The following is a 288,358-nucleotide window of genomic DNA, read 5'->3' as shown; positions in this document are numbered from 1 at the left end:
GTCCTGGGGACTTGGTTTCCTGTAACTTGGCTAAGTGCTCTCTTACCAGACCTTCGCTTATAGTCAGCTTGGAGTCCTCCTTCCCCTCATCTCCATCACCATTAATGTCAATATTTCCATTAGTTTCTTGGGAGAAGACGGATACAAAATATGAATTTAGTAGCTCCACCTGCTGTTCCACCATGTTAACTGTTTCTCCTTTGTCATTTTTCAGGACTCCAATGGTCTCCTTCACTTTTCTTTTGCTTTTAACATATCCCCAAAATCCTTTTACCTTACTCTTTGCCTCTTTTGCAAGCTTCAATTCGTGTTCAGCCTTAGCTCCTTTGATGCTTGTCTTGCAGAGTCTACAGACTGCTGTGTACTCTTCCTTAGGTATAGTTCCCATCTTCCACTTTTTGTATGTTTCCTTTTTCCTTTTTAGCAGGTTATGTAATTTTTTGGTCATCCATCCTGATATTTTTAGGTGCTTCCCATTTTTCTTCCTTCTAGGTATTGTTAGTTCCTGTGCTTTAATGATTTCCCTACGGAAGATTTCCCACCCTTCATGTGCATTTTTGTGCTTAAGAATTTTGCACCATGGAATTCTGCTAACCCTTGCCTTCAGGCTCTTGAAGTCTGCCCTGCTAAAGTCGAGCCTTGAAGTCTGTGCCTTCTCAGGTCTTCTTCTTCTTGCAACCCCAAACTCAAGTATAGCATGATTGCTGAATCCCAGTGTCCCTGCTACCCGTAGTCCCTCAACCATGTGCTCTTTGTTGGTTAGGACTAGGTCCAAAATGGATGTTCCTCTCGTGTTTTCTTCTACTAGCTGGGCAATGAAGTTGTCTGCTAGAGAGGATAAAAATTTGATGGAGCCTTTACTCTTGGCTGTGTGGGTTTCCCAATGAATGTCAGGGTAATTGAAGTCTCCCATGATCACTATTTCATGTTTCTTTGAGAGCGTGGTCATTTGCTGTGAAAAAATCTCATCCATGTCTTCTGTCTGTCCTGGTGGTCTGTATTAAACGCCTAGTATGATGTCCTTATCATTGTTTTTCCCTTGAATTACTACCCAAATAATTTCCAGTAGATTATCATTCTGTAAAACTGTAATTTCTGTGGAGATGTGTTCTTTTTTAACGTACAATGCAACTCCACCCCCTCTTTTATTAGTTCTATTCTTTTTGAATAAGTTGTATCCTTCCATCTGTATGTTCCAATCATGCATGTCGTTCCACCAGGTTTCTGTGATGCCAATGACGTCATAGTTTTCCTTGTGTATCATCAGCTCTAGTTCTCCTTGTTTGTTTCCCATGCTTTGTGCGTTTGTGTAAAAACATTTCAGATTGTGCTCTGTTGTATCCTTTTTCGTAATTTCCTTCTGAGTATCCTGTCTTGGGTCTTCTTTACCACATCTAGTAACCTTGTTTAGTATGTCTTTTAGCTGCATGTTCTTGTCTTTCTTTTTTCTTCCCATCCCCTCTTCTTCTAGTTTAAAGCCCTTCTGATGAGTGTGGCAAGTCTTCTGGCAAATATGTTTTTCCCAGGTTTTGTGAGATGTATCCCGTCTCTAGCAAGGAGTCCATCGTAGAGGTAATTCACGCCATGGTCCAAAAATCCAAATCCTTGCTCTCGGCACCACCGTCGAAGCCAGGTGTTTACCTCTAGTATTCTATTCCATCTCCTGATGCCATGACCATCAACTGGGAGGATTGATGAGAATACTACCTGCGCATCCAGTTCCTTCACTGTCTTCCCCAAATTTTCAAAGTCTTTATAGATAGTTGGTAAATCATTTTTTGCCGTGTCGTTTGTACCCACATGTATCAGTAGGAATGGGTAGTCGTCCTTGGAGCTGAGGAGGCTTGGTATCCTATCGGCCACATCCTTGATTTTTGCTCCTGAGAGGCAGCATACTTCTCGTGCGGTTAAGTCTGGCCTGCAGACAGCTGCCTCTGCGCCTCTTAGCAGTGAGTCACCCATAACCACTATTCTTCTTTTCTTCCTTGCAACACCATTTCTTGTTGCTCCTGATTGTCTCTGGGTGACTTTTGTTTCTTCTTTTGCTGATAGGTTATTTTTGTCATTTTCATCCGCCTGCATGAGAGTTTCATATCGGTTACTTAGCTGTGTGAGTGGTGATGGCCTTGTGATCCATTTGCATCTCTTGGTCACATGTGTCCAGTTTTCTGCCTCTGTAGGTTCTCTCAAGTATTCTTCCCTTACTGTATTCAGGGGACTTGCATCAGTCTCTGCAACTGTAGGCTCTCTAGCACTTTCATCCCCTACTGTGTTCTGGAGGCTTGCTTCAGCTTCATCAATGAAGACCTCACTTTCTTTGATGCTTCTCAACGTCACTATTCTCTCTTCCAACCTCTGCACTTTTTCTTCTAAAAGGGCCACTAGTTTACATTTCATACAGGTGAAGTTGGCTTTATGGTCCGGCAGATCTGTAAACATATAGCAAGTGTTGCAGCTCACCATGTGGGTTTTCTCCTCTTCCATGTTGCTCATTAAATTTGGATGAATGATCTTGTATATGTTTTTTTTTTTTTTTTCCTCGTCTGACGCCGTCTACGAAGTGTAGAAACTCGCGCGCCTAACGGCGCACGGTTTTGCGATGTCCTCTAACCAGCGAGACCCAGCAATTCCCAGCAATCGATGAGATTAAGGCGACTCTTCTCCTCTTCCCAGCATGCACCAGAAATATTCAGATGAGCTTCCAATCCCAGGTTTTTTGGGATTTGCATAATGATGAAAACCGGAAATAACTACCGAACAGCGGCTCGTGGAAGACTTCTAAAGGTAGAAGAAAAATAGCCTTTCTTACGGCTATTCCTAAGTGTATTTAGTTAAAAAGGGTATTCTAATGATAGAATCCCTTTAACAATTGAACGCCAGTTCTTGATCCTCCTGGATTATTCCTGTAAGTATTGCTCAAGCCAATCTTGTTTTTTACATATAATCAGGCTTACAAAATAGAAGCTGTCAAGACAAGTAAGCGATACAGTTTTATTTATTTTTTTTCTTGTTCCTGCATCTGCATACCTATTGTACTGCTTTTCCAGAAGATAAAAAGGCGCTCTGCTGAGTGTCAATGAATTTTCAGGCACACAGTTGAACGTATAAGCATTTATAGCACTTTGGGATGTCAGTAAAACAAAAATGAGCTTTGTAACTGCTACTGCATAAATCTGTAAAAAGCCCAGCTGGAATTCTAGTGTTGTGATCTGTGGAAAACATTAAAAAGCAATAAGAACATGGAATGCTACCTATAATCAAATAATCATGCTTGAGAATGACTGGCGTTTCTCTCGTGAAGCCTTGGTACAGTCTAACCAATTAAAATTCAGTGTTTTCCAAATCAAGTAAAGTCTTTCTGACCTTCTGTTATAATGCAATCAAGGCAATGAGAGTTCTTCATGGCCTCAGACTGGGCGCTTTTGTTACGAAAGCTTAGAAGCCATAAAACTAGAGTGTATGCGACACATTAATAGTAGCGTAATTATGCATTAAGGTTCGTGTTGCAATTTCAGACTTGTCGATAGACAAATTACATTAGTATTATTCTATACTGTCTACCAATAAGTATTTGGACACCCAGTAAAGTTCTGCGGAGGTGGAGTTATGGTCTGGGGGTGTTTCTCCTGGTAAGGACCCTTGGTCCCTGTGCATGATAAACTCAACGCTAGGGTCAAGCGATCGTGTTCGTAAAAGATTAGATTCCGATCGGCGATCGAGAAAATTTCACGATCGCAATCGGAATTCCGAACACGATCTTTCTAGGTGAGATCGAGATCGGTACTATTTTCCACAATGCTTTGCTTAGCCTTCACACTGAGTATACGCTCCGCTCATTCTGAGTGGAGTGTATACTCAGTGTGAAGGCTCCGCTGCGGTTCCATAGGAATGAATGGAAGCAGCCGGCACACAGCCTTAACCCCCTGCGCGCCAGCTGCCTCCATTCATTCTAATTGGAGATTAAACTAACATCTCTAGTAGCTACTTAACTCCAGAGATGACTGCTCCGGTGCCCTCCTTCTTCTTCGCCTCGCTGCCACTCCACGCTGCTCTTCTCGCCTCACTGCCGCCACCTCCCAGGTTAGTGTTTAAAGAGCTAGGAAGGCAGGGCTTGTGGCTTAGGAGAGTGTGGGCGAGTACAGGGCGGGGAAACGTGATGTCTCCCCTCCCAGTAACCGCCCAGACTCTCTTAATCTGGGAGGCAGGGGGCAGCGAGGCAAGAAGAGCAGCGTGGAGCGGCGGTGAAGCGAAGAAGAACACCGGGCACCGGACCAGCCATCTCTGCAGGTAAGTGGACTCCAGGGGGGACTAAGTAGCCAGAGGATTAAAAAAAAATCCTCTGGCTACTTAGTGATTCAATACACAGCGTGGATTCTAACAATTAAAGCATTCAATTGTTAGATTCCATGCTGTATAGTGAATAGGATTGCTTTTAAAATCCAATCTCCGATTTATAAAAAAATCCTATTGACTTGCATTGGGATCAGAGTTGGGATCGAGATCAGGTTCGAATGAAAAATGATCGGAAATCGGATTTTAAAATTGATCCTGAAAATTCAAGATCGGCTCAACCCTACTCAATGCCAACACCTATTGCACTATTTTAGATAACACTTCCTACAGTATGACGGTTCTATGGGTCGAACCAATTTTACTTCCAGGATGACAACGCTAGCTGTCATGTACTGAGGTCTAAAATGGTTTGGCACAGTGACAATCAGGTTAACAAACTGGACTGGCCTGCCCAGACCCCAGACTTGAACCCTATCGAGCACCTCTGGGATGAGTTGGATCGCCTAACTATGGGGTGCAGCAGCCGACCAAAATCGGTGAAAGAAAGTACCTGTCTTCTCCAAGCCAAATGGAATAAAATACCACTAGCCATCATACAAGGATTTGTAGAAAGAATGTCCCGGAGAGTCGAAGCTGTAATTGCCACTCGGACAACAGGTGTCCAAATACTTTTTGGTAGACAGTGTATACTATGGTTTTGCCACAATTTTACTTACATTAATTTTCCACTTTTTTTCGTTTCATTTTTAACTCGTATTTTGCTTATATTAATTTGACACTTTTTTCATTGTATTTTTAACTCGTATAGGAAGGATACTGCATGGTTAAATCTAAATATATAACAAAGAAGCTGCCTGGAAATAATGAAAAATACTTATCAACAGGATTAACTGGGACAGCAGTGTTTAGGTTTAGGGAGAAGATGAAAATGTAGAATTTAATAGCTTATAGAAATCAAATGACAAAGGTAAAGGAATGGATCAATCTACTAAAACATGTGGAATAGAAAATAATGAGTAATTAGCATTTTCTACTTTTACTTTTACATACTTTTTTCTTTTGAACTTGTATTTTATTAAAAGCTTTTTATACAAAGTATACAAAACGTAATACAAAACTCAATATAGATCCTGGTATATCAAATTATAATGAGAATGAGGAGGGGAAGGAAAAGGAAAACGGGGAAGATGAGTTAGTTTGCGGTGGGCTGATAGAGAGGGGAAGGTGAAAAAAGGGGGAAGGGAGAAGGGATAGGTCAGGGGAGGGGGGTTCAGGGTAGGACATCGAAAACAGAATGTGATACATAATCGACAGTCAAAATCAACAAACTTTGATCCAGTAGACATCGGCAGAGCTGACTGTGCATGCCTGCGGACATTTTCTTCTGGCCGCTTACGCGGTACGCTCATACTGCGCCTAATAGCAGCAATAGCAGTTGAAGTAGGTTGAGGGGTAGAGAGTAGAGTTGAGCTGATCTTGAGATTTCAGGATTTTCAATCATTTTTCAGCCAATCCCGATCGTGAAATTTGCTCGATCGCCGATCAGAATCCGATCTTTTCCGATCCCAAACGTTCAACCCTAGTAGAGAAAAAAAATGAAATATACTTAACTAGGGAGGTTTTTTTTCTCATTTAGAATCTGCTTCAGAGGATCCTGATGGAGCCTCTAACTATGGCCTCGTCAACATCTGCATTGGTATTCCATCCAGGGAAGTCCACATGAGGACCCCCCTGAACAGAATACCAAACGCAACTGCAAGCGGTTTGCCAGTGAAAGCACACGGCCCCCATAGACTATAATGGGGTCCGTGTGCTTGCTGCCAGATCTCCGCAGGGATCATGTGGACAGGAAAGTAGTTCTCAATCTACTTTCGTGTCCACATGGTTCGTGTCAAGCACACAGACCCGATTATAGTCTATGGGGTCCGTGTGATTTTACTGCACAGTGTTTGCAGTTATGTTTGGTATTCCGTTCAGGGGGGTCCTCATGTGATTCTCCTGGATGGAATACCAATGCAGATGTGAATGAGGCCATAGTTGGAGGCTCCTTCAGGAGCCTCTGAAGCAGATTCTAGATGAGAAAAAAAACCTCCCTAGTTTAGTGTATTTCATTTTTTCTCTCTATCCTTTAACCTATTCCGACTGTTATACTGAACGCAAATGTGAACGAAGGTTAAGGCAAATGTGAACCTAGCCTTGTCTAAGTAATAAGAAATCCACTGCCATTTTCTATGAACAGAGACAACGCTGTACATGGTCGTATGTTAGACATTCTACATTGAGGGGCTATTTCTAGCAACTGGACAGCTCTTAGCACAACAAAATTAAGGGAAATTTTTAACTGCAACCGGCAAGATAATAGTAATATAGTGTCTTTACTATATACAGTTTATGGTAACATCAATCTAAAGGATTGCATGTGCAAACCCCTTGGTGTACAAAAGATATATTTAAAAAAAATACATTGGAAGTAATTTTTTTTTTCTTTACTGCTTTGCCTCCTCAAAAATTGAATATAAAATTATGAAAACATATTATATAAATGATATATCTTAATCTATATATGTAATCTTATATAATACAAATCTAAAATAATTTTGCATAAAGTAATAATTATTGATTTTATTCAAAACAATCAAACATTCTAGAATCCTTGAAAAGTAATGTTTAGTAAACAACAATTATATTTTAATATAATAACTTTCTTCCCAGGCATGCCTTCCTCTCTTACTGGGCATATGGTAATATTAAAGGTCTTATTATGATACAGATGATATTTTTAGGTGTTGTGTGGCCCACATTTATTAAGGAAATTTATTTCTGAAATCTATTCGCGCATTTCCTGTTTATGCAAATGAAAGATAAGCAATGCTAAACCGTATCTTTTGATAAACTGAAGCCGTATGTGCAGGGAAAATAGAACCCAATTAGAAGATTAAGGAGGAAATGCATCAAAGTACAGTATGCGATCCATGTATCTAATGGAAATGATGCATTCATTTTCATTAACATCAGCTGGAGATACTGTTTTGTGCTCATGTAATACAGTGATTACTCTGTGTCATGCCCATCCTTGTTATATTTATGGCATTGCACTTTAATATATTCCATTAGAAACATTTCATTACCGGATCTTGTCATGGAGCTCTTTTTAAAGCATTAGAAACTTAATATGAAGCCTTATCTGTATTTGTAATGGGCTTCTCCTGGAGACTTTGTATTAGGTACATTCATGCTCTTACCTTCTCATCTACAACTGGTACAATTATATTCAAGTTACCCTGAAACATAATGTACCCCAGTCCATCACACAAAAACAGCTGAATAGATTTGGAAGAAATTTGGCACATATTTAGTTTGTAACCTTGATTAACACATAGGCTACTTTTTATCCTGGTAAGTGACATGGGTTCACGACTGTTATGAATTTATATTCACATACTATATTAAACTACTCTTGGCAGCAGCTTATCTCAGGTTTTGATAAAGCCAGATCTGTTATCTCTGTATATAAACACACAGATAACACTGAGTCCATTGTGTACAAGCATCTACATATTATTTGATTTGCTCCAGACATGGGAAAACCCTTTTAATCCAAATTGGCAGTTTGCCAATTTTAAACATGGCAGGAAAAAGAAAATCTAATTAGTTGCAAAATTCTAAAACACGAGTGCTATGAAGGAAGCAAGAAGTCACAGAGTTGTCCTCAAGCAGAGTTGAGGAGGATTGAGCAAGCTAGTTATCAAGCGGCTCTTAGAGCAGGTGGATCATCAATGCCAACAACACACTCATTATATGGTGTCCCATCGAGCTGCTGAGATGCCAGAACAATCACAGGCACAGTGAGAGGAACAATCTCAGTGGCAGGCCAGTTTGAAAGCTGCCGAAACCCCACAGCAGGTGGATCATCAATGCCAACAACACGCTCATTATATGGCGTCCCAGCCAGCTGCTGAGATGCCTGAACAATCACAGGCACGGTACGGTGCGAGGAACAAGTTCAGTGGCAGGCCGGCTTGAGAGCTATCAAAACACCACAGCAGGTGGATCATTGACGTCAGCAATTTGCTGAATATAGGCGGATCATCAATGCCAACAACACACAGATGAAGTCGTGGGCAGAGGCTAGTAAATGAATATTAATAGTAATACAGAATCATTTGCTTACTTACTAAGTTATAGCAGAAGTGAAAACACAAGTTGCAGGCCTGATGATATCTAAATATGGATATATACCTATCATATATGGACCTGGATTAAATGGCCAATAGTGTATTTTTTCAACAACTTTAGCATAAATCAATGGCATACACTCATACACTTACATTCCCTCACATAGATATCATAATGTATGTGCCCATAGAAATCAGTGAAGAGGGGAGAGATAAGTAGGAGCTTTGTGAGAGAAGCCGAGGCACAGAGGCTGCTGGAGATAATAGTATATTTCTCATAAACTGCTTTATTAATATCATTACTGTTTAATACAGCAGTTCCAGAATGCCCTGAATGACACAAGTTACAGAGCAAAATCTTCTTTTTCTTCCATGTGCTATCTGTGGGAGATTTCATAACAGCTAGTCTCTGCTTCACAACTCATACAAAACTGAGAATTAGAAATAAAATCCTGCTCGTGTACACACATATGGCAGCTTATCCTGGAAAATCATCTGCAAATTCTGTAAGCATGTGACAGTACTCTATAAGCATGTGACCGGTGGCATAACTACAGGGGTAGACATGGTAGAGGCTGCTATGGGGGTCCAGCGGCCCCTGATGTCTTTTTATTTTTTATCTATTTATTTTTAATAGGCTACTACCTGCTGGAGTAACCTCAGCAGGTAATGGGCCTTATTTACTTACGATCCCTGCTCCTGCTCACAGGAAGTAGAGGTGGCTGTGATCAGGAGCGGGGAGCGGTAAGTGAGGCTGCGGATCCGCGAACCCTACAAACACTGCTAGCATTATACTCGGGGGTCTTTTCATGCTTCCGAGTATAATGATCAGAGGCCTGGGGGAGGTGAGGGAAAATTAAAAAACACTTTTACTCACCTCTCCTGTGCTCTAGAAGGCTTTGTGCCTGTTTGATGACATGGGACAGGCCTGCGTCATTATGCGTTGCGACGCAGGATCGGCAAACGTGATGTCTGGTCCATCTTTGAATATGGCCTAAATCAGCTGGAATTGATCTGGAGCCAGGGAGAGGTAAGTAGCAGAGTTTTTTTTTATATTTGTATCCTCCCCTGGGTCTCCAATCATACTCGGTCAGTTGGGGGTAGGGGGTTGGGCTAGTTGGGGTCTGGGGGGAGGGGTGGCATGTCAAATGTTCACCTCGGGCCTAGCCATTCCTACTTACACAACTGTATGTGACTTGCAAAATCACTATACGATAGTGAACCACTATACATCAGCATTCTACCTACTGCCAATTATGTGCCAATGTATGTATTTTACCTATACAGTGTAATCTTGTGTCTGTTAATGAACTGATGGATTCTGATATATACATATATATATGTATGTACATCAGTGCCGCACCTCCCATGAGGCGACCTGAAGCGACTGCTTCAGGCGGCGCTATGCCAGGGCCCCAGGGAGGGCGGTATTTTTGCTAACCTAAGCCAGTCCAGGACAAGCTGTCCTGGACTGGCTTAGCACTGAGCGGTGGATTGGGGAGGCCGCTGGAGCAGCGCTGCTCCAGCGGCCTCCCCTCACGCTCAGGCAGAGAGCAGGTCCTCTCCCTGCCTGCTCTCTGCCTGTGAATGCCACTAAGCCCCGCCCCTTGATTTTGCCCCGCCCCTTCACGCCACCACACCCCCTTAACTCCGCCCCCTCCTCCCGGGGGGGGGGGGGGGCTTTATGTCGTCCGCCTCGGGTGGCGAAAAGGGCAGGTTCACCCCTGATGTACATATATATGTATATATATACTCCTACTGACAGTTATTAAATTTGGACTATGGAACCACTGTCAGGAAAACTGTAACATACTGTGTATAACATAATAGTCTGCCATCTCTCGCTGGTAGTAATATATAGACAATAAGAAGCCTATCAACCAATACTCAGATCAATAAATCTCTTTAAGAATACAATGAAGGATATTCAATGAAACTTAATGTTCACTTTACTGAAGGAAACGCAAGGTGACTTATCTGTGCACTAAAAAATTCTAACAAACAATTGGTTTTACTAATGAAAAGAAGTCCGTCGCCATCAGCCAGGCGCAGATTATTGCTCTTTTTAATACACAAAGATTTCATTGGGAGCTGAATTAGAAACTTGTTCATCAGTCTAAAAAGAACATTTTGTCTGCTAAGATTACAATGGCGTTCTGTCATACTTAGCTATTGCAGTGGAGGTTTCAGTACAGCTGAAGAGGTAGAATATGATTGGAATCTATAAGTCTTTATTATAGGACAAAAATCTCATTTGGACTGATCTTTCATTCAAGAGTTTCATTGAGTTGTGACTACTATGTGAATATAGAATTTATAATTGAATCTGAAGGCTTTGAAATATTCGAAACAAATTTGATGTGATTTTGTTTTAATTTTTTTTTTTTTATGTACTGTAGATTGTGGACCATATAGGGCTCACAATGTACATTTTTTCCAATCAGTATGTCTTTCGAGTATGGGAGGAAATCCACACAAGCACAGGGAGAACATACAAACTCATTGCAGTTGTTGTCCTTGGCAGGATTCAAGGCCAGAACTCCAGTGCTGCAAGGCTACAGTGCTAACAACTGAGCCACCTTGTTGCCCCCGAATTCGATGTAATTTTCTATAGAAAGGATCTAGCTATGGTGGTAATAGAGGCCTGTAGTGACTCAATCTATATAGTTGGCTCAGTGACTTATGTTTATTATTATGCTTACTAGTATTATTATTATTATTATTATTATTATTATTATTATTATTATTATTATTATTATTATTATTATTTATAAAGATGAACAAGTACTATTCGAAACTCCCTAAGGAATGAATGGACTCAATTATTATCTTTTAAAAGGCAACTGAATAAGCTTTATATATATAGTATATACTACTACTACTAACAATAATAATAATAATAATAATAATAATAATAATAATAATAATAAGCAACATAATAATAAAAAATAATAACAATAAAATAAATAATAATAATAATAATAATAATAATAATAATAATAATAATATAAAATACATAATTAGTAGAGATTAGAGATGAACGAGTGGTACTTGATCGAGTAGGTATTTGATCAAATACTACAGTATTCGAAATACTCGTACTCGATCGAGTACCACTTGCTATTCGAATGGAAAAGTTCGATGCAGAACCAGCATTGATTGGCCGAATGCTATACAGTCGGCCAATCAACGCTGGTTCTTCTCTTAGAAGTCTTCTCCGTGCAGCTTCCCCGCGGCGTCTTCTGGCTCTGAATTCACTCTGCCAGGCATCGGGCCTGGGCAGATCCGACTGCGCATGTCCGCTTCTAGTGCGGGCATGCGCAGTCAGCTGGACGCTGCAAGGAGAAGACTGCTCGGAGGATCCAGCCCGACCCTCACTCGTGGACTTGGTAAGTATAATTTGATCGAACGTTGCCTACCCCTGAAACGAGCATTTTCCCCCCATAGACTATAATAGGGTTCGATATTCGATTCGAGTAGACATAGGTTGTAGATAATTCAGCTCACCCGTAAGATGTAAATCATTAAATACGGTGTGTTCCTGGGAGACTCGGAAACTGGCAGGACTTAACCAGTAGGCAATAGACGAGTAGTCGAATATTGAGGAGCTACTCGAAACGAATATCGAACCTCGGACATTTTTCGGAAAAGTTTGATGCAGAACCAGCACTGATTGGCCGAATGCTATACAGTCGGCCAATCAATGCTGGTTCTTCTCCTACCTTTAGAATTCTTCTCTGTGCAGCGTCCCCGCGGCGTCTTCCGGCTCTGAATTCACTCTGCCAGGCATCGGGTCTGGACAGAGCCGACTGCGCATGCCCGCGCTACAAGAAAATAGCCGCTTTGACTGTAAGCAGCCATTTTCTTGTAGTGCGGGCATGCGCAGTCGGCTCTGCCCAGACCCAATGCCTGGCAGAGTGAATTCAGAGCCGGAAGACGCCGCGGGGACGCTGCACAGAGAAGACTTCTCGAAGGATCCAGCCTGACCATCACTCATGGACTTGGTAAGTGTAATTTGATCGAATGTTGCCTACCCCTGAAATGAGCATTTTTACCCCATAGACTATAATAGGATTCGATATTCGATTCGAGTAGTCGAATATTGAGCGAACATCGAACATTTTACTGTTCCCTCATCTCTAATAATTAGAGATGAACGAGCACTATTTCGAATAGCACACATCCATAGGAATGAATGAATCTCTAATTATGTATTTTATATTTTATTATTATTATTATTATTATTATTAGTAGTAGTAGTAGTAGTAGTAGTAGTAGTAGTAGTAGTAATATTGTATACTATATATGAACCTTATTCAGTTGCCTTTTAAAAGATAATAACTGTTTGTATTTTACTAGTATAAATATGGTTTTAGTTTTCATGAAATGATTTATTACGTAGCAGAATATCTACTAATGCTCATATAAACACCCTGGCTTTTGCGAGTATTGCTGCTATTATTCATATCACAATGCATCTTTGTATAGTCACTTGCTGCGAACACGTGTTACACGTTGATTAAAATGTGGATTATGTAAGGGTAAGCTAGATTCTCCAAAGCATATGGGCCTTCAGTATACAGTAACAGATGTTCTACTAATCATTACTAATATGTGTACCGTGGATGAATTAGGTTCATATACTGTGTTACTGGCTATGGATGCCTCATTTGAAAACTGCTATGATAAAAGTAGAATTGTATTTGTCAACGCAAAAGGAATGAAAAAGTAAGTAAGTATTCTGGTTAGGTTTGGATTTATTTTGCTTTTATAGACCTAGTTTGGCTAGGGCTACATTATTAGGTTCTGTGCCCCTAATAAAGACATGAAGACATAGTGTATCTCTTTAAAGCCTTTGAAGTTCTTACCCTCCCACCAGTATGGGGTGCAGATGAGTGTGAATAGAGTTTAACAGACCATGAAATGTTTCAATTCCAATACCAATCTGTAACTATGCAGTTTTTGTAGGCCTGTGTTTGCAGTTACGCCCAGTTCACTTCTGCATTTGGTATTCTATTCTGGGGAGTCTGCTTGTGGACCCCTAAACGGAATACCGAATGCATTGACAAGCGGTGAGCAATGAAAGCACACGAACCCCATAGACTATAATGGGGTCCGTGTGTTTTTATGCGTGGTGTCCGCACTAGTCATGCGGAGAGGAAAGTACTTCATGAACTATTTTTCTCTCCGAATGACTTGTGGAAAAATATATAGGAAGTTCTTATACTTCTCCCTTCTGCTGACTCAAAAAACCACAGCAAAATCTACAACATAAAAAGCTGCACGTTGCAGGAACATTGCTTTTTTTGTTGGAGTTTTTGTTGCACTTTTTTGAGCCAAAGCTAAGATTGGATATAAAATGAATGGGAAATATATAGGAAGTTCTAATACTTCTTCCTTCTGTTCAGTCCACTCCTGGCCTTGGCTCAAAAAACCGCATCAAAATCTGCAACAGAAAAAGCTGCCTTTCTGCTACGTGGGGCCTCAGCATTAGGGTATCTTCACACGGTGTAGCGCGCCACACCTTTAGACACGTATACACGTGTCTGAGCACGGTGCTTCAAAACAGAGCCCATTGATTTCAATGGGTGCCGATATATGCACGCTACCTATTGAAATCAATAGGTAAAAAAGCCTCCGATTGATTTCAATGGGTAGCGCGCATATATCGGCACCCATTGAAATCAATGGGCTCTATTTTGAAGTGCCACGCTCAGACACGTGTATACGTGCCTAAAGGAGCGGCGCGCTATGCCGTATGAAGGCATCCTTATACTCTGTTCTATCAGGTTTTTGTAAATGTTGTCTGGCATTTTGTATATGTTGCCTTTTCATACATTGGCTATAATCATGATATTCCGGTCAATTTACCTACCTCCCCGGGTCTGGGTCCACGTTGTGAACCACTACCGCTATTATTATACTCAGGGGGTCTTTTCAGAGCCCCAGGGGAGGTAAGGGAACATAATAAAAACTGTTACTCACTTCTCTGGGATCTGATGTTACTCCTAGCAGGCTTTGAGCCTGTATGGTAACATCCCATTCATCTGGGACATTACCAAACTGTCATGACCTGGTTGTTTGTGTATGGGGATTTGATCCGGGCTCCTATGTTCTGCTGGTGGTTGCTTTACCACTGGACCATCTGGTGTGGCATTGGTGCCAGTCCTCTTAGCAGACTTGAGGTTCCAAGAATCGAACCTCAGGTGTTTAATATTGCCATCATCCTATGGGAGGATTCTGGGGCCTTTTTAAGGAAGAGGGCTGGCTCCACATGTTGACGGTTTTCGTGGTTTACACCCTAGGATTCTTGGCTTTAGGAGGAGGATTGTTTTGTGAAGGTTCCAGCAGATTAGGAAGTGGTTTGAAAGTTGCCTGTTGTGTGTATCTGGTTTGTTCCCTCACACTTCATCTCCACCATATCTTTCTGCTCTGTTTGCCTGGCACTTTCTTGTGGTTTGAGAGGTTTTGGGTTCCAGTGTTCTCCCAGTCTCGTGTTTACCCTTTCCTCACCTCTCCACTGTACCTCTCCTCATTCTCTTGTTTGTTTTTTGTTGTGCTGCGTGTCCGTTGTCCAGCACCTCCCAGCCCGTTTGTCTGTCTGCAGCTGCACCTGGATTTCCGTAGGGGTCACCACTTTAGAAACCCCAGTCCCTAGCTCTCCTATAGCTCTTGCCCTATCTGTCTACTAGGTCTTCGTGCTAGAGAGCCAGGAGTTGTCGGGGCCAAGACTAGCTTGGGGACAGCTGACCACCACCCGTAGGCAGGGCCTAGCTAGCCACCGTAGTGCCAGGGATAGTCTCCTTCCCCTGTCTCCTTAGCGGTGCAATCTGCAGCCCGGAATCTGGGTCTGGACTCAGACACGAACGTAACACAAACAGACCCGAAGCCTGTGCTAGCAGTAATAGGGGGGCGTCTTTTGATAGTCCGCCTCAGACAGCAGAGAGGCTAGGTTCACCACATAATCACATAACACAATGCACCAGGTTTTACAGGAGAATAAAAATAATGTTTGATTTTCACTTCGCTTGAATGATTTCCAGTGCTTGTAATGATTTACTCCATATTTTCAACTTTGCAGGATTTTAATAAAACATTCTCATACTGTCCTAATTACTTTGGCAATAATTGAAGTTAATTATTCTAACCATGCATTTATATTTTGGTACTCCATTCAATAATAAATCTGCAAACTTCTAATGTTTGATATATGCTCTGTGATTATGGAGCAAAATGCATCATTAGAATACAGGAAGCAGGAAGAAGAATACAATTATTCAAAATGAAAAGAAATCAGGCACAGAAATATGTGCACGGAATATTAAAATAACTTTTGACAAGCTTCAGAATTTAAGCCGCTTAACAGAAGAATAATTACAGTATTGTTTCTGTGAATCCTTACAGGTTTAACATTTCCTTAAAGTACTCTCTAGCTCGGATTTGTTCCTATCAGGGTGAGGGGTTATGTTTGCCATATACAAATACAGTTTGTAGCATATTTCATTGTATTCATTTGCATAACTCGTCTATAGGCTTCCATGTCATATGTACCGTGTGGGATATGTTTCTTTCTGGGATGCCTAAACAAAAAAAAGTTTAATTATTATTATTGAAATATACAATGTACATTTTTCCCTATCAGTATGTCTTTGGAGAATGGGAGAAAATCCGCGCAAACACAGTGAGAACATATAAACTCTTTGCAGATGTCCTTGGAGGGATTTGAACCCAGGACTCCAGTGTTGCAAGGCTGTAGTGCTAACCACTGAGCTACAAAGTTTCCCCTATTTACACTGTATTGAAAAATACAGTGTTAAAAAAAAAAAAAAAAAAAGAGAATTCTGGGACATATTCTCTAATGGTCATTGGGCTAATTGGGACTAATTGTTCTAGGGACCATGCTTGGTGCAAAACCCAACCATAGTCCTTTAATTTACAGGAACATTAAAGAGGTTTTCCAAACTATATTTCTATATTTTCTCATTAGGCTGGGGGCGGTAAAAAACAAAACAAAAAAATCCACTCGCTTGTTCTCGATGGTGTCCTCCCAGGACAGCCTGGTCTGGTCGGCTGCCTTCTTGCTGGTGAATTTCTTTCCAACTGTGATGACCCAGTTCCCTTCTAATGTGACCATGACTGCTGAGGCTAACCCAGGGGAGAACCTACCTGTTTCGCTGCCCGAGGCGGGCGACAGAAGGCCGCACCCCCCCCCCAGGAGGAGGGGGCGGAGCAGAGGGGGCGGGCGGACCAGAGGGGGTGGGTCAGAGCGAAGGGGGCGTGGTAGAACGGCGTTAGCAGGCAGAGAGCAGGCAGGGAGAGGACCTGCTTTATGCCTGAGTGTGAGGGGAGGCCGCTGGAGCAGCGCTGCTCCAGCGGCCTCCCCAATCCACTGCTCGGTGACGGTGACGCTAAGCCAGTCCAGGACAGCTTGTCCTGGACTGGCTTAGGTAAGCAAAAATGCCGCCATCCCCGGGGCCCTGGCATAGCGCCACCTAAAGCGGTTGCTTCAGGTCTCCTCATGGGAGGTCAGTCGCTGGGCCAACCAGTGGCCTTATTGGCCTTAGGAAGGGAACCATGGACATCACTTGATTCCTGAGACCACTGATGAGCCTCAGTGGTCACATGCAGCAAGTATTCCTGCCGGAGGCAACAGCAGAGCTGCAGGACCGGACCATGAGGGGAGGCGCTGGAGGATCAGGGACAGGTGAGTATAGTTTTCTTTTTTTCACCTCCCCGGCCTAATTGATAAAATTTTAGACTGGATAATCCTGAAACTTTTGCATACTTGTGCAAGCTTTTGTCTAGGGTCCCCTACCCCCTCCCTACATCAAATTGTTGACAGTGATGGTTATAGGTGCTGCAGGTATCTCAGATACTTGAAAGATATATAACTGTAGTACCCAAAACTGCAGTTATTAAGAATATGATTAGTAAGCAGCGCAGCACCTGGCATATAAAAACAATACTGGGATCTGCATGCTTTGGAAAACAGCTGATCTGCAGGGTCCTATCAGTTTAAAAGATATAAAGATCAGTGGTTGTCCAACACCTTGGGCCCCTGCTGATCAATTCTTTGAAGTTACTGTGGTGCTTTTGTGAGCCCTATTTACATTGCACAGCATCAGTTTTATAATGACCAAACAATGTTATTACAGCTTGTCTGGGATGTCACTAAGTAGGCCCAAAACCTTCTGGAGCCAGGAGAGGTAAGTAACAGTGTTTTTATGTTCCCTCACTTCCCCTGGCCTTCTGATCTGAAAAGACCCCCAAGTATAAAGAGAGCAGTGTTTGTGGGTTTCTCAGGCCCACGGCCTTGCTTACCAATCCTCCTCCTGCTCACGGCCGCCTCCTCCTCAGAAGAGGAAACAACAGCGGCCATGAGCAGGAGCAAGGATCGTTAAGTAAATAGGGACAGGACCCTGTGACAGGGAATGTACGTTAGGGACAGATACTGTACACTGCATGATGGACACCAATGGAGTCCAACGAAGGGGGGTTAGCATTTATGTTTAGAGGCTGCACGTCCATGATATGTTTTCTTCTTGTTTAATAAAGCAACATAATCTTTGTTCTGTTTCATCCTATTAAACAATAGGACAAATGTCATGAGAACCTTGGCCTGAAGCTTAGAAAACTGTGACTCACTAGTCAAGAGTAGAATATTGTATGTATTGTATGCTTGAAGGTCCTTTTTACATTAGTGACTATTCTAGTTACAATGCCAGCTGTATCTGAGCAGATTTTCCGTTAGATAGCTCACACTTCTGAAAATAACAGAAATGATACAGCATGAAATATCAGTCCTTCCTAATTTTTGCCATCTAGTATTCATGTTTTAGGAATCCTATAGATTAGGTGAAACACACTGTCTGAAAGACCAAGTTCAGTTGTGCCCATACTCCAAGAGATACCTCAACCCACAGATTTCTGGGTCAGCAGATTGGACCCATGGCCCAGTTTGCCATTGGTGCAGTGTCCTGTCCACCCTCCAGTGTCCTTTATAAAATTGTCCTATACAAGAGATGAAAACATTACACAGGTATGAATCTGGATTTTCATGCTCCTTTGCTTTATGCCAATAAATAGATATGCAATTGCTGACAGTGGGGACTTTGGAAGTAGCAGATATAGTGAGTGCTCAAGTTTCCCGGACTCATGAGTAGCTAGTTCCACCCAAACCACCCATTATCTTGACATGCTGAGGCACAGCAGCTGCCAAGCAGAGGCAGACATCAGAAGACCTTGGGTCAGGTTAAAGGTTTTCTATCATTAAAATGCTATTTTTTGGGGTACCACATCAGAATAGCCTTAAGAAAGGCTATTCTTCTCCTACCTTTAGATGTCTTTTCTGGGCCACTGTTCGGTATAAATCCTGGTTTCCGTCAGTATGCAAATGAGTTATCTCACAGCACTGGGGGCGTCCCCTATGCTGGAAGAGAACTCTCCAACGCCGCCCCCATCTTCTTCTGGAACGGCCTCTCTTCATGTCTTCTTCCGGCACTGGCTTCAAACTTCTAGGCCTTGGTCCTAGGGCGAAGCCGACTGCGCATGCCTGCCGGCAACAAGAAAATGGCCGCTTACAATACTGGCTGTATTTACCGGCCTGCATCTTATGCCGGAAGAGAGACTCCTAGTAGTATAGTTATCTATACTGCTAGTGTCCCTGCCTCCCAGTGGCATACTATCATGTATTGATTATCATTGATTATGTAGATCTGTTTTCCCTTAGTCCTAACAGCAGCACAATATGGGGTATTTCTGCCCCTTTGTGCTGGTAAGACAGGCGGAAATTTTAATCAACATAAATGCATATGCATGACTACAACCTTATAACAGGACACAGAGACACCTCCCGCCCCGGTGTTAATACTATAGTACTACAAAGACATAGCTTAGAGAGGGGAAGCTTGTGCTGCAGGGGAAACTTGTGCTACATAATCAACAATTTCCTTTCGTCCTAACAGCAGCACAATATGGGGATATAGTAAGTAATGCCCCTAGGGAGGGTCCTATAGGAGGACACAGAGCCTCCACCACCTGTCCCACCACACAGGACAAAAAAAAAACATGGGGGAATGTCTCTCTGCCCTCTTATAGGGTGTAGTCATGCATATGAATTTATGTTGATTAAAAATTCCTCCTGTCCTATCAGCACACAGAGGCAGAAATACCCCATATTGTGCTGCTGGTAGGACAAAAGGGAATGGGATTATAGTACATGACAGTGTGTCGCTGAGAGGCAAGGACCCTAGCAGCATAGATAACTATACTACTAGGAGTTTCTCTCCCGGCATAAGGTGCAGGCCAGTAAATCCAGCCAACACATGGACCGAGTTTCACGGCTGGAACTCGGTCCTATAAATGTGCCCCTACGTTTTAATTTTTTTACTGCTTACAAATTATATTATTTTTGTCTTTTCACTCATATAGATTTTGGACTTTTAGATTTTTCATTGTTACATTATTAATTCCTGATCTATGTCTTTAAAGTTTAGTTGGATATCATCTTTAATGTTAATGAAAAAAGTTCTATAAAAATAACAACCACCAACGTGCCAAACTTTAATATAAGCCAAAATTTTTTCACTTAATAAAATGTTCCTCTTGTTAAAAAGTAAAGGTTTGGTTTTTTTTATTACCTTTAGTCCCCATAGGAAACAAAATTAAAAGTAAAAAGCTGAATATATTAGAAGAAAAAACAAAGTTTATCGAGGGCATAATAATGAACTAAAGTAAAACACATACATCAACACTTACTCCCCTTAGGGTGTTCTTTGCCTACTCAATATACACTTAGTAAAACGTTGGAATCGATACTTACACCCAGTACAAATTACGTTGTAACAAAAGCAACTTGTTCACTTTGTCACTGTAAGTTTATTACCATGTGATTTGTTTAAAGTGAACTTGAATATAAATCTTAAGACTTTATGTTAGACACTTTTATTGTTTGGCACTTTGAGAATAGCTGTAGTTGATATTTTATAGTTTGAGACATTTTTTATTTAACTTGTTCTGTATCCAGATTTTTGCCATTAAGACTTCACCATTTTTCATCTTTCCTTCAGTCATTTCAGGATAGATAGAGAGATAGATAGATAGATAGATAGATAGATAGATAGATAGATAGATAGATAGATAGATAGATAGATAGGAAGTTGATGTTGGAGGAAAGGTCCTGGCTCACAATCTCCCTTCTTATTATCTCAAAAGTGTTCAATGGGAGTGAGGTCAAGGTCAATATGCTGTGGGGGTCAGTCGAAGTCTTCCACACCAAATTCACCCAGACAAGCCTTAATGGAGTCTCCGAAACTAATAGGGTCTAGGCTATTCCCTGAAAAACAACAAAATTGCATTATCTCTCCTCTACCAAACATTACAGTTATCACAATACAATGCAGATAATGTCCTACTTGCAAACCCAGGCTTGCACTATCCAGCATTCACTGTAGAACCAATATTTTCTTATTCCTACCAAAAATATTTCACAGAAGACTTATCCACCCATAGGAATAAATACTAAAACGTCACTTTTATTCTTATTTTTTTTAAAAGAAAAAAAAACACCAAATAGTGTAAAACAAACCCACCAAAGCTACACACTTATTTCAGGTGAAAAAGATTAAGAAAGGGGGCTGTACGCTACTGCATTGACCCTAGGTCGCATATACTGCCTCCCTTAACACAAACTGGTGTCCATCACGTCCACCTATGTAACAGCACACGACCTCTACATGTAAGCTTGACAGAAAACTCCCCCACCCCTCTGAGGTTACTGGCCTAACGCCACGCCAACAGAGAGGTGAGGTTCTGGCAGCTAGGTCACTATCCAGCATTGGTGTACATTGCTCCATCAGAAGCTTGTTGTTGTGTCCCATCTCAAAGATCCTATCTATACTGGTAGTTTCTGTAAATTGAAGATGTTTCCTAAATATACTGCTTTAGAAATGCTGCTTTGTTTGCCTGCTATGTGAACAGCGTTTCCATAGCCAAGGACCTGTGAGACAAGTGGTGTCATTCATTGCTCGGCAGGACAATCAGTTCAGCTAATTGCAGTTTGAAAAACTGCTCTATCTCTCTATGTAAACACACAGATATCACTGAGTCCATTTTCTAGAAGCATGTGCATATTATCTGATCTGCATAAGTATTGTGATAACTCAGTGTCCCATTCAGCAAGAGGGTGGGGGGTGAAATACAGGAAGTGAGAAGAAGAGACAACAGGCAAACTGCTGAAACACTGAGATGGGAAAATCCCTTTAATTTATGGGCAAATTATGATAAATTGGTGCCTAAATGGGCATTATTAATAATTAGAGATGAGAAAGTAGTTAAATACTCGATATTCGATATTCGTTTCGAGTAGCCTCTCAATATTTGACTACTTGAATCGAATATCGAATCCTATTATACTCTATGGGGAAAAAATGCTCATTTCAGGGGTAGGCAACATTCGATCAAATTGAACTTACCAAATCCACAAGTGAGGGTCAGGCTGGATTCTTTGAGAAGTCTTCTCCGCACAGCATCCCCGCGTCATCATCCGGCAATGAATTCACTCTGCTAGGCATCGGGCCTGGGCAGAGACGAGGCCATTTTCTTGTAGCATGGGCATGCGCAGTTGGCTCTGCCCAGGCCCGATGCCTGGCAGAGTGAATTCAGAGCCGGAAGACGCCGCGGGGATGCTGCACGGAGAAGACTTCTAAAGGTAGGAGAAGAACCAGCGTTGATTGGCCGACTGTATAGCATTTGGCCAATCAACCCTGGTTCTGCATCAAATTTTTCCATTCGAATAGCGAGTGGTACTCAATCGAGTACGAGTATTTTGAATACCGTAGTATTCGATCGAATACCTACTCGATCGAATACTACTCACTCATCTCTATTAATAATGATAGCAATCTGTGAGAGCATTATTACTACTGAGGGCACTATAAAGCACAATTATTAATGGGGATCTACTAGGAGCATTATTACTATTGACCATGGAGGAACTCTAGGGAATCATTATTATTTTTGAGGAAGCAGAGGTGTGGATTCCGTAGGCCAAACCACTCAGACTCTTCCATCAATAGCTGATAGCTATGGCCAGTCGGAAGCAGTAAGGGTAAGTTCATATGGATCTTTTTGGTCCGGAACCTGAGGTGGAGGCCACCTCAGGTTCCGGACCAAAGACCGGGTAGTCGCGAATGAAAGCCGGTGCACTGCACTCGACTCTGGATTAGGCCGAATGAATGGGCCTAGTCTGGAGGAGGAAGTGTCTTCAGGCCGAATCACGAGGGCACTCTAGGTGTGCAATACTATTGGGATACTGCCCATGGCACACTGAGCATTATCACTATTTGAGAGCCCTGTGTGTTACTAAGTACTGCATCAGACACTACAGTCCTATGAAAAAGTTTGGGCACCCCTATTAATCTTAATCATTTTTAGTTCTAAATATTTTGGTGTTTGCAACAGCCATTTCAGTTTGATATATCTAATAACTGATGGACACAGTAATATTTCAGGATTGAAATGAGGTTTATTGTACTAACAGAAAATGTGCAATATGCAATAAACCAAAATTTGACCAGTGCAAAAGTATGGGCACCTCAACAGAAAAGTGACATTAATATTTAGTAGATCTTCCTTTTGCAAAGATAACAGCCTCTAGTCGCTTCCTGTAGCTTTTAATCAGTTCCTGGATCCTGGATAAAGGTATTTTGGACAAACAATTCAAGTTCAGTTAAGTTTGATGGTCGCCGAGCATGGACAGCCCGCTTCAAATCATCCCACAGATGTTCAATGATATTCAGGTCTGGGGACTGGGATGGCCATTCCAGAACATTGTAATTGTTCCTCTGCATGAATGCCTGAGGATTTGGAGCGGTGTTTTGGATCATTGTCTTGCTGAAATATCCATCCCCGGCGTAACTTCAACTTCGTCACTGATTCTTGAACATTATTCTCAAGAATCTGCTGATACTGAGTGGAATCCATGCGACTCTCAACTTTAACAAGATTCCCGATGCCGGCATTGGCCACACAGCCCCAAAGCATGATGGAACCTCCACCAAATTTTACAGTGGGTAGCATGTGTTTTTCTTGGAATGCTGTTTCTTTTTGGACGCCATGCATAACGCCTTTTTTTTATAACCAAACAACTCAATTTTTGTTTCCAAAATGAAGCTGCCTTGTCCAAATGTGCTTTTTCATACCTCAGGCAACTCTATTTGTGGTGTACGTGCAGAAACGGCTTCTTTCTCATCACTCTCCCATACAGCTTCTATTTGTGCAAAGTGCGCTGTATAGTTGACCGATGCACAGTGACACCATCTGCAGCAAGATGATGCTGCAGCTCTTTGGAGGTGGTCTGTGGATTGTCCTTGACTGTTCTCACCATTCTTCTTCTCTGCCTTTCTGATATTTTTCTTGGCCTGCCACTTCTGGGCTTAAGAAGAACTGTCCCTGTGGTCTTCCATTTCCTTACTATGTTCCTCACAGTGGAAACTGACAGGTTAAATCTCTGAGACAACTTTTTGTATCCTTCCCCTGAACAACTATGTTGAACAATCTTTGTTTTCAGATCATTTGAGAGTTGTTTTGAGTAGCCCATGATGCCACTCTTCAGAGGAGATTCAAATAGGAGATCAACTTGCAATTGGCCACCTTAAATACCTTTTCTCATGATTGGATAGATCTGGCTATGAAGTTCAAAGCTCAGTGAGGTTACAAAAACAATTTTGTGCTTCAGTAAGTCAGTAAAAAGTAGTTAGGAGTATTCAAATCAATAAAATGATAAGGGTGCCCATACTTTTGCACCGGTCAAATTTTGGTTTAATGCATGTTGCACATTTTCTGTTAGTACAATAAACCTCATTTCACTCCTGAAATATTACTGTGTCCATCAGTTATTAGATATATCAAACTGAAATGGCTGCTGCAAACACCAAAATATTTAGAACTAAAAATGATTAAGATTAATAGGGGTGCCCAAACTTTTTCATAGGACTGTATTTGTTACTATTATTACATCAGTATAGTATTTATGGGCACTGGGGAGCATACAGTAGCAGACATTACCGTGAGCTGCACTGGAATGGCAGATCTGCAGGAATCCAAGCTGCCCTACCCCATCAATACTATAAAGGTTGATAACCCCTTTCACTGAATGTGATAAGTGATCTGGATTCTAAGATGTGATGCCATATATTTGCTGAACGTCTGTTTAAGATAGTCCTTGTTCCCATTGACATTGTAACAATCATTTAATGTTGGGTATTATTCCTAAATTATAATTAGTTTGTATTGTACATAAAAGCTAGTCGGAGATCAGCATGACTTGTCTATGTATGAACTTCATGATGGAAATTAATTAAAATCACAGTTTTCATGATTGTTCTCCCCTCTTTTGTTTTCTATCATTTCAATAATAATGTGTTCCACTCCATCGTAGCGTCTTATTATCTCTTTCACCCTTATATATGTGTGTTGTCTCACACAAAGGTACTGAAAAGACCTGGTAAAGCCCAGACAAGCTATGACAAGCAGTTTCCAATGCAGGGCAAAGATGATTTGCATTTCTAGAAGTCTTTTGAAGTAGAACGCACTTTGTAATTTCTTTTAGCATCTACTCAGGGGCAGTTTTCAGGGTCCCATATTTTAGCATTAGCTTGATAGGTGAAAAAAAAACCAAACCATACATGTCCCCTATGCTCTTGTGTGCTCCCAGTGCGGTCCTGCTACTCCAATATCTCTTAGGGTATGTTCCCAAGGAGTTTTTTTGCAGGCAGAACACATTGAAGTCAATGGGAGCCTTTTTTTTTATCAGCGCTGAGTTATCATGGCAGAATCAGCGCCACTTTACTCCACGTGAATGCCCCTAAGATGGCATATTGACCACAAATTTTAGTCAGGCTATCATTGATCCATCTAATGCCTCTATGTATAGGAGTGCCCTGCCATAAATTAGGAAACTAATGCCACATGAATTTTCCATTCATAGGGAAATGACAAGACCAGCTTCATTACAGTAATTGGCAGAGCATCTTGCTATTATTGAAAGCTTCTTATATACTGTAGTGTCTCTTATACCACTTTAATATTCTGCACTACAGACATCTGTATCGTCATTGGTCACTAAAGTCCTTATTATATTGTGATTAGAGATGAGCGAACAGTAAAATGTTCTAGGTTCGATATTCGTTTCGAGTAGCCCCTCAACATTCGACTACTCGAATTGAATATCGAACCTTATTATAGTCTATGGGGGGAAAATGCTCGTTTCAGGGGTAGGCAACATTCGATCAAATTATACTTACCAAGTCCACGAGTGAGGGTTGGGCTGGTTCCTCCAAGAAGTCTTCTCCTTGCAGCGTCCCCGCAGCATTTTCTGTCTCTGAATTCACTCTGCCAGGCATTGGGCCTGGGCAGAGTCGACTGCGCATGCCCGCACTACAAGCGGACATCCGCAGTCGGCTCTGCCCAGGCCCGATGCCTGGCAGAGTGAATTCAGAGCCGGAAGACGCCGCAGGGAAGCTGCAAGGAGAAGACTTCTAAAGGTAGGAGAAGAACCAGCGTTGATTGGCCAACTGTATAGCATTCGGCCAATCAATGCTGGTTCTGCATCAAAATTTTACATTCGAACAGCGAGTGATACTCGATCGAGTACGATTATTTCGAATACCGTAGTATTTGAACGAATACCTACTTGATCGAGTACTACTCGCTCATCTCTAATTGTGATCCCATAGATTTTATTATAATGGAAATTTGGTTACATTTCCAATAATTGTTTGTTTTTCATCACACAGGCTTAGAAGATATTTTTTAATTTTCCTGCCAGATTTTTTCCCATGCATTTTACAAATGAGCTGGCTTTAACAAATGTAAAACACAGTGTCAAAGAACGTACTTAGTTTAGAAGGTTTCAGTACAAACTAGATCAATTTCTAAGGCTCTTCCAAAGTTATTAATGAAAGACTGAGTCATAATAAGCAAATGGTTACATAATCTGTGAGATAATTGGTCTACTGAATTAGTATCATATATATATATATAAAGTTGCCAAGGAACTGGGGATTGTTCGGCTTGGAGACCATAAGCATACATTCACAAAATGGATAGGAGTGACCGAATAACTTTTTAAGGGGTACTATGTCTCATGAAGGAGATATTGATTCCACTTTGCAGCATACAAGGACTTATTAGACCATGCATGTCCTGCTAAGAATACTGGGAAAGGAATATGAAAATAAGTCATCCTTGGAGAAAAAGAGAAACTTGTTCTAGTAGGACCATTTGGAAGGATGCTTCCATCAATACCTGGTTTTATTGAAACCCAATCTGGGAATGAAGTCAAAATCAAGAAAATGAGGCATTGATTTATAGGGTGCAACCTTCTAAAAGGTGGCACTAGAGCAAGTTCTTCTTTTCTAAGGAGGACTTATTTAATAAAACTGACTTTTCCTCCCTCACTGTGTCTGGTGACATATACCCCAGGGGGGATGTAGGGGAGGTGATTATTAGTATGTTTTTTCAGAACCTTTCCTTGGGGCTTCTACCTATTATATTCTGGAATCTGAAGAGGCCCTGGAGTATAATAGTAATCTGTGGGCAGCGAAGCTCAAAAATTTCCTTATCTTTATACACAATGGAGCCTGTTAGACTAACAAATGCATCCACAGAATTAGAAACTATTCAGAAAAGTTTGGTGACTCAGAGAAAGGGAGGTTAATGGGTATGTTTATACCCTAAGAATAGAGGCAAAAGGTTATTCAGTGGTGGCAACCTGAAGGGGTTTATTGCTCATGCTGAAATTTCATAATTGAAAAGGAAAAAGAAACAGTCCTCGAGAAACCATGTAGGATTTTGAGAATAACTTCAGTTTTGATAAGTTTCACCCTTCTACATCGGTACCAATGATTCACTCATATGATTCACAGGCTGCTGATACAGAAGGTCATTCGCTGACGTAAGGACAGAAAGGAATGTACTTATAATTTCTAAAAATAAAGGATTTACTTACTACATATAGAATCAGGAATTTCATTTAGGAAATTTAAGTTCTTGCTTCTAACATATTGACTCAGTAGAGATGAACAATTTGCATAATTGTGATACTGACCGTGGTTCCCTGCAGAGAAGTCAATAAAGTCTAATAATATAGTCCTGTATTTGAGTCAACTTCTGTAGGGATAATTTGGATCAGTTTTGCTTTTATCTACCAATCATACATATAGATTCATATAGATTGTATTGGCCTCTATCAAAGTGGGAAAGTGGGAAAATACCTGGAAACCTTCTTTACTCCCCAAATGGATGGACACAAACCCAAATTTAAGGTCAACAAACATTAACAACCACCCCTTTAAATCACGTTGTCCATGACAACCACAGATGGAATAGACAATGGGAAATCCTTCAGTCCTCACCCTGAACTGTCATTGTCGATGTGTGTGTGTGTGTGTGTGTGTGTGTGTGTGTGTGTGTGTGTGTGTGTGTGTGTGTGTGTGTGTGTGTGTGTGTGTGATGTGGTGAGACCTTCCAAAATTCACTTTTCTAGCCCTTAACATGAGCCCTTCCAAACAAAGTTAGAGGCCCTTAAGCTGAGCTACCAGCAGAGATTGAGGCCCTTCAGGTGACTTCATTCTTCTACCTGCAGTGTTTTAGGCCCTTTAACTTAGTTCAGCCTTGCACCAGCAGAGATTTGTTGGTTCTTTGGGTGAGTGGAGCCTTTAAAATACAGTGCTTTTGGCCCTTGGAGTGAGTAGAGCCTTTAAAATACAGTGCTTTTGGCCCTTGGAGTGAGTAGAGCCTTTAAAATACAGTGTTTTTGGCCCTTGGAGTGAGTGGAGCCTTTAAAACAGGAGACTAACCACAAATGGTCTCAAAATATCATCTATGTATAGACTAGCATTCTGCATCAAAGACCCAATACCAGCCACAATGGGTCTTCCTTTAAAGGGATAAACCCTTTATGCAGTTTTGGCAGAGCATAGAAGGTGGCTAAGACAGGGAATTGGGCACCAGGAATTCTTGTTCTTTCTTATTTATAAGGTTCAACTCTCCTGCTCTCTTAACTATGTCCAATAATTCATTCTGATATCCAGCCATAATATTTTTATGTGTGATTTCATAGCAGTCCGGATTTAGTAAGATGTCGTTACACATTTGGACATAGCGTTCCCTGTCCAGGATAACCAAATTCCCGCCCTTATCAGATGCTTTCAGTGTGATTGTCCTGTCTAATTCTAGATCTTTAAGTGATGATGGCATAAGCAGCCACTCAGTTGTACCACTCGAAAGTAGCTATGTGTGACCTGGTGAACATATGATGGGTAGCTGCAGGTTTTAGCATCAGTCTAAGCCTGCATATGATGTGTTAAACACAATGTAGGCCAAAAAGGAAAAGGTTTCTGAGGCATACCCGAAGCCCTTGTGCCTGTTCCAGAGATTGCGGGTTAACTATATGCAGTGACCAAAGGTGGGAAGGTATGAGTACATGCTTGTGTGTACTGATCTCTTTTCAGGATGGCCTGAGGCATTTTTGTTGCTGAAAACCATCGTAAATGGGTGGCAGGTAGACTATTCAGAGAAGTAGTGTGCATGCATGGGATCCCCGAGACAATCAGAAGTTATAATGGAAAACACTATACAGGACAGGTACAATCCTGGCAGAAGAATTGGCCTCAGCCCCTAGATTTGGATTGTACTTTTCACAATTGTCCCAGATGTAATATGGTCTGCTGACTATGTGATGGATTTCCAAAAACATTTGACCAATGTACACTCTCGAGTTTTCTCCTTCCCTCCAGATTCTGAGTCAGTGGAAGGAAACCATAAGAGAAAAATTGGATGGTGATAGAGACACGTGAGAAGGGCTTTGATTTGACAGTTCCTTCCAGATCCTGCTGACAACAAGTACAGTTGTGAAACTATAAAGAAAGCCTTGTTGTCATGGTGGTATGTCCCCACTGAATGACATCATTCTTAAGGACAATAAACTGATTAAAAACCACCAGGTCCTGATAAAGGATACGGATCTTGAGAAGAAAACCTAAAAACTGTTGGATTTGCACCCATGACCTAGTATCTGCTACCAATATGCACACCCCTGACTAAAACTGAATTGCTTACTGCTGAGTGTGATGATGATGTATTTTATCCTAATGATCCTAAATCGGGATTGTATGATGTATGTTGCTGGACACAATCTTATGTTTTAGCTACATCTAGTTTTTATTAATATAAAGCTTGATGTTGCACGCCAAATAAAGAGGAAATAGCCTTAAAGGGGTATTCCCACATCGCATACTCACCAGTCTTCGTTGCTGTAAATTCTTCTTTCTTGAGGCTTTGTTGCGTCATTGGTGGGCGGGGTTACATATGCAAAGCCAGCGGAGAGATGCCGTTGGCCCTGCGTGCACGCTCATAGACCAGTCTAGCCTTCACAATGTGAATACAGACCCGGCATCCACCTCTCTCTATTACAGCGGATGCCGGGTCTGTATTCGCATTGTGAAGGCTAGACTGATCTATGAGCATGCACGCAGGGCCAGCGGCATCTCGCCGCTTGGCTTTGCATATGTGAATACAGACCCGGCATCTGCTGTAATAGAGAGGCGGATGCCGGGGAGTGTAGACGCCGGCACAGATGCACAGATGCCGGCACAGATGCACAGATGCCTGCAACATCGCTATGCTCCTGCCCTGCATGAAGCCAGCAGCGGAAGAAGCTGTTATTCCGCTCCGTATGAGGAGAGTGATGTCATCATTATCACTAAATAATCAGATGAGCTGGTGTTCTATATCTATCCTTAAATAAAATGTATACACTGAGCGGAAGGTATAACTAGTCCTTCACGGAGGGGGTCTGCTCTTCTGTATGTGTCAGAGGACAAGCCCTGCATGTAGTCTCCACCTCTCACAGTCCTCCAGATATATATAAAGCAAGATTATATATATATATATATATATATATATATATATATATATATATATATGTATATATATTTAAAAAGAAAATCATCAATAATCCTCCATGGGGGGTTCCTCCCAGTAATTAGCTCCTCTACCCTCTGCCACACCTTATTCTTGTAGCCACCTGATCACGTTGTAGAGGATCTTCTTGGGTCAGATTTTATAACTTCATATCCCTGGTCCCTTGCGAGCTTGTCTTGTATTGTAATAGCTTACTGGGTTAATGCTCTGCTTGTTTGTATTCTTGAGGGCTCCTCAGGTTGCAGGTTCATTCTCTGACCAGGGGCTGTATGGAAGATTCTGATTCTAAGACTCACTCTCTTTTCCTTTAAAGACTCTGAACCCTATGATCCTCAGGAGTCATGGATCTTCTTGCAGAGTGAGTCATCTAGTAGTCCTAGACCTCCTTTTACTAGCCAATCCTAGTGATCAGCTCCCACCTCTTTTATTGTAGGTTCCAGGTCGGGCATGCCCAGGTTACATTGTAGAGGCTCTTCTTTGGTCAGATGTTACACAGGGTTTATAGCATCCTATATGAGGAAACTTGTATGACAGTTGTGTTGAGGAGTTGGTACATTGGTAAGTGCTCTGGTTGTGTTGATTAGAGACCTCTTAAGGTTGCTGGTTCAGTTCTTGGGTGTTGGCTCCTGATGCCCTTGGACAAGTCCCTATGTGCAGTGGCCTCTGCACCTGGTCTGTTTACTACTCAAGTATGTGAATGCTGCTAGAGTCTTTTGGGGAAGAACTTTCCAGAAATTGGTTAAGTGTTGCAAAAAAAAAGGTTCCCTCTTTGGGTGGCCAGACCCTCTTGTATGGTCACTAGTCTTAGCCACATGGATTGTGGTCAGTCATCTGATCCGGCTCTTCCATGGTCTCTGATCTTTTGTTTGGTTTATCCTCAACCACCTGAGGATCGAACCAGCCTCTCACTGGGGATGTCATTGTAGCCTCTGGGTTTCTCTGCTGCCTTTGCCCCCTGCTCCACTGCAGTACATGATATGTTATGGCATTACCTGTATTATAAATCTAATAAGCGGGGGTCTCTGGTCTCATACCTTGGTCTCTGGTCTTATCAGCTTTATAATACAGGTAATGCAGTGGAGAAGGGGGAAAAGGCTGGGAGGCTGGAATCTAATAGAAAGGGGCCCAGAGATTGACAGTCCCCCCCCCCTTCCCCCAAACCCCATCCATTTTCAGCTGGCCGCAGGCCTCATACCCTACGTCACTGCCAAGTGGGCCCCCTCAGGAGCTTTGGGACCCAGCACTTGCCCAGGTATGCTGGGTGCTGACTCCAACCCACAATGAATTAAGCTGATAAATACATAAGAGTCATAGAGGGTACTAAAAATTAGAAGAAAATTTGAAATTTGAAAAAGCTTGTCAGCATATGCAAATATCATAAAGAGCAAAGTGCTATCAATTAATGTAAATCCAGGAGAATATAATCCACACAGAAGTAATATTTAAAATACATCTAGAAAAGATTACAACAATAACCAACCCTAGTATAAACCCACCTGGAAGACACAGAACCCCAATGCACAGTTTGCCAATAGGCTTTGTCTGGCGGTGTACATCAGGGTCTGACAAATAAGGGTATGAGATCAAGATTAACCAATCAACAAATGCACCACACATCACATGACCTAATGTCACATAACTAGAGATGAACAAATTAAAGCTCACAAAATGGAATCTGATTAGAATTTCACAAATTATTCAATTCGCATCGAATCTGGATTTCCTCACATTTCATGGTAACGAATCGCACAGCTCCAATTTGGGGCCGCGACATCCAAAGGGTTCCGTCATACTACATGCCCCCCTTGGTACCCTCTCGGGGGTGTCATCAAAAATAAAAATTAAAAAATATTGATACTCACCTGTCCTGGGCTCAGCATCCACTCCAGATATGGTTCAGTGTTTCTGCTGAAGTCTACAGAACAATGCAATGGGAAAGAATTACAATATCAGATACAATAATGTTTAATTACATAAATAATGAGAGGAAATGCTGATCGCAAACAGATGACTAATACAGAATGATATATTTTCAGATGGCATTGCTATTGTCTTTAAAGTAAATGCCAAGTTCATAAGCATTAAATGCAAAAGAAGAGATTAGATCAGCTGGGCTGAGTAATGTAGTAATTGTGTAACCGAGTCAGCGAGGATTAGTAACTAATAACACAGGCGGAGTAGAGGAAGATTACACTGGAGAATTATAGGAGATTCCACATTCTAATTTCCACACTAGTCCAGCTTTGAGTTACATCTCCTAGAGAAATTGTCTCGTGAAAGTTGTCTCTGTTGCTTATGTCCTCTTGAATATAAACTTATACAAGTTGAGGCCAGAGCTCATTGAACTGTAACCTGTTTTTTTTACTAATGTAAAAATTAAATAACAGAGCTGCCAGTTATATCATAAATGTTAAAGATGGACCTACTATATGGTTTAGAGCAGGGGTCCTCAAACTTTTTAAACAGGTGACCAGTTTACTGACCCTGAGAAGATTGGAGGGCCAAAATATAGTTTTAAAAAAAAATTATGAACAATATCCTCCCCACACAGTATTAAATGCTTTACAGTGGCTCCCCTCCCCACACAGTATTAAATGCTCCACAGTAGCCCCCTCCCCACACAGTATTAAATGCTCCACAGTAGCCCCCTTCCCGCACAATATTAAATGCTCCACAGTAGCCCCCTCCCCACACAATATTAAATGCTCCACAGTAGCCCCCTCCCCACACAATATTAAATGCTCCACAGTAGCTCCCCTCCCCATATAATATTAAATGCTCCACAGTAGCCCCCTCCCCACACAATATTAAATGCTCCACAGTAGCCCCCTCCCCACACAATATTAAATGCTCCACAGTAGCCTCCTCCCCACACAATATTAAATGCTCCACAGTAGCTCCCCTCCCCACACAGTATTGAATGCTCCACAGTAGCCCCCTCCCCACACAATATTAAATGCTCTACAGTAGCCCCTCCCCACACAGTAGTAAGGAAAACAGAATACCCAAAGGAAATGCATGTAAACACTAAAACATGTGGGGCTAAGGCCCCACAATGCGTAAACACAGCTTTTTTGTTGCAGATTTTGTGGCCCTTTTTGAGCCAAAGCCAGGAGTGGATTGAGCACATAGGAGAAGTATAAGAGCTTCCTATATATTTCCCATTCTTCTTGTAGACATTCTTGGCTTTGGCTCAAAAAATTACTACAAAAGAAGCTAGATTTTCACAACGTGAGGCCTCAGCCTAAGAGGATGTACAAAATCCATGCAGGTGTTTTCTTAAGTAAGACTTGAACCCAGGACTCCTGAATAACAGTGCTAACCACTGAGCCACCATACTGCCCATGGCACGGTCACAACATGTGAAATAGGTCCAAAAAAAACGTTTAGTCTGCAAATCCTGCAAAAACTGTTTTACATTATATTTCAGCAAATAAACAAATATTTTCAAAGTGAAATAATTGGAAATCAAACAATCCAATTCTATGTGGAAAAATGGCAAAAATAATAAAATAATTAATTTTTATTTATATGCGTTAAAAAAATTATTTCTTGGGTATAAATATATTAAATTTATTAAAATATTCTCTCCAGATATTGTATTGGTGTCTTTTTTGGTCGATGTTTGGAATGACATACTATTCTACTATTCCCATTCCAAAAAGACCTCCAAACCACAAAAGCAACATAGGTTTGGGATGTCAAATCTTTAGTATTCCCAAGTCCTAAAATTTGCCCTAGGAGAGATGACTAATATTGCACCAACAGCTGCCTTTATCTCAAATGGCAAAGAGATGACTTATAGTCTATTACATTGATGCAAAAAATACTGTAACACCGTAGCTGCTACCTATCCTGCAGCTGTAAACCAACTCAATCAATGTTTTGAGTTGTATTAGAAAGCCTGTTGCAACATAATAATAGATGGGCCCTCTATTGATGAACTAGAGTTGCCCTCTGCAAAAAACTATCACTTGACCAACTAGATACTGCTATGGTCATGCAGATAAATAGACCATATATACGGTAGGACATATATACAGGGGTGTCATAGACTTAACCTCTCCCTGTTGCCACTGCAGGGCCATAATAGTCAGGAGACTATTGCTGTATAGCTGATATTAATCAGATTAATCAGATATTAATACAACCGCCCATTTCCCTGATAGCAGTGAAAACCGCTTTTCCCCACACCTTGGTGGTAGGTGTGGGTACTGAGTGGTAGCCACCGCAGAGTGCTACAGCTGGATCTATTTATACCCTGAATGTTAGCCCCATGTTGACCAATCAGTGTGCTTCCAGCCAGAGGTGTGCCCTGGCTGAAAATAGACTCCGTCGCAATAATTTACGCTTCCTGGGTTTGCCGGAGCGGGATGAGGGAGCTAACCCATGTGAATTTATTGAAGAGTGGCTGAAAGAGATTTTAGCGGGGGCCACTTTTTCATCAGTCTTTGATGTAGAGAGAGCTCATCAGGTCCCTGCCAGACCTCCTCCTCCAGGCAGTCCCATGAGACCATTATTGGCCCGCCTTCTTAGCAGCAAGGAAGGAGATGCAGCGCTTAGGGCAGCACATCAAGTTTGGGAGATTAAATTCAACAGTGCCTCGATTTCCATCTTCCCTGACTTCTCCGCAGCCCTTCAGAAGATTCGTGCCACCTTTGCCCAAGTCAAGCGTCGTTTGCGGGACAACTCCATCCAGTACTCCATGGCATATCCAGCATGTCTTCATGTGATCCATGAGGAAAAGATTATCTTTTTTGCATCTCCGCAGGAGGTGGAAGATTGGCTGAACTTGCTACCTCGTTCTCGACCACCCCTTTTGGCTTAAGCTTATAACAGTGAATGACCATATACCGGAACAATTGCAGGTCTCTTTAAATATTAATTCCCCTACTGTAACACCTCTGGTTTTGTGGGAGACTATGAAGGCCTATCTGAGGGGGTGTCTTACGTCCTCTATTTCATATATTAAGAGAGAATCTTCATCCCTAGAGATGGAACTAGCTGAGAGATGTTCACGGTTGGAAGCCACATATGTGGCTAACCCTACTGATGACTCTAGGTCTGAGTGGCTACAGGTTGGTAGGCAATATCACCATGTTTTGTATGAAAAAGCCCGTAGATCACAATTTTTTGCTAAACAACGGTTCTATGAGTTGGGTAACCCGTCTAGTAGCCTCTTGGCACACCAGATCCATTACAACACAGCTTCTCCAGCTATTCTAAGAATTAATTCAGTTGATGGGATCACCCTCTCTGATAGCGTAGCGATTAGAGATCATTTCTATCAATATTACTTGGACCTTTACCACTCACAATTGAACGCTCCTGCTCAGGAACTTGTTCAGTATTTGACAGATGTCCCCTTTCCCACTCTGACAGCGGAGCAGCTGGAATCTTTATATGCCCCTCTTACACTGGTCTGGAGGGCTATGGCCAGGGGCAAATCGCCTGGTCCAGATGGTGTCCCGGTGGATGTATATATGTAATATCAGGACATATTGCTACCCTTTCTATTGAAGTGTTACCAGGCAGCCTTTGGGGCCCGCACTCTGCGGGGTTCATTTTATGACGCTAATGTCATTCTTCTTCTTAAACCAGATAAGGATCCGTTGGAGTGCGGGTCTTACAGGCCTATTTCTCTTCTTAATCTTGATTACAAATTGCTTACGTAGGTCTTGGTTAACCGTCTGAATACTGTGATACTGAACTTGATTCATCTGGACTAATAGGGCTTTATGCCTGGCAAGTCCACCTCTAATAATTTGCGTCGGGTTCAAATTGTATCTCAAATAGGGTCTGCTCTTTATCAGGATTGGGCGGTGGCTTCTCTAGATGCCACTAAGGCATTTGACTCAGTGGAATGGCCCTTCTTGCTCCAGGTTCTGAAATGTTTTGGGTTTGGGGACTCATTTATTGATTGGATTAGGCTTCTTTATTTGTCCCCTAGAGCTGCACTCTCTATTAATGGTGCGCTATCCCCATTTTTTGGACTCTACAGGGGAACTCGCCAGGGATGTCCGCTGTCTCCTTTATTATTTGCCTTGGTTATAGAGCCTATTCCTATTCTCCTTAATAAGGACCCGATATACAGCGGAGTACTGATTGGCGCTAAGGTAATACACTTCCTAGAGCTATGAAGATTATTGAAAGATTCGGAATATACTCTGGTCTGAGGATAAATTGGTCCAAATCGTCATATATGCCCCTTTCTGCACGGCCGCCAATAGGTGGGGATGGGTATATTTGCGGCCTTAAGGTTGTAGACACTTGTAAGTATTTAGGTATTCACATCTCTACTGATCATAAACAATTCCTGGGTCTCAATGTGCTCCCACTCCTTGGTCACTTTTGGGGCAAGTTTCAGGTGTGGCGAGCTTTGCCTTTGTCAGTGGCTGGGTGGATTAACCTCATCAAAATGGTAGTTCTTCCAAAATGTCTGTACATTTTAGAACACGTGGCTGTACCAGTGCTGTGGCGATTCTTTAACCCCTTCCCGACATGCACCGTAATAGTACGGCGCATGTCGGGTCTGTAAATATGGCGACCGACCCGGAGACGGGCAGCCGCCATAGCCGCCGGGTGTCTACCGCTTTAAGCAGTAGACAACCGGCTCTAATGCCTCCAATCGGTCCCTGGACCGATCAGAGGCATTAACCCATCCGGTGCCACGGTCAAAGGCGCCGGAGGCGCCATTTTCCCGGCGACGCATGGGCGCCGCCATTTTGCCAGTGATCGCCCCCCCTTTCCCTAGAACACATATAAAAGTAGTTAAAAACTGTGAAACACATACATGTTAGGTATCCCCATGTCCGAAATCACCCGCTCTACAAATCTATAAAAATATTTTTCCTGTTCGGTAAAAGGCGTAGCGGGAAAAATAGTCAAAAGTGCCAAACCAACGTTTTTTCACTGTTTTGATTCTAATAAATTTTTTAATAAAAAGTGATCAAAGCAATAACACTTCCCGAAAATGGTAGAACTAAAAAGTACTCCCGGCCCTGCAAAAAAAGACATCCTATGCATCCCCGTACACTGACGTATAAAAAAGTTACAACTGTCGGTATATGGCGACTTTTGTCTATGCAAATGAAACCATATAAATTTGGTATCCCTGGAACCGTACCGAAACACAGAATACAGGGGACATGTCATTTTGGCTGCACAGTGAACGCCGTAAAACCAAAGCCCGTAAAAAAGTCGCAGAAATGCATTTTTTCTTCAAATCCACCCCATTCTGACTTTTTTTCCTGCTTCCCAGTATATTATATAGAATAATTAATGGAGGCATCATGAAGAAAAATTTGTCCTGCAAAAATGAAGACCTTATATGGCTCTGGGAGCGGGGAAATAAAAAAGTTATGGGGTTTAGAAGGAGGGGACTCAAAAACGAAAAACTAAAATAAAAAAATTCCATCGGCGGGAAAGGGTTAAACAATTGGACTCCTTATTTATTCACTTTATATGGGGTAATTCAAGATCTAAGGTACAGCTCTCCACTCTACAAAGGCCTAAAGCTATGGGAGGGATGGCTCTTCCTAACATATTTTTATATTACCTGTAGCCACTCAGTAGGCCTGTTATCTGATATACTGGGCACTCCGATTCCACTCTTACCTGAAGTATGTCTGTTCGGAGATTTAGATGAAGAGGTATAGCCGCACCACTCATCTTTTTATGGGAATCGCTTTTCTTTGCCCTGCGATGGATGGCTCCCAGACCCCCCTCCCTCCGCATGTGGCAGAAGCTGGGGAACTCCATTGTCCAGTATAATAAAGTGGTATATAAAGGCAGGGGCTGCCCTCAAAAAATTTGTAAGGTTTGGGGCCCGTGGTGTGACTCTCCCTTGATCCTGTATACTGACCATTCTTTTCGCTCTGCCCTGAATAGACTTGTTCCTTAGATGTTCAAGGGGTGACTCTGGTCCATGCTTATACTGCATTTGGAGTAATGTGTATGTTCCTGTGCATGTTTTTTCTGTTGTCCCTCTTGTTTTCTACTCTTGTCCTCTGCAGGTTGGATGGAGATTGATACCTCTCTTGACTTTCTACTGGATAATTTTTTCAAGCCTTCAATTACTAATATGGACTTTGCAGCATGGGTTTTGGTTCTTGTTCTGTTTGACCAGATTTTTTGGTCCAAGGTTGCTTTGGATTGAGTACCCTTCGCCATCTCTTATCTCTTGTTTTTTCTTGTACTCTAATTTGTTATATACTTTCTCAATAAAACGAGTTTAATAAATTTAATATATTTATACCCAAGATATACATTTTTTAACACCTATCAATAAAAATTGAATTATTTTATTCTTTTTTTCCATTTTTTCACATAGAATTGGATTGCTTGCATATCATTAGTTCATTATGATTGAAAATCACAAATCATATTTAATTGATATAAAGTCTTAACTCCTATTTTTTTTTTTTTTTTTAATAAAAAAAAAAATATTTTTTGCAGACTAGTGGCACTCTCATAGTCAGACTTGCAATTATTCATGAGATATTTCGACACTTTTATTCTGTTCCTCTTCCCAGGGGTTTGACAGGCTTCTATGGTAATTTTCCCTGATGTTCCGTAGAAATCATTCCACCAAGACATCAGCAGGGTTGAGATCTGGTGATTGCTCCGGCCGGTACATCAAGGACACTTCTTCATTTTCTTTCTCAGTTAGATCTAGTTTATCCATTTTTCTAAAAACAACATTTGTATAAAATGTACTGTTTCTTGACGTTCCGGCATATGTATTAGCCTTCATCTCATATAACTGACGTTACAATGACAAGCAAGCAATTGTCAAAGCAATATTTGTTGTAATTTTTCTTGCTGTTGTAACTAACTAAACTAACTTTATAAACCTCCAGATCAGATGTTTGCAGCATTTTTGGTCATCAAAAATAATAAGTGATTAGGAGAATAAGAAGGTCTCCACATAATACCCTTTCCTTACTTGGAGTCTTTTTTTTTAGGGTTGACTTTAATAATTATATCTATATTGCGCCAATCTATTTCATAGCATTTTACAAATCAAAGGCTGTGCAAGTAAAGAATATCAGACATTATAATGGAGCAAAATGATTAACATAAATCTATGAAGCCATAGGGATGATCCAAGGTAAGAGGGCTAGCTTGGTACAATGGTCTGGCCTTCATTTAAAGGGATTCTATCATTAGAATCCCGTTATAAGCTGAACCCACATTGGAATAGCTTTAAGAAATCAGGCTACGACTAAGAGGTCCTTTTCTCTACCTCAAAACGCGTCAGCTCTTTCCCTTTTATTGTCATGGACCTACTGTGACATCAGTTATTGTTTGCATCCTTCATGGATTTTTTAAGTTGATGCAATAAAAGTTACATTTTATGGAATTGGAGTGGAGTTGGATTCCTTTTTCCATGCATTTCTAGCTTTAAGAAAGGCTATTCTTCACCTACCTTTAGATGTCTTCTCCGCGTCGCCGTTCCTTAGATATCCCGGTTTTCGTCCATATGCTAATTAGTTTTCTTGTAGCACTGGGGACAAAAATTATCCAGTGCCATCTTCTTTTTGTGCTGCACCTCCGCCTCTTCTTCCTTGTCCCGTCACGTCTTCTTCAAAAAGCGGCAACTGCACATGTCAGTTGCCATTTTCCTGTGGTCAAATGAGAGACGCCACAGGAAAATGGCCAATGGACAGGTGCAGTGGGCGCAGTCGGTCATTCCCCTGTGGCCTAACAGGAGAAAAGAGGCGGAGGCAGGAAACAAGAAGAAGGCGGTGCTGGATAGTTTTCCCACAGCACTAGTAACGCCCCCAGTGCTGCGACAAAACTAATTAGTATATGGACGAAAACTGGGATATCTTCGGAATGGCGTCGTGGAGAAGACATCTAAAGGTTTTTGTCCCATTTCTGTTGTATTTGAAAAATCTTTAAGGCTAAAGCCCCATGTTGCGGAAACGCAGCTTCTTTTGTTGCAGAATATGTTGCATTTTTTTGAGCCAAAGTCAAGAATGACTACAAAAGGAATGGGAAATATATAAAAAGTTCTTGGACTTCTCCCTTCTGCTCAATCCACTCCTGGCTTTGGTCCAAAAAGCCGCAAAAAAATCTGCAAAAAAAAAAAGCTGCATTTCCGCAATGTGTGGCCTCAGCCTAATAAACAATGAGTAAGCATTAATTGTCTAAAAATTTCAATCTGGTTCTGTTTGTGGAAGGCCCCACGGGATGACCTGCAGCTATAAAGCACTGCGGGAAAAAACGTGGCAGAAACGCATTGCGGTTCTTCCTGCAGCGCTTTAAACAGTTTGCAGAGTTTTCGTGGACTTTCTGTTACAATTATATCTATGTGGAAGCCGCCCGCATTTCTGTAGATATAATTGACATGCAGCGATTTCCAAAACCGTGCCGGTTTTGGAAATCGCAGCATATTCGGGCTGCGTTTTTTACCGCAAAGTGGGCATGCGTTTGACAAGACTCCCATCCACTTTGCAGTTACTGTAAAACGCCACGATTTTTCTGCGGCATTTCTGCTGCGGGCATATCACAGTGTTTCCTATAGAATAGGATTTCTTTGCACCCGTTGTACTTATCTATCCACATTCATGTTTTTTTTCCCTCTGCACCACTTTTTCTAATTCCTTTACTTTATTCTCCCGCATAAGTTGTTACATTTTACAGAATGTTTTATAAAAAATCAGCTTTACATTTATTATCTCTACTTTCTCCTGCAGTTGAACTCAGCTTCTGTGAATCTACATACTCTTTAAACCTGGCAGAGATAAACAGTGTTCATTATGTTATGTGGGTGGCAACTATCTGTTCTCAGATAAGCGTTTTGTATTTGCAGACATCTTCTAGAATCTGTTTAATAAGTGACTAACAAAATGTGCAATCTACAATATAAACTTTGCTCACTTTTTACTAGTTTTACATTCTAATAGTTTGCATATTCTGCACATGCAGTGTGCCCTGTGTAGGGATAGCGCTATCCCCTGGTCTGAGAACCCTGATGTCTATATATTAGCAGTATGAACATTGTGTATTCTGTGCTAATCGAAGAAGATTGACTCTACCATTCCAAGCTGTCACAAGGAGGTTGCCAGTAAGTTTCTGACAGATGGAAGACCAATAGCGTCACATAGCATATAAACTCAATTAGACAATATTGTGCTAACATGGGTAGTCTGGTGAGATCATCTGTCTTTACCTGACAATATTATTAGATCCATCCATCCAATTTAAGCAGCTTTGTTATAGTTCTAGTTTATGCCCTTTAGTCTGTCCATTTCAATAATTTTTTTTCGCTACTGTTCTTGCGAGTAGTCACTTTCCATGTCACAATAAGAGGTAAATGAGGAAGACAGGCAAAATTAGAAACCAGAGGCAAAAATGCTATGATGGTGTTTGCAGAAAAAAAAATAGGACACAGGCCAAGAATTACCTATGTCGCACAGGAAAAATTATTAGAGGGACCAGCAGTGCTAAATTTTCACGTCTAAGGTTGACTTTCAGGATGACACTGGTGCTCGAATACTCATTGTTGGCACATAAGGCTGGGTTCACAGGAGAGTTTTTCGGTCCGGATTTTGATGCGGATTCCGCTCAAAAAATTGCCTCCCATTCACTTCAATGGGAGCCAATCATTTCCTTTTTCCGCAAGGAAGCAAAATGCTCTTTTTTCCGGCAGATTCAGTCGCGGAAGTCCGCCTCACGACACTCCCTCCCGACTAGGCCCATTCATTTTGGCCTAATCCGAAGCTGCGACTGGATGCCGGTGCACTGTATGCACTGCTTAGTGCACGGCTACTTGTTTTTTGGACCGGATTCTGCCTCTAAATCCGGTCCAGAAAACTCCCATGTGAACTCGGCCTAACAGTTATCAGATACCATCATCTATGGCCAGTTCTGAATTAATAACTGTTCTTTTCATGTCACATTTTACTACTGTGTTTGGTGTATGGCTGTTCTTCTTCATATTGTTCCAAATTGAAGTACGAAGAATAATATATCCTGCTATACATAGTTTCTTATAATTGGGTCTTTGGAAGAAGATACTACTATGTATGTTAATACAGCAGTGTGCACTGCAGACTTCCATTAAACATGTATGTCATGTTATACTCAACATGGCTATCCTTTGTATATGACCTATGACCTGCCTTTTTTATTGCATTGTGTGTGCCATGTATGTATTCTCCTACGTTATCGATGTTCCACTGTGGATGAAGGTATACAGTTCCCATAGGTTTAGGGCTGTCTATCTATTGGCAAATGCAGAATGTCAAGGGTCTTGCTAGAACAATAGCGCAATGAACTGTTTTTATTCTTGTTCTTAACTAGAGATGAGCGAGTAGTACTCGATCGAGTAGGTATTCGATCGAATACTATGGTATTCGAAATACTCGTACTCGATTGAGTACCACTCGCTATTCGAATGGAAAAGTTTGATACAGAACCAGCATTGATTGGCCGAATGCTATACAGTCGGCCAATCAACGCTGGTTCTTCTCCTACCTTTAGAAGTCTTCTCCGTGCAGCTTCCCGTGGCGTCTTCCGGCTCTGAATTCACTCTGCCAGGCATCGCTTGTAGTGCGGGCATGTGCAGTCGGCTCTGCCCAGGCCCGATGCCTGGCAGAGTGAATTCAGAGCTGGAAGATGCCGCGGGGACGCTGCACGGAGAAGACTTCTCAGAGGATCCAGCCGGACCCTCACTCGTGGACTTGGTAAGTATAATTTGATCGAACGTTGCCTACCCCTGAAATGAGCATTTTCCCCCCATAGACTATAATAGGGTTTAATATTCGATTTGAGTAGTCAAATATTGAGGGGCTACTCGAAACAAATATCGAACCTCGGACATTTTACTTTTCGCTGATCTCTATTCTTAACCAAATCAGAACTAAATTAGGCGTGAATATACTTGTACATCATGGATTGCTTTGCTTAAAGGAAGGTGCCAAGATGTACACCTATCGGGAGGCTCATATCACGTTAGGCTATGCAATGCACAATGGAATTCTTGTGATGACTAAAAGCCGGACTTCACAGTTGGACAGCAGTGAGCTGGCGTAGATAACGAACTGAGTGAATCAGCCAGCCCCTTCAAGAACCTACACACGGAGGGGGGTTCAGTCTCCTATCTGTGTTTCCTGGACTGGAATTGAAAACATTAGTAAGTTTTTTTTTTTTTTTTTTTTTTCAATTAAGCATTTTTTTATTTAGGGGATTGTTTTACTGTCTAATATATATTATATTTTATATTATATTATATAATTGTGTTAACAGTTTCTAGAATCTCAATGCACCGGATTTATTTATTTTAGCACTTGTACTAAAAAAAAAATCTGGATTTATTATATAAATGTGTCAGGTGCCATCCAAATCCACATTCTTCTGTGGTTATTAGTGGAATAAAATGAATGTACCATTTCAGTGATGATGTTTCCATTCCGGTATGTTAGAATTTATGTCGCTATCCTGCCAGCAATATGACCAGAATGTTGACAACTTCTTCTTAAGCTGAAGAATTTAAAATGAAGACTTATCCATCATACTTGTCTTCTTCTGCTCAAAGTTAAATACAAAGAAAGTCAGATTAATGGTTTATGACTTTGCCATATAAATCATACACAGGTTCTTCCTCAAATTCAACGGTAATGTAATAAAAGAAGAAAAATAAATCTTGCATAACGTGTCAGCTTTTTTTTTTCTTAAAAACATTTTGATTTAAAAAATGTTTTATTTATTTATGCTTTTATATGTAGTGTAAGTCACCAACATATTTTTTAGCACTATATTGAAATTATCACTCAAGTTCTTGTCTTTAATGGAGCTCACAATCTAATGTCCCCTATCTGATACACAATAGAGCTGATTTAATAGAAAGCCATGTATGTGGAGATCATGGAATGAACGCCACCAAATATATACACGTGGACAAAATTGTTGCCACCCCTTGTTTAATGAAAGAAAAACTCATAATGGTCATAGATATAACTTGAAACTAACAAAATATGTTGACCAGCCAAAAAGCTTCTGGGAGAATGTCCTATGGACATATGAGACAAAAATCAAACTTTTTGGCAAGGCACATCAGCTCTATTTTCACAGACGGAAAAATAAAAAAATATCTCGAAAAGAACACTGTCCCTACTGTGATACATGGAGGAGGCTCTGTTAGTTTGTGGGGCTGCTTTGCTGCATCTGGCACAGGGTGTCTTGAATCTGTGCAGGGTACAATGAAATCTCAAGACTATCAAGGGATTCTAGAGAGAAATGTGCTGCCCAGTGTCAGAAAGCTTGGTCTCAGTAACAGGTCATGGGTCTTGTAACAGGATAATGACCCAAAACACACAGCTAAAAACACCCAAGAATGGCTAAGAGGAAAACATTGGACTATTCTGAAGTGGCCTTCTATGAGCCCTGACCTAAATCCTATAGAGCATCTTTGGAAGGAGCTGAAACATGGCGTCTGGAAAAGGCAGCCTTCACACCCGAGACAACCGGAGCAGTTTGCTCATAAGGAGGGGCCAAAATACCTGCTGAGAGGTGCAGAAGTCTCATTGACAGTTACAGGAATCGTGTGATTGCAGCGATTGCCTCAAAAAGTAGTGCAACAAAATATAAAGTTACTGAAACATCATTTCTGTCCAGGCCTGTGTCATGAGCTTTATTTAAAAAAAATGAATTCTGTTGAAGCGATCGAATACTACTTGCTCATCTCTATTAAACACATACACATTTGGTATCCCCAGTCTGCAAGCTTACAAAAATAATTTTCTCATACTGAAAACGCAGCAGAGGGGGAAAAAAAGTGTTCCCCCATTGGCTTATCTATTGAGGACAAAATCCATGGCATCTTTACATCCAAGGGGCAAGGCAATTCGGATGTAAAAAAACAGTTATGTGACAGTAAGTGGTTAAATCAGACCAGCTAACCTAATAGAGAATCAATGTATAACAGCATTTTTAATTATACATGACTTTCTATATTCTACTCCATGATGACAAGTAGGTGCCTGAGATTTTCCTTTAGTGTAATTTATTATGTAATTTTGTGCATTATAGTATAATGTAATATGACTGAGGTTCCTTCTTTTACATTAGTGATATTCTTAAAACCAATATCGATGTACAGTTAGGCCTCTTTCCTCTATATGTGGCAAATAGCTAATTGTGCTTTTCCAGTAAGTACTACGGACTTTGTTTCTTGTGGTGCCTAATAGAGATGAGCGAGTAGTACTCAATCGAGTAGGTATTCGATCGAATACTACAGTATTTGAAATACTCGTACTCGATCGAGTACCACTCGCTGTTCGAATGTAAAAGTTCGATGCAGAACCAGCATTGATTGGCCGAATGCTATACAGTCGGCCAATCAACGCTGGTTCTTCTCCTACCTTTAGAAGTCTTCTCCGTGCAGCTTCCTCGCGGCGTCTTCCGGCTCTTCATTCACTTTGCCAGGCATCGGGCCTGGGCAGAGCTGACTGCGCATGTCCGCTTCTATTTTTCTACAGGAAGTGTAGTAAAAAACTCTCCAATTAAATAAGGTTCTCTCTTCAAAAAACATGACATAACAGGAAGTTTGTTAAAAGAAAATAGAACATTCAATATCAACCCAGTCTCAGCACATTAGACCTTTTAGATGGACCAATAGATGCACAATTTCCTGTTTTAATAAATATGTGAATGAGACTCAAGTGCAAAGTGGACATGACATGACTGTATTTTAAAGCACCTAAGATACCTCATTGCCCTTGAGCTACATTTCCAGATTTCTAAAAATGGCTCTTTAATGTAAGGGTGCATCAATTGGACCATCAGCTCTGCATAACATTCCCAACAGTGCACTGTGGCTGGTTTTGATATAGAATTTTCTGGTGAAAGGCTCCCTTTAAGCAATGGTGATACACTTGATTTCCTGATCAATACCACAAGATTAAAATTGGCTCCCCACTGTAACGTCTCTGCATGTTCAAGTCTCTGCGACACCCTCTGCTCGCATGCTGCGGCGCAGGAGGCTTGTACAGTTTGAGTCTTTGCTTAGAGGCTTTCATTGCATTGTGTGAACACTGCTCTATTACCTCTCCTCTGTAAGTGAATTTCCACTACACCCATCTCCTGCACCTTGTTTCCCTATGTTCATCAAATAGTTAATTCTAGCCTTACTTGTGTGATTGACAGCCTGTCTTCCAATCAAGCCTAGGGTGGGTCTTTGGCTTCCTATATACAGGCCATCAGTCCACACAGGCTTGGTGGCTATTGTGACTCTGTCCCTGCTAAGCTCTTCTTTCTGCTACTGTTGTATTACTGACCTCTGACCCTTGGCTTCCCTTGTGACTATTCTTTTGGATTACGATTTTTTACTGCATTGCTTGACTGTTACCGGACCCATGGCTAGCTGACCTCCCTTTGTTATTGTTTGTCTTGTCTGCGTTCTGTGTTGTCACTTATATATAGGAAGGGCTTGTCGACCTGTTGTCCTCTGCCGCCTAGGGCAGCGAGGCAAGCAGGTAGGGACAGTGGTGGATTCAGCCTAGAGCTAAGTGTCTTGTGCCCCTTCCCCCAGGATTCACCTGCAGCTACTGGGGAATTGCTCCTATTGCAATTCCATTACATAATACCAGCTTTTTTCATAGGAAGGGCTTGTCGACCAGCTGTCGCCTGTTGCTTAGGACAGGACCGGCAAGCAGGAAGGGACAATGGGGGGGGGGGGGGTGTTCACCCCACGGGTGAGCTTACGGCTCACTCTTTTGGTGTGCCCCTCCCCCCACCAGCAGCTTCTAGCAATTCCCTTACACCCACATTGAGCAATATAAACATGTAAGCATTGCCTTAGCTATAAGTGGCCATCCATTTAAAAATCTAAAACCTATTTGGTAAGTGAAGCATTCAGTAGACAACATTTGATATATCAAATAAAAACACTTGCATATCTCCATAATTTAACTTTTTGTACTTTATTATTTTAAGAGAATTACAATCTGACATAAAATAAAGAGCTTTAGCTAAACTCTATAAAGCAAGACATGCACCTGCCATAAGCAACCTCTATTCGATTTGTTAGGACTTATTGCCACATCACTGCACTGAGGTGCAATAAACATTCAATGTCATCTTTAAAATTACCCAAGAGTAAACAGAAACTGTCCTCTATAAGAGTGGATCATTATTCCCAAGGAAGACTTACTATTGTTACATGATTTAGCAAAGCACTGTATAAAAGCTACATAGAATACCATTCCTTTTGATAAACTGTGCAATTCGGTTTATACAGTATTGTACTATCCACACATACTAACAAACTAAGATATGATGTAATGCTGTCATTGCATAGCAAAAGCAGACTAAGGAAATAATAGACACGGCTAGTGTGCAAAATGCAAGCCCAGAAAGGTAGCTATGAGTAGTAACTAGGAAAGAAAAAAAGGTCAAAAAGTGAACATTAGCTAAACGCTCAAAGTAACAATATAAATAGTCACTAAATTTATAGAACTGGAGTTTAATAGTTAATTATTCTATACAAATATCTACACAAGGTACTAAAAGGTGGAACATCCCCCTTAAGAGTCCAACTTAGTGTCACTTAGCTGGTTTACAGTACAGTTTGTGTCCTCTGTTATATATATATATATTTTCTTTAGATCACTATTGTAGCTTTGTCCCGTAAATTGTTTGTTTCCTTGTATGTCGTGAGCTTCATTTAACCCTTAAGTACTATCACGGTGTCTATCCGACACCACTACCATATCATGATGATAGACACCATGATCGTACTTAAGGGTTAAAAGAATATTCCAGTCCTTTTGTATCGACAAAGAAGGCATTCTAAGTATTATCTCGCATGCACGTTCTACTCAACCATTAATGGAGCTGGAGGGGCTTACTAGAAGAGCTTATGGTCTGCTCATGGTCTAGTCAGCAATATGGACTTCGTATTGTCCGAGGTAGTTTTGGCCATCCTTCACGGACAGCTTCCAGAATAAAGTAACACCATATATATAGTTATTTAGCTTATTAGAAATAGATGACGACTTACGAGTTATTGAAATGTGGTTCGGGCCCCTGGTCAAGTCACAATGAATGCATTGAGTGTTTTCTTCCAACAAAATACTAGGTTCTTAGGGTGTATTTACCATTTTTTAGTTAAGTATAAGCAATATTGTACTAATATTTAAATCATGTAAAATGTGATGAGACGTAAATCATCATCGATAATGGACAGGACAAGACATACATACAAATTAACATGACAATATGGACTGAGAATACCAAAACATATTACTGTTTAAGATATAGGCCTATGGTCTATCGGGGTAGTCTGAGTGACTTGGGAGTGCTACAGTTGGCCAAACATATGAGATAAAGTCAACCAATCCCAAAGACTTTGCCATGGTCATTCAGTGTTCTGATGTGATTGACCCCCACTGCCAGATCTTAGGACATAAACATGGGTTGTCCTTTATTCCTGTGCAAGTGGTAGTTTATTCTCCACTACCTAGTGAAATAGACATGAATGCTCAGCCGAGTGGTGCATACATGTTTCTGGAGGATTCAGGCTGATTGAATGTTCAGTTAAAATTGTGTATACCTATCCAATGTTTGACTTTTAAAGGGGCCGTCCAGTTCCAACAAACAAATCTTATTGTCTGTATAGTGAATATTTAGAAACTCACAATATACTTTTTGCATCAGTTCCTTGTGATTTTTTTAGATCTTTGCTTACCGTCATCCATTGTTTACTTCCAGTGAATAAAGATCAGCCCTCGGTCATCTGATGGACAGACAGTTGCACTGTTCATTACTATAGATTGGCGGCCAGTTGGTGACAAACCATCATTCCATAGTCTTATCAGACCCTTCTGGCCTCCTAAGTTACAGTATGTCAGTGACCTCAAGGGACCACTGAGGCCTGTGTTTAGGCCTTAGCAGGCATGTGGGTCTCATCGACATTATACTCTCATCAAACATGAACTCATGCGGGTAAAATCACAGAATGGCCGCGCTCCTGGGACCGATGTATCTCTTGGAGTATCCGTAGCAATCTCCGACTCCCTCAGGTACTGGAGATACACACTGTGACCACTTGGTCGAGTAGTGCTGGGGATGACGGGAATAAACCCAAATACAGGGTCACATTCAACCGGTGCACCAAAACCAAAGAGTTTCAGGAGATGATAGTAACTACTGAGAGTATAGATCTGATGAAGGGGTATGCTATTTGTAAGCAATTTACACCCCAAAATGCATTATCTACAATATAGCCTTTTATACTTACGGTGTACCCAGTGTGCTTGTGAGGAGCGCGAGTCCCGTTTTTTTATCTTGGAGCTCTCAGTAGTGCCTATCATCTCCTTCATCAAACATGACATAGACATGTCCTATATGATGGCTGAGGCCCAATCACAATCCACTTGATGTAAACAATGGATGACCGCATAGATCTTGAAAATTGTGAGGCATTTTCGAAAATTGTAGAACTCTTCATTATGCAAACAATAAGATATATTTGTAAAAATTGGACAACATAAATAAAGGAATTGTCCAGGGAGATTAAATTGACTTAATTGATGTGGCGGATGTTGATGATGGTCCTTCCACCATCCAAGGGATCGGGTTGCTTCCTGTGATCACGCGAGCAGGGGTTGTGATGAGGGTGGAATCTCAACGTGAATTATCATCCACCGGATCAGGAAAGTCAACTTAATTCCCTATAAGTTATAAAGCAACTTTATTTTGCTGATCTTAGAGAAGAGCTAGGTGTACTATTGTTGTTTAACCAGTAAATCAAAAAAATAAATAAAAAAAAAAGATGCTTTTTGACAATCCCTATTTTTCAGTGCTATATTGTTATACTACTTCCATTGTTATTAATGTAAAGATGGCAGTTTTGGAAATAACTGGGCATCTCAACAAGTCATAATAAAAAATATACATTCAGTTAGTTGATATATCTACAATATAATATTTAGAATTAATTTGGTTACAGACTCCTAATGAAACGCAATCAATACAGTATTGTGACTAGCAATACTCTGAGTAGGCTGCAGCTCGTAATGCAACTATCACATGGTCATACATAGGCAAACCTCTCATGAAATAGTATTGCGACATCATGTTGTTTTAAAAGGCTGGTCATCTTGGGACACACATAGCTATTTAAGTCCACCAAGGGAAAATGTAAGGATAGGTACATCTGTATTTACTAGTCAGATGGCGGGTCCTCTTCAAGTAGCTTCTACCTACATGACTAGAGATGAGTGAGTAGTATTCGATCGAATACTCGTATCGGTTGAATACCACGCGGGAAAATTCCATTGAATTTAATGCAAAAACCTCCTTGTGCTCCTCAACCAAGTTGTTGAACTTTGGTTTCAATGGAAACCTGAACAACATTCCCGTTTTTTCCCATAGACTATAATAGGATTCGATATTCGAACGAATACTACTCGCTCATCTCTATACATGACCATTAATACATGTTAGTAGGTATTCTTCTATGGGGGGTTTAATGATGATATAACTTCAGTTCTGTAGAACTTCATGAAGTCTGGTATGGTTCCAGCCATGTGACTAGACTAACTATTTAAATGGTATATTCCCTTTTTGCTTCCCTATTTCAGTGCTTGAATTCCAGTAGAGTTTGTCTCATCCTGATGACTTATAGACAGTACATTCATTCACATTATTTAAATTATTTTCAAGTTATGGTAAACTTTTATAGTATAACAACTAATTATTGTGACAATGTATTTCCAAACAGGAATCCATTAAGGCCTAAAAAAATTTTATGCTACGTTTAGACTAAACATATGATTTTTTTCGGAGGGGTGGGTCAGTCTATAATTTATGTGGAAATAAAATCATTAAGAAAGTTCTTAAGACAAGCATCAGCTATAAAAAAAACAATACATAGAACGTTATAAATAATACACAGACAATAATATACATAAGGGTAGGAAAAAGTGCCGTAACATTGCACATCATTGACATGTTGACCATTAAAGGGCTTTTTCAAGATAGAACATATTGATGTAAATAAGAGATCCGACAACCAATATTATAAATACTTGACTGAATTTTGGGTAAATTTTTTTTAAAAAAAGTGATAGTAACTAAAAAATGCTAAATGTAAGGTATGTGAACATTTACATATATATGACATATAAACATAGATGGCACGAAAGTTACTTGTTAAACAACAGTTAGGTGTAGTAACCTCGGGACCCCCCTTAAATCTCTTCTCAACATTTTTACAGTACAGAACATTCAATTGATATAAGTTTCTCTATATATATTCCTATGAGAGTCTCTGTGTGAGTCAGAGCGCAGGATAGTGTAAAATAGTAGATAAAGTTGGATAAAGTCACGAGTCCATAAAATCCAACCTATAAATCGGCAATAAAATAAATTAACCACACTACTATTCTCATGACGTCCATTACCCTCAAACCAAAAGATTTTTTAATCCTGTATAAATCCACATACAGTAAAATCCCTCTAGTGTTGCCTAAATGCAAAAAAAATTGTATGATTTATCATTTTAGAAACAATATTGTTCCGTTCTCTATACTTATATGTTGATGTTAATAAATTTATATTATATTTAATATATTATTATTATATTATTATTATTTTATATTATATATTATAATTCATTCAATTTTTTTAATATTCAATTCACTTTTAATAAATTCAATAAATATATAGTACATTTGGATGAGTCTTATTATCCAGCCCTACAATTTCTGAATTAAGATATAACCAACTTCATATAACTATATATATATAACTATATATATATATATATATATATATATATATGAAGTTATAACTATAACTTCAGATATAACTAACTTGCTGTTTATCAAGTAACAAACACATGATTGGCATGAAAAATAGATATAAAATACATTTATAGCAGACGAGATAAAGGATAATTAATAGAATTAATAGGTGTAAGTTCTATAGACACTTTATATGCAATATTTTGGAATTAATATTTTTTTGTATTCTTTAGCAAGTTCTGACATTGAATTACCACTTGTGCAGGTAGATCGAGAGGCAGCCAAACTGTCTTCAATATCTTAAAGGGAATGTCCAACCTACCCAAAAGACATCCAGTATTGAAAGCCCTTACATAGTGTTCCTACAAATATATTGCTACTGTAAAAACATTACTTAATAAAATCTATTGTATTCTGTACATTCTTCTGTGTATGAGTTCTGCATTTAATGCTACATTTTTACATTACTGAAATCGCAATGAAATTGTTTAAATAACGACGTCGATGTTTCTTCTGTCTTAAGATGAAATAGGTTTGCTAGGTGAATCAAATATGGGTAAAAAAAAAACACTGATGCGGAAATTGTTGTACAGTAAGTCATCTGTAACGTCCACAGACCATTTACAACGAAACAGAAAATTTTTCTAAATTTAAGGCAAGCTATACTAATGCAAAATTTGACAATGTTTGTTAACAGTTTCATGTGGACAAGCAAACAAATTAGGATTTATTGTACGTAATCTTGTCATTTAGTATTGTCAACCTATATAATAACATACTAGCATACGATACGTGCTTTCAATTCAAATTCACGAGCCATGTTTAAGAATCTTGCAGATATATTGTGCAAATGAAGTTATGACAAAATTGTTTCCCAAATTTTTTCCAAAATTTTTTTCCATTATCAGTTTCGATTTGTGACATTTTAGTACATCAGATTTAGTACATAGTCAATACAATTTAAAAAGAACATATTGTACATGTTGCAATGGCTTTACTATGAATCATAGACATGGCAATATCAATGATATACTTAGACGAAATATTGTATATAAATATACAGAACGTTTCCAGTATTACAAAATAAAGCAAAAACGAAAGAGAAATTTCGATGATACTGTATGTGTTCGAGAAAAAGGGCAAAGCAAATTACACATTTTATAAATTTGCATGCGAGTGAGCGAAACATTGAAAATAGTACAAATTATTCTGCTATGATCTCCTTAATGTAATAAAAATATTACCCTTTGACGGCGGTTTGAGCCAAAAAGACAATCTATTGGCGGTTAATTTTATGTTGAACTATAATATACATCTATTCTCCCCAAAAAATTGGAACACATCGGTTATTTCCCTCCCAATCATAAGCTTTAAAAAATATCTCGTTGCATGTGCGTTCCAGTTTCCACTGTTTTGAATGACTGTAGAATGGGTTATCATTGTAATATCCAATAATGAAACCCTTGACAGAATGGAAACAATGTAACGTGAGTCTTTATGCATCCTATTACCCAAGTTTACTAAATTGACTCAAATTGTAACGTGTACAAGCATACCATGGACAGACATAGCAATGTTTAACATTCCATTTTAAGAATAAAGGTTAGGGGTGTACAATGCATCCACAATGTTAGAGATACATTGTTTAAGTAATACAGTAGAAGGAAGGCTGATAATATCTATCTATTAAACCTAGTCAAAATATTTACCATTAATTAATTATCTTGATTTTAAAAATTTGTTTATTAATTTTTTTTTTTGGAGGCGGGGGGAGGGGGGGCAAGCCATCCAAAATACAGCAAATGAGCAACTGGTTATTAACATAATTGCTTCAGTTTTTTAAGTGTCTGTTTGCATATGAGCAGTTGGCTTCTGTTTTTGTTTGGCAGGTACATTTTGTCATCTGTTTTGGGCCTCTTGCATATAACTGGACTTAGAACCTATTACACAGACCCTGTATATGGTGTTCATGCACTGTAATTGGCCGTGCTTGTTGGCTCCTATGAACAGGTCTGCAGAAGCTTGGCTCGTGCCGTACATTCATGGCGCATTGTTGCAAGCAAGCATGCCGCCTATCAGCCTTATTTGTTCATACACTGATGTCAGTCTTTATGTGGGTGGGATCAGCAGTACCTGATATATATATATATATATATATATATATATATATATATATATATATATATATACACACACACACACACACAGATGGGCCATAAATATCGATACACCCAGATATGGAAACACCCAAGGTCTCCAGATCTCAAGAGTGGGACAAGAGAATCGCGTTGACAATTCACCACAATGGGCAGCACTTTGAGCACATCCTTTAGTGGGTTACTGTTGTTGCTCCATATCAGAAATGCGTCAATAACTCGATAATGAATAAAGCTACGTTAAAAATGAGCACACCGTTGTTTTTCTTGTGCAATTCTCCATGTGTTTGATGTGTCACATGACCCCCTTCCCATTGAAAAAAGTAAAGTTGAATCCAAAATGCCGGCTTTGCAGATGGCCGCCATGGGCGTCACCCAGCCTCAAATGTTTCCCCCTCCCATGTAATAATAGGCCACAAAAGGTAAGGTGATATCAGCAACCACTTTCAATTTTATCTGGGTGTATCCATACTTATGGCCCACCCTGTATATATAGGTTCTAGAGATGAGCGAACACTGTTTGGATCAGCCGTTCCGAACAGCACGCTACCATAGAAATAAATGGAAGCACTTGGCACGGCGACCGGCCACTGGCAAAGTGTACGTGCCAGGTGCTTCCATTCATTTCTATGGGAGCGTGCTGTTCGGAACGGCTGATCCAAACAGTGTTCGCTCATGTCTAATAGGTTCCAAAGATTTAGTGCTCTCAGTTTTAGAACCACACAAAACCATATACTAATTTCTTTCACAGTTGTATTTTTAAGTGTTTTTAATCTCAATAAATAAGATATCCTCCTTCATGTTTTTGCTAATGTGACAAAACACAATTGCTAGTAACACAAGTGTGAACCTTCAAGTCACCTTCAGACTAGACTTTGGATCCATTTGAGGATCCTTTTACCTTTTTCTTTAAGGAAAGTTCTTTTGACATATCCTGTCTATTGTTATGACATGCAAGATAACAAATACATTCATGTGTAACAGTTCAGTCAGATTCTTTGTTTTTTCCCTACAAAAATGGGACGTGTCCACAATGGAACTTACTTTTTTGTGTTTTCTAAATATTTTTTGAAAAAATAATGCGTTAAAAAGTATCCATTCACATTAACCCTGGGATCTATTACATTTTAAGGAGCCAGAAATATCTGTTGATTTTTAAGTGTGGGGGGGGAGCATCATCAAAAACAACTGTTAGTCTGAGGCCCCATGTTACGGAAATGCTGCTTTTTTTGTTGCAGATTTTGCTGCGGTTTTTTGAGCCAAAAGCCAGGAGTGGATTGAGCAGAAGAGAGAAGTATAAGAACTTCCTATATATCTGCCATTCCTGTTGTAGCCATTCTTTGGCTTAAAAACGGCAACAAAATCTGCAACAGAAAAAGCTGCATTTCCGCAACATGGGGCCTCAACCTTAAAGGAATTATATCAATAAAATCACATTTTCTCTCAATCATATGTAGGAATAGCCTTAAGAAAGGCTATTCTTCTCCTACCTTTAGATGGCTTCTCCACACCGCTGTTCAGTAGAAATCCCTGTTTTCCTTCAAACAGCACTGGGGATGTCCCCAATTTTGTGAGAGAACTCTCCAGTGCCACCTCCATCTTCTTCCGCGTCTTCTTCAGGAGCTGGATTCAAACTTCTACACATGCGTAGTCAGCTCTGTCAATGGGACTCAGGCAGAACCGACTGCGCATGCCCGCGGTCATTTTTTTGTGACTGCTTACCCCAGCTTACTGTGTAAGCGGCCACAAGAAAATGGCCGCTTACACCAGGCGGGTATGCGCAGTTGGCTCTGCCTGAGGCCCGACGGCAGAGCCAACTGCGCATGCGTAAAAGTTTGAACCCAGCTCCGGAAGAAGACGTGCAGAGAGGCCGTTCCAGAAGAAGATGGAGATTTCTCTTGCAGCATTGGGGACGCCCCCAGTGCTGCGAGAAAACTTATTTGCATACAGACGAAAACTGGGATTTCTACCAAACGGCGGCGCGGAGAAGACATCTAAAGGTAGGAGAAGAATAGCCTTTCTTAAGGGTATTCCTACGTGTGATCGAGAAAAAATTTGACTTTAGTGATAAAATCCCTTTAAGCACTTATACTATGTAAAATAATATTTTCGGTAGGTTTTCATCCCAAATACACAAACCAAGATTGATCAAAAAGGTGATATGTAGAGATGAGCGAACACTGTTCGGATCAGCCGTTCCAAACAGCACGCTCCCATAGAAATGAATGGAAGCACTTGGCACGTACACTTTGCTGGCGGCCGGTCACTTAACCCTCCGCGTGCGGGCTACGTCCATTCATTTCTATGGGAGCGTGCTGTTCGGAATGGCTGTTCCATGATGATATGATGAATGATATGGCATTCACTAGGAACCCGGAGAATCAAAATATTGGCGAATCAATGCAGAGTGGAATTTTTACATATTTGATCTTCTCTGTTTTTAATTAAAAAAAACTCTAATAACAGATTATAAAAAGACATGCACAATCATTGTGTGTGACATTATATCCTATATTTTTCTTGTACGGCTCGATATCTTTTTTCAATATTCCCTTTTCACATAAAAATACAACGTTTGATATAATATAAGACTTGCTCTGTGTTACTCAATCTGTCTATTGAGTAACAAATTGGCAACTTAACAAGATGTGAGGTATGGAGATTTTTCTCATGGGGTCTCCAAGAATAGAGAATTGAACCCACGGTCACATTAGTAAGGGCTTTTTTTTTTTTGCAGTATTTTTCACATATTAATGCTGATTATTATGTTTACTACTATTCACTTTTCAAGAAACATGCATCCAAGTAGTAATCATAAACCACCAATACTTTGGGATCAAGAAAGGCGCATGCAATATGAATTATGATGATCTATAATAACCCTCACACTGACATTCATGTAAACAAGCAAGCACAAGGCCGTACAATGGTCTAACAAAACATATGGACTTTCTACTTGAAAATCTTTTACCTTCAGGCCTTGTCCATGCAGAACAGATGATATTAAATTTTTGATATTTTTTTTTACATCATATGAAGCGTGATAGTATTTGGACTATTCTAAAGCGGACCATACACATTATACTTTCCGTGGTGGAAATGGCCGATTTTGTCCATTTTATGTATCTGTTTTAATTGTAAAGCATCAACATATTTTGCAGTATTTTACAAACCTTGTCAGTCACTGTCCCATATAGAGCTCACAATCTAAATCCCCTATTGGTTTTTGGAGTGTGGGAAGATATTGGAGTACCCAGTAGAAGACCATGTAAAAATAGAGAGAACATACAAACTCCTTGCAGAAGTTCTAAGGCCTGGTTCACATCTGCGTTCAGTATTCCTTTCAGGGAGTCTGCAAGGGAACAGAATACTGAACGCATTGACAAGCGGTGTAGTTATGAAAGCACACGAAGCCTATAGACTATAATGTGGTCCGTGTGTTTTCCGCACAGTGTCTGCACGGAACATGCAAAGAGAAAAGTACTTCATGAACTACTTTCCTCTCTAGCACACAGACCCCATTATAGTCTATGGGGTCCGTCTGCTTTCATTGCTCACCGTTTGTCCATGCGGACTCCCCGAATGGAATACCAAATGCAGATATGAACCAGAGCTTAGTCAGATGAGTTGAACCCAAAACACCAGCTACCGTGCTGCCCATTTCGGTCATCAATCGGCTCTGTTAATGCAGTCAAATGTAGTCGTCTTTAGTCCTGGTCATGTTGGATACTAGGATGTGGATGGTGGGATTGGTCACACAAACAAGCCCATCATTAATTGATCAACCACATGATGGAAGCATGAAATCTAATGCGTATGGCCATCCTTAGAAGAAGATTAGTAGGTTTCATGTGTGACCATTATCAGTTGTTACAATGGTCCTTGTAAAATACAGTAATATCCCAATTCATGTCCTGGTGCTTCCATTTGGCTTTTGCAGAGTCCACCTGGTCAACATTTGACCACAATTACTACTACCAAAATCTACTTCCCTGAGCCTCTATATTGGCTGTACTGAGTCAAGTAATTCTTTACTCTTCATTAAGACACCTGACGTATAACCCCATTCACTCAGGTCCGGTTCACATCTGCGTTCAGTAATCCATTCGGGGAGTCCACATGTGGACCCCCCCAAAAAAAACGGACTGCCAAACGCACTACTGAACGCATTGACAAGCAGTGAGCAGTGAGAGCACATGGACCCCATAGACTATAATGGGGTCCATGTGTTTTCTGCGTGGTGTCCGTACGAAACATGCGGACAGAAAGTACTGAACAATCTACTTTCCTGCATGGAAAGAACACGTTCCCCATTATAGTCTATGGTGTCCGTGTGTTTTCACTGCAGACTGCTTGCCAATGCATTCGGTAGTCTGTTCATGGGGGCCCATATGGACTACCTGAACGGGTTACCGAATGCAGATGTGAACCAGGCCTCACATTAGTAAAGAAATCATAGAAGACATGATATTTCATCACACAACAGGGGTTGCGACCAAAGTTACCATGTAGATAAAGTGTAAATTAAGAATGGAAGCAGCCTTGCAAAAAAAACTTTTGCTAACCTATAAGGAGGACAACAGAGGGCAGATTTATTTAAGGTAGGCCCATTTCACAATTGTTTATACAGAGTCTTCCTTTATAATCATTGAAGGAAAATGGCATACCATGTTTTGTTTTGTTTTTCCCAATGGGGTCTGCATAGCAGCTATATGCAAAAAAACACATTAAATATATCTTAATAAGACGCATTACAGCAACAAAAGTGGCTTGTAAAATTGCATATGGCCTTTAAGCTAAAGCTGTATTCATGAGCCTATGAAATACATGTAAGCTTTTCACTAACCCCTAGGTCCGAGTATTAAGCTATTGTAGCCGCTACATTACAATAAATACGCCTAAACTTAGACACATACATTAAAGCTCACCTAAAAATTGTAAATTCTGTGCAATGATTTCTGATCGAAGCTATAATTTTAAAAAATATGAATCATAATACATTAAAAAAACAAAGTCATGTGAAAAATGTTGTAGTTTTAACCTATGTTCACAAATAGATAATGAAATATCTTAGCAAGTACTAAACGTTATCTACGAGTGAATATTACGGTATCATAACTGAGCTGTCATTATACGATTTGTTCATCTGGTTTGCCATATATGAATATTAGAGATGAGTGAGTAGAACTCGATTGAGTAGGTATTCGATCGAATACTACGTTATTCGAAATACTCATACTCAATCGAGTACCACTTGCTGTTCGAATGTAAAAGTTCGATGCAGAACCAGCATTGATTGGCAGAATGCTATACAGTCGGCCAGTCAACGCTGGTTCTTCTCCTACCTTTAGAAGTCTTCTCCGTGCAGCTTCCCCGCGGTGTCTTCCGGCTCTTCATTCACTCTGCCAGGCATCGGGCCTGGGCAGAGCCGACTGCGCATGTCCGCTTGTAGTGCGGGCATGCGCAGTCGGCTCTTCCCAGGCCCGATGCCTGACAGAGTGAATTCAGAGCCGGAAGATGCCGCAGGGACGCTGCACGGAGAAGACTGCTCGGAGGATTCAGCCTGACCTTCACTCGTGGACTTGGTAAGTATAATTTGATCGAATGTTGCCTACCCCTGAAACGAGCATTTTCCCCCCATAGACTATAATAGGGTTCGATATTCGATTCGAGTAGTCCCGAGAACCTCGAACATTTTACTGTTCACTCATCTCTAAAGAATATACATAAATCTTGTACAAAAAAAAAATTCTAATACAAGAATTTGTGACAAATATAGTAATTTGTGTACCATACATACAGCCTAGGCATTTTCTATGGAGCGCTTGGTTTGGAGAGAGAGCCCAGCCAACGATGGCTGCCTCCATGACTTTGAACTTGTGCAAGGATTCCATTTCGAACAGAATATAACCGAAATAGGAAGAATTATCTTAAAGGTAATGGAAAATAAATGGGGTCACCTGCCCAAAATGGGTAGGGGTGCAATGGTGTCCACCAGCTAACGTTAGCGCCCATTTTTACATTTCCCATGGTCCTCCTATCGTGTCATTGGCTCCATATTCTCTGTTTACGGCCGAACAGGATTTGCGCATCGATTTGTTACATACATTTATTTTGAAGAAAAAAAAATTCCACTTACTCTCCTGCCCATATAAAATAGATACTTCGCTCATAGATGATATCACAGGGTTAGTTATGTTTTATGTCAATGTACAAAAGATTGTAGGATGTAAAGTAACTACGAGTCAACATATAAGCACATTCATATTGTAGATATCACAAACTGTAAAACCAAACATCTGCAAATCCTGAAAAAAAATTAAAATCCAAAAAATTTAAGAAGTTATGTCCATCTAATGCAGTTTAAGTGCTTTCAAACGTGGGTTACATTTAGGTAAAATGTGAAAATATCTATTTTTAGTCATCAAAGTAAAAATAACTACCATCATAGAGGCAAACCATGCAACGGTTATGGGGCCCATGGTGAAGCAATGAACTTGCACTAAACTACTTCCAGCTTATAACTACCAACAGAGGAACGCTAAAGTTAAATGGACATCCACCAAAGCTGGAAATTTTGGCTGGATCGGCCAACCATTGAACCTATATCGGGACCTGCCAACTTTCGACTTCTGCTGTAAGGATAGATTTCAAATTCCTCACCCGATTTTAAGGAGATAAAGGAATCTGGCAGCATCTTAGGCCTGGTTCACTTCTTTGTTCGGGGAGTCCGCTTGGGGACCCCCATGAATGGAATACCGAATGCATTCAAAAGCGGTTAGTTAAGAAATCACACGAACCCCATAGACTATAATGGGGTCCGTGTGATTTCCGCAGGAAACATGCAGAAAGAAAAGTGGTCCTTGCAGTGGTCCATGCATCTCTCCGCATGATTTGTGCGGAAAACACACGGACCCCATTATAGTCTATGCGGTCTGTGTGGTTTCTTCACTAACCGCTTTTTAAGGGATTCTCCAAGTGCACTCCCCGAACAGAATACCGAATGCAGATGTGAACCAGCCCTCTACCTATTGAGAATACATGAATTCTTGGATGAACTGAGCATGAAGATACAGTATGTAGGGGTTAAGGAGCAGATGTGTCGTCCACCTACATAATGCATAAAGCCAGCTTAGATTTCATATAGCTCTTGTGTTCAAAACTATTAGTATAAATTTATATGCGTTTAGCTCCACCTATTGGTGGTCGCAGACAGGCAGAATTTTATTACACGTTTTTAAATACAAAAAAAGTTACATGTAGCAGGTCTCTTACTAGGGGTTGGCTTATACTACGTTTTATTATAGGGTCTTACTTCTTGGTAAGCCCCCTTTGTATGCGTCTTGTGCCACATTTCACAGTAGCTGTGCAAATGTTATTTTCCCTGTATATTTCCATGTTACTTTCCAATACAAACCAATGTCACAAGCGTCTTAATGTTTAAGGTTTGTATTTAAGGTAATGGAGACAACTAAAAAAATCCAAAAAGATAGACCTCTGAAAAACTTCCGTGGCAATGCTTAGCAATAATGAATCATTCATGATGAAATAGTATCCTACTTACTATTCATATACAATAGCAGTCTAATATTTTAAGGGTGCAGATTTTAAGATTGTATACTATATCTATCAACCTAATATAATAAAAGTGTTCATATCACCAGTTCTAAGATAAATAGATAGTTGGGTGATTTGTTTTGCAAAGGGAATGCTTCGGTTTAACCATTGATATTATTATTATTATTATTATTTTTATATTTTTTTGAGTATGTAATAGTCTTCTGTACGCACGACTTAATGGGTATGGTCTGAGAAGCATTTCATAGCGTGAAACATTGCCTAGTACCTATAGCAAGGATTGAGTATGTTTCGGTATTGCAAATCCAGTTATCTGCGTTCTATAGTTCGTAGGGTGAACAGCACTTACGATACAATTCAGAAGCCATCCTAACCCCATAACTAGTCTATAGTAAAATTTTCTTTGAACCTAAATTCTATTTGTGGTCGTACGGTAATGGTTATCACATGACGTACCATTATTTACAGCATCTGTCATTGGCCAACTATATAGCATATTCCTCCAAGCTACGGGTGGTAGATATCGAGAACAGGACACATCTGTAACTGCTATCCGGTTTTACCACCACGCTATCTTACAAACATGAGGTCTAGTTTTGCATTTTCGGTATAAGAAACAAGATTTAGCAGATACCTCTTTTACTGTACACCCAACACATTGGAACCGTGGCATCAAGCATTGGCCTCCTCTAGTTTTTGTATTTAAACTATGTTTCATAAGCAAACCTTCAATTTCCTTAAGACAGAGGCAATATGGCAAATAGGAATTATTCCGTGTTGAATACTGGAAGCAATTCCCAGTGCAAAAGACAGAACATTGATATATGAGTTGATGGGTTATTGAGGTGGCGCTGATGGTTTGATCGCTGGCTCCCGATTGAGATACGTTGCCCAGTAGACCAAGTTAAAGATTCCAAAAAGTAGCGGAAATGCTATTCTTGAGAGTCGGTCAATTTTGCTCACACTGTTGAATGTCTTCTTGGGTTCTGCAGGCTTTGGTTTTGGTTCAATATCTTTTGGTTCTATAGTTGCACTTTTAGCAATAGTCGCCAGACCAGGGTCTCGAGCAATAGGTGGGTAGTTTGCTGTTGCCGAAGCGTAGGTGTTGTTCTTTTTTATAAGTGGATCCTTTACTTTTTTGGGCTGGATAAAGAAAAAAATGCATCAGCAACATTTGCCTGTAACCATATCATACCATACAGAGAACAATACGAAAAGATCGAAAACATTGTATTATCTGTCTGCAATGTGTTACTTTGCTATCTAGAGGCACAGCCATCATATTCAAATTAGTTAGTCGTTTATGCATAAACTTCCTAAATAAATCATAAAAACACTATGTGGATGAATAGATGAATATGATATTTTTTTCCCTATATTTAGTGTATTTGACTTAAAGGGGTATTCCCATGTACATAATCATATCTATATTTGTAGATAATTAAAAGTTAAACATTTTTGCAAATATAAGTAATTAAAAATTCTGCAAAGTTTTAAAAATTTTCTCTAACTTTCTTAGTGGTGACAGTCTGTTATCTTGATCGGTTGCAGAAACTTTCTATGGTCTGGGACTTGTCAGGAACCCAGCTATGATTTCCTTATTGTACCCGGGTTATCAGGCAGGGATACTACATGTATCAGAAGATATCCCGGCCACAATAAAGAAATCATGGCTGATTTTCTGACCTTAGAAAGGTCCTGCATTCATGGTCGTATCCACTGGCAAACGATCAAGACAACAGACTGTGACCACAAGATATTTAGAGAAAATCTTTAAAACTCTGCAAATTGTTTAATTACTTATATTTGCAAAATTTTTTAACTTTTAATTATCTACAAATTTAAAAATAATTATGTACATGGGAATACCCCTTTAAAGGGAGTTATTGAGCAGTGAAATCATTATAAACCCAATCCCAGTACCTTGTAGATGTGATTCTACAGTCTCCAATTGTGACTCTCTTAGAGTATGTTCACATGGCAGAAAATAGTTTCCTTGTGTGGCCATAATGTGTGGCTAGCCGTAACGGAATACTGATGCAGTGCACCGGCATCCTGTTGCGGCATTCCAAATGAATGGGCCTAATCAGGAGGGAGTCTCACGCCGCAGACGCTGTGGCTGTGGCAAGATAGGGCATCTCACTTCTTTTTTCTGCTACTGGCTAGCGGAAAAAAGAAGCGAGCAGCTCCCATTGAAGTCAATGGGAGCCATTTTTGGCATTGGATTTTGAGGCGGATTCCGTGTCAAAATCCACTTCTAAAAAAACTCAGTGCGAACATACCCTTATTCAGCTTTGGAGTCCAATTGCCATGTAAGACTAAGGCCCCACGGGACGTCCCCCAACAAAAAAGTGCTATGGGAAAAACCATGGAGGCAACACATCGTAGATCTTCCTGCAGCGCTTTAAATAGAAAGTTCGCAGAGTTTTCTTCTGCGGACTTTCTGTTAAAGTTATACCTATGGGGAAATCGGCGGAGTTTCCGTAGGTATAATTGACATGCTTCGATTTCCAAAACCGTGCCGGTGTTGTAAATTGCGGCATGTCCACACGGCATTTTTTACTGCAAAATAGGCATGGGATTAGATTGAATCCCATCTGCTTTGCCTGTACTGTAAAACGCCACGATTTTTCCTTCTTTTTTCACGGCAGGCAAATCACGACGTTTCCAGCCCATGGGGCTCCGGTCACAATCACCTTTTTATTCATATGCTAATTGGGACAGTGCTGTGTCTTAGCTTGCCTTGTCTTCGCTATAGATTCCCGGGAAAGCATTTTTCCTTCATTGACATATGAATAATAAATAATAAAAAGTATTCGCATCTACAGTATATTTACCGCATATGACTTATGGCAGATTTATTTCAGAAATTTTTTTGCAACTTTTTATCGGAAAGTGGTTGCAATAATATATTCTGCATAAATGAAGTATTGTACTATATGGAAGTTTATATTTAATGACAAATCTAGAATGATAGTTAAGCAGTTTATGTTTTGGTATAATTATAATATTAATCATCACAACAAAAGTATGATTTCTAGATTATCATGATAGGTAAATTCTATCATCTGCTTTGTCACTCTGTATAGCCAGATGACTTTTAGTATTCTATTACGAAATCTGCTATAAAGTCACTTTTATTAATAATAGATTAGATGGGTTTTACGCTACTCCTGACTATAATTATTATAATCCTCTATAGAGATGTCCTGCTTAATTCATAATTTACTTAAAGCAAATGTTTTATATAAACTAAAAGGCTCGGTGCGTGGTAATGTACATTTGCTTTCAGATGAAGCCACTGGGTGGCAATGTTCCATTAATGTTGATAGGCAAGGTTGTGTTTGACTTCTGAAGAGTGGGTAGTATAGATAACATTGCAGTATAGGTTTTCATAGTCTTCATCACATATGCTGTTTTAATACTTCTGTAATATTGTTAGAGTTCAAGCTGCAATTGCTGGTACATGAAACAGTGAACACACGGGACTGCATATGTTTCCTTAAAAGTTATACCATATGCAGCACATAAGATGGTTATAGAGTTCATATTGATCATATGGTCTATTGTATGTGACTCGTAGACAAACTATAGGCTAAGAAGATAGATAGATAGATAGATAGATAGATAGATAGATAGATAGATAGATAGATAGATAGACAGACATGATAATTCAAGTAAATGTCTGATTAGGATAACAAGATTCATCTTAAGGTTGTGTTCACATGGTGCTCCTTCACTAAAGAACTGCATGCAGTTTTTAATTGTAATGATGAGTAGCTCATGTAACTATGCATTTCAAATGGACATTAACTGAAGACCTCTGTTTTACTGGCATGGCGGAAATGTGTTACTCATAACTACAATTAAATCTGCATGCAATTCTTAAAGGGGTGGTCCCATCTCAAGGATCCTCTCTCTACTGGTAGGTTATGCAAATTGAAGACTTTTCCTAAATATATTGAGTTAGAAATTCTGCTTTGTGTGCCTGCTATATGACCTTATTCCTCCCATTATTTACACAGCATTGCTATAACCACCGACCTATAGAACAAGTGATGTCACTCACTGCTCTGCCAGCAGGACAAACTTTCAGCTAATTGTAGTTTGTTGATAAAGCCCAGTCTGTTATCTCTCTATATAAACACATAGACAACACTGAGTCTATTCTGTACAAGCATCTGCATATTATGTGACCTGCATAAGTGTTCTGTGTCCCATTTAGCAAGAGGGAGGAGGGGGAAGAGAAATACAGGAAATGAGAAGAACAGACTGCAGGCAAAGCTGCTGAAACACTGAGATGGGAAAATCCCTTTAAGTAAAAAGCATTGTCTAAAACCCGCCTCTAATCGGTACCCTCAAATCAGTAAAGTATACAAAGGAGTTTTCCCGGAATGAACGCAGACGGCCTATTCTTGGGATAAGCCAACATGCGTGGTTGGTCCAATTAGAAGAAGGATTTATGGTATTGCACTTCATTGCATTTCCAGATACAGTGGATCTGACTTACTGTTGTGGTTTAGACTAGACTCTGGCGGGAACATGGCGCAATGTGGTGCATCTATGTTGGGCTACAATTTTCCAACATTTTAGAAATTTGGGAGTGGAATCTCATAAAAAGGAGGTGTCGATTAAATATTCCACGTTACTCCAAAATGTGTCAAAATAGTGTTGAAAAGTTGTGGCACAAAGTAAGCCAACTAAAAGGTGGTATAAATGCAGCCTAATCAGTCTAATGCTGGATGATAAATCTGGTGTATCTTTAGTCACTGTGATAAATCTGGTGTATCTTTAGTCACTGTGATAAATCTGATGTTTCTTTAGTAACTGTGATAAATCTTTCCTATTTTCAGAATACCTATCTAAATTAGTGCTGTCTAATAGTAAGTCTGGGCCAGTGTTTCAGCTACCTGGAGCTACTGTTTGTTCAGTTCAGTTTTTGCTTAGCAGTGGTGGTCCCAATGGTTGGATCCCCATCAATCACATATGTTAAAGATGATCCATCAGTGTTTTTATTTTCATAAAAAACATATGTAGGATGGCAAGATTTGTGACTATATAACTGAGCTGCTACAATAAAAACCTCCATACATTATAAACCCACTGTGTACAGCAAAATATAATGATATAATCTGAAAATATAATTACCTTTTCTGGAACGACACTTTTTCCATCCCACGCATAACCTCGCTTTGTAAAATAGTTTACTGTTGCAAATTCAATCAATGCAGAAAATACAAATGCATAACACACGGCTATAAACCAGTCCATGGCTGTGGCATAGGCAACTTTTGGAAGAGAATTTCTGGCGCTGATACTCAATGTCGTCATGGTAAGTACTGTTGTCACACCTGCAAATAAAACAGTCAGAGTTGGCAAGTTGTTATCTTGATTTATTCCCGAGCACTTGATCCTTCAAACGTATCCAAAACCTATCGAAGCAACTCTCCATAAAGTAATATATAATATGAAAAGAATAATTAGCATCCTAAGGTGGCAAAATAAATCTCCTTCTAGTGTTTAAGAGCACAGAGGATTTACAATAGTGGCACTCTCAAGTGTTTGATCTATCCAACCTGAACGGCTTAAGATGTATACATAGAATATCTAAATAGCCAACTCTAACCTCTCAGTGTATTCTCTCACAATAGACTGGAATGCTGTTGACCTAATACTGTATGCCTGGTCCCTGAAGTCTACCCTCTGCTTAACTCCTTATAATCCAGATGATGGTAGTGTTGGTAGTTTTTGTTACCTGAATATCTGGTAGTACAGAGTCGACCACGTACCGGCACCTACAAGTACTAAAGAGTTTCCAGCTAGATATAGAAATACATAAATAATTTCTAATTCCTGGTTGATTATATGGATTTTACAGTAGACGTTATACGTATGTGGTGCCACTGTTTTGTTTATATCTAGAGATGAGCGAACACTGTTCGGATCAGCCGTTCCGAACAGCACGCTCCCATAGAAATGAATGGAAGCACCTGGCACGGCGACCGGCCGCCGGCAAAGTGTACGTGCCAGGTGCTTCCATTAATTTCTATGGGAGAGTGCTGTTCGGAACGGCTGATCCGAACAGTGTTTGCTCATCTCTATTTATATCCAGATACATTAAGGGCTAGCTGCTGTAAGGGAGTCTTACTTACTTAGTTAGCCCTATAAAACCCCTTTGAGTAGAACAATCCTTATTCTTACATAGCAGGTCAATAGTGCAGGAAGGTGATTTCTTTTCAACTTCTCTGACGATTTTGGCTGCAGTTTCCATTCTATTCTGGTGCTGTCGCCTAAGAGATGCACTTATGGACATCAAAACCATTTGTTCAGTATTGCAGTTTGTAGTAGTGAATTGTGAAATGTTACAATAACTCCATCACTTTTTTTGTGTCTGGAAAGTGTTGTTCAGCCTGTACCTATTCTTGCAAATTCGCTTTCTTTCCAAAAAAAGAAAAGCATTCCATGGACTCCTTTAAGGAGTTGTCCCATCTCAAGGATCCTATCTATACCGGTAGCTTATGTAAATTGAAGACTTTTCCTAAATATATTGCTTTAGAAATTATGTTTTGTTTGCCTGCTATGTGAACTTATTTCTCCTATTGTTTACATAGCATTTCAAAAGTTAGACATAACTTTTCTTCATGACAAATTCAAATTCTTACGTGGAATCCCCCTAAACGTATTTTGTAGTGGTCTTCTACATAAATTTTCCCAGTTTACCCTAAATGGTAAAAGGAATCTATGACTACATCTAAAATTGGGCACAAGAAATCTCTTTACCAAACTAGAACTATTGATTGCCACTGTTTCTTTCTGCCAGCAACGCCATAGATATTTTTCTCTAGGTTCTTCTCTGAGGCTCAAAGATTCCATGGGACATCCCTTATAAGCAGGATGAGCAACATCAAGGACTTTGGACTGCTCCAGTGCTTTCTCGTTCTTTCCTGTATCCTCTGTACTTGTTCAGTCTTGGTGTCTTGAGCATTCAATATTCATAGCCATAATGCTTTATGATATGAATAACATTGAAATATATCCTCACTTATGATAGGTCTTCAAGATCAATGGATGTATCAATAACTTGCTAGTAACTGCAGAGTAGTCCTCCTTGTAAGATGGGCTCCCCAAAATGGCATTGCATTAAACAAACCTGATTGTTAAGTGACTTGACCTTTTGTGAGTGGTTCTTTATTTTTTTGTTGAAGATCTTGACCTCCACAGAATTTCACACCAAGGCTATGCTAAAATGATTGTTGACATACAGATCCATCATGAAGTCTTAGTTTTCAAGGGGGTTACAATCTACAGCAAGGCATAGAGTAGCACCCAGTCACTTAGTAGGGAAGAAACTACTTTTTACAGATGGCACCTTTCTTTGGCCTCCAGTGTGGAATGTGACATCACACAATACTTGGCCCAACAGTGGCAGACACACTTCTAGTCCAAGGCCTATATAGGGCACTGTCTCCTTTTAAGGCCAAATTTACATTCACTTGCACACCCAAATACTAACCCTTGAATGACTAATTGTGATACACAGGAAGATGAATAACACTTCACACTACTACCTCTGGGATATTGCAAAATCATGGACTACTGCTCATTCCATCCCTTGATACTACCAACACTGTCCAGCCAGGACTCGGTGTCCTTCACGCTTACCATCAGCTCTTATCTCACAGGTTGTAACTTGTTCCTCTGACGTACACATAGTTACTACACAGTGCTCCTCATTAATTCCTTTCTCTTCCTAATATGCCCTTCTGTTGGTTGTACCATGGATGTAGAGCTCCATACCACTGAATTGGATTACTCCGACTACAAGGTCCCCTTTTTGTGAAATGACAGCCAGACATCAGCAGGACCAAAATGGATTTGGGGGGACATGATCGAAAAAAAAATAATCAAAAAACGAAATACACATCATGATCTAGAGGTGGGGCTAAACAATTGTAAGTGAAGGGAGTAACATAACAAATACTGTAAAAGAGCAATAAGTATTAACTTCTTTACATGTTTCAGTTCAGATTCTCCTGTTTTTTTTTTTTTTGTTTTTTTTTGCTTTTTAGTATATTTTTTGGCTGGTTACCTGTGAGAAGTCACAGGATATTATACAATTCCATAGTTATTCTACAGTCAGATTGTTTTTGTCATTTTTGGATCTGGAGGGTTTAAAGCGAAGCATAAAGCATTGTACTTGCTGGTCGATGTACTTTTCGGTAAGAACTGTTGAGTTTTTGATGTTGCAGAAACCTTCTGCATGATGTTACTAATCTAGTCCTAAAATTTGTGTTTGGGGAAAGGGTGGCGCAAACCATCTGCATCCTGTTACTAATGTAGACCTTAAATTCTAGTGTTGTGTTCAGGGGAAGGGTCGCCCAATCCAACTGTATCATGTTACTAATGTAGACCTTAAATTCTAGTGTTGTGTTCAGGGGAAGGGTCGCCCAATCCAACTGTATCATGTTACTAACGTAGAACTTAAATTCTAGTGTTGTGTTCAGGGGAAGGGTCGCCCAATCCAACTGCATCATGTTACTAATGTAGACCTTAAATAATAGTGTTGTGTTCAGGGGAAGGGTCGCCCAATCCAACTGTATCATGTTACTAATGAAGACCTTAAAATCTAGTGTTGTGTTAAGGGGAAGGGTTGCCCAATCCAACTGTATCATGTTACTAATGTAGACCTTAAATTCTAGTGTTGTGTTCAGGGGAAGGGTCGCCCAATCCAACTGTATCATGTTACTAATGTAGACCTTAAATTCTAGTGTTGTGTTCAGGGGAAGGGTCGCCCAATCCAACTGTATCATGTTACTAACGTAGAACTTAAATTCTAGTGTTGTGTTCAGGGGAAGGGTCGCCCAATCCAACTGCATCATGTTACTAATGTAGACCTTAAATAATAGTGTTGTGTTCAGGGGAAGGGTCGCCCAATCCAACTGTATCATGTTACTAATGTAGACCTTAAATTCTAGTGTTGTGTTCAGGGGAAGGGTCGCCCAATCCAACTGTATCATGTTACTAACGTAGAACTTAAATTCTAGTGTTGTGTTCAGGGGAAGGGTCGCCCAATCCAACTGCATCATGTTACTAATGTAGACCTTAAATAATAGTGTTGTGTTCAGGGGAAGGGTCGCCCAATCCAACTGTATCATGTTACTAATGAAGACCTTAAAATCTAGTGTTGTGTTAAGGGGAAGGGTCGCCCAATCCAACTGTATCATGTTACTAATGTAGATCTTAAATTTTAGTGTGTTCAGTGGAAGGGTCGCCCAATCCAACTGCATCATGTTACTAATGTAGACCTTACACTCTAGTGTTGTGTTCAGGGGCAGGGTCGCCCAATCCAACTGTATCATGTTACTAAAGTAGACCTTACACTCTAGTGTTGTGTTCAGGGGCAGGGTCGCCCAATCCAACTGTATCATGTTACTAATGTAGACCTTACACTCTAGTGTTGTGTTCAGGGGCAGGGTCGCCCAATCCAACTGTATCATGTTACTAATGAAGACCTTAAATTCTAGTGTTGTGTTCAGGGGAAGGGTCGCCCAATCCAACTGTATCATGTTACTAATGTAGACCTTAAATTCTAGTGTTGTGTTCAGGGGAAGGGTCGCCCAATCCAACTGTATCATGTTACTAATGTAGACCTTAAATTCTAGTGTTGTGTTCAGGGGAAGGGTCGCCCAATCCAACTGTATCATGTTACTAATGTAGACCTTAAATTCTAGTGTTGTGTTCAGGGGAAGGGTGTATCTAGAGTTCTAGAACTCCACGTAGCCATTCCTCCCTACATGTCATACTGTGAAGAGGTCTTCGTACCAAGCAGCAAGGATTCAGTATTTTTGTAAATTTCCTGTATTTCTTGTTTTTTTTAACCACTAGCTAACTAGCTAAATTGGGGAAAAACACATGCCTTTAAGACAGACATTCATCCCACCACCATCCCACTCTCTGAAAAACAATTAAAGAACTTTGTGTTTCTCCGCAGCGCAGGGGGAACTTATCCGCCCCCTCCCTATGCTGCAGCTCGTCTCTGCCCATCACAAGCAGTTACTCTGCTGACTTCTCGGCCCCTGCTATATAAACTGAATCAGTAATCAGACATTGCTGCTGCTTGTCCTGTGGCTCCAGGCAGAGAGCTTAGACATTGTTAGATATGGGGGATGTGCATAAATGTTTCCTCTCTACCGCATCAGCAACCTAGTAAAATACCCGGCATTGTCAACGCATCGCAACAGCTGGCAGGACTGGGGCTTTGAAGTGGATAAAACAGGGTAAAAGGGTCGCGGGGTCACCAGGACGCTGTGCTATTAAATAGGTTGAGCTTTTTGTTTGCAATGACAGTCACTTACGGGGAATAAATTATTTAAAAAAATAAATAAAAATAAAATATTAATAATAATAATCCATGTTATTTAGGATTTTAATGAACAGTAGCCGTGCAAATGCCGCATCAAATTTTTACCAGAAAGTCTACTTTTTTTTTTCGGCTGCTTCTGAAGATGTTCTGCACATCACATATCTCACTGTTACCTTGACAACTGTAGATATTAATATATTACATCTACTGCAGTGTTTTCACTACATCGTTCGTTATGAAAATTGCATGAATTTACTGATGACCACAAGTATCACTTAACAAGCAATGTGTTTTGGCATTTAATAGGATTTTTGGAAACCTGCTATTTTATTCCCTAAGGAAACTTCAAATGCACAAATAACTGAATTATAATGAATATCTTTTCTGCTGAACAGCAAAACTGCTTGTACGGCTTTTTTTGTTCTATCAATGCAAGGAAATACTAATGAATGGGGCCAACAATAGCGGCTGCATTAACTAATTAATAGGTATTGTCATCCGGTATACTATTCTACATAGCAAGTATTTGCCCGGATTGCCTTATTATTTACACACAATAAACAGGTCATAAATGTTTATATCAAGTTCATCTTCATAGGGAACGAGAATTTATCAAGTTTGTAAACATCCTAATAAAATATTCACCTTGTCGCACGAACAAACCTCGGATATATAAACCAGCTATAAAAGGCGCGGCGTTAACGGACATGCACGAGACCTCTATGCCACAATAGAAAACAACCAATATTATGGTAGATGGCCATATCTATGTCTATTACAGATATATATATATATATATATATATATATATATATATATATATATATATTAAAGATATAGATATGACACAACAGATTCAAGTTATGCCTTTGATAGAAGATTAAAATTGTATGTACACAGTCCAGTCACATTAATGTGACCACCTGTCGAAATCCAGAATAACCGCCTTTCGCATAGGGGACCACTGCGAGACGTGCAGGAAGAAAGGGGGTTGTTGTGATGATGTCACTGGCATGTTGAGCCATGCCAACTCCAGGTTACGTGATTGAGCATCCATGACGCGAACAACCCGATCAAGGTGGTCCCACAGATTCTCGATTGGGTTCAAGTCCGGGGAATTTGATGGCCAAGGGAGTGCATTAAACTTATCCTGGTGCTCCTCGAACCACGCACGTACACTGCGAGCTTTATGACACGCCGCATTGTCCTGCTGGTAGATGCCATCATCTTGAGGATAAACAATTCACATGTAGGGGTGGACATGGTCCACAAGGATAGATGCATACTTGTGCTGATCCATCGTGCCTTCCACAATGATGAGTGCACCCAGATGGCTGATGACACGTGCCGTCTGCCATTGGTTATTTAACGTTGACGTCAAAAGTAGGTGGTGGTCACATTAATATGACTGGACTGTGTATATCTAAGTATTGTTACATTTTATATGACAAGTATCTCAAAATCGTTGGGATTCTCCCAAATTTAGAGAAACGAACAAAAGGCAGTAAAGTTTATAACCCCACTCCAAAGTGGATGTTCCCATTCAGTTTGAGGATGGTCCTGAAGTCTTTTAATGTTGGTAACTGTGCTATAGGATAGATATACGGTACTGTCTAAAGCATACCATGTTTATATAGACTTGCATTGACCTATAGACTCATTTTACGGCATTTTTTTTTACATAGTCGTTGTTTGCCCTTGACAACAATACCTTTTTTTATTTCTCAAATATTTCATACTGTGCAGCCACCGCAGAGAAGCATAAACCACAATCATGAGCAATCCTATGGAGTCTTTCCTATTATAGATGTATAGGACATGATGATAGATTCTATTGTAAATTTTTCATTGGTGTGAACATGACAAACGGAACCCAGTTATAAAATGGCACCTCCGATATATATTCACTTGACATACTCAGCACCTTCTATAGACTATGGTTAGTGCTTGTGCATGTTCATCAACATTTTAACAATAGTATGGGGAAAGCAGGGCATGTGCAGACCCTATAATTTAGTACAATAGGTTGAAATTTGATAGCAGGTGCCAACCACATTTATAGGGGTTTTCAGGGACTAAAAATATTGATGACCTATTCTAACCACTAATCAGCTGTTCTTTTTAGCCGGTACACAGGGAATGGAGTAGGAAGATGATAGCGCTGCTCTCCGTGTAGTGGCCAGTCCCGGTACTGCAGATCATCTCCCATTCATTTGAATGTGACCTAAGCAGCAAGGACTTAGTTCTGCCTCTGCACAGAGAACACAGCTGTCTGCATCCTGTTCCATTCTTTGCTGAGAATAGCTAATTGATGGAAATGGCGACGAACCCCTGTACATCACATATGAGTTAATATCTATATTCACTTTAGGATAAGTCATCGATACTTCTATCCTGGAAAGCTTATTTAACAAACCATACTCAATTTTCCATAAAGCCATGCCTTTAATTCTTTAAAGATAATACTTACCAAATACAGTTCTTGCAGGAACAGACTCTCTGTTGAGCCAAAATGATACCTGGGACAGTATGACTGTCATAATGCAGGGTAGGTAGGTTTGAATGACGAAGTAGCCAATTTTTCTTTTTAGGTGGAAATGCGTTGTCATGACAACATATTCACCTGAAACAAAAAAATATATAATATAATCATATATAATACGATATTAGTTAAGTTTTGAACCAATGACGGTGAGGTTGTCCTACCCAATTACATGTTTGAAAAGTGTTTGAAGTCATATACCTCTCTACTATGACCCATACTACTACTAATATTTGTCTATAGGAATAGCTTGGTTACGTGCTTCATGTTTGAAATAAGTACAGTATGGTTGGAACATCTGAACCCTTGGAATCTTCCATGCCTTTAAGGAGTCCAGCCGGTCTCCACTGTTTTTTTAATAGGCTGTTACTGGCTGGATTACTCCAGTCGGTAATGGATGTGCTGCCAACAACAGCTTCCCTCACTTCTTCTTAAGTCTTCAGCCTCCAGGGGGCCTGTGCACTACACATGATGTCATTCCATTGAAATCTGAACTCTTGGAATTGTCCATGCCTTTAAGGAGTCCAGCCGGTCTCCACTGTTTTTTTAACAGGCTGTTACTGGCTGGATTACTCCAGCCGATAATGGATGCACTGCCAACAACAGCTTCCCTCACTTCTTCTTAAGTCTTCAGCCTCCAGAGGGCCTGTGCACTACACATGATGTCATTCCATTGAAATCTGAACTCTTGGAATCGTCCATGCCTTTAAGGAGTCCAGCCGCTCTCCACTGTTTTTTTTAACAGGCTGTTACTGGCTGGATTACTCCAGCCGATAATGGATGCACTGCCAACAACAGCTTCCCTCACTTCTTCTTAAGTCTTCAGCCTCCAGGGGGCCTGTGCACTACACATGATGTCATTCCATTGGAATGGGATCGGAATCGGGCCAGTAAAGTGTATGCAGTATGGTGGGCCCTAGGAATCCCAGTCTGACACTGCCTAAACTCAATAGTTAGAATGGTTGTCCATATGTCGTATAATGTAGAATACCACAAGTACAAGTTGGTTTGTGGAATTTGTTAGCTGTCAAAATCAATTGTAAGTGCTATTGTAAAATTAAAGAGTGCTGAAGTGTGTGGTGACTAAAAATGACCTATTCTCTATTGTGTTATTAGCACCACATTCCAAATGGATTTTAGAATTGACATCAGCAAAAAAAAAAAAAAAAAGAATCCACATAAAAAAAACCTTGTAATTTGATTCATGAAATTGCGTTTTACAAACTAAGCATCAGTTCCACCATGACTGTGCAGACGTCAAGGTCCACAAAGATGTAGTTTGGTGCGTAGGAATTGAGTGACCAAATTAATGGGATATTTCCACCAGAGGCAAAGATAGCCGACATGGAAATAAAGCGCACCATCAACAGGACAGGAGTTATAGACATCACCAAATGTGGCTGTTCTTTTCTGTTTCTATAAAACCCATAGAGGTATATAGGAGTTATGGAAGAAGTGTCATTTGACCTATGTCATTTCATGTTACTATGTTACTCGTGAAGTTATGGAAACAGCATAGCTCAAATTGCTATTGCTGTTTCTGCAGCTCGTTTTTACCACTCTCTCAGATACGGAAACAGCACAGAGGAGGTTAGTCTCTTACATCTACCCTAAGGGTTGAGACTTAGAAGCAGATCTTCCCACCTCAGTAGTGATTTGCTGAGATAGGAATAATACTTTAATATCTGATTTTTAATGAGACGTTTGACAAACTCTCATATAGATTTGATGGTCAGCTCTTGTTATATTTTCTCCATATAGTGTATCTCAGAAAGTATGTCTCCATCTTTTTATATTTTTTTTGCCCACCCAATAAATACTAATTCTAATATACTTTGATTTTGTTCTCATTTTGTCATTATTGCCATAAAACTGCTGTTGGTGCCCCCACACAATATAATGTCCATCTACAGCCCCCACAGAGTATAACATAGAGTACAATGCCACACAGCATAGAACGGGTTTACATTGGATTCTAGACTGGTTAGGTTTGCTGATGGCTTCCACAGTTGGTTGGAGTAAGACCCATACTTGTTTGCTATGACTGGTAAGTTGCTTTGTTATTCTCTTGAGTTGTTTTTTTTTTCTCATGGGCCCTTAGGGAACACATTGTTGGTTGTACAATAGAATAAAGGGCATTGATAATTAGGCCTAGTTCATGTCTGCGTTCGGTATTCCATTTGGGGTGTTCACTTGAGGACCACTGAATGGAATACCGAATGCATTGACAAGCTGTGAGCTATAAAAGCACACAACGTTTGGGGTCTGTGTGTTTTCTGCGTGGTGTCCACACTAATCATGTGGAGGTGAAAGTAGTTTTGTGTTTAACACTTAGGTGGAACATAATATAGGGGACCCATGAAACTGGGGGCAGATAAAGGGGGGGGGGAGAACGGCATGACACTGGGGCAGATTAAGGGGGTGGGAAAATGGCATGACATTGGGGCAGATGAAGTGGGGGGAGAACAGCATGACACTGGGGCAGATGAAGCGGGGAGAACGGCATGACACTGGGGCAGAGACGAGGGGACATGAAACTGGGCAGATGAAGGGGGAGAATGGCATGAAACTGAGGACAGAGATGGAGGGGGGATATGAAACTAGGGGCAGATGAAGGGTGTATATGAAACTGGGTAAGAGATGAAGGGGGGACATATAATTTATGGGTGACTGTAGGAGGATTATACTGTGTGGAATCACATGAAAAATTAATGAGAATGGGCGGAGTCAACATAAAAGTGGGCGGGCCAAATTTGCCACTGCCGCATATTTTACTCCCTCTTTCTAGTCTTCAAAAGTTGGGAGGTACTGGTTAGAAGCGCAAGACCCCCTGGTAAGTAGGGCCCCGCTAAAGTCAATTGCCCAGGGCCCCGCAAACCCTGGATCTGCCACTGTCTCTCCACATGTTCCATGTGGACATCGTGTGGAAAACACACAGACCCCATTATAGTCTATGAGGTCTGTGTGCTTTCATTGCTCACAGCTTGTCAATGCATTCGGTAATCCAGTGTACACAAAGAAAGTAGGATACACAAGCTTCCACTAGTCCAAGACAATAAAAAATATATATATATATATATATTAAAAGGAAAGAAAGACGATTGAAAAAGTGACAACTTTTCCTTCACACATCATGGGCTTTGAAAATGGCTCCAATAAGGATCTGAAATGTGGCATGCTGCTGCCTTTCATTTATATATGTTTGTGTATATGTATGTACACATATACAGTACATATATACTGTCCTCTTGAAATAATAAAGGATCATCATATGAATTCCCCAGTGCTATTCATAGAAGAAGAGAATGAAAACAGCAGATACATTTAATTCCAATATTTAAACATCAGGATTTGTTATCTAGAAATTTGTACATAAAAGAACTTTTTGTTCTAGAAAAATGAGATTCCGAAAATGTGTTTTTAAACTTAGATGACAGATAAAAGAGCACTCCTTTCTCTCTTAAGAGAATCTGAATTAGTCGAAAAAATCATGTCTAGACATTGCTAGTGGATTATGCACAGAGCATTTCAAATACATTATTTTACTTCCAGCCTAGAAGGATGATGGCATTTATGCTCGGATGGTAAGCTAAAGAGAGAAATGTGACAAAACTCCTAATGTCTCTGAAATGTATTAGGAATGGGTTCTCGCTTATTCCACATTCTAAGTACATGGAGTCGGGAACTGCATGGTGACCAGTATTTAGAAACACTGCCTTGCTGTGCCGGTTTTTGGGTTTGATCAAGCACCATGAATGTTAATAGAATATCGTGAACACATATTAGTAAATAAGAATAATAAGAACACAGGGATATATTTCATCGAGAATGTTTCACATGACATACCATAGAAACAGTTACAAAAAAAAAATCTAGAGGGGCCACACGGTGGCTCAGTGGTTAGCACTGCAGCCTTGCAGCGCTGGAGTCCTGGTGTTCAAATCCCGCCAAGGGCAAAAAAACATCTGCAAGGAGTTTGTATGTTCTCCCCGTGTTTGCATGGATTTCCATCCCATATTCCAAAGACATACTGATAGGGAAAAATGTACATTGTGATCTCTATGTAGGGCTCACAATCTACATTAAAAAAAAAAAAAAAAAAAAAATCTAGAATATATTTAACAGGTTTAGGAAAGCTCCCACCAGTCAGCTCAGTAAAGGAGTTACTAAAGGAAAGTCATTCAATCCACAAGTCAGCTGAATGAAGATGGTACCTGTAAGGCAATTGCAATAGGAGCAATTCCCCAGTAGCTGCTGGTGAACCCTGGGGAAGGGGCATGACAAGACAGTGAGCCCTAAGCTGAGCCCACCACTGCCCCTACCTGCTTGCCTCACTGCCCTAGGCAGCAGAGGACAATTGGTAAAGAAGCCCTTCCTATATATAAGTGACAACACAGAATGCAGACAAGACAAACAACAACAAAGGGAGGTCAGCTAGCCAAGGGTCCGGTAACAGTCAAGCAATACAGGACAAAATTGTAATCCAAGAGAATAGTCACAAGGGAAGACAAGGGTCAGAGATCAGTAATACAATAGTAGCAGAAAGAGGAGCTTAGCAGGGACAAAGTCTAAGGACAGAGTCACAATAGCCAGAAAACCTGTGTGAGCTGATGGCCTGTATATAGACCCGCCCTGGGCTTGATTGGAAGACAGGCTGTCAGTCACACAGTCAAGGATAGAATTAACCATTTGATGAACAGAAGGAAACAAGGTGCAGGAGAGGGGTGTGGTGGAAATTCAATTACAGAGATACAGAGATAGATAATAGAGCAGTGTACGCGCCTCCTGTGCCGAAGCATTCGAGCAGAGGGTGGTGCGGTGACCCGAACAGGCAGAGACATTATAGTACCGAAGTATCAATAACCCTTCAGTGATGACTAGAGATGGGGAAACCACATGAGATTCATTCCATCCAATACTCATAGGTTCGCTTGTCTGATTTTTTTTCTCAGGCCGATTTTCAGATTCCAGAGTATACGTAGTGTAGGTCCAGCGGATGTTAGTAAGACTGTTATCTGTACTCAATACATAACATACCGTCTTACTAACCTCTTCTGCTGTTGCAGAGTCTGGTGGTCTCTCAATGTCGTCTTTGGACCTCTTCTAACCTCATAAATATCAGCAGTGTCCGGAGATCACTGAAGCCTCAGTGGTCACATGAAGAGCGCCAATGTAACAACATATATAATGATGCAAAATAGTACAAACCGGTTTGCTCATCTCTAGCGATAACACTGCATATAGTGTAGCTGACTTTGTACTGTGTCCTGTCTACCGAACATCTGCAAGTTTTAGATTTTGAAGTATTGGTACACCTCCAAAGACTTCTCTTCTCAAACTTCTCTTCTCAAAAACCAGCGTGCAGACACCTCGCAATTTCCAAAACCGGTGCAGTTTTGGAAATTGCATCATATCATTTATACCTACAGAAACACTGGCGGTTTCCCCATACGTATAACTGTAACAGAAAGTCTGCGGAGATATGTGGCCATTGTGGTTTTTCACGCAGCGCTTTTTTTCTGTGGGACGTCTCATGGGGCCTTAGCCTTATAATACTTGTAACAGGGGTACATAATTCTTTGTAATACCCACTTTAGATGCCACTGAACCCCTTCTTGCCCACAATTTAAGTAATTGATATTAAACACTAGAGATGAGCGAACAGTGTTCTATCGAACTCATGTTCGATCGGATATTAGGCTGTTCGGCATGTTCGAATCGAATCGAACACCGCGTGGTAAAGTGCGCCATTACTCGATTCCCCTCCCACCTTCCCTGGCGCCTTTTTTGCTCCAATAACAGCGCAGGGTAGGTGGGACAGGAACTACGACACCGGTGACGTTGAAAAAAGTAGGCAAAACCCATTGGCTGCCGAAAACATGTGACCTCTAATTTAAAAGAACAGCGACGCCCAGCTTCGCGTCATTCTGAGCTTGCAATTCACCGAGGACGGAGGTTTCCGTCCAGCTAGCTAGGGCTTAGATTCTGGGTAGGCAGGGACAGGCTAGGATAGGAAGGAGAAGACAACCAACAGCTCTTGTAAGAGCTAAATTCCAGGGAGAAGCTTGTCAGTGTAACGTGGCACTGACGGGCTCAATCGCCGCAACCCAGCTTTCCCAGGATCCTGAATGGAATACACTGTCAGTGTATTCCCGTATACCCGATATATACCCCGATACCCGTTCCAACGGTGTGCCCCCCCACCTTCACCCCAGAAATACCCTGCAAGTCCCCTAGCAATAGAATTGGGGCTATATACACCCACAATTTTTACTACTGGTATACAGTGCCATTGTCTGACTGGGAATTCAAAGAATATATTGGGAATACAAATACCCTCATTTCTTGCTACTGCCATATAGTGCCAGTTTCTGACTGGTAATTCAAAGAATATATTGGGGTTACGTGCACCCACAATTTTTACTACTGGTATACAGTGCCATTGTCTGACTGGGAATTCAAAGAATATATTGGGAATACAAATACCCTCATTTCTTGCTACTGCCATATAGTGCCAGTGTCTGACTGGGAATTCAAAGAATATATTGGGGTTACGTGCACCCACAATTTTTACTACTGGTATACAGTGCCATTGTCTGACTGGGAATTCAAAGAGTATATTGGGAATACAAATACCCTCATTTCTTGCTACTGCCATATAGTGCCAGTTTCTGACTGGGAATTCAAAGAATATATTGGGGTTACGTGCACCCACAATTTTTACTACTGGTATACAGTGCCATTGTCTGACTGGGAATTCAAAGAGTATATTGGGAATACAAATACCCTCATTTCTTGCTACTGCCATATAGTGCCAGTTTCTGACTGGGAATTCAAAGAATATATTGGGGTTACGTGCACCCACAATTTTTACTACTGGTATACAGTGCCATTGTCTGACTGGGAATTCAAAGAGTATATTGGGAATACAAATACCCTCATTTCTTGCTACTGCCATATAGTGCCAGTTTCTGACTGGGAATTCAAAGAATATATTGGGGTTACGTGCACCCACAATTTTTACTACTGGTATACAGTGCCATTGTCTGACTGGGAATTCAAAGAATATATTGGGGTTACGTGCACCCACAATTTTTACTACTGGTATACAGTGCCAATTTCTAACTAGGAATTCAAAATGCGCAAGGCTCCCGGAAAGGGACGTGGACGAGGCCGTGGGCGAGGTCGGGGGAATGGTTCTGGGGAGCAAGGTAGCAGTGAAGCCACAGGGCGTCCCGTGCCTACTCCTGTGGGGCAGCAAGCATTGCGCCACTCCACAGTGCCAGGGTTGCTTGCCACATTAACTAAACTGCAGGGTACAAACCTTAGTAGGCCCGAGAACCAGGAACAGGTCTTGCAATGGCTGTCAGAGAACGCTTACAGCACATTGTCCAGCAGCCAGTCAGACTCTGCCTCCTCTCCTCCTATTACCCAACAGTCTTGTCTTCCTTCCTCCCAAAATTCTGAAGCTTTACAGAACAATAACCCAAACTGTCCCTGCTCCCCAGAGCTGTTCTCCGCTCCTTTCATTGTCCCTCAACCTGCCTCTCCACGTCACGATTCCACGAACCTAACAGAGGAGCATCTGTGTCCAGATGCTCAAACACTAGAGTCTCCTCCATCTCCGTTCGATTTGGTGGTGGATGACCAGCAACCCACCCTCATCGACGATGATGTGACGCAGTTGCCGTCAGGGCATCCAGTTGACCGGCGCATTGTGCGGGAGGAGGAGATGAGACAGGAGTTGGAAGAGGAAGTGGTGGATGATGAGGACACTGACCCGACCTGGACAGGGGGGATGTCAAGCGGGGAAAGTAGTGTGGATGTTGAGGCAGGTGCAGCACCAAAAAGGGTAGCTAGAGGCAGAGGCAGAGGTCAGCAGCTTAGGCGAAGCCAGGCCACACCCGGAATCTCCCAAGATGTTCCAGTTCGTACCCAGCCCCGAAAAACTCCCACCTCGAGGGCACGTTTCTCGAAGGTGTGGAGTTTTTTCAAGGAATGCGCCGAGGACAGATATAGTGTTGTCTGCACAATTTGCCTCTCGAAATTGATTAGGGGCTCTGAGAAGAGCAACCTGTCCACCACTTCAATGCGCCGTCATTTGGAATCCAAGCACTGGAATCAGTGGCAGGCAGCAACGGCAGGACAAAGGCCGCCTGCCGTTCACGCCACTGCCACTGCCTCTGCCTCTGCCTCTGCCACTGCCACTGCTGACTGTGCTGGCGATGCACTCCAGAGGACGAGCCAGGACACCACTTCATCTGCCTCCGCCACTTTGTTGACTTCTACCTCATCCTCCCCTGGTCCTGTCTTATCTCCTTCTCCTGCACCATCAAAGGCACCATCAGGCGTTTCTTTACAACAACCCACCATCTCTCAGACATTGGAGCGGCGGCAGAAATACACTGCTAACCACCCACACGCGCAAACCTTGAACGCCAACATCGCTAAACTGCTGGCCCAGGAGATGTTGGCGTTCCGGCTTGTTGAAACTCCCGTCTTCCTGGACCTGATGGCAACTGCGGCACCTCGCTATGCCGTCCCTAGCCGTCACTACTTCTCCCGGTGTGCCGTCCCCGCCTTGCACCAGCACGTGTCACTCAACATCAGGCGGGCCCTTAGTTCCGCGCTTTGCACAAAGGTCCACTTGACCACCGACGCGTGGACAAGTGCATGCGGACAGGGACGCTACATTTCACTGACGGCACACTGGGTGAATGTAGTTGAGGCTGGGACTGCTTCCCAAACTGGCCCGGTGTACCTCGTCTCCCCGCCTAACATTCCTGGCAGGGACACGAGAAGAACACCCCCCTCCTCCTCCTCCTCTACCGCCTCCTCCTCCGCCACCGCCTCCTCCTCCGCCACCGCCTCCTCCTCCGCTGTTAGATTGACCCCAGCTACGAGTTGGAAACGTTGCAGCACTGGCGTTGGTAGACGTCAGCAGGCTGTGCTGAAGCTGATCAGCTTGGGGGACAGACAGCACACTGCCTCCGAGGTGAGGGATGCCCTCCTCGATGAGACGGCAATATGGTTTGAGCCGCTGCACCTGGGCCCAGGCATGGTCGTTTGTGATAACGGCCGGAACCTGGTAGCAGCTCTGGAGCTTGCCGGACTCCAACATGTTCCATGCCTGGCCCACGTCTTCAACCTAGTGGTGCAACGTTTCCTAAAGAGCTACCCCAATGTTCCAGAGCTACTGGTGAAAGTGCGGCGCATGTGCGCCCACTTTCGCAAGTCGACAGTAGCCGCTGCTAGCTTAAAATCTCTCCAGCAACGCCTGCATGTGCCACAACACCGGCTTTTGTGCGACGTCCCCACACGCTGGAACTCAACGTTTCAGATGTTGAATAGAGTGGTTGAGCAGCAGAGACCTTTGATGGAATACCAGCTACAAAACCCTAGGGTGCCACAAAGTCAGCTGCCTCAGTTTCACATCCATGAGTGGCCATGGATGAGAGACCTTTGTGACATCCTACGGGTCTTTGAGGAGTCCACAAGGAGGGTGAGCTCTGAGGATGCGATGGTGAGCCTTACAATCCCGCTCTTGTGTGTTCTGAGAGAATCCCTGATTGACATCAGGGATAACTCAGATCACACAGAGGAGTTAGGGATAGCATCCGATCCGTCACAGCTGGAGAGTAGGTCCACACATCTGTCCGCTTCACTGCGTTTAATGGAGGAGGAGGAGGAGGAGGAGGAGGAGGAAGAAGAGTTGTCCGATGATGTGATGGTGATACAGGAGGCTTCCGGGCAACTTCGAATCGTCCCATTGTTGCAGCGCGGATGGGTAGACATGGAGGATGAGGAGGAAATGGAGATTGAACTTTCCGGTGGGGCCAGAGGAGTCATGCCAACTAACACTGTGGCAGACATGGCTGAGTTCATGTTGGGGTGCTTTACAACCGACAAGCGTATTGTCAAAATCATGGAGGACAACCAGTACTGGATCTTTGCTATCCTTGACCCCCGGTATAAAAACAACATCTCGTCTTTTATTCCGGTAGAGGGGAGGGCCAATCGCATCAATGCTTGCCACAGGCAATTGGTGCAGAATATGATGGAGATGTTTCCAGCATGTGACGTTGGCGGCAGGGAGGGCAGTTCCTCCAGTAGGCAACCAAGTTCTCACCGGTCCACACAAACGAGGGGCACACTGTCTAAGGTCTGGGACACCTTGATGGCACCCCCTCGCCAAAGTGCCGCCACGGAGGGTCCTAGTGTCACCAGGCGTGAGAAGTATAGGCGCATGTTGCGGGAATACCTTTCCGACCACAGCCCTGTCCTCTCCGACCCCTCTGCGCCCTACACGTATTGGGTGTCGAAGTTGGACCTGTGGCTTGAACTTGCCCTATATGCCTTGGAGGTGCTGTCCTGTCCTGCCGCCAGCGTCCTATCTGAGAGGGTGTTCAGTGCAGCCGGTGGCATCATCACTGACAAGCGCACCCGTCTGTCAGCTGAGAGTGCCGACCGGCTCACTTTGATAAAAATGAACCACCACTGGATAGAGCCTTCATTTTTGTGCCCACCTGTGTAAAGCACCCCAACATGAAACTCCATGTCTGTACTCAACCTCTCCAATTCCTCCGCATCCTCATACTCATCCACCATAAGCGTTGCACAATTCTGCTAATACTAGGCTCCCTCCAACATGATTTCCCCCAACTCTGCTGGTTAGAGGCTCCCTCCACCCTGATTTCCACCAACTCTGCTGGTTAGAGGCTCCCTCCACCCTGCTTTCCCACAACTCTGCTGGTTAGAGGCTCCTTCCACCATGAATTTGCCCAAACTGGGCTGTTTAGAGGCTCCCTCCACCATGAATTGGTCCAAACTGGGTTTTTTAGAGGCTCCCTCCACCATGAATTGGTCCAAACTGGGCTGGTTAGAGGCTCCCTCCACCATGAATTGGTCCAAACTGGGCTGGTTAGAGGCTCCCTCCACCATGAATTGGTCCAAACTGGGGTGGTTAGAGGCTCCCTCCACCATTAATTGGTCCAAACTGGGCAGGTTAGAGGCTCCCTCCACCATTAATTGGTCCAAACTGGGCTGGTTAGAGGCTCCCTCCACCATTAATTGGTCCAAACTGGGCTGGTTAGAGGCTCCCTCCACCATGAATTTGCCCAAACTGGGCTGTTTAGAGGCTCCCTCCACCATGAATTTGCCCAAACTGGGCTGGTTAGAGGCTCCCTCCACCATGAATTGGTCCAAACTGGGGTTTTTAGAGGCTCCCTCCACCATGAATTGGTCCAAACTTGGCTGTTTAGAGGCTCCCTCCACCATGAATTGGTCCAAACTGGGGTGGTTAGAGGCTCCCTCCACCATTAATTGGTCCAAACTGGGCTGGTTAGAGGCTCCCTCCACCATGAATTTCCCAAAACTTGGCTGTTTAGAGGCTCCCTCCACCATTAATTGGTCCAAACTGGGCTGGTTAGAGGCTCCCTCCACCATGAATTTGCCCAAACTGGGGTGGTTAGAGGCTCCCTCCACCATTAATTGGTCCAAACTGGGCTGGTTAGAGGCTCCCTCCACAATTAATTGGTCCAAACTGGGCTAATTAGAGGCTCCCTCCACCATGAATTGGTCCAAACTGGGTTTTTTAGAGGCTCCCTCCACCATGAATTTGCCCAAACTGGGCTGTTTAGAGGCTCCCTCCACCATGAATTGGTCCAAACTGGGCTGGTTAGAGGCTCCCTCCACCATGAATTGGTCCAAACTGGGCTGGTTAGAGGCTCCCTCCACCATGAATTTCCCAAAACTTGGCTGTTTAGAGGCTCCCTCCACCATTAATTGGTCCAAACTGGGCTGGTTAGAGGCTCCCTCCACCATGAATTTGCCCAAACTGGGCTGTTTAGAGGCTCCCTCCACCATGAATTTGCCCAAACTGGGCTGGTTAGAGGCTCCCTCCACCATGAATTGGTCCAAACTGGGCTGGTTAGAGGCTCCCTCCACCATGAATTTGCCCAAACTGGGCTGTTTAGAGGCTCCCTCCACCATGAATTTGCCCAAACTGGGCTGGTTAGAGGCTCCCTCCACCATGAATTGGTCCAAACGGGTTTTTAGAGGCTCCCTTCACCATGAATTGGTCCAAACTTGGCTGTTTAGAGGCTCCCTCCACCATGAATTTGCCCAAACTGGGCTGTTTAGAGGCTCCCTCCACCATGAATTGGTCCAAACTGGGCTGGTTAGAGGCTCCCTCCACCATGAATTTCCCAAAACTTGGCTGTTTAGAGGCTCCCTCCACCATTAATTGGTCCAAACTGGGCTGGTTAGAGGCTCCCTCCACCATGAATTTGCCCAAACTGGGGTGGTTAGAGGCTCCCTCCACCATTAATTGGTCCAAACTGGGCTGGTTAGAGGCTCCCTCCACAATTAATTGGTCCAAACTGGGCTAATTAGAGGCTCCCTCCACCATGAATTGGTCCAAACTGGGTTTTTTAGAGGCTCCCTCCACCATGAATTTGCCCAAACTGGGCTGTTTAGAGGCTCCCTCCACCATGAATTGGTCCAAACTGGGCTGGTTAGAGGCTCCCTCCACCATGAATTGGTCCAAACTGGGCTGGTTAGAGGCTCCCTCCACCATGAATTTCCCAAAACTTGGCTGTTTAGAGGCTCCCTCCACCATTAATTTGCCCAAACTGGGGTGGTTAGAGGCTCCCTCCACCATTAATTGGTCCAAACTGGGCTGGTTAGAGGCTCCCTCCACAATTAATTGGTCCAAACTGGGCTAATTAGAGGCTCCCTCCACCATGAATTGGTCCAAACTGGGTTTTTTAGAGGCTCCCTCCACCATGAATTTGCCCAAACTGGGCTGTTTAGAGGCTCCCTCCACCATGAATTGGTCCAAACTGGGCTGGTTAGAGGCTCCCTCCACCATGAATTGGTCCAAACTGGGCTGGTTAGAGGCTCCCTCCACCATGAATTTCCCAAAACTTGGCTGTTTAGAGGCTCCCTCCACCATTAATTGGTCCAAACTGGGCTGGTTAGAGGCTCCCTCCACCATGAATTTGCCCAAACTGGGCTGTTTAGAGGCTCCCTCCACCATGAATTTGCCCAAACTGGGCTGGTTAGAGGCTCCCTCCACCATGAATTGGTCCAAACTGGGCTGGTTAGAGGCTCCCTCCACCATGAATTTGCCCAAACTGGGCTGTTTAGAGGCTCCCTCCACCATGAATTTGCCCAAACTGGGCTGGTTAGAGGCTCCCTCCACCATGAATTGGTCCAAACGGGTTTTTAGAGGCTCCCTTCACCATGAATTGGTCCAAACTTGGCTGTTTAGAGGCTCCCTCCACCATGAATTTGCCCAAACTGGGCTGTTTAGAGGCTCCCTCCACCATGAATTGGTCCAAACTGGGCTGGTTAGAGGCTCCCTCCACCATGAATTTCCCAAAACTTGGCTGTTTAGAGGCTCCCTCCACCATTAATTGGTCCAAACTGGGCTGGTTAGAGGCTCCCTCCACCATGAATTTGCCCAAACTGGGGTGGTTAGAGGCTCCCTCCACCATTAATTGGTCCAAACTGGGCTGGTTAGAGGCTCCCTCCACAATTAATTGGTCCAAACTGGGCTAATTAGAGGCTCCCTCCACCATGAATTGGTCCAAACTGGGTTTTTTAGAGGCTCCCTCCACCATGAATTTGCCCAAACTGGGCTGTTTAGAGGCTCCCTCCACCATGAATTGGTCCAAACTGGGCTGGTTAGAGGCTCCCTCCACCATGAATTGGTCCAAACTGGGCTGGTTAGAGGCTCCCTCCACCATGAATTTCCCAAAACTTGGCTGTTTAGAGGCTCCCTCCACCATTAATTGGTCCAAACTGGGCTGGTTAGAGGCTCCCTCCACCATGAATTTGCCCAAACTGGGCTGTTTAGAGGCTCCCTCCACCATGAATTTGCCCAAACTGGGCTGGTTAGAGGCTCCCTCCACCATGAATTGGTCCAAACTGGGCTGGTTAGAGGCTCCCTCCACCATGAATTTGCCCAAACTGGGCTGTTTAGAGGCTCCCTCCACCATGAATTTGCCCAAACTGGGCTGGTTAGAGGCTCCCTCCACCATGAATTGGTCCAAACGGGTTTTTAGAGGCTCCCTTCACCATGAATTGGTCCAAACTTGGCTGTTTAGAGGCTCCCTCCACCATGAATTTGCCCAAACTGGGCTGTTTAGAGGCTCCCTCCACCATGAATTGGTCCAAACTGGGCTGGTTAGAGGCTCCCTCCACCATGAATTTCCCAAAACTTGGCTGTTTAGAGGCTCCCTCCACAATTAATTGGTCCAAACTGGGCTAATTAGAGGCTCCCTTCACCATGAATTGGTCCAAACTTGGCTGTTTAGAGGCTCCCTCCACCATGAATTTGCCCAAACTGGGCTGTTTAGAGGCTCCCTCCACCATGAATTGGTCCAAACTGGGCTGGTTAGAGGCTCCCTCCACCATGAATTTCCCAAAACTTGGCTGTTTAGAGGCTCCCTCCACCATTAATTGGTCCAAACTGGGCTGGTTAGAGGCTCCCTCCACCATGAATTTGCCCAAACTGGGGTGGTTAGAGGCTCCCTCCACCATTAATTGGTCCAAACTGGGCTGGTTAGAGGCTCCCTCCACAATTAATTGGTCCAAACTGGGCTAATTAGAGGCTCCCTCCACCATGAATTGGTCCAAACTGGGTTTTTTAGAGGCTCCCTCCACCATGAATTTGCCCAAACTGGGCTGTTTAGAGGCTCCCTCCACCATGAATTGGTCCAAACTGGGCTGGTTAGAGGCTCCCTCCACCATGAATTGGTCCAAACTGGGCTGGTTAGAGGCTCCCTCCACCATGAATTTCCCAAAACTTGGCTGTTTAGAGGCTCCCTCCACCATTAATTGGTCCAAACTGGGCTGGTTAGAGGCTCCCTCCACCATGAATTTGCCCAAACTGGGCTGGTTAGAGGCTCCCTCCACCATGAATTTGCCCAAACTGGGCTGGTTAGAGGCTCCCTCCACCATGAATTGGTCCAAACTGGGCTGGTTAGAGGCTCCCTCCACCATGAATTTGCCCAAACTGGGCTGTTTAGAGGCTCCCTCCACCATGAATTTGCCCAAACTGGGCTGGTTAGAGGCTCCCTCCACCATGAATTGGTCCAAACGGGTTTTTAGAGGCTCCCTTCACCATGAATTGGTCCAAACTTGGCTGTTTAGAGGCTCCCTCCACCATGAATTTGCCCAAACTGGGCTGTTTAGAGGCTCCCTCCACCATGAATTTGCCCAAACTGGGCTGGTTAGAGGCTCCCTCCACCATGAATTGGTCCAAACTGGGCTGGTTAGAGGCTCCCTCCACCATGAATTTGCCCAAACTGGGCTGTTTAGAGGCTCCCTCCACCATGAATTTGCCCAAACTGGGCTGGTTAGAGGCTCCCTCCACCATGAATTGGTCCAAACGGGTTTTTAGAGGCTCCCTTCACCATGAATTGGTCCAAACTTGGCTGTTTAGAGGCTCCCTCCACCATGAATTGGTCCAAACTGGGGTGGTTAGAGGCTCCCTCCACCATGAATTTGCCCAAACTGGGCTGTTTAGAGGCTCCCTCCACCATGAATTGGTCCAAACTGGGTTTTTTAGAGGCTCCCTCCACCATGAATTGGTCCAAACTGGGCTGGTTAGAGGCTCCCTCCACCATGAATTGGTCCAAACTGGGCTGGTTAGAGGCTCCCTCCACCATGAATTGGTCCAAACTGGGGTGGTTAGAGGCTCCCTCCACCATTAATTGGTCCAAACTGGGCTGGTTAGAGGCTCCCTCCACCATTAATTGGTCCAAACTGGGCTGGTTAGAGGCTCCCTCCACCATGAATTTGCCCAAACTGGGCTGGTTAGAGGCTCCCTCCACCATGAATTGGTCCAAACTGGGGTTTTTAGAGGCTCCCTCCACCATGAATTGGTCCAAACTGGGGTTTTTAGAGTCTCCCTCCACCATGAATTGGTCCAAACTGGGGTTTTTAGAGGCTCCCTCCACCATGAATTTGCCCAAACTCTGCTGGTTAGAGGCTCAATCCACCCTGATTTTCAAAACAAATGTTGGTGCCAACCTCAACTTACTACAAGGGCCAAATTCACTGCTGGTGACAAGCTCTCCTCACTGCAAGTGCCAAATACACATGTTTCAAGGTGTTTTCCTACTGTCAGAGAGGTGGTATTGAGTGTGTAAAGTGTGTAGTTGTTAGGCTGTGATGTTGGGGTAATAGAGGGTCTTTGGTGTGTTAGATGCCCCCAGACATGCTTCCCCTGCTGTCCCAGTGTCATTCCAGAGGTGTTGGCATCATTTCCTGGGGTGTCATAGTGGACTTGGTGACCCTCCAGACACGGATTTGGGTTTCCCCCTTAACGAGTATCTGTTCCCCATAGACTATAATGGGGTTCGAAACCCGTTCGAACACACGAACATTGAGCGGCTGTTCGAATCGAATTTCGAACCTCGAACATTTTAGTGTTCGCTCATCTCTATTAAACACCCTCCTCTTTGTAAAAACAGCAAAAGGGACGGTATAGAGTGTATTACATTATTTTATAATATAAGGGACAGATATATATATATATATATATATATATATATATATATATATATATATACCTTACACTGCGACTGATGAAGAACCTTTGTTTTAAATCAATACATGGTTGATGCAAGATACTGAGATCCTTACAAGAGTCATCCATAAAAGTCGGCTCCTGTAGGAAGAGATAAGTAGAGCCAAGGTGGAGCAGAGATACTTGTCTCAATATACTTGTACCGCTCTGACGCCAAAGTATAATGGTTAGATAACTATTATTTAAGGATTTTTTTCAATTTTCGTGTTATGGGAAAATACACATGTATCACATAATGTTACAGACTTGAAAAGCAAACCTATCATGGAAAACCGCGTCCCATAGCTTACAACGCAGTACCCATAGTGTCATCTTTAGCTCCCTAGAATTAAATGAATGCCTCATGAGAGAAGATCTTCAAAGGGAAACGCGCTGTAACCTCTTTTCATCTTAAGTCATTTTGGTGTAAATATTGTCCATTAGTACATTAGTGAACTTATTTTTACAAAAAGATTTGCTGGAAGAAATGCTGAGCCCATTAGTGGTTCAATATTAGGCTTTTACAATAATTATATTACTTACTTCTTACTTTTTCCTTTACCCTTACAATAACTAACTCTAGACAAGATTTTCTTTCTCCTTCCAGATAAATGTCTTAAATTTTCAATAATTCCAAAGATTGACTATTTAAATTATTTTATCGAGTTTTCCCGCTTGAAATTTCTTTTTGTTATTTTTGTAATATTTTTTGTAGGGTACCTGTTATCTTTCTATACTGGTCTATCAAACAGGGCCCTACTTCTACATACGGTACTAGATTAATTTTATGGGATTTTTTTCCATTTGTTATCTAAGATGAATGGTATCAGGTGCGTATATAAAGAAATTTGCATTACCTATAGAAGTCTCCTACGGATTACTAATATACATGAGTTTGCATAGATTACAAGTCATACACTGTCTATTGAGGACTTTTTGCTGTTTTTAGTAGCCTGCTTTTTAGTAGTTTTGCAAATAGGTTCATAAGATCTATAGCATTTAGGAAAGACATTATTTTGTAAAAGGGACATGATGAAAGTAAAAGGCAACAAGGTTAAAAGGTTAATCTATGATAGACGAGAACAGGGCGTTGTTCCTGATAGTAGCCCATAAGCTCTTCTGCTATATTATCACAGCCCTCTTAATAAATAGTAACTGAACCCATTTAAGTTCACTTTTCTACAGTACTTTAAGGCTAAGGCCACATGATGCAAAGTTTCTGCCCAACCCAAAATTGTTGCAATATTTGTAACAAACACCATTGTGGCCAAGATGGGATATACAGTGTTGGCCAAAAGTATTGGCACCCCCGCAATTCTGTCAGACAATACTCATTTTCATCCAGGAAATGATTGCAATCACAAATTCTTTGGTATTATTATCTTCATTTAATGTATCTTCAATGGAAAACCACAAAAAGAATTGTCAAAAAGCCAAATTGGATATAATTCCACAGCAAATATAAAAAAAGGGGGTGGACAAAAGTATTGGCACTGTTTGAAAAATCATGAGATGCTTCTGTAATTTGTGTAATTAACAGCACCTGTTACTTACCTGAGGCACCTAACAGGTGGTGGCAATAACTAAATCACACTTGCAGCCAATTGAAATGGATTAAAGTTGACTCAACCTCTGTCCTGTTGCGCTTTGCAACATTATAGTGTCTGTAAATGGGGTTTTATACTGCGTGGAGTCCAGGAATGGGGGTGTTATGCTGTTGGTCCTCCCCTAAGTCAAAAGTTTTCTTTGGGGCCCAGTCTTTTCTAGTTTTACTCCTGGTTCTGGGGGATTACCTCTAACCTGATGTCAAAGTGTTGGCATTTTTTTAAGAATATGCCATCATTTTGACATACAAAAACCTCTTATAGGATGAGGCCTAAAGTTACAGAAAAGCTACTTTTTTGTTGCAGAATTTGCTGCAGTTCTATGAGACAAAGCCTAGAGTGACTGCGACTGGAATGTGAAATATATATGAGGCATTTTTACTTTCCCCTTCTGATGCCTTCTCTCCTGGCTTTGGCTTGAAAAAACAAAACAAAAAAACCCCAACAAAAACCGTTTTCTGCAACGCGTAGCGCCGCGTTAACGCCGCGTATACGCCGCGTTAACGCCGCGCTATTTAGCGGTGGTGTTGCCTGGCGTTAACGCGGCGTATACGCGGCGTTAACGCGGCGCTACGCGGCGTAAACGCGGCGCTATGTGCAAAAAACACACAAAAAACGCCTGGCGTTACTCTGTGTGAATACAGCCTTAGTCTTAATATGGCTTTAAAACATGCAAAAAAAATCAGAGATTAGTGACTGTGGCACAAAATTGCCTTCTTTTTTAATAACAGAGAAATGGCTAATTCGTTGACAAGGTGTACTTGTAGCTACAATAAACTGTCTCGGTTCATACATGTTTTCCTACTGTGTTCACAATATACATCTGAGAGATTATTAGTCAGAAGGTATTTCTAAATGTTCCATATCCCAGCAGTTAATCTCAGCAATAATTACTGTATGCAGTTAGCCAATGTAACGTACAGAACAAAGCAATGTCAAATGGAGGTGACAAACTGGAATAAGTCATTTTCCTGTTATATTTAGTATTGCAGTTATTGCTATGTTGTACCTGTATAACTAAGGAAATCTCTGGATTTGGCCTTTTAATGGGATTCTATCATTAGAATTCCCTTTTTTAACTAAATACATGTAGGAATAGCCTTAAGAAATGTTATTCTTCTCTTACCTTTATTATTCTGATCTGCGCTGCCGTTCCTGAGAATTATCTTTTTTCTTCCATATGTAAATGAGTTTTCAGACAGCGCTGGGGGCTTCCTCTGTTCTGTCTGAAAACTCTCCAGCGATGCCTCTATCTTCTTCTCCGGACTGCCTCTTCCCTTGCACTCCCATCATGTCCTCATTAGAGATGAGCGAGTAGTGAAATATTCGAGATTCGATATTCGTTTCGAGTAGCCCCTCAATATTCGACTACTCAAATCGAATATCGAATCCTATTATACTCTGTAGGGGAAAAATGATCGTTTCAGGGGTAGGCAACATTCAATCAAATTGAACTTACCAAGTCCACGAGTGAGGGTCGGGCTGGATTCTCCGAGAAGTCTTCTCCATGCAGCGTTCCCACGGCGTCTTCCGGCTCTGAATTCACCAGGCATTACAGTCAAAGCGGCCATTTTCTTGTAGCGCGGGCATGTGCAGTCGGCTCTGCCCAGGCCCGATACCTGGCAGAGTGAATTCAGAACCGGAAGACGCCCCAGGGACGCTCCGCGGAGAAGACTTCTAAAGGTAGGAGAAGAACCAGCGTTGATTGGCCGACTGTATAGCATTCGGCCAATCAACGCTGGTTCTGCATTGAATTTTTCCATTCGAATAGCGAGTAGTATTCGATCAAGTATGAGTATTTCGAATACCGTAGTATTCGATCGAATACCTACTCGATTGAATACTACTCGCTCATCTCTAGTCCTCATCCAAAAGCTCCTACTGCACATGTACATCGGCCTTTTTCTTGTGGCCTCTCCAATCAGCCACAGGAAAATGTGTTGACTACACATGTCTGTTAGCCATTTTCCTGTAGCCTCTCCCGTTCGGCCACAGGAAAATGGCCGATGGACAAGTGCAGTCTGTGCTTATGGATGAAGATGTGATGGGAGCGCAAGAGAAAAGGCGGAGAAGAGGACAGAGGCGTCGCTGGAGAATTTTCAAATTGAAAAGACCCCCCCTAGTAAGATAATAGTGTTTGTAGGGCCCGCGGCGTCACTTACCGATCCCGGCCCTTGCTAGGATCGGTAAGTAAATAGGACCTGTTACTGGCTAGAGTAACTCCAGCCAGTAATGGCCTATTAAGAAAAAAGAAGCTGCAGCGGTAGCAGCTGTCGCCGGGCCCCTAATGTCTCAGGCCCCGTGGCAGCTGCTACCGCTGCTACCCCGGTAGTTATGCCACTGGTACAGGGGCTGTCTAAAAACTCATTTACATATGGAAGAAAGTAGACATTTCTCCGGAACGGCAGCACGGATCAGAATAATAAAGTGTATTTAGTTAAAAAAAGGGATAGAATCCCTTTAAATGATCACATAGTTAAAACTGGGCCAAACTGGACTTGGGGACTTCAATACCAGAACACGTTCTAGTGAATCTTTGCTTATACTGTACTTTAGAGAATTGCATTTACATCAGTCCTCAAACTATACATACATTAACCCCTTCTCCTTCCCTATTTATAGCCTTTCTCAATTAGCTTAACAGAGAAAAGCAGACACAGAGAAACAAATTTCTGGTTTCTGTTCTCTCATTTGTTCTGTCAATGGAGGAGATGGTCCATAATGATGGTTGTTAGCACATCATGACAGATGTTCTCCATTAAAAGAATGCAGGATACATTTGGGACTTGTGTATTCTGGTGATGATACAGGCGCCGTCGATTTTCTTCATTATCTCCTCATAGTATTACCCAACCTGTGTTCCAGACTCCAGGTTTAGTAGCTATAGTAAAGGGCAATAATGGCTATACATTGTGTACGTTGCAAGCTAACAGCTAAGTACAAAAGCAACCTCTACTATTGACAAAACACGTTCACATTCTCATCCAGTGTGCCAATGTCAGGTCTGAAATCTGTCAGGTGTAAATGTGGCTGCCATTGACTTAGTCACATTCTTGTGCGTGCCGCTCACATTGGAAAATGCTGCATGGTCTGTTGAGCAGGTAAGATATGCACTGTGAGCGGAATTGTAAATGGCATCCAACCGGTGGCTTATGGCCAGCCTGCATAAAAGCTATGGAATATCAGTGTCAAAGGTGAAAGTGATGCCAAATATAACAGATCATTGTATTCTAATCTAATTGTTTTGTGCTGACACATACTTCTTTCTAACGTTCACGTCTAAGCATTATATGAGGGTGGTGTACAACCAATACACATATAAGTATATACAGTGTTGGCCAAAAGTATTGGCCCCCCTGCAATTCTGTAAAATAATACTCATGTTCTTCCAGAAAATGATTGCAAGCACAAACTCTTTGGTAATATCTTCATTTATTTTGCTTGCAATGATAAAACACAAAAGAGAATGAAAAAAAAGTCAAATCATTGATCATTTTACACAAAAACTCCAAAAATGGGCCGGACAAAAGTATTGGCACCCTCAGCCTAATACTTGGTAGCACAACCTTTAGACACAATAACTGCGCACAACCGCTTCTGGTAACCATCAATGAGTTTCTTACAATGCTCTGCTGGAATTTTAGACCATTCTTCTTTGGCAAACTGCTCCAGGTCCCTGAGATGTGAAGGGGGCCTTCTCCAAACTGCCACCAAGAGATCTCTCCCCCACAGGTGTTCTATGGGATTCAGGTCTGGACTCATTGCTGGTTACTTTACAAGTCTCCAGTGCTTTCTCTCAAACCATTTTCTAGTGCTTTTTGAAGTGTGTTTTGGTTCATTGTCCTGCTGGAAGACCCCTGACCTCTGAGGGAGACCCAGCTTTCTCACACTGGGCCCTACATTATGCTGCAAAATTTGTTGGTAGTCTTCAGACTTCATAATGCCATTCACACGGTCAAGCAGTCCAGTGCCAGAGGCAGCAAAGCAACCCCAAAACATCAGGGAACCTCCGCCATGTTTGACTGTAGGGACTGTGTTCTTTTCTTTGAAGGCCTTTTTTTCTTGTAAACTTTCTTGGCAAACTCCAGTCTGGCTTTTTTCTGTCTCTGGGTAAGAAGTGGGGTCTTCCTGGGTCTCCTACCATACAGTCCCTTCTCATTCAGATGCTGACGGATAGTACGGGCTGACACTGTTGTACCCTCGGACTGCAGGGCAGCTTGAACTTGTTTGGATGTTAGTCGAGGTTCTTTCTCCACCATCCGCACAATCTTGCATTGAAATCTCTCATCAATTTTTCTTTTCCATCCACATCTAGGGAGGTTAGCCACAGTGCCATGGGCTTTAAACTTCTTGATGACACTGCGCGCAGTAGACACAGGAACATTCAGATCTTTGGAGATGGACTTGTAGCCTTGAGATTGCTCATGCTTCCTCAGAATTTTGCTTCTCAAGTCCTCAGACGGTTCTTTGGTCTTCTTTCTTTTCTCCATGCTCAATGTGGTACACACAAGGACACAGGACAGACATTGAGTCAACTTTAATCCATTTCAACTGGCTGCAAGTGTGATTTAGTTATTGCCATCACCTGTTAGGTGCCTCAGGTAAGTAACAGGTGCTGTTAATTACACAAATTACAGAAGCATCACATCATTTTTCAAACAGTGCCAATACTTTTGTCCACCCCATTTTTTATGTTTTCTGTGGAATTATATCCAATTTGGCTTTTTGACAATTCTTTTTGTGGTTTTCCATTGAAGACAAATTAAATGAAGATAATAATACCAAAGAATTTGTGATTGCTATCATTTTCTGGAAGAAAATGAGTATTATCTGATATAATTGCAGGGGTGCCAATACGTTTGGCCAACACTGTACAGTATATAGCAGATACATATATAAGTATATAGTATATAGCAGATACACTATATCTTAACAAGTCATTATAGTAACCTATATACACTTGTGCATTTTTCTAATGTACATTCTTTTCAAGAATTAGAGGGGTTGTGCCATTGCAGACACTTATCCCCCATCCACAATATAGGAAACTGAGGGACACATCACAGGGGGTCCGGCAGTGGGTCCTCCTGTTAACAGGAGTACAGGGAAAGATAGCCCTTCTGCATTCTCCCTGTGAGTGAAGGGGATATGCAGTGATGTAAATACCGGGGTAGCAGCAGGAGCGGCTTCCACAGGACCAGGGACATTAGGGGGCCCAGCGCTACTAAATCCATACTTCTATCTCAGTCCTATTGTGAGCAGAGAAGGCTCATATCTCAATCATTAGTTGACAAGATGGTGACCGAACAGACTCCTACCACAAATGAGCCCTCTGAGCACTGAGCAGGGATGAGCTAGTACATCGTACAGGTCACAGCTGTGCACGGATTCGCTCATTAACTTATGTAGATGCAGCTGAAAGTGACCCATCTGGCGAACGGTTCAAGTCAATGAAAAGTTCATTGTTAGCGGTTTTACTAAATGTACTCATATAAAGTACTGCAACATGTCTATGTAAAATGTTGGCATATTTGCAGGAGTTTGCTATCTACTATACTGATTCTAATACTCCTTTACCATTAATATCATAAATATATACAAGGGTGCATCATGGGTATGTAAAAGCTATACTGGAAATTATCCATATATAGTGACAAGAACATCTAAGGGCTCGTTCACATCTGCAGCCGGGGTCTCTGTTATGCAGGTTTCCATTTCTTGCATGAAACTGGGAAGGAGACGGAAACCTGCAGTCATGTTTGAAACCCATTCATTTGAATGGGCTTGAAAAGTGTCCGGTCATGAGCGCCAGTGAGCGTTTTATGTGCTCCATGGTGAAACTGTTTTTTGTTTTTTTTTTAACCGGACACAAAGTCGGACATGCAGGACTTTGTGTCCGGTTTTAAAAAAAATGGTTTCACCACGAAGAGCATAAATCGCTCACCGGCGTTCACACCCAGACTCGGTCTGATAGGTTTCTGTCTTCTGTTGGCAGAAGACGGAAACCTGATAATGAAGACCCAAACGCTGGTGTGAACCCAGCGTAAGATACTTCTAACCTATTGGTAACAAGGACTGGCAAATATGCATCTGTTCTGAATTTCCTGTATCTATTTATCTATATATTTATATGTATTTATTTATTTATTTATTTATTTTAATCATGGCTCATCCTGATATAACCCATATTTTCCATGTGGGTAAAAATTCTGAACAGCAGCTGTAGTGATAAAAAATTACCCTTAAAGAGGACCTTTCACCACCTCCACCAATTCCAGTTCTTAGTATAATAGGCATCGCTCCACTGATTCCATCGCAATTGGAATGTTTTCTCTAGCTCCTATCATTCCTGAACATTTGATGGTGTTAATTTTGGTGCCTGATATACTATTTAGGCTCTGTAATGTCAGGAAGGTAGTATCAGGCAGGAGTTCCCCTGCCTGACACTGCCCTGCTGACATTACAAAGTCTACATAGCATATCAAGCACCAAAACTAACTGCACTGATTGCTTGGTAATGGTGGGGGCTACAGAGAGATCAGTGCAGTTTGTTTTGGTGCTCAATATGCCATGGAGACTCTGTATTGTCAGGAGGGCAGTGTCAGGCAGGGGGGCATGATTCAGGGCTCCAATCAGAGGCATCCAGAATGAGAACTCAGAGTCACACCCCTTGTTTGCTCCTGCCTGACACCGCCCTCCTGATAGACTTAACCCTAAATAGCAAATCAGGCACCAAAATTAACCCCAATGAAAGCTCAGGAATGGTAGGAGCTAGAGGGAAAATTCCAACAGTGCCAGAATCAGTGTAGCAGCATCTATGAATTGTGTCCACATTTGCCTTTGCTTAAATATGGTTGAGAACTCTATTTCTAATTAAATTAATTCAATATAATATAACAACATGCATATAAATCCTTTGCTTACCATCATAAATCTTTGTAACTATCTTGTGACAAATATCTGGACATGTCCAGCCAAGAGAAAAGGTCATGGAGGAGTCATCTGTATAATCAGTGATGTAGCTATAGCGTTCACAGGGTGGGACTGGTCCTATAAACCAGAGTGGTCCACAGGCCTATCTCACAACATTGTGATCTCCTTTAATGTCCAGCAATCTGAATACTGGAAATCCTCCCTCCCTGTTCTCTGCACTGATGATATACAGTCATATCAATGTAGTAGTGGGTCAGCAAACAATCAAGTAATAAGAGCTGTGAAGAAAAATGTAGGTGCAGTATTCTCATAATATGCGTCTTTATAGAAGAAACTCCATTGCCCTCACTTAGTGTCTGTCATTGGTTGAAAATGTCTTAGTGGTGACAGTCTTTTGTCTTGTTTGTTTGCCAATGGATACGACCATGGATGTAGTGACTTTCTATACTCTAAAACCCTGCCAAGATTTCCTTTTTGTGGTCAGGTTATCTTCTGCAGACGAGAAGAGGAAACTCTACATCCTACTGGGAGAAGAAGAGGCCACTATGGAGATCGCTGCCCAATACGTGTCTAGCTGTCACCAAACAAGAGAAGATGAGACTCCACGGACTGTTATACCCCAAACCACCCACCCCACCTCCCCATATAGCGGTCACCAACTAAGAGGAAGATGAAACTCCACAGACTGTTATACCTCAAATCAACTACCCCACCCCACCCCCATACCCACCACTTCCCACTTGACTCCAACTCCCCCTCCCCCACTTTACTAGCTTTGGCAATGCCAAATATCTATTCAGACGTGCCAATAAAGCTTGTTTGATTCGATTTGATTCTTCTCCTATATGAAGTGTCCCTGTCTCATAACTCTGTCACCATAAAGAAATCATGGCTTAGCTTGTGACAAATCACAGACCATAGAAAGTTTCTGCCTCCATGTTCCTATCCATCAACAACCCATCAAGACAAAACACTGTCACTATTAATATTTGGATTTGCAGAAAATTGACCGTTACAAATTTTGGTGAATTCAAATTTTTTGCAGAATTTTAAACTTTCAATTGTCTACAAATCCAAATAGGGTTATGTTCATGGGAAAACCCTTTAAGCAAAATCTCCAGAGGAAATCTTAAGAAATTAATGAGCAACGTAAATTGATCTACACATTTACATTCAAGACACGGTTCAAGGATGAACATTGACTTCGATCTACAGATTTTTAAGTTGCGGTGTGCATCTCGTAAGTACATGATGTATAGCAGAGACAACCATCCGTTATGATGCAGAGAGCGGCTCTGAATGGACCCATACTATGCTAAAGTATTATTTCTTACAAGAAATGATGGATACTCTCATTTAATATTGGACAGACAGATGACTGATGCTGCAGCTTTATTCATGGGGAATTTACGAAACAATGTATATGCTTATTTTTGCACAAAATGATCACGTATAATATATTGAGATGATTTTCGCCCATATTTTTAGAATTTTTTAAAAATTTCTTTGTAGAAAATCATTCTATATTTTTCCTGCTCCGTAGAACCTACAAGCAATTCTCCATGCTTGAGACACGGGGAGGTAAGGTGACATATTCAAGGTCGTAAAACAACTAGGCTTCCTGTTTGTTTTGGTTTACACGCTACATTAAATTGCGTCTCCTTGAAATACACTTTTCTTATTATAATGATGAGTAGCAGTCACATGCTAATTTGACTTCCCAATGAAAATTACAATGCCAAAAAGAGAACGGCGCGTACATTTCTCAAAACAATGGCAATTTACAATAAATGACAATTATTTCTAGCAATCCAAACATCCCCAAAATCTACTTCTCCACTGACTATTTATAATCTGCCCTTTTCATTTGGTTTCAGATGTTGAAAAGGGCATCATTAGCAGGATTAACTAAGCCTGAAAATGATAGTATTGGACAATAATTGATCATTAGATTTTCTCTTGTTGCTGTAGCAACTCATCCTCTGCCGGAGTGAGATTCTATTGCTTTAGACAAGAGGAGTCAATAGGATGTAAAGCGTACAATATGTGAAGGCAAAGCACAAATATTCACCAACCTGTACTAGATTGAACAATTCCAGACGCCACCGTTTGACCTAGCAGATCGTATTGATTTAACCTGGAGCCATCTTCGGCAACGACGACAGACTGCGATGGTTCTCGTGTCCAGATGTAGACGACTTCAGCTCTTGTGTATGCATCTGTATGGAAAAAAAATACAGTTCTCAAACCATATATGTAAAAGGAGCTTAATATGTCTTCTGTTAGGACACCCAGTTAGGTAGAGTTAGACATAGATTTTGACTAATGCAAAAATTTCCAAGGCGTCATTTATCAAAACTGTATAACATGATTTGGTTGCTATAGACAAGAGAGTCCTTTTTTTTCGGTATGGAAGTTTTATTAAAAAAAAAAAAATGTTTTTTCTTTTCTTTATATTTGCGGTCAGTTCCAAAAGTGAGCACCACTTTACCAGTTTAATAGAATGCCAGCTCTGTGAACTTTACTATGATCATACATTATAATTTTTTATTGATCTGTATTGTATATTAGAGTATATCGATGATGATGATAATGATAATTATTAGAGATGAGCGAACACTATTCGAAACAGCCGTTTCGAATAGCAAGCTCCCATAGAAATGAATGGACGTAGTCAGCACGCGGGGGGGGGGGTAAGCGACCGGCCACTGGCAAAGTCGGCGTGCCGGCCGCTTCCATTCATTTCTATGGGAGCGTGCTATTCAGGACGGCTTTTCCAAATAGTGTTTGCTCATCTCTAATAATAATAATTATAGTTATTATTATTATTATTATTATTATTATTATTATCATCATCATTTTTGCTGTTGTTCCTCCATGTCTTGACTTTTTTTTTTTTTTTACCCGTGGCTTATAGGTGGGTAGTTTCCCATCCTGGAACATAGGACTTATTTCTTTATTTTTTACTGTACATATAAGGTTTTTCCAGGTCCCTGGAATAATTGATGCCTTTATAAATTATTAGTATAACTATTATTATTATTATTATTATTATTATTATTATTGAGCGAGTAGTACTCAATCGAGTAGGTATTCAATCGAATACTATGGTATTCGAAATACTCGTACTCGATTGAGTACCACTCGCTGTTCGAATGTAAAAGTTCGATGCAGAACCAGCATTGATTGGCCGAATGCTATACAGTCGGCCAATCAACGCTGGTTCTTCTCCTACCTTTAGAAGTCTTCTCCGTGCAGCTTCCCCGCGGCGTCTTCCGGCTCTTTATTCACTCTGTCAGGCATCGGGGCTGGGCAGAGCCGACTGCGCATGCCCGCTTGTAGTGCGGGCATATACAGTCGGCTCTGCCCAGGAGAAGACTGCATGGAGGATCCAGCCCGACCCTCACTCGTGGACTTGGTAAGTGTAATTTGATCGAATGTTGCCTACCCCTGAAACGAGCATTTTCCCCCCATAGACTATAATAGGGTTCGATATTCGATTCGAGTAGTCGAATATTGAGGGGCTACTCAAAACGAATATCAAACCTCGAACATTTTACTGTTCGCTCATCTATAATAATAATAATAATAAATCATCTCACATTTATGGCAACCACAAATATTCTTGGAAAGGCATTGAGCTCTTAATATACAGGATACTCTTTTAGAACATAAAATAATTGCAACAGAGCTCATGTTATGTGTTTGTCATATTGCAAAATGGCCTTGAAAAATGAACTTTTTTCATAGCCGTTTACACATGTGGGGTACCCGTTTCATGGATCCATCATTCATTTGAGTGTACTTAAAGATCGTTTAACATTTTATATTTTTTGCGCTAAAAAAATGTGTCATGTGAATAACCTCCATTTACATACGGTGAATTGAATGCAACCATGTGACAGCTGTTTTAAAAAAATAAAAAATTGTCACATGAACAATTTTAACGTTTTTGTGAATGTAGGCTAAGAAACATTACGTAGGTAATACATCGGGCCTCTTTACAGTGAGAATTTGGACTCCTTTATCTGATTCTGACAATTTCAAGGTGGTTATTGTATCCGTATTATTACTCTATTTTTGGAAACTCATGGTGGTAGTAAAACATGTTTTTGTAAAGTGAATAGAGAGAGTATCTTAACCCTGTAGAGGCAGCGATTTATTGACACAATTTAGTTAGCCATGGGATATTTTGTATACAAGGGTCACAAGCTGCGTCAGGACCTCCTTACTTGCTATGAGTTAGTATTTTAAGTAGATACAGTGCAGTGAGACAATAAATCCAATCTTATAGGCAATACTTTTATACATAATACTGATGGCCTGGTGCCATATCTGTACAGTTCAAGTCAATAAAGAGACTTTTATAATTACTTTTGGAAATAGTAATATAAAATTTGCTTCTCTATCTAATTTTAAATTTAAATTTTTAATTTAAAACCAAACATTTATATTCCTAATATGAAATTTCTACATACAGTACAATGTAAAAAAATAAAATAAAAAATACTGAATTTAAGGTTAGGAAAACAAGGCAGCCAAAGATTTCTTTAAGAATTTAAGAGTCAATTATATAATGGGCAACATATTTTCACATACAGTATAAGTAGTAGGCAGACTCAACTGGAAATTTCAGACATTATGTTGACAGGCAGATGTGACGGGTTCAGGAGCTACAGTAACACAAAGATGTCCTCTAGTATGATGATGACCTTCAAATGTATGAAATAAAACAAGCCTTCTGTGCGCCTATTGCTTCTAACAGCAATAACATTTTCACTATGGCTGCTGAGTTTTCAGGTGATAATGATGTCTAGGTGAACTGAAGCTTTGTAACAAATAAAAGGGTTACTGTAAAGACATAAAGACCATGGCCCAGCATTATGTTCTGCACACAGAATACTCCATCGGGGACATTTATTGTTGAGGATGAAATGGTCTTGTACTAAACAAAAATTGACTTGGAAATTAATTTGCAGTTCTGTAGTTGTTGCCAATTTCTATTCCACCGTATAAAGGTTTATAGAAGATCATGATTGTATTATATAATCTTTTACCAGCTTTCATGAAAAAATAAAAAATATACTAATAAGTAACCTTTGTCAAATGGAATCTACAACTTTTTGAGAATAATGATAAAATTAATTGTGAAGGTCTATCTCCCTAACACAGGGTGAATCTCAGCGACAACAATTACAGGGGGGTATATTTCTTGGTGAAAAAAAAAAAGAAGAAAGTTATGCATTTTTTTCAAGCATTTTTTAGTTGTTCTTTTTTGGCCACACATCAATTTTATGTATTTTCCTTCCATATAAAAAATCGAAAAAGAACCTAAAAAAAAAAATCAAACCCAGAACTTAAAACCTTTTCAAATAAAAGTCCCTTATCAACCGAATGCCAAGAAAGTAATAGAAAAATGGCAATACAAGAAAGCAACGTATGTCCAGTGTTTGTTATTTTGCTATTGGCTAACAAGCAACAATTGTAATTGTTTTTTGTTCCTTTTTGAAAATTTTAAGACACTGGGACAGATTTACTGGTATTGTCCAAAAGTATTATAGTACAAACTTAGGCTGGATGTTTGGCTAAATCTGGTGCAGTTTAAGGTGGGGGTCCCACGAAGCATATTAGAGTCTGGGCAAAATGGATTGGATTCTTGCGAATCCCACGCACACTTTGTGGTAAAAACTTTGGAGCGGACACTCCACGATTTTCAAAACCGGCGCAGTTTTGGAAAATTCAGCATGATCAATTATACGGAAGCGCCATTGGTTTCCCCATAGGTATAATTGAAAGAAGGAAAAAGAGGAAACCTTTGAGAATTTTCTGTCTAAAGCACTGCAGGAAAAACCAAGATGTGTTGCCGCCACGTTTTTCCCAGCACCGCTTTTTTTCTCTGAGACACCACATGGGTCCTTAGCTTAAAACTGTCTAGTCTAACTGTACAGGTTGCATGTCTTCTTAGGGTATGTTGTTCACATGACGAAAGCCAAATTCCACCATGTGAACACTCCGCGCGGCTAGCTGAAACGGGATGCCAATGCAGTGCATTCCGCTCCTGACTAGGCCTGAATGAATGGGCCTAATCAGCAGGGAGTCTCACGCTGCAGAATCCTTGGGAAGAAGGGGTATCTCGCTTCTTTTTCCCGCTAGCGGGGAAAAAAAGCGAGCGGCTCCCATTCAAATAGATGAGAACCCTTTTTTGCAGGCAGATTTTGAGGCGGATTACGCCTGCAACAAAACTTTGTGTGAACAAACCCTTATTTTTCTATTGTCTAACATGCAATATCTACATTTTTTCATCAATAAGGCATATTTTTAGCGGTAATTTCCCCCCATATGGATACATCCTAAGTGTTCCATATACAATGGGTTTGCGGAAGTAGCATGCCATTTTCTATATATAGAAAAGCGTAAATTCTACCCTACTTAACCTTCTCCCTGATATTTTATGCGTGATGAGCCAATCTATCATACCTACGAGTATGGTTCATTAGGTTTATCCATTCCATTACTGTAGGTGGAAGGTCAGATAATCGCCTCCTCCTGATAAACTTGAAAGCTAAAGGTAATGATGCCAGTCTCAGGAATTCATATCCTTCAATATTATCTAAGCAACCCAAAACTCTGAGTATTAGGAATTTCAGAAATTGTGTCTACTATTTCTCCTTCATTTTAGTCAGTGGGAATCATATTCGAACAAAATTTTGGAAATTAAGTAAATAAATCACCATTTACGTTTTTTCTGTATTTTATCCATTTGTGTATATGAAGATATATCATACAATTGTATTATTCTCATTATTCTACATGAATTTGGAAAAATGTTTTGAGCATTTCTCAAAATTGGAAAAATTGCTACAATGTCAGTGATTAATAGAATACTTACAACTTCCAAACTTCAAGGGGCAGGCATGGGCATCCATAGGAAAATCCTCTAAATGCATAGGACATTCAGCTCGAACAGTCAACCTTGAAAAAAAAAAAAAATATAATAAATAATATCTTCTAAATATCAGAGTGTCCATTTCTACAGAAATATTTAAATTTTCTTACAAAATCTACAGTATAAATTAATCAAATGCAACAAACCCATAATCTCTCAAATATCATATTTCACAACTTCCAATGTGCTGTATATCATTCATTGTTAGGGAATTATGAAATCTAATAACACAAAGTAGGGGAGAATGATCCTGCATCTTAAAGGGGCTCTCCCATCTCAGTGTATCAGTATGCAGTGTCTGCTTCTCACTTTCTATCATTCTCTCCCTCCCCCTCCTTCCTGCTAAACAGGACAAACAACACTTATACAGGTCAGATAATATGCAGATTCTTGTACAGAATGGCCTCCTTGTTATCCGTGTGTTAACATAGAGAGATAATAGACTTGGCTTTATTAGCAAACTGCAATTAGTTGAATGGATTGCCCTGCTGAGCAGTAAGTAAGTGATGTCACCTGTCCTATAGGTCCTATAGCAACGCTGTATAAACAATTGGAGGAATAAGGTCACATAACAGGCAAACAAAGCAGCATTTCTACAGCAATATTTTTAGGAAAAGTCTTCAATTTACATAAGCTACCAGTATAGATAGGAGCCTTGAGATGGAACAACCCCTATTGCTCACACTTTTTTATTTTTATTTTTTCCTTTACTTTTGAATTGTCATGTCCATATTTTTGTGTATTCAGAATTCCAAGGCAATACTGGTTGTGAGATTGTATCATAAGGCCTCTATATGTTTCCATGTCTTTATGTATATAGTATGTATCTCTGTCTCACCGCTTATTGTTTTGTCAGTTGCAGCTTTTCTAAGCCTTTGTTATTATGGTGCGATATTGTATTGAAATGGTTTCATATGGTGAATTTAAAGATTTCACACTGTTGAAAAGTGGAAAAAAAGACTTAAAATTACACATAGCTCTGTTTGTGTCGCTCACAAAGAACTCTACTAAAAACTTCTGATCCAACTATATTTTGCCAGAAGGAATCTCACTATTCCTGATTCTCCAGCTTGCTACCACTGCTTTACAGTTGCCATTACCACCAGTGAAACATTGCCTGGGTCAGAACTTTAAGATATAGAGTTGTGCTTCACTGTCTAATCCTGGCTTGAGGCGGGGTATTTAAACTTGGCTTTGGCATAGTAATTTACCTAAGATTTCTGTGGTTGAGATCCTTGTTTCTGTGTTACTCCTTGAACATCTGCTGGCACTTGGCTTGTTCTTCTAGATTCCCCCTTTGTTTCAGATTTTGCTATTGTGACCTCCTGGATTTAACTACAATTCATACTCTGACATATCTAAGGTTATATTATGGCTCTCCTGGTTTGACCTTGCTAGTTTATAATTCCTTCAGCCAGACATAAGATTACTGTTTTGATTTGTTATCTCTGTAGGTGCACTTTTTTTATTGATACAATGTTGTAGCTTGTCAACCTGGGTTCCAAATCAAGTTGCATTATAGGTAGCTGCTTATCTATTTTCTGCAGAATATCGAGGAATTGCTCAAGTAGCAATATATATATATATATATATATATATATATATATATATATATTAATTAGAGCATTTATATATACATTCTATCACATCAGCTTTTCTATGCTAGAATGAAAAACAATAATCACAGATCTAGAAGACTGTAATGAATTGATACAGAAACAATAATGGTAATAGTAATAATGGTCTGAAACTGGACAAACCATTTAAGGGCCCCTTCAGACGGAGGATACGCTGTCTGATTTTGAATGTGTCGAAGTTCCGAATCAGCAGCGTTTAAAGCAGGTCCCATTGTTTTCTATGGGAGCTGGCATACGCGCGCTCCCCGTAGAAATGAATGGAAAAAACAGCCCATTCATTTATATGGGGAGCGCACGTATGCCGACTCCCATAGAAAGCAATGGGACCTGCTTTAAACGCTGCTGATTCGGAATGTCTACACGTTCAAAATCAGACAGCGTATCCTCTGCCTGAAGGGGCCCTTAGGTGGAAACTTCCATGGCTGCTCTTAAGTATAAGACCCATTGGTTTGCACTGTGCACCAGGCAGTAATGTGTAACACAGCCATACATTCTTAAAGTCTCCAACTGTGAGACCCTTTATTCAACAAGCTGAGGCTGGGGTAACCAAACTTGGTCATCATAAGGACATGTGACCACTACTATAATTATAGAGGTAGCAGTGGTCGCAACTGTATCTGGTCTATATTAAGTAGTAGTTTTCTAATATTAAAACTCTAGCCTGAACACTTCAGACTGAAGGATCACTAGTTAGATTCAGCAAAGATAAAAAATAAACATTGTAATTGGTGCCAAAAAAAACATAGTTGAAAAGAAATTGTTGGATTGTTATGACTTTGACTTAAATATATGTTCACTATTCTGTAAAATTTGTCTAATCAAACAATAAAATGTTGTGGGTCAAACATTGGAGATCTTTGGGAGATTCCAGAAGTAGAGCTCTATCCAAACCCTTTTTAGTGGCCATTTTGTATCCATTCCATAGTTTTTCCATATTTGATGGTTGTGTCATCTCTTACACATTCATTTTTAAAGAGCCCCCCAAAAATTGATGAATTTCATTGGTCTGAGTTTTTTCTGACCCAACCCACTGTTTCCGCTTTAATGGACATAACTCAACATCAGTCTGTTGTCATCCCTTAAATGGACAAATGGATGGAAGAGCCGAAAGAAACTGCAGGGATGCTGCAAGGAGAAGACTGCACGGAGGATCCAGCCCGACCCTCACTTGTGGACTTGGTAAATATAATTTGATCGAACGTTGCCTACCCCTGAAATGAGCATTTCCCCCCCATAGTCTATAATAGGGTTCGATATTTGATTCACAGTGTTTTCTTGAATCTACATTGCAAATAGTTGTACATTGTATTTATTCCTCTATATATTTTGTTGTCCGGTGATGATATATTCACGGTAGCTTGTTGAACTTTCTCCTGTGAAATTTAGAGCTATAATGGCTAAGATACTGCAGTTGACATAGTCCTACCCTTGGGCAATGAGGGAAATATCGGGACCCTAATTAATTGATGTTACCTAATAGGTTAATCGCTGGCAACAAATAATTCACCTGATCACCAACCGCTGTCTCTGTTAAATACCCATTAAAATGCTGCTTAGAAAAATAGAAGCCCCATCTATCAGGTTTGGGTCCAAGGAAAATATTTCAAGATGATGTATGTACAGTATGGCAATACAGCTGGCAATACAACGGTTAGAATTTTCTATAAGTTTCCTGGTCTCAAGTGGCCTTAATATTTCATCTTGATAGTTCTTCTGTGCAGAGCTTTTCTCCTTGTACAAGAATTATTTCAGTGAACGGCAATATACCATATGTTTAAAATGGATTGACTTGCTGTTTTAGGCTATGGTTCTAAGCCAAAGTTCTGGAACCCAGAGGTTCCTAAGAATCTGGTCCAGCAGCTGTTCACGCTTTGTGTGGGATTTGGCAGAGGCACGGCCTTGGCACATTGTGACATAGCCTGGCAAGGTCTTAGCTAATGCTTATTAAAGTTGTATTGCATGTTATGTTCTATTTGTATATTTCCCAGGATACACTGTGTTGTATTGATGAGTAACTGCAGATCAGCTCCTATTCCCATGAATGACTAATAAGCTGCTGTAACCTGTTCTGGCCACTATGTAGAGAACAGAGCTATCTGCTTCCTGCTCCATTCTCTGTTTATCAGCTGCTGAGAGCAGCTTACCAGTATAGGTGTCAGTCCCCTACTGATCCTCAGGATAGGGCATCATATTTAGTCTGGAAAATCCTTTTAAATGGAAGGTTTATCTGTAGCTAACAGACCTTTGTGGGTATTGAGGATGAGTATCCTTATGGCAGCCACTAACCCCCTCCCCACTCTCCAACAATCCCTGTCCTTTGAGTTCCTTTATTAGAAAAGTGCATTACAAATGTTTCTCATTGTAAAACATTTCTGACTAGAACATGCCCACAAGTAGAATATCGACATTGCGTTCCGCTTCTGATTTGCAGGTCATAAAAGCTTTACATTTCATATCCTCCAAAATAGGACAGTAAAACTTGTCTAATACATGCTCTACCAATAAGTATTTGGACACCCATGCAAAAGAAGGTATGGAGTTATGGTCTGGGGGTATTTCTCCTGGTATGGACCCTTGGTCCCAGTGCATGATAAACTCAATGCCGACGCCTATTGCAGTATTTTAGATAACAGGGTGCTTCCTACATTATGGCGGTTCTATGGGTTGGACCAATGTTACTTCCAGGATGACAACGTCAGCTGTCATGTAGCATGGTCTACCATGGTACAGTGACAATCAGGTTAACCGACTGGACTGGCCTGCCTTGAACCCTATCGAGCACCTCTGGGATGAGTTGGATCGCTGAACTAAGGGGGACAGCAGCCAAACAAAATCGGTGAAAGAACTTACCTGTCTTCTCCAAGCCAAATGGAATAAAATACCACTAGTCGTCATACAAGGACTTGTGGAAAGCCCCGGAGGGTTGAGGCTGTAATTGCCACTCATGGAGGCTCTACCAACTATTGAATAGGAATAAATGTTGATTTTCTATTCTACCACAGGTGTCCAAGTACTTATTGGTAGACAGTGTATACACTCAGTGTAAAAAAAAATAATACACCAAAATAATATAATACATGAAGTACGAGTTGTCAGAATAGAAGGAAACTTTAGAAGTGTGAATGTAGGATACGTTTGTAGTCAAGATAAGTTTTTGTCTTTCTATTATTATTCATTCTTAGGCTTAGGTTTACCCACATTGTCAAATTTAACTCTAGTCACAAAGCAATGATAAACTAATATAAACTGACAAAATAATATATTTCCAGCTAAATAAAACCAAAAGCAATTACCTCATTGTATAAAGCAGCGTTCCATCTTCTGTTATTCGCAACAGTTTGTTTGGCATAGTCATGTTGTGAGCCACAGATTTCTTCCCATTGTGAAAAAATGTATCTGGAGTCCATATTTTACTAGCCATTAAATTATTTAGACGGAGAACAGTCATAGGTCCCTTGAATTTTAGTCTTTCATCTCTCCAACCTTGTCGAAAAAATACATCAATTGTATATTCCTGTATACGGACAAAGAAAGAAGAGAGATTAAAGGTAAAATGCAACGTTGTTCTCGGTTCTCTGTCTTGCAACGTTTTATTATTCCAATTTATAATAAAGCTCATTTTCTGAGTAACCTACCATAGGATGAGTGAGTAAATCATGTATTTGTAATGTAGACGGGGAAGAAAAATGGCAAAAGGGGAAATAAAATATTGATATTAAGATCAATGACATGTGTGGCCACATCTGATGGGTCATGTAGCGTGCAACACAGTCAGTATATTGGCTCCCTTCGAAATATCTGTATCTGTATATTGTGCAAAATAATCCAAGTCAATGAGTCCTGATATTTATTTATCCACCCACCCAATGTAAATTAGGCAATAGAGATGGAGGAGCCGTTTTACCCAGTATATCCGGATATAGGATGAATCGATTTTCCTATTATTCTCTTAAATTTGCGTAATGCACCCTGATGGGTAAGGAATTGCAAGCAGATTTCTGAAATTGTGAAACTTGAACAGGGCAAAAAAAAAAAAAAAATCTCAAGTCTTTTAAGTAATGCAATAAACTAACGTAATAACATTAAGACTTGTTTTATTCCAAGATCGAATTATAGACTTTCAAGGATACTATTCATGTGAGGTGTCTTAGGGAAGGTAATAAGATTTGTAGAGAGTTGTCCTAAATGATGTTATCAGATGAGGGTTAGGTGTAAATTGTGTCTTTTACTAAGGCCTGGGTCACATCTGCATTCGGTATTCCATTCGGGGAGGCTGCGAACGGATTACCAAATGCATTGACAAGTGGTGAGCAATGAAAGCACACAGACCCCATAGACTATATTAGGGTACGTGTGTTTTTCATGCGGTCTCCACACGAGTCATGTGGAGAGTCAAGTAGTTCATGAAGTAATGTTCTGTCCATATAACTCGCACGAAAAACACATGGACCCCATTATAGTCTATGGGGTCTGAGTGCTTTTATTGCTCAACGCTTGTCAATGCGTTCGGTTCTCATTGAGATCTATAGTAGAGTTTTCTAGATGACAGGAAGGAGAGTAGATAGACTGTGACATCATCAATTGGCAACCGTGAGTTCCATGATGGCGGTCATGTGGTGTTATCTATAGAGGTGCTGTAATACTGTCCGTCTTGCTTGTAATGTACAGGTGACTGCTTACAAAATAGAAACAAAGCTATTATCAGGCTCAGTGGCTAAATTGAAAATTGTAGTATATAGTACTATAGATAGATAGATAGATAGATAGATAGATAGATAGATAGGCGATAGATAGATAGATAGATAGATAGATAGATAGATAGATAGACATATATAGTGACTTGAAAAAAAAATATATTTGTGTTTAATAAAAAAAAACTTCTAAAAAGTAGGTCATTTTCTCGTGGTGCACTCCCTTTAAGGTTGCTCTAGTTTTGCACATAACATATAGATTTATAATACCATTGGTAATGTGAAGTTCATAGCCAGGACCAAATATAGGTCAACCGTGACACATGTGAAAAAAAATTCAGGCATCATAAAGCGCAGATGCCTGATAGGTAAAATTAGTCTTTACTTGCTCATTACCATATGCAAATATAATTCATCTCCTTATTCCCTTTTGTGCACAGAGCTTGAAGTCAAACTCCAGAAACATAGAACGTAATATAAGAAAATGTATCTTACCATATCATGATCAGAAACGGGTCCAAAGCTGGTGACAAAGATGTCTGTGTTCACTTCAGTTACACGCTCTGTTGAAGCAGGAAATGAGGATGTTCAATGTCTACTAACAATCTTCATTAGATCTAAAATAGGTTATTTTTCTTCACCTCCTAACACTGGGAGCAAGGCATTCATGTGATTATATATATATATATATATATATATATATATATATATATATATATATATATATAGTATATGTACGTCTATACTGTATATAAAAAAGTATTTTTGTATTTTTTTGTATTTTTTATTAATTTTATTCAAATTTTCTCCTTTTTAAAATCTCGTAGAACCTTTTCAAAAATTCTATAAAATATTTACTGACCCCGAATATTTTTAGCTTATATTACATAACAACATTAAATCAAATACACGACTTAAAGTTCAAGTGTTTTCAATAGATTGTAAAGTGGAGTCCACACCGGACCCCTCCTTTCACATGTAAGTTTTGATGGCTCATCTATCTCAAGTCTTCATGGTGTCCATTGGTGATGAAAAAAAATCAGCTAGGAAAGGGTTAAGCTGTATATACCTGTATCTTTACTCCTCTGATACAACAACTTGCCCTATGGTTATCAGTACTCAGTATCCAGACAATAAGCAGTCAGACCAGACAGCATGTATGACTGTTTTAGTTTGCCATTCCTCTTAGTGCCAGTTAATATGGCGGTTTATATAGCGCATATTATGGACACAAATCCCATCTCAACCAAAGGTCAAAACTTGATCTATGGTTGTATTATAGACCCTATATTGCCATGTTATGACTTTCTGAATTGGTCATTAGAAATGGATGAATACATTTACAACACGATATAGATACCGTTGTCCGTGATACCATATTTCGATAAAAAACAACACACGAAACGCTGTCTAAGCATTGTGTATTGGTGTTTATCGAAATAAAGCTAAGTGTGATTTTAATAATTTGGAGTAAGCCGGTGGCTCTTCGTTCTGGTCGTTCTTCTGCTGTTCCTCATCGCTCGTGGGTGTAGAGCAGAGGTTCTCAAACTTTTTTTTCTCGTAGACCACTTTCAAAAGTTTGCTGGTTTTGGTGAACCCCCTGATGCTACATTTCTACCATATTCCCAAAACTCGTCAAAAAATGTGAAGATTAGATCTAAGGATGGAAATTTGCATCATGGTTGAGTTCCGATTTCCGATCATTTTCCATCCAATCCCGATCCCCATCGCGATCGTGACATTTACTCGATTGTCGATCAGAATCCGATCTTTTCCGATCCTAATCGCTCAACCATATTGTAGACATGACTGTTCACCGATACTTTGCAGTGCTGAAGAAAAATTGCTGAGAGCCACTCAAAATGAATACGCCATAGTAGTCTAGGTTTTCCGAGAAAAGTAATGGATTACCCATCCATAGGACCTATGGTATCACAAGAATGGGATTTCATCCCTTCTCAATGAGCTGAACATGATGAGTTTAAGACTATAGTCAAGTGATATATACTGCTTCTTTTATCAAATGGGGTGAAGAAAACAGCGGAGTACAGTATGCTATATATAGTATTGTAACTATATAACCAAAAATGACAGCCCTATATGCTCTATATGACAGCCCTATATGCGGAAGACATTTTTCAGTTATATTTAAAAGCATAGCAGAGAGTATAGTTCTTAATTTATGGGAATAACCCAAACTCGCATATCAAATCTCATATTGTTTCTTGTTCCAGTTGTGATATGGGTTTGTGAATAGAGTAGTTATACAGTAACCCAGGAGACCATCAAACTAATAGAGCATCTGTCATGCTAATTGCAGAGTCATCAATATGCTAATCAATGTCCTGGGCAGACCGGAGCGTCTCTAGCACTGTCATCCCCTGGTGTACATCACATCTCTAAGCCGAGATCACTGTGAAGTGCTGGGACCAAGATACAGAGCATTGCTCAATGACTCATGCAGCACATGCTAGCATCTGCACAACATGGATTCTGGTTCAGACTGATTTTATTTAAAGGGAACCTTTCACCTCCTCCACCAAGTTCAGTCCTTGACATCCTTTAATAGGTGCTGCTCCACTAAATCCAGCACAGTGAGATTTTTTCGGTAACCCCTACTGTTTCTGTGCAGTAAGGGTGGGTTCACATGGTGTATTTTGGACCAGATTATGATGTGGAATCCACCTCAGAATCTGACTCAAAAAACCACCTCCCATTGACTTCAGTTAGATCTGTTCACTTCCTTTTTCCGCGATCGGTTTCTTCCCACTCGCGGAAAAAAGAAGCAAGTTGCCCTTTCTTGCCGCGGATTCTGCAGTTGAATCAGCCACGGGCGTCCGTGCCACAACACTCCCTCCCGACTAGGCCCACTCATTTGAGCTTAATCCAGAACGGAATAAAGCGACAATTGCAACTAGCCATGGGAGGCATTTTTTGGACCGGATTCTGAGGAGGATTACTGTGTCAAAATCCGGTCCAAAAAACCCTATGTGAACCCAGCCTAAGTGCACTGCCTGATATACCATTTAGGTTCTCTACTGTTAGATGGGAAGTCTTACGCTAGAGTAAGAGGTGCAATCTAGAGCTCTGATACATTCAAAAGGTAGACAGTACAGAGAACTCCGAACCATGCCCCCTTGCCTACTTCTGCCTGAGACCACCCACTTGACAATGGAAAGCCTAATTCACTTTTCTAACACACAGACTAACTGCAGCAATAGCTCACAAACAGTGAAAATTCTGACTCCTGATGTAATTAGGAAGTCAGAAGCCGCCTCATTGTTGCAAACCAATAGAGGGCACTCACTGGAATGTGAAAGCCTGTCTTCCCTGATGTAGTTGGGAAGACAGAATTCCAGTGAAATAACCCAATAAAGGCTGCTCCCTTTAGCATCATGCCCGACCTTCCAAGAGGCCTTTATTTTGCAATGATACCATGGGAAGAATAAGGCCTCTTGGAAGGTCGGGCATGATGCTAAAGGGAGCAGCCTTTATTGGGTTATTTCACTGGAATTCTGTCATCCTAACTACATCAGGGAAGACAGGCTTGCACATTCCAGTGAGCGCCCTCTATTGGTTTGCAACAATGAGGCGGCTTCTGACTTCCTAATTACATCATGAAAGAAAGATTTGCATATTCTTCCCATGGTTCCTTGCGAAGTGGAGTGCTAAAGGCTTACTAAATCTCCACACACCTATATGGTGGTCTCTCCCCAAGGAGTGACAATATCCCCTTATCCCGAAATCAGTAGAATAGTAGTAAAGGATGCAAAAAGCGGGAGGTGGTGAACGTTATCCTTTAACAAAACAGATAATGTAACAGTGTCCAAAAACTGTTGAGGCTAAAACATGGATGACCCTGCCAAAGGATAGGCCACATTTCCTTATCGGCACAGGGTCTAACCCAAGTGTTATGGACCCATTATACTGTCACTTCATGGCACCAATACCAATTCCCAAACATAGCTATGACTATTAATCCAGTTCCATCCAATTTCTCTTGGTTATGATGATCGACAGGGGTTTTGGAGGTTGGAACCCACCAATGATAGATCATCCACATTTCAGTCCCATAGAAACCCTATAAGCTTTATAATTTTTTTAGCATGTGGCGAAAGCCATAACCAGTTATATTTTGCACTTGTGGCTTTGGCATCAATAACCGCATGTGTGCTTTGAGCCTAAAGCTGGTCCCAGACAGACATATTTGCAATCTGTATTTTGTCTGTTTGCTATATTACGGAATATATATCTATAGTGATATCTATGCACTATACTTTTTATGACAAATTTTTAAACCCCTATTACATATGTATTTTATCAGTATGGTCTCCATATTTAATCCATATTTATATCTATTTATTATTAATAATTTGTATTTGGGAAAAGATAGATTCATGTTTTCCTATTAGGATATCATTCTCTGATGTTTTGGAGGACTTCTGGGCAGGTTCTGATAGACAAGGATTTGGGGAAACTTTGGTAAAATCCAATGAGCAGATTATATTTCATGTGCATTAGTTAATGTGTTTGTATTGCAACGTACAACCATGTTCTATCAATGACCGGACAAGTAGTGTCTTCCCCTTATTATAGTCAATAAGGCGCTAACAATGAACAAACTGATCCATTTAAATATTTATCTCCATGTTCCAATCTATTTGAATTTATTGGAATAAATAATACCGTAACACTGAAATATGGAAGATCATAAATACATTTATCACATTATTCGCTTGTAAAATATGAAAGGATACAAAATAACGGCCGCGTTCCTCAAACACGGAATTGGCAATATTTTAGTAAACTGGCATTTATGCATTTTGATGAGCTGCAAATGTATGTTAGATCAAAAAGCAGGACGTGAGGCAGCTGCCAGGGTTGTGTTTGCAGCAATGTAAGTTACTATGTTATATGTCAGCGGTTGACAGTCGTACCCAGTAATACAACTCACTTTGTAAACAAATCCTGTATGTTGGGAGAAGTTTTCCTTTTGTATGATGTATTAGATCCATACTACAAGGGTTATGCCTTAGATCCTTGGTTATGACATTTTGGTGGAAAATAAGTGAGGAAATAAAAAAGGGAAAAAAAATTTTTTTGTGGAAATGCAGCTTTTTTTTGTTGCAGAGTTTGTTGCATTTTTTTTTATTCAAAGCCAATAATGGCTACAAAAAGAATGGGAAATATATAGGAAGTTCTTACATTTCTACATTTTTGCTCAATCCACGCTTGGTTTAGGCTAAAAAAAAAAAAAAAAAAAGCCACAAAATCTGCAACAAAAAAAGCTGTGTTTCTGCAACATGGGGCATAAGCCTAACCTCTCGTTCACATCTGCATTCGGTATTCTGCATGGGGAGTCCGAATGGGGACTCCCTGAATGGAATACCGAACGCAACTGCAAGCGGTGTGCAGTAAAGACACACTGACCCCATATACTATAATGGTGTCCGTGTGCTTGCCATTTGCTGCCTGCATGAATCATGCGGACAGGAAAGTAGATGGTGAATTACTTTCCTGTCCACGTGATCCCTGCGGAGATCTGGTGGCAAGCACATGGACCCCTTATAGTCTATGGGTCCGTGTGCTTTCACTGGCACACTGCTTGCTGTTGCATTCAGTATTCTGTTCGGGGGGCGGGGGTCCTCATGCGGATTTCCCCGGACGGAATCCAAACACAGATGTGAACGAGGCCTAAGACTAAGACTTTTTCTGCAGTGTGTGGATGTGATTAGCCAGAATCCTATTTACTTTGCAGCGCTTTCACAATGTGGGGCTTCAGTTTCAGGCTAGGCTCCACGTTGCGGAAAGAAGCTTTTTTTGATGCAGATTTTGCTGCAGTTTTGTTGACTGGAGCCAGGAGTGGATTGAGCATAAGGAACAATTATAAGTAGTGTCTACTGTACATATTCCTCATTTCCTAATTCCTTTTATAGTCATACTTGGCTTTGACTTAAAAAATAAATAAATAAATAAATAAAAAACAACAACAGCAAAATCTGCAAAAAAAAAGCTGTGCTTCTGCAACAAGGTTGAAGTCCCGCGTTGCGAAAAAGCAGGGTATTTTTTGTTGCAGATTTTGCTGTGGTTTTTTGAGCCAAAGCCAGGACTGGATTGAGCAGAAGGTATAAGAACTTCCTATATTTCCATTGCTCTTGCAGCCACTCTTAGGTTTGGCTAAAAAAAATCCACAATGTGCAATAAAAGAAGCTGTGTTTCCACAGAAGTGGGGCCTCAGCATTAGCCTTAGTTTTTTTTTTGGAGCCAAAGTTAGGAGTGGCTACAAGAGGAATTGGAAATATACAGGAAGTTCTTATACTTTTCCCTTCTACCCAATCCATTACTGGCTGTGGCTCAAAAAAACCGCAACAAAATCTGCATCAAAAATAGCTGCGTTTCTGCAATGTGGGGCCTCAGCTTAAAAGGTTTCTCAAGGGAGTCCAATCATGCAGCTTGAATCAGAACCAACCCACGAATCCTAAGTATAGCAATTAAATCTGTCCTGAGGAAGTAATAAAAAAGTCTCCATAGACAATCTTTAAAGTTAACGCCCCATGTAGCAGTTCTCAGGGAAATAGCGCAGCCGGAAAAACTGCAGCAGAAACACATCACTGGATTTTTTGCACTGCTTTTCACAAAAAGTCCATTTTCCTCTGCGGACGATCCGCTTACAATTATATCTATAGGGAAACAGCCCGTATTTCCATAGGTATAGGGTTGGTTCACACTAGCGCTTGTATTCCGTCCGCAAGGAGTCTGCATAGAGACCCCCCTGGACGGAATGCAATAGCAATTGCAAGCGATGTGCTTGCAAAGCACATGGAGCCCATAGACTATAATGGGCTCCGTGTGCTTGCCGCGCACTGCCCGCACGAATGAATTGTGCGGACAGTACGCGGAAAGCACACGGAGCCCATTATAGTCTATGGGCCCCATGTGTTTAACTGTACAGTGCTTGCATTAGCGTTGGTATTCCGTTCGGGGGGGGTCTTCATGCGGACTCCTTGCAGACGGAATACAAGCGCTAGTGTGAACCAACCCATAGTTGACATGATGGGATTTCCAAAACCACAATGGTTTTGTAAATCGCATCTTTTCCGCTCAGCGAATTTTTCTGCAATGTGTGGATAGGATTCCCATCCACTTTGCATGGACTGTAATACACTGCAATATAATATAAGATTATCCAATTATTATCTTTCGATTGAATGCGAAACCAATAAATTGTATCTTCTAATAGCAACTGCATTGGCATGCAAGTTTTTTGGAAATGCTTCAATAACATACTTGATACTCAATGTCAATCTAGCTTAGACTCATTACTAGGGTTGAGTGATCGTGTTCGGAAAAGATCGGATTCCGATCGGCGATCGAGAAAATTTCTCGATCGTGATCGGAATTCCGAACATGATCTTTTTAGGTGGGATCGAGATCGGTGATCTTTTCCCACAATGCTTTGTTTAGCCTTCACACTGAGTATATGCTGTATACTCAGCGTGAAGGCTCCGCTGCAGGTCCATAGGAATGAATGGAAGCAGCTGACACACAGCCTTAACCCCCTGCATGTCGGCTGCCTCCATTCATTCTAATGGGAGACTAAACTAAACATCTGTAGTAGCTACTTACCTCCAGAGATGGCTGGTCCGGTGCTCGGTGTGTTCTCCTTCTGCCTCTTGCTGCCGCTCTATGCTGGTCTTCTTGCTGCCCCGCCTCCTTAGTGTTTAAAGCGCTAGGAAGGTGGGGCTTGTGGCTTAGGAGAGTGTGGGTGGGTATGGGGCGGGGAGACGTGATGTGTCCCCTCCCAGTACCCGCCCACGCTCTCCTAACCTGCCCACACTCTCCTAACCTAGCAGGGAGGGGGCAGCAAAGCGAAGAAGAACAGCGTGGAGTGGCAGCAAGAGGAAGAAGGAGAACACACCGAGCACTGGACCAGCCATCTCTGCAGGTAAGTGGACACCAGGGGGGACTAAGTAGCCAGAGGATTAAAAAAAATCCTCTGGCTACTTTAGTGATTCACTACACAGCGTGGATTCTAACAATTAAAGTGTTCAATTGTTAGATTCCATGCTGTATAGTGAATAGGATTGCTTTTAAAATCCGATCTCCGATTAATAAAAAAATCCCATTGACTTGCATTGGGATCGGAATTGGGATCGAGATCGGGTTCGAATGAAAAATGATCGGAAATCGGATTTTAAAATCGATCCTGAAAAGTCAAGATCGGCTCAACCCTACTCATTACAATTACTAGTAATATGGCCGTATATTCATAAATTGAATATAAATGAAGTATAAGGACACACATTTAGCCATCTGTGAGCAGAATACGAGAAACAATGTGGCGACAGACAAACACATAGTTGATAATAATTACCGACCTCCCAGTCCTGGTCTTAAGCGGTTATCATAGCCATCTAGCAGACGATCTAGGATCCTCGTGAACACTGTGGTATTGTCTCTAATCTCATCCTGTGTGCTTTGTCCACAACTGAAATTACAGGACATTGAAAAAAATATATTATTAAGCATTGAGCCGAATACAATCCTGCCATCAGTAATTCTAAAATCTACTTATCCTTACTTATGCTGATTCAGAGCCACAAAATCTCTTCTATTCAGCCAGATTGTCATTCCAAAGCAATTACGGCTAAAGATGGACCCCTAACTCACTCAGCTCTTTCCTATGTTTAATCAATGTATCACTCAATCCTTAATACCGTGAATCACATTGCAAGGCAATGACTGCTAGTCCAAATAAGGTGTATTTATATTGCATGCATGGTGGGATCATATCTCCGAGCCTTCTGGACCGTTCTATATGATGTATTCAGAACATGACAGGGTTGCAGAACACTCTGTAGTGCACCATGTAAGAACCCTGTTTAGTGCACCATCATTTTATCACTATGTAAAGGGAGTCCGTCAGAATAAAGCTGATATATACAGATCACAGCGCTGTTTACATTGATGTATCTCTTATTCAATCTTAATCAATCTTATTCAGTCTTGTTTGCCTAACAAATTTTTCACAAAAAGTAATCCTTGTCATATAATGTAATATATTGTAATACTTTGACACTGTATATTATGCAATGTTGTGTCACCTAGGGCAGGAGTCCTCAAACTATGGCCCGCGGGTCACATGAGGACATTTTTTTGGCCCGCTGAGCGGTACAGGATTCCCTGTTAGTGAGCGATCATTGCTTTCAGTTGTATGTACAAATGCACATACAACTGAAAGCTTTCAGGGTATGCTGCGGTCCATACGACCATGGCCTACACTGACTGCAGAGTGTGACCTCTGCCTTGACGCAGGCTCCATGACGTAAGTCATCAGCTCCTGCAGTCAGAAGAGGGAGGACGTACAACAGCTCTTCATGGGTTAGTATAATACTTTTTGTGTGTGTGGGGAGGGGAGTTTCATACTGAAGAGCATACTGTATAATACTGAGGTGGGGGGCCGTACTTAGGAGCCTATAATACAGTGTGGGGAGGTGCACTGAGGAGCATATAATACTGTGTGTGTGGGGGCGTACTGAGCAGCATATAATACTGTTTGTGGGGAGTGTACTGAGGAGCAGATAATACTGTGTGTGGTGACAGTGTACTGTGGAGCATATAATACTGTGGGGGGACGTACAGTAGAACATATAATACAGTGTGGGGGGATGTATTGAGGAGCAGATAATACTGTGTGGGGGACATACTAAGGAGCATATAATACTGTGTAGGGGGGCGTACTGTGGAAAATATAATACTGTGGGGGATCCTCTATATAATACTGTAGGGGGACGTACAATAGAGCATATAATACAGTGTGGGGGGATGTATTGAGGAGCAGATAATACTGTGTGTGGGGCGTACTAAGGAGCATATAATACTGTGTAGGGGGCGTACTGTGGAACATATAATACTGTGGGGGATCCTCTGTATAATACTGTTGGGGGATGTACAGTAGAGCATATGATACAGTGTGGGGGGATGTATTGAGGGAGCAGATAGTACTGTGTGGGGGGCATACTAAGGAGCATATAATACTGTGTAGGTGGTGTACTGTGGAACATATAATACTGTGGGGGATCCTCTATATAATACTGTGGAGGGAGTTACTGTGGAGCATATAATCTTAATGTCCCTCCAATGAACTGGCCCCTTGTTTAAAAAGTTTGAGAACCCCTGATCTAGGGCAAAGGGTAACCTAGCAAAAACGATAATAATTTGTAACCTTATATTGTCTGTAGTGCTGATATACAGTAAATCTATATGCAAAAATATGTAAAGGCTTTGCTATATATAATTGCTAAATAATAATGTGATTCGATGCTTTAATAATAACCGTGCATATGCGATGCCCAAATAACACTACTATGTTCATAGGTTTCCATGCCAAGAATCTGACACTTGCAGTTGCTGTGAATCATCTTGAATAGAGAAGTGAAGGAACCTCAAGGGTAGAGGCTCCACGGTATTTGTCTCTTCTCATCTGCCCCTCACTGTAATTCACCTTGTCTGTAGGTTTTATATATTTTCTCTGTGAATTGTTGTAAAACCTAAAAACTTCCTACATTAAAACCTTAGTTACTGTATAGATCTCAATGGCAGCTATCTGTAAACTACCAGCCCATAATATTCTGCATTAAAATTGCAGGGTATGCTCAAATCCCATTTCTAGTATGTAGAAATATTCCATAATTTATGAATGAAAACAAAATTAGAGCGTATGATAAAATTCTCCCGCAATAAGCCACATTCAGACAGTAATTGTATCACTGGGGAATTTTTTGTCTCGGCGTCTTTCATGACAGAACTGGAATAATAAGATAAAGTCAGAGTTCACTGAACAATGTCAGAAGAATCAGAACAATAAATGTTACATGGCTGAAAGTAACAACCTGGTCACTCGGTATCATGGAGTAGGATGAACATGGGATGTGCGTTTATTAGGTATATTCCACAATATAGTCTTCTGTATCTTCTAGAAGCGATATAAGGGACTATGCTACCATTTAGGATTAGATTGTGGGTTACCCAAGCCATATCAGGTTACATCCTTGAAGACCTGACCCTCTAGTATAGAGAGCTTGTTAAAAACCGCCAGTATACTCTGCAAGTAACCATTTACCATCACAATTATCATAAATGATGCCAAAAGTTGTAGCTTTGCTAATATGCCGTAGTAGGGTTGAGTTGTAATTTGCTAGGATAGTATGCATAGTCTGCCGGTGGTATACATGGACAAATAGATTTTAGTATAAGGAAAAAGTATGCTTGTGTACCGTGTTAGCCAGTGGATATAAAATATAAAAAAAACAGTCTTCAGTAGTTGATACTTTTTTTAATGGCTCTTAATAATGATGACTAGAGATGAGCGAACACCGTTCAATCAAATAGATATTTGATCAACTATCAGGCCGTTCGAAGTATTCGTTCCCAATCAAATACCATGCGACATACACACTAAAAATTCATATTTCCTCCCACCTTCCCTGGCGCTTTTTTTGCACCAATAACTGTGCAGGGGAGGTGGGACGGGAACTACGACAACGGAGGCAGTGAAAAAAATTTAAAAAACCCATTGGCTGCCGAAGACATGTGACCTTCCATTTATAAGAATGGCCGCTGCCATATTCGTGTCATTTCGCGGTGAGAGATAGGGAGAGAAACATATCTGCAGAGGGCTAGATAGGCATTAGCTTGAGATAGGGAAAAACCGAAGAACAACAACAGCTCTTCTCAGAGCTATACACTGCAGGGACAGGAGTCCAGCTTTCCACGGATGGTGGAAAACAGGGGTACAGAACAGTTACCTCCTGCTATATACATGCAAACCAGCTTTTGTTAGGGGTGTCCCCACACAAAATACCAGGAATCCACAGCAGTTACTTCTTGCTATATACGTGCAAACCAGCTCTTCTTTGGGGTGCCCCCCCACAAATTTGCAGGAATACAGAGCAGTTACCTCCTGCTATATACGTGCAAACCAGCTTTTATTAGGGGTGTCCCTCACAAAATAGCAGGAATCCACAGCAGTTACTTCTTGCTATATATACGTGAAAACCAGCTTTTCATGCAGCGTGTAACCCCAAAACAGGGATACAGAGCAATTAGGTCCAGCTATGTACGCTCAATCCAGATATTAAGGGTGTGTACCCCCAAAACCTAGGTGGGAGAGACAGAAATTCAGTTAGGCTATGTACGCTCAATCCAGTTGTTCACAGTGTGTAACCCCAAAACCTAGGTGGGAGAGACAGAAATTCAGTCAGGCTATGTATGCTCAATCCAGTTTTTCACGGTGTCTAACCCCAAAACCTACCTGGGAGACACAGAAATTCAGAATCCAATTTTTAAGGGTCTACCTCCCAAAGCTAAGTGGGAGACACAGCAATTCAATCAGGCTATATCAGCTCAATCCAATTTTTAAGGGTCTACCCCCCAAAGCTAAGTGGGAGACAGCCGTTCATTCAGTCAGGCCATGTATGGTCAATGCAATTTTTAATACTCTAACCTCCGAAGCTAAGTGGGAGACAGCCATTCATTCAGTTAGACCATGTATGGTCAATTAAATTTTTAAGGGTCTACCCCCAAAAGCTAAGTGTGAAACACAGCAATTCAGTCATACTATATCAGCCCAATCCAAATTTTCATTCAATCCAGTACTGTTTGCTGTCCATGATGTGAACTATGCCTTTGTCTTTTGAAAAGCAACCCAACATGTGTGCCAGTGTGTATCAACTACTGAAGACTCTCAAACAGATTTTAGTGTATGCAGAAGAGATAATTGTTGAGGGGCATCCTCCACCATATGACCTTCACCACTTGTAAGGGAAACCTTAGTAATATATAGTCGTGGGATGGAAAATAACATTTTCTGTATATACTATAGCGGTTCTTTTCTATTCCTCTGTCGGTTTCTATGGTGCATTGTTTACGGTCTTGTATTTTGACATGTCCTCCAAAAAATGACACATCCACTGACTACAGTAATAGTATAGTAACATATGATACAACATATTGATACAACATTAAACCCCCTCCCCCACTGTCTTTCAGGATTGTCGGCATGAATTTCTGCATATTCCTGAAATAGTGTAGTAGAAAAACACAAGGTTTCATTTCCTGCTAACCTGTTCTATTTTGGTTGTGGAATGCGGAGGGTGTTTAGTCATGAGGGCGGGGTCTAACTGAGAGAGCAGACATGGGAGGCTCCCAATTCAGTCAGTGATCTCACAGGTGGAGGTGGAGTGGAAATCGCTAATGTCCTGGGACAAATTGGGAAGATTTTGTTACAATGCAAAGGTTGAAAAGGTTTAAGGGGCCTTCAGAGAAATCAGTAGGTGAGTTGCAGCAAAACGTCCTGATTTGGGGTGTTTTATCTGCAGTAGTTTGCAGAAGAATACAGTTTAGCCTTAAAGGGGTTGTCCCATCTCAAGGATCTTATCTCTACTGGTAGCTTATGTAAATTGAAGCCTTTTCCTAAATATATTGCTTTGCAAATTCTGCTTTGTTTGTCTGCTCTGTGACCTTATTCCTCCCATTGGTTACAGAGTGTTGCTATAACCATGGACCTGGGAGATAGGACAAGTGATGTCACTCACTGCTCTGCCGGCAGGACAATCATTCAACTAGTTGCAGTTTGCTGCTCTGTTATCTTTCTATGCAAACACACAGATAACACTGAATCCATTTTGTACATGCATCTGCATATTATCTGATCTGTATAAGTGTCGTGAGACTTCTCCGGCCGGTTTAGCAAGAGGGAGGGGGAAGGAGGAGAAATACAGGAAGTGAGATGAAAAGACTTCTACCAGACTTCTGAAACACTGAGATTGGAAAACCCCTTTAATCTGATGATTCCGTTGTATGAACCAAAGTTATTCCAAAAAGAAAGAAAACACAAAGAAGGAAGAGTGAAAAAGTTTGCTCTTCTTTATATCCAATTTAAACTATGACTCTAAAAGCGACATCAAACACTGCCAATTAATAGACAATTGGGGGGTTTATATTAATATTGAGATTTCCTATAAAGTACGAGGAGGCAGTATCTGTCAGGCTATTCAACAGAATTGACAGGCAGATCTAGCTAAGATGCCTGGCATGTTACCAGCATATGTTGGATTGGCAATGCACCAGATTTGATTTTATAGACTAGTACAACTATATGGGCCTTACTGTGCAAATTGAAGTATTAGTGCAGGTTTTTGACCATGCATCTTCCTATAGTGGCAGTCATTGATAACATTCTCTTTGTCACAAACCCATAGCCAGTGCAGGTATCTGATGTATTTTCTCACAAGCACCCCTGATCCAAATAATGAAGCCATTTATTAGTTACATCACATGTGCTGGAGACAACACCTGGTCTGCAAATGTCTGCAAATGTGTGCTCTTATGAGGGATTCCATTTAGGAGGCTGAATAATTGAGATTATAGTTGCCAAAAATTGACAAATTACTTAATTATATAAGTTGTCTTGAGCTATGTAAATGACTCTTCTTCTTGTTTTTGTTTGCTTTGCAAGCAGTTGAGAGTTTGTTAATCTCGCTAACAAACCTAACTTGCCATGTGGGCTGAATAATTTTACTTGCAGTTATATAAATTCTTTGCTTCCCCTTATTTGAACATGGCAAATTGGTAATAAATGAGAAAAGATATAAAAATATGAGAAAGCAAATATAAAATGTGATAAACGGAATTATGCTAAATGCAAAACAATAAAATAAAATAAATTACCAGATATATTCGAGTATAAGCCAAATTTTTGAGATTGACCTGAAAAAGCCCCCCTCGGCTTATAATGGGGGGGGGGGGTTCTATGACCGCACTCCTTTCCCTAGTATACATGTAAAAGTAGAAAATGACTGTGAAACACATGCACATTAGGTATTCCTGTGTCTTAAAGTGCACTATCTACTGAATATAGGGGATCTGCAGTGCTCCTGTTCCGTCAGGAAGGGGTTAATAGGAGCACTGCAGATACCCTATATACAGCCAGGCTGAATTCCAAGTAGGGGAAGAAAAAACAGTCCTCAAGCTCAGGGAAGGGGCAGACAGACAACCAAAACACCCCCTCCCCTTCCCCAGTACCCAGCAACTACTGCACCCAAAAACTCCGACCATTTTAATTTTTGAAATTTTCCAGTAGCTGCTGCATTTCCCCCCCTCGGCTTATACTCGAGTCAATAAGTTGTCCCAGTTTTTTGTGGTAAAATTAGGGCCTCGGCTTATATTTGGGTCGGCTTATACTCGAGTATATACGGTATATAGTTTTAATGGTAAAACTAATTCATTTGCACCATATTTGATCACTCTGCAATCTTTGATTTATACATACCAAAACTTCTTTACAGTAAGATAAATTAGTAATTTTATAATCGGCAAGGTTAACCAGAAATACATAAAAAACATGAAAAGCCAAAACATTGCAGAATTGTCACCATATTAGATCATCTCTATATACAGAAAGATATAGCGATAATTTATTAATCAGCAAGGTCAACCAAAAATACAGTAAAAAGCCAAAAAAAACCCATGAAAAGCCAAAACATTACAAAACCATCTATACACAATATACCATATTTTTCTGACTATAAGACACACTTTTTTCCCCCCAAATTTGGGGGGAAAAGAAGGGTGCGTCTTATAGTCCGAATGTGGCTGCCAATCCAGACCCGGCATCCGCTGTAATAGAAAGGCGGATGCCGGGGAGGGTTAGACACCGGGGCCTGCGACATCACTACGCTCCTGCCCCGCAGGAAGCCAGCAGCGGCAGGAACGATGCTACTATTCCTCTCTATGGGACTTGAAATTAAATGACTACATGTTCAAGCCCCCTGGGGGCGGGGGCGGCTAATAAAATAGTTAAAAAAAAAAAGCTTTAAAAATATTTAATAAAAAAATAAAATAAATAAAAGTTCTAAATCACCTCCTTACCCTAGAATACATATAAAAGTAGAAAATCATATGTCAAACACATACACATTAGGAAGTCCTGTTTCCAAAAATGCCCGGTCTGCTAATAGTTTTCCTGTACGGCTAACGTCAAAATCAAAAGTGCCAAACCGCCGGGGTTTTTTTTCCCCGTTTTGCCTCTGATTTAAATAAAAGGTGATCTAAGCAATAGACATTCCCCAAAATGTATAAAATGGTATAACTAAAAAATACATATGGCCCCATAAAAAAACACTCTATGCATCCTCGTACAGCTGCAGGGTCACCTGTCAATGTGGCCTTGCAGCCGTTGCAAAACTACAACTCCCATATTTTAAATATTTTACCATTTTTTGCTTCAAAATTTTTTTCCCTATTTTCCTCCTCTAAAAACTAGGTGCGTCTTATAATCGAGTGCGTCTTATAGTCTGAAAAATACAGTATACAGTATACATACATGGTATACATAATACAACTAATCTATAATCCTATTCACTTATATGAAATAAATCAATAAGACCAACTGTAAAAATAAGAACAAAGAACATTAAAGGGGGTTTCCAATATTTAAATATTAATATATTGATAATCTATTCTTACAGTAGGTCATCAATATCTGATCAGTCTTGCTGTTTGTAAAAAAAAAAATTAATCCATAAACAAATGGGCTTGGGTGTTCGGTACATCCAGGGATTTACCTGTCAAAGCACCCATTTTTGCCTGTGGTCATCACCCACTACCATCCCCTAACATAAACATTGAAAGGTCCCGCTATATGGTGACCATAGGCAAAATCGGGAGCTCTTGATGATGGGGAATTCTGGATGATAGGGTTTACTGAACAAATCCTACACATGTGGAAAATAGAGACTTGAGGGCAAAAGCAACAGGTAAATGGTTTCACAACTACTGGTATACCTTAATTTATGGAAATAAATATCTGTGTTCACAGCATATGGGATTAGCATAGGGTATAGTACCGTACAGTATAGTATAGTATAGTATAGTATAGATTCATTACATGGTCAAAAACGAAGTCAACTACATGAATAATAAATGTAACATATCATGTTCACTGAATATACATGACACTCCATGTTCGCATAAATATGCAATTAGGTCACTTGTAATTTGCATGATCACAAAATGATTGATTACACAGTTTTCACCTTGAAAACAAACGCCAAGAATGGGGGAAAATTCAAAAAAAATCTGTACTTATAAAAATCATGTAATATAAATTGCATACCGCTAATGTAGTTTCTATCAAACTATAAATACTAACTTAGAGAATTAGCGTGCCGTAATCTTATGGAGCCAGAATTTAGACTAGATCACACGCTTTAATTGTATTTTTATGGCATTTTTAGTGAAAAAAAAGCAGTAGTCAGATGTTATTTTAAAGTCTCTAGTAAATTTTGGGGGATTTTTAGTGTTTAGAGATGAGCGAGTAGTATTCGATACTCGTACTCGATCGAGTACCACTCGCTATTCGAATGGAAAAATTCGATGCAGAATCAGCGTTGATTGGCTGAATGCTATACAGTCGGCCAATCAACGCTGGTTCTTCTCCTACCTTTAGAAGTCTTTCCTCGCTGTGTCCCCGCAGCGTCTTCTGGCTCTGAATTCACTCTGCTAGGCATGGGCATGGGCAGAGCTGACTGTGCATGCCCGCACTACAAGAAAATGGCCGTTTTGACTGTAAGCGGCCATTTTCTTGTAGTGCGGGCATGCGCAGTCGGCTCTGCCTAGGCCCGATGCCTAGCAGAGTGAATTAATTGCCGGATGACGATGCGGGGACGCTGCACGGACAAGACTTCTCGGAGGATCCAGCCTGACCCTCACTTGTGGACTTGGTAAGTTCAGTTTGATCGAATGTTGCCTACCCCTGAAACGAGCATTTTTCCCCCCATAAAGTATAATGGGATTCGATATTCGATTCGAGTAGTCGAATATTGAGGGGCTACTCGAAACGAATATCGAATATCGAGTATTTAACTACTCGCTCTTCTCTAGTAGTGTTTTTTACAATTTTAAAATACATGTAGACAATGTTAAAAAATGAGGGAAAAAAATGCCAATTTTTTTCTCAATTATTTTAAAATGCTGAGTAAGGCAGCTAAAAAAACACTGCAGGAAAAAAAAAAGTCTGTGAAAACGCATTATATTTTTTCTCCATAGTATTTTTGCGATTTTTTGTTTGTTTGTTTTTCTCTTCAGATTTTTTTCCCTTATAAAACCTATAGGGAAACCACCAGATTTTCCACAGGTGTTATTAACACACTGCGGTTTCCAAAAACATAGATGTTCTTGAAAACATAGCTTTTCCGCACTGGATATTTTTCTGTAATGTGTGGATGGGATTAGCCAAAGTTTCATTCACTTTGCAGGTAGTGTAAAATGAATCGCTTTTTTCCCTGCAGCGTTTTCACAGCTACAAAAACGCTGTGGGTCTTTAGCCTAAGGCTGAGGCCCCACGTTGCAGAAATGCAGCTTTTTTTGTTGCAGATTTTATTGTGTTTTTTTTGAGCCAAAGCCAAGAATGGCTACAGAAGGAATGGGAAATATATAGCAAGTTCTTATACTTCTAACTTCTGCTCAATCTAGTCCTGGCTTTAGCTCAAAAAACCGCAACAAAACCTGCAATAAAAGGGGGCAACATGGTGGCTCAGTGGTGGAGTCCTGGGTTCAAATCCTGCCAGAGACAACATCTGCAAGGAGTTTGTATCTTCTCCCCATGTTTGCGTGGATTTCCTCCCATACTCCAAAGACATACTGATAGGGAAAAATGTACATTGTGAACCCTATATAGGGCTCTCAACCTACATATTAAAAAAAAAAAAAATCTGCAACAAAAAAAGCTGTTTCCGCAACGTGAGGTCTCAGCCTTAAGGAATTCACAGATCAAACACTTCCCAACTATGAGATGATTAAAGTGGAGATTAGATGTATAATGCAACATGCAGCAATTCTGCGTACAATTCCATACAACTCAGTGAGAAACGTATAGTTCAAAGCACAGAACCTCTGAACAAATTTAAGACCCAAGAAAGCAAAGTATTGGCCAACGGCAAACTACAGATCGATCGATCTACAATATCATTTGGTGACAACACCAACATCAGCTATTTATTCACTCACAGGATTCATGGCAGTGCTCAAGCATCTGATAGAGACTCAATAGAAAACTGAAGCAAAAAATCCACCAGTATGGAAACTTATTTATTGGAGGAAAACACCACTTATCGACCCTCACAGGGGTCTTTGTCAAATGTACACAATGCACTCCGATTCTTAGGAGGAGACTGCACCATTCAGGTTCATTCTTTCCTATCACTGTTAGGGTGATTATGGGACATTCAGTTTTCACTACATCAGGAGGCATAAAGGGGCAGATTAATCAAAATGCACTAAAATCAAAATGGTCTTATTTGTAGCATAGAAGAATACAAAATGAAAACTGTACTGTGGTTGTTATGGGCATCTAAGACAGTTTTACTCTTAGGGGAGGTAGCTCAGTAAAAGCAGGGGTGTGGACTCAAACAGTCAAGCCAGACACAAAATGCAGCAAACTGGTTTATTTAGAAAAAAACCTGGAAAATAAATAAACCTTGACTTTAGGTACAAAAATAAACAAAACAAAATACAGCCTTAACTTCGGGCAAAAACAAAATAAATACCTGCTCGTCTGAGCCACTAACTAATCAGAACGGATAACCTAACTATACATGTGGCTTACTACCAACCACATGAACACAACAGGTGCAGTATTGTCTCACCAGACTTTGACCTCATGGAACTGCCATGAACTGCCGCCTTTTATGGATCAGTAATGAGCCCAGGATCTACACCTGTGCTGAGGCCTACTCCAGATCCACCCTGGACTACACATATGTCAGAAGCCTGGAGCTAATATACCTGGACTCCAGCACTCTGCCTGTCACCTTCTCACAGACTATTTTAATACATTTATGTTTCAGGGTCTCTTCAATTAACTTCTTAAACACCCAGTATCACTGTCAGACATCCAACAGGAAAATATTCTTAGGGCCCACCCTCCAGTAACCCCTAGGATAAAGACTGCAGTACCCTTAGAATTTTGGTATACCCTTTATTGTGTTAGAGTCTGCACCCACTGGACCTCCAAAAACCATATTGTATCTATAATACTTGTGTTGTATTATATTACTGAGATGCCCAAGAAGCCTTTAGGCCCCACCGACTCCAGGGCCCGGTAGCAATTACTACCTCTGCACCCTCTATAGCTACACCAATGCATCGGAGCATACTCTGGTACTCTGGCAGGCCAGTCTGACACTGCTCAGTATTACTGGAGTTCCAAGGGTGCCAAATTAAGATAGGAGTTGGTTGAGGAGGGTAATGAGCGTACACTTTAATTATATTATACCTTGATGACTTGAGGACTGAGAAAGCAAGATGGGATCTTGCGATAACCCTTTAAAGATCGGCTTATTCTAACACGTTCTATAAATTTGGTTCTGATCGGTTTTTTAGTGACTTTTCCCAATTAAGCTTTTTTAAACTATAAATGTTTTCACACAGCTAAAAAGAAATTAATGGAATTTTAATAAAGCACATTATTTTTTTTTACTATACCAATTATATATTTTTTGTACAGTTTGCTAAATTAACCATGGTGTAGATTAGAATGAGTTCACTTTTTTTTAACTGCAGTAGAACATAATGAATTTAAGCCGCAAGAGTAAAAATACATATAAAACAATATTAAAACTGACTGTTCTTCCCAAATGTTACACAATTAAAAGAGCTTTTATTTGTACAATGATAATTCTTATCATTAAAAACTTATCATTAAAGTTCCTATTGTTACATAATACACTAAAGTTTTGTGCAAATCACTTTGAACAAAATTTTACCAAAATGTAAGGGGGTAGGAGTCGTAGTCCTATATGGGCTATGATGCCTAAGAGAGCCCAAGGACCCCTCTAACATCTATAATAGAAAATCAGTATTATATGTAGCAGATATGTGTTTATGTATATCCTGTAGATGGGGACTCTATTCCAAAATTTGCATTGGTACTCAGAAATTTCAAGTTGTACCTCCTGAAGATCTGTACCTGGTCAGAATGTTGCATGGGTCTCTTTCCAATATTTCGTACATAGGGATTAGGAGACAAAATGTAGGATAACACCCAAATTATGTAAATTTTTCTTGAAATTATAAAATGTAGCTTAATTGTTACTATAGTCTGTAAAAAGCTATCAAATCGGTGCAAAAATCTACCCTTTGTGAGAAGGTGACAAGCAGAGTGCTGGAGTCCAGATATCTCAGCCCCAGGTTTCTGACATATGTGTGGTCCAGGGTGGATCTGGAGTAGGCCTCAGCCCAGGTGTAGATCCTTGGATCATTACTGGGCCAGAAAAGGCTGCAGCTCCTGCATTGCAGGGCAGCTCCATGAGGTGAAAGGAGGTGTGTGGTTCTGTCCTGTAACCCTGAGTCTGGTGAGACAAGATTGCACTTGTTTTGTTTGTTTGTTTTTTTTAAATGTAGATTGTGAGCCCCACATAGAGCTCACAATGTACATTTTTCCCTATCAGTATGTCTTTTTTGGAATATGGGATGGAAATCCATGCAAACACAGGGAGAACATACAAACTCCTTGCAGATGTTTTTTTGCCCTTGGCAGGATTTGAACACCAGGACTCCAGCGCTGCAAGGCTGCAGTGCTAACCACTGAGCCACCGTGTGGCCCCCACTTGTTTTGATTGTGTGGCTGGAAATAAGCCACTTGTATAGTTAGGTTATCAGTTCAGTTTAGTTAGTTGCTCAGACGAGCAGGTTTTTATTTTGTTTTTGCCTGAATTCAAGGCTTATGTATTTTCCAGTTTGTTTTTTTTTTCTAAATAAAACGGTTTGCTGCATATTTTGTGTCCCTGTCTTGATTGTTTGGGTCTGCACCACTGCTTCTACTTCTCCACACCTTCTAATATAAATCAAGTGAATACAGGGCTGCAGTTTAGTATGAATATGGCAGGAGTGCATACTGTATGTGTAATATCCCACTGGGAGCACTACAAAATTGAAATAGGTCTGATTTATTAAGACTGGCATTACTAACACCAGTTTTCATATCCCTGGAGTTTACAAGTTTACTCTTCATAAAGCCATAACAAAAAAATTCCAATTCTGTCACCATTTTTGCATTTTTTTTCTGTTTACTATGCAGTTAAATTTACCATTTATTTTTTATTCTAGGTGTTGATAGGAATATAATAACATGCCAATTCTTATTTTAATAACAATGCACAATATAACATGTTTCATTGGACAAAAAGAATTTTTGTGTTGCCGCATTCAACAAAACTTTTTTTAAAAAATTATTCATCAAAATAGTGTAAGGACTTTTCTTTTTCAAGGTGAGTTATAGATTTATTATAATCTGAATTTTAGAATTTATTGATTTATTTTACTTATTTTAAAGGGATTCTATCATTCACACACTATTTTTTCTAGGTACCACGTCGGAATAGCCTTAAGAAAGGCTATTCATCTCCTACCTTTCGTTGTCTTCTCCGCACCACCACTCGCCTACAATTCCAGTTCTTGTCGGTATCCAAATTAGCTCTCTCGCAGCACTGGGGGCAGACTCCAGCATTCAAACAGCACTGGGGGCATCCCAAATGCTGTGAGAGAACTCTGTCCAGCACTGCCTCCATCTTCGTCAGCGTCATCTTCAGCCTCTTCTTTCGGCGGTGGCTTGTAACTTCTAGGCCTCAGGCCTTGGGCAGAGCAGACTGCACATGCCCACAGGCCACGAGGAAATGGCCGTTTACAATACTGTGCAAGCTGTGGATGCCTCCAGTGCTGTTTGAGTGCTGGGGCCCACCCCAGTGCTGTGAGAGAGCTAATTTGCATACTGACAAGAACTGGGATTGTAGGCAAACGGCGGCGCGAAGAAGACAATGAAAGGTAGGAGAGCTTTCTTAAGGCTATTCCAACGTGGTACCTAGAAAAAATGGTGTGTGAATGATAGGATCCCTTTAAAAAAACACAGGCATGAGCCATGGTAATTTTATTTTAGTTATTAGGATTGTGCTTGTATTTTTTTTTAAATATAAAATATTTTTTAATGAAAAATGGCTTTATGTACTGGGGAACATTCAGGTAGATGATGACATTGTAAAATATTAATAATCTAATTTTACTTACTACCTTTCCCACTAAGGAATGCAAAATAGTATAGTGTTAAAGAACCATTTCTTTAAAAATATTGGGAAAGATCTGGACCTTTGGTCAAGATGAAAATATTTTATATTCAATAAGATATTTGAATATGCATAATTCCTAATGTTTTGGTTAAAACATGTTAAGCAGTCGTGTAGTATCAATTGACTTATTTTAATTTTAATGAAATGCGAAAATATTACTATTCAAGGGCAAAAATAATTTTTGATGGAAATTCAAAACTGAAAATAAATAAAAGAAAGAATGGGTTTTCTGCAGTTTAAATATCTTTATTTCACAGCTATTTGGCTCATTAACGTTTTTTTAAATGTACTTTAATATCTTCTTAATGGTCTTTTCTTAATTAAGGTCAAAATAAGGATAATGAAATTTTGTGCCATATTGCTCTGAGCTACTACAATATTACGAAAAAGAGATGGCCATCATTATTAGTTTTTGTGAAGAATGCACTTCAGTGTGTTACTAAATGGATATAGAAACCGAAGTATGATGAAACAACACTTCAGGATTTATTTGATGTCATTATGTACCTATTCTCCAAGTATACTGTATATTCAGTGGCGTAACCAAAGTCTTGTGGGCTATGGTGCAATCTTGTGTCCGGGGCCCCCTACCTCATCCCTACTGCAACTTCTTGATAGTGATGGTTCCGGGTACTAAGGAGTTTAAACAGCCTTAGTGTGGTTAGGGTAACCTGTGGGTCTCCTTGGCTTATGGGCCAGTTGGAAGCTGCAATCTCAATACTGATGACAGTGCTTATGGGCCCCCTAAGGCTCCTGGCCCCCGGAGAAACTGTCCCCTCAAGTTACGTCCCTGTGTATATTCAATTAATACTATATTATTTAGTCATTTATTACTTTGTCTGAAAATTCACAGGATATTTCTCTTTATTTGGGTCACATTCTCTCATTCCAACGTGCTGATAGGAAGACCCTTCTCTACTCTACAAAATTGCAATCTCACTTCTTGCTTGTAGGGACTGTTCCACACAGGGTCTCCACAAAGGAGACAAAAACGCCTATAGCAGTTGCAGTTCATGAATATGCACAATACTAGCACACAGTAATAATGAACAAGATGGGTGCTGTACTTGGAAATAGGCTACATATATAAACAACAGGAATTCTTAATTCGGCAAATTCATATGCCAGATTTACATTTATACAAATGGACAAAATTGCTGGTCCCCCTCGTTTTATGAACGAAAAAACCCAAAATTGTCACATAAATAACTTCAATATGACAAAAGGAACAATAAATAAAAAATGGTGACAAGCCATAAAGCTTCCGGGAGAATGTCCTATGGATATATGAGACAAAAAATTAACATTTTGGCAAGGCACATCAGCTCTATGTTCTCAGACAGAAAAAGGAAGCATATCTTGAAAAAACACTGTCCCTACTGTGATACATGGAGGAGGCTCTGTTATGTTCTGGGGCTGCTTTGCTGCATCTGGCACAGGATGTCTTGAATCTGTGCAGGGTACAATGAAATCTCAAGACTATCAAGGGATTCTAGAGAGAAATGTGCTGTCCAGTGTCAGAAAGCTTGGTCTCAGTCGCAGGTCATGGGTCTTGCAACAGGATAATGACCCAAAACACACTGCTAAAAACACCCAAGAATGGCTAAGAGGAAAACATTGGACTATTCTGAAGTGGCCTTCTATGAGCCCTGACCTAAATCCTATTGAGTATCTTTGGAAGGAGCTGAAACATGGCGTCTGGAAAAGGCAGCCTTCACACCCGAAACAACTGGGGCAGTTTGCTCATGAGGAGGGGCCAAAATACCTGCTGAGAGGTGCAAAAGTCTCATTGACAGTTACAGGAATCGTGTGATTGCAGCGATTGCCTCAAAAGGTTGTGCAACAAAATATTATGTTACTGAACCATCATTTCTGTCCAGGCCTGTGCCATGAGGTTTATTTTTAAAAAAATGTTTTGTTGAAGCGAAAAGCAATGTCTGACTTTCATTTGTTCATTTTCATAGAATTTTTATTTATTATTATTTTTGTCAGATTCAAGTTATTTCTGTGACCATTGGGGGTTTTTCTTTCATTAAACGAGGGGAACCAACCATTTTGTACACGTGTGTACCATTGACAAAGCCAGTTTTGGCTTTCAGGACTCAGCATTTTTTTCCCTTTTTTTCATTGTTGCCATTTGAAAGCTATAACTGTTTTTCCCCTTCTGTTAATGTAATGTTATTTTGGGGTGCCTATAACTTATTGATTAAATTGTACCAACTCTTTCTGAAAATTACAATACCAAGAAGGAAAAGTCTGGGAGTTATGACAATCATATGATCGATAGACGTGTTAATGATATGCAAACGATAAGAAAATGGAAAATAGTCAAAACAGCTAGATTTTTTTTCAGTATTATGAGTGATGGCAAATTTAGTTCTATTGGGAGAGAAATTCCTTATGATCTAGTTTAAAAGATTAATTCACTTAGTTCATTATTTCTCTGGTTCTTGGATACTGCTGAGAGGCGACCGAGGACACATATTTAGTCTATTATAAAAAATGACTACTAGTTCCTTGGATGAGTTATACTTCTGTTAGAATGATTTAGGTTTATTTAATATGTCTGATCATTATAAATGTTTATTTAACCATATGCTGCTCATTCTATGATGACCTTATTATTCTGTTATAAAATGTCTCCTGGGACACTTTGGAGAAATGGCAGTACCACTGGTTCCACTACCAAATCTATGTAACACTAAGCTCATAGTGTACCTGAAATGAAGACTAGAGGTGTCCAGCTACCATACATTGTACCACCCCACACCATAATCCAAGGAGTTGGACTAGTGTGATGTTCCTTTGTTCAGGTATCTTCATGGTGTTGCCCATGTACTCTCCAGACTAATCTTCAAATGAAGCAACCCAATGGGAGTTGTGTGGACACCTGTAGACCAAGGACACTCAACTAACTCTGACTCCTCCGGGCCAGGTAGGACAGTGTTAATGAGGCCTGCAAAGTACCTAATGGTGGTGCAATTTCTGTTGGAGAAGATTTCTCTCCTTTCCATGTGATGGTGTTTGGAAGAACCCTGTTGGTAAGTGCAGGAAAGGCTAAGGAGACAACAGTATAGTTGGACTAATGATGTAGCTTTACTACAGTAACCAGAAATCAATGCAGTTTCCTCAAGTGGAGTAGTAGTTCAGAGTTTCAGTGTAGGTAGCTGGAACTGGAATTGGTATGAAGAATGCCCCCAAAAAGATGGTATTTAATGCCTTTTATCTCTACTGCATGAAGTCTATACATTGCGCCTCCCACATTGTCTATGGGGGCTCATATGATGAACTCCCAATGATTTTGTATACCTGTTTCAGGCACTACTCTACATTGAGGGGGATTGGTACTGGCTCTAAAAAGAGCCCAACACTTCTCCTCAGTGGCTACATACTCTCTTAGCAAGGTGTCTTCTCTGCTTCTAGGACTAAGCTAGACTGACCCAACTGTCCCTTGAGACTTCCAATCTCCTACCCTAAACCCCAGAGTTTGACTGGATGAAACTTAGTTCTCTAAAGTGAAAGGGGTTCTAGCTTCACATGGGAATTGAGAAGAGCAATTAACACAAGGGAAGCTGCATAACTATCATTGCATCCTAGTCAGAAGTGGAGCTTATTGCTGTAGAGGATAGACCTCAGTTCCACCAATATGAAATCCTCAGCAAACATGCCCCATATTTTTTTTTCAGTTTGGACAAAAAGTAAAGCAATGCTTCTAAACATTGAGACAAAATTGCGCGTCCGTTAACCATTAGCAGTGTTAACCATAAATTTTCTGGGCTAAATACATGCTACTGTCTTTGATAAGCTAGAAAAAAGACAATCCATTAAGTACAACCTATAAATCTACCATGTTGATCTAGAGAGAGGCAAAAAAAAAAAAAAAACATGGCGTGGATGAAAATTGCACCATCTTTGGGAAAAAAATTCCTTCCTAATCCAAATGTGGCAATTAGAATGCATCCCATCCCAAAAGACTAGTTTCCATAACTTTTTTTTATATTTACTTTTAAGAAAGGCATTGTCTCCACTTCAACTTCTACAAGTTATCCACAATAATCACAACATTCTGTGGACGTGAGCTTCATAGTTTCACCGCACTTACTGCAACAAAGCCTCATACATGACTGTGGCAAAACTTTTTTCCTCTAAACATAAACGATGTCTCTTGGATCCAGGTCAATGTGTAAAGGGACCATCATAAGTAGGCTAGCCCTAAGATTTATTTTTATTCCGAATTTTTATTTTTACATTTTTCAAAAAGTTACATACATTGAAGCAAAGAATAGCATTTACGAGCAACACAATCTATGAATTGTATGGAAATAGCATCCATGTAGTTTAGGAACAAAAAGAACTAGTAGAAACTATCAAATGGTGCTAAAATCTGAGTGGGGTACTACAAGTAGAGGGAGACAGGTGCCAAAATCTTGAGAGCAAATAAGGAAGTGAATACTTATGCATTGCATAGCTAGCAATAAAAAATAAGTCAATGTGGAGTAGGGTTCTGATGTAACAAGAAAGGAGGGAGAAGGGGGAGGTGTTAGTAGGGTGATGGTAAGAAACAAAGAGGCAAGGAATGGTAATGCTTGGAGAGAGATGGGAGCAATAAGAGGCAGTGGTAGAAGAAGGTTATTGGGTGTAAGGGAAGGAGGGGGGTAAGACTGGTTCTCTGTGGGGAATGGAGCCAAGGAGACCAAATTTTCCTGAAATGATTTTGAGATCTGTTTTTCCAGCTAAATGTTCCTAAAAATGGACGATCTGGTTAACTTTTGAGGTCCATTATTATTTATTGTGAAACTCAGTTTGGAGCCAAAATAGAGGGATAAATGTCTTAGCCTCAGCTAGTAAATGGGTGATCAGATTTGATTTTGAAGGTTTATAGTCAGAAGTCAGCAGTGACAAGATGAAAATTTCTGGTGTCAAAGGGAAAGATTGCTTGGCAATCAGCTGAATAGCGACCATGAATGAATGACATGGGTGGCGTGCGGCCGACACACGGATGTCGCCCATGCACTGGCCTCGCTTCTGCGGCTCCTTTGTCTTTCAATGAATAGGCGCAGCGGAAGCAGGGCCACAAAGTGGGACAGGAATAGGACCTGTTCCATATTTTGCGACCCGGACTATTGATCCACACACGTGACGATATAATTTGCAGTTATGCGCATGGACCCATAGAAATGAACGGTTAAAACCTGGATAGCACACTGACCAGTCATATGATTGTCTCCAAGGGATCTTACTTGAACTAAAGTGCTAAACTTATCGTCCTCAATTTTTTTTCTTTTTTTACACACAGTATGATCCTGATGCTGAAGAGTTCTTATTTTGTGATTTTGAGATATATATGACTAATAATAACTGTACATCATAGTTTTCTTTCATTTCTTTGGTGGTTTCTTCCACCACAAGGACATATGGACAGCTCTAGCTTATGTGCATTTCCAGCCAACAGTTTTTCATTAGAGATCTCTGTGTTTATATATTGAAGTTGGCATTGCAATCTAGAGCCCAGCACCTTGGCTTACATTCCAAATAGCTACAGATTTAGTAATCATATAGTGCCCCGGTTCTCTCATGTATGGCTTGCTGATTATGAATCTGCCTGTCTTCTTTTAGATAGTAATTAGTTCTCAAAACTCCACATGGATTTGGTGACCTGCTTCTCTTCATTTTGCTCTCAAGACAAGTTTCATACCCAGTGAAGTGTAAGCTACACTATTATTTCTGAAGAAGGTCTGTAAAATGCCAACTTGTATTGTATCATCTGCAATGCAAGGACAGTACTTTGTACAAAGCAGCAGATACAATAACTTCATTTACATTGCGCCCTACAAAAATGTATATGGAAATATATATTTGTACCTTATGAGTCAGTAGATATAAAAGATAAAAATAGCTTTTGTGTCATTAATACATTTTCTAATATACTTTATTAGCAAATTGTTAAGTTTGAGTTGCCCCCACCATATCTACCTGCCATCGGAAATGAAAAAAAAAATGAAGGTGTGGAAAGTCACTTCCATTGTCTATAGACAAGCAATTAGATACAACCACATATGTTCTGACCCAGTAGATATGGACAACTATCTCGGTAGACTCAAACCAAGCATATTCAACTACTAGCACTGTGTTATAGAGCACATTACAGTGATAAGATAAAATAATCCTTTAATAGTCCCATCGTGGAAAAATCAGTGCGTTACAGCAGCATGGATAATACAGTAATACAAAATACAAAAACTCCAAGGTAGAGGCCTTACAGTGACAGTAGGTACAGATAAAAAGATAAAGGTAAAAAAGTAGAGGAAGGGATATCACAATTTAAAGATCTTTCACTTCTCTGTAGCTCTCCGTCAGCTCAGTGTTGGTTGTACAGCCTAACCGCAGCAGGAAGCAAAGACTTGCATTAGCGCTCCTTCTCACTTAGAGTGAAGCAGTTGGTCACTGATACTACTACCCAGTGCCGTCACGATCTCATACATGGGAGTTATTCCCCAGCATGGAGGTCACCACGGATGGTATACTTCTATCACCCACTACCCACACTGGGTCCAGGGGGCTCCCCAGGATAGAGCTGTCCCTTCTAATCAGCTTGTCCATTCTATTCCTATCTCTGGATGGTATGCTACTCCACCAGCAGGCCACTTCTAACAAGATGGCTGATGCTACCACAAAGTTGAAAAAATCCCTAAGAAGTGCCCACTGGATTCCAAAGACCCTCAGCCTCCTGCTGTGACCCTTTCTGTGCAACACCTCCAGGTGATCAGTCCAGTCCAGCTTATTATTGAGGAGCAGACCCAGGTACTCATAGGTGTTGACTATCTCAATACGCGTCTCCTGGATGTCCACTGGTTTTGGATCACTACAATCTCCTTGAACTTCCATGATTTTAATTCTAAACTGGTTCCGCTGGCACTAATCCACAAAATCAAGGTTCAATTCTCTATACTCCCTGTCATCTCATTTATGACGAGGCCTACCATTGCAGAGTCATCCGAATAAACATTATAACTGTATTATGTATGGAACTTTTGTAGATTGGTAGAAAATGAGGCTGTTGGTATGCTGAGGGCTGGCCTTCAGCCCTGGAGCACTGGTCTTACCAAATTATTAATTTAATAAAAAAAATTCACATTGTAATCTAATATATAAAATGATAAGAATTCTAATATTTTGCTAATTAATTGTACTAATGGGCTGACATACTACCCCTCTTTCCCAGGAGCTTATAGATCTCTATCGAAGGCAGATGTTTAGTGCAAGGCAAACAACATGCCCAGGTTATCATGTGTAGCAGCCACCAGAAACTCAATAAAGCAATCTGTTGCTGTACATTCTCATTGGGAGAGCGGCAAATTTGGATGCATGGTGCCCATTGACCTCCAGAAGTGTAACTTCTTTATCATATATTGTATCTGCCTCTATCCTGAAAGGACAACAGCTAACTGGTGAGTTGCACTACACTAATAAGAAAATATTTTGTATGGATGAAATAAAAATAATATATTATTATATTAATAAATAGTAAATATGCTTTTATCTGGTAAATGGAAAAGTAAATATAGAGAAAACATTTTTTTAAAAATCCATTTCCCATCCCCAATTTATTTATTTTTTTATGAGCAAATGTTCCATAATATGATCAAGCTTTTCAGATCGCTGATAGGAACGCATGCTCTCGATTATGACTAAAATGCTGGTAAGATTCCTAATTTCAAGACCTTATGTTCTAGTAAGATTGGGAAACAGAATGCATCAGTGATGTTGTTGCATAAAATACCTAAAATAGCTCAAATGAGTGACTTGAGAAGGATACGATAATTATTTCTTTTATTTCTAATTCTGAAGCCTATAATTTGAAAATATTTTCAGATTCCTATATATTTATAAGAGTAGGAAAATGACAAAACATGACACCATTGGATGTGTCTAAGAAAGAATGGGGCAGATTGGATTTCATACACCAGTCTTAGTAAAGGTTCAGGGCTTGGCTGATTTATGAAGAGACTGTGTCCTTGTCATAAATTGGGTGCATTCCTGGGTGCCAGATTGGAGATCTACGCAAGTATCAACGATTTTGAGCCCCACTGCACATCAAAGATTCCAGGGACAGAATAATGTCCAATAGCAACACTCCACACAGCATAATACCCCATGGTGGCCCATCCATGCCATAATAACATATACATACGGTTGGCTGAACAGGTTCTTGTTTAGAGTTTTACAAAAATTTCAGCTTTGGCTAAGCACAAAATTGGTGAGTTCATCATCCATGGGCTACTATTATGCTCTGAGATCTCTTAAGACCTCGAAGTATAATAAGCAGTTACTCACCACCCCTTGGTTCTATCCATGCCTCTTCTGGTCTCCTGAATTACATCAAGGACAGCTGAGGCCTGTGAATGGACCTCAGTGTTCACATGGGTGATGCCAACATAGACACACAAGGATTAGCCTCCATACACCATTGTGACCTATATGACCATAGAGTCCAAATCATACACCTCCGCGGTCCATGACCTCATTCAGGAGGCTGGAAGAAGCACAAAGAGGACATGCTGGATCTCATGGTAGGTGAGTAACACTGTTTATACTTTCTCACCTTCTTGGAGCCTCTGCTTATACTCTGGAGTCTGAATAATGGCAGTTCCGGTTTGGATGTGTTCTGTCCAAACAAAACTATCGGCAAACCTTGTACATATTGGCAAGACGAATCTTGCAAGGAACCAACATATACTTAACGCTAGAAGTGATGGCGTACTCTAGTATTCACATATACAGATACTTATGTAGTGGGCTGCCCTGTTTATACTATTTATGTTGGTTACTGTACTGGAATTATATATGGGGTACTTTGCTAACATTACACAAACACTTTCAGCGCTGGCGTTCTGGGTTCTGCATGGAGTTTGTATGTTCTCCCTGTGTTCGGTTTTCCTCCAGTTTCATCCCACTGATAGGAAATTTAGATTGTGAGCCCTACGTGAGTGATGACAATATTGGTAAAGTGCTGTATAATATGTTGGTGTTATATAAGTAACTGAAATAAAAAAAAATAAAATCTCTGGTCCCTTACCTTAAACTTTTTATTGCATCGAAAGGGGGGCAAAAAAATCTAGTATAAACTCTCAATTCTAATGTGATCGCATTTCTCAAGAGACTACTGGAAGCTGTAGCAGACTCCTTGTTAGACATATGCAGTCTCCCTGTGTAATGGTAGATTTATCACCTACAGCACTTCTGGGATCTCAGGACTCTCGGCGTCTAGATTACACATCATCAGCACAAACGGCTGCTTGTTCCCTCGGATTCTATGTGAGGATGATACGTAGCACATAGCCACCGGTCTTCTGATATCTAAAAGGGATGATCACTCAAATCATGCCCTCCTTCTCCATTGGTGGCTTATTAGGATAAAAAATACATACTAAAAATGTTCTTTAAAGTGACTACAATGGGTACCAAGCAAGAAATCTGGTTCTATATACTAGCCACAATCAGAATCTTATGTAAACAGAGCTATATGAGATTTGTCCCCAGGAGCTAGCTTCACTTTGGAAAGTTTCCTGTGGCCAAATGTATATAAAAATTTATAGATTTTACAACATGGGTTCCATGATATAAAAATAGTATAGTGTGTATGAAGAAGAAAAAAATAACAAGGAGAAGTTAATCATTCTACATTGCATATGCTTCTTTCTATTGTGAGAAGGTGACAGGCAGAGTGCTGGAGTCCAGATATAACAGCTCCAGGTTTCTGACATATGTGTGGTGCAGGGCAGATCTGGAGTAGGCCTCAGCCCAGGTGGCCAGAAAAAGGCTGCATCTCTTGCATTGCAGGGCAGTTCCATGAGGTGAAAGGAGATGTATGGTTCTGTCCTGTAACCTGGCCCAGTGAGACATATTGCACTTGTTTTGTTCGTTTGGCTGGAAATAAGTCACACATATAGTTAGGTTATAAGTAGAGATGGGCGAGTAGTTAAATACTCAATATTCTATTCGTTTCGATTAGCCCCTCAATATTAGACTGCTCAAATCGAATATTGAATCCTATTATACTCTATGGGGGAAAAATGCTCGTTTCAGGGGTAGGCAACATTCGATCAAATTGAACTTACCAAGTCCACGAGTGAGGGTCAGGCTGGATTCTCCAAGAAGTCTTCTCCATGCGGCGTCTTCCGACTCTGAATTTACTCTGCCAGGCATCGGGCCTGGGCAGAGCCGACTGCGCATGCCCGCACTACAAGAAAATGGCCATTTACAGTCAAAGTGGCCATTTTCTTGTAGCGCGGGCATGTGCAATCGGCTCTGCCCAGGCTCGATGCCTGGCAGAGTGAATTCAGAGCCAGAAGACGCCGCGGGGATGCTGCGCGGAGAAGACTTCTAAAGGTAGGAGAAGAACCAGCGTTGATTAGCTGACTGTATAGCATTCGGCCAATCAATGCTGGTTCTGCATCAAATTTTTCCATTCGAATAGCGAGTGGTACTCGATCGAGTACGAGTATTTCGAATACCGTAGTATTTGATTGAATACCTACTCGATCGAATACTACTCGCTCATCTCTAGTTATAAATTCTGTTTAGTTAGTGGCTCAGACGAGCAGGTTTTTGCATGAAGTTAAGACTGTATTCTGTTTTGCTCACTTTGTGCCTGAAGTCAAGGTTTATTTATTTTCCTGTTTTTTCTAAATAAACCAGTTTGCAGCACATTTTGTGTCCCTGTCTTGACTGTTGGGTCCGCTAACTTCCCCCCACTATGTAGAATGTGAAATTATAAATGCATTGTGATGCTTTGCTTTTTATCATCTCTGATTTATGAAATGATCATGTGAACCATATATAATTTTACATCTCCTTTCCCTTGACTTAAGCTTCTTATTATGTAACTTTTTCATTTACATCTGGGTCAGGTACAACAGTCATCAGTCCGATTGAGACTTTACTTGTGTACTAGTCTTTTGAAACAAAGATGTTACAGTAATGTTTGGTCAATTGGCACATTGAGGATTTACTTGGTGCTAGATTATCAGATTTATTGGATTACAGGATTTTTGCTGGTCTCCGGGATGTTCTGTGTCATTTACGTTTTGTGTGGCCAATGCTGTTTTATGCTCTTTCCAGTCACATAGAGCACTTCACTACTTGGATTTCCTCCCAGGACCATCAAAATCCCAGACCATTAGGCAATTCTGAAACAGAGTCAACACTAAAAATGTTTTCCTAGCTGCTGCACAATGAGGATTGTCAAGTCGGAGAGCCAAAGTATTTCTGTATTTTTGAGTGTAATTTATTATATTAACTTTGTTTTATTTTCTACGTAACAATTTGAGTCTTATAGTCTAGACTGTATTGATGCTATTATGCCCTTATGGATATAAACACTATATTATATTATATTATACTGAAGTATAGACTAATAATAAGAATGATTGTCTCTATAATTTCCACGTATGGTAAAATTGTATTGACTAACATGCTTCAATATGGAAACAAAGCAACGCACAACATTGTTACAAAACTTAGAGCGTGGGTGTGTTGTGAATGAAGAAAGGGAAGTTTAACATGAATAAGATAACACATTGCAGCACAACAAAAGCCATTGAAAAGTCAATTTAAATTTTGCTGCAACTGTTAACTTAACTCTGTAAATGACAAATTACATTTTATGATTGTACTAGCTTCTCCCTGCGACTTCGTCTGCATGGTGTTGGTGTCGACGTTCCACCTGCTCTGGCATTTTGGTAACTCTCAAGCTGGCCTGCCACTGAACTTGTTCCTCGTGCCGTGCCTGTGATTGTTCCGACATCTCAGCAGCTCTCTGGGATGCCACATAATGAGGTGTTGTTGGTGTCGATGATCCACCTGCTCCAGAGTTTCAGCTGCTCTAAGAGCTGCTTGACGCCTAGCTTGCTCAATCCTCCTCTGCTCTGCTTGAGGAGAAGTGTGTTGACTTCTGGCTACCTTTACAGCTCTCATTTTTTGAGAATTTTACAACAAATTAGATTTTCGTTTTCCCAGAATGTTTAAAATTGGGAAACTTCCAATTTGGATTAAAGGGGTTTTCCCATCTCAATGTCTCAGCCAGGCTGCCTGGAGTGTCTGCTTCTCAGTTCCTGTATTTCTCTCCTCCCTCTGGCTAAACAGGACACAGGACACTTGTGAAGATCAGATAATATGCAGATGCTTGTATAGAATGGACTCAGTGTTGTCTGTATGTTTACATATAGAGATAACAGACAGGGCTTTATCAGCAAACTGCAATTAACTGATTGTCCTGCCGGCAAGAGCTGTGTAATATAGTATGTGAACATAAATTCATAACAGTTGTGAAGCCATATCATTTACAAAGTATCCAATGTGTTAATCCAGGTTACAAACTATCTATGTGCCAAATTTTATCCAAATCCTTTCAGCCGTAGTAGGATAGGATGATCTACTGAAAGATACCTCTATTGGAATATTTTCCTGATTACAAATTACTGAACATCAAAAATCACCTAATACTACTTTCCACTATCATTTTGTAGATAGTGTATCATTGGTAGAATATGGATACTCCCTAACAAATCAGATAGCTGACAAAATGTATGGGGTCAACTGATGTTAAACTAATCTGTATTGGCATTTTTAGGCCATGGCCCCATATAGGGTAAACACGATAATTTGGTTACAGTGCCTGCAAAGTGGATGGGATTCTGTCTAATCCCATCTACACACTGCACAAAAATATCCGCAGTGGAAATGCTGCGATTTCAAAAACCGTAAATGGCAGCATGCCAATTATACCAACAGCATTTTCTGTATCAATATACTAAGGACAGACATTTCACAGAGGAAAATTCTCTGTAAAAGTTACTGCAGAAAAAAAATGAGATGTGTTTCCGTTGCAATCCTTTCTGCAGCGCATTTTGGCTGTGGTTCGCTGTGTGAAGCCTTAGCCATAGTGTTATAATAGAATCAATGATTGCTTCACTGCAAGTCTAAGCAACCTTTGGCCTTGACTCCTAATGCTTCACAGGGGGATATGTTTTATGCTTTATTAAGATCCCAGTTCACAACCTCTTAGAACAATGTCAGGGCATGCAGTGAGATCAGAAAAACTCAACTAGTAATAAAGTATGTAGTGGATGCCATGCTGAAATAACTGTAAGGAAGTGGTTGCATACTAAAAATAGAAGAAAGGAGGGAAGGTCATAAAAAATAAACCAGAGTTGGATCCAGAAGTGAAGACCAGAATAAAGTCAAGAGATAAAACTAGCAACAAAAAACAAAAGGCAATGCTTAAACCTGGATGTTCTGCACAGAAAGGGTCACAGCAGGCTCTACCTGCTCAGGAGGCTTTTGGAGTCCAGGGGGCAATACTTAGGGACCTTTGCAACGCTGTGGTAGCATCAGCCATCTTCTTCGGAATGTCCTGCTAGGGGAGTAGCATACCAGCCAGGGACAGAAATAGACTTGACAGGCTGATCAGAAGGGCCAGCTCTGTCCTGCAGAGTCCCCTGGACACAGTACAGGTGGTGGGTGACAGAAGGATACTGTCCATGATGAGCTCCATGGTGGAGAACAACTCCCATCCCATGTATGAGACCATGATAGCACTGGGCAGTACTGTCAGTGACCAACTGCTTCACCCCAAGTGTGAGAAGGAGCTATTGGAGATCCTTCCTCCCAACAGCAGTCAAGCTGTATAATCAACATCAGGCTAAGCGAAGATCACTCCGCACAGATAACTTTCTTCTTAGTTGCTATGACTCCTACTATCTTTTATATCTGCTATGAGCTTCTATGTATTATTTCTCGTAATATATTACTGTATTATCCATGCTGCTGTAATACACTGAATTTCCCCATGGTGGGACTATTAAAGGATTATCTTATCTTATCTTAAGCAAATAAAAGGATAGACAGCAAACTAGGAACATGATCAATAAATGAAGTGAATCAGGGCACTGAAGCTCAGGGAGCAAATACTAGGATAATAGATAACTGTCTACAGTGGCGTAACTAGGAATGGTGGTGCCCCGTGGCGAGCCTTTGACATGGGGCCCCCCCGACACCGAAGATCTCGACCGAGTCCCTCCTACGCATTCCTGCGCGCTCTATTATGTTCCATAGTGGCCCCTGCACACAGTATTATACCCAATAGTGGCCCCTGCACACAGTATTATGTCCCATAGTGGCCCCTGCACACAGTATTATACCCAATAGTGGCCCCTGCACACAGTATTATGTCCCATAGTGGCCCCTGCACACAGTATTATGTCCCATAGTGGCCCCTGCACACAGTATTATGTCCCATAGTGGCCCCTGCACACAGTATTATGTCCCATAGTGGCCCCTGCACACAGTATTATACCCAATAGTGGCCACTGCACACAGTATTATGTCCCTTAGTGGCCCCTACAGGACTAAATACTGTCACATCACCCGCTGACCGCTATACCAGGACAAATTGTGGATAAAAAATCTGGTCTTGTGCATTACAATTTAGTAACTCCATGTGCCTCATATTAATAGCAGTTAACCCCATCATCTCCCTCACATTAACCCCTGTGTGCCTCACCATAAGAGTTACTGATATGTGAGAGACATGGAGGTAATAATAAAGTATCTTCATTATTATTACCCCCATATGTCTCACATATCAGTAACTCTTATGGTGAGGCACACAGGGGTTAATGTGAGGGAGATGATGGGGTTAACTGCTATTAATATGAGACACATGGAGTTACTAAAACACAAGTGATCACCCCATATGCCTGACATTAATAAGTAACCCCAGTACGTACCTGTGTAGCTTTAGTTTCATTTTCCTTCTTCCTTTCTTCCTCCAGTGCAGGACGGCAGGAGCTCGGCAGGGATAAGCCCCGCCTCCTCCTCTCATTGGTGGGCAGAGGACAGCAGAGAAAGGGAGGGGGGAGAGAGGGGGAGAGAGAGGGAGAGAGGGGGAGCGTCCTGAAGCGCTGAGAGGAGCCAGAGCTGCAGCTCCTGTGTCTCAGCCGTTGCTGCAGCTTCGGGGCCCTGTGTTGGTGGAAAGTATTCCACCAACAGGGGGCCCCGATCATTATACTCGGGGGTCCGAAAAGACCTCCGAGAATAATGATAGCAGCAGTAGCAGCTGTCACCGGGACCCTAATGTCCCGGGCCCTGTGGCAGCTGCTACCGCTGCTATGGTGGTAGTTACGCCACTGATTGTCTATGATGATGTCATCAGGTCACCTATAACCAGACAACAGTACTTAGAGGCAGTACTTGTGCTTGGGCATAGTGATCTGACTGACACGAGGCATGTCAAAATCATCTGGAAAGACCACAAGATGGATGAATGTAATAGGCTTGCCATTAAGGACCCCGTAGTTTATATGGGATTGACATACATTAAAAAGGGGTTGTTAAAGCTTTAACGCAACTCTTGGTTGGGTAGGAACACCTACCTAAGGGGAAACCCTCAGTCCAGCGCATTTATTATAATGTATTCTAGTGAAAAATCTATTCCATTCCAAAACTGGATTACATTTCCCTTGCTAGACAGCTAATAGATGTGCCAAATATATTTAAAGTCAAGTCTTAATAGATTTGACACCTCTTACTCCAGTGCAGGTCTAATGGAGAATAGTGTATGAGCTGTCAATCTTACCCCCAACCCTACCCCTTAGGGTTTACCTAGGCATGAGAGTGGGTAACATTTCAAGAATGGTGCCTCAGATTCTCCTAAAGTGAATGGAGAGGGGCCATGGACATTGCCTTCACTTGCTTGGAAGTTACGGAAATACTCGCATTCGTCTACTGAAGAGAGAGATCAAGCTTGACTTTTAGGAACAAACAGGGTTATCTATTATGAGACAAATATGTGTATGAGTCTGGTGGGACCCACATCAGGTATTTACATCAGCATGTCCCATATATATATTTATATATATTGTCAGGGTCTGGGGTTGCTAGGTGGGGTGGCATAGACACACAAATCCAGTTTATTATAGTCCAAAAAAAAGTAGACTTTTGTTTTCACTCAAAAAAAAGGTAGTGCAGCAGCAAAAGGAAACAATACAAAAATAAATCACTGCCTGGCTAGTCTCTAACTAAACATAGAATAGGTGATCTCACCTAGAATAACAGAAATCCAAAAGCCAGTAGAATCATTCAGGACACAGCTCCAAACATATGACCTCTCTGTTTGCTCTCCAGCCAAGCTCTGCCAAAGACTGCTGCTGGAGCTCACTTCTTAAGCCTCCTTGACGAGGAGATTCTCTGCAGCTGAGTCTCTTCCAGAACACCCTCAAAGTGTGGACTGGAGGGGGGTGGAATGACAGGTCCCACTACCAATCCTACCTGTCATTCCTAAAAATCCAGCCCAGTAACTGGAACTTTGAAATAACAATAGTTATCTGCTGAGAAGTGTTCTTTCTGAAGTTTTCTCATCTCACCCACCTTAGTAGTCTGGGTGAGATGTACACCGCCTCCATTACCGGACCAGCCACCGGCTTACTATATATATATATATATATATATATATATATATATATATATATATATATATAGTCATAAATACTAAGATGGGAATACCTTTTCAAGAAGCAACACTGAACACAAAAGATGTGCCAGAATTTTGTTAAAAACTAAGCCACATAAAAGTCTAAAAATATTCAAGATTTATCTTTCAGCATCAATCACTGTAATAAATCTGGTGTATTTTGCTAAGTCTCAGACAGAATAGTAAATCTGACTTGTATCAATTTGGGCTGAAGTGCGAATCTCTAAAAAATACTGTGTTCACAAATTGTGGTCTAGTGGAGTGGGTCATAGTATAGGATAGGATGAAACAAGTTAATCTATCCTTAGGACAGGTCATCAATATCACCTCATGATGTTTAAAGAGACGTCAATGTTTGGAGGAGCGCTGCAGCCTTTTTGCTGAATACTAAGTACATTTCATAACATAGGGGCTAAGCTTGGTGTTTCATTCATGTCAATAGGACAGAGTTGCAACTGCACTCAGGTGCATAAAACCCCTTAATTCACATACATGCACGTCATTAGTCAAATGGGGATGTATGAGGAGGGCTCAGGAGCTGCCGACTGCCAAAACCAATCGCAGTTTTTAATATTTAGGCAAAAGTAATCAAATTATGGTAATGACAAGCCTAGGAGCCTCCAGTAGACATTGGCCCCACCATCATTAAAATTGACCTCCACCCTCTGGATCATCATTGAAGGGAATGCAATCGGTTGCCATAATAGCTGGAATCCTATTGAATGCTTCCAGGCTTGTCATTACCATTGTTCTATGACAGCAGGTAATAGTAAAAGTACTTAAAAAAATACAAAAAACACACTAGTGCAAATCACCCCCATTTTCCTAGATCCCATATAAAGAACAAACAATTATAAACTAAAACACTTTAGTCACGCTCAAAAATGCCCGAACTATTAAAATACAAAAATCTTACCACAAATGGTATCCCTAAAAACTACACTTTGCCTCGCATAAAAAGATGCTAGCACCATACTTGTGAATATGAATAAGTTCAGGGTGTCAAAACAAGGCAACACAAAAGTTTTTTTTCTATTTTGCAAAGTTTTTGATTTTTTAAAAGATATCAAAAAATTACAAATACTATATAAATTTGGTATCATGTCATTTTTCCCACATAGTGAACGTCTTAGAAATTAAACCTATATAATTGGCACAAATACATTTTTTTTCCAATTCCAACTCATTCTTTAGTTTTTTTTTTTTTGTTTTTTTTTAGCATTCTGGTACTTTGTGCTTTGTAATGGCACAATTCAATATCCTTTACAAACATAAGCCATCAGGTGACTTGAAAACAAAGTTATGGCTCTTGGAAGGAGGGGTGGATAAAATAGATATGCCTAGACAAAAATTGGCTTGGTCTTTAGGGGTTGAAGTTTGTGAGTGCACATCTTTTTTTGATATAATCTCTATATACTGTAGATGATCACTTTGAAAAAAAAAAACAAAAAAAACATTAAAATAGAATATTAGAATTTGGCAACATATGGGACTAAAAACATTGGAGACTAAAAACAATTGGGGCCACACAGTGGCTTAGTGGTTAGCACTGCAGCCTTGCAGTCCTGGGATCGAATCCTGAAAAGGACGAAACATCTGCAAGGAGTTTGTATGTTCTCCCTATGTTTTTTTGGGTTTTTTTTGTATGTAGAATGTGGGCGCCATATAGGGATATTTTTTTTTCTTCCCATCGGTATGTCTTTTTAGAATGGGAGGAAATCCACACAAATACGGGGAGAACATACAAACTCCTTGCAGATGTTGTTCCTGGTGGGATTCAAAGTCAGGACTAACCACTAACCACTGAGCCACCGTGTTGTCCCTGTTCTCCCTATGTTTGCGTGGATTTCCTCAGACACACTGATAGGGAAAAATTTACATATTGAACCCTTTATAGGCTCATTTACAAAAAAAAAACCCAAAAAACTATTGTCTTGACAAGACAAAAACAAATGTTTGGGTGTAAAAAAAAAAAGAAAAAAAAAGTGTTATGTAACAAATTGACAAGGCAACGATGTAACTTGTTACATAACATCAGTCTGGATAACATATCCTCAAATAAAACTTACAAAGCACAAATATTCTCTGATTATTTAGGGGCAACACGGTGGCTCAGTGCTGGACTCTTGGGTTTGAATCCCACGAGGAGCAACATCTGCAAGGAGTTTGTATGTTCTCCCCGTGTTTGCGTGGATTTCCTCAAATTCTATAAAGAAATACTGAAAGATTAAAAAAAAAAAAAAGTACATTGAGATCCCTATATGGGGCTCACAATCTACATTTAAAAAAGAAAAAAAAAAAATTCTCTGATTATTTCTCACCCTGAGACCAGATGTCTTCTCGGAACAAACGAAATGTGACTTTCTGTGCCTTAAGAAGACAATACAGCTCTTTCCCTTACATTTTTGTATTTGCATTATTGTGACTCTTGTCCTGGAACATATTGAGTTAGACCTAGGCCACTGCCATAATTGAAGCAGAGAAATCTTTTGTAATATCATTATGTTTATTATACAATGAAATGGGCAAATGGTCATGTTTTACTTAATGTAAATGTATCTACTTATTTATCTACCTATTGATTTTGCTTGGTTGCTTTCAAGCTTGACCCTTTGAAGCCTGAGGCTAGTCCATGAAAGATAATAAAAAAAAGCTAACGAAAGTAAAGCTAATGAAAGTATCTTGTAGCAGCGATTCTATGGTTTCCAATTTTACCATGTCCTTGTTTAGTTTTGGAATAATTTTTTGGGGGAGTGTTTTAGGCTGAGGCCCCACGTTGCGGAAACGCAGCTTTTTTGTTGCAGATTTTGTTAAGGCTTTTTGAGCCAAAGTCAAGAATGGCTACAAGAGGAATGGGAAAAAAAAAAAAAAAAAAAAAAAAATATATATATATATATATATATATATATATATATATATATATATATATATTACTTATACTTCTCCCTTCTGTTCAATCCACTCTTGGCTTTGACTCAAAAAACCGCAACAAAATCTGCAACAGCAAAAAAAAAAAAAGCTGTTTCCGCAACGTTAGCCTTACCCAGGAGTCTAGAGCTGACACCAAAGTCCAGGTAAGCTAAAGTTTCCCCCTGAGATTACTTCTTCCTCATTTGCATATGAATAATATCATTCAATGAAAATTATTCATATTTGGAAATTGTAGAATCATCTCTACAAGGTTCTGTGATTACGTTTATATAAAATTTACTGCTGACAGACTCCCTTTAACTTAGGCTACACAGTCTATTAATAGGACAGCATCAGGCACTGTGATAAATAAGGTGAATTTTAAGATTACCTAGACTAAGGCCTCATGCACAAATTGATGACAATCTCAATTTTCATTGCCCATGTTCCATCTGTGTGTCAGACATTTTTTATCTGTTTTCTGCCCATTGTCATCTTTTGACATTGGTTCTGCATCAGTTTGTCATGGATGATTTATTTTTTTACTGAATCCACTTCATTTTTAACCACTTCAGTACCGGGCCAATTTGTAGCCCAGGACCAGACACATTTTCGGGTTTTTTTTGTATGTGCGGTTTTGAGGGCTGTAACATTTTTCCCGTATGTCTCATTCAACTAATTTCTGCGTCTTTTTTCGGGGACACATAGGGCTTTATTTTTATGTTGTTTTTATTTTCAAATGTGTTTTAATTTTTTTTATATCCGGGAAAATATAAACAAAATAGGAGGGAAATTGTTTGGTTTTCACTTTAAATAAAAAAATAAATTAATAACACAAAGCGCTACTAAAAAACTTTATAAAATAGTTTTTCCTCTCTGTTACGGTAATCTTTATTTTGTATGGTTTATGTCTGGGGTGGGGCTACAACCTTTAATAACGGCGTTTTATTAGCGTATTATTTTTTTTATAATTATTACTATTTTATTTTCATTTTTTTAAAACTTTTTTATTATATATATATATATTTTTTTATTTTTTTTTCAGATTGTGTCCCCATAAGGTCATAAGAGACCTTTGGGGACATCTGATCACTTTTTTTTTTTTGTTAGGAAGGCTGATTTCCCCTATAACTGGGGCTGCTACATTTAGCCTCAGTTGCAGGAGGAATCCAGCCTCCTGCACACTGTTCTTTACTAGAGATGAGCGAACACTAAAATGTTCGAGGTTCGAAATTCGATTCGAACAGCCGCTCAATGTTCGTGTGTTCGAACGGGTTTCGAACCCCATTATAGTCTATGGGGAACAGATACTCGTTAAGGGGGAAACCCAAATCCGTGTCTGGAGGGTCACCAAGTCCACTATGACACCCCAGGAAATGATGCCAACACCTCTGGAATGACACTGGGACAGCAGGGGAAGCATGTCTGGGGGCATCTAACACACCAAAGACCCTCTATTACCCCAACATCACAGCCTAACAACTACACACTTTACACACTCAATACCACCTCTCTGACAGTAGGAAAACACCTTGAAACATGTGTATTTGGCACTTGCAGTGAGGAGAGCTTGTCACCAGCAGTGAATTTGGCCCTTGTAGTAAGTTGAGGTTGGCACCAACATTTGTTTTGAAAATCAGGGTGGATTGAGCCTCTAACCAGCAGAGTTTGGGCAAATTCATGGTGGAGGGAGCCTCTAAAAACCCCAGTTTGGACCAATTCATGGTGGAGGGAGCCTCTAACCAGCCCAGTTTGGGCAAATTCATGGTGGAGGGAGCCTCTAAAAAACCCAGTTTGGACCAATTCATGGTGGAGGGAGCCTCTAACCAGCCCAGTTTGGGCAAATTCATGGTGGAGGGAGCCTCTAACCAGCCCAGTTTGGACCAATTAATGGTGGAGGGAGCCTCTAACCAGCCCAGTTTGGACCAATTAATGGTGGAGGGAGCCTCTAACCACCCCAGTTTGGACCAATTCATGGTGGAGGGAGCCTCTAAACAGCCCAGTTTGGGCAAATTCATGGTGGAGGGAGCCTCTAAAAAACCCAGTTTGGACCAATTCATGGTGGAGGGAGCCTCTAACCAGCCCAGTTTGGACCAATTAATGGTGGAGGGAGCCTCTAAACAGCCAAGTTTGGACCAATTCATGGTGGAGGGAGCCTCTAAAAACCCCAGTTTGGACTAATTCATGGTGGAGGGAGCCTCTAACCAGCCCAGTTTGGGCAAATTCATGGTGGAGGGAGCCTCTAAACAGCCCAGTTTGGGCAAATTCATGGTGGAGGGAGCCTCTAACCAGCCCAGTTTGGACCAATTAATGGTGGAGGGAGCCTCTAACCAGCCCAGTTTGGACCAATTAATGGTGGAGGGAGCCTCTAACCACCCCAGTTTGGACCAATTCATGGTGGAGGGAGCCTCTAACCAGCCCAGTTTGGACCAATTCATGGTGGAGGGAGCCTCTAAAAAACCCAGTTTGGACCAATTCATGGTGGAGGGAGCCTCTAAACAGCCCAGTTTGGGCAAATTCATGGTGGAGGGAGCCTCTAAAAACCCCAGTTTGGACCAATTCATGGTGGAGGGAGCCTCTAACCAGCCCAGTTTGGGCAAATTCATGGTGGAGGGAGCCTCTAAAAAACCCAGTTTGGACCAATTCATGGTGGAGGGAGCCTCTAACCAGCCCAGTTTGGGCAAATTCATGGTGGAGGGAGCCTCTAACCAGCCCAGTTTGGACCAATTAATGGTGGAGGGAGCCTCTAACCAGCCCAGTTTGGACCAATTAATGGTGGAGGGAGCCTCTAACCACCCCAGTTTGGACCAATTCATGGTGGAGGGAGCCTCTAAACAGCCCAGTTTGGGCAAATTCATGGTGGAGGGAGCCTCTAAAAAACCCAGTTTGGACCAATTCATGGTGGAGGGAGCCTCTAACCAGCCCAGTTTGGACCAATTAATGGTGGAGGGAGCCTCTAAACAGCCAAGTTTGGACCAATTCATGGTGGAGGGAGCCTCTAAAAACCCCAGTTTGGACCAATTCATGGTGGAGGGAGCCTCTAACCAGCCCAGTTTGGGCAAATTCATGGTGGAGGGAGCCTCTAAACAGCCCAGTTTGGGCAAATTCATGGTGGAGGGAGCCTCTAACCAGCCCAGTTTGGACCAATTAATGGTGGAGGGAGCCTCTAACCAGCCCAGTTTGGACCAATTAATGGTGGAGGGAGCCTCTAACCACCCCAGTTTGGACCAATTCATGGTGGAGGGAGCCTCTAACCAGCCCAGTTTGGACCAATTCATGGTGGAGGGAGCCTCTAAAAAACCCAGTTTGGACCAATTCATGGTGGAGGGAGCCTCTAAACAGCCCAGTTTGGGCAAATTCATGGTGGAGGGAGCCTCTAAAAACCCCAGTTTGGACCAATTCATGGTGGAGGGAGCCTCTAACCAGCCCAGTTTGGGCAAATTCATGGTGGAGGGAGCCTCTAAAAAACCCAGTTTGGACCAATTCATGGTGGAGGGAGCCTCTAACCAGCCCAGTTTGGGCAAATTCATGGTGGAGGGAGCCTCTAACCAGCCCAGTTTGGACCAATTAATGGTGGAGGGAGCCTCTAACCAGCCCAGTTTGGACCAATTAATGGTGGAGGGAGCCTCTAACCACCCCAGTTTGGACCAATTCATGGTGGAGGGAGCCTCTAAACAGCCCAGTTTGGGCAAATTCATGGTGGAGGGAGCCTCTAAAAAACCCAGTTTGGACCAATTCATGGTGGAGGGAGCCTCTAACCAGCCCAGTTTGGACCAATTAATGGTGGAGGGAGCCTCTAAACAGCCAAGTTTGGACCAATTCATGGTGGAGGGAGCCTCTAAAAACCCCAGTTTGGACCAATTCATGGTGGAGGGAGCCTCTAACCAGCCCAGTTTGGGCAAATTCATGGTGGAGGGAGCCTCTAAACAGCCCAGTTTGGGCAAATTCATGGTGGAGGGAGCCTCTAACCAGCCCAGTTTGGACCAATTAATGGTCGAGGGAGCCTCTAACCAGCCCAGTTTGGACCAATTAATGGTGGAGGGAGCCTCTAACCAGCCCAGTTTGGACCAATTAATGGTGGAGGGAGCCTCTAACCACCCCAGTTTGGACCAATTCATGGTGGAGGGAGCCTCTAACCAGCCCAGTTTGGACCAATTCATGGTGGAGGGAGCCTCTAAAAAACCCAGTTTGGACCAATTCATGGTGGAGGGAGCCTCTAAACAGCCCAGTTTGGGCAAATTCATGGTGGAGGGAGCCTCTAAAAAACCCAGTTTGGACCAATTCATGGTGGAGGGAGCCTCTAACCAGCCCAGTTTGGACCAATTAATGGTGGAGGGAGCCTCTAAACAGCCAAGTTTGGACCAATTCATGGTGGAGGGAGCCTCTAAAAACCCCAGTTTGGACCAATTCATGGTGGAGGGAGCCTCTAACCAGCCCAGTTTGGACCAATTAATGGTGGAGGGAGCCTCTAACCAGCCCAGTTTGGACCAATTAATGGTGGAGGGAGCCTCTAACCACCCCAGTTTGGACCAATTCATGGTGGAGGGAGCCTCTAAACAGCCCAGTTTGGGCAAATTCATGGTGGAGGGAGCCTCTAAAAAACCCAGTTTGGACCAATTCATGGTGGAGGGAGCCTCTAACCAGCCCAGTTTGGACCAATTAATGGTGGAGGGAGCCTCTAAACAGCCAAGTTTGGACCAATTCATGGTGGAGGGAGCCTCTAAAAACCCCAGTTTGGACCAATTCATGGTGGAGGGAGCCTCTAACCAGCCCAGTTTGGACCAATTAATGGTGGAGGGAGCCTCTAACCAGCCCAGTTTGGACCAATTAATGGTGGAGGGAGCCTCTAACCACCCCAGTTTGGACCAATTCATGGTGGAGGGAGCCTCTAAACAGCCCAGTTTGGGCAAATTCATGGTGGATGGAGCCTCTAAAAAACCCAGTTTGGACCAATTCATGGTGGAGGGAGCCTCTAACCAGCCCAGTTTGGACCAATTAATGGTGGAGGGAGCCTCTAAACAGCCAAGTTTGGACCAATTCATGGTGGAGGGAGCCTCTAAAAACCCCAGTTTGGACCAATTCATGGTGGAGGGAGCCTCTAACCAGCCCAGTTTGGGCAAATTCATGGTGGAGGGAGCCTCTAAACAGCCCAGTTTGGGCAAATTCATGGTGGAGGGAGCCTCTAACCAGCCCAGTTTGGACCAATTAATGGTGGAGGGAGCCTCTAACCAGCCCAGTTTGGACCAATTCATGGTGGAGGGAGCCTCTAACCAGCCCAGTTTGGACCAATTAATGGTGGAGGGAGCCTCTAACCACCCCAGTTTGGACCAATTCATGGTGGAGGGAGCCTCTAACCAGCCCAGTTTGGACCAATTCATGGTGGAGGGAGCCTCTAAAAAACCCAGTTTGGACCAATTCATGGTGGAGGGAGCCTCTAAACAGCCCAGTTTGGGCAAATTCATGGTGGAGGGAGCCTCTAAAAAACCCAGTTTGGACCAATTCATGGTGGAGGGAGCCTCTAACCAGCCCAGTTTGGACCAATTAATGGTGGAGGGAGCCTCTAAACAGCCAAGTTTGGACCAATTCATGGTGGAGGGAGCCTCTAAAAACCCCAGTTTGGACCAATTCATGGTGGAGGGAGCCTCTAACCAGCCCAGTTTGGACCAATTAATGGTGGAGGGAGCCTCTAACCAGCCCAGTTTGGACCAATTAATGGTGGAGGGAGCCTCTAACCACCCCAGTTTGGACCAATTCATGGTGGAGGGAGCCTCTAAACAGCCAAGTTTGGACCAATTCATGGTGAAGGGAGCCTCTAAAAACCCGTTTGGACCAATTCATGGTGGAGGGAGCCTCTAACCAGCCCAGTTTGGGCAAATTCATGGTGGAGGGAGCCTCTAAACAGCCCAGTTTGGGCAAATTCATGGTGGAGGGAGCCTCTAACCAGCCCAGTTTGGACCAATTAATGGTGGAGGGAGCCTCTAAACAGCCAAGTTTGGACCAATTCATGGTGGAGGGAGCCTCTAAAAACCCCAGTTTGGACCAATTCATGGTGGAGGGAGCCTCTAACCAGCCCAGTTTGGACCAATTAATGGTGGAGGGAGCCTCTAAACAGCCAAGTTTTGGGAAATTCATGGTGGAGGGAGCCTCTAACCAGCCCAGTTTGGACCAATTCATGGTGGAGGGAGCCTCTAAACAGCCCAGTTTGGGCAAATTCATGGTGGAGGGAGCCTCTAAAAAACCCAGTTTGGACCAATTCATGGTGGAGGGAGCCTCTAACCAGCCCAGTTTGGACCAATTAATGGTGGAGGGAGCCTCTAAACAGCCAAGTTTGGACCAATTCATGGTGGAGGGAGCCTCTAAAAACCCCAGTTTGGACCAATTCATGGTGGAGGGAGCCTCTAACCAGCCCAGTTTGGGCAAATTCATGGTGGAGGGAGCCTCTAAACAGCCCAGTTTGGGCAAATTCATGGTGGAGGGAGCCTCTAACCAGCCCAGTTTGGACCAATTAATGGTGGAGGGAGCCTCTAACCAGCCCAGTTTGGACCAATTAATGGTGGAGGGAGCCTCTAACCAGCCCAGTTTGGACCAATTAATGGTGGAGGGAGCCTCTAACCACCCCAGTTTGGATCAATTCATGGTGGAGGGAGCCTCTAACCAGCCCAGTTTGGACCAATTCATGGTGGAGGGAGCCTCTAAAAAACCCAGTTTGGACCAATTCATGGTGGAGGGAGCCTCTAAACAGCCCAGTTTGGGCAAATTCATGGTGGAGGGAGCCTCTAAACAGCCCAGTTTGGGCAAATTCATGGTGGAGGGAGCCTCTAACCAGCCCAGTTTGGACCAATTAATGGTGGAGGGAGCCTCTAACCAGCCCAGTTTGGACCAATTCATGGTGGAGGGAGCCTCTAAACAGCCCAGTTTTGGCAAATTCATGGTGGAAGGAGCCTCTAACCAGCAGAGTTGTGGGAAAGCAGGGTGGAGGGAGCCTCTAACCAGCAGAGTTGGTGGAAATCAGGGTGGAGGGAGCCTCTAACCAGCAGAGTTGGGGGAAATCATGTTGGAGGGAGCCTAGTATTAGCAGAATTGTGCAACGCTTATGGTGGATGAGTATGAGGATGCGGAGGAATTGGAGAGGTTGAGTACAGACATGGAGTTTCATGTTGGGGTGCTTTACACAGGTGGGCACAAAAATGAAGGCTCTATCCAGTGGTGGTTCATTTTTATCAAAGTGAGCCGGTCGGCACTCTCAGCTGACAGACGGGTGCGCTTGTCAGTGATGATGCCACCGGCTGCACTGAACACCCTCTCAGATAGGACGCTGGCGGCAGGACAGGACAGCACCTCCAAGGCATATAGGGCAAGTTCAAGCCACAGGTCCAACTTCGACACCCAATACGTGTAGGGCGCAGAGGGGTCGGAGAGGACAGGGCTGTGGTCGGAAAGGTATTCCCGCAACATGCGCCTATACTTCTCACGCCTGGTGACACTAGGACCCTCCGTGGCGGCACTTTGGCGAGGGGGTGCCATCAAGGTGTCCCAGACCTTAGACAGTGTGCCCCTCGTTTGTGTGGACCGGTGAGAACTTGGTTGCCTACTGGAGGAACTGCCCTCCCTGCCGCCAACGTCACATGCTGGAAACATCTCCATCATATTCTGCACCAATTGCCTGTGGCAAGCATTGATGCGATTGGCCCTCCCCTCTACCGGAATAAAAGACGAGATGTTGTTTTTATACCGGGGGTCAAGGATAGCAAAGATCCAGTACTGGTTGTCCTCCATGATTTTGACAATACGCTTGTCGGTTGTAAAGCACCCCAACATGAACTCAGCCATGTCTGCCACAGTGTTAGTTGGCATGACTCCTCTGGCCCCACCGGAAAGTTCAATCTCCATTTCCTCCTCATCCTCCATGTCTACCCATCCGCGCTGCAACAATGGGACGATTCGAAGTTGCCCGGAAGCCTCCTGTATCACCATCACATCATCGGACAACTCTTCTTCCTCCTCCTCCTCCTCCTCCTCCTCCATTAAACGCAGTGAAGCGGACAGATGTGTGGACCTACTCTCCAGCTGTGACGGATCGGATGCTATCCCTAACTCCTCTGTGTGATCTGAGTTATCCCTGATGTCAATCAGGGATTCTCTCAGAACACACAAGAGCGGGATTGTAAGGCTCACCATCGCATCCTCAGAGCTCACCCTCCTTGTGGACTCCTCAAAGACCCGTAGGATGTCACAAAGGTCTCTCATCCATGGCCACTCATGGATGTGAAACTGAGGCAGCTGACTTTGTGGCACCCTAGGGTTTTGTAGCTGGTATTCCATCAAAGGTCTCTGCTGCTCAACCACTCTATTCAACATCTGAAACGTTGAGTTCCAGCGTGTGGGGACGTCGCACAAAAGCCGGTGTTGTGGCACATGCAGGCGTTGCTGGAGAGATTTTAAGCTAGCAGCGGCTACTGTCGACTTGCGAAAGTGGGCGCACATGCGCCGCACTTTCACCAGTAGCTCTGGAACATTGGGGTAGCTCTTTAGGAAACGTTGCACCACTAGGTTGAAGACGTGGGCCAGGCATGGAACATGTTGGAGTCCGGCAAGCTCCAGAGCTGCTACCAGGTTCCGGCCGTTATCACAAACGACCATGCCTGGGCCCAGGTGCAGCGGCTCAAACCATATTGCCGTCTCATCGAGGAGGGCATCCCTCACCTCGGAGGCAGTGTGCTGTCTGTCCCCCAAGCTGATCAGCTTCAGCACAGCCTGCTGACGTCTACCAACGCCAGTGCTGCAACGTTTCCAACTCGTAGCTGGGGTCAATCTAACAGCGGAGGAGGAGGCGGTGGCGGAGGAGGAGGCGGTGGCGGAGGAGGAGGCGGTAGAGGAGGAGGAGGAGGGGGGTGTTCTTCTCGTGTCCCTGCCAGGAATGTTAGGCGGGGAGACGAGGTACACCGGGCCAGTTTGGGAAGCAGTCCCAGCCTCAACTACATTCACCCAGTGTGCCGTCAGTGAAATGTAGCGTCCCTGTCCGCATGCACTTGTCCACGCGTCGGTGGTCAAGTGGACCTTTGTGCAAAGCGCGGAACTAAGGGCCCGCCTGATGTTGAGTGACACGTGCTGGTGCAAGGCGGGGACGGCACACCGGGAGAAGTAGTGACGGCTAGGGACGGCATAGCGAGGTGCCGCAGTTGCCATCAGGTCCAGGAAGGCGGGAGTTTCAACAAGCCGGAACGCCAACATCTCCTGGGCCAGCAGTTTAGCGATGTTGGCGTTCAAGGCTTGCGCGTGTGGGTGGTTAGCAGTGTATTTCTGCCGCCGCTCCAATGTCTGAGAGATGGTGGGTTGTTGTAAAGAAACGCCTGATGGTGCCTTTGATGGTGCAGGAGAAGGAGATAAGACAGGACCAGGGGAGGATGAGGTAGAAGTCAACAAAGTGGCGGAGGCAGATGAAGTGGTGTCCTGGCTCGTCCTCTGGAGTGCATCGCCAGCACAGTCAGCAGTGGCAGTGGCAGAGGCAGAGGCAGTGGCAGAGGCAGTGGCAGTGGCGTGAACGGCAGGCGGCCTTTGTCCTGCCGTTGCTGCCTGCCACTGATTCCAGTGCTTGGATTCCAAATGACGGCGCATTGAAGTGGTGGACAGGTTGCTCTTCTCAGAGCCCCTAATCAATTTCGAGAGGCAAATTGTGCAGACAACACTATATCTGTCCTCGGCGCATTCCTTGAAAAAACTCCACACCTTCGAGAAACGTGCCCTCGAGGTGGGAGTTTTTCGGGGCTGGGTACGAACTGGAACATCTTGGGAGATTCCGGGTGTGGCCTGGCTTCGCCTAAGCTGCTGACCTCTGCCTCTGCCTCTAGCTACCCTTTTTGGTGCTGCACCTGCCTCAACATCCACACTACTTTCCCCGCTTGACATCCCCCCTGTCCAGGTCGGGTCAGTGTCCTCATCATCCACCACTTCCTCTTCCAACTCCTGTCTCATCTCCTCCTCCCGCACAATGCGCCGGTCAACTGGATGCCCTGACGGCAACTGCGTCACATCATCGTCGATGAGGGTGGGTTGCTGGTCATCCACCACCAAATCGAACGGAGATGGAGGAGACTCTAGTGTTTGAGCATCTGGACACAGATGCTCCTCTGTTAGGTTCGTGGAATCGTGACGTGGAGAGGCAGGTTGAGGGACAATGAAAGGAGCGGAGAACAGCTCTGGGGAGCAGGGACAGTTTGGGTTATTGTTCTGTAAAGCTTCGGAATTTTGGGAGGAAGGAAGACAAGACTGTTGGGTAATAGGAGGAGAGGAGGCAGAGTCTGACTGGCTGCTGGACAATGTGCTGTAAGCGTTCTCTGACAGCCATTGCAAGACCTGTTCCTGGTTCTCGGGCCTACTAAGGTTTGTACCCTGCAGTTTAGTTAATGTGGCAAGCAACCCTGGCACTGTGGAGTGGCGCAATGCTTGCTGCCCCACAGGAGTAGGCACGGGACGCCCTGTGGCTTCACTGCTACCTTGCTCCCCAGAACCATTCCCCCGACCTCGCCCACGGCCTCGTCCACGTCCCTTTCCGGGAGCCTTGCGCATTTTGAATTCCTAGTTAGAAATTGGCACTGTATACCAGTAGTAAAAATTGTGGGTGCACGTAACCCCAATATATTCTTTGAATTCCCAGTCAGACACTGGCACTATATGGCAGTAGCAAGAAATGAGGGTATTTGTATTCCCAATATACTCTTTGAATTCCCAGTCAGACAATGGCACTGTATACCAGTAGTAAAAATTGTGGGTGCACGTAACCCCAATATATTCTTTGAATTACCAGTCAGAAACTGGCACTATATGGCAGTAGCAAGAAATGAGGGTATTTATAACCCCAATATATTCTTTGAATTCCCAGTCAGACAATGGCACTGTATACCAGTAGTAAAAATTGTGGGTGCACGTAACCCCAATATATTCTTTGAATTCCCAGTCAGAAACTGGCACTATATGGCAGTAGCAAGAAATGAGGGTATTTGTATTCCCAATATACTCTTTAAATTCCCAGTCAGACAATGGCACTGTATACCAGTAGTAAAAATTGTGGGTGCACGTAACCCCAATATATTCTTTGAATTCCCAGTCAGACACTGGCACTATATGGCAGTAGCAAGAAATGAGGGTATTTGTATTCCCAATATACTCTTTAAATTCCCAGTCAGACAATGGCACTGTATACCAGTAGTAAAAATTGTGGGTGCACGTAACCCCAATATATTCTTTGAATTCCCAGTCAGAAACTGGCACTATATGGCAGTAGCAAGAAATGAGGGTATTTGTATTCCCAATATACTCTTTGAATTCCCAGTCAGACAATGGCACTGTATACCAGTAGTAAAAATTGTGGGTGCACGTAACCCCAATATATTCTTTGAATTACCAGTCAGAAACTGGCACTATATGGCAGTAGCAAGAAATGAGGGTATTTATAACCCCAATATATTCTTTGAATTCCCAGTCAGACAATGGCACTGTATACCAGTAGTAAAAATTGTGGGTGCACGTAACCCCAATATATTCTTTGAATTCCCAGTCAGAAACTGGCACTATATGGCAGTAGCAAGAAATGAGGGTATTTGTATTCCCAATATACTCTTTGAATTCCCAGTCAGACAATGGCACTGTATACCAGTAGTAAAAATTGTGGGTGCACGTAACCCCAATATATTCTTTGAATTACCAGTCAGAAACTGGCACTATATGGCAGTAGCAAGAAATGAGGGTATTTATAACCCCAATATATTCTTTGAATTCCCAGTCAGACAATGGCACTGTATACCAGTAGTAAAAATTGTGGGTGCACGTAACCCCAATATATTCTTTGAATTCCCAGTCAGAAACTGGCACTATATGGCAGTAGCAAGAAATGAGGGTATTTGTATTCCCAATATACTCTTTGAATTCCCAGTCAGACAATGGCACTGTATACCAGTAGTAAAAATTGTGGGTGCACGTAACCCCAATATATTCTTTGAATTACCAGTCAGAAACTGGCACTATATGGCAGTAGCAAGAAATGAGGGTATTTATAACCCCAATATATTCTTTGAATTCCCAGTCAGACAATGGCACTGTATACCAGTAGTAAAAATTGTGGGTGCACGTAACCCCAATATATTCTTTGAATTACCAGTCAGAAACTGGCACTATATGGCAGTAGCAAGAAATGAGGGTATTTATAACCCCAATATATTCTTTGAATTCCCAGTCAGACAATGGCACTGTATACCAGTAGTAAAAATTGTGGGTGCACGTAACCCCAATATATTCTTTGAATTCCCAGTCAGAAACTGGCACTATATGGCAGTAGCAAGAAATGAGGGTATTTGTATTCCCAATATACTCTTTGAATTCCCAGTCAGACAATGGCACTGTATACCAGTAGTAAAAATTGTGGGTGCACGTAACCCCAATATATTCTTTGAATTACCAGTCAGAAACTGGCACTATATGGCAGTAGCAAGAAATGAGGGTATTTATAACCCCAATATATTCTTTGAATTCCCAGTCAGACAATGGCACTGTATACCAGTAGTAAAAATTGTGGGTGCACGTAACCCCAATATATTCTTTGAATTCCCAGTCAGAAACTGGCACTATATGGCAGTAGCAAGAAATGAGGGTATTTATAACCCCAATATATTCTTTGAATTCCCAGTCAGACAATGGCACTGTATACCAGTAGTAAAAATTGTGGGTGCACGTAACCCCAATATATTCTTTGAATTCCCAGTCAGAAACTGGCACTATATGGCAGTAGCAAGAAATGAGGGTATTTGTATTCCCAATATACTCTTTGAATTCCCAGTCAGACAATGGCACTGTATACCAGTAGTAAAAATTGTGGGTGCACGTAACCCCAATATATTCTTTGAATTACCAGTCAGAAACTGGCACTATATGGCAGTAGCAAGAAATGAGGGTATTTATAACCCCAATATATTCTTTGAATTCCCAGTCAGACAATGGCACTGTATACCAGTAGTAAAAATTGTGGGTGCACGTAACCCCAATATATTCTTTGAATTCCCAGTCAGAAACTGGCACTATATGGCAGTAGCAAGAAATGAGGGTATTTGTATTCCCAATATACTCTTTGAATTCCCAGTCAGACAATGGCACTGTATACCAGTAGTAAAAATTGTGGGTGCACGTAACCCCAATATATTCTTTGAATTACCAGTCAGAAACTGGCACTATATGGCAGTAGCAAGAAATGAGGGTATTTATAACCCCAATATATTCTTTGAATTCCCAGTCAGACAATGGCACTGTATACCAGTAGTAAAAATTGTGGGTGCACGTAACCCCAATATATTCTTTGAATTACCAGTCAGAAACTGGCACTATATGGCAGTAGCAAGAAATGAGGGTATTTGTATTCCCAATATACTCTTTGAATTCCCAGTCAGACAATGGCACTGTATACCAGTAGTAAAAATTGTGGGTGCACGTAACCCCAATATATTCTTTGAATTACCAGTCAGAAACTGGCACTATATGGCAGTAGCAAGAAATGAGGGTATTTGTATTCCCAATATATTCTTTGAATTCCCAGTCAGACAATGGCACTGTATACCAGTAGTAAAAATTGTGGGTGCACGTAACCCCAATATATTCTTTGAATTCCCAGTCAGACACTGGCACTATATGGCAGTAGCAAGAAATGAGGGTATTTGTATTCCCAATATATTCTTTGAATTCCCAGTCAGACAATGGCACTGTATACCAGTAGTAAAAATTGTGGGTGCACGTAACCCCAATATATTCTTTGAATTACCAGTCAGACACTGGCACTATATGGCAGTAGCAAGAAATGAGGGTATTTGTATTCCCAATATATTCTTTGAATTCCCAGTCAGACAATGGCACTGTATACCAGTAGTAAAAATTGTGGGTGTATATAGCCCCAATTCTATTGCTAGGGGACTTGCAGGGTATTTCTGGGGTGAAGGTGGGGGGGCACACCGTTGGAACGGGTATCGGGGTATATATCGGGTATACGGGAATACACTGACAGTGTATTCCATTCAGGATCCTGGGAAAGCTGGGTTGCGGCGATTGAGCCCGTCAGTGCCACGTTACACTGACAAGCTTCTCCCTGGAATTTAGCTCTTACAAGAGCTGTTGGTTGTCTTCTCCTTCCTATCCTAGCCTGTCCCTGCCTACCCAGAATCTAAGCCCTAGCTAGCTGGACGGAAACCTCCGTCCTCGGTGAATTGCAAGCTCAGAATGACGCGAACCTGGGCGGCGCTGTTCTTTTAAATTAGAGGTCACATGTATTCGGCAGCCAATGGGTTTTGCCTACTTTTTTCAACGTCACCGGTGTCGTAGTTCCTGTCCCACCTACCCTGCGCTGTTATTGGAGCAAAAAAGGCGCCAGGGAAGGTGGGAGGGGAATCGAGTAATGGCGCACTTTACCACGCGGTGTTCGATTCGATTCGAACATGCCGAACAGCCTAATATCCGATCGAACATGAGTTCGATAGAACACTGTTCGCTCATCTCTATTCTTTACACTTACAGAGCTGATCTGGGTCCTGTAGGACCCAGCAGCTCTTGCAAGACACTGAGCCCGGTGGATCACGTGACTGCTGGGTCAGAGGGTGACCGCATCATGGCGGCGCCCATAGCTGTGTATACAGCGCTCATTGAGCGCTGTATACACAGTGATCGAGAAGGCAGGGAAGGGAAATAAACCTTCCCTGTCTTCTCTCTGGGAGCTCTGTCTGAAGTGACAGCCGGCTCCCAGCTTCAGCATCTGCACAATCTCCGTGCAGCTGCTGTGTTCTGATTGGACGTACCGGTATGTCTTGTCAGAACTAGGCAACCACTATCCGAACGTATATACTCTATGGGCGGTCCGGAAGTGGTTAATGTGAGTGAAACGTATACATTCGCCAAAAATATCAATGTTATTAACGGATATTACTCATGCCATACATGTGTATGTACCCAATACCTCAATAAATGTCCATGTTTCATTATTGTGTGCATGAGGCCTATCTTTGCGATGCCTAAGGCCTGTTGCACATGATCGTGTGCTGGTTGTCAGCCATGATTGATCAACACACTGATTCATTCAATGTATAGGAGTAGCAGTAGCATTTCCAAAAAAAAGTACAGGGATAGGACCAGTCCATAGTTATGCGGCCTGGACTGTCGGCACACACATGGAACCGTGTGATACACGCACATGTCTGTGGGCTGACAGGAATTAATGGGTCAGTGTGCTATCTGGGAAAAACTTAGATAGCACACTGAAGTACCACATGGTCCTGAGATCGTCCCATTACCTACAACTAATGCTAAAACTTGTTCCTCTCTTTTTGTCCTTAGAGACGTACAGTATTAGGTACCAGTTGTTATAGCCCTTTAAGAAGGCTTGTATTTCTTATTACAAAGCTACGCGCCAGAGTAAGAAGTAATGGCGGCCTATGGGAGCCTTACAATCTAATATAAGAAGGCAGTAACACTTCCAAATGGCAGCTAAGAATACATTTGATGACTTAAGTTTTTTCTTTATTCATCTTTTGTTCAGAAGCTTTGCTGCTGGTACTAACATACGAGGCGATAGTCTGATGTTTCTCATATAGTAAACTCCCTTACATTTCCTAAATTGTGGTTTCTAATTGGCAATATCTAGATTAGAGCCTTTTCCACTTCCCATAGATTTCGATTTTACGGTCTTTTATCTCTCCCCATATTTCCATTTGGGATTTTAGCAGCGTCTTTATGCTTAAATGGTCTTTTAACAAAGGTGCGGAGGAGGTCACCTAAGCTGCGGGGCTCCATAGCATTGACAATGATACCATGGTGGAGATCAGTCTTACCAGCACATTTGACTAAGGATATGAAGTCTCCATACACTGAACTGTGGGTTGTTATTGTACTGTAAGGATTGCTTTCATGTTAGCTGGAGGGAAGGATGTTAGAAATCGGAGATGGGGATTGATTATATAATTAATGATGAAGTTGTTATCAAACCTTCTGTAAAGTCTCTTGTAGTCAACAACTTAATAATATTATGTAACCCCTTCCTGCATTTTAATGTAATAAAACAGAATTTTGACCTGCTCAAACTATCCATACAATCCATCCATACAATGTACATTTTCCCTATCAGTATGTCTTTGGAGTATTGGAGGAAACCCACGCAAACACAGGGAGAACATACAAACTCCTTGCAGATGTTGTCCTTAGCAGGATTCGAACACAGGACTCCAGCACTGCAAGGCTACAGTGCCAGCCACTGAGCCACCATGTTGCCCCCAACTATCAGTACAATTGCCAATCTGTTCAAGGCCTATAATACCCACAATGCCATATTTTACACTAAAGCTATTTTATTTGGCATTACCATGTACATGTCATATAAAGTTTATACCAATTTTTAATTTTTTTTTTGCTTTTCTCCTACAAAAAAATTGCAAAGTCAACGTAACCCACCAAAAATTATCTCAAAATTTTGAGATTGAAAAAAAAATACTACTTGGTCCTTAAGACTAATTTTGGGTAAGGTAGAAGTCTATTCACCAATGTTATATTGTAAATGCTGGTTTGGGCCAAAAAAAAGTCCAACCCATCCAAACGACCATTATTCAGAATTTATTTCCAGAATTTCATCCAAATGTTCATGAGCTGGAGATTCTGGTCAATATATTGCATCGTAGAATAATTTTACTTAATTTACAAGACATAAGTCTAATTTCTGGAGCTCTCTAGAAGAAGACAATATAAAGGAACACCTAGAAGTACATGACTAAGTGGAGACTCCAAAACCTTGAATCTATAGTATAGGTATTCCATTTGGGGGAGTCTGCATGAGGAACACCCGAATGGAATACCGAACGCATTTGCAAGTGGTGTGCAGGGGAAGCACATGGACCCCATAGACTATAATGGGGTCCATGTGCTTGCCGCGAGATCTCCGCACAGAACATGCAGACCGGAAAGTTCTTCACAATCTACTTTCCTGTCTGCATGACTCGTGCGGAGACCATGCGGAAAGCACACAGACCGCATTATAGTCTATGGGGTCCGTGTGCTTTCAATGCACACCGCTAAACGTTGCATTCGGTAGTCCGTTTGGGTGGTCCTCATGCGGACTCCCCAAACACAGATGTGAACCAAGGGCAACATTACTTCCAGAAAGACTTTATTACAGTATTGAACAAGGTAACATGAGATAACAGAAAACAAGAGCGAGCAAGTGAACCGGCTCATTGAGGATAAAATATGTATAACACTTCTGATTATGTACATATGAAGTAAAACACACCAATCAGACGGAGTCTACAATCAGCCAATCAGGCGTTTTCTATAATCACTCAGTCAGATATTTTATTTAATCAGCCAATCACATATTTTCTAGAGAAGAATAGTCTGAACACCATCATACATTCCAATGAGCCAAATCCATTTAAAAAAAGTTACGTCAAGAACAACGCAAAACTTCACTTTTCTAAAAATATATATATATATTTCCTCCATACTTGCTCCATCAACTTTCCATCTCACTTTCGAGAATATTCATGTAAATTTAGCCTCAGTGAAACCAATTACAATGGTAAACCTCGAATACAGAAGATATTTGGGACCAATTCTTACATAAATTCTTCCATATTTACATCTGGTTATTCTGTTACAACAGCAATCTTGATTCTATAAGATTATGCATTGTATCAAATGCTGAACTTTAAAGTCATACCGCCATGTATACATCCATATATACTGTATATACTATATTCAAGTGGGAATATGCCAAAGTGCAACCATGATGATATGCAAGTACGATTCTGAATGTGTATTCCCAGAGCAGGTCATTAAATGTGGCCTCCATGTTTTCCTATACGTGAAGTCTAACATAATGGATATATGTAGTTTATTTTGTGCTTGTCTATACCACCATAGAACTTTACTATCACCAACATTACATATCATACCTTCCAAATATTCACGTGAAACGCCTGGCATGAAGCCTAAATTGCTTTACTATCACCAACATTACATATCATACCTTCCAAATATTCACGTGAAACGCCTGGCATGAAGCCTGAATTGCTTTACTATCACCAACATTACATATCATACCTTCCAAATATTCACGTGAAACGCCTGGCATGAAGCCTGAATTACTTGTCTGGTGTATATAAGCACATCACCATAAACTCAATATAAATATAACTCTACTATTGATCCTCAGCCAATGTTTATTGCCCTTATATTACATTGCATTGCATTGCAGTGTTTTACTATATGCCACAAGACGCTTGTTAAGAGCTTATTACATAATTCAGTTTTCACTATTGCAGCTTCGTGCATTACATTTATTGTCTCAAAGTAGCACTTTATAAACACTTATTGTCTGGCTACAAACTGAGGTGACACATTTCTCAAGGAGACCAGAAGGGCATCAAGATTAAGGTGAATGTCAGCTACAAGAACACCTTAGTGGCTGTGATCTGAATGAATAGGTGATGCAACCAGCATGGGCAGGGAAACCTCTCGAAGATAGAAAATGATGGATGAGAAACAACACGAGCTGAAATTTTGCGATAAGCAATAATTATAACCTTAATAGGGTTCTTGGCTTCGGTATATAAGCTGTATTCCCTGATCAAACAGCAATGAATTTATCTGGAGACAAACTGAATGGTAAGACAGTTAATATTCTTGTTTAAAGTAATGAAGGGATCCGACGCCTTCCCTTTTGTATACATTGTTTCCAGATATTAGAACGACAACAATTGATAACAAATTCTTAATGAGGACAACACATGGCAAGTATCCATTTACCTAACCTATGGATTGGAGTACAGGAACCCTGCACAGGTTCTTCTAAAATAATCCCTGTATTGCAATAGTCCAACCATTATATTACTGTATACAGGAACATACGTTGATATTGTTACTTTGTATATTTCAATTTCATATCTATTTTCTATACTAATCACTGTTTAATAAAAACCAGTATAAACTGTATACCTCACCCTTACCATATACTAAAACACTGTGCACTGACTCCATCTACAGGTCATTATCATAGTGGCACGTGTATTACTTTAGATGAGGCTCAAGCATCAATGTTTCATTAGTTATAAAAAAACCAACATGTTTCCAAGAAGATTGTCATGATCGACCGATCGAAACATTGCAAATAGGCTAATTGATAAAAATAACTTTTTAGACTGAAGTGACCAATAGTCTACAAAGCGAACCAACATAGTCATATAATATATATAATATAATATAGTCAAAACACAACACACTAACAAACAATAAAGAACAAGGTGCTATTAACAATAGGGGATAAAGGGCAAAGGGAGGGGGTAAAGGGTATTAAAAACTCCCCAAACAAATCCCCCTATGTCTAGATTTAGGAACTTGCATTCTTCTCCCTGACCCCGTCTTAGTTTCTTAAGACAAACATGTGTTAAATAAAATATGCTGAAGGCCTGTAGCAATGATAGTGTTCGCTAGTACTTGCCTCCAGCCATGAACAAATTATATCCAAACTCATCACCCAGCTTTATCCTGACACCTCCATTGCCATTCACTAAACAGAGGCCTCTTTGCTGGCACGAATAATAAGAAGAAAAAGCTCAAGCAACATTTTTCGGAAAACTTTACCATTACTATGTATATCGAACACCTAGAAGGAACACCTAGAAGGATATAGCTGTATTGAGTGCAGTGACCTGTATTGGCTAATGCTGCATTCATGTCATAGGTAAACGACAATGACAACCCTAAAATATAATATTGTTCCTATTAGGAACAGCCTATGTCGTGTGAAATGTATAGGATCGACTCTCCAAGAAAGCAAAGTGATATGTATAAGTGCAGGATCATATGGTGTAGTGTAGACCAGGACCCTTGTTATGGCATAGGATTTATGTATTAAGCTCTAGGTACATGCACAATGTAAGATGCAGTAACAATATGGCCATGTCTTACAATAGGCTACTCACCTTATTCCGGTCATTATATGTAAAATAATTATCCAGGCCCAAAGACAGTCAATGAAGATGTTTTCTCTTCTCATAATGAATGACGGGATCTAGGGATGAAGACAATTACAGTCATAAGAAAGTTTTATCTCCACTTTGAACAGTATCCATCAGAGATATATATATATATATATATATATATATATATATATATATATATATATATATTATAGGCTAGACCCCACAAACAAATGAATGAACAGCAGTGCTCAAATCTATATCAGCGCACCCCCAACCACAAATGTCAGCTATGGATCTTCTTCTAAGACATGAGACCAGAACTTCACCTCAATGCGGTTTTAGATATACATTCATACTTGCCAGCTGACGGTATACGGACAGCAGCTCTCTCATGTCAAACCGACTTGATCTCTAAAGCTGCACTTTAATCTCATTATTTTAATATTCCATCTGTTTCATGTAAGTTCCATGCCTTGACACATGACCTCATTAATATGTGATACAATGTATCTAGAATAAGACAAACAGGTGCTCCAATAATAGCCCCCCTAGCCTTAAGGAGGGATTGGGGGGAGGGAGGAGAGGAAGGGGGGGGGGGTGAGGGTCTTCTCACACTAAACTCCCCTATATTAACAACACAAACTCGAGCAGGTTAAAGTTTTCCTATAGTGGCTGGATAGCGATTTCAGACAATGCAATTCACAGTTATCTAGGTGAAAGTTGGATTTGATAGACAGCCATTCACAGGTTCAATCTGTAATAACCAAGTCCTATTCACACCCCTGTGAACCTTCATTTTAAGGATGATAGCTAGACTAGGACTGTGTCTTGCAGCAAAAAAAAAATAATAATAAAAAAAATCAGGAAACCTAATAATCCCCCCCCCCTTGAAATCAATGGAAACACAGTTAGATGCATTGCTCCTATGTAAACACTGTGTTAAAAAAGACGTGAACGGCAAAGTGCTTATGAATAAAAGAAGCCTCCATTGTGACTGTGACAGCACATGCTGGAGGAGCTCGATGGAAACGTGCATCATGTAAGCTGGAGATGGATTGTATACATTAAACCACACTGCATACACTTCTTCCATGTAGCATGCATTGGAAGACACAGACCTACAATGTAACTATCCCTGTCGTCTTAGACATCAACACCACAGCATCCACCGTAAGAAACCCTTACCTTAAATCTCCTTCTAAGATGTTCTATTACAATAAAATACTCTCATCGTCTTATGTGACATGGACTTGTAGATTAGAAAATCCACGTCAAGTTCCTAGCCAAATGCATTTGTATTGTTCTCCTCCCTCTCTATCCCACAGACTGATAGAAAATAACATACAAGTCATCTCCAAAACTGTTCATCGATCGCTGCAGAAGAGAGGAAAATGGTTACAGTGTAGCAAAAAAAAAAAAAAAAAAAAATCTCCTTCTCATCCCTATAGGATCCTAAGTGATGACATTTAGGAAATAGAAGGGTCCTTACCGATGACACCTCTGATCTGAAGTGGGGGGAAAAGAAAGGAGGTCGCTCGGAAAATCCAGTCTTGTGAAAGTGACTTGAGATCCAGGGAAAAGCAGAAAGAGCGAGGAGAGCGAGAGCGTGCGAGAGGCTGATGCTGGGAGTTGTGCACGGCCCTGCCTCTCACTCATCCAGCAGCAGCAGCACAAGCAGCAGCAGCATCAGCAGCGCATCGCTGCTCCCTCCTCGAGATGCAACCCCCCCAAATTCCTTCCCAGTTTGGAGATCACAGCTACAACAATGCTTCTTTTTTTTTTTCCCCCCCTTTATTCTTTTATTTCCAAGACAGTCCCGGGGTAAACCGGATGTGAAATAAGCTGTGACTTCATGCCAGAGAGATTTTATTTTAGAAAGGAAGGTGGTACCAATCTCTCATCTATAGACCAATCCGCCCATTTTTTATATGCAACACAATTTAACTTGCAACTGCTCTCGCCCTTAATCCCCTTCCTCTGGATGCCGGATCAAATCCTTTGGCAATCTGCAGCATTTTATTGTGATGCAATTTGCAAGGGAAAGCTTGTTTGGGGAGGGGGGTTGGTGGTGAGGAGTCGGATCACTTGATCTAACGTTTGATTACTGTGCTTGCTTAGTGGATGCGTGGTGACAGAGGAGGTTAAACGCTGCGAAAAGATTCGAAGACAAACACTGCAAAAGTATTGAGTCCAGGCATATTCATATTCATGCACCACTGTGCTATGTGCCTACTGGGAGCCTGTTACCAGGTTATCGTGGGCTTTACCTTCCATTTAAGACAATTTTTTTTATTGGTACAGCAATTAAAAATAATTGACAAAAAAGTAATATCAAACTTTAAGATCATCTACATACACTGGCAAACAAAAATCAGTGTAATGAAATGTATTACAAGTTAAAATGAAGGCAAGTGCCTAAAGAGTCCTTGCTCAAAATCGCTCAAGTTGAGTTACTCTAAATGTGTTATCCTGAAAGTTTGTAGCAAAGACCATGATGGATGGGAATAGTCTTTAGGAAAGTTTTCGGAGCAAAAGTCAAAATTAACAAGTCTCTCTCTCTCTCTCTCTCTCTCTCTCTCTCTCTCTCTCTCTCTCTCTCTCTCTCTCTCTCTATATATATATATATATATATATATATATATACAGTATTAAGATAGATCAATAGATAGATAGATAGATAGATAGATAGATAGATGATAGATAGGTAGATAGATAGATAGATAGATAGATAGATAGATGATAGATAGGTAGATAGATAGATAGATAGATAGATAGATAGATAGATAGATGATAGATAGGTAGATACATGATAGATAGATAGATAGATAGATAGATAGATAGATAGATAGATAGATAGGTAGATACATGATAGATAGGTAGGTAGATAGATAGGAGATAGATAGATAGATAGATAGATAGATAGATAGGAGATAGACAGCTAGATAGATAGATAGATAGATAGATAGATAGATAGAGATAGATAGATAGATAGATAGATAGATAGATAGATTTATAGAAAAATAGGTTAACAATAGAGATGAGCGAACAGTGTTCTATCGAACACATGTTCGATCGGATATCAGGGTGTTCGCTATGTTCGAATCGAATCGAACACCGCGTGGTAAAGTGCGCCAAAATTCGATTCCCCTCCCACCTTCCCTGGCGCCTTTTTTGCACCAATAACAGCGCAGGGGAGGTGGGACAGGAACTACGACACCGGGGGCATTGAAAAAAATTGGAAAAAGTCATTGGCTGCCGAAATCAGGTGACCTCCATTTTAGACGAATAGTGGATTTCAAATCCGGGTCATATGAGAATGTGAACTTTGTGACTATGAGACAGGGATAGCTGTACAGGCAGGGATAGCTAGGGATAACCTTTATTTAGGGGGGAATGTTATTAAAAATAACTTTTTGGGGCTCTATCGGGTGTGTAATTGTGATTTTTGTGAGATAAACTTTTTCCCATAGGGATGCATTGGCCAGCGCTGATTGGCCGAATTCCGTACTCTGGCCAATCAGCACTGGCTAATGCATTGTATTGGCGTGATGAAGCAGTGCTGAATGTGTGTGCTTAGCACACACATTCAGCTCTACTTCATCGGGCTAATAGAATGCATTGGCCAATCAGCGCTGGCCAATGCATTCTATTAGCGTGAACTGAGTTTGCACAGGGGTTCTAGTGCACCCTCGGCTCTGCTACATCAGATTGCTACATCTGATGTAGCAGTGCCGAGTGTGCATCAGATGTGTAGTTGAGCAAAACTGACTCAGCACTGCTAAGTCTCTGCATTCGCATAGGAATGCATTGGCCAGCCTTCGGCCAATCAGCGCTGGCTCTGCCGGAGGAGGCGGAGTCTAAGGTCGGACCTGAATGGAGACTGGTGTGGAGCGATCTTAGACTCCGCCTCCTCCAGCAGAGCCAGCGCTGATTGGTCGAGTTCCGTACTCTGGCCAATCAGCACTGGCCAATGCATTTCTATGGGGAAAAGTTAGCTTGCGAAAATCGCAAACTGACAGGGATTTCCATGAAATAAAGTGACTTTTATGCCCCCAGACATGCTTCCCCTGCTGTCCCAGTGTCATTCCAGGGTGTTGGTATCATTTCCTGGGGTGTCATAGTGGACTTGGTGACCCTCCAGACACGAATTTGGGTTTCCCCCTTAACGAGTTTATGTTCCCCATAGACTATAATGGGGTTCGAAACCCATTCGAACACTCGAACAGTGAGCGGCTGTTCGAATCGAATTTCGAACCTCGAACATTTTAGTGTTCGCTCATCTCTAGTTAACAATAAGCATAGTTTTTGATTATCTAACAAAATTACTTTGGCACATTTTGAGCTCTGCTTGTCAAAAATTCTTCCTCCATGTCATGATGGCTAGCCAATTTTTGAATATCAATAGGGTTGAGCGATGGAGATCGAGGAAGATCGGATTCCGATCGAGCAGATTTCATGATCGGGATCGCCTGGAAAATGATCGAAAATCGGATTTTGAAAACGATCCTGAAATCTCAAGATCGGCTCAACCCTACTGTATATATAATATACAATTGGGGTTGAGCGATTGGGATCGGGAAAGATCAGATCCCGATCGGCGATCGAGCAAATTTCACAATCGTGATTGGGATTGGCTGGAAAATGATTGAAAATCGGATTTTAAAAACGATCCTGAAATCTCAAGATTGGCTCAAACCTAAATATCAATACTATTTTATGGCCCTGATGAAGTCCTAGAATAAAACATGTTGGTTAGAAGATATACCACTAACGTATGTGTTAATGTTTTAGTAGATCCCAATTCATAAGTGTAGTTTCTTCATATTGATTAGGAGACATTGTGGCCAATGCCATTAAAGAAAGGAACTGAAATGAATCTGTTTAGATGGATTAGACAATCGGCTTCCGTCAAAAAAATTGTCCGTTTGTGTTCCTTTTCCACAAGACTGTTTTGTATGAAGAGGGAAAATGGATTGCAAAATGGACCCAAACTTCTGTTGGTTACCCATTTGTATCCGCCATACATAGATTTCAATGTGAAAAGAACAAAAAAAAAACTGATTAGTTGCTGTCCGTCATGTATCCTTATTTTTTGGACAGGGAAAAAGTCCTGCAAGTTTGCCTTTTTTCTGCTCCCAAAAAAGGTGGCCCACAACAATAATGGTACTATGGACATTGGTGGATGGTTTTTAAATTGAAATTAATGGGTTTTATAATGAACCATTCAGAGACCCTTTCTGAAGATTTTTACATGATTACGTAAACTGATTTTGTGTGAAGAGACAAACGCTAGTGCGAACCCAGCCTAAACCACCAAGTACTCAATTTCCCCAGTTTATTATTACTTGGTGACCATTCAAATCAGATTAAGTTCTTAGTACAAGCTAAAAGTACATTTTATGTAATTGCTAATTAGATCATTTTGGTAATTGCTGTTTATGGGTTTACTTTATACAGTATTAGGCCCAGTTCACATCTGCTTTCAAGTTTCCATTCATAGGGGTTCGCTTGCAAACCCCCAAACTTAAACCTAATCAGTTTAAAAAAGCAGTTACTCGCGGACCCCACAGACTATAATGGGGTTCGCATGGTTTCTGCCCAAAAATGGTGAAAAATTCAGGGAGAAAACTGCTGCAGCGCTTTTTTCTCCACATTTTTCAAGTGAAGAGGGGAACAGAATTCATGTACAGAGAGACAACACAGTCTTAGTTTGTTTTCAATGTATTTTTCTAGTTATTGATAAAATATCAATCTATTCATTAGATTTACAGATGAGCGAACACTAAAATGTCCGAGGTTCGAAATCCGATTCGAACAGCCGCACATTGTTCGACTGTTCGAACGGATTTCGAACCCCATTATAGTCTATGGGGGGAAATGCTCATTTCAGGGGTACGCAAAATTCGATAAAATTATACTTACCAAGTCCACGAGTGACGGTCGGGCTGGATTCTCCTTGAAGTCTTCTCCCGGCGCAGCGTCCCCGCGTCTTCTACCGGCTGGAATTCACTCTGCCAGGCATCGGGGCCTAGGCAGAGCCGACTGCAAATGCACGGTCATGCGCAGTCATGCGCAGTCGGCTCTGCCCGGCCCGACACCTGAGCAGAGCTGACTGCGCATGCAAGGGCATGCCCGCGCATGCGCAGTTGACTCTGCCCAGGCCGGATGCCTAGGCAGAGTGAATTCCAGCCGGAAGACGCCACGGGGAAGCTGCACGGAGAAAACTTCTAAAGGTAAGAGAAGAACCAGCGTTGATTGGCAATGTATAGCATTCTGTCAACCAACGCTAGTTCTGCATCGAACCTTAAACTTCGAACAGCTAGTAGTGTTTGATCCAATACGAGTATTTCGAATACCGTAGTATTCGATCGAACACTATTCGCTCATCTCTAATTAGATTATGTTAACTAACCTTAGTGACCTTCATGTTTTATCCCATTACTATAACCATTACATAACTATTATTATGCCAATTTTATCTATGCGTTTGTATGGCAGAATAACATAACCCCAATTCCAAAAAATGATGTTGTATAACCATATTTTATTGACAATAAAACATAAATAACAAAAGTAAACTGTATAAAAAGTCTCACAGAAGTAAAGACAATCAGAGGTTCATCGATCTGTAAAAATAAAATCTATCTAAAAATACAATTTCAGTCAAATATTTAACATAAAATTGCAAAGATTTTTAGTATCCCATTATCTGCAGTACATAATATCATGCAAGGAGAACCTGGAGAAATTCCCATACACAACGGACAGGACCGATGTCAATATTGGATGCTTGTGATCTATGGCCCCTAATTCACTGCATGGGCTCAGGAATACTCCCAAAAATCATGGTCTATGCCACAGTTTGCTGTGCAATGCACAAACGAAAGTTAAAGCTGTTCCATGCAAAGAGGAGGTCATATCTTCACAATCCAGAATATCAGCTGTCTTCTTTGGGCCAAAGCTCAAAGTTTCTTTGAGGAGCTCCAATCCTTACAACATTTCTCTCAACATTTCCTTGCATATTTCAGGAAGACAATGCCAAATGAATTCTATATCCATCACAACAATATGGCTTCCCTGAAGAAGAGTCCTGGTGTTGAACTGGCCTGTCTGCAGTCCAAAAGCTTTCACCAATAGTAAAAATTTGGTGCATTATGGAACTAAATCTGGCAAAGACTCAAGACTGTTGAGCAGCTAGAATCCTACATCAGGCGAGATTGGGACATGCCTGGCCTATGTCACAAATGTATTGAATAGACATCATTGTACTGATGCATTGAGTTATACAATAAATATATGTTGATAGTAAAATACAGTTTGTGTAATATACAGCTGACATTTGGCTGTCACTGTCACTCTGGTGTCCCCAGTTCAGTTGTATAACCTGGCATCAATGTGTGTAGTATAAATCTACAATTAGGAAAGGCCTACCATCTTACTTGTCAGTGATGACTGTAGTTTGACAGTCTTAATCTGTAGTGTGCCAGGGTATTTATTTGATTCGAGTAGAGGGATGACAATGTAAACCACTGATATAACACCAGGGGGCGCAGACCTCAAAGCCACAATTCCAAAGTAGGGTGAACCACAATTGTTTTATTGATAACGCGTTTCGGAGTGATTCGTGTTTTGCAAAAAACGCAACTCCTTCCTCAGATCCTGTTTGTTTTGATAGTAGACTTAGAATACTAACAAAAGAAACAGAATCTGAGGAAGCAGTCACGTTTTTTTGCAAAACGCGAATAACTCCAATACACGTTATCAATAAAACATTTGTGATTCACCCTATTTTGAAATTGTGGCTTTGAGGCGTGCGCCCCGTGGTATTATATCAGTGGTTTATACTGTCATCCCTCTACTTCTTTGCTGCATGACCTAGTCATCATCGAGGGTCGTAAAAACCGGGGAATGACGGCCCAATTCTGAAGACCATTAATACTCCATTCCTGTGGGTTAAACCCCAAAGTGGGATCTGAAAAGCGTGAGGATCTCATCAGGACCCACCATAAAGTGTAATCCTACCAGTGGTTTCTGTATTGGGAATCGCATCTACTGTGGGTATACCCTCAACACTGTGATGTTTATTTGATTCGAGGGACACATGTCTCTTAATAAATCTGGTTGTCCATGTCAGATACAGTACCAGTTGGTGTATATTTTTCTATAACATACTTATTTCCACTGAAAATGGTAATACCTTTGGCAGGCTTCAAGAGGTCATAACCCTTCCACAAGCCCACACACTTTTTAGGAACATTTAATCAAAAAAAAGTTGCACATCTCTCAAATTTTGGGTCATGCGCCAAAATTTGCAACTTTTGCAATTGAGGAGGCAAAAATACAAGGGGGATGTGCTTCCTGGAACTGGATCCACAATTAATTTATTATAGTGTGAGAAAAGCTAACAATGTTAGCCTTCACACTGAGTATATGCTCCACTCATTCTGAGCCGAGTGTATACTCAGTGTGAAGGGTCCATTGCGTTTCCATAGGAATGAATGGAAGCAACCTTAACCTCCTGCATGCTGGCTGCATCCATTGATTCTAATGAGAGACTAGCTAACATCTCTATTAGCTACTTACCTGCAGAGATGGCTGGTCTGGTGCCCGGTGTTTTTGTTCTTCTTTGCCTCGCTGCCACCGCCTCCCAAGTTAGTGTTAAAGAGCTAGGAAGAAGGCGGGACTTGTGGCTTAGGAGAGTGTGGGCGGGTACTGGGAGGGGAAACATCACGTCTCCCTGCCCTGTACCCGCCCACACTCTCCTAACCTGGGAGGCAGGGGCAGCGAGGCGAAGAAGAACAAAAACACTGGGCACTGTACCAGCCATCTCTGCAGGTAAGTGGACACCAGAAGGGACTAAGTAGCCAGAGGATTAAAAAAAAAATCCTTTGGCTACTTAGTGATTTAAAAAAATCACTACACAGTGTGGATTCTAACAATTAAAGCGTTCAATTGTTAGATTCCATGCTGTATAGTGGATAGGATTGTTTTTAAAATCCGATCTCCGATTAGTAAAAAAATCCCATTGACTTGCATTAGGATCGGAATTGGGATCGAGATCGGGTTCGAATGAAAAATGATTGGAAATCGGATTTCAAAATCGATCCTGAAAAGTCAAGATCGGCTCAACACTAAGTAGAATGCAAGGTATTCCACAAAGTAAAAGCCAGGGGGCGCACTCCTCAAGAGATACAAACTTGGGCAAAGAGGTATGAATGGTTCAGACTTTTATTAAAGAGGACCTTTCACCATATCTGGGCACAGGCAGTGTTATATACTGCCAGAAAGCTGACAGTGCGCTGAATTCAGCGCACTGTCGGCTTTCCCGATCCGTGCCCGGTGTAAAGCGCTATCGGTCCCGGTACCGTAGCGCTTTACAGTCAGAAGGGCGTTTCTGACCATTAGCCAGAGACATCCTTCTGCCTCGCGGCGCCTATCGCGCTGTGCTGTGGAGCGGGGAGGAACTCCCCCCTCCCTCTCCTGATAATGCTCGTCTATGGACAAGCGCTGTGAGCAGAGGGAGGGGGCGTTCCTCCCCGCTCACACAGTACAGCGCGATAGGCTCCGCGAGGCAGAAGGACGTTCCTGGCTAATGGTCAGAAACGCCCTTCTGACCATAGAAGAGCTACAGTACCGGGCCGTAAGCTCTTCACATCGGGCACAGATCGGGAAAGCCGACAGTGAGCTGAATTCAGCGCACTGTCAGCTTTCTGGCAGTATATAACACTGCATGTGCCCAAAAGTGGTGAAAGGTCCTCTTTAAGATTACACATTTTGGAGTATATACAAGTCGTTCTACAAACACTACCCCTTCATCAGATCTCACGTATTCACGCTGGACAGCATAAAATTTGCAACTTAAGTAAATTGCTCTCAATAAGTTATAATTACTTTTATATACCCTAAAAATGTGTCACTTAGTAATTTCCGCACAAAATTAAACCAAGAAATCCTAAAGTTACTGCACGTCAATACTATTGTTATACCTGTTTAAGCACAAAATGTGCTTTTATTGTACAAGTAGTAAAGTAGTAAATACCGCATGTTATTGGTATAAAAAAATACTATGGTGTGCAGTTGTATGTGCTGAGGACACTATAGGGAAGAATTATTAAAATTAATTAAAGCTAAAACGGTCTTAGTTGCTCATAACAACCAATCACAACGCAGCTTCATTTTGCATTCAGCCCCTGGAAAACTAAAGCAGCATTGTGAATGTTTACTATGGACAACTAAGATAGGTTTTGTTTTTTAGTCTATTTTATTAAAATTACCCAATGACTCTTTGCCATACCATTGCCACCAGTGCCACCAGTGTCGGATCAGCCCATCAGAGTACAATAGAAGGATCCTGTGATGGGCCCAGGCTCTAACACAATAATGGTCTAGCAGAAGACACCCAAATTTGAAGAATACTATGGTCTATTTTCTAGGCTTGTTTAGAGTGTGGGCCCCAAAAATCACTATATCTGGTACTAAAGATGAGCGAACCAGTTGGGATCAAACCAGATTTGACTCAAGTTTTTCAAAAGTTTTGGGTTTCGACCCAAACCTGAAACTTTAAGACTTTATCACTCATGAACTGCAAGTGAGATTTATAGTCTAGGATCTCTCCAGACTACAGAGTATAAGAGGTGGAGGACCAGTGGAGGTGTAACAAAATAACAAACAGATAAATTCACCTTCCTTCACCTCTTCTGAAGATCCTTGTGGCCCAATCACAGGCCTCAGTAATGACCCCAGGGTGTTTAACTTCACCAAGAGGCCAGAAGAGGACCCAGAAGGAGCGTTGGCAGCCGCAATGACGTCCAGAAGAGGTGATGGAAGGTGACTATTAACTCTTTACAGCAATTATTACTAGAGATGAGCGAGTAGTACTCGATCGAGTAGGTATTCGATTGAATACTACGGTATTCAAAATACTCGTGCTCGATCGAGTACCACTCGCTATTTGAAAGGAAAAGTTCGATGCAGAACCAGCATTGATTGGCTGAATGCTATACAGTCAGCCAATCAACGCTGGTTCTTCTCCTACCTTTAGAAGTCTTCTCCGTGCGGCTTCCCCGTGGCGTCTTCTGGCTCTGAATTCACTCTGCCAGGCATCGGGCCTGGGCAGAGCCGACTGCGCATGCCTGCGCTACAAGAAAATGTCCGCTTTGACTGTAAGTGGCCATTTTCCTGTAGTGCAGGCATGCGCAGTCGGCTCTGCCCAGGCCCAATGACTGGCAGAGTGAATTCAGAGCCGGAAGATGCTGTGGGGACGCTGCACGGAGAAGACTTCTCGGAGGATCAAGCCCGACCCTCACTCGTGGACTTGGTAAGTGTAATTTTATCGAATGTTGCCTCGATATTCGATTCGAGTAGTTGAATATTGAGCGGCTACTCGAAACAAATATTGAATATCGAACATTTTACTGTTCGCTAATCTCTAATTATTACCTATGATAACCTGGGCTCTGAAGATACCCGAGAGTACAATAATTTCACTTCGGGTTCATGACTAACTTATTAATCATAAAGAAAATCTTTGGGCCGAACTGACCATGCCTGAAACTTAATATTCTGAAGTTCTCCCATCTTTGTTGTATGCTAACCAGATGACTCTTTGTGATCAATTTGCACAGCAGATATGATATTTTATAGTTTCACGAGCTGGTACCCGCGACTTCGTCTGCAGTGATTGTAGCAGTGGGTATATACAGGCGTGGGTAAGGTTTTCGTACTGTGTATAAGGTATGGGATATGAAATGTAACTTTGTATCTTGTTTTTGTTGTAATTCAGAGAATACGTGAGACTTTTGTGTTGCAGTTACTTTGTATTAGAGCTGCTATATATACGGTGTTGTGAGAAACTTTACATAGTGACTTTGGGACAGAAGTATTTGAAGTTAACCCTTTCCCGCCGATGGCATTTTTTGATTTTCGTTTTTCGTTTCTGACTCCCCTCCTTCTAAACCCCATAACTTTTTTATTTCTCCGCTCCCAGATCCATATGAGGTCTTATTTTTTCCTGGGACAAATTTTTCTTCATGATGCCACATTATTTATTCTATATAATGTGCTGGGAAGCAGGGAAAAAATTCAGAATGGGGTGGATTTGAAGAAAAAATGCATTTCTGCGACTTTCTTACAGGCTTTGGTTTTACGACGTTCACTGTGCAACCAAAATGAAATGTCCCCTGTATTCTGTGTTTCGTTACGATTCCGGGGATACCAAATTTATATGGTTTTATTTACATTTTGACCCCTTAAAAAAAATCCAAAGCTGTGTTAAAAAATTTTTTTTTTGAAAAGTCGCCATATTCCGACAGCCGTAACTTTTTTATACGTGCGTGTACGGGGAAGTATAGGACATCTTTTTTTGCGGGATTGGGTGTACTTTGTAGTTCTACCATTTTCAGGAAATGTTATTGCTTTGATCACTTTTTATTCAAATTTTTATCAGAATCAAAACAGTGAAAAAACGGCAGTTTGACACTTTTGACCATTTTTCCCGCTACGGCATTTACCGACCAGGAAAAATATTTGTATAGATTTGTAGAGCGGGCGATTTCGGACGTGGGGATACCTAACATGTATGTGTTTCACAGTTTCACTACTTTTATATGTGTTCTAGGGAAAGGGGGTGGTGATTTGAATTTTTAATCCTTTTTATTTTTTTTATTTTTTTTTACTTTTTTTTAAACTTTTTTTTTTGCATTTATTAGACCACCTAGGGGTATTGACATCGGTGGGCGGTGTCACGGATTGTCAGAGCGGTGGGGGTCGGCAAACATGGCTGCTCCGGAGCGTTAAAGAAAGCCTCCTGGAGTATCGTTAAGGTGAGAGGCAAAGTGGTAAAGTATATGTATATGTGATTGTGTGGGGTTAGGGGCTAAGCTGTAGAGGGCAATATGAATTTTGTGGCTTGCTATGGTCCAAAGTGTGTGAGATTGCAGAGATGGTGGTGTGAGTTTGGGTTTTGTGGGGGTCCTGGCACAAATGTATGTCCGCTATTGTGACGAAAAGTAGCCTATTGCGCAATCGGGTGTATTAACTATGTTTGTGGAAACTTTCAGCCAAATCGGTCGAGCGAGTTTTGTGTGATTGAGGAACAAACATCCAAACATCCAAACACACAAACCCACAAACTCACAAACTTTTTTATAATATTAATAGGATAGGATTTTGTACAACCTAATGTACAATTTTACAGGGACATGTTTAGAAAGATATCACAAAGCACCATAAGATCATGCCTATGGTTTCCTCTACAAAATCTAGTAACACATTCTTATTCGGCACGGAAATCAAAGTTTCGGTTGGACAAAGTTTGATCTTAATTGAAATAGAGAAACCCATGAGTTGTCTGTGGTCCTGAAGAGGTGTATTCCACCTAACAGTCTATGTGAAAATGTATTTAATGTGTTAAGTGTCAAGTTAGTTTTCTACAACGGTATGTATGGAAAAAATATTAAAAATCAACATATTCCAAATGAGGTTTTGTATGATTAATAGTCTACTGTACGATCAAGTCCAGAAATTAACCATCTACTGTAATGAACTTCACTATCCTAACACAGGTGGGAAAAGATCGTAGAATTTCGAGCAATGGTATTTCAAGTGATTACACATCAACTTCTGTTGTGTCAACGCAGAACTCTGGAGGTTAATAGCTTTCAGAATTGGTTCACCTTTTTCTTGCCACAACCAAAACTACAAACAGATTGGTCATGACTTCCCTTGGGATGTTATCCCCCTGAAAGGTCTTAAACATACAATCAATAGCAACACAAATGCACCACTTTATGTGTTATGTTTGCCTGTAATGTGTCTTGATGCATTGATTTGGAATTCATCAGTCCATGACAATGTATGTGTGTTAGAGCCTGAATTTCATTGTCTTACTCCATCATATCACTAAATGAAGAGGCAAACACTGTCACACAAGTCTCATTCCTCGCTATCATAACAGTCTATTTTCTCCTTATAATGAGTGGTTCAAGATTTTAAGTGTTTTTTTCTCCAGATGGAGATCATGACAAGTACTCTTATTCCAGAAATAGATCATTGGGGTAAATAACTCAAGGGATAGCACCGAGGAATAACTGGAAATCCCATTTACTAATCACATATTGTTCCCAGAAAACACGAGGTGAATACTCAAGTATATAAACTTAATATAAATAGTGAAACATATAAAATGTACTGTTATATGCTTTAGGGCTAGTTCACACGTAAAAACCGCTTGGCTTGGAAGCGTTTTTTTACCTTGAGGTGTTTTTGGAGCGTTTTTTGGAGCAGTTTTTGGTAAAAAAAAAAAAAAAACTGCTTCAGAAAATGCCAGGCGGTTTTCCCCTCCCCAAGTGAATGGTCTGTGATTGAATGTGAACCTGCACTAACAATCACTAGGATGCCCTCAGGCTTCTTTTCATATGCATGTATACCCTACTGGTGTATCGATTAGGCTGGGTGTGAATAGACGCCAGTGTATTGTTCCTGCAGTTCAATGGCCGCATAAGTGACCACTGAACTGCAGGAACAATACACTTGCGTCTATTCACACCCAGCCTAATCGACACACCAGGAGGGTAAAATTCATGTATATGAAAAGAAGACAGAGGGCAAACTAGTGATTGTTAGTGCAGGTTCACATTCAATTACAGACTAAAAGTGAATGGACTGTAAAAAAAACGCTAGGTGGTCGTGTTTTTTTGCAAAAAAAGCTAGGCATTTTGCACCTCCCATTCACTTCTATTGCTTTCCCCAGGCAGAATCCGCCTGAAGACAGGTCATGTCGCTTCTTTTTTCTGCTAGCAGCAAAAAACTGCTAGCAGAAAATCGAACACTAGCAGTTCACATAGGGCTCCATTGTATGGAGGCGGATTTTGAGGCAAAATCCGCTGTCAAAATCCGCTCCATTGGCCCCATGTGAACTAGCCCCTTAGTCGCAGAGGATATAATTCTCCATGAATTTCTACATAGGATTATTTTTCCTCCTTCCATTGTTGAGTCTGTAGGTGGCACTAGAGAGGCAGTTTTCTAACTTTTTGTAGGACATCTAATTTGCACCCCCTGATAAAGAGCAGTAACCCTCAATAGATGTCTATATATGGCTGTATTTGATTTCCCTAGTCTTATTTTTACTTTTTTCAATGGGACAGACAATGACTTACAGGGTAGTTACCTATAGGTGGCACTAGAGAGACAGTTATTTATCTCATACAGGGGGCTAATAGGCATGCAATGTTGAATTTCAATGAGATATTATATGAAATTACTCAGATAGGAGGAGACTATAAGATGGATATTTACTGTATGTGACACACTATAATGTTATCTGCTTTATCATTCTACAGGGTGGGTCATAAGTATGGATATATGCAAGGTCTCCGGTTCTCAACCCCTTGGACTTCTACCTCTGGGGCCATTTGAAGGCTATGGTGTACTTTGTGACGTTCCAGGATGTCGGGCACCTGAAACAATGGATACAGGATACAACGATAATGAATAAAGCTATGTTAAAAATGAGCACACCATTGTTTTTCTTGTTCAATATTCCATTGATTTGATGTGTCACATGACCCCCTTCCCATTGAAAAAATAATGATAAAATGGAAGTGGTTGCTGATATCACCTTACCATTTGTGGCATATTAATACATGGGAGGACGGAAACATTTGACCCTCTTCACATTGAAACAAGTAAAGTTGAATCCAAAATGGTGGCTTTGCAGGTGGCCCACCCTGTATTACATTGGCACAACATTGGCAGTCACAAAAGTTACAATGTAAGATGACAGGGTGCTCTTAGGGTTTGTTCACATCGTGGAAAATGAAGAGGAAATTCCTCTTCATTTTCTGCCGTCAACATTTTTGCGTGGGTTAGCGGTGACAGGATGCCAATGCAATGCATCAGCATTCTATCACAGCATTCTGATTAAGCCCAGATGAATGGGCCTAATCAAGAGGGAGTCTCGAGCCATGGACCCCAGAGGAAGAATTGGAAACAAGATTGAGCAGGACGATTCTTTTTTTCTGCATCTTGATGCAATCACTGCCTCCCTGTTACATCCACACTCGTTAGAACAGGGGTCCTCAAACTGCGGCCCGAGGGCCACATGCGTCCCGCCATGCACTTCTGTCTGGCCCCGCCGACAATGCCGGCAGGCGTGCATTTATAATGAAGCTCCTGGGGAGCTCAGGCCAGGCCATAGAGCGCACTTCACTTTACCTATTGGAGGGCACCGCTCCCGATGTCTGTGCGATCTGCTCTGCCTCCGGCCCACTGTTTAAAAAGTTTGAGAACCCCTGCGTTAGAACATCTGCGTCATCTGCTTACACGCTGCGGTGCAGAACGTGTGTTCAATTTTGATTCCTTGCTTAGGGTTCATCATGTGTTGCCTGAACACTGTCCTATTCCCTCACCTTGCTAATTGATTCACCACCAGACCCATCTCCTTCACCTCAGTTTCCCTCTGCCCCTCTAATAGTTAATGTTAGTCTTGCCTCTGTGATTGACAGCCAATCTTCCTATCAGGTCTTGCACGGGTTCTTCCTTCCTATACACTGTTTGTTCACATTCACATTGGTGCTTGCTATTGCCTCATGTGTGCTGGCGTTACTCTTTCTATTTTGTTACTTGTATTCTTAATCTTGACTTCTGGCTTTACATTTGACTATTCTCTTGGATTTTGATTCTGTACTGCATTGCTTGACTATTACCGGACCCTTGGCTAGCTGATCTCCCTTTGTTGTTGTTTGTCTTGTCTGTGTTCTGTGTTGTCACATACATAGGAAGGGCCCATCAACCAGTTGTCACCTGTTGCTTAGCAAAGAACTGGCAATCAGAAAGGGACAGTGGGGGGCTTAGCTTAGGGCTCACTGTCTTGTTGTGCCCCTCCCCCCAGGGTTCATCAGCAGCTACTGGGAATTGCTCCTCTAGCAATTCCCTTACACTCCCATTGAAAACGATGGGAGGCGGATTCAGGAGAAATCTGCTCTGGATTTAGGGGCTTATCTGCCCCCCAAATCCATGGCAAATTCCTCCATGTGAACTGACCCTTAGGTGCTTCTGTAAAGTAGAAATGATTTAGTAGTTTTATTCTATTTAACAAGGAGGGGTTCCTAATGCATTCTAATAGGTCTAATACATGAAATGCATTATTGTAGTTCAGTTTACTGTCGCTCACAGTACTGTACGAACAGGGTCTCATTTTTAACCATTATAGGGGGAACAGACATCTTAGTAATGCTTGTATTACAGATAATGAAGTCTGAAAAACAATCATTTTCTTACAGACCAGCAAAACCTTTTGCAATGTTTTCAGCTGATACAAAGAAGGAGCCAAGACTCTGACTCTGTTTAGAAACATCAAGAATTTATGATCAGAAGAGCTCAGTAGATGCCTTTATATGAAAGAAGGAAAATCACATCTTTGTTGTGAAGACATTCCTGCTGATACAGCCGGGAACTAGGAGAAATGTCAATGTGAAAATACAGGGCACATTTATCAATTCAACTTACTTGGTTACGTTGAACATCTGGCATTCAACATGAATGCTATATGCGAAACCTCCCTGAAATATTTATGACAAAGAGAGGGCATAGCCTCAGTACACCTTTCTTTTAACGGCATCACAATAAATATTGATCTACAACACCAACTTCCATTGTGCGCTGGATTTCCCAATCAGACATGGATCATGTTGGTACACTTTGTTAGTTGTGTCCCAGTGCTCATGAATGTGATGTCATATGTTGATGAATCATTTCATTACGATTCTATGCACCTGCATGTTAAAGGGTTTATCCAATACCAGATGAATGTCATCATTAGGATAGGTCATTCCTTTGAGATTGCTGGGGATCCAATACCTGTGTGTTAGGAACCTGATGAAACAATAATCACTGTAAGTCTTGGGCAACTAGAATTTCCAGGCACCAAGGTAAAAACGGTCCTGAGTGTACTATGCTCTCCTAACCAGAGCGGAACCAGACTCCGGATTTTGCCAGCGCACCTGATGGTGGACTTGGACTTGCCAAAATCCAGGACCCAGAACCGGGGCCACCCAGAGAGCGCCACACACCCAGCGAACCCCAAGTAAAGAGGACCCTGAAAAACCTAGACACCAACCTAAGTGGATCAAGTTCAGGAGAGCAGGTCAGCATGGAGAAAAAGTCGTACAGGGTAAGTTGGTAATCCAGAAGTCAAAGCAAGTTCTAGAGGAAGCCGAAGCGTAGTCAATCAAGCCAAAACGGTTTGCAGGAGGTCATGTGGTAGCAGAAGGAAGAGGCAGAAGCGTAGTCAGGAGTGCTGGGTCATATACAGGAGTATCCAAAACAGGATCCATATAGAGGAGGTCAGGAGAAAGCCAAAGGTCATGCACAGGAGGTCAGGAAGATGCCAAGTCAGGAGATCAAGAAGCAGTTGTCTGTAAGGCAAGCTGGGGTCATACATGTACAAAGGCGATCAGGAATGCAGGTACAGGAAACAAGACGTAGGGAAAAATTACTGTGGAACTGATGTCACGTAATACGAATAACTGGTACGCCAGGGCCAGAATGAGGTCTAAATAGCCTCCGGTCCGCCGCTGACCTCCCTGACCCCGGAAGCACAGGTCCCGTAACTAGAGGGAAACTGGAACCTCCACAGACTCAAGCGGAGGCTCTGGCCTTCCCCCAGCCATGACCAGCAGAAACCCCGTTCTGCGCTAACACTGGGATCCCACAGATAAACCGCTCCATATGCTGTGCAGTGACTGTGACAGCTTATCATCTATTCATTTGGATGGTAGCCAACATGAAATCATGCAACCAAAATGTGATACACTATATGGAGCCATCTGTTTCTAGCTCTGTACACTGTATAGAGAAGATCTGATCATTGCAGATCAGTTCAGGTGTCAGACCCCTCCCAATCTCAAAAGAATAAGTCATTTCAATCAGGATCTTAGATAACCCCTTCAATGACAAGTATGATTTCTGTTAACTTGCCTATGCTAGCCAATTCCAGGTTACTATGACTATGTTTTACCTATCAAAAGCTACACATCTACTAAATTATGAAAAATACGATTAATTTGGTATTCATATATGTGACCTATTGGATACAAAGTTTATCCTCTCATTAAAAAATAACATGTAAGTATAATTCATCAGACTAACCCCTATTAAAATGGTCACTAACCTTTGTACAAACTTTGCATAAACGAATAATACAGTTGGTTGTAAGAAACTTAATACAATATATCTTATCAGTGAAAAATACTTCTTTCTGCTCTTATCAGGCTATCCTCCCTGATAAACAGAGTCAGTCTTTTTTTTTATACTGGAGCTAAATAGGCACTTTCTAACACAACCAAAGCACTGTAAGCATATTGTATGGGTCAGTACTTACAGATATACAGTACATGTTCTGCATAGTTCAGGGACTGTTTCTGCTTTTTTTTAGTTCAGGTTTGGTTCATATCTGTGTTCGGTATTCCGTTTGGGGCATTCGCATGGATATCTCTTGCCCCGGGCGTATAACAGGAAAGCCGACAGTGCTTTGAATTCAGACCACTGTCTAACGGTATATAAAATCACGTGTGCCCAAGGACATGAAAGGTCCTCTTTAACCATTGTGTATACCCCCTACAAGTACCACAGGTTGAGAACCACTGCTGGACAGGAAATAAATAAAAGTAAAAAAAAAAAAAAAAAATTGCTTGGCCTTCAATGCCCAAAATAGACTGGAACTTCTCGGCTAAACATTGATAAACTTTTACCGATAGATAAAGGTTTTATTGGACAAGATTAGAGATGAGCGAGTAGTACTCGATCGAGTAGGTATTCGATCGAATACTACAGTATTCGAAATACTCGTACTCGATCGAGTACCACTCGCTGTTCGAATTCAGCCAATCAATGCAGAACCAGCATTGATTGGCCGAATGCTATACAGTCTGCCAGTCAACGCTGGTTCTTCTCCTACCTTTAGAAGTCTTCTCTGTGCAGCTTCCCCGCGGCGTCTTCCGGCTCTTCATTCACTCTGTCAGGAATCGGACCTGGGCAGAGCCGACTGCGCATGTCCTCTTGTAGTGAGGGCATGCGCAGTCGGCTCTGCCCAGGCCCGATGCCTGGCAGAGTGAATTCAGAGCCGGAAGATGCTGTGGGGACGCTGCAAGGAAAAGACTTCTCGGAGGATCCAGCCCAACCCTCACTCGTGGACTTGGTAAGTATAATTTTTTTTTTTTTTTTTATTTAAATGTAGATTGTAAGCCCACATAGAGATCACAATGTACATTTTTCCCTATCAGTATGTCTTTGGAATATGGGATGGAAATCCATGCAAACACGGGGAGAACATACAAACTCCTTGCAGATGGTTTTATGCCCTTGGCGGGATTTGAACACCAGGACTCCAGCGCTGCAAGGCTGCAGTGCTAACCACTGAGCCACCGTGTGGCCCCTTGGTAAGTATAATTTGATTGAACGTTGCCTACCCCTGAAATGAGCATTTTCCCCCCATAGACTATAATAGGGTTCGATATTCGATTCGAGTAGTCGAATATTGAGGGGCTACTCGGAATGAATATCGAACCCACGAACATTTTACTGTTCGCTCATCTCTAGACAAGATCATTTGATGAATGTTCATATAAGTGTTTATTCCCAATCCTTATAAACATGTCCCGTGAACAGCAGATAAATGAGCAAACATTCGTTTCTCTATGACCACATTCTTACTATGTTGACATAAGAATAATCAGTTGTTGGCAGTGCACTTAGGACTCATTCACACAGAGGAAATTGGAGAGAAATTGTCTTCAGATTTCTCTCTCTTAACCTGCTCTGTGGAACTCTTGGCAGGAATCTGAAGCCGAGCCTCTGTTTTCAGCCTCGGGTTTGCCCACCGATAAACCTAATACACAATGAGGATAGTTTGGTGTGATTGAAGGCGTGAACATTTTTGGTCATTAAAGTTTGATGCAAAACCATTAGAGCAGTAAATGGCTAGGAAATAGTAACCAAACCTTATAAACTCACCAATGGGGGACTGTCATAAGATCCATATTAACTCCTAGTTCCCTGTCTCTTATTCTCTGCCACTGACACATTGATTCTACTAAAGCACCACTTTTATCCTTGCTATAGCCTTATTATCTTAATCATTTACGCGATTATGCTAATACTTTCCAAACTTGTGTTTTTACGATGTTATATAGTCATGGGGACTACCAATACCAAATACAGCGGTGAGCAGTGAAAGCACACGGACCCCATAGATTATAATGGGATCCATGTGTTTTCCACGCGGTCTCCACATGAGTTATGCGGAGAGGAAAGTAGTTTATGAAGTTCAAGTGTATTTGCTCATAGCTTTTAATACAAGCCATACCCTTGAACTGGATTTAGGGGTAAATAATACCTCACTTGTTTATGTCTTGGCTTAGGCCTCTTGCAGACAACTGTGGTTGAGATCAGTGTGTTATCCGTGTTTTTCCCTGATAGTACATTGACCCATTCATTTATATGAGCTCGTACACATAACTTTGAATTACATGGTCACGTGTGCGGGCCAACAGTCCGGGCCACAAAATATAGAACAAGTCCTATTCCTGTCCTGTTTTGCGGCCCTTCTTCCATGGCTCCTATTCATTTATTGAAAGGGGCCACGGAAGCACGGCCAGTGCGGTGGTGGCCCACAGGTGACATCCACGTGTCCCTAATGTGCCGCCCATGGCACATCATGGCTGGCTGTTCGGCCACGGTCATTTGCAACCAGCCTAAGAGTGAGTTTACCCATTAAAACACGCAGTCAGTCTGGAATAGTAAAGACAATGGAGAGGATTCATCAAGACTGGCATATTGTACTGAGGGGATATCGTCACTCCATAAGGAGAGAAACACCATTAAGGTGTGAGGAGTCTTATTAAGCCATGAGCGTTCCACTGTGCAAAGGAACATGGGAAAAATATGCAAATCTGACTTCCATGATGTAATTAGGATGTCAGCGCCTCAAGTGTGCACACCAATAGAGGGCGCTCACTGAGAATGTGCAAGTCTATCTTCCATGATGTAATTAGGAAGACAGAGTCACAGTCAAACACACCTATAGAGGGTGTTCCCTTTAACATCATGCTGACCTTCTCAGAGGCCTTTGTTTGCAATGATGTTGGGATTATACCAGATACAATCTTCTCAGCCAAGGAGAGCCATTTTGATGTATTCACATCTCATCAGCTTGGCGCAGAGAGGACTGATCTGGCAGAGGTGAGAGGCTTAGACAGGGTTGAGGGGATATCGTCACTCCATAAGGAGAGAACCACCATTAAGGTGTGTGGAGTCTTATTAAGCCATGAGCGTACGTCAGTCTTGATGTCCACTGTGCCAGCATGGGGACCAATTCATCATGAGTCAGGGCCATCTTCTAGTCACCCATGCACCTTAGTGAAAATATACAAAATGTGAAAGATTTTTAACATTTCCAAGAGCATAACTGCAGATGATGAACGCGTTTATAAGCTTCAGATGAAATCTTTCAGTGCCTATAAGCAGGGTGACCTCTGTGTCTCTGTTAAAGAGGACCTGTCATTTTCCCTGATGTGTCTATTTTAGTAGATACTTGTATTTCCCTTACACTGTAATAACAAATCTGCAGCATCTTGTCTCATTAATCCTTTGTGTTGGTATTTACATATTTAGAATTTATGCACACCACTGAATTTCAGCTCCATAAATCTCTGAGCTATACGGAGCTGGCACCTATAGATATTGGACCCTTCTATAAATCATAACGGTAGCAGATCGTGGTATACCGTAATGCTAATTGATGGCATAGCCCCCTTTAAAGCTTCCCATTTCCACCAGTAAATGAAGTCATGAAGTGGTAATAAAATACGGTATAAAGAGCTCACATTTCCTTCACAGCAAATTGCTGGATTAGGTAAGTATTCTCTTTAAGCAAGATGCACTTGTCAAGAATATAAACAGAAGAACGGCTTCTAAAAATACCGCCGCAGTTATTAATCTGAAAACATTATAATTTCCACGGTGGTTAAACTTCCTCTAAAATATCGGTTTAATGAAGTTATTTTCGGATAGAAATGTTAGGTTTGGTACATTCTATGAGATATATTAAACATAGTGGATACGTATAGATTAGAGATGAGCGAACAGTGTTCTATCGAACTCATGTTCGATCGGATATTAGGCTGTTCGGCATGTTCGAATCGAATCGAACACCGCGTGGTAAAGTGCGCCATTACTCGATTCCCCTCCCACCTTCCCTGGCGCCTTTTTTGCTCCAATAACAGCGCAGGGTAGGTGGGACAGGAACTACGACACCGGTGACGTTGAAAAAAGTAGGCAAAACCCATTGGCTGCCGAAAACATGTGACCTCTAATTTAAAAGAACAGCGACGCCCAGCTTCGCGTCATTCTGAGCTTGCAATTCACCGAGGACGGAGGTTTCCGTCCAGCTAGCTAGGGCTTAGATTCTGGGTAGGCAGGGACAGGCTAGGATAGGAAGGAGAAGACAACCAACAGCTCTTATAAGAGCTAAATTCCAGGGAGAAGCTTGTCAGTGTAACGTGGCACTGACGGGCTCAATCGCCGCAACCCAGCTTTCCCAGGATCCTGAATGGAATACACTGTCAGTGTATTCCCGTATACCCGATATATACCCCGATACCCGTTCCAACGGTGTGCCCCCCCACCTTCACCCCAGAAATACCCTGCAAGTCCCCTAGCAATAGAATTGGGGCTATATACACCCACAATTTTTACTACTGGTATACAGTGCCATTGTCTGACTGGGAATTCAAAGAATATATTGGGAATACAAATACCCTCATTTCTTGCTACTGCCATATAGTGCCAGTGTCTGACTGGGAATTCAAAGAATATATTGGGGTTACGTGCACCCACAATTTTTACTACTGGTATACAGTGCCATTGTCTGACTGGGAATTCAAAGAATATATTGGGGTTATAAATACCCTCATTTCTTGCTACTGCCATATAGTGCCAGTTTCTGACTGGTAATTCAAAGAATATATTGGGGTTACGTGCACCCACAATTTTTACTACTGGTATACAGTGCCATTGTCTGACTGGGAATTCAAAGAGTATATTGGGGTTATAAATACCCTCATTTCTTGCTACTGCCATATAGTGCCAGTTTCTGACTGGGAATTCAAAGAATATATTGGGGTTACGTGCACCCACAATTTTTACTACTGGTATACAGTGCCATTGTCTGACTGGGAATTCAAAGAGTATATTGGGAATACAAATACCCTCATTTCTTGCTACTGCCATATAGTGTCAGTTTCTGACTGGGAATTCAAAGAATATATTGGGGTTACGTGCACCCACAATTTTTACTACTGGTATACAGTGCCATTGTCTGACTGGGAATTCAAAGAATATATTGGGGTTACGTGCACCCACAATTTTTACTACTGGTATACAGTGCCATTGTCTGACTGGGAATTCAAAGAATATATTGGGGTTATAAATACCCTCATTTCTTGCTACTGCCATATAGTGCCATTGTCTGACTGGGAATTCAAAGAGTATATTGGGAATACAAATACCCTCATTTCTTGCTACTGCCATATAGTGCCAGTGTCTGACTGGTAATTCAAAGAATATATTGGGGTTACGTGCACCCACAATTTTTACTACTGGTATACAGTGCCATTGTCTGACTGGGAATTCAAAGAGTATATTGGGAATACAAATACCCTCATTTCTTGCTACTGCCATATAGTGCCAGTTTCTGACTGGGAATTCAAAGAATATATTGGGGTTACGTGCACCCACAATTTTTACTACTGGTATACAGTGCCATTGTCTGACTGGGAATTCAAAGAATATATTGGGGTTACGTGCACCCACAATTTTTACTACTGGTATACAGTGCCATTGTCTGACTGGGAATTCAAAGAGTATATTGGGAATACAAATACCCTCATTTCTTGCTACTGCCATATAGTGCCAGTGTCTGACTGGTAATTCAAAGAATATATTGGGGTTACGTGCACCCACAATTTTTACTACTGGTATACAGTGCCATTGTCTGACTGGGAATTCAAAGAATATATTGGGGTTATAAATACCCTCATTTCTTGCTACTGCCATATAGTGCCAGTTTCTGACTGGTAATTCAAAGAATATATTGGGGTTACGTGCACCCACAATTTTTACTACTGGTATACAGTGCCATTGTCTGACTGGGAATTCAAAGAATATATTGGGGTTATAAATACCCTCATTTCTTGCTACTGCCATATAGTGCCAGTTTCTGACTGGTAATTCAAAGAATATATTGGGGTTACGTGCACCCACAATTTTTACTACTGGTATACAGTGCCATTGTCTGACTGGGAATTCAAAGAGTATATTGGGGTTATAAATACCCTCATTTCTTGCTACTGCCATATAGTGCCAGTTTCTGACTGGGAATTCAAAGAATATATTGGGGTTACGTGCACCCACAATTTTTACTACTGGTATACAGTGCCATTGTCTGACTGGGAATTCAAAGAATATATTGGGGTTATAAATACCCTCATTTCTTGCTACTGCCATATAGTGCCATTGTCTGACTGGGAATTCAAAGAATATATTGGGGTTACGTGCACCCACAATTTTTACTACTGGTATACAGTGCCATTGTCTGACTGGGAATTCAAAGAGTATATTGGGAATACAAATACCCTCATTTCTTGCTACTGCCATATAGTGCCAGTGTCTGACTGGTAATTCAAAGAATATATTGGGGTTACGTGCACCCACAATTTTTACTACTGGTATACAGTGCCATTGTCTGACTGGGAATTCAAAGAGTATATTGGGAATACAAATACCCTCATTTCTTGCTACTGCCATATAGTGCCAGTTTCTGACTGGGAATTCAAAGAATATATTGGGGTTACGTGCACCCACAATTTTTACTACTGGTATACAGTGCCATTGTCTGACTGGGAATTCAAAGAGTATATTGGGAATACAAATACCCTCATTTCTTGCTACTGCCATATAGTGCCAGTTTCTGACTGGGAATTCAAAGAATATATTGGGGTTACGTGCACCCACAATTTTTACTACTGGTATACAGTGCCAGTGTCTGACTGGGAATTCAAAGAATATATTGGGGTTACGTGCACCCACAATTTTTACTACTGGTATACAGTGCCAATTTCTAACTAGGAATTCAAAATGCGCAAGGCTCCCGGAAAGGGACGTGGACGAGGCCGTGGGCGAGGTCGGGGGAATGGTTCTGGGGAGCAAGGTAGCAGTGAAGCCACAGGGCGTCCCGTGCCTACTCCTGTGGGGCAGCAAGCATTGCGCCACTCCACAGTGCCAGGGTTGCTTGCCACATTAACTAAACTGCAGGGTACAAACCTTAGTAGGCCCGAGAACCAGGAACAGGTCTTGCAATGGCTGTCAGAGAACGCTTACAGCACATTGTCCAGCAGCCAGTCAGACTCTGCCTCCTCTCCTCCTATTACCCAACAGTCTTGTCTTCCTTCCTCCCAAAATTCCGAAGCTTTACAGAACAATAACCCAAACTGTCCCTGCTCCCCAGAGCTGTTCTCCGCTCCTTTCATTGTCCCTCAACCTGCCTCTCCACGTCACGATTCCACGAACCTAACAGAGGAGCATCTGTGTCCAGATGCTCAAACACTAGAGTCTCCTCCATCTCCGTTCGATTTGGTGGTGGATGACCAGCAACCCACCCTCATCGACGATGATGTGACGCAGTTGCCGTCAGGGCATCCAGTTGACCGGCGCATTGTGCGGGAGGAGGAGATGAGACAGAAGTTGGAAGAGGAAGTGGTGGATGATGAGGACACTGACCCGACCTGGACAGGGGGGATGTCAAGCGGGGAAAGTAGTGTGGATGTTGAGGCAGGTGCAGCACCAAAAAGGGTAGCTAGAGGCAGAGGCAGAGGTCAGCAGCTTAGGCGAAGCCAGGCCACACCCGGAATCTCCCAAGATGTTCCAGTTCGTACCCAGCCCCGAAAAACTCCCACCTCGAGGGCACGTTTCTCGAAGGTGTGGAGTTTTTTCAAGGAATGCGCCGAGGACAGATATAGTGTTGTCTGCACAATTTGCCTCTCGAAATTGATTAGGGGCTCTGAGAAGAGCAACCTGTCCACCACTTCAATGCGCCGTCATTTGGAATCCAAGCACTGGAATCAGTGGCAGGCAGCAACGGCAGGACAAAGGCCGCCTGCCGTTCACGCCACTGCCTCTGCCACTGCCTCTGCCACTGCCACTGCTGACTGTGCTGGCGATGCACTCCAGAGGACGAGCCAGGACACCACTTCATCTGCCTCCGCCACTTTGTTGACTTCTACCTCATCCTCCCCTGGTCCTGTCTTATCTCCTTCTCCTGCACCATCAAAGGCACCATCAGGCGTTTCTTTACAACAACCCACCATCTCTCAGACATTGGAGCGGCGGCAGAAATACACTGCTAACCACCCACACGCGCAAGCCTTGAACGCCAACATCGCTAAACTGCTGGCCCAGGAGATGTTGGCGTTCCGGCTTGTTGAAACTCCCGCCTTCCTGGACCTGATGGCAACTGCGGCACCTCGCTATGCCGTCCCTAGCCGTCACTACTTCTCCCGGTGTGCCGTCCCCGCCTTGCACCACCACGTGTCACTCAACATCAGGCGGGCCCTTAGTTCCGCGCTTTGCACAAAGGTCCACTTGACCACCGACGCGTGGACAAGTGCATGCGGACAGGGACGCTACATTTCACTGACGGCACACTGGGTGAATGTAGTTGAGGCTGGGACTGCTTCCCAAACTGGCCCGGTGTACCTCGTCTCCCCGCCTAACATTCCTGGCAGGGACACGAGAAGAACACCCCCCTCCTCCTCCTCCTCTACCGCCTCCTCCTCCGCCACCGCCTCCTCCTCCGCCACCGCCTCCTCCTCCGCTGTTATATTGACCCCAGCTACGAGTTGGAAACGTTGCAGCACTGGCGTTGGTAGACGTCAGCAGGCTGTGCTGAAGCTGATCAGCTTGGGGGACAGACAGCACACTGCCTCCGAGGTGAGGGATGCCCTCCTCGATGAGACGGCAATATGGTTTGAGCCGCTGCACCTGGGCCCAGGCATGGTCGTTTGTGATAACGGCCGGAACCTGGTAGCAGCTCTGGAGCTTGCCGGACTCCAACATGTTCCATGCCTGGCCCACGTCTTCAACCTAGTGGTGCAACGTTTCCTAAAGAGCTACCCCAATGTTCCAGAGCTACTGGTGAAAGTACGGCGCATGTGCGCCCACTTTCGCAAGTCGACAGTAGCCGCTGCTAGCTTAAAATCTCTCCAGCAACGCCTGCATGTGCCACAACACCGGCTTTTGTGCGACGTCCCCACACGCTGGAACTCAACGTTTCAGATGTTGAATAGAGTGGTTGAGCAGCAGAGACCTTTGATGGAATACCAGCTACAAAACCCTAGGGTGCCACAAAGTCAGCTGCCTCAGTTTCACATCCATGAGTGGCCATGGATGAGAGACCTTTGTGACATCCTATGGGTCTTTGAGGAGTCCACAAGGAGGGTGAGCTCTGAGGATGCGATGGTGAGCCTTACAATCCCGCTCTTGTGTGTTCTGAGAGAATCCCTGATTGACATCAGGGATAACTCAGATCACACAGAGGAGTTAGGGATAGCATCCGATCCGTCACAGCTGGAGAGTAGGTCCACACATCTGTCCGCTTCACTGCGCTTAATGGAGGAGGAGGAGGAGGAGGAGGAGGAAGAAGAGTTGTCCGATGATGTGATGGTGATACAGGAGGCTTCCGGGCAACTTCGAATCGTCCCATTGTTGCAGCGCGGATGGGTAGACATGGAGGATGAGGAGGAAATGGAGATTGAACTTTCCGGTGGGGCCAGAGGAGTCATGCCAACTAACACTGTGGCAGACATGGCTGAGTTCATGTTGGGGTGCTTTACAACCGACAAGCGTATTGTCAAAATCATGGAGGACAACCAGTACTGGATCTTTGCTATCCTTGACCCCCGGTATAAAAACAACATCTCGTCTTTTATTCCGGTAGAGGGGAGGGCCAATCGCATCAATGCTTGCCACAGGCAATTGGTGCAGAATATGATGGAGATGTTTCCAGCATGTGACGTTGGCGGCAGGGAGGGCAGTTCCTCCAGTAGGCAACCAAGTTCTCACCGGTCCACACAAACGAGGGGCACACTGTCTAAGGTCTGGGACACCTTGATGGCACCCCCTCGCCAAAGTGCCGCCACGGAGGGTCCTAGTGTCACCAGGCGTGAGAAGTATAGGCGCATGTTGCGGGAATACCTTTCCGACCACAGCCCTGTCCTCTCCGACCCCTCTGCGCCCTACACGTATTGGGTGTCGAAGTTGGACCTGTGGCTTGAACTTGCCCTATATGCCTTGGAGGTGCTGTCCTGTCCTGCCGCCAGCGTCCTATCTGAGAGGGTGTTCAGTGCAGCCGGTGGCATCATCACTGACAAGCGCACCCGTCTGTCAGCTGAGAGTGCCGACCGGCTCACTTTGATAAAAATGAACCACCACTGGGTAGAGCCGTCATTTTTGTGCCCACCTGTGTAAAGCACCCCAACATGAAACTCCATGTCTGTACTCAACCTCTCCAATTCCTCCGCATCCTCATACTCATCCACCATAAGCGTTGCACAATTCTGCTAATACTAGGCTCCCTCCACCCTGATTTCCCCCAACTCTGCTGGTTAGAGGCTCCCTCCACCCTGATTTCCACCAACTCTGCTGGTTAGAGGCTCCCTCCACCATGAATTTGCCCAAACTGGGCTGTTTAGAGGCTCCCTCCACCATGAATTTGCCCAAACTGGGCTGTTTAGAGGCTCCCTCCACCATGAATTGGTCCAAACTGGGTTTTTTAGAGGCTCCCTCCACCATGAATTGGTCCAAACTGGGCTGGTTAGAGGCTCCCTCCACCATTAATTGGTCCAAACTGGGGTGGTTAGAGGCTCCCTCCACCATTAATTGGTCCAAACTGGGCTGTTTAGAGGCTCCCTCCACCATTAATTGGTCCAAACTGGGCTGGTTAGAGGCTCCCTCCACCATGAATTTGCCCAAACTGGGCTGTTTAGAGGCTCCCTCCACCATGAATTGGTCCAAACTGGGTTTTTTAGAGGCTCCCTCCACCATGAATTTGCCCAAACTGGGCTGGTTAGAGGCTCCCTCCACCATGAATTGGTCCAAGCTGGGTTTTTTAGAGGCTCCCTCCACCATGAATTTGCCCAAACTGGGCTGGTTAGAGGCTCCCTCCACCATGAATTGGTCCAAGCTGGGTTTTTTAGAGGCTCCCTCCACCATGAATTTGCCCAAACTGGGCTGGTTAGAGGCTCCCTCCACCATGAATTGGTCCAAACTGGGCTGGTTAGAGGCTCCCTCCACCATGAATTTGCCCAAACTGGGCTGTTTAGAGGCTCCCTCCACCATTAATTGGTCCAAACTGGGCTGGTTAGAGGCTCCCTCCACCATGAATTTGCCCAAACTGGGCTGTTTAGAGGCTCCCTCCACCATGAATTGGTCCAAACTGGGTTTTTTAGAGGCTCCCTCCACCATGAATTGGTCCAAACTGGGCTGGTTAGAGGCTCCCTCCACCATGAATTTCCCAAAACTTGGCTGTTTAGAGGCTCCCTCCACCATGAATTGGTCCAAACTGGGCTGGTTAGAGGCTCCCTCCACCATGAATTTCCCAAAACTTGGCTGTTTAGAGGCTCCCTCCACCATGAATTGGTCCAAACTGGGCTGGTTAGAGGCTCCCTCCACCATTAATTGGTCCAAACTGGGCTGGTTAGAGGCTCCCTCCACCATGAATTGGTCCAAACTGGGTTTTTTAGAGGCTCCCTCCACCATGAATTTGCCCAAACTGGGCTGTTTAGAGGCTCCCTCCACCATGAATTGGTCCAAACTGGGGTGGTTAGAGGCTCCCTCCACCATTAATTGGTCCAAACTGGGCTGGTTAGAGGCTCCCTCCACCATTAATTGGTCCAAACTGGGCTGGTTAGAGGCTCCCTCCACCATGAATTTGCCCAAACTGGGCTGGTTAGAGGCTCCCTCCACCATGAATTGGTCCAAACTGGGTTTTTTAGAGGCTCCCTCCGCCATGAATTTGCCCAAACTGGGCTGGTTAGAGGCTCCCTCCACCATGAATTGGTCCAAACTGGGGTTTTTAGAGGCTCCCTCCACCATGAATTTGCCCAAACTGGGGTGTTTAGAGGCTCCCTCCACCATGAATTTGCCCAAACTCTGCTGGTTAGAGGCTCAATCCACCCTGATTTTCAAAACAAATGTTGGTGCCAACCTCAACTTACTACAAGGGCCAAATTCACTGCTGGTGACAAGCTCTCCTCACTGCAAGTGCCAAATACACATGTTTCAAGGTGTTTTCCTACTGTCAGAGAGGTGGTATTGAGTGTGTAAAGTGTGTAGTTGTTAGGCTGTGATGTTGGGGTAATAGAGGGTCTTTGGTGTGTTAGATGCCCCCAGACATGCTTCCCCTGCTGTCCCAGTGTCATTCCAGAGGTGTTGGCATCATTTCCTGGGGTGTCATAGTGGACTTGGTGACCCTCCAGACACGGATTTGGGTTTCCCCCTTAACGAGTATCTGTTCCCCATAGACTATAATGGGGTTCGAAACCCGTTCGAACACACGAACATTGAGCGGCTGTTCGAATCGAATTTCGAACCTCGAACATTTTAGTGTTCGCTCATCTCTAGTATAGATGAACTAGTAGCAAATGAATAAGCCAAACCTATTCCTGTTTTATGGATTTTGGAAGTATAGCCGGTCCATTAGTCTCTATGGTCTTATATGGGCAGAAAAATGATATTCTAATTGTGGATTTCATAGTCATCAAGTGTTGGCGAATGAATTTTCACAATTTTGCTTGTTCATTGTGTCAACTGGTTAAGTGTCATTTTTGCCTTTGCCTGTTCCTAAAGTTCATTTCCAAATTTGCAGTTGTTCGATTAATTATTATTCTACCCTGCAAACAAACCCTCAGCCAAATACATCTCCAGTTATAGTATTCATACAGTATTCACTTGAAAATACTGTGAATTGACATTACAGGAAACTAAAATGGTCACTAACTTTTCAGACAACTTACCATTCCTTCACATCTGTGTTCGGTATTCCGTTCGGGGATTCCGCATGGGGACTCCCTGAATGGAATACCAAATGCAACTGCCATTGGTGTGCAGTAAAAGCACACAGACCCCGTAGACTATAATGGGGTCCGTGTGCTTGCCACGCACTGCCCGCACTAATCATGTGGACAGGAAAGTGGATTGAGAACTACTTTCCTGTCCGCGTGATCCCTGCTGAGAACTGATGGCAAGCACACAGACCCTATTATAGTCTATGGGGTCCATGTGCTTTCACTGGTACATCGCTTGCAGTTGCGTTCGGTATTCCGTTCGGGGGGGTTCTCATGCGGACTCCCCCGAATGGAATACGAACGCATATATGAACAAGGCCTTAGTCTCATTTAGTAGAGGGTGTGAATTCTGGACCAAAATGCACTTTGATTGCAAATGTTGCTGTCACTACGTGTCTCCCGTCTAGCTAACTTGCCGTTCACTTCCTGTCATTAGGGAAGGCCCACCCATAGATATTGTCAAAGAGCTAGATTGGTGCAGAAGTGTAGGCCTAGGCTTTCTTCACATAGTGAGTGGAAAGGGTAATATATCACACTCAACTTTCCCAGCTTCTACTGTACACTGCGCAGAGGTCTCTCACATGCTTGTGTTATTACTGATGGGATATTAGTCATAGACAGGAAGCAGCTTTTCTTATTGTGCTCAGATTTCTATTTTCCTGTTCAGCTGCCTCATAACCTGAATCTTATGTCCCTGGTTCTCTATATTATGTCCATTTGGGCTGTTCCCAGCCATTTGCTTTCTATTTTGCTGATGTTCCTATCAGAATTATATGTTAAGAAAACAGTTACTACCAGTAGTAGTAGTAATGGATAGGACAGGGGAGCATACTGCTACTTATTGTACATGTTACCTATCTTAGACTTAAAAACTGATAGGACACTATGTATGTTTTTACAGCCAGAAAGCAGATTCACCAGGAAGGCCCTGCATATACTTCAACTCCGGATAAATACTCAGGTGCCCTTTAATGGTTAACCAAAAATAAGAAAGGAAAAATAAGACTAAAAAAAAATATGAGCAGCAAATATATTTGACTAATAATAAAACGAATACACAACGGCAATAAGTTATATAACTAGATATATTAAAAAGATTTATATAACGCAAGTTTTTTGTATATGAAAGAAAATTGCTGCTAGACTATGAGAATTACTGTAACTTCTACAGGGTCCTATATAGGGATGGGTGAACCTTGCAAGATTTGCTTTACTAATATGCATAAGGGTAACCAGCAAATTTAGTTCTGGACCAAACTTTAAGTGTTATTATTATACTCTGGGGTCATGAAGATAAGTGGTGGCCCATGACAGGACCACTGCTGACACAAACACTCCCCTGCACTCAGGGTGGAGCATCCAGCTCTATAGCCCTATAACTTGCAAGCTATGGAACATATGGTTGAGCAGCTTGAAGGGCATTCTCTCCCCACTGTGCTCATACGTAATAATAATAATATTAATAATAATATTATTATTATTATTATTATTATTATTATTATTAGGGAAACGAATCTAATTTTATAGGGAGATACTGGGAGAGCTCTGGGGACTGTTCTTGTTAGGACAGGAGTCATTGTGGGACATAGGTTAGAGATAGGGTATAATCACACCATCCCTTCATCTGCAAGTCCCCTTGAGTACCCAACGGTAGGGTTGAACCAATCTTGAAATTTAAGGATTATTTTTAAAATCCGATTTTCGGTCATTTTCCAGACGATCCTGATTGCGATCATGAAATTTACTCAATCACCGATCGGGATCATATCTTTCCCAATCCCAATAGCTCAACCCTATTAATGATATATACATGAATGGGGTTGAGCTGATCTTGAGATAACCTCCGACCTTGATCCCGCTGGAAAAGATCGGGATCGGAATTCGTGAAATTTACTCGATCGACGATCGGAATCCCATCTTTTCCAATCCCGATCGCTCAACTCTATCCAACATCTCTCGGTAGGTCCCGGTAAGATAGTTCCTCTTTTTATCTAGAGCACAGTTTGTTTTGTGCACTTAAATTAGTGACTTAAATATTTCTTATTATTTATATTAAAAGTTAAGTTTTATATTTCTTTGCGTCCTCTGCTTGTGACAATAGATTATTGGTTCATGATGTTTATTAGAGATGAGTGAACAGTAAAATGTTCGAGGTTCGATATTCGTTTCGAGTAGCCCCTCAATATTCGACTACTCGAATCGAATATCGAACCCTATTATAGTCTATGGGGGGAAAATGCTCGTTTCAGGGGTAGGCAACATTCGATTAAATTACACTTACCAAGTCCACGAGTGAGGGTCGGGCTGGATCCTCCGAGATGTCTTCTCTGTGAAGCGTCGCCACGGCATCTTCCGGCTCTTCATTCACTCTGCCAGGCATCAGGTCTGGGCAGAGCCAACTGCGCATGTCCGCACTACAAGCAGACATGTGCAGTCGGCACTGCCCAGGCCCGATGCCTGGCGGAGTGAATTCAGAGCCGGAAGACGCTGCGGGGAAGCTGCACGGAGAAGACTTCTAAAGGTAGGAGAAGAACCAGCATTGATTGGCCGACTGTATAGTATTCAGCCAATCAATGCTGGTTCTGCATCGAACTTTTCCATTCAAATAGCGAGTGGTACTCGATCGTGTACGAGTATTTAGAATACCGTAGTATTCGATCGAACACCTACTCGATCGAATACTACTCGCTCATCTCTAATGTTTATATATTAACATTGTAATTGCATGCTTTGGCGGTGTGGTGGCCCATGTGGTGAAGGTTATATAATAAAGTTGTAATTGCATGCTTTGGCGGTGTGGTGGCCCATGTGGTGGCGGTTTGGTGCAGAAAACTAATAAACACTCATACTCCCCTTTCTTCACCTCTCCTGAACGATCTTGCAGATTCTGATGTTCTTTTTGGGACATCCTCTGGCCTTCTGGGAGACAATAGTAGCCCCAGTATATCATTAGTACTGTAATTGGGCCTTAGCTGTCATATGGAGTGTGATAATATCATGACACTTGTTTATTTGACCTCAGTGTGATGCACTGTCAAGTGAACAATTGCAAAATGTGTATGCTGATGGGATAGATCTGCCTCTGCCTCTACAATATATCGCTCACTTACACAAGGGTCTTGTATTTTTACCTATGGCCACTTGGGAACATTGTAAACCGAGGATCCAGTGTCTGCTAATCCTAAAAGCTCAAGTGTTACAGCAAACTGGTATTTCCTCTGCCATCTATCCACCAAGATACAAATAAACCCCCCACACAATCCTACATTTAATATTCTGCTAGCTGTAGCTTTTTATGATATATGAATGTAAACAGATCAGCATCCAGCAATGTCAGCAAGCTGCCCTATAACTGTACGTAGCGAGCAGTAAGAATAAGCGCAGATTTTTCATCGTCAAGACTAAAGTTATTAGTGAACTCTATTTATGGCAGATTCATTTATTCATTTCATTTATACACAGGCAGGTTGATTTTTTACAATAAATTGCATCATTAGCCAGAATTAGTAAGTAACATGACTGATAAATGGGCTATAATGCTATACGAATTACTAAAGGGGACTTGTCTGCTGCATCGTTGAACATTTTTATGCTTTTGTAAAACTAGATTAAAATTAGAAAAGGAGAAGAATAATAAATACATTTTTTTTATATTAAGGTCTCATACACAGGCTCAGGCTTTATAAAGAAGCCATCCATAGAAAAATCCGTGGAGTCTTAGTATACGGTATCTCCATATGCCTTCATTTTACTATGTAAAAAAAACCCATCTGTCCTGCTCCTGTACGCATATTACAGAGCTATTGTCCTTGCACGCACAGTGGTACGCAGGGTGCCTACAGGGCTGCGGAACATTCTGTGGGTCACAGCACAGTGTACGGTCTCTTACACACAATACAACTTTATTTTATGTTGCATTTTGTAGAAAGTGAAAATCCCCGCTTTAAACATGTAAATTGAAACATAGCACAAACAAAGTGGAATCCCAAATAGCTTATAAAGCAGCCGAGACACGATTTTCCCAATCCTTTCTTTCTCACTACGATGTTTGTAAAGATAGAAAATTCTTGGAGACAGAATTCCTGAGAATGGCTTGGGTAGATATACAATGTACACTGTTAGATTGTCTTATTATTTGTGTACATTATTAAAATTAGGGTAAAAATATTCAAAATCTGTAACGTTACTTAACATCAAACTGAGGCAAGGTTCACACTACCGTTGAATACCATTAGGGATGACCATTAAAAAAAAAAAAGCAAAAAAAAAATGAACCCCTATCATAACAGATAATAATGAACACTAAGGCCAGAGTCACACAGGAACACACAGGGTTTTTTTGGAACGGATTCTGAGGTGGAGGCGGAGGCGGATGCAATGGCATGGGATTTTTTGATGTGGAAGTCCTTTTTAAACGGGCTCTATCATTGGGAAAAGTCATTTTTAGATAAGCACATACTTGCATAGGATTTAGAAAGACTATCCCACACCTACCTTTTGTATTTAAATTGTCTCAGTGGTTTTTGAATAAGCCCAATTTTATTCATATGCTAATTAGCATCTTGGTTCACCTCAGAAGTCTCTCCATGCACTCCTCTCTCCTATTCCTTCTTATATGTTTGTACAGCAGAGGCTGCTGCTGCTGATGACTCACCTTCCTGCTCACACACAGATAGGAAAGAATAGCAGAGAGGAGTGCTGCTGGGAACTTCCTGTGCTGGCTGGAAGCTCATTAGCATATGAATAAAAACGGGCTCATTCAAAAATCACTGAGGCAATTTACATACAAAAGGTAGGTGTGGAATAGCCTTTTTAAAGGTTATGCAAGGATGTGATTAGTTAAAAATGACTTTTCCCAATGATAGAGCCCCTTTAAATTTAACTTTTTTTATGCCAACACTGAACCAATAGTGTGGTAATATGTTATTTATGTAACTGAAGAATAATTTTGTATTATTTTTGCTTTCCTTGGCAATTTTTCTCTCAGCCTCAATCTTTGCCCCCTTTATTAGTCTTTTGCACAATTTATTTTTCTCCCTATAGTTTTTTAATCTTTCACTGCCTACTGACTGTTCTAACCCCCCCTCCCTCCGCTCCACCTCCACTTACAGTATCTATCCCTCTTTCCATTTCTACACTATCTTGCCCTCTACAACTGTTACTCTCCCCCCAGTCCCTCATTTAAACACTTTTGCAACCATCTAGCCATCTTCACCTCCAGCACAGCTGCACCCTCCCTGTTGAGATGTAGTCCATCCCTAGCATAGAACCTGTAGCCCACAGCAAAGTCGGCCCAGTTCTCCAGGAACCCCAAACCCTCCTATCTATACCAGCTCTTGAGCAACTTGTTTACCTCCCTAATCTCCTGCTGCATTTCCTGTGTGGCTCGCGGAAGAGGCAGTATACTACCTTGGAGGTTCTTGCCTTCTGCTTGCTCCCTAGATTCCTGAAATCATTTTTAAGGCCATTCCACCTAGCGCTAGCTTTTTCATTTGTGCCAACGTGCACCATAATGGCTGGATCCACACCTGCCCCACCCAGTAATCTGTCAACCTAATCTGTGAAATGTCAAAATCGAGCACCAGGAAGGCAACACACAGTACAATGATTCCGGTCTTTGTGACAGATCGCCCTGTCTGTTCCCCTAATAATTGAATCCTCCACTACCAGCACCTGTCTAGTGTTCTCTGCCTATCCCCCTTCTTACTGGAGCAGATATTCCCCTGGCTGTCAGAGGAAGTGTCATGCAGCAGCAGTGTTGCCCCTATACTAACACCCCCCTCATTAGCAAACTTGTTGGGGTGTACCAGTTAAGGACTAACCTCCCTGGCACTCTTCTCTCTACCCCGCTGCTTTCTACCTGTCACCCAGCTAGCTACTTTTGACGTTTCCTCTGCATTTTCAGAGTATAATGCACGTTGCAGCACCCATTTTAGTTTGCCAACAAACAAATCAAAACTAGAAATGAGTGAACAGTAAAATGTTCGAGGTTCGATATTCGTTTCGAGTAGCCCCTCAATATTCAACTACTCGAATCGAATATCGAACCCTATTATAGTCTATGGGGGGAAAATGCTCGTTTCAGGGGTAGGCAACATTCGATCAAATTATACTTACCAAGTCCATGAGTGAGGGTCGGGCTGGATCCTCCGAGAAGTCTTCTCCGTGCAGCGTCCCCGCGGCGTCTTCCGGCTCTTCATTCACTCTGCCAGGCATCGGGCCTAGGCAGAGCCGACTGTGCATGCCCGCACTACAAGCGGATATGTGCAGTTGGCTCTGCCCAGGCTCGAAGCCTGGCAGAGTGAATGAAGAGCCGGAAGACGCTGCAGGAAACTGCACGGAGAAGACTTCTAAAGGTAGGAGAAGAACCAGCTTTGATTGGCCGACTGTATAGCATTCGACCAATCAATGCTGGTTCTGCATCGAACTTTTACATTTGAATAGCGAGTGGTACTCGATCGAGTACGAGTATTTCGAATACCGTAGTATTCGATCGAATACCTACTCGATCGAGTACTACTTGCTCATTTCTAATCATAACATGTTGGACTATACGATAAGGAGTACATACACAAATTTGGAGCAGTTTTGCAACTTATTCATTGTAGTTGCTTGCTTTAATAATTTATTCGCGGGGTAAAAGCTTCTTTTGTTTTTCTGGTAGATATCTGTTTGTATTACACATACACCCAGGGATTTGGCATCTTCTTTGTAAAGTATTATAGAGATTAAATGGTGAATAAGACAAAAATCTGAATCATCAAAGTAGTATTTCTTAAAATGTGCATAATTCTGCATAATAGAACATTTTCTCATCTGTCTTTCTTTAGTAAGATGATGGTAGAAGAATTGCTAGATATTTCACATTAGCTGTTATGTAAAGTCTATTTTGTATAACAAATTTATCTATTAAGATTCCTAGTATACATTTTACAATAGTTTACCATTACATTAAATTAAATGCTATTGTTTTAGCAACATTGTAGCAATGTTTAACGTATATCTAGATAATTCCTGCCGGCACTGCAGCTAATGAAAGTGAATATGGTTTTCTTGCAACACTCAAGTTGCCATAACAGTCATGAGAAACACTACAGGTTGTATTTCTGGCAACTACGACGACATGATTCACAGCAACTTTCAGGTCGCCGCATGACCACAATCATTTTCAGTAGCTGCATTTCACGCAGCATGGCACTGAGAGCCTTGTGTATCATGGCCAAAGTTTTCATATATCCAGCAGGTGTCCAGTTTGAGGATAAGTTCACATGGGGTTTTTTGGATCGGAACCTGAAGCGGAGGCTGCCTCAGGTTCCGGTGTAAAAAACGGGTAGCCGCGACTGAATGCCGGTGCACTTCACCGGCATCCAGTTGCGCAGTCCTCTCCGGATTAGGCCCATGGAATAGCCTGAAGAATGAGCATCTCACTTCTTTTTCCGGGAGCCGGAACAAACTGGCTCCCGGAAAAAAGAACTGATCGATTCCCATTGATTTCAATGGGAGACATCTTTTTGGTCAGGATTTTGAGGTTAATTCTAGCCTTTCCTGTGTGATTGACAGCCTGTCTACCAATCAAGCCTAGGGTGGTTCAGGGCTTCCTCTATACAGGCCATCGTTCCACAGAGGCTTGCTGGCTTTTTTGATTCTGTCAGACTTTGTCCCTGCTAAGCTCCTCTTCTGCTTGTATTGTATTACTTACCTCTGACCCTTGGCTTCCCTTGTGACTATTCTCTTGGATTATGATTTTGTACTGCGTTGCTCGACTGTTACCGGACCCTTGGCTAGCAGACTTCCCTTTGTTATTGTTTGTCTTGTCTGCATTCTGTGTTATCACTTATATATAGGAAGGACTTGTCAACCAGCTGTCTTCTGCCACCTAGGACAGTGAGGCAAGCAGGTAGAGGCAGGGGTGGGTTCAGCGTAGGGCTCACTGTCTTGTCATGTCCATTCCTCAGCAGCTACTGGGGAATTGCTCCTATTGCAATTCCCTTACAATGATAATAAGTGTACCTTCAAGGAGTGTACTCCTTATCTCCTTATCAGTCTGATTGTATACGTAAAATCTGTATCTGTACACAGCTTACACAGAGAACTCTATGCAATAGCAAGGAGGAGGCAGTTCTTGATTTATTGCCTCCTTCTGTCCACTAATAGCCTCTTATGTTGAATCATGGCAGTGTTAAAATTGCTCACAAAGTAGCAGAATGCTTGCAGCAGCAGCCCCCTCCTCCCCCTCTACTATCCATAGAGTAATATTTAAAAAGTAATTCAGCTTGATAACTGAAACAGCAAACACATTTATTAAATACAATATACCATAAAGTTCTTATATTCAACTTTGTTGTTAATTTACGAAGAACTGGTTTCTAATTGGAGATAGACGTTAAGTAAGTATTGGTTTGCTTAGGGATTGTCTACCATGCATAACCTGACATCCACAAAACAACTTTAATATTTTCCTTTTAAATCAGATCTTAAAAGTGACTGAGAAAATTAAATGAGTTTTAAATGAAAGCCATTACAGTAAACCTATTAATGCAATAACATCTATGCTTGAATGTTTTACTGTCCATTGTAAACTTATTAAGCAGACTTTTATTGGAAATAAATGGATGCAAATTTTCATTAAATTTCTTAGTGTCAACCCAAATTTACAATTAATGTCTAAATTACTTCTTTTATTCCATGGTTGCAAATTATGTCTCTATAGATAAAAAGATTTAATTATATAAACTAAGGCACAAGCCTGGGATTCATCGACTGGAATTTTTAAATACATTTTTGTCCTTTAGTTGAGCATATGATTGATAATTCTTCTCTTAGTCTAGGTCATTACAGTGGTGTATTAACTAGTCATAGGCCGTAAGCAATGGTTAAATTAACGTGGAAATAATTTCCAATACTGTAACCATTTTTATTATTATAATACAATATAAAGAAAAAAAAATGAAGAAACGTTGCATTAAAAATTTCTTATTTTAGCCTTTATGCATAAAATCAATTTCCAAGTTTCTACTTGATAGTATTAATATTTAAGGTAATATATGGGTCTCCAGATATTTACATTATTTAACGGTACCATACAATGACTTACGGAACAAATTCATACAGCACTTGCGACATAAATCTTGCATTGGAACACACAATGTGCATGACCTATACAATGTAGCCACTTTTTTATGGTTGTAAAATGTTAAGGTTGCGGCACAACGCGGTTGTACAAATGATAATTTCTAAGTCCCATGAAATATATATTATACGTTCAAGAAATAAGGGAATGTCTTTGAAGAATGTAAAGAAATTAGACATTAGGCAACTCGATTTCATATTTTTATTCTTTAGTAGAGATGAGCGAACAGTGTTCTATCGAACACATGTTCGATCGGATATCAGGCTGTTCGATGTGTTCGATTCGAATCGAACATCACGTGGCAAACTCCAAAAAAAATTGATTCCCCTCCCACCTTCCCTGGAGCTTTTTTTGCACCAATAACAGCGCAGGGGAGGTGGGACAGGAACTACGACAACGGAAGCATCGAAAAAAATCGGAAAAAGTCATTGGCTGCCGAAATCAGGTGACCTCCATTTTAGACGAATAGTGGATTTCAAATTCGGGTCATATGAGAATGTGAACTTTGTGACTAAGAGACAGGGATAGCTGTACAGGCAGGAATAGCTAGGGATAACCTTTATTTAGGTAGGAATGTTATTAAAAATAACTTTTTGGGGCTCTATCGGGTGTGTAATTGTGATTTTTGTGACATAAACTTTTCCCCATAGGAATGCATTGGACAGCGCTGATTGGCCAGAGTACGGAATTCGACCAATCAGCCAATCAGCCAGTTTTGCTCAACTACACCGTGTGCCAGTCAGCCCATCTGATGTAGCAGAGCCGAGTGTGCTACATCAGATGGGCTGACCGGCACACGGTGTAGTTGAGCAGAACTGGCTCAGCACTGCTAAGTCTCTGCATTCCCAAAGGAATGCATTGGCCAGCCTTCGGCCAATCAGCGCTGGCTCTGCTGGAGGAGGCGGAGTCTAAGATTGCTCCACACAGTCTCCATTCAGTTCCGACCTTAGACTCCGCCTCCTCCGGCAGAGCCAGCGCTGATTGGCCGAAGGCTGGCCAATGCATTCCTTTGGGAATGCAGAGACTTAGCAGTTCTGCTCAACTACACCATGTGCCGGTCAGCCCATCTGATATAGCAGAGCCGAGTGTGCACACTCGGCTCTGCTACATCAGATGTAGCAGAGCCGAGTGTGCACACTCGGCTCTGCTACATCAGATGGGCTGACTGGCACACGGTGTAGTTGAGCAAAACTGGCTCAGCACTGCTAAGTTTCTGCATTCCCATAGGAATGCATTGGCCAGCCTTCGGCCAATCAGCGCTGGCTCTGCCGGAGGAGGCGGAGTCTAAGGTCGGACCTGAATGGAGACTGGTGTGGAGCAATCTTAGACTCCACCTCCTCCAGCAGAGCCAGCGCTGATTGGTCGAATTCCGTACTCTGGCCAATCAGCGCTGGCCAATGCATTCCTATGGGGAAAAGTTAGTTTGCGAAAATCGCAAGCTGACAGGGATTTCCATGAAATAAAGTGACTTTTATGCCCCCAGACATGCTTCCCCTGCTGTCCCAGTGTCATTCCAGGGTGTTGGTATCATTTCCTGGGGTGTCATAGTGGACTTGGTGACCCTCCAGACATGGATATGGGTTTCCCCCTTAACGAGTATATGTTCCCCATAGACTATAATGGGGTTCGAAACCCGTTCGAACACTCGAACAGTGAGCGGCTGTTCAAATCGAATTTCGAACCTCAAACATTTTAGTGTTCGCTCATCTCTATTCTTTAGACAACTTATAGAAAAAAAATGTCAATAACTGACATATAAAAATTAGAGATGAGCGAGTAGTACTCGATCAAGTAGGTATTCGACGGAATACTACGGTATTCGAAATACTTGTACTCAATCGAGTACCACTCGCTGTTCGAATGTAAAAGTTCGATGCAGAACCAGCATTGATTGGCCAAATGCTATACAGTCAGCCAATCAACGCTGGTTCTTCTCCTACCTTTAGAAGTCTTCTCCGTGCAGCTTCCCCGCGGCGTCTTCCGGCATTCACTCTGCACTTGTAGTGCGGGCATGCGCAGTCGGCTCTGCCCAGGCCCGATGTCTGGCAGAGTGAATGAAGAGCCGGAAGACGCCACGGGGACGCTGCACGGAGAAGACTGCACGGAGGATCCAGCCCGACCCTCACTTGTGGATTTGGTAAGTATAATTTGATCGAACGTTGCCTACCCCTGAAACGAGCATTTTCCCCCCATAGACTATAATAGGGTTCGATATTCGATTCAAGTAGTCGAATATTGAGGGGCTACTCGAAACGAATATCGAACCTCGGACATTTTACTGTTCACTCATCTCTAATAAAAATGAAAATCAAAGATTTGTATCTATCAGAAGTAATCAGGGTTCCCATGGAACAGCTGCAGGCAGAAATCGTAAACTGTAAAAAATTAATACAGAAAGTAGGTGGGAAAGATGTATAAGTTATATATTAAAAAAATGTATCCTATACAGAGAATGTCGCAGCAGAAAAAAATAAAAGTGTTCAATCCAGATTTATATTTTTAAAAAGTTTCCCCCTGAAAAAAATTGTTTAAAAAGTTGTCAAAACTTCATCACAATTCTAAATATAAAAAAGTTCTAAATGTTTGAAAATGTAAACTAAAATGTATTTTTTTTCTTTTTTAAGGCCGGAGGCCCCATGGGACAGAGACGTCGCAATTTACCATTACAGTAAACCATTATCTGACATCAAGTATTGTATATTATATTGTATTATATTATATTTAGAGATGAGCGAGTAGTGTATTCGAAATACTCGTACTCGATCGAATACTACTAGCTGTTCGAAGTTAAGATTCGATGCAGAACCAGCGTTGATTGGAAGAATGCTATACATTGCCAATCAACACTGGTTCTTCTCTTACCTTTAGAAGTCTCCCTGCACAGCGTCCCCACGTTCTCTTCCGGCTCTGCATTCACTCTGCTTAGGCATCGGGCCTGGGCAGAGCCGACTGCGCGTGTCCGCGTGGGCGTGGGCATGCGCAGTCGGCTCTGCCTAGGCCCGATGCCTAGCAGAGTGAATTCAAGGCCGGAAGAGGACTCGGGGACGCTGCGCAGGGAGAAGAATCCAGCCGGACCCTCACTCATGGACTTGGTAATTAGAATTTGATTGAATATTGCATACCCCTGAAACGAGCATTTCCCCCCATAGACTATAATGGGGTTCAAAACCCGTTCAAACAGTCGAACAGTGTGCGGCTGTTCGAATCGGATTTCGAACCTCGAACATTTTAGTGTTTGCTCATCTCTAATTATATTATATTATATTATATTATATCATATTCTAACATCCATGTCAGTGAAAAAAGAATAAATCTATCTATTGTGAGAAGGTGACAGGCAGACTGCTGGAGGCCAAATATATCAGCAGCAGGTTTCTGACTTGTGTGTGGTCGAGGGCGGATCTGGAGTAGGCCTCAGCCAAGGTGGCTCAGAAAAAGTCTGCAGCTCTTACATTGCAGTCCAGATGCATGAGGTGAAAGGAGGGGTATGGTTCTGTCCTGTAACCCTGAGTCCAGTGAGACTATAATATGCCTGTTTTGTTTGTGTGGCTGGAAGCAAGCCACATGTATAGTTAGGTTATCAGTTCTGTTTAGTTAGTTGCTCAGACGAGCAGGTTTTTTATTTTGTTTTTGCCTGAAATTACGGCTGTATTTTGTTTTGTTCATTTTATTCCTGAAGTCAAGGTTTATTTATTTTCTTGTTTTTTTTTCTAAATAAATCAGTTTGTTGCACATTTTGTGTCTGTGTCTTGACTGCGTCTACCGAGCTAACTTCCCCATACTATTCTATACCACAGTTACATAATTTTAATTTCGTACTACAGTATGTTATACAACCAAATAAACAGTTTGGGAGAAAATTGACTGATTATGAGCTTGCATTTATCTTGTTCTAAATATAATCCTGATATCTGTTTCCAACAAAAATTCCATTAATTTATTGCATTGAAAACATTGGCCTAAAACCAAATTACAATTTGTTTTAATGTCAATGATCACAGCCCTTCACATAAGCCATCTTGGCAAGTGCTATAATCTTTACAAACTTGGTTGACAGCTCCGTTATTTGAAGGTACAAATGTAATTTCACTGCACTATGAACTATTGACAAATTCTTTGGATCTGGATAAAGCAAATGGAAATTAAAAGATTTACTTCTGTGGCAGAAAGTAGCTATGGGAAATTATGTAAACAGTATTATCCATCTGTTACACAGATGTGACATGTGTTATTTACGTGTGCTGGGGTAAGCAGTATAGTCGAAAACATGCCAAGGATTCAAATTGAATTTTGCTTGTTTTGCCTCCAGAAACACATTTACATATGTATATTGTGCTTTAAGCTATTTAATTGAATTGTATTATTATAGAGCCGCGGCAATGTCTTTAAACACTACGCTACTGTTTCCTAAAATCGATGGAAGATATGCCAAAGTTTTATATGGTTATAGGTTTTTTATGTTCCCGTTTTTATGCGCCCACTTAGAGCGATGGAATAGCCAAAGGGCTCATACTACAACCCACAGGTGAAGTTGGGGGCATGAATAAATATGGAAGAAAACATCTAGTTTAGAGGAATATTTGTTTTCATAAAATAATATTTTTTTTGCTTTTAACACCAAAGCTACCTCAGGTGTAAAGCCTCAGGAACTACTCAAATAGACCTCAGGGCGTAGATTAGATTTGATCTAATAATTTATGTTATGTAATTATAAATGTAATTAAAGTATTAAATAACAGCAAAGTCATGTAGGCACATTAAAAATTATTTCATTTTTTTATGGTTGATCAGAGGCATAAATAGATTTATTTTGGTGGTTGTTAGAATTGTTCTACTCGAATAAACATCACTTTATGGGTTAGGGCTCAAGCAAACAAATTTATTACGACTGAAACTTCCAATTTGTATGGAGCACTGCTTTCCCTCCGAGGACTGGCATGTGGAGGAATGTCTCTATAGTATGAAACCAGAGAGATATTATATGCCTCCATATGGGCATGTGCAGGAGACCCAAAGCAATTTTGGAAAAATAGGATAGAGATACAGTATACAAAGGTTCAGGCCTGGTTCACATCTGTGTCCGGATTCCGTTTGGGTAGTCCGCATGGGGACTCCCCGAATGGCATACCAAACGCATTGGCAAGCGGTGGGTCTGTTTCTTTTCCGTGCAGTGTCGGCATGAATCATGCGGAGAGAAAAGTACTTCATGAACTACTTTTCTCTCAGCATGACTCATGCGGACACCGGCTGGAAAACACACAGACCCCATTATAGTCTATATGGTCCGTGTGCTTTCATAAGCTCTCCGCTTAATGTGTTCGGTACTCCGTTTGGGGGTCCCCATGCGGACTCTCCAAACAGAATACAGAACACAGATGTGAACTGGGCCTTAGCAATTTAGCAATAAATAATTACATATATTTTTGCATCCACCAGTAGGTTCCAAAGGGTATTCTAGCCCTCCAATATTTATACAGCTTACAAATGGAAGACATATAAACCATATTATACATGTGTGTGGCAGTATTTTCTTATTTAGTTATTTCTTTCTATCTGAATATTCATGGGATCCTTGTCTGCATTTAGGTCATGTGATTTCAATACCTTAAGATAGAGTCTATATAACAAACAATGACAAACATTGGACACCGTTTGGGTAGTCTGCATGGGGACTCCCCGAATGGCATACTAAATGAATTGCCAAGCGGTGGGTCTGTTTCTTTTCTGTGCAGTGTTTGCATGAATCATGCGGAGAGAAAGTACTTCACAATCTACTTTCCTGTCTGCTTGACTCGTACGGAGACTGCACGGAAAGCACACGGACCCCATTATAGTCTATGGGGTCCGTTGGCTTTCATTACTCAGCACTTGTCAATGTGTTCGGTAGTCCATTCGGGAGGTTCCCATGCAGACTCCTTGAGCAAATTAACGAACGCAGATGTGAACCAGGCCTTAAACTACCGTATATACTCGAGTATAAGCCGACCCGAATATAAGCCGAGGCCCCTAATTTTACCACAAAAAAATGGGAAAACTTATTGACTCGAGTATAAGCCTAGGGGGGAAATGCAGCAGCTACTGGAAAATTTCAAAAATTAAAATGGTCGGAGTTTTTGGATGCAGTAGTTGCTGGGTGCTGGGGAAGGGGAGGGGGTGTTTTGGTTGTCTGTCTGCCCCTTCCCTGAGCTTGAGGACTGTTTTTTCTTCCCCCACTTGGAATTCAGTCTGGCTCAATATAGGGGATCTGCAGTGCTCCTATTAACCCCTTCCTGACAGAACAGGAGCACTGCAGATCCCCTATATTCAGTAGACTGGGCACGGGTCAGACACAGGGATACCTAATGTGTATGTGTTTCACAGTAATTTTCTACTTTTGTATGTATTCTAGGGAAAGGAGGGATTTACAACTTTTATTTATTTATTTATTTATTTTTAAATCTTTTTTTTTTTTGCACTATTTTATGTGAGATTCTATATATTGATATTGTGGCTGGTCATAGACTCCCCCCCCTCCTAAAATATATATATATATATATATATATATATATTTATTTTTTTTATTTTTATTTTTTTTCTGACTCGAGTATAAGTCGAGGGGGGCTTTTTCAACACAAAAACTAGGCTGAAAAATTTGGCTTATACTCAAGTATATACGGTATCTCAATTTTGATGGTTCAAACTGCACTTCCTTCAGTCTATTCACACTGCAGAAACTACTTGTTCAAACAATGTAGATGCTGCTGTAATCACAATGATGTAATAATGTAATACTGTAGATGCTGCTGTAATCACAATTCCTCATTAGCTCACCAGCTCCCTCTACAGACTCATGAACAGCTAATTCCCTGTTTGGGTCAATTATGTTAACTACATTTGGTTACAGCTCCCTGTGTCAAGCAAGTGAAATCAATTAATTAAATGTATTCAGACTAATTGTATTCAGATAACAATAAATTAACTATTCATAAGGTTTTGGTTTAGGACAACAATGTCTTGCTTTGCAGAGAAAAATACATACAAACATGCGTGCCCGTGCCATATGGTCTTAGTTGAAAGCGTCCCATGCAACAAATGATGATGGTATATGATGATACAATAAGCCCTGGACATCCTTCTCCTGTAGGTCTGTTGGGGCTATCTGAGAACTCTGGGCACCCTATAGTGGCTTGGGATTGAACCACCCACACTACAAATAAACCAGTAGAAACAAATTCAAAAAACCCTATTGTCCTTCAGGTCAAGTCAACTATCTTTAAGAGTTCAACAAACACTTCCGACTGTAATTTTCTAAACTTTAGTTTGTCTTGACTTTGCAGGTCTAAAGGTATCTAGAGTAACCATAAAAGTTCCTTAAATGACCTACTACTTTATTACTGATTTATTCTCGAGACTGACTTTAACAACAAACCATTTTCATTCAATAAAGTTTTACCAAAGTAAGATCAGTTAAACATAAAACTTTAAATTAATTTTCATGACCTTTGCTAACATTTTGACATTATATTTCTTATCTTTTTTCTCGTGCATTCTACAATATATTTTTACAAATTGCTAAACTAAAACCTATAAACCTGGGATGAAATACTACGGCGTACAAGCAAGGATTTACACTTTGATTACCGAAATAAGCAGCTGTTAAAACAACAGAATCAGGATATAGCGACAGAACTTCAGGGTGTTTATTTAAAGCTGTAAATAGCAGTGCAAAGGTAGGTCAAATCCAATGCAAAAAGAGATAAAATATATATTATGTACATAGTTTAGAATAAATTAAAGTTTCCAATGTAATGTTTTATTCAAAGCCACATTCAAAAAATAATACATAGAGGAAAAGAACATTCTTAAATTATAATTTCAAAATATTTTAATATTTAATATTATAGGACACAGTACGGCTGAGGCTATTCTGTTTGTTCTGTTGTGGATATCGTTGAGCACTTACTAGTTTAATACATAATATAAATTTTTGTAAATCAACACTACCTTAAAATGAATGTTCACCCTTGCACTTTTTTTCGTGAAACTTGAGGTTTTCTTTGAAAACTTAATCCTACTAATATTATAAATGTGAAAGTTTGGATGTTTGATACTTGATCACACAGAAACGGCTGAACGGATTTGGATGAAATTTGGCACATAGTTTGAAACCTGGATTAACACCTAGACTACTTTTTATCCTGGTAAATTACATGGCTTCATGACTGTTATGAATTTATGATCATATACTATATTAAACTGTTCTTGCCGGCAGGACAATCTCAGCTAATTGCAGATTGCTGATAAAGCCAGGTCTTTTATCTCTCTATGTAAACACACAGATATCACTGACTCCATTCTGTACAACATCTGCATATTATCTGATCTGCATAAGTGTTCTGTGTCCTGTTGAGCCAGAGGGAGGAGGGGTGGGTTGGGGAGACAAATGCATGAAGTGGGAAGCAATTTTAAACATGCTGGGATCTGCATAAGTGTTCTGTGTCCTGTTCAGCCAGAGGGAGGAGAGTAGGGGGGGGGGAGACAAATGCACAAAGTGAGAAGCAATTTTAAACATGCTGGGATCATCAATGCCAACAACATTATATGGCGTCCCAGAGAGCTGCTGAGATGCCAAAACAATCACAGTCAGGGTGCAAGGAACAAGCTCAGCAGCAGGCCAGCTTGAGAATTGCCAAAACGCCGGAGCAGGTGGATCATCGATGTCAACACACTCATTATATAGCATCCCATTGAGCTGCTTAGATGCCAAAACAAACACAGGCACGGCACGAGGAACAAGTTCAGTGGCAGGACAGTTTGAGAGCTGCTGAAACTCCGGAGCAGGTGAACCATCAACAGAAACAATTTTCTGAATATAGGCAGATCATTGAAGCCAATAGCACACAGACGAAGTCGTGGGCAGAGGCTAGTTTGACATAAAACACCATACATGTATGCTGCTAGTGCTATGCAGTTAGCCTAAGGCACAAACAGTGCATGCATGGGAATTTTGCTCCTGTACCCACAAAATCCACAATGAGTGTCAGATATACAGTATATTGCAGTTGATAATGTGCAGTAATGCGCAGCAGAGTGTCAGCTATCCGGCTAGACTCCCTCTAACATGTAAGCTCACTACAGGGTGTCACCTACGCTTTATACTGACAGGCTCAAGACACTACAGAAATAATGCAAGTGTGTTATAGATGCAATGAAACAATGACATACTTAAGTTCCATAGCAGGACAAAATAGGCAAAATATAAAATGTTCAGAAATATTACAAAGTATCCAAAGACAAAATCCAAATTCTATTAAAATTAAAAATCTGAAAGTGAAGTCCTACAGTAAGTCACCCAAAACATTACTAATAAAAACTACAGGCTCTTTTTAAATTTGATATCACCATAACCATAAAAATCTGTGTGAATGGGCTACTAAAGACATACTGATAGGAAATGTTGATTGTGAGCCCTAAATGGAACACAGATAGACAACGACTAAAGCACTGCAGAAAATGTTGATGCTATACAAGTAAGGGAGAAATATATACATATTACATTTGCAGTATAAAAATATCAAATCAACACCCAAAAAAGAAAATGGTGGAATTACAGTTTTTTTCCCATTACCCCTAAAATTAATTAAGATAATAAAAGTTTTACAAAAAATAATTGGCTCTAAGGACACAATTTTAAAAAATAAATAAATAAATAAACAAATAAATCCCACCAAAGATCAAGACCCAACAAAAGCATCATGCTTAAGAGAAATGAGTTATCTGAAAATGTAAAAATAACCTATATATATATATATATATATATATATATATATATATATATTGTTAAAGCATATTTTTTCTAAATTATTTGAGTTTTTGTTATGTTGATTTTTCATATCTAAATTTTGAAAATATAAAAAATCCTGTTTTAATATATGTTTTATGTTCAGAAATTTATGTTGATGTCTAGAGATGAGCGAGCACTATTCAATTGAGTAGGTATTCGATCGAACACTACGGTATTCAAAATACTCGTACTCGATCAAGTACCACTCGCTATTCGAATGGAAAAGTTCGATGCAGAACCAGCATTGATTGGCCGATTGCTATACAGTGAGTGGTATTCAATCGAGTACGAGTATTTCAAATACTGTAATATTCGATCGAATACCTACTTGATTGAATACTACTCGCTCATCCATATCCCTTAACTTTACAATATCGATATAGCTGTTGTAAAGCAAGGTGATGTAATGGTCCAGTCAAATTCCGAATCTCAAAGCTGTTGTAACAGTACTTTAAGAGAGCTTTGTCTAAACAACAAATGCCCATGAGCCCTAATGAACTGAAGTAATGTTGTAAAGAACTCCTCCGGAACACCATGAAAGACTGATAAAGTTATTTAAAAAAGGATCGCCTCAAGTCATTGCTGCTAAAGGTGTATCTAACCCTTCGTTCACATCTGCGTTCAGTATTCCGTTCGAGGAGTCCGCATGGGATCCACCAAACGGAATACCGAACGCAACTGCAAGTGGTGTGCAGTAAAAGCACATGGATCCCATAGCCTATTATGGGGCCCATGTGCTTGCCACGCACTGCCCGCACGAATCTTGTGGGCAGGAAAGTAGATTGTGAACTACTTTCTCTGCTGAGATCTGGTGGCACGCACACGGACCTCATTATAGTCTATGGGGTCCATGTGTTTTCACTGGCACACCGCTTGCAGTTCAGTTCGATATTCTGTTTAAGGGGGTCATCATGCGGACTACCCTGGATGGAATACCAACACAGATGTGAACGACCCCTAACGCTGAAGCCCTACTTTGCAAAAAAAAAAAAAAAAAAAACCTGCCTTTTACAGTACCTGCAAAGCCAATGGGATTCTGGCTAATTCCATCCAAAAAAATCTGCAGCGAAAAAGCTGTGTTTTCAAAAACGCCACATTTTTGAAAATCACAGCATGTCAATTGTACTACAGAAACACTGGTGTTTCCCATATAGGTATAAGAGAAGCAGAAAGTCCAAAGGGGAAAACTCTGGAAAAAAATACAATGTGTTTTCTCTGTTTTTTTTATGCCATTTTTTTGTGCTGTGTTTTTCTGTGCGGCCTTAGCCTCAAAGCTTTTAATTCTTAGGGCTCTGTGAGGAAAACAGGGGACAAGGAGGTGATTGACCTGGCACTTGACCAATGACTGAGAAGTAATGAAGTAATGGCAGGTAACTGTGTTGCATGTTCTAAGTATCAGAAAGATTTAAATAAAATTTTAATTAAAATTTGACAAAAATTTGCCATTTGCAGGTAGTGGAATTCTATTAAGACTAGAGATGAGCGAACACTAAAATGTTCGAGGTTCGAAATCCGATTGGAACAGCCGCTCACTGTTCGAGTGTTCGAACGGGTTTCGAGCCCCATTATAGTCTATGGGGAACATATACTCGTTAAGGGGGAAACCCAAATCCGTCTCAGGAGGGTCACCAAGTCCACTATGACACCCCAGGAAATGATACCAACACCCTGGAATGACACTGGGACAGCAGGGGAAGCATGTCTGGGGGCATAAAAGTCACTTTATTACATGGAAATCCCTGTCAGCTTGCGATTTTCGCAAGCTAACTTTTTCCCATAGGAATGCATTGGCCAGCGTTGATTGGCCAGTCTTCAGAATTCGGCCAATCAGCGCTGGCTCTGCCGGAGGAGGCAGAGTCTAAGATTGCTCCACACCAGTCTCCATTCAGGTCCGACCTTAGACTCCGCCTCCTCCGGCAGAGCCAGCGCTGATTGGCTGGAGACTGGCCAATGCATTGCTATGGGTATGCGGTGATGCAGCCAAGCTGAGCGAGTGCACACACTCACTACTGCTGTGCAGAGACCGGCACACACTCAGCTCTGCTGATTCTGTATACTGATTCTGTATACTGGCCAATCAACGCTGGCCAATGCCAGCGGTGATGCAGTGCTGAGTGTGTGCCGAGCTCGCACAGCAGTGCTGACCGGCACACGGTGTAGTTGAGCAGAACTGGCTCAACACTGCTGAGTCTCTGCACGTCTTCTGTATCTCATTCAGCCAATCAACGCTGCTCAATGCATTCCTATGGGAAAAAGTTTATCTCACAAAAAAACACAATTACACACCCGATAGAGCCCCAAAAAGTTATTTTTAATAACATTCCCACATAAATAAAGGTTATCCCTAGCTATCCCTGCCTGTACAGCTACCTCTGTCTCATAGTCACAAAGTTCACATTCTCTTATGACCCGGATTTGAAATCCACTATTCGTCTAAAATGGAGGTCACCTGATTTCGGCAGCCAATGACTTTTTCTGATTTTTTTCAATGCCCCCGTTGTCGTAGTTCCTGTCCCACCTCCCCTGTGCTGTTATTGGTGCAGAAAAAGCGCCAGGGAAGGTGGGAGGGGAATCGAGTAATGGCGCACTTTTCCACACGTTGTTCGATTCGATTCGAACATGGCGAACAGCGTGATATCCGATCGAACATGTGTTCGATAGAACACTGTTCGCTCATCTCTAATTAAGACCAGAAGAATTTAAATTTTAATTATATTTTACGTTAAATTCATAAAAAAAATAATAATAATAATTGTCACTTGAGTAGTGAATGAAGTAATTTAGGTGTATTGTGGCACATTATCAACATGGAGAGCAAGATTTCAATTTCAATTAACATTTAATTGAAAAATATTTGTCACTTGGGCAGTGAAAGTTGGCTGGCAGCGTGGCACACTATCAGCGGGATTTTAATTTAAGTAAAATTTAAAAAAAAAAGTCAATTGAACACAGACTGAAGTGGGTGGCTTACAAGTGGGCGGTGTACAAATGTGTGCCTGATGCAGATTATTATAATATATTATGCCAATTTTGTTGGCAACAAAACACTGAACTGAAGCATACATAATAACGGTGTAAAAATGCATTGCTGAATTACTGCAGGAAATATAGTAACAGAGAATCTTGGGGTCAGTGTACAGTGCAAGCTGAAAAACCTGATTCTGAAATTAGCAAACTGTTTTTTGACAGATGTTGATGCAGGTTGATGCTCCAGCACACTGGAAACTGGAAACTTCTCTTTAAAAAAAAAAATGCTAGTGGTTTATTAAGCATTTTTTGCAAAAACCACATCAAAAATCACGCCAAAAATCACATTGGGTTTCTCCCAGCTCCCATTGACTTCAATAGGTTTTTGCAGGCAGAATCCACCTGAAGATATAGTACAGACAAAAAGTTTGGACACACCTTCTCATTCAAAGAGTTTTCTGTATTTTCATGACTATGAAAATTGTAGATTCATACTGAAGGCATCAAAACTATGTATTAACACATGTGGAATTATATACTTAACAAAAAGTGTGAAACAACTGAAAATCTGTCTTACATTCTAGGTTCTTCAAAGTAGCCACCTTTTGCTTTGATGACTGCTTTGCACGCTCTTGGCATTCTCTTGATGAGCTTCAAGAGGTAGTCACCTGAAATGGTTTTCACTTCACAGGTGCCCTGTCAGGTTTAATAAGTGGGATTTCTGGCCTTATAAATGGGGTTGGGACCATCAGTTGTGTTGTGAAGAAGTCAGGTGGATACACAGCTGATAGTCCTACTGAATAGACTGTTAGAATTTGTATTATGGCAAGAAAAAAGCAGCTAAGTAAAGAAAAATGAGTGGCCATCATTACTTTAAGAAATTAAGGTCAGTCAGTTGCAGTTGCAGTCAGTGTCCCCAAGTGCAGTTGCAAAAACCATCAAGCGCTACAAAGAAACTGGCTCACATGAGGACCGCCCCAGGAAAGGAAGACCAAGAGTCACCTCTGCTGCGGAGGATAAGTTCATCCGAGTCACCAGCCTCAGAAATCGCAGGTTAACAGCAGCTCAGATTAGAGACCAGGTCAATGCCACACAGAGTTCTAGCAGCAGACACATCTCTACAACAACTGGTAAGAGGAGACTTTGTGCAGCAGGCCTTCATGGTAAAATAGCTGCTAGAAAACCACTGCTAAGGACAGGCAACAAGCAGAAGAGACTTGTTTGGGCTGAAGAACACAAGGAATGGACATTAGACCAGAGGAAATCTGTGCTTTGGTCTGATGAGTCCAAATTTGAGATCTTTGGTTCCAACCACTGTGTCTTTGTGCGACGCAGAAAAGGTGAATGGATGAACTCTACATGCCTGGTTCCCTCCGTGAAGCATGGAGGAGGAGATGTGATGGTGTGGGGGTGCTTTGCTGGTGACACTGTTGTTAATTCATAGTTTTGATGCCTTCAGTGTGAATCTACAATTTTCATAGTGATGAAAATACGTAAAAATCTTTGAATGAGAAGGTGTCCAAACCTTTGGTCTGTAATGTAGGTCATGTCGCTTTTTTTTACCGATGGCTGAAAAAAACAATAGTGGAAAAAACTGCTAGTGACTCCCATTGACATGAATGGGAGGCGGTTTTTCAGGCGGATTTTGATCCTGCGTAAAAAGCCACCTACAAAAAACTTTGTGTTTACTGACCGTTATGACAGGAGAGTTTAATTTGATTTAATCAATTACCGATGAGAGTAAAGATATAAGTGACCAAGCATATCTGTGCTGTTGTGAACCTGGCTGGCAGTAATGCAGACAAAGGACAGTTAAATTTTCGGATTGACAATAATCTCAGTTTGTCTAAAACTGTTGTGCAATGGAGCAGTTTCCTCTGTCTATGGAGTGTTCAAACATAGTTTTTATGGACAGTCAGTCCTGTTAGTAAATAATCTTTTGCTAAGGGTTCCCCATACTGATTGCGCCTGCACTAATCTGAAAAATTCTAAATTCATAGAGCATGCTAATCTATAAAAGTATTTGTTTCTGAAGTGATTTTTTCTTGTTATTGCACATCCAATAACCAGTCTCACAACCTGTGCAAATCTGAAAAAAAATCTTCACTATTTGAAGGGGGGATTTTTGTGCTCACTTAATAAACAGTGTGCTGCTAAGGAAAAAAATAATCTCCATTTGTTAATTGGATTTTTTTGTTTACCCCCATACATCCAAACTGACACCATTGTGATGGCAAAAAAATAAAAAATAAAGCTGATTTCTGTGTGTTCTTCCTCCTGCTCTGTAACACATAATTTACTGCAGGTCCTTTTAGGTCTGTCACCCATGTCTCCTTCATCTTCACTGACACAGATCCCTAAGGGTAAGTTCACACAAGGTTTTTGGTCAGGATTTTGAGGCCGTATCCACCTCAAAATCCTAACCAAACGACGGCTCCCATTGAAATCAATGGGAGCCAGTCAGTTATTTTTTTCTGGGAGGTGGTTTATTTCGGCTCCCGGGAAAAGAAGCAAGATGCTCATTCTTTGAGGCAGATTCACCTCGTGACATCTGCCTGAAGACACTACCTCCTGACTAAGCCATTCATTTACAGTGCACCGCCATTCATTCGCAGCTACCCATTTTTTGGTCTGCAACCTGAGGCGGACGCCATCTCAGGTTCTGGACCAAAAAACCCCATGCGAATTTACCCTCATGGTGATTTGGCGCCTGTTGAGAAACCTATTTCTCCTAGTCAGAGTAGTCTTGCTCCTCTTTTTGAGAACAGTCAGCATAGTTTGCATATAGAGTCGGAAGACAAGACTATTGGTGGAGAAAGTAGTAGAGTTGGGGGGGTATGGTACTATTACTGGTTGTTCTTCTGGTAGGGAAACTGGGAGAAATCAGGAGTTGTAAATTATGAGAGTGTGCAAGAATCTCATGGCCATGATATGTCAATGGAACAATGACATTGCAAGTAATGATTCACTGGCCGACAGGACCTGGCAACTGAGTGAGGATGACATCGGGTGGAAGTGATGATAATTCCAGCTAATACATAAGTCCAACGTACAAAAACCTGCGCGGAGCAGATCTTGGAGAAGCTTGCGAGGTGGGATGGTAGCACTGGTGTTGGTAGTATCAGATAAGTTTCCACTGGTGCTGCTGGCAGCAACTAACATGGTCATCGCCCATGTGGAAATGTTATTCTATAGTGCCAAATGATAAATCCGTGGCAGCAAATATTTTTTAATATAAAAAACCTCCTAACATTTAGAGCATATTAGATTTTTGTAAACTAAAATTGACAAGATTGCATATTCTAAACAAACAATAATATATATCATTTCACCGTACCTAGCAAATACACTTTCGGACTTTGCAGAGAAATTTTAACACATACAAAGAGGATGTTATTGTTGGAACGCTGACCTTTAGCTTGTTCTTTGTGTGAGCCTTTTGCTGTTCCTCTCTCTGTTTAGATTCCCCATATACTCGGTGCTACAGTTAAATGCTTCTTTTGTTGATCTTTCTTTCCAGTGCTGACATTTCAAAATGCAATAGTATTATGGTTGATTGAAATGTGCCTCGGCTTCTTCTGCTCTTATTTTTTAGATTTCTTAAGACTCTATACTATGGTCCTATGCAAACCAAAGTTACATCAACAAACGCTAAATTCAGAGGCATATCGTGAAGCTCCTGGGCCCCAATGCAAGGTCTCTAATGGGGTCCTTACCTACCATGTACCATAGAAAATAGTGGAATATATTACATGGTGGGGGACAATCAAGGTCCCCTTAGGTCCATTGCTACACCCCTTATCATGGCCCTGGATAAATGTGTAGAAGTATGAAGAACAAAGACCAAATAAATAATTCAAGTTTTGATTAAGGTGAAACAAAATTCACAGTAAGATCTCATCTAAAGATGTGATTTATTTTAAAAGTGTCCATATCAATATACTTGCACAAGATCTTATACAATACAATACGAAATCATGTACCATATGCACTGTTGGCGCCATTAACTCTTCTTTTCTTGGTGGTTGATGGTCTACTGAAGTCAGAAAAACCATGTTTAACTCTTCTCTAGGTCTTGGACTCTGTTGCTTTGTAGCTTCTCCTGCTCACTTCTATAGATGAGGTCCTCAAGATTTGCTATATACACCCAGCTAATTCTCCTTTTCATTGCCAGGAATCAGTTCTATGTAAGTTTTGGGAGTCTGACTCAAGTTGCTTTGTTCATAGTCCATTTCAAGTTGTTCATGGTTGAAATCCTGTCTGACATCTGGCCACTCCTGACTATCTGACTACACACATGTCTTGAACTTTAGATTACGCCTGGTTCACATCTGTGTTTGGTAATCCATTCGGGGAGTCCGAGTGAGGACCCCCCAAACAGAATACCAAATGCAATGGCAAGCAGTCTAGTGTGAAAGCACATAAAACCTATAGACTATAATGGGGTCCGTGTGTTCTCCGCGCGGTGTCTGCACGGAACATGCGGACAGAAAAGTACATAGTGATCCACTTTTATGTCCACATGATTCATCTAGTATAGTCTATAATCTATGGGGTCCATGTGCTTCCACAGCACACTGCTTGCAAGTGTCTTTGGTAGTCCATTTGGAGGTTCCCCACATGGACTCCCCGAACGGATTACCAAACGCAGATGTGAACCAGGCATTACATGTTTGATTCCTAAATTTCTGCCCTGGTGGCAACCCTTAGCTGTCTTGACACCATGTTGTGGCCATGTTCCTGTGTAGATAACATATTCTTGCACTGTCACCACATTCTTGTATGTCTCCAGTGTTCTTGCTCCTGGTTCCAACTTGTTCCTGTCCTATATCTCCGTACTTGTGGCTGCTGACTGGTGACTATTCTAGAGATTCCCCACAGCAAAGTCCTTGTTGGGATACATGGTCACAGTCCATTGGAGGGCCATTGGGACACCTAACAACAACAGTGTCAGGCAACAAAAATTCTTCTGTGTAATGTCACACTTCCACTGTTGCATGCTATACTGTAACTGCAAGTGTCATTGATATAGTGGAAAGGAAGACGGCAACTCCAAATCGATACGGATCAACTTTAACATATGGGCACAGACCATTTATCATGTTGTTCTGTAAAATGAAATATATCATTTGAAAAAGATAGTTATCTGTATTGCAGAGTATAGCAGATTCTATGTGTATTTTCCACAGCTATTTCTAATGGGGAAAAATTCACAATAAAATGCATTTCTCACTACGCAACACAGTTATCTTCTTGTTCAGGGAATTAGCATTAGATCCGAGCCATCCTCACTACCATTAAGCTACGTGAAGGACTTTCAGGACATCGCTGGAGATAACAGACATATACCATGTGACTGCTAACAAGTCAGAGACTATATATATATATATATATATATATATATATATATATATATATATACAATTACAAGACAGCCCGCAATGTATCACTTCCCTGCATTTCAATGTTGATGCCTGCTAAATTAATGTCACAGCCATTACCCTTTATATAAGCAGGGTTGGTTTTGGCTTCATTTTCTGAGATTTTTTTTCTTAATCAAGGACATAAGTTACCGCACACAAACATCATTTTGAGATATGTTTTCATTATTTCAGTTAGTTTTCCTGGAATACTATTTGATTTAAGAACAAGTACTGTGAATTTTTTTTATTTTATACTTTTCATTTATTTGCCCTGGTAATGCACTATTACATTATGGGAGAATCTGCACTCGATAATAGTCATAAAAAGACTTAGATATAAGGGTTGACAACTTTTTGGGCTTATTTGTGCACCGTCAATCCAAATTGGGTCATGGTAGTGACATTGTACTTTACTTCTCCAGATAATCTAAAATTAATATGCCCTTTTCCTTATGAAAGAGAGGAGAGACCTTCGATTTTTTGTGATGATGGCGGTTCTATAAATGATATCTGATTCATTAACATAAAACTGTTTAATGCCGGATTCACACGGGGTATTTTGGTCAGGATATTGAGCCTCAAAATCCTGACTAAAAAGACCACTCCCATTGAAATCAATAGGAGCCGATCAGTTCTTTTTTCCGGGAGCTGTTTGTTCTTCTTTGAGGCGGATTCGCCTCATGACATCCGCCTGAAGACACTCCCTCCCGACTAGGCCCATTCATTTGGGCCTAATCCGGAGCGGAGTGTGCGACTGGATGCCAGTGCACTGCATCGGCATCCAGCCGCAGCCACCCGTATTTTGGTCTGGAATCTGAGGCGGTCCCTGCCTCTGGTTCCAGACCAAAAAACCCCTGTGAACCTGGCCTAAGGTATGTCTGCAGCTGATTTGTCACTGAATTTAACCTATGAATGGTGAAGAGTGAAATTTATGATAAGAATGCTCAGTACAAATAGATACACTACATTCAGTTTCAGCGTCGCGTTTTGTAACATCATATGGAAGATATTGGTTATATCTCATCACTTTTGCTGGTACTGTAAAAGCTTTGGATTTTTTTCACTTGCAATTCAGGGTCAGAAAATCTATAGAGTTTACACCTTAGGCCTGGTTCACATCTGCTTTCAGTGTTCCGTTTGGGGAGTCCACAGGCATTGTTTCAGGAAAACAGGCATTGGTCTATAGGGAGTTGCCTTCCAAAAGTTAGCACAAAAGCAAGTTCTCCCTTCCTATCAAGGAGAAACTGAACAGACCAAGCAATGGAGAACCCTCCAATTTAGGGTGGGGATCACCAAGTAAGGCATATTATCTTTCCATATCTATGTAGTGATATTGCTTTTGTTACCATATCTATGCATTGTATGGATGTGTATCTGTTACAGTTTCTTCTTCAAGGAAACAAAGAATCCCTTGTTCATAAGAGAGGTAAGCTGCTGCCAAAGGTATCCTGAAAAAGCTGATTTCCTTCTCTTCAATGGGTTAGCAAAGATAGATACTTCTCCAAGTAGAATTTGTTTGTCAGCTATAACTTGTCTTCACATACGTGTCTTCTTCTTGCCTGTCCATACAGATAGGAATAGGCACTACCACCTATAAAACTTCAGCTACTGTCTATTAGGATGATGTGTTAGTAACATACTGTAAGGGGAATGCTATATCATGAGCTATTAGAGAACAAAGAGCTCATATATCATTCCTGCATGGGATCCCTGGTGACATAACCTTAAACTGCACTGATCTTAGCCATAACATTTAAACCCCCTGCCTAATAGTCTGACACCTTCTTGGCAGAAAGTTGCGATTTATGTTGTGAATCCTTTTTTTCTTATCCAGCATTAAAGAAGCAGACATAGGGCTTCACCTCAACTTCAGTATGGTCCAGGAGGCTGGGATAGTCTATATAGGGTTTGCTCACCCCAACCTTTTCCCTCACTCTTGGTGAGTCAGGCAGTTTGTGTGTAAATGTAGACTTTGAGGAGAATTATTACAGGGCCTCAGCTTTGGTTAGGCGTTGGTGGGCAACTGGCCAGGCCTAGGATATCCCTGCTTGTAAGTTGCGTCTTGCCCCTACACCTTGTAGTTTGGGCATTGTAGGGCAAGTCAAGAAAGCACAATTGAAATGTTTTGGACACGTTTAGAACATATCTCACCAGCTGCTTCAGCTTAGATGGCCTCAAGAGAACATGTCTCCATTGGTGGAATTGTGTTGCAGTCTAGTGAAGGTTTATAAAACGTATTGCCTTTAGTAAAGAGCCATGCGTTTTGTTGCAAGATGCTCCAGTCTTCTGCCTATTCATTTGCCAGGAGAAATCACATTGAGTCTGCCCCAGGGGAATAAGTACAAGAACCACCAGCATCACTGCAGGCCCTCTCATCATGATATAGCCCTTACAGTATGGGAGATTTGGTGAAAACAGGCACAACCTCCATACACAATGTGGCAGAGGACTTCTACTTCCATCCTTTCTACCACTCCCATAGCCTCCATCTTCTGCCCTGGATTGCTTCACACATAAGACAAGTGGAGAAATTTATCAAGAAGGTGCATCAGGAATGGCATCAGAAGGATCTGAATTCTCAAAAGGCTCTGGCCTGAACTTAAAGCTTCCACCAGTCAGGGAATGGCATAGATTTCAGGTATACTTGATGAGTTACAGTAAACATATTGGGTCAAACAAGTCATTTCTTGATCACTTGTTCTGCTATGGCCACTTTTCACCAAATTCGCTATGTATTCGGAAAATAGACAAAGTGGTGAAAATAGACTATTTATTTATTTTAAATGTCTGTGTGACAAAATGTGCCACTTTTGCTACATAAAATCGGTGTAGTAATTCTAATAAATCCCCCCCATTTCGTGTTGGAGAGTCTTATGAAGGTCACATGACACAACTGAGAACCATAATGAAGTGAATGACTCACAGTTACATTCACTGCTAAAATTATCAACTTTAGGCCGGAGCCTCACGTGGTGTAATCACCACGATTTGCCCACGCTATGGGAAAAATTGTGGAATTTTACAATCAGAGCAAAGTGGATGGGATTCTAGTGAATCTCATGCCCACTTTGCGGCAAAAACCACGTTGCGGACTCGCCGCGATTTCCAAAACTGGAGCGGTTTTGGAAATTGCAGCATGCCAAATATACATACAGGCAGTTTCCCCATAGATATAATTGAAACAGAAAGTCGCAGAGGAAAACTCTAAAGTGTAAAGTGCTGTGGGAAGAGCTGTGATGCGTTGCAGCCATGGTTTTTCCTGCAGCGCTTTTTTACTGCGGCATACCACATGGGGCCTTAGCCTAACTGTTACTTAACTAATATTTCTTTCTAACAGCCCAAAGAATACATTTTTTGTGGTAGTGTTTTATTTACATTTTCTGAAGTTTTTCTTTCTTGGGATTGGACCAGTTAGACTTGCCTTTTCTCCTTGCATGTATTAATGGTGACCACAACCCAGTTACCAGTGCCGTTCTTAGGATCGCTTTTGCTAATTACTAACCACTGCAAAGAAAAACCTCATAAAGCCCTGACTATTTTATGTTCTCACCCAGTCTTCTACCCATCACATTGTACAAGCTGTCTAAAGTCAGTGTCACATAGAATATAGGGTCAGGGGATAATCGTACACATCAGGGAGAGTGTTTGTCTACATAGGCAGTACGGAGACTTACAAGTCATTCCTGCTCTGCTAGGGATTCTGGGTAAAAAATATGCAAATATATTCTCCAGGATGTAATTAGGAGAACAGTGAACTCTGTACGCAGCCCTCTAGAGGGCAGCATCCTTAACATCATGCATGACTCAGTTAAAAAGTCTTTTTAATCAGATTATCCCCTGACCCTGGTCTATAGTCTCTCACTCTGCCAAATCAGTATCCCTGCGCTATGCTGAGGAGGACCAATAGGCCGAAACAGCGCTGCCCATAGTTGGGAATCTGTTCCTTTTGGGATAGAAATACTAATTTGGCAATTAAATCCTCATCATGATTAAAAAGACTTTTTAACTGAGTCATGCATGATGTTAAGGATGCTGCCCTCTATAGGGTGGCGTACAGAGTGCACTGTTCTCCTAATTACATCCTGGAGAATAGATTTGTATATTTTTTTACATAGAATATAGTGAGTGCCACCTCAAATTGACAATGGTCTATTTATTCAGTGCAGAAACACTAACTTGTATTATTTTACCAGGAATTAAATCTCATACGACTTAGGCCTGGTTCACATCTGAGTTCAGTGTTCCATTCGGGGAACCAACCCCCTAAATGGAATACCGAACGCACTGACAAGCACGCGGACCACATAGACTATAATGGGGTCCATGTGTTTTCCATGCACTGTCTGTACGAATCATGCAGAGAAAAAAGTACTTCATAAACTACTTTCCTCTCCACATGACTCGTGTGGAGACTGCGTGGAAAACACATGGACCCCATTATAGTCTATGGGGTCTGTGTACTTTCATTGCTCACAGCTTGTCAATGTGTCCGGTACTCCATTCAGGGGGGGGGGGATGGGCGAAAGGTCTTCCCAAACAAAAACCAAATACAGATGTGAACCAGGCCTAACTTGTATTATTGTACCAGGACTTAAATCTCATACGACTAAATCACATACATACGTTTTCTTCGTATCACTTTTTTAAATTACAGTTTTTGCAATGAAATATTCAGTTTGTTCTTCAGATTTGTTTTCCTGACCTTGGAATTGGACAGCTCGGTTTTCTTTTGAAACTTGCGACCACCATCTCCAGTAGAAAGGTCATTGCAAACACCTCGAACATCTCAGTCTCTAGAAACCTTGTAAAATCTTTCCTATTTTGTTGCAATATTTGTTTCTGCTAAATAAAGTCTGTTCTCCAAAGCACAGCTATCCCTTTATTTCTTCCCAGAAATCACTGCCTGAAAATAATATATTCAAAGAAACAGATGATAGATCATTCTAATAGTCTGCAGTGTTTTGGTTTACAATTAAGGGACGAAACCTTCATCTTTGAATTAGCACAAAACAAATGTGCATATCCAGGATTACTGAGCTAAACAAGGAATACAAATAATCCCCTCTGAGGCTAAGACTAAGCAAGAAAACAGTTATTGCTTCCTCTGCTGGAAGAGATGTATACAGTAGAATCATTCTGGATATTATCATTTTATGAAAGTAAATAACAATGTTTCACAAGTGAGAAAGGTCATTTCGTTTTTCTTAAGTAGACATGAAAATCGTCAGAAATCAATTCCTGGGCACTTTTGTACTCCCGATAACAATGCATAAATAACTCTTTTTATTTCACATTATCTGGCCTGAGTTACAATAATGTCAGTGAATAGCTTATTTATTGTCTTTGGTTACTTGGGAATTGGGCTGCACAATACAGATAGACTGTAAGGGCACGACTTCTTCCTTCTTCAAACTCTACGTTTTAAGGGATTATGGACACGTGTGAAAATCCATGAGATAGAAAATCAAGAATGTCAGCTGAATATCCATATTATGTTACGTATAGAATATATTAGGGTCAAGCGTTTCATGTGGTCCTAGTGCTACAGGTGTATAATATCCAGCGCCTAACTATGCAGTGTCTCTTACAAACATCTGTGAAAGAATGGGGTCATCCTAAAGAGCTGACGGTATGGTAATGGTAATAGTATGCCACCAGTGCAAGTCAATTCCTCTCTCCTAGATATTCCAGAATTACTTGTGAGTAGTAGCATCGACATCGAAGAAGTTATCAGATATAGAAACCAAGATTTTTAGTGGTAGAGCATGAAACATTACAGAGTATGGTTGTCACGTGATAAGGGGCATTTTCCATAAAAGTTACCAACGCTATGCTGACTCAATGACTATGCATCAGGAGTGTTGTGGCATGGGTGTCTATGGCCAAGCAACCGCATGAAAGCCTTAACTCACCAAGTACAATGACTAGTGATGGGTGAAACTTGTGAGATTTGGTCCAAAGCAGAAGTGTTATTATTCTACTCTGCCTTCTCTTCAGACTCCAGTGTATAATAAGCAGAAGACACAAGGAAGTGCCAACAAAATAGAAAACACAGATGATAACCTTTCATAACTTCTCTTGGGCTCCCATTCTTCTTTCTTAATGATCAGACGTCACCCATGGTCTCTGTGGCTTGTTTTGGCATTTCTTTTGACATTCCACATGTTCTGGAGACATTACTGGAGTCTGAAATGGGCCTCAGTGGTCACATAGAGCGTGGTGACCTCATGACACTTGTGTCAAAGTGACATGATATTGCCCTTACCTCAAGTGACCTATATGGCCCATGTACTTCACATGTATAGTTAGGTATTGATCTATTAACTGTTATAAGGATGAAAAAGACAAATTGATCATGATCGTTGAGGATTAAGATGGACTACAGAATTTATCTATTGACAACAGTGCTGAGTACATTGGGATTTTTTTAGTGGCATATACAATTTGGCTTACTACTTTCAATGGTGACAATACTTTGTGACATACCTTTACATGAAATATCACTGTTGTTGTAGGAATAGCCCTTCAACCTTGGTGTGATTTCTATAAAGTGGTCCTTTTGGTTTTAGAAATCTGAAACTTTTGTTGTTGTTTTTTTTTCCGGGTCTTCAAAAAGTAAACTCATCCAATTGTTAATACTAGAGATGAGTGAGTAGTATTCGATCAAATACCTCCTGGGCATAGTCATTGGTGTAAAAAAGCACCAGGGAAGGTGGGAGGGGAATCAAATTTTTACTGCGTTTACCACATGGTATTCGACCGAGTACACCAATAACTATGCAGGGGAGGTATTCGATCAAATACTACTCGCTCATCTCTAGTTAATACCATATGAAGAGCTGATTTGCGATTTGACATTGGAGCGGGGAACATAATACCGAAGAGCATGAGCTTATCGACCATCTTGTAGTAGTTTTGTTATGATCTTGGGATCTCTGACCATGGACTGGCCCCTGACTGATAACTTCTCAGTCAAGTGAAAGAAAAACACAAAAGAAAAAACAAAAACTAATGGAATGAGCAGTTTGGAATAGCCTGTGTGTGATAGTCCTAATCCCTGCCATGCACACGAGGAGATTGGAAGCAGAACTCGGAACTGCCTACAGCCCGTAATGAGTTCTCAGCACTGCAGAAGACTTAACCCTTTCAGAGGCAAAGACACACTAAAGCACTGACCACAATGCAACTCATCACGTGATCAACGTATTAGTGCTATGCAGAAATCACATGCCCGGTGTGAACATTCCCATGCAGCACGTCAGATGATTCATGCGCCTAATGCCGTTCAGACACTCCGCGCCTGAACCTAACAAGCTGTGGGAGCCTTCACACGATGTAACGCTGCGCTCATTCTGATCGTAAAAACACGTTCAGAATGAGCCCGTAAAAAGCAGCTCCTATTGACTTGAATGGGAGACGGCATATGTGCGCTCCTCAATGAAATCAATGGGAGGCTTTTTCCCCTATGCTTTCAATGTATTACGCGCGTAATACATCGAAAGCCTCCCATTGATTTCAATGGAGAGCGCACATATGCCGGCTCCCATTCAAGTCAATGAGGGCTGCTTTTTACACACTCATTCTGAACGTGTTTTTACGATCAGAATGAGCGCAGCGTTACATTGTGTGAAGGCTCCCTGAGACTGCAAAGACCGGCACATAACAAGTTTACTCCTACAGGTACTGGATAGAGATGAGCAAGTAGTGTTCGATCGAGTAGGTGTTCGATCGAATACTACGGTATTCGAAATACTCGTACTCGATCGAACACTACTAGCTGTTCGAAGTTTAAGGTTCGATGCAGAACCAGCGTTGATTGGCAGAATGCTATACATTATGCCAATCAATGCTGGTTCTTCTCTTACCTTTCCGAAGTCTTCTCCGCACTGCGTCCCCGCGTCTTCTTCCGGGTGGAATTCACTCTGCCTAGGCATCCGGCTAGGTAGAGCAGACTGCGCATGCGCGGGCATGCACGCGCATACACGCGCATGCGCATTCGGCTCTGCTCAGGCGTCGGGCCTGGGCAGAGCCGCACGCGCATGCGCAGTTGGCTCTGCCTAGGCCAGATGCCTAGGCAGAGTGAATTCCACCCGGAAGAGGACACGGGGACCCTGCGCCGGGAGAAGACTTCAAACAGAATCCAGCCCGACCGTCACTCGTGGACTTGGTAAGTATGATTTTATCGAATGTTGCCTACCCCTGAAACGAGCATTTCCCCCCATAGACTATAATGGGGTTTGAAATCCGTTCGAACAGTCGAACAGTGTGCGGCTGTTCGAATCGGATTTCGAACCTCGGACACTTTAGTGTTCGCTCATTTCTAGTACTGGACTAACATTTAGCACTATTTCTTAATTTATTAGTTTCCAAATTATCTTCATATTATTAAATTGGGCTGAGACTTTGGAGACATTGAAATGATGTTGATTCATAGAATTGTGAATATTTTCAAGTTACAGTACAATGGTCAGATTCATACTATAACTTGAAGGAGCAACGGACAAGATAGCAGAAAGTTTCTAATCTCTTTCTTTAAATTAAATGTAAACTTTTAAGCAGGAATTCTTCAAACTTGTTTTGCTTCTTGGATGTTGGCATAGCTATAGAGGCCATTGATTTTTGCAGAAAAAGGTAAGTGAAGCTATGTACTGTATGTGTTCCCTGGACATTGCTATAGTTTATTGTCTTTGATATTGTTGTCACCTTGCAGGCACAGAGCTGCAGATTAAATAATTCTATAAAAGTTTATAGCTATTCTGTTCCAGTGCAACAACAAAGCTGGTAAGCCGATGCCACTAAGTAAGATGTGTATACTGTGACAATTCTCTCCATTTACAGACCTCGCAGCATGCTTGCCTATGTTGCTGGATATATATTGCTCAATTTATTTAAGTAAATGATCCTTTTCGGTGGAAGCAGAAATAAAACATTTTCTTATTGCTATTTTATTGATATTTTCTTTTGAATTGAAATATTGAGTCCTATTGAATCATATTACCATTTGGTACAGAATTTTCAGTATTATAAATGTAGCACTGCTGATTTTGTCATTTCGTTTAGTGCAGGGAAATGACTTATGGGTATAAGCGTGCCTATCCATTTTGCTTTAAGGACAATTCAGTTAAATTGTAACTGTTTCCATTTTTTAAAGGAATGGTTCAGATGAATATAAGAAACTTTGGAATTTATAGAATCAAAGAAAGATCCTGTATTCTGTTATAAACCCCATCCTTCCTACTAAACTGCCCAGTTCACAGCTTAGACCATCTTCATTGAGCTTACGCTCAAGTTACATAGGAATCAATAAAAGGCAGCAGTGGGGGAGGAGCCCAGTGAGTTAGAAAAAAGCGGATACCTTAGGAATCCTGTGGATCCCATGGTTCGCATGGTTTCCGCCCAAAAAGGGCACTTGCTTTTCTCGTGCTTTTATCTCTGCATTTTTCATACGGAGAGGCGAACGGAATGCCCATACGGAGACCGGGCACAGATGTGAACCGAACCTAAGATAATAGTTAGAGTTTATAAGATTATACAGTGCCTTACAAAAATATTCATACCCCTTAATCTTTTTCCTATTTTCACCTTACAAACACAAACTTTAATGTATTTGTGTGATGTCCCAGACATCATGTAGGCTGGGGCTTGCATCTTTATGTGTCGCAACGCAAGCTCTGGCTCAAGTGACATCTCTTCCATCATTGAAGATAGCCAACATCAGCGGGGAATGCTCCAGAGCCCAGGAGAGGTAAGTAACTGTGTTTATGTTTGCATCTTCCCCTGGATTTATGATTATTATACTCAAAAGTTTGCCAAGGGCCCAGACATTCCTAGTTACGCCACTGTTAATAACAATGTACCAAAACAATTAAATACAATCCACCTGTACTAGTGAGTAGAGATGAGCGAACAGTAAAATGTCCGAGGTTTGATATTTGTTTCGAGTAGCCCCTCAATATTCGACTACTCGAATCGAATATCGAACCCTATTATAGTCTATGGGGGGGGGGGGAATGCTCGTTTCAGGGGTAGGCAACATTCGATCAAATTATACTTACCAAGTCCACGAGTGAGGGTCGGGCTGGATCCTCCGTGCAGTCTTCTCCTTGCAGCGTCCCTGCGGCATCTTCCGGCTCTTCATTCACTCTGCCAGGCACTACAAGCGGACATGCGCAGTCGGCTCTGCCCAGGCCCGATGCCTGGCAGAGTGAATGAAGGGTAGGAAGAGCCGGAAGACACAGCGGGGAAGCTGCACGGAGAAGACTTCGAAAGGTAGGAGAAGAACCAGCATTGATTGGCCGACTGTATAGCATTCGGCCAATCAATGCTGGTTCTGCATCGAACTTTTACATTCGAACAGCGAGTGGTACTCGATCGAGTACGAGTATTTTGAATACCGTAGTATTCAATCGAACACCTACTCGATCGAGTACTACTCGCTCATCTCTAGTAAGTTTGTTCAGATAGGCCCTAACATTAATATAGCATATTACTTTAATATCATAATATATTGTGGGCCTCAATCTACAAAATGAAAAACTGCTCTTTTTGGATATCAGATGAGGATATATTCATTTTCTTTTTACTCTGCACCAGGGTCAGGAACCTTTTTTTTTTTTTTTTTTAAGTCAGAGATGAAGTAGTCAGTGTGCCATGCAATAATTGTAAGGATGTTGACCCTCACATGAAAGTCATATAACACACACCATAACAGCAACCAATTAACCGGTTGATTAAACTTCCATTGCAGCGTGATCCTTGTCCATGACTTTGTTTACATAGATGATCCTTATCTGTTGGCTGAACACAAGACTCGAAGAGGTCCGCAGTAAGACAGATTTGTGGGGGCAGAGGATGCCCCTTGCACAACTTGGTCTTTTTGTTGAATAAACCCATAAAAATGTGTCAAACCTTGACATGAACAAATATAACTTCAGTGTGTTTGGACAACATCTTAGTCCTGTGCTACGTGAATATGCCTGAGGTGCTGATCCCTGCTCTACACGGTTTCATCTCAAACAGAAATGACCTTTCTTAAATTTTTAGATGACATTTTTGTGGGGGCTTTGGAGCCAATGGCCAGTTTTCCATAGGTTTATAGTCTGAAATTTCTCTGATTGACCCAGATTAAATTACTGTAAGAGACGATGGTGATTGGTTAACTGTATTAATATCAATTATGAATATATATTTAAAAATTAAAAACCACACTTAAAAGTAGAAAAATTACACTAGTACTTATCTAAGCTTCAACATTGTTTTTAATCTGTTTTTTGGTGTATACGGATCTCCTGTGGTGCATACAGATGAGACTAGTGCAGGGACAATGAAGGGCAGTGAAGAGGCAGAGGAACACAAGTAAGTGCTATGAATTTATACAAATTTTAGGGATCTTAACTTTTTGGTTAATCCTCAAGATATTGGTTAAATTGGTTAAATGCAAAATGTGAAGAACATGATTACATATTTTAAGAAATTCTTCCATTTTGCTATAAGTTGCTCAGACTTATAACAAGGAGACAGAAGATGTCAGTGCTATAGACCCTGGGTCAGCAACCTTTTTGTATTGGGTGTCAATTTTTTATAAAAAGTCAAAGATGAAGTAGTCAGTGTGCACTGCAATAAGTGTAAGGATGTCATCCATAACATCAAAGATATATAAGACACATCGCAACAGTAACCAGTAAACTGGTGGATTAAACTTCTCTTTTAATATGATTCTTGTCTATGTCTTTTTGTACAAGGATGATTTTCTCCAGTGGATATGACTTTTGGCTCAACAGTAGAGTGATCTGCAGTAAAGCCACCTTTAAGGAGGCAGGAGATGTCCCTCACATAGCCCGGTCTTTTTTATGTATAAACCCATACAAATATGTCTAGCTTTATTGAAAACGAATAAACACCCACTAACATGTTCAGCTGCCGTATGCTACATTTGCATTTGCTACAAGGTACAAAAATGAATTGCAGAGACAATTGTTGCCCTTTGGCTAGGCTAGCTAACATCCTGGACACTAGAATGCCATGTCTCATTTTTTCCCTTTTTGCCTTCTCCCCTCTATGTTTACATGGTCCATGAGAGTGAGGGACTACCCGAAGCTGCAGATTCTTAAACATTAGCCCTGTGCCAGATACATATGCCCAAAGTGCTGACCTTGGCACAGGTGCCGGAGGTTGCTAACCCGTGCTATAAACAATAGATAGGGCTCTAAATAAAAGTTAACACAACATTAACTACAGTGTCGATATATCTGTGCCAGTCTGTAGCTCATCCATACTGCCCTTGTTTTTAGTGCCAGGGTGTATTGTACTATAGCTGTGTTGGCAAACCTATGGCACGCAAGCCAGAGATGGACTAAGAGCCCTTTGTGTGGACACCCTTCTGTGGAACTAATTATACCGTGTGGGGGAGCCACTGTGGAGCAGATTGTACAGTGTGGGAGCCACTGTGGAGCAGATTGTACTGTGTGGGGATCTCTGTGGAGCAAATTATACTGTGTGGGAGCCACTGTGCAGCAGATTGTACTGTGGGGGGGGGCACTGTGGAGCAGATTGTACAGTGTGGGAGCCACTGTGGAGAAGATTGTACTGTGTGGGGGCTTCTCATTGTTTGTATTGCACAGTATTTGTTTTATATAAGACATATGATATTAGTACAGACTGTAATAACATTGTAAGGTCATTATAAAACAGATCCTGTGCGGTATAAATAGTGAACATTAATTGTTCAAAATTATGCCAAATACAAACTTCTACCTTTCAGTATAAAAATGTTTGTATTATTGAAAGCTCTGTTAAGCCCCATTTACATGACTGTATTTTGCGGGTCCATAACTGTCCGCAATTGTGGATCCGCACACTATTATGGTTAAATTTACGTGTTGGCACTTTGGGATAAATTAATGGGATATGGGTTGCAGTTTGGGCACTTGGTCTCTAAAAGGTTCACCATCACTGTACTATAGTATATTTAAATTACACAAATGAATAAACTAAATATCTTACAAATAATACTCTGTTGCAGTTAGTATCCATAAAGCAACAATATCTTACTAGACAAAAAGTTTCTCAGTCTTTTTAAGTTCATGTAAATTACAAACAAACAGACCGAACTGTTACTTGCAGCTTGTAGATGTCTGTAAGATCTCCAATGTTAACATAATGCCTCCCACCAGCTTTCCTCCACAAGATGTTTTGCAGATGATTTCAGTGCATTGCATGAGCCATATGGCAATTTATATGAATGCTCCCACCTTTTGGTGATACCATATGTCCCCTCTGTGATTGTACCACACTCGCACGGTAGTAAAGGAAATTGAGACAAGCTGAAGCATGATAACATAGGGAGACTGTATTAACATCTAATGTGCATTCCCTTTGGTTAAAAAAGGCTCATTTATTTCACAGGCTATAAAAGTGAGGTAAACATAAAGAAGGTCTGGGACACAGTAACGCAAAAGACAAAATGTAGGAAAATAAACCATCCACAGTGTGGCTGTGAATTCTGAGAAAATAATAGAATATAAAGAAATATGTAATAGTGAGTACTGGATGATATACAATCAGATATACTGTAATGGGAAGGAATTAAAGACATACTTTTCGCATTGTGAAATTCACTATCTATCCTATCTATGATGATGATTATTATTTATATAGTGCCATTAATACCATGGTATTATACATTGGAGAAGGACTTTATATACTATATATTATATACTATGAGAAGGTCACAGTCAAAGTGCTGGTCTCCCGTTATATCAGCTCCAGGGTTCTGATATATGTGGGGTCTGGGGCGGGTCTGGAATAGGCTTCAGCCCTGGTGTGGGTCCTGGGGCATAAAAGCCTACAGAACCTACATTTCAGGGAAGATCCAGGGAGTGAGGCCTCTGGATCTGTCCTGTTACTCTGATTCTCTGCTGAGACTGTATCATGCTTATTTGTTTGTTCTTGTGGCTGTTAGTAAGCCACACATATAGTTAGCTTATTATTACTGTTTATTTAGTAGCTCAGATGAGCTGTATTTTATTTTGCTCATTTTTTGGGAGTGATGTAAAGGATTATTTATTTTTCAATTTTGGTAGATGGTTGAAGCAACTACAGAGTTGAAAAAGGCCCTAAGAAGAGGCCCCTGGACTCCGAAGGCCCTCAGCCTCCTGAGCAGGTAGAGTCTCCTGTGACCCTTTCTGTGCAGCCCCTCCAGATGATCAGCCCAGTTTAGTTTATTATTGAGAAGGTCCTGATTATCTCAATGCATGTCCCTTGGCTCTCCACCGGGGTTGGAGCACTTCTCCATTTACTAAAGTCCACCACCATCTCCTTGGTCTTCCAGCATTAATCCTGAGGTGGTTCAGCTGTAACAGTTCAACAAAGTCCCGGTTTAAGTCTCTGTATTCCCTATCTTCGCTATCAGTGATGACGCCTACTATGGCAGAGTCAACGGAGTACTTCTGTAAGTATCAGCTGCATGAGTTGTGCCTAAAGTCAGCAGTGTACAGTGTGAAGAGAAATGGGGCAAGAACTGTACCTTGTGGTGCCCCCGTACTACAGATCACAGTGTCAGACACACAGTCCTGGGCTCTCACATACTGAGGGCGGTTTGTGAGGTAGTCTAGGATCCAGTTGGACAGGTGATGGTCCTCTCCAACAAGGTCCAGCTTCTCCCTCAATAGCTCTGGCTGAATGGTGTTGAATGCACTGGAGAAATCAAAGAACATTATTCTCACAGTGTCCCCGGGTTTCTCCAGGTGAGAGAGAGCTCTGTGAAGAAGGTGGATGAAGGCATCATCTACCCCAATGCCCGGCCGATAAGCAAACTGAAAGGGGTCCAGAGCGGAGCACACTAGAGGGCATAGGTGTGTCAGGACCAGTCTCTCTAGGACCTTCATCAGGTTGATTGTCAGTGCTACAGGTCGGTAGTCATTGTAGTCTCTTGGGTTGGGTTCTTTGGGACTGGTACCACACAAGATGTTTTCCACAGTTGAGGTACCACTCCCAGCTTTAGACTCATATTGTACATGTGCATAATAACACCACACAGCTAGTCACCGCACATTTTAAGAACCCTTGCGCTTAAACCATCGGGTCCTCTGGCCTTGTCTGCTTTAATCCTCTTGATTTCCCTACACACTTGAAACTCCTTGAGGATCCGATAGTCAGATTACAGTTGAATGCAGGTCTATGGGTGTTGGGTCTTGGTGTGTGTAACCATTGCAAAAAAGCTTAGATGTTGTTCAAAAGAGAGATCAACATGAAGTGACTATTGGGTCTTGATCAAAATGTATATCTAATAACCATAGTAACTGTGGATTTTGCTAATCAATGTGTTTTAGATCAATGTGCAGATCTTTGTGTGGTTTCTAACAGGTTCAAGAACAAAACAAAAATAGGCAACTAAGCGTTCTATTCTCATTAATTGTGACTTTCAGGAACCCCATTTTGCATTGTTATTTTGGCATAGTATTTTATAATTTCTTATAGTTAAGCAATATGTACATTTGTGCTCATAAGTTTAAATACCAAAGGCAGAATGTGTAAGAAAACATAAAAGATCAGACAAAACACATCTGTTATTTTTGTATGTTTAAAATCAAACTATGTATTTCACAGAAGAGCATATTTATTTTACAAGCCACTGCAATAAAGAAAAGACACCTTTAGTCAATTCTAAACCACCTATAAGCTATGTGAGAAGGTGACAGGCAGAGTGCTGGAGTCCTGCTATATCAACCCCAGGTTTCTTACTTATGTGTGGTCCATGGTAGGTCTGGCATAGGCTTCAGCCCAGGTGTGGGTCATAGCCTCATTACTGGCCCATAAAAGGCTGAAGAGCCTGTAATTCAGGGCAGATCCAGGGAGTGAGAGGAGACGTCTGGGTCTATCCTGATTACTCCTGTGAGACTGTATCATGCTTATTTGTTTGTTCATGTGGCTGTTAGTAAGCCACACTTATAGTTAGCTTATTGTTACTGTTTAGTTAGTAACTCAGACGAGCAGGATTTTGTTTCTTACTGTTTACCTAAGTTAAGGCTGTATTTTATTTTGCTCATTTTTTGGGAGTGATGTAAAGGATTATTTATTTTTCAATTTTGGTATGTTTTTTTTTTTTTTTTTAATAAACTGCTTTGCTGTAAGATTTGTGTCCCTGTCTCTGACTGGTTGGGTCCACACCACTACTTCTACTGAGCTTCCTTCCCAACAGCTACTGTAAGTTTTTTGTGACATGCTTTTTGTCCAAGTCAAATTTTGCAAGAAAACTTTTTCTTCCACTTTTATATGCAAATGAGTCGTCTCCCTTGTGCCATCCCATAATATACAGATTCAAAGGTCCTTAGGTGCGGTAACCACATGTAAAAACAGGATTATGAGGAGAAAGTGTATTAAGTGCACAAAAGATATTAAATGAGCTTACCATCATCAAAATCACTTTTCCATGTGTCCCTTGTGTACTGTTATATTTCCTGACACACAATCAAAAAAGCAGAGACACTTCATGATTGTGATGATAATGTGATGGTACTTTTCTTCATAGGCTGTGTGAGATTTTTTTGACTGGCAAGCCTAAAATATTTCTCAGTCTACCTGAAAATAAATTGATACTAACTAGAGATGAGCGAGTACTATTCGAAACAGCCGTTTCAAATAGCAAGCACCCATAGGAATGAATGGAAGTGGCCAGCACACAGATTTTGCCGGCGGCCGGCGGCTTAACACCCTGCGTGCCTGCTACATCCATTCATTCAATGCCCTGTAACACTCGCGATTGAAACTGGGTCTGGTTTCGGTATATTATGGTGCCGCGACGGTTTCGGGGGGTGCCAGTGTTGCTAATGGGCAGCCTGGGGTCTGATCAGTGACCCCGGGTCTGCCCCATGCCATTCCCTCCACATACCTGGTTAATCCTGCCAAAAAGGAAGCTGTCAATTCCAGAAAAAAAAGTGATAAAAAAGTAAAAATAAAAAAGTTTAAATAAGTTTAAAATAAATTAGAAATAAATAAAGCCTCAAAAATCCCATTTTAACAAATATAATGTTTTATTATGTAAAATAAAGAAAAATAGAAAAAAAAAAAAACAACATTACATATTTGGCATCACCACGTCCATAATAATCTGAACATAGAATTAAAACATTATTTAACCCGAGCGGCGAACATCATAAAAAAAATGTAGAAAACCGCACAAAATAATAATTATTCCCCACCTTTCTCTTATAAAATGCTCAAAAAAAGTAATCAAATGGTCAGATGAAAAACAAAATGGTACCAATAAAAAGCAGAGGTCATCCTGCAAAAACTAAGCCCTCAAACAGCTCTTTCTACCAAAAAATAAAAATGCTATACCTTTCAGAAGATGGCGATGCAAAAATAATTGATTTTCTTCCCTAAATTGAATTTTATTCTGCACAAATAGCAACGCATTAAAAAATAACATAAATGAGGTATCGCCGTAACCATTCCAACCCGCAGAATAAAGGTAGCATGTTACTTATGCTGTACGCTGCACAGGAAAAAAAAAATGCTAAAAAGCAATGCTAGAATTGATGTTTTCATTTACATCCCACCAAGAAAGAGTTAATAAAATGTAGTCAATAAGTTACAAGCACCCCAAAATGGTGACATTGAAAAGTACATCTAATACCGCAATCACAAAGCCCTCATATGGCCACATAGGCAGAAAATAAATAAAAATCTAGCTTGTACAATGTGAAAACAAACCCTTCAAAAGTCGCCAAATCATTAGGACATAAGTGGCTGCGACTAGAAGGAAATGTATAAGCTGTGCGAGCGTTTTCAGGGGACACCCCATATTTAGAGCTTATGAGAGATAATACACCAGTGCTGATCCCCCAGAATGCCCCTCTTCCCCGTCCGTGTCATAGGAGCTAGTGGGAAAATAGAATGGGATTTGGTGTACCCAATTTACTCCGCACAGCTTACATATTCACTTTGTGGTTACTAATGCTCACTACATCACTTGATAAATTCTTTGAGGGGTCACTTACTAGAGGTTTCCACTGTTTTGACACCTCAAGGGCTTTGTAAATGCGACATGGTTCCTGAAACTGATCACAGCCAGATCTGCCCTCTAAAAGCTCCTTGGCACACCTTCCCTTCTGTGTCTTGCTGTGCGTCCATATATTAGTTTACACCCACAAGTGGGATACTATGGTAGTCGGGAGAACTTGCATAACAAATCGTGGGATGCGTTTTCTCCTTTAACCCTTTGTGAATGTGCAAATTCTAGGGCTAAATGAAATTCGTAAAATAAAATCAAATGTGTAAATTTCACCTCCATTTTGTCTTAATTCCTGTTAAGCACTTATAGGGTTAAAATATTAGGAATATGATGTTTTGGCTTATTTAAGGGGTGCAGTTTTGAAAATGGGGTGATTTATGGGGGGTTTTAATACAAGGGTCTTTCAAAACCCCTTCATAACTGGATTAGTCCCTTAAAAAATTGGTTTTGGAAATGTCTTGAAAATTTTGAATATTGTTGTTTCACTTGTAAATCTTATAATGTCCGTAAAAAAATAAAAGGGTGACTAAAATTTGATGCCGACATAAAGCAGAGATCTGGGACATGAGATTTATGATATAATTTTGGCGGTCTGACTATCTGTATGCAATACACATCATTTCAAACTTTATCAAATGCATATTTTTCAAAATTTCCACCAAATTTTTTCATAATTAAACACAAAACATATCAACCAAAATTTACTACTAACATGAAATATAATGTGTTATGAAAAAACAATCTCAAAATCACTTCGGTAAGTTAAAGCGTTCCAAAGTTATTGCCACATAAAGTGACACATGTCAGTTTTGAAAAATCGAGCTTGGTCAGGAAGTCAAAAAGTGCCATAGGCGGGAAAGGGTTAATATGTAATGTACAACACTTCTGTCTTCCCTTTTCTCCCATAAAACAAACACAAAGAGCAAGGTGTATAGTATAGAGGCATTAGGGCTGCTTCCAGGAATACCTAAGGCCCACCAGTAAAATTTACTCAGTGGGCCAATTACTGTATATCAAATATTAAATGTCACCAGTACAAAAATTCCTAAAATTGTGCGAACATACTTATTTTCACTACCGACCTGCTACTATGTGCCTGGCTTGGACTATTTCTGCTTTTGGGTACTAACAGTAGCCTATTGAATGACTCTTGCCTTAGATAAGGGCCCCCAGCGCTGTGAGCCAGTGAAATGTAGTCACCCAGCAGCAGGCCAGAGGTATCAAGAAATTGTGGGATAATGGATGATGTTGAGAAGATAGAGTTCGGGAGGAAAGATGCTGGACAAGGTGCCTCTACACTTAGATGTTATCTTACCCTCCTAATGTATACACTCTACTTGTTTATATGCAGTGCAGTGAGTCTACTGCCAGTCCACTTTGGCTCAGAAACCCAACTTGGGATTCAGCTATTCCCCTCAAGGTCAATCCAGGCCTAGCTGCTTAATTTGATCCCAGTAATTATGCAACTTGGTATATTAACTCAAGAATGTTGGCTGTATACGGCTGTTACACACCTTTGCTCCACTCAAATGGGCACATTTGGGTGGGACGTGATCACGTGATTGTTGGTGCCCCAGGAGTTGGACTTTCAGAAATTAGGCATTTCCGCGGCCAGTAAGTAAGCGGCTATTTTCTTGTGGCCTGTGGGTATGCGCAGACGGCTCTGCCTGAGGCCCGAGACCCACAAGTTTCACCACCTGCACCAGAAGAAGACCCAAGAAGAGGACGTTTCCAGAAGAAGATGGAGGCGGCGCTGGAGAGTTCTCTCGCAGCGTTGGGTATTCCCCCTGTGCTGTTTGAGCACTGGGGCCCGCCCCCTGTACTGCGAGAGAACTAATTTGCATACTGATGGAAAATGTAATTTTAACCGAATGGCGGGGCAGAGAAGACATCTAAAGGTTGGAGACGAATAGCCTTTCTTAAGGCTATTCTGACGTGTCAACGACAAAAAAAAAGTTTTTAATGGTAGAATCCATTTAATTTCAATTATAGGATAACTCTTTAACTTTCGCCCAATTAAAGTTCCTCAAAGATTCTTCCAAAGTCTTCATAACCCACATTTTTATTTACAACCACAGCGCATATTTTGAGGAATCTTTTTCTTAGTATATCTTATTTCGCACCCTACCACTTCGCTAGTACTTTCGATTTATGCATCGTAAGGTTACAGTAAAGCTAACATGTTTTTTATCCTTGGTGTGAAAACTTTTCAAGAACAAATACACAAGTGAAAATGATTATTTGACACTTGATGCAGATGCAATGAATGTTAATGTTCTGTTAAATTCTCATGCTTATAATATGTAAAAGAGCTATAACATATATGAAACTCAGAATGAGACCATAAATGGAGATTTTCATTTATATATACAGTACGTTTTATTATAAATAATCATGGAGAAATCCACCAAAAGGTTTTTTTTATTTTTAAAAGCCACTCTCAGTCCTTTAATGTGCAGGACCTTTAATGTTTACATTACAGAACAATAAAAATGCAATATTTGACAAACACTTTCCATTTTCATGTAACTGATCAAGCTTTCATACTCTTCTAAAATAGCTGGAAGGGGAAAAATACTAATTCCTGACCAAGCCCTGGATCATTTAGTTCTCTGTGTGGAGTGATCTTCACTTAGCCTGATGTAGATTATATAGCCTGACCAAGGTTGGGAGGAAGGACCTCCGATAACCCTTCTTCTCACTCTTGGGGTGAAGCAGTCAGTCACTGACAGTACTGCCCAGTGCTATCACGGTCTCATACATGGGGTGGGCTTTGTTCTCCAACATGGAGCTCACCACGGACAGTATCCTTCTGTCACCCACCACCTGTACTGGGTCCAGGGAGCTTCCCGGACAGAGCTGGCCCTTCTGACCAGCCAGTCAAGTCTATTTCTGACCCTGGCTAGTATGCTACTCCCCCACTCTGAAGAATATGGCTGATACTACCACAGAGTTGAAAAAGGCCCCAATAAGTGTCCCCTGGACTCCAAAGACCCTCAAACTCCTGAGCAGGTAGAGCCGGCTGTGAACCTTTCTGTGTCACACACCTAGGTGATCTGCCCAGTCCACCTTATTATTGAGGAGCACACGCAGGTACTTATAGGTGTTGACTACCTCAATCAGGGGTGAACCTACCCCTTTCGCCGCCCGAGGTGAACTACAGAAAGCCGCCCCCCCGGGTTGAGGGGGTGGAGCAAAGGGGCATGCTGGTGCGAAGGGGGCGGGGCTTAGCACTGTTCGCAGGCAGAGAGCAGGCACAGAGAGGACCTGCTCTCTGCCTGAGTGTGAGGGGAGGCTACTGGAGCAGCGCTGCTCCAGTGGCCTCCCCAAACCACCGCTCGGTGCTCAGCCAGTCCAGGACAGCTTGTCCTGGACTGGCTTAGGTAATCAAAAATGCCTCAATGCCCATTCCCTGGATGTCCACGGGATTTGGAGCACTCCTCAGCTTACTAAAGTCCGCCACCTTTGTCAGGATTCAGGGGCGGTTTTCTAGAGTAGAGAACAAAACCTTTGCAGTAGAATTTACATAAGACTAAAATGGAAAGGAAGATGGATATCTCTGGAAAGTCTAGAAGCCGCCCTACAAGGTACTGTCACTAATTTGATATCTCTTTGCCCGATGATAGACTCCCTTTAAATAATTCATATCGCACATCGGACTATCAGGATTTTTAGTTTATCCGATTGAGAATTAATTTAAATCTATAAATATATTAAATATCTAAATTTCTTAATTTTTTTTTCCCTTGTGGTCTCTGTAGTGGACTTTCATTTATTACACATCAGTCTGATTCTTTAATCTGCTTCCCAACTTGATATATTTTGCTTTCTCACTAAATCTGGAATTGTACCAGACATTTTGTTCGGTGGATTTTTTTGGATAAGCACGTGACGCACTGAATGGTCCTTAATTTTAGAGGATTATCATCCAGCTAATATCAGTCTCTTCTTGTGTAAAAGGAGTGTAATTACAGAGACACTTTGGTTGCCAAGCAACTAAAATCCATGCAGAGCAGTGCATATCCAATTTGCATGTAAACGTGACTGTTAAGCTTCTGCAAACTGCAGAACAATTCACTTATCATGTAATATGACGACTATCTCTATGATCAAAAGTTGGCTATCGATAGGCAAATAAATTAGCGACTTGTTAGAAACAGTTTTTATGAATAGATTTTTTGTAATTCATACCTTTTATTTATTATTAAAATTTTTAACTGAAAATATCATGCTGCTTTAGAGTAGGGATGAGTCTCGAGAGAAGGTTGTTCGATAACAATTGCTGGCAAATTTCAGTCTCCTTGCTGCTTGGTTACAGATGAGGCCTCCAAGCGATAAATCACCTTTGACAAATACCATACACTGTTATGAGGTTATCACCAGTCTCTATTAGGCACCTGCCATAGTGCGGAAACTTCCACTGAATGGTGGCAAATTGCTGCCATGGATTGGTCGCCTGCTCTGGAAGCTTTCAAGCTGGCCTGCCACTGAACTTATTCCTGTGATTGTTACAGCATTTCAACAGCTCGCTGCGACGTCATATAATAAGGTTGTTTTCGGTTTTGATCTGCCTGCTCTGGCATTTTTGCTGCTCTGAGAGCCGCTTGACACCTAGCTTGCTCAATCCTCCTCAGCTCTGCTTGAGGAGAAGTCTGTTGACTTCTGGCTACCTTCATAGCTCTCGTTTTTTGAGAATTTTGCAACAAATTAGATTTTTTTTTCCCCCCAGAACGTTTAAAATTGGTAAACTGCCAATTTGGATTAAAAAGTTTTTCCCTTCTAAGTGTTTCAGCTCGCTGTCTGCAGTGTCTGCTTCTCACTTCCTGCATTTGTCTTCCCCCCTCCTCCCTCTGGCTGAACAGGACACAGAACACTTATGCAAATAAGATAATATGCAGATACTTGTACAGAATGGACTCAGTGTTATCTGTATGTTTACATATAGAGATAACAGACCTGGCTTTATCAGAAAAGTGCAATTAGCTGAGATTGTCCTGCCGGCAAGAGCAGTTTAATATAGTATATGAACATAAATTCATAACAGTTGTGAAACCATGTCATTTAACAGGATAAAAAGGTTACAAACTATCTATGTGCAAAATTTCATACAAATACATTCAGCCGTTTTTGCGTGATTGAATAACAAACATCCAAACACACAAACTTTCACATTTATAATAGTAGGATTTATCCTACTAATTAAACATGGTGACAAATTAGCACCGTTTAAGGCTAACTAGTTTGCCCTCTTTAAAAGTTAGACAGTATTAGTAAATCTGTTCCAATGTGTCACGAAAAAACAATCTCAGAACAACTTGAATAAGTAAAATCCTTCTGAAGTTACTACACAAAATGATTCATATCAGATTTGTAAAAGATTAGGTTGAGTCATAAAGGCCACAATTGTCTCTTCAGACTTCATTTACCCTTCACTAATAATGAAATATATAGAACATACAGTACACGGCGCCATAATGTTTGGATGGCGAATACTGAAGTGTTTGCTTTATAGCGACTGTAAGTTTCCTTTTTGTGTTGTGACACTTGAAAAGTGATAACTGTGACTACTACAATATTTTATAAGATGAAGCTCTTCCCGAAGGGAACCGATTAAAAGCCATAAAGTTAGCCATTTGTCTCTTGAAAGAAGTATTATTATCACTGAAGCAAGGATACATCCAGCTCAGCAACAAGATATTGTACAATTTAAAACGTGGAGATCACATGTCATCCACAATTTCAAACAACATGGATAAAAAAAAACAAGTTCAAGGTGTCCTCTGCAGAAGTATCATCACGTACCAATACTATATACTACAACAAAGAAACAAACGAGACATGTCATGTTATATAATCCCATTAGTTCTAGTTAATTACAATGAGAGCCGTTTCCTTCAAGATGTGACGTGATTTTTTTTTTCCTTTTTCCAGGTTCTATTTTTAATGTAAACAAAATCTTATTTTTTCTTCCCCAAAATGTACATTCTTATACTGTATATACAGCAATTATGTTTCTTTTCAGTCTTACTCTTATCATTGGGAGGTTCCCATTTCTGTTTATAATTGTAACCGTTGCATTGTCACAAACAATGGTGAAGTAACTCAAGGAAACAAACAAGACATGGAGGTCAATTGTATTCCCTTTATTCCATTGTGAAACTGTCAGGCCCAACTGTGATACCAGCATAAAGAACAGGAGCCCGATTCAGCCTTTTCATTATACTGCAGTTCAACTCTACCCTATGGTCGCTTCAAAAAGTAAACAATGAAGTTAAAATTAGAGGGTTTATTTTTGGAGAGAAAGATGTCTGAGATACCTAGGATTAGTTCCCGTAACAAGGTGCATTTTATCAGGTATAATAGAAACGTACTATAAGGTGCATGACCGTGTGGGGGCCACTAGATGGTCAGTTGCTGTCAGACATTTGTTTAGAGACCTGGCGTAGAGTGGGTTATGGTCCCAGTGTAGGGTCAGCTGGTGATTGTGTAAAAAAGAGATGAACTTTCCTCCCATCCTGATTCTCTTGTGAACCCCTTGTGGCAACTCCCGCATCTGATGGAGGTTTCGACATGGCCTCACGTTTTAAAGTGTTTAGTCTGATACAAGGAAAGCTTGAGGGAGAGAGGTAGAAGAATATGAAAGCAAAGGGAGTAAAATATGCAGTTTTAGTGGAGCAGAAACATTTCTCCATTCCTGCCCGTTTGTCTCAGTGTCAGGCCAAGGTGCTGGGAAACAACCTGGGTTATCAGTCAGTGGGTGACCTGATAGGTTATGGTCACAGTCCAAGGAAGATGCATCGGACCTGCTGACCTGATGGTGGTATATCAGCAGTTCAACTGAGGGTAAAAATTTCAGATTTCTAGAAAAAAAAAATTCTCTTCAAAAAAATTGTGCATTCATTTCACTATATAGGACTGGATTCGTATCTGTTTTGGAGTCTCCTCAAATTCTGCTTAAAATTGGTGGAGAGAAAAGTCCTGAAAGGAGGACTTTTCTCTCCACTGGTTTCAGCATAAAACCAGCGACCCAATAGACTATAACCAATTTTTAAGCGGACAAGGTCTCCATATTCCGGATTCCCATGTGGACCCGAACAAAGGAGACCCAAACGCTATTGTGACCCTAGAATAAAAGTATAATGCCTAGCATAATGTTCCCTACTAGAGATGAGCGAGTAGTACTCAATCGAGTAGGTATTCAATCGAAAACTACGGTATTCGAAATACTCGTACTCGATCGAATACCACTCGCTGTTCGAATGTAAAAGTTCGATGCAGAACCAGCATTGATTGGCCGAATGCTATACAGTCAGCCAATCAACGCTGGTTCTTCTCCTACCTTTAGATGTCTTCTCCGTGCAGCTTCGGGCCTGGGCAGAGCCGGCTGCGCATGTCTGCTTGTAGTGCGAGCATGCGCAGTCGGCTCTGCCCAGGCCCGATGCCTGGCAGAGTGAATGAAGAGCCGGAAGACGCCGCGGAGACGCTGCACGGAGAAGACTGCTCGTAGGATCCAACCCAACCCTCACTCGTGGACTTGGTAAGTATAATTTGATTGAACGTTGCCTACCCCTGAAACGACCATTTTCCCCCCATAGACTATAATAGGGTTCGATATTCGATTCGAGTAGTTGAATATTGAGGGGCTACTCGAAACAAATATCGAACCTCGCACATTTTACTGTTTGCTCATCTCTATTCCCTACAATGTATTGTGGCTGTTTTGATATAATGTCTCCTGGTGGCAGATTCCATTTAAAGGTTGGGGTCCCAATGCTAAATTTGGAAAATGGCCTCCAAATAACCATGCATCATTTATAATATGTGGAATCTTTTTATGTGTACAAGGTGATTTGGATACAATAGTAGTGGCTATGCCCATATTATTTAGAGCAAACACCCTCAATGAAAGAAGTCATATCCATTCTAAAAAAAAATATATATATTTCATAGCTATGAAAATTTGGTTTCTACATGGCACATCTACATAAAATATAAATGATATGTTGTCAGTAGGTGAAATTTTTGATTGACATGCAACACAATGCAAGCTCTCAAACGTATCCTGGGGTCTGTAATATGTACAATTAATCAGAAACGCAATGACAAAGCAACATTTAGATAACTTTTTCTCAGCATATTTGACTTTAGCTAAGAAATACAGGTTTGAAAATATTCTGTCAAATGAATAAATATTTAGTCTGTAGTAGAGATGAGCGAACACTAAAATGTTCGAGGTTCGAAATTCGATTCGAACAGCCGCTCAATGTTCGTGTGTTCGAACGGGTTTCGAACCCCATTATAGTCTATGGGGAACAGATACTCGTTAAGGGGGAAACCCAAATCCGTGTCTGGAGGGTCACCAAGTCCACTATGACACCCCAGGAAATGATGCCAACACCTCTGGAATGACACTGGGACAGCAGGGGAAGCATGCCTGGGGGCATCTAACACACCAAAGACCCTCTATTACCCCAACATCACTGCCTAACAACTACACACTTTCCACATTCAAAAAAACCTCTATCAAAGTGGGAAAATACCTGGAAACCTTCTTTACTCCCCAAATGGATGGACACAAACCCCAATTTAAGCTCAACAAACAGTAACAACCACCCCTTTAAATCACGTTCCCCATGACAACCACAAATGGAATAGGCAATGGGAATTCCAAAAGCCCTCACCCTTAACTGTCATTTTGAGTGAGTGTGTGTGTGTGTGTGTGTGTGTGTGTGTGTGTGTGTGATGTGGTAAGACCTTCCAAAATTCACTTTTCTAGCCCTTAACATGAGCCCTTCCAAACAAAGTTACATGACCTTAAGCTGAGCTACCAGCAGAGATTGAGGCCCTTGGCATGAGTAGAGCCTTGCACCAGCAGTGTTTTTGGCACTTAGGGTGAGTTGAGCCTTGTACCAGCGTGTGTCCCTTAACATCAGGCGGGCCCTAAGTTCTGCGCTTTGCACAAAAGTTCCACATTAACTAGGCTGAATGGTACAAAGATTAGTAGGCCCGAGAACCAGGAACAGGTCTTGCAATGGCTGTCGGATAACGCTTAAAGCACATTGTCCACCAGCCAGTCAGCCTCTACCTCCTCTTACCCAACAGTCTTGTCCTCCTTCCACCCAAAATTCCCAATCTTCTCAGAACAATAACCCCAACTGTCCCTGCTCCCCAGAGCTGTTCTCCCTTCCTTTGACTGTACCGCAACCTGCCCCTCCATTTCGCGATTCCACGGACCTAACAGACGAGTATCTGTGTCCAGATGCTCAAACACTAGAGTCTCCTCCATTCCATCTCCGGTCGATTTGGTGGCGGATGACCAGCAACCCACCCTCATCGACGACGATGAGACGCAGTTGCTGTCAGGGCAGCCAGTTGACATGCGCATTGTGCAGGAGGAGGAGGCGAGACAGGAGTTGGAAGAGGAGGTGGTGGACGACGAGGACACCGACCCCACCTGGACAAGGCAGATGTCAAGCTGGGAAAGTAGTGTGGATGTTGAGGCAGGTGCAGCACCAAAAAGGGTAGCTAGAGGCAGAGACATGTCCAGAGGCAGAGGTCAGCTGCTTTGCCGAAGCCAGGCCAGACCCGGAATGTCCGAAGATGTTCCCTTTTGTACCCAGCCCAGAAAAACTCCCCCATCGAGGGCACGTTTCTTGAAGGTGTAGAGTTTTTTCAAGGAATGCGCCGAGGACAGATATAGTGTCGTCTACACAATTTGCCTCTCGAAATCGAGTAGGGGCCCTGAGAAGAGCAACCTGTCCACCACTTCAATGCACCGTCATTTGGAATCCAAGCAATGGAATCAGTGGCAGGCAGCAACGGCAGGACAAACGTCGCCCGCCGTTCATGCCACTGCCTCTGCTCACAGTGCTGGCGATGCACTCCAGAGGACGAGCCAGGACATCACTTCATCTGCCTCCGCCACTTTGTTGACTTCTCCCTCATCCTCCCCTGTTTCTGTCTTATCTCCTTCTCCTGCACCATCAAAGGCACCATCAGGCGCTTCTTTACAACAACCCACCATCTCTCAGACATTGGAGCGCCGGCAGAAATACACCGCTAACCACCCACCCACGCAAGCCTAGAACACCAACATCGCTAAACTGCTGGCCCAGGAGAGGTTGGCGTTCCGGCTTGTTGAAACTCCCGCCTTCCCGGACCTGATGGCAACTGTGGCACCTCACTATGCCGTCCCTAGCCGTCTCAACTTCTCCCGGTGTGGCGTCCCCGCCTTGCACCAGCACGTGTCACTCAACATCAGGTGGGCCCTTAGTTCCGCGCTTTGCTGCAAGGTCCACTTGACCACCGACACTTGGACAAGCGCCTGTGGTCAGGGATGCTGCAGTGCTTATCTTTAATGACAGGCAGGGTGAATGTGGTGGAGTCTGTTCCCCGGGTGCAAACTGGGGTGGCCTATCTCCTCTCCCAGGCCAAAATTCATGGCAGGAGTAGACTGAAACCCTACGACGCTGCAACCTCCACCACAGCTACTAGCGGCAAACGCTAAAACACTGGTGTGGGGAGACGTCAGCAGGCGGTGCTGAAGCTCATCAGCTTGGGGGACAGACAGCACAGTGCCTCCGAGGTCAGGGATGCCATCCTGGCTGAGATGGCATTTTTTTTTCCCTGCTACACCTGGGGCCTGGCATTTTTACGCCTGTGATAATGGCTGGAACCTGGTAGCGGCTCTGGAGCTTGCCAGCCTCCAACACGTTCCATGTTTGGCCCACGTCTAACCTAGTGGTGCAAAGTTTTTTAAAAACATACCCAAATGTACCGAAGCTACTGTTGAAAATGCGGCGCTTGTGCGCCCACTTTTGCAAGTGCACAGGAGTCGCTGCTAGCCTAAAAACACTCTAGCAAGGCCTACATCTGTCCAAACACAGGCTGTTGTCCGTCATTCACACACGCTGAAACCCTACAATACCATATCTTGAGCAGGGTGTGTGAGCTGCACAGACCTTTGATGGAGTTCCATCTACAAAACCCAAGGGTTCCTCAAAGTCAGCAACCAAAGTTTCTGCACCATGAGTTTCCAGGGGTGGCAGAGTTATGGCTAGGGGAAGAGGCATGGATAGGGATGATGTCTAGGGGCAAAAGCAGTGTGGATGTGGAGGCAAGCTAAGCAGGAAAAACTGGGGGTACAAGCTAAGGCATGGACTGGGGTGATGTCTAGGGGCAAAAGCAGTGTGGATGTGGAGGCAAGCTAAGCAGGAAAAACTGGGGATACAAGCTAAGGCATGGACTGGGGTGATGTCTAGGGGCAAAAGCAGTGTGGATGTGGAGGCAAGCTAAGCAGGAAAAACTGGGGGTACAAGCTAAGGCATGGACTGGGGTGATGTCTAGGGGCAAAAGCAGTGTGGATGTGGAGGCAAGCTAAGCAGGAAAAACTGGGGGTACAAGCTAAGGCATGGACTGGGGTGATGTCTAGGGGCAAAAGCAGTGTGGATGTGGAGGCAAGCTAAGCAGGAAAAACTGGGGGTACAAGCTAAGGCATGGACTGGGGTGATGTCTAGGGGCAAAAGCAGTGTGGATTTGGAGGCAAGCAAAGCAGGGAAAATGGTGGCTAGAGGCAAAGGGATGTCCATAGGCAGCAAGGGCAAAGATGCAAAACTCTCCCGTTTCAAGAATTTTCCTGACTTGTTTCCCCACAAAACATTCCTGGGAGGAGGGCTGAAACACCACCCTCCTCCTCCTCCGCTGTTAGATTTACCCCAGCTACGAGCTGAAAACGCTGCAACACTGGTGTGGGGAGACGTCAGCAGGCTGGGCTGAAGCTCATCAGCTTGGGAGACGGACAGCACACTGCCTCTGAGGTCAGGGATGCCATCCTGGATGAGATGGCAATTTGTTTATCCCCGCTGCCCCTGGGGCCAGGTTTTTTAGCTTGTTGGAGGGCTCTGGAGCTTGCCAGCCTCCAACACGTTCCATGCCTGGCCCACATGTTCAATGTAGTGGTGCAATGATTTTTAAAAACATACCCCAAATTAGCTGAGCTAAGGGTGAAAGTGCGGCACTTGGACACCCACTTTCCCAAGTCTACAGTACCTGGAGCTAGCCGCAATACACTCCAGCAAGGCCTACATCTGCCTGAAGCACCTACTGTTGTGCGAGGTCACCACACGCTCTAACCCTAGATACCGTATGTTCAGCAGGGTGTGTGAGCAGCAGAGACCTTTGATGGAGTACCAGCTACAAAACCCAAGGGTTCCTCAGAGTCAGCTCCCTCACTTTCTGCACCATGAGTTTCCATGGGTGGCAGACTTATGGCTAGAGGCACAGGCATGGATAGGGGTGATGTGTAGGGGCAAAAGCAGTGTGGATGTGGAGGCAAGCTAAGCAGCAAAAACTGGGGGTACAAGCAGCCGGTGACATCATCACTGACAAGCACAGCTGTCTGTCAGCTGACAGGCTGACTTTCACCAAAATGAACAGACAATGGATAGACTCATCATATACATGTCAGTTACATGACAAATTTAGTGCAATTTGCAAGTCCAAGATGGTTTGGAGATCTGCGGAGAGGAATCTCACCACCTCTTGCGGGTGCCATCATTTGGAAGGCAAGCCCTGGGCTCAGTGGGTGAGAGCAAGCGCAGGATAATCGTCGTTTGGCCTGGCGGCCACTGCCTCTTCCACTGTTGACAGGGCTGGCGCTGCAGTCCAGACCAGGAGCCAGGACACCTCCACATCTGCCTCTGACACTTTGGGGAGTTCACCCTTATCCTCACCTTTTCCTGCCATTTCTCCTTTTGCCCGCGCCATCATGCGCCTCTTCCCAGCAACTCCCCATCTCCCAAGCCTTTCATTTCATGCTAAAGTACAGCGCAACCCACCCACATGCCCAAGGCTTCAACGGCCTCATCTCAAGAAATCTGGCCCAGGAGATGTTGGAATCCCGGCTGGGGGACACTCTGCCCTTTTTGGGCAGAGTGTCTACTGCGCCACCGCACTGTGCCGTCCACACCAGCACTTTCCCCCAAACATGAGGCGGTCCCTAAATTCAGCGCTTAGCCCTAAAGTTCCATGTGACCAGTTACGAATGGACAAGTGCATGCGGACAGGGACGCTACCTTTCAATTTGGGCACAGTGGTTGAATGTAGTTGAGGCGTGGACCGGGTCGCAAAATGTGGTGGCCTGACTTGTCTCCCCACACAACATTCCTGGGAGGAGGGCTGAAACACCACCCTCCTCCGCTGTTAAATTGACCCCAGCTACGAGCTGGAAACGCTGCAACACTGGTGTGGGGAGACGTCAGCGGGCCGTGCTGAAGCTCATCAGCTTGGGGGCCAGACAGCACACTGCCTACAAAGTGAGTCATGCCATCCTCGATGAGACGGCAATGTGGTTTTTGCCACTGCACCTGGGCCCAGGCATGTTGTCATGTGTGATAATGGCCGTAACCTGGGATTGGCTCTGTAGCTTGGCAGCCTGCAACATATTCCATGCCTGGGCCACGTTTTTAACTCATTGCTGCTAATCTTTTGAAAAAGGTACCCCAATGTTCCTGAGCTACTGGTGAAAGTGTGGCGCTTGTGCGGATAGTTTTTAAAGTGTATAGTTGCCGCTGCTAGCCTCTATGCACTCCTACAACGCCTGTACCTGCTGGAACAACGGCTGTTGTGCGACGTCTCCACACTGCTGGCACTAAACATATCATGTGTTGAGCAGAGTGTGTGAGCAGCACAGACCTTTGATGTAGTTCCAACTCCAAAACCCTCGGGTTCGTCAAAGTCAACTCCCTCAGTTGCTCAACCATGAGTGGCCATGGGTGGCAGACTTATGTGAAATCCCATCCCATCCATTGCACTGGACACGAAACATTAGCATGCGCTCAGCACAACTTCGGATATGGCAGATGCGTTAAGCAGGGTGCAGGGTACAACACAGACCAGGCCCGAGCACCAGGAACAGGTGTTAGAAATACTGCAGCATCTGCCATTTCCTTCCAATTTTGGGGTTTTGGACCCGCCACCGACTTGTCTGGACCTAAGTGGGGATCATGAGACACAGTTGCCATCAAGGCAAGCTGTGGTCATGTGCGGTTTGCAGTAAGGGGGCAGTGCGCAATTGGAAGAGGAGTTGGTGGATGACGAGGCCACCGACCCCACATGGACAGGGGTGATGTCTAGGGGCTAAAGCAGTGTAGATGTAGAGGGAAGCTAAATCAACAAAAAACCTGGGTAGAAGCAAAGGCATAAACTGGGGTGATGTTTAGGGGTGAAAGCAGAGTAGATGTGGAGGGAAGCTAAGCAGCAAAAACAGTGGGTAGAAGCAAAGGCATGCAAAACTCTACCCTGTTGGAAGACTTATTCCTAGGTCTGGAACACGTTAATGGCCCCCCTGGACAAATTACTGCCACTCAGGGGCCTAGTGTCACCAGGAGGGACAAGTATAGGCGCATGTTGTGGGAATACCTGGCCGACACCAGCTCTGTCCTCTCCGATCCCTCTGTGCTCTACAGCCTAAACTTATTTTCTCATCTTTTTTTCTGAACTGCACATCTCTTGCCTGCTTCCTTTGGGATCTTAGAAATGGTGGTCCACTTCCACAGATGGTAACTTCAATAGACAGTGTAACGGGAGTAGCTGAGGGATCGCTGTCTTAACCACTTTTTGGCACAAAATTAACTTCCAAAGCCAAATATGGTGCAAGTATATGATGCAAGGACACCTACACACCTATCTCTGACACATTGGGGAGTTCACCCTCATGCGCCCTTTTGGCCTGCACCATCATGCGCCTCTTCCCAGCCACTCCACATTTCCCAAGCTTTTCATTGCAGGCAGAAGTACAATACAACCCACCCCCATGCCCAAGCCTGTAACAGCCTCATCGATAAACTGCTGGCCCTGGAGATGTTGGTGTTTGTTTATGCTTCTGGAGACCCAGGCCTTCCGTCAGCAGATGGCAGCTGGGGCACCTCCCTATGCTGGGCCTAGCCGTTACTACTTCTCTTGGTGTGCTGTCTCTGCCTTGCGCCTGCATGTGTCCCATAACATCAGTCGGGCCCAGAGCTCTGCGCTTTGCTGCAAGGTCCACTTGACCACCGACACATGGACAAGCGCCTGTGGTCAGGGATGCTGCAGTGCTTATCTTTAATGACAGGCAGGGTGAATGTGGTGGAGTCTGTTCCCCGGGTGCAAACTGGGGTGGCCTATCTCCTCTCCCAGGCCAAAATTCATGGCAGGAGTAGACTGAAACCCTACGAAGCTGCAACCTCCACCCCAGCTACTAGCGGAAAACACTGTAACACTGGCATGGGGAGATGTCAGTAGGCCGTGCTGAAACTGATCAGCTTGGGGGACAGACAGCACAGTGCCTCCGAGGTCAGGGATGCCATCCTGGCTGAGATGGCATTTTTTTTTCCCTGCTACACCTGGGGCCTGGCATTTTTGCGCCTGTGATAATGGCTGGAACCTGGTAGCAGATCTGGAGCTTGCCAGACTCAAACACGGTCCACGCATGGCCCACGTTTTCCAACTTGTTGGTGCCATGTTTCTTTGAAACCTACACCATTGTGCCTGATATACAGGTCAAAGTGGGGCCATTTTCGTAAGTGAGAACTAGCCTCTGCTAGGCAGAAAACATTCAGAGCACACTCCTCTCATCTTCGCACCGTTGGCTGGCGGAGGAAGACGAGGGGGTTGGAGTGGCATCTGATGTCCCTATCCCACACGAGGCTAGAGGGTGCACTTCAGTGCATCCCATTGCTTCACCACAAATGGTGTGAAGGGGAGTGGAAAATGGAGGAAATGGAGAGTGACCCTTACAGTTGGGGCCAGCAAAGGCATGCCAAGTAACACACTGGCACACATGGCTGACTTCATCTTGGGTTGCTTTTCAACACATATTTCACATCATGAAGAACAAATAATACTGGATTTTTTCAAGCCTCGAACCCCGGTCTAGGTCTAATGTCTGTTCCTTTCTTATATTAGGGGAGAGGGAAAAAAAATTACTTCAGTGATACGTTTAGCGTACATAGACTGACTATTAATGTGTATCCCACTTAGTGTTGTTAGGGTTACACACCGTCACAACCTGGCTAAAGCTTCTATAGCTGTTAATAAAGTCAACATAACTTTACGGTATCCAAAAAGACAGCTGGTACCGACAGAGAGCAAGACAAATGTCACCCAAAGCTGTGAGCTCTGAACACCCACAGTGACTTTGGCGTCATCATCATTATAAGGGAGTGGGTGGTAATAAATAACTTGGCAGTGCCTAAAACCCAAAAAGCTTATACAACTATATTTACATTAAGATACACAAATGAAACTTTTCAGTAGCATGTCATGAGACAAGCTGATAAGCTCTTCCTTTGTGCAGTGCTATTTGAAAGCTAAACGCTGCCTTTATTTTAATTCTGGAGAAGGTGCAGACATTAGATTTAGAACATGTTGTCTTCATTGTCCAAATCCTCTATATAGGTAACGCGTTTTTCGGGCCGAGCTGTCTGGGAACGAGCTGGTGCAGCACTGACAACCTGGGTGAATATGGCAAGAGCCTGAGATGTAGGGTGAATGAATCCCCAAATTATTTGTGGAATTCCCAGTGAGACAATGGCACTGTATACCAGTATTAAAAATTGTGGGTGCACATAACCCCCATATATTCTTTGAATTCCCAGTCAGACAATGGCACTGTATACCAGTATTAAAAATTGTGGGTGCACATAACCCCCATATATTCTTTGAATTCCCAGTCAGACAATGGCACTGTATACCAGTATTAAAAATTGTGGGTGCACATAACCCCCATATATTCTTTGAATTCCCAGTCAGACAAAGGAACTGTATAGCAGTATTAAAAATTGTGGGTGCACGTAACCCCCATATATTCTTTGAATTCCCAGTCAGACAATGGCACTGTATACCAGTATTAAAAATTGTGGGTGCACATAACCCCCATATATTCTTTGAATTCCCAGTCAGACAATGGCACTGTATACCAGTATTAAAAATTGTGGGTGCACATAACCCCCATATATTCTTTGAATTCCCAGTGAGACAATGGAACTGTATAGCAGTATTAAAAATTGTGGGTGCACGTCACCCCAATATATTCTTTGAATTCCCAGTTAGACAATGGCACTGTATACCAGTAGTAAAAATTGTGGGTGCACATAACCCCCATATATTCTTTGAATTCCCAGTCAGACAATGGCACTGTATACCAGTATTAAAAATTGTGGGTGCACATAACCCCCATATATTCTTTGAATTCCCAGTCAGACAATGGCACTGTATACCAGTATTAAAAATTGTGGGTGCACATAACCCCCATATATTCTTTGAATTCCCAGTGAGACAAAGGAACTGTATAGCAGTATTAAAAATTGTGGGTGCACGTAACCCCCATATATTCTTTGAATTCCCAGTCAGACAATGGCACTGTATACCAGTATTAAAAATTGTGGGTGCACATAACCCCCATATATTCTTTGAATTCCCAGTCAGACAATGGCACTGTATACCAGTATTAAAAATTGTGGGTGCACATAACCCCCATATATTCTTTGAATTCCCAGTGAGACAATGGAACTGTATAGCAGTATTAAAAATTGTGGGTGCACGTCACCCCAATATATTCTTTGAATTTCCAGTTAGACAATGGCACTGTATACCAGTAGTAAAAATTGTGGGTGCACATAACCCCCATATATTCTTTGAATTCCCAGTCAGACAATGGCACTGTATACCAGTATTAAAAATTGTGGGTGCACATAACCCCCATATATTCTTTGAATTCCCAGTCAGACAATGGCACTGTATACCAGTATTAAAAATTGTGGGTGCACATAACCCCCATATATTCTTTGAATTCCCAGTGAGACAAAGGAACTGTATAGCAGTATTAAAAATTGTGGGTGCACGTAACCCCCATATATTCTTTGAATTCCCAGTCAGACAATGGCACTGTATACCAGTATTAAAAATTGTGGGTGCACATAACCCCCATGTATTCTTTGAATTCCCAGTCAAACAATGGCACTGTATACCAGTATTAAAAATTGTGGGTGCACATAACCCCCATATATTCTTTGAATTCCCAGTCAGACAAAGGAACTGTATAGCAGTATTAAAAATTGTGGGTGCACTTAACCCCCATATATTCTTTGAATTCCCAGTCAGACAATGGCACTGTATACCAGTATTAAAAATTGTGGGTGCACATAACCCCCATATATTCTTTGAATTCCCAGTCAGACAATGGCACTGTATACCAGTATTAAAAATTGTGGGTGCACATAACCCCCATATATTCTTTGAATTCCCAGTCAGACAATGGCACTGTATACCAGTATTAAAAATTGTGGGTGCACATAACCCCCATATATTCTTTGAATTCCCAGTGAGACAAAGGAACTGTATAGCAGTATTAAAAATTGTGGGTGCACGTAACCCCCATATATTCTTTGAATTCCCAGTCAGACAATGGCACTGTATACCAGTATTAAAAATTGTGGGTGCACATAACCCCCATATATTCTTTGAATTCCCAGTCAGACAATGGCACTGTATACCAGTATTAAAAATTGTGGGTGCACATAACCCCCATATATTCTTTGAATTCCCAGTGAGACAAAGGAACTGTATAGCAGTATTAAAAATTGTGGGTGCACGTAACCCCCATATATTCTTTGAATTCCCAGTCAGACAATGGCACTGTATACCAGTATTAAAAATTGTGGGTGCACATAACCCCCATATATTCTTTGAATTCCCAGTCAAACAATGGCACTGTATACCAGTATTAAAAATTGTGGGTGCACATAACCCCCATATATTCTTTGAATTCCCAGTCAGACAAAGGAACTGTATAGCAGTATTAAAAATTGTGGGTGCACGTAACCCCCATATATTCTTTGAATTCCCAGTCAAACAATGGCACTGTATACCAGTATTAAAAATTGTGGGTGCACATAACCCCCATATATTCTTTGAATTCCCAGTCAGACAATGGCACTGTATACCAGTATTAAAAATTGTGGGTGCACATAACCCCCATATATTCTTTGAATTCCCAGTGAGACAAAGGAACTGTATAGCAGTATTAAAAATTGTGGGTGCACATAACCCCCATATATTCTTTGAATTCCCAGTCAGACAATGGCACTGTATACCAGTATTAAAAATTGTGGGTGCACATAACCCCCATATATTCTTTGAATTCCCAGTGAGACAAAGGAACTGTATAGCAGTATTAAAAATTGTGGGTGCACATAACCCCAATATATTCTTTGAATTCCCAGTCAAACAATGGCACTGTATACCAGTATTAAAAATTGTGGGTGCACATAACCCCCATATATTCTTTGAATTCCCAGTCAGACAAAGGAACTGTATAGCAGTATTAAAAATTGTGGGTGCACGTAACCCCCATATATTCTTTGAATTCCCAGTCAAACAATGGCACTGTATACCAGTATTAAAAATTGTGGGTGCACATAACCCCCATATATTCTTTGAATTCCCAGTCAGACAATGGCACTGTATACCAGTATTAAAAATTGTGGGTGCACGTAACCCCCATATATTCTTTGAATTCCCAGTCAGACAATGGCACTGTATACCAGTATTAAAAATTGTGGGTGCACGTAACCCCCATATATTCTTTGAATTCCCAGTCAGACAATGGCACTATATACCAGTATTAAAAATTGTGGGTGCACATAACCCCCATATATTCTTTGAATTCCCAGTCAGACAATGGCACTGTATACCAGTATTAAAAATTGTGGGTGCACATAACCCCCATATATTCTTTGAATTCCCAGTGAGACAATGGAACTGTATAGCAGTAGCAAAAATTGTGGGTGCACGTCACCCCAATATATTCTTTGAATTCCCAGTTAGACAATGGCACTGTATACCAGTAGTAAAAATTGTGGGTGCACATAACCCCCATATATTCTTTGAATTCCCAGTCAGACAATGGCACTGTATACCAGTATTAAAAATTGTGGGTGCACATAACCCCCATATATTCTTTGAATTCCCAGTCAGACAAAGGAACTGTATAGCAGTATTAAAAATTGTGGGTGCACGTAACCCCCATATATTCTTTGAATTCCCAGTCAAACAATGGCACTGTATACCAGTATTAAAAATTGTGGGTGCACATAACCCCCATATATTCTTTGAATTCCCAGTCAGACAATGGCACTGTATACCAGTATTAAAAATTGTGGGTGCACATAACCCCCATATATTCTTTGAATTCCCAGTGAGACAAAGGAACTGTATAGCAGTATTAAAAATTGTGGGTGCACGTAACCCCCATATATTCTTTGAATTCCCAGTCAAACAATGGCACTGTATACCAGTATTAAAAATTGTGGGTGCACATAACCCCCATATATTCTTTGAATTCCCAGTCAGACAATGGCATTGTATACCAGTATTAAAAATTGTGGGTGCACATAACCCCCATATATTCTTTGAATTCCCAGTGAGACAAAGGAACTGTATAGCAGTATTAAAAATTGTGGGTGCACGTAACCCCCATATATTCTTTGAATTCCCAGTCAAACAATGGCACTGTATACCAGTATTAAAAATTGTGGGTGCACATAACCCCCATATATTCTTTGAATTCCCAGTCAGACAAAGGAACTGTATAGCAGTATTAAAAATTGTGGGTGCACGTAACCCCCATATATTCTTTGAATTCCCAGTCAAACAATGGCACTGTATACCAGTATTAAAAATTGTGGGTGCACATAACCCCCATATATTCTTTGAATTCCCAGTCAGACAATGGCACTGTATACCAGTATTAAAAATTGTGGGTGCACATAACCCCCATATATTCTTTGAATTCCCAGTCAGACAAAGGAACTGTATAGCAGTATTAAAAATTGTGGGTGCACGTAACCCCCATATATTCTTTGAATTCCCAGTCAGACAATGGCACTGTATACCAGTATTAAAAATTGTGGGTGCACATAACCCCCATATATTCTTTGAATTCCCAGTCAGACAATGGCACTGTATACCAGTATTAAAAATTGTGGGTGCACATAACCCCCATATATTCTTTGAATTCCCAGTCAGACAATGGCACTGTATACCAGTATTAAAAATTGTGGGTGCACGTAACCCCCATATATTCTTTGAATTCCCAGTCAGACAATGGCACTATATACCAGTATTAAAAATTGTGGGTGCACATAACCCCCATATATTCTTTGAATTCCCAGTCAGACAATGGCACTGTATACCAGTATTAAAAATTGTGGGTGCACATAACCCCCATATATTCTTTGAATTCCCAGTGAGACAATGGAACTGTATAGCAGTAGCAAAAATTGTGGGTGCACGTCACCCCAATATATTCTTTGAATTCCCAGTTAGACAATGGCACTGTATACCAGTAGTAAAAATTGTGGGTGCACATAACCCCCATATATTCTTTGAATTCCCAGTGAGACAAAGGAACTGTATAGCAGTATTAAAAATTGTGGGTGCACGTAACCCCCATATATTCTTTGAATTCCCAGTCAGACAATGGCACTGTATACCAGTATTAAAAATTGTGGGTGCACATAACCCCCATATATTCTTTGAATTCCCAGTCAGACAATGGCACTGTATACCAGTATTAAAAATTGTGGGTGCACATAACCCCCATATATTCTTTGAATTCCCAGTCAGACAATGGCACTGTATACCAGTATTAAAAATTGTGGGTGCACATAACCCCCATATATTCTTTGAATTCCCAGTGAGACAATGGAACTGTATAGCAGTAGCAAAAATTGTGGGTGCACGTCACCCCAATATATTCTTTGAATTCCCAGTCAGACAATGGCACTGTATACCAGTATTAAAAATTGTGGGTGCACATAACCCCCATATATTCTTTGAATTCCCAGTCAGACAATGGCACTGTATACCAGTATTAAAAATTGTGGGTGCACATAACCCCCATATATTCTTTGAATTCCCAGTCAGACAATGGCACTATATACCAGTATTAAAAATTGTGGGTGCACATAACCCCCATATATTCTTTGAATTCCCAGTCAGACAATGGCACTATATACCAGTATTAAAAATTGTGGGTGCACATAACCCCCATATATTCTTTGAATTCCCAGTGAGACAATGGCACTGTATACCAGTAGCAAAAATTGTGGGTGTATATAGCCCCAATTCTATTGCTAGGGGACTTGCAGGGTATTTCTGAGGTGAAGGTGGGGGGGCACACCGTTGGAACGGGGATTTGGGGTGTATATATGGGGTATACGGGAATACACTGTCAGTGTGTTCCATTCAGGATCCTGGGAAAGCTGGGTTGCGGCGATTGAGCCCGTCAGTGCCACGTTACACTGACAAGCTTCTCCCTGGAATTGAAGTTATATGTAAGCCCAATATATTCTTTGAATTCCCAGTGAGACAATGGCACTATATGGCAGTAGCAAAAATAGTGGGTGTATATAGCCCCAATCCTATTGCTAGGGGACTTGCAGGGTATTTCTGGGGTGAAGGTGGGGGGGCACACCGTTGGAACGGGTATCGGGGGTATATATCGGGTATACGGGAATACACTGACAGTGTATTCCATTCAGGATCCTGGGAAAGCTGGGTTGCGGCGATTGAGCCCGTCAGTGCCACGTTACACTGACAAGCTTCTCCCTGGAATTTAGCTCTTATAAGAGCTGTTGGTTGTCTTCTCCTTCCTATCCTAGCCTGTCCCTGCCTACCCAGAATCTAACCCCTAGCTAACTGGACGGAAACCTCCGTCCTCGGTGAATTGCAAGCTCAGAATGACGCGAAGCTGGGCGGCGCTGTTCTTTTAAATTAGAGGTCACATGTTTTCGGCAGCCAATGGGTTTTGCCTACTTTTTTCAACGTCACCGGTGTCGTAGTTCCTGTCCCACCTACCCTGCGCTGTTATTGGAGCAAAAAAGGCGCCAGGGAAGGTGGGAGGGGAATCGAGTAATGGCGCACTTTACCACGCGGTGTTCGATTTGATTCGAACATGCCGAACAGCCTAATATCCGATCGAACATGAGTTCGATAGAACACTGTTCGCTCATCTCTAGTCTGTAGGTGTATTCTACTTACAAGGCTCAAGTCACTGACATTCTTGCAATCATATTGAAACAGTAGGTTGGAATTTTGACAATAGTACAGTGCTGTAAAAAGTGCCTGCCCCCTTATAGAGTTCTTTTGGTTTTTCACATTTTATTTCAGATTATCAAACACATTTGAATAGACAAAGACAACCTGAGTTTTAAATGACAATTTTATTTAACATATATACTCGAGTATAAGCCGAATTTTTCAGCACAGTTTTTGTGCTGAAAAACCCCCCTCGGCTTATACTCGAGTCAAGCAAAAAAAAATAAAAATATTTTTTTTTGGGGGGAGGGGGGAGTCTATGACCAGCCACTATAGTAATGTATAGAATGACCCATAAAACAGTGAAAAAAAAGAAGCTTTAAAAAAAATATAATAAAAAAATAAAGTAAATAAAAGTTCTAAATCCCTCCTTTCCCTAGAGTACATATAAAAGTAGAAAATTACTGTGAAACACATACACATTAGGTATCCCTGTGTCTGACAGTGCCTGGTCTACTGAATATAGGATATAGCAATGCTCCTGTTCCATCAGGAAGGGGTTAATAGGAGCACTGCAGATACCCTATATTCAGCCAGGCTGAATTCCAAGTGGGGAAAAAAAACAGTCCTCAAGCTCAGGGAAGGGGCAGACAGACAACCAAAACACCCCCTCCCCTTCCCCATCACCCATCAACTACTGGACCCAAAAACTCCGACCATTTTAATTTTTGATATTTTCCAGTAGCTGCTGCATTTTCCCCCCTCGGCTTATACTCGAGTCAATAAGTTTTTATAGTTTTTTGTGGTAAAATTAGGGGGCTCGGTTTATATTCGGGTCGGTTTATACTCGAGTATATACGGGTAAAAAGCTATCCCAAACATGTGCCTCTTTCCCCCATCTTTCCATTATGATTATCCACATTTTTTTGAAAATTCTGATTACTGCCAGACCTGTAGGATCAATCACTCGAACAGAACCTGGCTGACAAAATGAAGTAGGCTAAAAGATCTCAAAAAGCAACACATTAGGCCCTGATTGGGGTTGAGCGATCTTGAGATTTCAGGATCGTTTTTAAAATACGATTTCCGATCATTTTCCATCTGAACCCTATCCCAATCCCAATTCCGATCCTAATGCAAGTCAATGGAATTATTTAATGATTGAAAATCGTATTTTAAAAACGATTCTACTCACTACACAGCCTGGAGTCCAAAAATTGAAGGCTACTTATTCCCCCATGCTGTCCGGTTACCTGCACAGAACCGCTGCCGCTCCCCGGAGCGCTCTGCCGGTGTCTGAATGAGAGAGGAGAGGACAGATAAAAATGGTCCGGAGCTCCAGGGAGCGGCAACGATTCTATGCAGGTAACTAGGGTTGAGCGATCGGGATTGGAATTCTGTTCCTGATCTTTTTTAGCCGATCACGATATTTACTCGATCGCCGATCGGGATCCGGTGTATTCCGATCCCAATCGCTCAACCCTAGCCCTGATCTGATGAAATTCAAGAACAGATGAGAAATAAAGTCATTAATATGTATTAGCCTGGAAAGGGTTAAAAAAGGTTATTTATAAAGCTTTGGAACTCCAGCGAACCAATATATATATATAAAAATATTTTAAAAAAAATGGAACAGTGGCCCTTCCAATGTACCATAATTACTCCAAAATTGCATCAAAGACTCATCCAAGAGGTCACAAAATAACTCAGAACACTGGAAGCATTGCAGGCCTCACTTGCCTCAGATAAGGTCCGTGTTAATGATTTAACAATAATAGAGACTGGGAAAAAATGGTATCCTTGGGAGAGTTTCAAGGTGAAATCCATTGTTCCTCCCAAAATTGACCCGTTCCCACCCCCAACTTCACCAGGGCAAGCCATTGCCACTCCTACATTTTGTAGTTGGAAGGTTGATCAGCAATCTCCATGTTTTTAGATTCCTATAATAAGGATACAATAAAGGTATAATTTATGTAGAGAACTAGAAATTACACAATAATAAAGAATGTTGATTTAATTTAGAGAATGATGTTCTCGTTCATTACAGTCTTTTGGTATACGTTACACAATAGAAGATTGCATGTGGGAACTGCTATATTTGAATACGTATCTTCTAGGACTACTATAACACATATCAGTAAAGTTTATAATGAAAAGCAGCATGGAAATGATATCGCTATGAGCACTGCAGGAATGTAAAAACATAGTGATAAGAGAAATAGAAAATTGGCACCAAAAGGAGTATTTGCCTATTTTCAAATATCAAAGATATAATGGGTATTGTATGTCAGTCAGACTAGTGATACGTATGGGTAAACTGAATTAACATTGAAATAATTCAATAGTATTAAAATAATAATAATAATAATAATAATAATAATAATAATAATAATAATAACAATAATAATATCCTAATATATGACACCAATTTTTATGACCTGCTTGGTTCTTCCGTTTTTAACATGTTCAATGTGTTTTAAAGGGGTATTCCCACGTCGCATACTCACCAGTATTGGCGGTCCCTTCCCCCCAAAGGCTAAACTACCCCCCCCCCTCCAGGCTCGCTCCCGTGCACTTAGCCCCTCCTCCCTCCCTCCCTCCCTCAGAGCAGCAGATACATCACTTGACTTATGACCAGATAAGTCAAGGGATGTGTAAAAAAAAAAAAATGAATAAAGTAAGATAGTGGACAAACAAAGCAGTTTTGCTGAAGCTGTGTATTTAGGAAAAGTCTTACATCCACATTATCAAGCAGTATAGATAGGATCCTTGTGATGGGACAACCCCTTTAATTGCATCTGTGTGTATGTATATATCTATTGTGAGAAGGTGACAGGCAAAGTGCTGAAGTCCCACTATATCAGCCTAGATTCCTGACTTATGTGTGGTCCAGTGCGGGTCTGGAATAGGTTTCAGCCCCAGGTGTGAGTCCCAAGGCTCATAAAAGGCTGCAGAGCAGAGCCTGCACATCAGGGCAGATCCTGGGAGGAGAGAAAGTGGCTGGATCTGCCCTGATACTAAGAGCTTTGTGATACAGTACAGTATTTTCTTCATTGATTCGTGTGGCTGTTAGTAAGCCACACGTACAGTTAGTATTTTCTATTTAATTAGTGCTCAGACAAGCAGGATTTTCTTTGACATTATTCTGGCTGTATTTTATTTTGCTTTTTTTTTTTTTTTTTTGCCTGACATAAAGGTTTATTTATTTGCTGTTTCTCCTAAATAAACTGCTTTGCTGCAAGGTTTGTGTCCCTGTCTCTGACTGGTTGGGTCCACACCACTGCTTCTACTTCCCCACTAATAAGTAATATATATATATATATATATATATATATATATATATATATATATATATATATATATATTGGGCCACTGGCTCTCATTTTAATCACTAGAACTGAGGTGCTTTGTGTCAGGTCAGGCAGTGTGCGCTGCTATACATCTATTGGCTGATGAGTCATCAGCAGCCTCCCTGCTTGAACCTCCCCCGCCCAATTTCACAGAACACACAGTGCTCAGTGAACTTCCGGAGTGCATCCTAGAGGTAATTAGCATATCAATAAAAGTGGGCTAATTAAAAAAAAAGGCTGAGAGGATTAACAAATAAAAGGTATGTGTGGAATAGCTTTTCGAAAGGTTATGCAAATATATGCTAAATTAAAAAAAAATGAGTTTTCCCAGTGCTAGAATCCCTTTAATAGCTTTTCAAAAGCTGAAAACTTTTAAAAATACAGAAAATTATTTATTTGCCATATTCTGACTAGAGATGGATGACAGCATTGCTGTAAATTATTATCTCCAGGCCCCAAAGTATAAAAGATGGCGGCCCAGGGAAGGAAGGTGACAAAAACAAAAAATGTCCATACTTACCTCTTTTGGGCTTCCACGTTGTGTCCAGCACTCATGTCACCACTATGACCCAATCACAGGCCTCAGCGATAAACCTGGGTGCATGACATCACAGGAGAGCGACATACATCATTGAGGAGGCAGAGACCGATCCTGGACACTGCAAAGAGGCCTAAAAGAGGTAACGAAAGGTAATTGTGACTTTTTTGGATTTTTTTTTTTTCACCTTCCTTGGGCATCCACCTATTATACACTTGGTCTCTACTGTGTTATTTACCAAAACTATTAATCAGTAAAACTGCTTATGTTGCCCATAGGAACCAATACAGATTAAAAAAATAATTGGTTGCAATGACCATTTTATATTTTTGATAAATGAGGCACACTGTATTGACCTTGATATATAGTAATTCTTAAAAAAAAGGTTGTAAAAATACATAGTATATAGTATATTTAGAATTACAGAGAATTGGGTGATGTGACCATTTCCATGGAGGTTTTACAGTCCCAAATGTTTAATAGCTGCTTTAATCCCTTCCCGACATTCACCATACTAGTACACAGTATTATCCCCCATAGTGGCCCCTGCACACAGTATTATCCCCCATAGAGGCCCCTGCACACAGTATTATCCCCATTAGTGTCCCCTGCATACAGTATTATGCCCTGTAGTGGCCCCTGCACACAGTATTATGCCCCATAGTGGCCCCTGCACACAGTATTATCCCCCATAGTGGCTCCTGCACACAGTATTATGCCCCATAGTGGCCCCTGCACACAGTATTATCCCCCATAGTGGCCCCTGCACACAGTATTATGCCCCATAGTGGCCCCTGCACACAGTATTATGCCCTATAGTGGCCCCTGCACACAGTATTATGCCCCATAGTGGCCCCTGCACACAGTATTATCCCCCATAGTGGCCCCTGCACACAGTATTATGCCCCATAGTGGCCCCTGCACACAGTATTATCCCCCATAGTGGCCCCTGCACACAGTATTATGCCCCATAGTGGCCCCTGCACACAGTATTATGCCCAATAGTGGCCCCTGCACACAGTATTATGCCCCATAGTGGCTCATGCACACAGTATTATGCCCAAAAGTGGCCCCTACACACAGTATTATGCCCACTGTGGACACCCATGAACAATTATTATACCTATCCCCGGCTCCACTGCAGTCCTTGGTGGTTTCAGCCATCTTCCTTGACATTCAGACGTCACATGACCCGGGATGCAGGCCCTGGTCATGGGCTGTCAGGGACCTCACAGTAGTAGGCCGAAGCCTGCCAGGAGCGTGGAAAGCTAAGTAACACCGTTTTTTTATGTTGGCTTATCTCTCCCAGGCCTTCGATCATTATACTTGGGGTCTGAAAAGACCGCCGTGTATAATAATAGTGTTTGTGGGGACCATGACGTCACTTACTGATCCTGGTCCCTGCCAGGATCGGTAAGTAAATAAGGCCGGTTACTGGTTGGAGTAACTCCAGCCAGTAATGGCCTATTAAGAAAAGAAAAAAAGGCCCCTAATGTCTAGGGCCCTGTGGCAGCTACTACCTCTGCTACCCCGGTAGTTACACCACTGTTTTAAGCCATACAAATTCTTCTGGATTTTATACTTGCAGCTCTTAATATCTTCAGTGTGTAATCCCTGTTATATTGATGTCTTCTCTGCACCAACATTTCTTAGATGTCCTGGTTTTCGCCCATAACCAAAATAATTTTCTTGCAGCACTGGGGGTGTATCCTGTGCTGTGAGAAAACTATCCAGTGCCACCTTCTTGTTCGTCTCCTCCGCTTTTTATTCCTTGTCTCGCACGTCTTCTTCAAAAAGCGCCGATTGTGCATATCTGTCTCCATTTTCCTGTGGCCGACCGGGAGAAGCCACAAGAAAATGGCCAACGGACATACACAGTCAACCATTTTCCTGTGGCTGAACAGGAGAGAAGAGGCTGAGGCAGGCTACAAGAATAATGCAGAGCTGGTTAGTTTTCTCACAGCACAGAGGACGCACCCAGTGCTGCGAGAAAACTGAACTGATTAGCATATGGATGAAAACCAGGATATCTAAGGAACTGTGATGCAGAGAAGACATCTAAAGGTAGGGGTATAATAGCATTTCTTAAGGCTATTCCGATGTGGGTTTAGCTTAAAACAGGGTTCTAGTTATAGAATCCCTTTAATTTATGACAGTTTGATATTGATTACACAGGTCAACAGCATTTTTGGGGCCAAAGATATTTCAACGAATTTAGGGTAACTTTGGGGTGCTGATTCTGAATATGTCATCAGTTTTGCCAGATTGGCTCAAGTTTTTGAGATTTGAGATTCCATGTTAGGATACTCCCATTTTCGTTTCTTATGCTTATTGAATCCTTGCACTTGCACTGCACAGAAATAACAGTCATCATGATGATTTTTTTGCTCTCTCCACACCATTGGAACACCAAATTTGAAGCTTTTTCTTTGTCCTTTGCTCCATTTTCGTAATAATTCGATACATGCTTTGCACACTATGTGTGGTGCCCAAGACTTGTCTTGGTCCCCAAGCATAACCTCAAAATAGGCCAAATACACTTTTTTTATGAAGTCTGTTATGTTTCTTCTATGTTTTTGCAGTGTATATTCACCACAAATGTAACAGAATGAGTCTGGATCGTTAAGACAACTTCTTCTTGATGAGTTCATGCTTTTCATTGGAAAACAGACAACAACATAAAGTTAGTGCAAAAATCAAGCTATGAACAAACTTTTAGAACACTAATTAACAAAAAACTATATTGAGAACTGCTCAGTTCAAGTACTAATCCAAAGAAATTAATGAGATGATGCGTCGCATTTACCAACAAGTGCTATAAATAAGATACCAAAAATCTCAAAAACTTGAGCCAATCTGGCAAAACTGATAGCATATTCAGAATCAGCACCCCAAAAATACCCCAAATTCATTAAAATATTTTGGACACCAGTAAATTTTTTTTTTGTTGACCTTTTATTAGAGATGAGCGAACAGTAAAATGTTCGAGATTCGTTTCGAGTAGCCCCTCAATATTCGACTACTCGAATCGAATATCGAACCCTATTATAGTCTATGGGGGGAAAATGCTCATTTCAGGGGTAGGCGACGTTCGATCAAATTATACTTACCAAGTCCACGAGTGAGGGTCGGGCTGGATCCTCCGATCAGTCTTCTCCTTGCAGCGTCCCCGCGGCGTCTTCCGGCTCTTCATTCACTCTGCCCGGCATCGGGCCTGGGCAGAGCCGACTGCGCATGCCCGCACTACAAGTGGACATGCGCAGTCGGCTCTGCCCAGGCCTGATGCCTGGCAGAGTGAATGAAGAGCCGGAAGACGCCGCGGGGAAGCTGCACGGAGAAGACTTCTAAAGGTAGGAGAAGAACCAGCATTGATTGGCCGACTGTATAGCATTCGGCCAATCAATGCTGGTTCTGCATCAAACTTTTACATTCGAACAGTGAGTGGTACTCGATCGAGTACTACTTGCTCATCTCTATTGATTATCTTATTGGAAATAACATTAATAACTCAGAAAAAAGAAGAGTCATTTGACTTTAGTAAATCTTAACGATCTACAATAGCATTGAGTTTTAGTCTTGTACCGTTAGACTAATTGCTCAGCTATCCCGTGTTTTCTGTGGGTTGCAGCACATTAGTTATGCAGTAAATGGGATCACAATAAATGGCAATAACAACAAGGTAGAAGTAAATGAAAACCTCAGAAGGAGAATGGCTACAATTTATTGCTTAGTTTTATTATCTCACAACTATTGCAATCTCTATTGTGTACACAATTATTGAGGTGAAGATTCAGACTCCTCTGACCCTTCCATTAGAATGGCCATAGAAATGTTGGACCTTCCTCTGCTTATTCTCTACAGAGCTGGTTAATTCATCATATACATTTTCTTTTATTGCACATGAATCATTGTTTGTTCTGCACATAATACACCAGAGCCAAAACATTCTTCGTATTATGGAAAACTAACTTAATAACACTATTTGCCTAAGGAAAACGATATCTTAGAATTGAACCTATCTGCATTAACTGCCATAGGAAAGTCACTACATTCTCTGCTGACAATAAAATGATCTTCAAGTCATTTTACTGTTTAATCCCAATGGGGGAGATTTATTATGTCTTGTATGCCAATATTATTTATCCAGTTTTCTGGCATACAAAGCATGAAAAAAATTACAAATTTTTGTGCAAGTCACATTTTAATGGCATTTTTTTTTTTTTTTTTATGTAGATTGTAAGCCCACAATGTAATTTTTTTTCCCTATCAGTGTGTCTTTGGAATGGAAATCCATGCAAACACAGAGAGAACATACAAACTCCTTGCAAATGTTTTTTTTTTTTTGCCCTTGGTGGGATTTGAACACCAGAGCTCCAGCACTGCAAGGCTGCAGTGCTAACCACTGAGCCACTGTGTGGCCCCTTTAATATGTTGATCCAGGGTTTTTATACTGACTGCCAGATTTGGAGTCAGGAAGGAATTTTTTCCTCTGAAATAGGGCAATTGGCATGAGCCTCATGGGGTATTTTGCCTTCTCCTGGATCAACACTATAGGGATTGTAAAGTTATAGGTTGGACTTGATGGATTGATGTCTTTATCCAACCTCATCTACTATGTAACTATATAACTATATATTGTGCTGTGATTATAACGAGTGTCACCTGTGTGCTCATCACATGACCATGGACCGTAAATCACATGACCATGGTCAGAGTTTTATCCTCTAGAAGTAACAGAATGAATGACATCAAGTAAAGATCTAGAAAACCGTGTGGAATTGATACAGAAAGTATATTGGAAAATTGTATATCTTTTTATTGTACATTTGTTTGTCAATATCGGTCTGAAAGTGGCCAACCCCTTTAAGGAAGTCCTGAAAATCCCAATGTTATAGACCCAATCTCATAGGAGGTGCAATCTTGACCATTTTGCTATTTTATTTATCCAAATCCATTCAGTCATTCTAAAAATATAAGCTGTACATAAGAGCTGGGAAGGACGGGGCATATCATAACTTCTAGGACTCCTCACCCAAACATCACTTAGCAGATCTGAAAACCAACAGTCTTTGCTATAGAGGAGGAGAAGGAAGAAAAAAAAATGCCAGTATGTCATAAGAATGCATTTGGCTTTTTACAGCTGCAAAGATTCATGTACCAGACATGGGTTATTGATGAATAGCCTGTCTACCTATATGCTGCAGCCACTGGGAATTTGTATTCCATGAAGCTACTCTAGTCTATCATCAATTCATGATATAAAAAGAAAACCCTAGCTTGGAATCCGTATTCTTCAATATATTTTTAAATGCCATGATTTTCTTCAGTGTTCCTTTTTGACATCAGACTGGCACCTTATTTCAAATATTCATCATAGGATCCTGCTACCTCCCTTCCTAATACACAAGCACAAAGCTTTTTTGATATACATATAGCTACAGGGGTTATGAATAGGCTTGAGCCGATGTTGAGATTTCAGGATCATTTTTAAAATCTGATTTCCGATCATTTTCCATCCGAACCCGATCCCGATACTAATGCAAGTCAATGGGATTTTTCAATGATCAAAAATCGGATTTTAAAAACAATCCTATTTACTACACGGTGTAGAGTCCAAAAATTGAAAGCTTCAAGTTTTGGACTCCACGCTTTGTAGTGATTAGAGATGAGCGAACACTGTTCGGATCAGCCAATCTGAACAGCACGCTCCCATAGAAATGAATGGAAGCACCTGGCATGCAGACTTTGCCGGCAGCCGGCCGCTTCCATTCATTTCTATGGGAGCGTGCTGTGAGCGTGCTGTTCGGAATGGCTGTTCCGAACAGTGTTCACTCATCTCTAGTAGTGATTAAAAAATCAGTCGGCTACTTAGTCCTCCCTGCTGTCCGGTTACCTGCACAGAACCGCTGCCGCTCCCTGGAGCTCCCGGCCATTGTTCTCATATCTGCCCACACTCTCCTAAGCCACAACATCCCCGCCTTCTCCCAGCATATGTAACACTATCCTAGGGAGGCAGGGGTGCGTATGGCGCTCTGCCGGCATGTGAATGACAGAGGAGAAGACGGAAAACAACGGCCGGGAGCTCTGGAGAGCAGCAGCAGTTCTATGCAGGTAAGGTTGATCGATGGGCATCGGAATTACACTCCTGATCTTTTTTAGGCGGGATCGGAACCCGATTGCGATCGTGAAATTTACTTGATCGCCGATCGTGATTCGGCGGTCATCTTTAAAACTCATTTCATTGATTGGGTTTTTAAAGGTGACCACCAGTGTCCGCCTGCAGGAACAAAATGGCTCCCGGAAAAAAGAACGGATTGGCCGTCTTTTTGGTCAGGATTTTGAGGTGGATACGGTCTTAAAATCCTGATCAAAAAACCCTGTGTGAACTTACCCTTAGGTTAATCTCAGCGTTTGTTTCCACTGCTTACCATCTATTTTTTTTCTATAGACATACATGTCACTTTCACTTTGATATAACTTTGGCTGTGTTTGCCTTAGAGAGCTAGAGATTGGATAGATTCCTAGGAGCCCTGACAGTGTCATACACTATGTTTTAAGCCAATTAAAGGTGTGTTTTGTTCCAAACTTGTTCGACCCAAAACAAAATTGGGACCAGTGACAATTGAATCTTGAGAGGTTCGTCCATCTCTACTTAACCAGAATGGTTCATTAATGGTTCACTAACCAGAATGGAATGGAAATTAAATACTTTACATGCATACATAAGTTACCTTATAACTACTATAGTACATATAGTCACAAACTAGAATGTTGTTCTTGTTAACCACTGTTGTTATTCCCCGACTTATAAAAGTGACTTTTTACCCACTACCCATCACGGTTGGTAACAAAAACTCTTCATTTCTCCATCTTTTTTTTTCCATATCATCTGATGTTCTCTGTGGAGCTAGTTCACCTTTGCCTACTCACAGCTTTCTTCTTATTGCCGGTGTCATAGCTCCTAATCCCAAGTCACCTCAGGAAACTCCACTGTCCAAGATCTTATTCCTCCAGCACTGGCTAATGAAATTTCTTAAAGGGGTTGGACACTTTCAGACCAATATTAAAGGGGCTCTATCAGCAAAATTATGCTAATAGAGCCCCACATATGTCTGAATAGCCTTTGAAAAGGCTATTCAGGCACCGTAAATGTTATATTAAATCCCGGTCCCGTTTTTAAATAAAAACATAAAAACATATATGCAAATCTTACCGAACGTGCACTATGGGCAGGGATGCACGATGTGACGTCAGCTTCGGGTACGCCTGCCTCTTCTGTCTTCTTGGAGCGACGCCCTCTGGTTCCGTGTCTTCCGGCTTCTTCTCTTCAAATCCCGCACCTGCGTAGTAGCGCTTCCCTCCGGAGCCCTACTATGCAGGCTCACTCGCGAATTGCCATTAAATAAAATAGCGAGTGAGCCTGTGTAGTAGCGCTCCGGAGGGAAGCGCTACTACGCAGGCGCGGGATTTAAAGAGAAGAAGCCAGAAGACACGGAACCAGAGAGCGTTACTACAAGAAGACAGAAGAGGCAGGCGTGCCCGAAGCTGACGTTGCATCGTTTCTCCCCGCCCATGGTGCACGTTCGGTAAGATTTGCATATATGTTTTCATGTTTTTATTTAAAAACGGGACCAGGATTTAATATAACATTTGCGGTGCCTGAATAGCCTTTTTAAAGGCTATTCACGCATATGTGGGGCTCTATTAGCATAATTTTGCTGATAGAGCCCCTTTAAGAGACAAATGTTATTGTTTGGTATAATAATAAGATATACAATTTTCCAATATACTTTCTGTATCAATTCCTTATGGTTTTCTAGATCTCTGTTCACTGTTGTTCATTTTGATTATTCCCAGTGGATAAAAATCAGTCCATGGTCATGTGGTATACAGTTCATGGTCATGTGACATACAGTCCATGGTCATGTGGTATACAGTCCATGGTCATGTCATATGCAGTCCATGGTCATGTGATGGACACACAGGTGCACAGCTCGTTACAGTCACAAC

General features: G+C 41.6%; 1 protein-coding gene across 1 annotated transcript; it reads right to left on the bottom strand.

Annotated features, from left to right (window-relative positions):
* Window positions 1-62,117: 62,117 nt before the first annotated feature.
* Window positions 62,118-177,811, bottom strand: GABRA1 (gamma-aminobutyric acid type A receptor subunit alpha1). Its single transcript, XM_075275029.1, has 10 exons — window positions 177,344-177,811; window positions 175,855-175,943; window positions 121,618-121,727; window positions 113,735-113,802; window positions 111,842-112,062; window positions 106,855-106,937; window positions 102,041-102,184; window positions 74,778-74,930; window positions 67,093-67,295; window positions 62,118-63,087 (listed from the first exon to the last, which is right to left on the bottom strand). The coding sequence occupies exons 2-10, from the start codon at window positions 175,926-175,928 to the stop codon at window positions 62,782-62,784; spliced, it is 1,362 nt and encodes a 453-aa protein (XP_075131130.1). The 5' UTR covers window positions 175,929-175,943; window positions 177,344-177,811; the 3' UTR covers window positions 62,118-62,781.
* Between the last annotated feature and the right edge of the window lie 110,547 nt (window positions 177,812-288,358).

Source organism: Leptodactylus fuscus, chromosome 5, assembly GCF_031893055.1.
Source record: "Leptodactylus fuscus isolate aLepFus1 chromosome 5, aLepFus1.hap2, whole genome shotgun sequence".
NCBI classification, from domain to species: Eukaryota; Metazoa; Chordata; class Amphibia; order Anura; family Leptodactylidae; genus Leptodactylus; species Leptodactylus fuscus.
The sequence above is the reverse complement of the archived record's forward strand: the minus strand, read 5'-3'. Positions and strand labels throughout refer to the sequence as shown.

Coding starts and splice junctions, on each gene's coding strand:
- GABRA1 (XM_075275029.1), bottom strand. CDS start 175,928: ATGAGAAGAGAAAACATCTTCATTGACTGTCTTTGGGCCTGGATAATT. Junction 121,728..175,854: donor CATATAATGACCGGAATAAG/GTGAGTAGCCTA, acceptor CTGTAATTTCAG/TTGTGGACAAAGCACACAGG. Junction 106,938..111,841: donor ACGCTGCTTTATACAATGAG/GTAATTGCTTTT, acceptor TTTTTTTTCAAG/GTTGACTGTTCGAGCTGAAT.